The 234,977-nt window shown below is 35.3% G+C and overlaps 6 protein-coding genes and 2 long non-coding RNA genes across 13 annotated transcripts in view; 4 read left to right on the forward strand and 4 right to left on the reverse strand.

Annotated features, from left to right (window-relative positions):
• Positions 1–13,713, reverse strand: part of LOC111507800 (venom carboxylesterase-6) — a 54,224-nt gene extending 40,511 nt beyond the window's left edge. The window contains exons 1-3 of the mRNA XM_023163157.2: positions 13,437–13,713; positions 7,871–7,999; positions 7,120–7,459 (exon numbers count right to left, since the gene is read on the reverse strand). Of these exons, the coding sequence (XP_023018925.2) occupies positions 7,120–7,459; positions 7,871–7,999; positions 13,437–13,676 (709 nt within the window). The 5' untranslated portion in view covers positions 13,677–13,713. The remainder of the gene's footprint in view (positions 1–7,119; positions 7,460–7,870; positions 8,000–13,436) is intronic.
• A 40,061-nt stretch (positions 13,714–53,774) lies between these two features.
• On the forward strand, positions 53,775–55,654 carry LOC141486669 (uncharacterized). The gene is made up of 3 exons (XM_074185069.1): positions 53,775–53,989; positions 54,094–54,333; positions 55,122–55,654. The coding sequence occupies exons 1-3, from the start codon at positions 53,905–53,907 to the stop codon at positions 55,526–55,528; spliced, it is 732 nt and encodes a 243-aa protein (XP_074041170.1). The 5' UTR covers positions 53,775–53,904; the 3' UTR covers positions 55,529–55,654.
• A 2,399-nt stretch (positions 55,655–58,053) lies between these two features.
• On the reverse strand, positions 58,054–61,469 carry LOC141486671 (uncharacterized). Its single transcript, XR_012467977.1, has 3 exons — positions 60,969–61,469; positions 59,832–60,479; positions 58,054–59,772 (listed from the first exon to the last, which is right to left on the reverse strand). It is a non-coding gene; the product is annotated as an uncharacterized lncRNA (long non-coding RNA).
• A 455-nt stretch (positions 61,470–61,924) lies between these two features.
• Positions 61,925–65,086, forward strand: LOC141486678 (uncharacterized). The gene is made up of 2 exons (XM_074185116.1): positions 61,925–62,783; positions 64,227–65,086. Exons 1-2 carry the CDS (start codon positions 62,597–62,599, stop codon positions 64,331–64,333), a joined length of 294 nt encoding a protein of 97 aa, XP_074041217.1. The 5' UTR covers positions 61,925–62,596; the 3' UTR covers positions 64,334–65,086.
• A 15,708-nt stretch (positions 65,087–80,794) lies between these two features.
• Positions 80,795–206,873, forward strand: LOC111509614 (galactosylgalactosylxylosylprotein 3-beta-glucuronosyltransferase P). Of its 6 annotated transcripts, none has more exons than XM_074185081.1 (6): positions 80,795–80,929; positions 155,598–155,768; positions 163,615–163,837; positions 201,421–201,581; positions 201,644–201,934; positions 206,341–206,873. In XM_074185081.1, the coding sequence occupies exons 1-6, from the start codon at positions 80,879–80,881 to the stop codon at positions 206,446–206,448; spliced, it is 1,005 nt and encodes a 334-aa protein (XP_074041182.1). In that variant the 5' UTR covers positions 80,795–80,878; the 3' UTR covers positions 206,449–206,873. The 6 variants fall into 6 exon arrangements, with proteins under 6 accessions (XP_074041182.1, XP_074041188.1, XP_023021155.1 ...); XM_074185087.1 differs by lacking the exon at positions 80,795–80,929 and adding an exon at positions 91,372–91,413; XM_023165387.2 differs by lacking the exon at positions 80,795–80,929 and adding an exon at positions 101,204–101,351.
• On the reverse strand, positions 160,333–161,600 carry LOC141486679 (uncharacterized). The gene is made up of 2 exons (XR_012467980.1): positions 161,238–161,600; positions 160,333–161,121 (listed from the first exon to the last, which is right to left on the reverse strand). It is a non-coding gene; the product is annotated as an uncharacterized lncRNA (long non-coding RNA).
• On the forward strand, positions 175,032–176,220 carry LOC141486676 (uncharacterized). The gene is made up of 2 exons (XM_074185102.1): positions 175,032–175,284; positions 175,339–176,220. The coding sequence occupies exon 2, from the start codon at positions 175,340–175,342 to the stop codon at positions 176,144–176,146; it is 807 nt and encodes a 268-aa protein (XP_074041203.1). The 5' UTR covers positions 175,032–175,284; position 175,339; the 3' UTR covers positions 176,147–176,220.
• LOC141486677 (uncharacterized) lies at positions 186,044–194,909 on the reverse strand. Its single transcript, XM_074185106.1, has 2 exons — positions 194,712–194,909; positions 186,044–189,358 (listed from the first exon to the last, which is right to left on the reverse strand). Exons 1-2 carry the CDS (start codon positions 194,732–194,734, stop codon positions 188,965–188,967), a joined length of 417 nt encoding a protein of 138 aa, XP_074041207.1. The 5' UTR covers positions 194,735–194,909; the 3' UTR covers positions 186,044–188,964.
• Positions 206,874–234,977: the final 28,104 nt, after the last annotated feature.

The raw sequence follows: 234,977 nt of genomic DNA on the forward strand, positions 1-234,977 counted from the left end.
ACAATTGCCGTTATTGGTCGGATGAAAACCCAAGACAATACGCAGAAATACATACCCAACATCCCCAAAAGTTGAATATCTGGGCCGGAATATTAGGCAATCATATTATAGGTTCATTTTTCATTGATGGAAATTCAACCGGTGATTCTTATTAACAACTTCTTGAAGAGGCAATTCAACCTTCATAAGTAGGTGCCACTCAATTTACCTAAAATGTAATGGTGGTAACCAACCCCATCCCCCGGAGAAATCTCCTCGTAATAAACAAATAATTCGACATCAAATGGACACGTATTAGCAGGTTGTCATAAAAAGCAAAAATTTATTTTTTTTATGAGAGTTCTGAACGTAACTTGCACCTTAAAAACAATTCGATTTATTTTAAAAAGAGTTGAACTCAATGCAAATACCTTTAAAACTTCAAATTATCTCGAAAACTAATCGTCACAAAAATTTTCTGTTGACAGAGTAGTAAAGGTATTCGAAAGACCTCTAAAACAAGGTGCCACTCTCCTTCCCTATCTATCCCTATCTATTATCGAGACGAATAAAAAAAAATAGAAGAGGCGTAAAATATTCAAGTCTTAATATTAATGCTACGATGGTAAAAATCATGTTTTTGAAAATTTACTAAATTAATAATAGAAAATAAAATTTATTCTGAATGAATTCTTTTATTTGATGAACCAAAACTTACTGCATCGAATGTAGCTTTGAAGAGTACCATTGAAGAGCATATCTTAAGAGCTTTCAGATAATGTATCACAAGTAGGTGGTTGCCTTTCAAAAATATGAAGTTGTGGTGGCTGGGGGCAAGGGTGTGAGAGAAAAAACAAGTTAGTCATCACATCATTTGTTTCTCCCTTTGTATTATGAAAGTTGTTTTCAGCGATTTCTTATATTTTATTTGGTTGCTCAGAGATAGACCTTGTAAGTTTTCAAATTGTCACCCTGTGTATGAAACCGGCGCCGACCTACAAACATATCAAATCAACGATATTTCTAACAAATCATTGAGACTTCCCTCTCGCAAAAACTATTGCATTGTTGTCAGTTATATGGACGCCTCATAATCGCTCACATGTATGAAAAATATACGGCACAAGTATACGCGTACCTCCCGAGCGCCACCAAAATAAAAAAGACTCAACTAGAATATACGCCAATACATATAATTTTGACAATGAAATTGATAAATAGGCGCCCATCTGAAATTTTGTCAGATGGAAGATAGGGAACCTCTGAACTGCCTGGCATGGTGAAACAATTCGGCGTCCATATATGAAACCGGACGCCCGATTGATACCGGACGCCCGATTGATAGAAAATTGTAAATGTACGGAAGCTCTATTGATAGTTGGATATATATATATATATATATATATATATATATATATATATATATATATATATATATATATATATACATCCCGATATCAATATGGCATCCATACATTGAATGCGCTGATAGGGCGTCCATCATAATTTGAAGAATTTACCGAATATATTTCATGGTAAGTACTAGAAAACTGATTTCTGTAGGCTGGCATGACATTTTTACCACCATAAAAAAATTGAGTTCACTAGTGATTCGATAGTAGAGCGTCCGTCCGTCAAACATTCATAAGAACTCCTCAGTATACACCATCATCAGACATCTGATTGATAATAGGGAGTCCAATAAGTATATTTTCATACATGAAATAGATTATTGGGAATCCTTACAACGTTGCCAATATTTACCGCATTAAATGTAGGCAGCAAGTGGGTTTTAATTTCTTCACATCTGTTTTTCAACAAGCGCTGTGCCAACGACAAATTGCGTATGGATTTCAGGTAGCCGGTATGTATTTCATTTTTACATAGGTACCAAGTGATATTGACTGATCATGAAAAGTTTATTCCATAACGAAATTTTCAATATCATTCGATAATTTTTGTCTTGGTTGGCATATTTCCATTTTAACACTGTATGATATTTAAGCGAGCCGAATATAATGATAGGAGAAGTGAAACCGACACATGCATGGTGTGATTATTGAAAGTTCAACTTTAATTACAAAAAGTTCATTGTATATTTCCATTAGAAAACAGCAAGAATTCAAAGTATTCAAACTAGTTGAAGACGCCAAAATGACAGACGATAGGATAAATAATATGAATTACCAAAGAATGTAAATATTCACGGCCGTAGATGACAGTGTAAAATCTGTTTTCAGCGTTTGCGTGGTTTGCAGGTTTTTATGCCTGACGTTTCGTCTACTACTGCGGTATACATTATCAGAGGCGATGTGGTAACGGTTGCAAAGCCCGAGTTCGTGGTCGAGTTGTTGTTCCCGTTAACTGAGTTATTGAGCATTGAAAAATTTGGTTGTTGAAAATTGGACGTGCCTGAGTGTTTTGTTGAGCACAGTCATATTTACTCAGTGTCATATTTATTCCATTTGGCTGATACACACTACACAGGATAGCCATCTAGAAGGCATCAAGACCTGTCAAGATTCATTTCCGTGTATGGTATACGATTTTTCGAGTCATGCATTTTTCAATATTTCTTTAAGGACTGACCTAAATATTTTTTAATTTTTTCTAGAGTTTTTCGTTTTGAATACGCTTTTATTAGGTCGACCTGTATGTATGTATGTAACTATGTAGTCAAATCTAAGAAAACTAATTTAACCATATTTTAAAGATCGTAGCGTTATGAAAATTGGCAGTTTTATGTGATTTTGATGACAATATGGTAGGTACTCTGGAGCTGATCTGATGATGGAGCCGGAAGATAGGCACTAGGATTCCATGATGAAATATCGTATCATAGTCGTGTTTGGTCTTGTAATGAACGTGAATCTCTTTTTATCAATGTGCTCCACAAGATCACATTATAAAAGTTCAAAAACATTATATTTTGTTCATTATGATTTTTTTTAGTAACATAACATATTGTTTTAATTTTTCTATATATTTATCATTATATCCTGTTTCTGTATCAAATAAAGACATTCGGTAAGTTGAACAAACTGTTTTAGCGCAATTTGTTTATAAATTGTGTATGACCGTATGGGAATTCAAAAAATTTTTATCTTCATAATATGATATTCAGAAAAAAATACGATTTTTAATTGTTTATGAACGTTTTTTTATATATCTCGAATGTTCAAATGATTATTCGGAGAATGTTTTCTATTTTGAAAATCATAATTGACATTTCTCTACAAATTGACAGAAACATTTTTCATAATTAATTTTATCATTTATTACCAAAACAATTTATTATTAACGCATTCTTAACCGTCAGAGTTAGTATCTGAGTTTGATACGTAGAATGCCTGAATCATTTTTCGATATACTGGATGGTTAGTATTTTGTTGATCAACAATCATGCCGTACTCGAAGTTGAAATTGTCATCATCCCAACAACATCGGATGCACTCATCACTGTTTTTCTACTGCTTTAAGTTTTACTGCAGTTAGATACCTACTATGCAACTACAATGAACTAGTTTCAGTAATTCTAAACCTGCCAATGATTATGGTGTTTTCATGGGCAAAAACAGAGTCTCTGTTTTTTCTCATCCCCAATCTGTAGCTGTTGAAAGATTGTTAAGCTATGTTTGAACTTGACTAATCTGATCAAGAAGTGCTTTTTTCCGAACTTTCTTCAGCAGTCTCCGAAAATTATGGTTGAGGTGTCATTCGATTCGGAATAGCGTCTAGAAAGTTTTTGAAAACGGACGACTTCCGAAAATGAAAATAGCAAAAGTTATAAACAATTTAGTGAAAAATAAAAAACGGGTTTAGTTATTTCAAAACTAATTGAGATTTTCAAATTCGAAAAAGGGTTTCAGTTATTGCTTCATTTTTTGGCAACGACCAAAATGCTAATAAAACATCAATTTTATTTAACGAGCAAAAACCTGGTAAACACCTAAGCAGAAATCACGTTCTGGATTTGGTCACAAAATTCAGGGAGACAGGTTCGGTTTTAAATGAAAAAAGTGATGTTCAGAGAAGGGTAGTGAATGACGATAATGCGATTGTAGTGTTTGGTCAAGTCATCGCCAATCCCAGGTTAAGTACCAGAGGTTTATCCGCAATGGCAGGAATAAGCCATATGATCGCATGGAGAATCCTTAAAAACCACAAATACCATCCTTACAAAATTAAACTTGTTCGTGAACTCAATGAGGATGATTTTGACCGAAGACAGGAGTTTTGTGAGGGCATGAGTGAAATATTAATGCAAAATCCCGAACTGCTTTATAACATCTGTTATTCGGACGAAAGCTCATTTTATTCAAATGGTTGCGTGAACCGTTACAATTGCCGTTATTGGTCGGATGAAAACCCAAGACAATACGCAGAAATACATACCCAACATCCCCAAAAGTTGAATATCTGGGCCGGAATATTAGGCAATCATATTATAGGTTCATTTTTCATTGATGGAAATTCAACCGGTGATTCTTATTAACAACTTCTTGAAGAGGCAATTCAACCTTCATAAGTAGGTGCCACTCAATTTACCTAAAATGTAATGGTGGTAACCAACCCCATCCCCCGGAGAAATCTCCTCGTAATAAACAAATAATTCGACATCAAATGGACACGTATTAGCAGGTTGTCATAAAAAGCAAAAATTTATTTTTTTTATGAGAGTTCTGAACGTAACTTGCACCTTAAAAACAATTCGATTTATTTTAAAAAGAGTTGAACTCAATGCAAATACCTTTAAAACTTCAAATTATCTCGAAAACTAATCGTCACAAAAATTTTCTGTTGACAGAGTAGTAAAGGTATTCGAAAGACCTCTAAAACAAGGTGCCACTCTCCTTCCCTATCTATCCCTATCTATTATCGAGACGAATAAAAAAAAATAGAAGAGGCGTAAAATATTCAAGTCTTAATATTAATGCTACGATGGTAAAAATCATGTTTTTGAAAATTTACTAAATTAATAATAGAAAATAAAATTTATTCTGAATGAATTCTTTTATTTGATGAACCAAAACTTACTGCATCGAATGTAGCTTTGAAGAGTACCATTGAAGAGCATATCTTAAGAGCTTTCAGATAATGTATCACAAGTAGGTGGTTGCCTTTCAAAAATATGAAGTTGTGGTGGCTGGGGGCAAGGGTGTGAGAGAAAAAACAAGTTAGTCATCACATCATTTGTTTCTCCCTTTGTATTATGAAAGTTGTTTTCAGCGATTTCTTATATTTTATTTGGTTGCTCAGAGATAGACCTTGTAAGTTTTCAAATTGTCACCCTGTGTATGAAACCGGCGCCGACCTACAAACATATCAAATCAACGATATTTCTAACAAATCATTGAGACTTCCCTCTCGCAAAAACTATTGCATTGTTGTCAGTTATATGGACGCCTCATAATCGCTCACATGTATGAAAAATATACGGCACAAGTATACGCGTACCTCCCGAGCGCCACCAAAATAAAAAAGACTCAACTAGAATATACGCCAATACATATAATTTTGACAATGAAATTGATAAATAGGCGCCCATCTGAAATTTTGTCAGATGGAAGATAGGGAACCTCTGAACTGCCTGGCATGGTGAAACAATTCGGCGTCCATATATGGACGCCTCATTGAAACCGGACGCCCGATTGATAGAAAATTGTAAATGTACGGAAGCTCTATTGATAGTTGGATATATATATATATATATATATATATATATATATATATATATGTATATATATATATATATATATATATATATGTATATATATATATATATATATATATATATATATATATATATATATATATATATATATATATATATATGTATATATATATATATATGAACTGGCTAAATCATATAAATACTTTGAGAAAGTCATGGAAATTAATACCCAAAATCGCAATCCAAAGTATTATAAACTTTTTGAGGCCTTGCCAAGCTACGAAAACAAAACCTACGATCCAGATTTCGACGATATCCCCACGGATGAAGAAGGAATCCAAGAAGATAAGACCCCCCAATATATATATATATATATATATATATATATATATATATATATATATATATATATATATATATATATATATATATATATATATATATATATATATATACATATATATTATTTTTTGGGAAAGAAAGTTTTTGGCTTTCTACTACTCCATCTGATACAAAAAAATGTTCGATATACAAACTGAATAGAGAAAAGTATCTTCTGTATAATTCAGTGTTCATATAGAAGTATTTGTTTCGAAAAAATTTTTTCTTTCGTGTAATTCAATGTTTATATGGAAGTAGCTGTTTCAGGAGGACTTTCTTTCAGTTTGTGTCTGAAAGTTACTTCTTTGCATGATCTACACATCCATGTATAGAGTTACTTATTTTCAAATTGATTAATCCTTCCTTTCTTTGGAAGATTCTCTCATCCATTTTTTTGTATCAGATGAAGTAGTAGAAAGCTAAAAACTTTCTTTCCCAAAAAATTAATCACTCCTAAAAATATAACCCATATTCCCAAGGAATATTCTTAAAATAAATCAAAGGTTCGCCAGGAGCACTTCCAGGGAATATTCTCCAGAAGATATATATATATCCATGGCATATTCATAGCATAATACAATATCCTTAAATGTATATTCATGAAATATACCTGGAATATCTATTGCTATGTGGGTTGAATCATCATATGAAGAGGCTCTGACTGTTGAAAGACAGTGTGTGTTGCCTCTGTTTGGAGAATGATGAAACAGCAGAGCACATACTTTGTGCCTGCCCAGCTGGGGACTGAATCAGGTTTTTAGAGTCCGCCAGAGCCGTACTCTTACCATCTGACCTGAAAGACCACTCACCATACAAACTAATCGGCTTCGTTAAGAAGCCGCAATAAACCCTTGCAGGTTGCGATGGAGGGTCGAATAGACTCACCTACTAAAATAACCTAACCGTTTGTATTCGGTGATTTGTATTAAATAACCTACTTCGGTTATCGACTTGCTTCAATTATACTATTTTATATCAAATAGTCGAATCGATATTCTGATTTATATTGAGAAAATGGATTAGAGTTAAGCACCAAAACCAAACTTTCATACTCAATATATGCACAAATAACTGGGAAATTTTACCTTGAGTGATATTTGTTTGTAGCAAGTAAGCAATCGATGCCGCTCCTGCACTTTGTCCAAAAATAGTTATTTTGTTAGGATCGCCTCCAAATTCAGCTATATTTTTCTTGATCCACTTCAGTGCCAAAACTTGATCCTTCAGTCCAGCGTTTCCAGGAGAAACCAGGTCACCCGTAGACAAAAATCCAAATATTCCCAACCTATAATGAAATGAAACTAGAATAATACCTTCGTCTAATAAAAGATCAGGGCTGTGATCTCCAAAAACTGGAGATCCTTTCTGGTATGCACCTCCGTAAATCCAAACCATCACTGGTAAGTTCTTCTTTTCCTTTGGTAACTGAAAAATGGATATCATTAGTTTTTAAAGAGAATGAGCACTTCTAATATCAAAGACTGATACTGTCAATAACTTCTATTTGCATTTTTTCAAATACTACAAGGAAAGAGAGATACATTTGAAAGAAATGCATTTGATGAAACATTAAAATACTCTTTCCTTGATATGACATGACGTTTCATCACGACGTTTCGTGATAAAGCGTCAGTCGTTGAGTTCGGGTTGAACCGCTTCAGGAGTTTTGTGTTCAATGTTTGGAACCATAGGGGTTTCAAGGTAGTTGTTTGAAAAATACTAAGAAATAACCCTGCGGAATAAAATAAATACTGTTTTGTTCATTGAAAATGAAATCAAATAGTACTTTGAACAAATTTGAATTTTCATGTCTTCATTAGCCAGAAAAATACTCACGTTAGTTGTGTATATTTTCAGATATAAACAATCCTCACTTCCTATAACAGGATTACTTCCTTGGGTGCATACTGGTTTAGTGTATCTAACATCGAGAACTCCAGACCAGGCAGCTTTTGGTACAGGCGGCTACAATTGGAAGAGAAACATTTCATTGATTCACATTTGAGTAGAACCTAGTACTGTAGAAAATATTGGGTGAGTTACTATCGACATAAAACATGAGGAGTTTCGACCTATAGAAGTTGACTGAGATTTATTTTTTACTGTACTAGATTGGGAGAAGAGTTGGTGATTAGGCTCTGGAAATTATTTGTTTGGGCTTATTCAACACTTTTCAAAATGATGACGCTAGATAGGTTTTAAAAGTATCTCATCTTTACGGAAAAGTGTGGTTATGTTAGTAACGTTGTGGGAATAATATCTAGAACAAAGAATAAAAGCTGTGAATCCAAAAGAAAGTCTTTCAAAAAAGTGGTTTTTAGGATCCGAAAAAAATAATTTGCGCATTTGGTGGGAGAAGAGGAAGAGATCGAATCTGAAATTACTCAGTTATTAACTGTATATCCACTACGAGCATCAGCTTCGTCCATTAACCATTAATCAGAAGGATCGGATTACCAGGTCCAGCTAGTGCAGGTCCCAGGCAATAAATGACGACAAATTCCTTTTTATTATAGAGAACAGCATGATTCTATGAAATCTTAGTGAGAAAATATCCTGTTAGCATTACTGAAGGAAAAATAATTATTTCAGATGGATATATTGGAAAAAGCAATGTTCGTAAAACAGACTTATGCAAAAAATTTGTGTGCTTTCTTTGGAATTTCAATAATACTCAGAAAACAATATCTATATCAATGAACGAAAGTTTTCCATCTCTCCGGAAGAATCAAGAATACTTTTGGATCTTTCAATATTGAAAATATGAGCTGTATTATTACGAGATCCTTCAGGTAGAGATAAATCTTATTGCATACGCATCAAAAACACTAATCCTTTTAGAATAAAATAAATCCTATAGAAAAATAATTACTAAAAATTTTCAGTATCACGAAATATTCTATGCCTTATTTATCCGATAGAAATTTTACTATTGAAACTGACAATTGATCACTTCAATAGTTATTTAGCACCCAAAATTAGTTGGATGATGAATATTACTGAAGTTTTTTTCCCAAACCAAACCGTTATTTTAACACGTCAACATGTGTTTCGATCACCGATTGATAATCTTCAAGAGGAAGATTAAACAAAAAACACTCCAATAGTATTTATTACTACACCAAAGGTTCCAAACAGTGCATCACTAGTTGAATGATGGTTGAAATTAGAAAAACACGTATACAACATTGTAAATAGAAAAGATACTTTGTCACTACACCCAATAGATAATACATTGTTTTCAGAAAAGTTTGACTTAGAAAAAGACCGATTAGTAGATTTTTCAGAATTTTTCCTAGATCTCATAAATGAAAAAAAAAATTCAACAGAGACATTTCAAACTTTGACAGTTGATAACGGCCATTTTGTTGAAGCTACATTGTCATTCATTCAGTCTGTTTTGTCAAATCAACATAAAGGGATATAGCAACACCCGCAAATAATACATTTTTTTATCAACATGTATGTTCTGTTAGAGCAATGTTCTGCGCGCTTCGCACATTCTAAGGTTCCTTAATCGTCCTATCAAGAGGGCTATTCGCAATGTGGTAGATAAATTTATGCCCACTGGTTCAGTCAACACCTGTACGTCGATGAAACGCAAGATCTGCTGAAAACATCGGCGCTGTCTGTGAGAGTATGCAGGAGAATCCAGGTTATTCGATTTCGCGTCGCTCACAAGAACTGGGCCTTTCGCAGACCACAAATTGCGCCTACCGGCGGTGGCGCAAAAATCCCAATGCCGAAAACCAAGCTAGGTTTGTTAATGCTAGAAGCAAAGAAATTCACAATCAGAGAATTAAGGATGAACTGCTTGCGAAGCTCAACGGGTCTAGATCCTTCTGGTCGTTAGCTGAAGTTGTTAATCAGAACTTTACAAAATCCTCAATTCCACCACTAACACAAGCGGATGGTTCAATTGCAACAACATCCATAGAAAAAGTAAATCCACTAACTGAACAATTTGCGTCCCACTTCACAGTCGATATTCTTGGAAATGTACCACCCACTATTCCCACACTAGAATCCACAATGACGGAAATTAGTTTTCGACAGCGTCTAGTCAGGCGAATTTTGAAACAGCTCAATACTAACAAGGCATCTGGCCCAGATGAAGTGCCCGTCATCGTACGCAACTACGCAAATGAACTCGCACCAATATTTTGCAGACTTTTCAACCAGTCTTACAAGAAAGAAGTGTTTCCTTCTTGTTGGAAGATTGCTTGCGTTCAGCCTATTCCTTCTTTCGTATGTCACACATATTTGGAATAATGAAATCGAGAAACATGGAGAATCAAGAGCTGTTGCGCTCAATATTTCTAAGGCCTTTGACCGTGTGTGGCATGAGGGTTTGCTGGCCAAACTTCGATGCTATGGCTTGCCGGATAATTTCTGTATATGGCTCTTCAGCTTCCTGAAACAACGTTCCCTGCAAGTGGCCGTCAATGGATATCTCTGGAATAATTTCACTAATAACGCTGGTGTTTCCTAGGGATCCATATTGTCTCCAACCAATTTTTATTGTATATCAACTGTGCACATTTGTCCCGTCATTACATTTGGATTCCAGGACATCATCACTGGCAGCAGGAGGTTACATATCTTAATGAGGGTCTAGAAGAGATTTTCAATTGGGGTGAAAGTAACCAGGTTTCAATTCAATGCCATAAAAACCCAGGCATCGGTTTTCACTAAGAATAAAAATGTCTCCGAACCGGATTTAATAATGTCAGGTCAGACAATTCCGCTTTCTGCTTCGATACCAGAAAACTATACACACCTCAGCAACTTTAAATGCTTTATACGACTCAGATCAGACCTTTTTTGGAGTATTGTTCTCATGTATGGAGCTCTGCCCCCAAACATACCCTAAAGTTGCTGGATTTCATCCAGAAAAGAGCCATCCGCCTGATTGGAGACGTCAACATCACGTGCAACCTTAATAGCGTGGAACATCGAAGAAAGATACTTGCACGGAAGGTGTTCAAGTGACTTGGCACATTTCATTTCACCAAGAGCTGTACATATCAGAAATGCGCGACGGACTGTGACTGCTCTTCGTTTTGAGGTTCAACTCAGTACACCTCAAACTTCACTTTTTAAGAACTCTTCCATCTGGAGAACTGCGTTTATGTGAAATAAACTTCCTGAGAACGTTTTTCCAAATGGATTTGAATCAAATAAATCAAATCCCATGTGAATCGCTACTTTAGCACAGGCACCGCTCTAAGAGGCCTTCAGGGTTTTCCTGTAGTGCTTGTGTCTGTCCTTAAAAAATGCTACATTGGATATTCTGCACGAACGATCTGAGAGCATGTTCATCTCACATGGAGGTGATGTGAACTGGCCACAGAAATCGTGTGATTTGACCCCGTTAGACATTTTCTTGTAGGGTTTTCTTTAGTCATAGGTGTATACGAATAAGTCACAAACCACGGCGATCCTCAAAGCTAACATAAACTATGCCATCGGCCAGATTCGTGCGCCATAATGGCATCAATAGGTCTTTCATACGATTAAAACTTCTGATGATATTTCACACACTCTTTGTATTACCTAAATTCAAAGATAGGAAGCGCTCAATGAAAGATTCCTTGGATGAAATCGCTCAACAATTAAACGACCTCACGAATGGAGAGGTAAAAAAATATCAACCAAACAAAAATCTGAAAAATCTCTACCAGAAAAACATCAGCCGAAAAAAAAGAAACCATTCCGTGAAAACACATCTTAACAATTCATATGTCATAGTAAAATGTAACTGCCCATTGCTTCCAATTTTGTTTTAAAATACTTCAAACTACATTTTTCGAAAACGATATCATTTAGAAAACGATATCCTCTTTCTTTCCTTAGGGGATTTTTGACATAAATATGTTCTGCAATTAAAATCCAACTTGAATCGATACCTTCGCATAGGCACCGCTCTCATCAAGTTTTGGGGAGTTTTGTGGCGAATTCTAAGTTATTCTATACACCCCCAGAGAGAAGATTTGATGAACAAATACTGAAGATATGAAATTATTATTGAACATAAAAACTTTCTATTTAACTTTATATGAATTCTATATCAGTTTTTACCAGTTCATACTCGAGGGGTGTATTTTGAAAATATTAAGGCTAGAAGTTTCGCCTTCTTGAAACTTCTAGGAGGGCCCAGAATATTCAAGAATTCAAAAGCAGTCAACAACATTCCAGAACAACTTGGAACGTTCTGAAATGTTGTGAAATGTTCAAAAATGGTCTGAACCATTGAAAAAATTCATAACATTCCAGATCATAGTGAAATAATCACAGGATTGCATAATGTGGTAGCTCTCTATCACCCATCCGGGAAGAATGCTTCCGTTTTGATGTGAAGGGCTTGGTTTCGAAAATATAAACTTTAGAAAATTATAGATCAGTCGAGAACATTCGAAAGTGTTTTAGAAGAATTTAAAATATTCCAAAACATTTTAGAACATCTTAAAATATTTTGGAATGTGGTAAAATGCTTGGGAATAATCTGGAATCTTCAGAAACATCCGGAAACCTTCAGATTACTGTGTAACGATGAAGAAAGTCATATTATGTTGTGATAGCTGCCAAAAATTAAAAAAAAGTTTTCAAACGCCTGGGAGGTGTTCTTTTGAAGATATGAAGTCTAGAGGTTTCGCCTAGAAATTTCTAAAATAGTCTTAAATGTTCCATAGTATTTGAGAACATTCCACAAAATTCAGTTCATACCAAAACATTCTGAAACGCTGTGGAATGTTTGGAGATGGTCTTGAACACTGGGGAATATACGCAATATCTTGGGTCATTGTGAAACATTCCAGGACGGTCTCGAATGCTATGAAATGTTCTAGGACATTGATGTATGGGTGGGGCTACTCATTGTTTACCTGATTTAAAGTTGACTCTTTCTTTACAACTATCACACAATCTCATAAACTAATAATAATGATGTTTAGTAAAATTTATTCGAACGACAATATGTTCACAACAATGAATTTTTGTTTTGAAACAGTTAATAACCCATCAAACTGAAGACAAAACTAAACAAAAATGCTACCTCAACCTTCAAAATATTTCGCCATGTAAAGCAATTGCAACTTTTCTCCATCACGCTTGTCACATCAATTGGCTCGAAAGGATTAGGTAGCTCTGTATCCCCGACTTCTCATGGATAACATTATCATACAGTAACCAATTCTTACAAAATATTGATAAATTTCACACCTCCATATTGAATCATCTTGTCCATTGGTAAGAATCGTATGGAAATCTGTTTGGACATCACATTCAGAAAGGCGGTCAGGCAGACAAATAGATACGTTAATTCATAATATGTAGTTATGCATAATTAATTATACCAAAAATTTCGAATTTGATGTGAACGTAATGTTTAAAAATGTCTTACCTCGAATCTTAAATTTCCCAAAGGTGGTTCTGCATATGGAATACTCCTGAATCTAAAAATATTTCTCTTTTTCGGTGTCTGTCCTCCGTGGCCTCCTCTAACAATACCAGTTGATGTTGAGATGGTTAAATCATTTCGAAGACTCTCATCCAAAGATCCAGCAACAGGGCTGCAATTCACACTTGAAGTAGATAGGTAGACACTAACAAGAACAGAAAGAGCCCAGTAACTGATAGCCATCTTTTCGCTCTGAGGATAAAAGTATATAGTAGTATCGATTTTCTCTTATATACTCATAGATCTCGCAATGATTTATATACCGATTGATGATTAGTTGAAGGATGATTTATATACCATTTTCGATAACTCGTTTCATCTTATAGTTGCTTGCATATCAGGAGTTTGTTAATCTCGTTGAAATATTAATTTATTATTTTTAAAAAAATGATCCGGACATTAAGTAATGAAACCAGTGGTAACAGTTTTTCATTGACGAATAATTTGAAATAGAAATTGAAAATTCAAAGTGAATTTTGTCGTCCGAATTTCATATGAATGCCTCTTATAAGTTATACAGGCCATTTCTTTTATCATGTGGTTGAAGAAAATTTACGGGGACTCACGCCCTTCTCGAGTTATACTGGGAAAACCAAAAATGCTGTTATTCGTTTTTTCGAATGAAATTGTCATTTCGGAGAATATAAAAAAGTGGGAAAGGAAAATGTTATTGTATTCGAAGTGTACTATGATGATGTGATAATAAATATTCGATTAAACATTTCTTGTCAACATGGCCACCATCAACTTTTTTTTTAATACGGACCTGTCTTTTATATTACAGATATTTGATATTTTCACAGGGTTTCATTTGAAACAACCATCATCATCAGTGACAACAATCAAACAGAAAAACAATTTATTTTATCATGAACTTTTGGGAAAAATGAAACCAATACGGAAAATCAAAGCTACACGGCAATCTAAATTAAATGCTTGAATCGACGACCTCTTTGTTAAATGCACATAAATTGTCGGTCCAGACAATTTCTGTGGCAATTTTCTAGTATAATGGGTGCAATACTAATGCATGCATCTCTTATTTTTTGTTTGAAATGGTCGATATATGTACTTGGTGTTGAAAAAACTTTATCCTTTATGTATCCCAAGACAAAAAAAATCTAAAGGAGTAAGATTTTGGGATCGAGCTGGCCAGTTAATTGGTCCATTATTTCTAATCCATTTTCACGGGAATATTGCACTATTCAAATGATCATCGTAAAAGAAAGGGACAAGGATATTTGTTCCTACAATTCCCAATCAAACATTTATTTCGAACCTTCCTTGGAAATTAGTTTTCCTACAGAATGTTCATTTGTATTATTCTACCTATAATGGATATTTCTGTTGAACCAATCATTGTTGGTGAATTTTGATTCGTCCGCCCATATTTTTTTACAAATATTTCCAATTTCCCTATTTCTACGTCTCGTACTCTCCTTCCGTAACTCCTTTCATTAAGGTGATGAACTTTGCGTATCCTATAGCATTTATATTTGTTTTTTTTTAAAAATAGTTCTGATGGATTTTACAGAAATTCACATTTTTCTCGAAGGTTTTCACGGACAGGAATATGTTGAAATTATTCTTCGGGTTTATTCCGTGTGGAATGTGCATATTCCTATCCGTGAAAACCTTCGATTAACATTTCAAACCTTTACAAACATTTCAAACATTCAGGTACCAAATTTAGAATCAACGAACTTAGGCGTGCGCAGCGTTATAGTACAGTGCTTTCAAAAAAAATTGTTCTACAGCGCCATCTAGTGGCGAGTTACAACAAAATTTATAGCCTCAAAACCTTCTCTATGAAAAATTACCAGTACATGTCAAGTTTCATCACGATCGGTTGAGCGATGTAGAAGTTTATCACTTACCAACCAACCAACAAACATCCATTTTTATATAATAGATTAGTGATATGAAATGTACAAAAATTCTTACACGAGGGTTACTGCTTGAAAATCTTCATATCTTGTAATTTAGTCAAAAAAGATGTGTGTGTCTCGCGTCGCTCAACAAAACTGATAACTTCAACTAGTCTAAGTTGAACTATTCAATATTAACATTTTTTAACTTGAGATAAGCTTGGATTGTTATTTAAATTTCATGTAAATTAATATGATAATGTAATGAAAGATTATTTATTAATAAAATCTTCTAGTGATTATTTTGTGTATGTACATATAGCGTTTGTCATCCATCACCACATCTTCATATTAACGGCACTATCGACTATCTGTCGGAGTTAACAATGGCGATATCTCTCTCGTGGTCTCTAATTCCGCAGAATGGCTGTGCACCCTGTGTGCGTCGGATCTTGGGGTTACGACATAAGTGGGTAACACCTCCGTAGTGTGGCTCAATGGTTCGCATTCAGGCAGAATTCTTCATATCCGGAGGCAACCCTCCTTCCGGTTGCCACCGTCGGCAAAAATTCTCCATTTCTGCGTTTTGCTCCGCATAAGTTTCAAAACGCGATTTTCTCGGTTCTGGAGCAGATTTCGGCATAGGAGATCCTACTCGCATATTCAGTATTGCACGAAGCCCTAATTGTGGTTTGCTGTGTGTCCTGGCTGGAGTATCTCCTCGGAGATGATGTCCAGTTTCTCGGAGGGACGTCGCCTGACGTTCCACCTTTGCGTGTAGCAAATCAATTTTTCTCATCGCCGAGGTTTTATTTTTCCTAATGCGATTTAAATCAAGCATGCTATTTCGCGGTGTGTTACAGGAGGACAGCGTTGTTCTTTGGGATATGTCGAATTCTCCAATTATTTTACTTGCTGAAAAACCACCAATGTCCAGGGTTTGTCGCTCTGCGACCAAGAAAGAGGTACTGATGTCCTCGTACGAAAAATGACTGCGCTGATTAGAGCTTAGCCTCAGACTGGCTAATTCTATCGGAGTTCTCGGAATACTGTTTCTCGTGAACACAGATTCCTGGGGGATTCCGCGTCGGTTCTTCGCACTCAGGCGGCAAAAAATGTCTGACAAGAAATTCGTTTAACCGAAATTTGTGGTCTCGCGATTTGGCACTAGAGTATTTTGTGCAAGCTGCGCTCGCGCGTGTTTTGCCCTAGTCTGCATTTCGATTTCGAATTTTTCCCTAATATGGCTCCGACGAGGAAATAGTCAGAGGGAAAGATTCATGGAAATCTAATATTTTCAAGTTCACCCTTGGATCGCGAAACTACTTTCCTATCCAAGGCCTACAGGGTGAACTGAGTAAGTTGTTGGGGAACAAGGACCCTAACGGTTGAACGGCACCCTAGAATGAGGGCCGCTCGCAGGATAAGGTAGAAAGTTATCGATGGGTTAGATGGGTTCGTTTGCCCGAAGGACGTAACTAATGATGTCTTGACCCTCTCAAATTCAAGCTCTATATATCTCTACTTCGTTGGCACTGTTTGGTTTCCACAGGGTACCTGAACCTGAGCAACTTTAGTGGGGACCTGCTCTTCGTTTGCAGGATTTTCCAAACTGCTGTCCGGTGGCGGAGTGACAAATGGAACAGCCAAATGGACAGCCAAGTGTTCTGCAATAAAAATTTCAAACAGCAATCTGATCCTCGACAATCTCCAATTAGTTCTAACGAACTATTGACTAACAACTCTCTGTATATCACCAAATAACTGCAACCGCAACTCTCTTCAGTAAAAACTACAACGAAAATCTTTTGAGTCCAAAAAGATTTCAAAATTTTTCCAAGTTTTCAGGAGCAACTAGCACAAGTTCATGTTCAACAACCAACTAACTTACATTTCTTAGACGTTCGCATAGTCACAGTGTACTTATACACACTAGTCCCACTTAGCGTCGATCCCTTTGATGTTGGTGTTCAGGAGTTTCAGTTTTTACAATGCTGACGTATTTGACACTAATGACATTTTTCCCTACTACAATCTCAACCAAAGCGTCTAAACACTGCTCAACATACTTAACAACTGTTTAAAAAATCTGTTTTTCCGTTAATCAGCTGTCGCCCCCATACGAACGACAAATCTCAGAAGATGAGAAAGTTGTGCGAGCTAAGGACTAACGAGGTCTTACCTTTTAACGTGTGATTCCTAACACGGTTAGGTCACAAAAATACAGTCGAAGAAAACCATGTTGGGCACCTGAGAAAATTGTACAAATGATAATTTTGCATCTGTGTGATATTCAAGTAACCCAGATCATTTGGACAATGATGATGATGTTTCAAGTATATTTTAAAAATCCATGGGATCGGCAGATATGCATATTCGGATGTGACAAAATATATTTTCATTTCACAGTAGGTTGAGTGAAACCCATGAAATTCGACAACTATGGAAGGGTTGCGTGCCTGTCTTGAACTCATCGTTTGCGCAGACCGGAGACTGCAACTCCTGGGTCTGCGTATAGAAAATTCAAACCAAAAATCACCCGAAGTAGGATTACTGTATATAGTATACTGTGGCATAGTTATAGAAAAGGAACCAACTCTTCCCGTAACGTCATCCGATGCCTCTCAACCAATCACCGGTCACTAAAATCATACGATTCGTGTCCACCAATTTCCGATGTCTCCAAATCGAGAAAAACTCATTTCGTATGGATTTGCCAGCGTTTACGACCTGTTTTCATGCAGGCGCTGGTCTTTGAAATACACTCGCTGCTCTCAAACTTTTCTTTGATATCCTTTTACCGCTGCTTGCATCTCATTTGGTTCATGCGTCATCTCGATTCTTCAATGTGCGTCGTACAATGAACGGAATCAAACAGTCTTCGGCGTTACTCGGCTATCTTCGGAAAATCACGAAAATTCTGAATTTTCTTTTTCCTCGATTTCATATAAAACTCGACGTCCTGAGACGAAAAGTCTCATGCCGTGTCTCGATATTCTCAGTTGTTCTGGCTGAAAAATGCACGAGCACTGGAAACGTGATCGTGGTGTCAATCGAAAGCTGCTAAGAATCTTTATCGATGCGTCTTCTAAGAAATCTCGATTTCCCTATCTAAATGACTGAAAAAGCCATTTTCCATAAAATCTACCTTTTCCCTATTTGAAAAATTGGCGAAGGCTACTAGTCTTGCAAAGGATTTGTCTAACACTCAGGAGACGATATTTCACATCTAAATTTCCAAAAATAAGTTGAAATATCCCGGAAAACCAATATTTTTCCATATTTTCTTGATGTTTACTCGAAGTGGAGCTCGCGAAACTCAAAATTACTTTTGTTTCGTGACAATATGTCGATCGCACACTGAACACTCAGTCATGCGAAGAGAGGAAATAAAAGCGTCTGTCGTAAATACGGCTAGCGCTGTGGTCTAGAGTGAGGAGAAAGGGAAACCAGACAGACTGGCGTCATTATGCGTTACTGGCGTCATTATGCCTTTCGTGAAGAAGCGGTTTTTTCAAGGAAAAAACAGTAGCATTACCGGAAAATTATTAAGGTGCTCTCAGAGCGGTGCTGTTTGGAAAAACGTTCTCAGGAAGTTTATTTCACATAAACACAGTTCTCTAGATGGAAGAGATCTTTAACAGTGAAGTTCGAAGTGTACTGAGTTGAATCTCAAAACAATTGGCAGCCACAGTTTGTCGTGTATTTTTGATATGCACAGCTCTTGGTGGAATCAAATGTGCCAAGTCACTTGAACACCTTTTGTGAAAGTATTTATAGAAGAGAGATAATTTTCCAACCTTTCTTCGATGTTTCAGGCTATTAAGGTTGCACGTGATGTTCGCGTCTTCAATCAGGCGGATGGCTCTTTTCTGGATGGAATCCAGCAACTTCAGGGTATGTTTGGGGGCAGAAGGTTTGATCTGGGCTTCATAGAGCATCAAAAGTTGCTGAAATGTGTATAGTTTTCTGGTTCTGAACAGTGTTCAAAGCCTTTCGGAAGCAGCCTCTGCAATTCCAGCGACATGATTGTGCCAAGACATATTGGTGTCCATTTTGACCCCCAACAAACTTATCGAAGCAGAAAGTGGAATTGTTTGACCTGACATTATTATATCTGATTCGGAGACATTTATCTTCTTAGAGAAAATCAATGCCTGGGTTTTTCAAATCATCTAAAAGAACAATTCGTTCAGGCCAATCTCAACACCCTACACAGTAGGTTAATGGACTGACACCTATCAGAAAACAACTATTTCCCTGGCTAATACCACGAAGGGCGTTGGATTATATCCGACAGGTGTAGGAGAAGGATTCTTCACTGAAGTTATTCCTGCATATGCTGTTGGCGATACAACTGCCGCAATAGATTTTCAATTATTGGAACACACTTGTAGACCGGTTTCGAGCTGTTTGGCCATTCGTCAGTGCAAGGTAGTGTATATCATCAACATAAAGTCGATGATTTCCGATAATTGAAAATCGAATTCCGTCAGAGTATCATTCCTCGAACTAAGCTGAAGACTACAACAAACAACAGGTTTGTCGTCGAGCCCTCTGCCTGTGAACGAGGTAACCAACTGCATATCCGAAATTTGCCCAATTCCTCGTATAAGGAAAGAAATCTTTCACGTATAGTCAGTGGGTAAAAACCTGGGTTTTTGTTGCGTTGAAACGAACCAGGTTACTTTCACCCCAATTTGAAATCACTTCTAGATCCTCATTAAGGTATACAACCTCCTGCTGCCGATGAAGATGTGTCCTGGAATCCAAATGGAATGACAATATGGATCTCTGGGGAACACTAGTGTTGATAGTGAAAGTATTAGAGAGATATTCATTGACGGCTACTTGCAGGAAACGTTCTTTCAGGAAGCTGAAGAGCCATACGCAGAAATGATCCGATAAGCTATAGCTTCGAAGTTTGGCCAGCAAACCCTCATGCCACACACGGTCAAAGATCTTAGAAATGATAACTGCAACAGCTCTTGATTCTCCATGTTTCTCGATTGGTTTATTCCAAATATGGGTGACATATGATAGAAGAAATAGGGTGAACACGAGCAATCTTCCAACAAGAAGAAAACACTCCTTTGTTGTAAGACAGGTTGAAAAGTCTGTAAAATACTGGTGCGAGTTCATTTGTGCAGTTTCAAAGTACGATGACGGGCACTTCATCAGGGCCGGACGCCTTGTGCTGTTTCGAAATTCGCCTACCAGAAGCTGTGTCATTGTGGATTCTAGTGTGGAAATAGTGGGTGGTGCCCTTCTCAGAAAATCGACTGTGGAGTAGGGCTCAAATTGTTCAGCTAGTAGATTTGGTTTTTTCATAACTGTTTTTGCAATTGAACCATCCGCTTGTATTGGTGGTGGAATTGTGGATTTTGTAAAGTTCTCTGGTTAACAGCTTTAGCTACCGACGAGAAGGATCTAGATCCGTTGGAATTGACAAACAGTTTATTCCTAATTCTCTGATTGTGAAGTTCTTTCCTTTCTTCAATCCTAAGTTTGCCGCTGTTGCGAGCATTAACAAACCTAGTTCTGTTTTCGGCACTGGGATTTTTGCGCCACTGCCAGTAGGCGAGATTTTTGGAGGCAACAGTTTGCTCGCAATTTCTGTTAAACCAAGGTTTGCCCTTAGGAGGTCCTTTCATTGAAAACGGAATATATGCATCCATGGATGATAGAATAACTTCCGTAACTTTATAAGCACAAGTTGGTGGATCTTCAGATCTGAAACAAACATTCAGTAAGGGGAAATTTCGGAAATAGTCTTGAAGATCCTCCCATTCAGCTGATCTGTAACCGAACTTTGCGCGGCTTAGATTGTTCCCCGACATTGATCGGCAATTCACTCAACACTAAAATGAGTTTGCTGTCAGAAGATCCCAATGGAGACCTGTATAAATTTCTGGATTGGTTGTTAGGTATAGATTCAGGAGACTGGCATATTCTCCATCACGGTTAGGAATCCTGGTTGGCTCATTCATAATCTGAGTAGGTTCGCTGCTTATTGCATTATCCTCAGCTTCGCGTCCTTGTTTGCCGTTGATATTTGAAAATTTGAGCCATTCTTTATTGTGGACCTTGAAGTCACCAAATATAGAAATTTCATCACTGGGATGATTGATTTGCAGAAAGTAAATGTTGATTGCAGTTGGAGAGAATAGTGTCCTATTTTGTGTATCGCTAAGTAGTCGATAAACGCAGCATATGAATTTGGTGATCTTCTGTGATATTATTTTGAACATCATATCATCAAAGTTTCGGGGTTCCAGCATTTCCTCTCGTTGACAGGAGAGATCGCTTCTGATAAAAAAAGATATTCCAACGTTACGTCTCAATCGGGAGTGGAAATCATAGCCGGGATATAGAAAATTGACGGGGTTTTTGAAGCTATGGCTTTGGTTTCTATGAGTGCAAGAATATGAGGACTATTTGATTGCAGATGTTGGTGCACTGTGTTTATATTTGAGTTGAGTCCTCTGATGTTGCAGAAATTGATTTTAAAGGTGTTGGTGGGCCTCTTAGCAACTGCAGTTACCATGCTATTTTCTTGTGGACTGATGTTAGGAAGACCCTGATGACTGAGTCAAATAGTGTTTTTCGTATAATTTCTGCAGGATGATGCCCTTGAATCAGCTCCCACCCAAAGATCCAATTGGAGAGCTATTTTACCTCCGGAGTATTTTAAACCTAGTAGCGCCATCACGCATTTTTACTTATATTCCCACCCTTGAAACCGGAAACAGTGGCACAGCAACGAAACGTTACCCCGTAAGCAACTTCCACGCTGCCTAAGCCGTTGCGATAGTATCCCACCAGGCGATGCCGGGTGGGACATCATCTACCATCTAGAAGTTATCACTTGAAAAATTGGGTTAGATTACAAAAGTTGCTTGGAGGATTTTTTCCTATGAAATAACTTGGAGTAATGTGATGTTCGATAATGTAACATCTCATCATTTAGTTAACTTCATTTTCCAACTCTCCATAATGCGTTCACAAATGATGGTTATTCTGAGGACAGTAGTAGAATCTCGGCTTCAAGGGACAATATGATTCTCATCATTTGAAAGAGAAATTTAATTTGCGTATATAAATAATAATATCGTTGATGTGTACAAAGTGATCAAAATTACTTGAGAGCAGCTTTCTCATCCAGAAATTGATAAATTTAGCTCATTCCCAAATAACTTACGTCATTTCATAATATGATCGTTCTAGAAGTTCGTGTATTCAAAAGTTCTACGAGTACATTTCCTATCATTTGTAGCAAGTTATCTATGCGGGTAAAGAAATTATGAAGAATGTGAATGAATAATGTGAATCATGTGTATTCTCATTATTTTTGAATAAATGAATTTTTGAAAATAACTTTTGGTAATGTTGGAAGGAAATTTGAATTCACTGCTAGAGCTGTTGATCGACTTAATTAGGAATGTAATAAAAGAAGGAAGGTGTTACTGGGTAAGATTGTATTAAAGGCTTTCCATCCAATATTGAATCATTTGTTTTTTCCATATCATGTCGTGACCAATCTTGTATTGTATGATTTTCAATATAGAGCTGTCTCAAGCATGAACTTAGTTTATGTTTGAGAAAGCTATTGTATAGCGAAATACGTGTCGCGGTTTTTGTAAAATCCTTTATAGTGAAAATCATACAATAAACTGTATTGATTAGTTTCAACATGTACTTTCAAGTATAGGCCAGTTCTATCCAATTATTAATTTTTTCACTTCACTATCGATTCTTTTTCAATTGAATGACGCATTCTGAGTTTCAAGAATACCACTCCCAGTGGAAAAAATCTATTTTAATTTTCATCTATAGTTTTCATGAAATAACTGTTGAGCTTGTTATCAATAAATTCTATATTTTCAAGCTACCATATTTTCTTAGATGCTCGCAATAATTTACAAATTACACCTAACTAAGCCAAGTAAAAAAGTTGTCACTGAAAATAACCTTTTGATCAAGAAAACATACAACAAAGCAAAATACAGCTAGCGAAATCTACTTGAATGAATCCGATTGAATACAAAAAACCACTCAATAAACGAATGTTAGTCCAAAGAGAAAAACTCATGCAAACCAGGCCCGTCATTCGATTACTGTGATACAAATAGAGAGGAAATTTTATCTCGAAATGTAGGTACTCATACACCTGAACTGAGAGAGAGAGGGAGAGAAAAAGAGAAAGAAAGAGAGTTCGAAATTATGTGTACTATGTACCTAGTCGCAACGAATCATGATTATTACTATTATGGTTTTATTACTAATATCATACTTGTTTTTAAGTGTACATCTCTGATAACGTAAATCCCTGGAAGCCATGTAAATTTTATAGTATCACAAGCAGAATAATCAAATAATAAAATCATAAATCAAACTGGCCGGACTGTTATCTGAACTGTAAGTTTATTGACATTCGAGTGAACTCAGCAAAACTCGAGTTTACAATAATGATGGTAATGATAAAAATGATTGATTGATGATGCTGGCGCGACAACCCAAATGTGTCGGGACTTAAGGGACAGGGCTCGACCAGCTCAACCTTCGGAAAAAAATAATAATAATGTCAACGATAATAACACTAATAATCATCCTAATTGACCATAAGAGTGAGACGATAGTCGTCGCAGAGTTTTCAGCTCCTGGTGATGCGAATATTGTCCGTGAAGTGAAAGAAAAATGATGGAATATCTGGATGTTCTCTTCAATCTCTGCAGACTTCATCCAGACCACTTGGTAGCCGGTGGGTAGTCGGTCGGTTCGACGTGGGTGTTTTATTCACTCACTCGAATCGACCGTGTTGGTCGGTGGTTCAAGCCTCAGGCTGAACGATCGATTTTCACTTGCTATCGGCAAATACGTTTAAGGAATCACACGTTAAAAGGTTGTCCGCTCAGATCGACCCCCGGAGAAAAATTATAGCAATGTATTAATTTTTCATCAGAAAATTCTACAAAAGATTTTGTATTGCGCATATGTGTGATCGTTGCACACTTCATAACGAATTGTCGTCAAGTCAGTACTGAATGGTCTTTATTCCATTATGTATGTATCAATTGTTATGAAATCAACAAGTATTCAAACCTTCGAGTTTTTATTCAATCAAAGTGCGTGAGATTTTTGTTTGAATGCAGTAAACAGTAAAAGAAACGACGTTTAAGAAAACGTTAACTTCAGGAGTTGAAAACATTCGAATCTGCTTTGTTGTGATAGGCAAATAGTTTACATGGGATATAAGATGGCTCATATAAAGTCTGCAGAATAGCTGCAAAAGGAAATGAAATCAAGGTATCAGGTTGTTTCGAATGTTTTGTCTGTGTCGTGGTGTACACCGATCGATAGAGAATTTTGTACTCTATTCATTATTACTTGTAAGAAATGGGAAACTTTGGTTGTGATACGAATGCAAAATATACTTGACAATTCAAAAATTATTTACCACGAATCAATTTAATGCAGAGTGCAACAGACTCTTGGGTGACAATGGAAGTCGCAGCATTCTGGAAATGACCTCAGACTTTATGCCTCCAACTGTCAACTACGAACTGCCTTATAAAGTACTGTTCACAAGTATAGAGGACTGGATCCTCCAGGAGAAGGATATATTGAGAGCAGATGGGTCAAAAACACCTTCCGGTTCTGGAATAGGTGTTTTCAGTCGCAGACCCAGGACAGATATATCAACCTGCCTAGAAACCTATGCGACTGTATTTTGAACGGAAATTTATGCTATTGAATTGTGTGAGGAGAGAAAGGAAGAATCCAAGCTCATAAACAAGTCAACAAAAATATTCTCGGACAGTCAAGTGGCGTTGGAAGCTTTTGGCTCCTACCGAGTATCGTCTAAATTGGTAGGAAATTGCGAAAAATGACTCTCCTCGATAGAAAGACTTTGATTGATTGTCTCTGGTCAGGATTCGTGGCCATACTATTCTGAAAGGCAATGAGGCTGCTGACTCCTTTGCAAAGGAGGGCGCTGCAAGCAGCTTCATCGGACCAGAGCCTATTATTGGCATCGCCTTAGGCTTTGCCAAATAAATATTGAACACCTAGATGGCAAGAAGATTTATGGACTTCCAGGATTGGCTCACTCCAAAGCGTTTATTCACCCTTCGAAGCTTGATATCAAAAAGTTGTTGGACTACACTAGGGATGAACAACGATGTCTAACAGGCTATATATATATATATATATATATATATATATATATATATATATATATATATATATATATATATATATAAATGAAATAAAGAGATAAGTACTTCTTGATCATTCCCATATTGATTTCAATTTAAGAGCCACCGGTAAACAGCTGTTTCAGCCTATTGGGCATCGTCAGTACCGGGCAGGCGGTCCTCGATCGAAGAGAAAATGAGAAAAAACCAAGAAACTACTTGATAAAAATAGCTGCGTAAACGCAAGCGAAACATAAGTGGAACCACCTATTGGTGTGACACCCAAGTCAACTTGCCAAGTTTTTTATGTCAGTGTTGATAGCTTGACTAATTAACCGACAACTGCGGTAGCAGAAATTTGGAAAGCTAACCTGAAATGCCATCGGAAAACGAATCCACATGTTTCTAGACATGATATGAAATCTAGAGAGGTTAATGCAGTCAAGCTGCTGGTAAATACTTCCATGAAAATCAAAAAATAAATAGATAAGTACTTCTTGATCATTCCCATATTGATTTCAGTTTAAGAGCCACCGGTGTACAGCTGTTTCAGCCTATTGGGCATCGTCAGTACCGGGCAGTCGGTCCTCGATTGAAGTCAAAATGAAAAAAAACCAAGAAATTACTTGATAAAGATAGCTGCGTAAACGCAAGCGAAACAAAAGTGTAACCACCTATTGGTGTGACACCCAAGTCAACTTGCCAAGTTTCTAGATTTTATATATATATATATATATATATATATATATATATATATATATATATATATATATATATGTGTGTGTCCGCGGTTTGCCCCCCCTTTTTTTTTGAGTGTTGTGTCCACGAATTATTCCATTCTTGATTTGTATCATACACACTCGATAAAATCTCTCTCTCTATCAGTACCTAATGGAACGAATAAATCAAGACGAACAAAATAATTTTTAGCTTTAAATGTTGACAATAGATGGCGTTAGTAGTATTTTAAAACGCACTATCGTTGTGTTTTCACTGAGTTACATATACACGATGATGAGTGGCCGCCGTATCTAATAGTACATACTATACCTAAATATTTCTAGCGGATTATATTTGACGATTTTGGCTGTTCTCTTCTTGGCATATTTTGGATTGCATTTGCTTTGTTTCGGTTTAGTAGTTTTTGTTATAGACTCTGCTTTGTCTTCTTTGATTGACGACTTGTTTATTTTGTGGAAATTCATGTTCACTGAGGATACACTACAAAAACACACTTTCGTCTATTTTCCACGATATTTCTTTATTGTTGACTAGTTTCGGCTATTACACCATTTTCAAAATGGTTGAGGTTACACTACAAAAACACAATTTTGTCTATTTTCGGCTATTACACCATTTTGAAAATGGTGTTAGCCGAAACTAGTCAACAATAAAGAATTATCGTGGAAAATAGACAAAAGTGTGTTTTTGTAGTATATCCTCAGTGAATCTGCTTTGTATATGGCAATTGTTTCGTTTTCGTTTGGTTTAAGTATATATTTCGTCGGTTAGACTGTTTTAAAATGACTAGAGAAAATCTGAACGTTAATGGAGAAGTCGAAGAATGTACTGTCGTCCCTATTGTTGGTGACGGTGATGTTTGTTTCGTGCTCTCTCTTATTTAATGTACGGAACACAAGCTAGAGCGATGGAGGTGCGTTCAGAAATTGTCAGATATGTAGTTATGTAGATATGTAGTTAATGACTGAAGCAAGTTTTTAATTATGACCCACGACAGAAATGGTGATAACTACGTAACACCTGACGAATATTTTGCTGATATGATGAAAAATGCTACTTATGGCGGATTTTGTGAGTTAATAGCAGCGGGATTGATATTCCCATTTGAGTTTGAAGTTAATAGAAACGGTCTCATATAAATATACGGAATCTGGATCTAACGACTATTCGGTAAGGCGATTACGATTCAGCAAAGATTTGTTCAGTGGGCATTTTGATGCCTATCTTCCCATAACCGCACAGAAAATTACTCCGCGTCGTATGGAGGTAGCTGTAGAAGGACATGATTTTGGAATTGAAACACCTTCGCAACTTAAGTTGATAAGGGTTGTCAGGAGGTACCTGTTTTAGAGCGTGAACATTCACCTATTGTATCTTCAATAAATTATGATGAAACTTATGTGTGAGTCTGTGAGTCTGTGACATTAATAGAAAAAAATAAAAACAAACGTAGGGCAAGGTTTATTAATTACACAAAAAACCTGTGTCTGACAAAAAAACCCGATGTACAGAGGCAAGCTGTCGCCATCTACCAGGCTGCACACCCTAAAAAACAAAGGCAAGCTGTCGCCACCTACCAGGCTGCAAAACCTGAAAAACATAGGCAATCTGCTGCACCCTATCAGGCCAAGAATACCGATGTACATAGAGTAATTCAGTCACGGCATAGAGAAAATACAATTCAGCGTATATGGAGAAGCAAGTTGCTTTCGGGTTTGGCGTATGACCCAGATATTGCTTATGGAACTGACAGCAGTATAGTCTTAGGTTCTATGATGTACAAGTGTCAGTGGTGTAACACCTTGAAGTGGAAAGATGAGACACCTGGCATGTGTTGTAGCGCCGGTAAAGTACAACTTGAGCCGTTTAAACAACTGCCTGAACCACTTCACAGTCTGGTTAATGATTCACACCCAAATCATATACACATCATGGATAATATCCGAAAATATAATACCTGTTTTCAAATGACTTCCTTTGGTGGAAAACAAATAAAAGAAGGCGGTTTTTCACCAACTTTTAAAGTTCAAGGACAAGTCTATCATATAATTGAAAGTATATTACCGGAACCTGGGCAGGATGCAAAGTTTCTGTAAATTTATTTACAGAATGTTCTAAATTTCCTGATTTGACATGAAAGATCTAAAAACAGCCATTGATAAAATATCGCCTTCAGAGTCATTCAAGGTCGTAATACATGCAGATAAAAAACCACAATGAGAACATAGAGGCAGATTTAATGCACCAACGGCAAATAAAGTGTTTGCTGTATTGGTAGATCAGCATTTTGACCGAAGAGGCATCATCCTCGAAAGCCGAAGTAACTCCCTTCAGCGTATCAGTGAGATACATCGAGCTTATGATGCGCTGCAGTACCCGTTGATGTTTTGCTGGGGGGATGATGGCTATTCAATCAACATACCACAATGCGATCCCACAACTAAGTTGCCCTTGAAAAAAACAGTCTCTGCTGTAAGTTTTTATTCATACAGAATAATGATCAGAGAAGGAGAAGAAAACTTTTAGTCTTTTTAGTCAATATTTGGTAGATGAATACGGAAAAATAGAAACTGAAAGACTCAACTATATAAAAAATCATCAAGCCAAATTGCGCGCATTCAAAAGATGCAATTGGACGGCAAGATACTGAAGCAAATCAGCTGGGACAAATGGTAGTACTTTTATCATTTTTTACTGGTGGACCAAGATACATGCACGAAACAACGCAAGACGCCATGACCTATGTTAGACATTACGGTCGTCCCGACTTTTTCATTACTTTTACATGTAACTCACGCTGGAGTGACATAAATGAGCACTTACTTTCAGGACAAAAATCTCAAAATCGATACGATATAGGTCATGGATTTGTTAATAAAGGGGAAAATATTCGGTGAAGTGAGATGCTATATGTATTCGACGGAATGGCAAAAGCGAGGTCTTCCGCTTATTCATATACTTTTATGGCATCAACATCGCATCACTCCGGATCAAATTGACAATATTATTTGTGCTGAAATACCTAACCCCTATCGTGATCCTGAGCTTTACGAAAATGTTAAAAGTAATATGATACATGGCCCCTGTGAAGGTTTGAACCGAAATTCTCCATGCATGAAAGATACACAACACAACAAAAAATATTTTTTGAATGTTTCCTACACTAAATTAGTCAATTTCTACCAATTTTGGGGTGATAAAAACGAAAATAACAATGAAACATTTTTACTAGCTCTGGTTTTTGAGATACACAGTACTTAATCTTAAAGAGTAGTTATACTATACGTGAAAAGTGAAAGTACATAAAACAATATTGTTATGTTTCTTTTAGAATATTTTAAGTACAAAATTAATAAAAAAAACATTATTCTTAGTAATTTGACAAATAAAAGAAGTTTGTACCACCAAATTTCAATTAAGTCCATCCGATTCATTGTAAGATCGCTGTCGTTTAGCTTGTCTTTTATAAAACACTTCTGGAGCATCCCTACACACAGACCAGCAGTAGTCTGCAAGCATTGCTTCATTCCAACGGCCCTGATATCTCTGTTCCATTAAGGCAATGTCTTGATGGAATCTTTCTTTATGTTCGTCACTCACAGCTCCACAGTTTTGTGGGAAGAAATTAAGATGAGAGTGAAGAAAATGAATTTTTAAGGACATGTTGCATCCAAGTTGGTGGTAAGCTTGAAGAAGTTCTTTAACCAATGCTGTGAAGTTATCATCTCTTTTGTTACCTAAAAACCCATGTACAACCCCCTTGAAGGTTACCCAGGCTCTTAATTCATTTCCTGTTAAAATCATGTCAAAAGCAGGATCATTTACGATTTCACGGATTTGAAGCCCAATAAAGATGCCTTCCTTGACTTTAGCATCACTCAACCTGGGAAACTTTGCTCTCAAGTACTTAAAAGCTTGTCCTTCCTGGTCCATGGCCTTCACAAAGTTTTTCATTAGTCCCAACTTAATATGTAATGGGGGAAGGAGAACATCCTTAGGATCTACAAGAGGCTCGTAAACTACTTTTTTCTCATTAGGGTTTAGGTCTCGTGTAGGCCAGTTCATTTTTTTATAGTGAGATTTTCTATCCCAACTGTCCCACAGACACAAAAAACAACAGTACTTGGTGAACCCTAATTGCATTCCTAGGAGTATAGCAATGACTTTCAGATCACCACAGATGTGCCACTTGTGTTGTTCATATTTGATTGATTGGAGAAGTGTTTTCATATTTATATACGTTTCCTTCATGTGAACTGCATGACCTATAGGAATAGGGGGTAGCTGATTTCCATTATGCAGAAGTACAGCTTTTAAGCTTAGTTTTGAAGAGTCTATAAACAGTCTCCATTCAGATGGAGTGTGATCCAAATTCAAGCAGTCCATCAAACCATTAACATCAGAACAAACTACGAGGTTTTCTTTTTTTCTCAAAAAAAGGAAGCAAATCTTTTTGACGCTGTCTGTACTGAGATATTTTCACATCATGTTTTAGAAGATTCCACTGTTGTAGTCTTGACCCTAACAGCTCAGCCTTTTCCTTAGACAAGCGAAGATCTCTTATAAGGTCACTCAACTCTGCTTGACTAATTCTGTGCGGATCACTAGACCTATCGCTTACCTCAAAATCAGGGTCATAGGATGTAGAAGGATGGGTTGCTCCTTCTAAACAGTCTTCATCACCTTCCTCTAAAATTTCATAGTTTTGGGGTGGAGAAGGGACTGGCAAATTGTCTGAGTGTGGTACAGGCCGAAGAGCAGATGGGAAATTAGGGTATTTAACCGTTTCTCTTTTCTTTATAGATGAACCTTGCTTAATGGGAGGAGTTAAGCAGAAATAACAGTCGTCTGTATGATTGGTAGGCTCACGCCAAACCATAGGTACTGCAAAAGCCATTGCCCGGTTTTTATTTTTCAGCCACTCTCGCAATATGACGGAACAAGAATTACAACATATATGAGGAGCCCATGATTTATCTTGGTCCCCAACTTTCACACCAAAATAATGTTCATAGGCTGTCTTAACGATAGGTGTCATTTTACGTTTCTGAGCCTTAAATGTTATTTCACCACATATATAGCAAAAGCTATCGACAGAATTCACACACTTTCGAGGCATTTCCGATCAGCACTTAAATTAATTTAAAAATCAACTTCACACGATAATTTCAATAGCAACCACGTGCGTACAATTGACAAACTCACATAGGTTATGTTTACTACTTAAGAACAGCTGATGAGAGGGGTGTTATGTAAACAAACATGTGTACCAACTGTTGGTGATGAAATATTTCATTTGTTGAAAACTCAATATACATATATATAATATAATGATACTATATCTTGAAAACAAGAGCTAATATATAATTTTTATGGTCACTTTCGGTTTTAACACGTGGAAATACATTAAAATCATCTAATTTCAACCCCGAAACAAAAACTTTGTTGTGTTGTGAATTCGTGCAGCACATGTTATCCTAAGGCTCTTATTAAGGAAACTCAAACCGGTGATGATGGTTATCCGCAGTACAGGAGACGTTCTCTGGTTGACGGTGGATTCTCTGTCAATATCAAGGGTGTTACAATAGATAATCGTTGGGTGGTTCCTTATAATCCAGTGCTATTAAGAACATGTAACGCTCACGTGAACGTAGAGTATTGCCATTCAGTGAAGTCAATCAAATACGTTTGCAAATATGTTAATAAAGGATCAGATCAGGCTACGTTTGCTTTAGAGAACGGGAAGGATGGAAAGGATGAAGTTACAACCTACGCAAGTGGTCGATATATAAGTTCAGCTGAAGTGGCGAATCCTTGAATTCCCAATACATGAGCGTTTTCCTCCTGTAGTGCACCTTGCTGTCCATTTTGAAAATGGAGGGAATTTATTTTAATGAGCAGAACTTGTGCGACAAATTGAGTAGTCCTCCTACAAGTACACTCCTCTCCTTTTTCGATCTGTGTAACGTGGATGACTTTGCAAAAACATTGCTATACTCGGAAGTCCCTGCGTATTACATTTGGAACAAGCGATCGTTTACAGAGAAGGAAGAGAGGAGTGAATGTTGAAGAATGGTCAGGGGTCAAAAAAGAACACGTTCTAGGTAGGGTTTATACTGTTCATCCAAACAATACAGAATGCTACCACCTTCGAATGCTTCTACATGAGATCAGAGGCCCAATTTCATTTGAAGCGTTGAAAACTGTAGATGGCCACTCACATCCCACTTTCCAATCCGCGTGCAAGGCTCTAGATCTACTCGAAGATGATCGGCATTTAGATTCAGCTCTTGAAGAGGCAGCACTTTGATAAACACCGCATATGATTCGAGAGCTTTTTGTTATCATTTTATTGTTCTGCCAGGATTCCGACTCCCTATGTCTTTGGGAAAAATACAAAGAATACCTTTCTGAAGACTTTAAAAAACAACTGGAAAGGCAAGGTGACGTGGATGTAGAGCACTCATCGAACCTGATATTTAACAAATGCCTGTCGGCATTAGAGGATGCCGTATTATCATTAGGCGGCCGTCCTCTTAAAGATTATGGATTACCTCAGCCAATAACATCAATACATTTTGAAAATAGAGAGTACGTGAAGGAGACCAGTTACGATACAGTACCCTTAGAAGACGCAGTAAGAAAAAATGAAGCATCCTTGAATGACGAGCAACAGGAAGTTTACAATAAAATTATCACAAGTGTAGATGCAAATGACGGTCGAATATTCTTCTAAGACGCTCCAGGTGGAACTGGTAAAACCTTCCTCATTGATTTACTTTTGGCGAAAGAAAGAAGCACTCACGACATTGCCCTGGCTGTGGCGTCGTCCGGCATAGCTGCTACATTACTCGAAGTTGGTCGAACTGCTGATCCTACTTTTGAGTTACCACTCAATTCAATCACTGCCTAGACTCCCATTTGCAATATCTCCAAACAAAGTAATTTTGCTGAAGTTTTAAAGAGTACAAAAATAATCGTGTGCGACGAAATAACGAAGCCTCAAACAGATCACTAAGGGATATAAGGGGTAATACAAAATTAATGGGTGGCGTAACAGTTTTGCTGGCCGAAGACTTTCGGCAGACTCTACCAGTGATGCCAAAAGGAACCAGAGCTGACGAAGTAAACTCGTGCATTAAGAAATCTAATTTATGGCCCCAGGTTTATATTCTTAAGCTCTCTAAAAATATGAGAACACATTTGGGCGGGGATGAGTCTGCTGGTAGATTTTGAGATCTCCTTCTTAAAATCGGTAATGGTGATTTTCCATCGTTTGATGGAATGATAACCATCCCGGAAGAATTGTGCATAGTTTTTACTACTGTTCAAGAATTGCTGTCTAAAGTTTATTCAGACATTATTCATATACGTGACAAACCTATTGAATGGTTATGTGAGCGTGCCATACTTACTCCAAAGAACGATCAAGCAGCAGCTATCAACGATATCCTGCTCATGTCGTTTGAGGGCGAAGAAAAGGTCTATACTTCGATTGATACCGTGGTTAATACAGATGACGCTACTAATTACCCTGCAGAATTCTTAAATTCATTGAAACCGCCAGGTTTGCCTTGTCATAAGCTTATTCTCCGTGTGGGCACTCTAATTATGTTGTTGCGAAATTTAAAACCACCAAAACTTTGTAACGGTACGAGACTGCAAGTGGAAGGGTTACATCGCAATATAGTGGAAGCCACTGTATTAACTAGGTGTTCGAAAGGGGAAACTGTATTTATACCACGAATTCCATTAATACCTAATGATATCCCGTTCGAATTTGAACGATTACAGTTTCTCTAAAAGTCTGCTTTGCCATGACAATAAACAAGTCTCAGGGGCAAACTCTCAAATTTGCGGGTATTGACTTGAGAGAACATTGCTTCTCTGATGGACAGTTTCATGTTGCTTGCTCACGAGTTCCCCCAATAGCTGATAGTTTCAGCGCCTAATGACAGATTAGTTGAGAATATTGTTTACAAAGAAGTTTTGTGGGCCCTAATTTTTCACACACGCTAAACAAAAGTAAAGCCGCAAAACGATACCTAATTAACAATAATACTTCTAAACGCGAGCGAAACCGCAGGCAAAAGCTAGTCTGAATATAAGGAAATAAACATTTAGAAATGAAATCTCGAAACATTCATCTTTCCCAAAGCACCTACATTGTAGGTTCTGGTAAATGCCTACCGGAAAACAACTGCTTCCTCGACTAATACCATTCTGGTAATTGAGTTGTATCCGACAAACATTTATGCAAGAGAGAGAGAGAAAGCCTCTATTCGTCGCGCGTGGATTTTTTCATCGTGAAATCGTAATGGAAATCGTATACACATACAATGAAATGCCCAATGAAATTGATTTAGTTTTATACACTGACTGAGGTGTGTACAATTTTGTCATCGAGGTGGAAGCCGCTCAGCAAAATGACCACAAAAAAGTCTCAACTCACATGTGGCTTTCTTTTCTGATATAAACTGAAATATTAGCTGACGTACAGCTGTTGAAAAGTTTATTCTTTGGACAAGGTTGGTAGTGAATCAGTGAATCTTTTTGTCACATTCATTTTTGTTGACAGCCCTGAAAACTAACGAGTTGTTTTCCTCTGTTCCGTAGATCAGAGGAGACTGAATATGACATATTTTGTTGTTAGTTTGAAAGAGTCAGCTGTTTTTATGGGAATTTAATAAAGTTGTCAAAGCCATTGAGCTCCCAGAGTTTCATTATATTTTCACGAATATAAAAGTGGCGACAAGGATTTTTGATAAAAACCAATCAAAGTAAAAACCATCATGACTGATCAGTTCCAGAAAACCATTCTTGAATTCATAAAACTCAATAAACCCAGGCTCAACTTCAGCAGCAGCAGCTAATCAAGCAGCAAGAAGAATTCCTTTTACGAATGTCTCAGAACTTCTCATCAGCAAATGTTCCAGCCAGAGACGTTGGTGAAGAATTCCGCATGGAAACTTTAGGCAACAGTATAACTGAATTCCACTACGATCCAGACAGCAATTCCACATTTGAAGCATGGTACAAGCGATATGAAAGTTTATTTACTGAAGATGCTCAGAATTTCTCAGACTCAGCCAAAGTCAGATTACTTCTAAGTGAGTTAGACACAAATGTTCATCAGCAGTACGTCATCAATTTTCATCACTCGTTATCAGTGTATGAAACTCATCAAAAATACTGGAGAAGATTTTGTCGCATATGCATCCAAAGTCAATAAATTATGTGAAGATTTCGACATCAGAAACATCACAGTAGATCAATTCAAATGTTTGATATTCGTATGCGGTCTTCAATCTGGTAATGATTCAGATATCAGAACCAAACTTCTATCTGAAATTGATGGAAAATATTCAGAATCTTTATTACTTCAAGATCTTACTTCCGAATGTCAACGTATACTGAATCTTAAGAACGATACAGCGATAATAGAGCAATCTACAACACCAGTCGTTAATGCAGTTTCTCAGAAAAATAAGTATCCATCAACGAAGAGAAGTCAGAATTCTCAATCCAGTTCACACATGAATGGGAATTCACCAAAAACACCATGCTGGTACTGTGGTCCAATGCATGATTTAAAAAACTGCAATTTTCGCAATGACTGCAAAAAGACAGGGCACAAAGAAGGACACTGTAACGTCGAGAAACAAGTTTCAAACTAAAAATAATTCATTTTTTCAAGTGAATTTGTTAGCGGAACGTAAATACCTTGAAGTTGTCATTTACTGGTCATGTCATGTACTGTCATTTACTGGTATTCCAGTAAACCTTCAAATAGATACAGCAACAGATATCACCATCATATCGGAGGAAACATGGTCCAAATTAGGAAAACCACAATGTAGTTCAACTGAAAACATTGTCAAAAGTGCGAGTGGCCAACAACTTAATTTAATCTCCGAGTTCCAATGTGATATTGTGTTCAATAAAAAACCTCAATTCACTAGGGATTGGATGGATAACAAAGTTTGGTATCTGGGATATTCCACTCAATTCTATTTGTAATGTCATGTCACTGTCAAATAATGACATTTCTCAGGAAAATGTACAGGATGTCTAACAGCTTCAGCAGTTTCCTGACGTATTCAATGACACTCTCGGACCTTATACAAAAGGAAGGGTAGACCAGTAGCATATGCATCGTTACATTCAGTTGAAGAAGAGTTAAATAGACTCCAGAAGCTAAATATCATCACTCCAGTTAATTACTCTGAATGGGCAGCACACTTCTCTTCAATCTCATCAGTTTCCACTTCCAACTCCAAAAGACATTTTTTTGAGACTGGGGAACTGAAATATTCAGCGTAATAGACTTATCAGATGCATTTCTTCAAGTCGAGGTTCATGAAATTTCAAGAAAATTCCTGACAATCAATACTAATAAAGGTCTTTGCACGTACAATCGACTTCCGTTTGGAATCAAAGTTGCTCCCACAATATTTCAACAAATCATGTAAACTTCAATATCAGGATTAGAAAATACAGCAGCATACATTGATGACATCATCATTTCAGAAAAAAATGATGAACACACCAAAACCTGATACATGTTTTGCACAAAATTCAAGATTAGGGATTCCACCTTAAAATCCAGAAATGCAAGTTTTTTCTTCCTGAAATTAAATATTTAGGAAATATCATCAAAGAACATGGTATTAAACCTGATCCTGCGAGGATTGAAGCAGTAATTCATATGCCTCCACCACATGATATTCCTACACTACGTTCATATCTTGGAGCAGTAAATTATTATTTTGGTCAATTCGTATGAAATATGCATGAAATACGAAAACCAATGGATCAGCTACTCAAGAAAAACGCAAAATGGGAATGGAATCAAGAATGTCAGAAATCATTCAACAAATTCAAGGATATACTCCAATCAGACATTTTACTGATCCATTTCAACCCCAAGTTACCCATTGTGGTTGCCGCAGATGCTTGTCAAGGTGGCATTGGAGCCTGTATTTTCCATAAATTTGAAGATGGTTCAATGAAAGCAATTTATCATGTTTCTAGATCACTGACCGAAACTGAGCAGAAGTATAGTCAAATAGAGAAGGAAGCTCTAGCTCTTGTATTTGCAGCAAAGAAGTTCCATCGCATGATATATAGACGTCCTGTAACGTTTCAAAGCGATCGATCATAAACCATTACTTGCAATTTTTGGTTCAAAGAAAGGTATACATGTTTATACAGCCAATCGACTTCAGCGGTATGCCCTTATTTTAAAAACATACGATTTCAAAATTGAATACATAAGAACCGAAGATTTTGGACATGCTGATATTTTGTCAAGACTTATCAACTCCAACAGAGTTCCAGATGAAGAATATGTAATATTTTCTGTAAAAGTTGAAACTGAAGTCCTTCGCGTTCTCAATACAGCTATTGATCCACTTCCAGTTACCTACAAGATGATTTAAAGGGAAACCTCAAAATGCAAAATCCTCCAAAGTATCATCCTGTATATCGAAAATGATGAATGGCCAAGCAAGCTTGAGATGGATGACAGTGTAAACTTTTTTTGACAGAAGGGAAAATTTATCTGTTGTTGACAGATGTCTAATGTTTGCCGAACGTGTCGTTATTCCAGCAATTTTTCATAGACGTATTCTGCATCAGTTACACAAAGGTCATCCGGGAATAGAAAGAATGAAATATGTTGCCAGAAGTTACGTATACTGGAAAGATATTGATGCAGATATCCAAGATTTTGGTCATTAATGTGCAAATTGTGCTGAAGCATCAAAATCATCACCGAAAATTCCTTTATAATCCTGGTCTACTCCACAGGGACCATGGCAACGAATTCACATGGACTTTGCCGGACTGCTGAATGGGGAATTTTTCTTCATTGTTGTAAATGCCTACTCAAAGTGGCCTGAAGTAGTCAACACCAAATATATAACAAGTTCATTTACAGTCTGAACTCTGAAATAAATTTTTGCAGAGTTTGGAAACCTTCTTACACTTGTTTCTGATAATGGAACCCAATTCTGCAGTGAACAATTTAAAGAATTCTGTAGTGAAAATGGCATCGAACATATCAAAACAGCACCATATTTCCCATAATCGAACGGACAGGCTGAACGATTCGTTGACACATTCAAGAGAGCTCTGAAAAAAATCAAAAGGGAAGGACAACCTTTAGGTCAGTCAATTCAAACATTTTTATCAACATATCGAACAACTCCAAATCGTTACACACCAAGCAAAAAATCGCCAGCTGAAACACTTATGGGTAGAAAAGTTAGAACCGTCTCTGATCTTTCACTACCGTCACGGAATATAGATGGAGACCATTATCCCAAACTGAAAGTTGGAGACTCCATCTATTGTAAGATTTATCACAATAATGTGTTTGACTGGAAACCAATTTGTTCGACTGGAAACCTGAAAAAATTACAAGCAAGATTGGAAAAGTGATGTACGAAGTATTACTAGAGAACCCTCATGAACTAGTGAGAATGCACGTCAATCAGATTAAAAAAAAAAGATACAGCGAGAGTGCTGAAAACGAAGGTCATCATTTACTGCTTGACATTTTGATGGATTCTTTTGATATCAAAATGGAACCGAAAGTTAACTCAAATGAAGAAAATCAGAGACGCCATCAGGAGATTGACGAGACCAATCCTCAACAGGAAGCAGAGACGATTTCTTAACCTAGACCTAGGCGTGTCAGTGGACTTCCAAAATACCTAGAAGATTTCCAATTAAACAAGGGAGGTGTTGGCAGCTCTGAAAACTAACGAGTTGTTTTCCTTTGTTCCGTAGATCAGAGGAGACTGAATATGACATATTTCGTTGTTAGTTTAAAAGAGTCAGTTATTTTTATAGGAATTTAATGATGTTGTCAAAGTTATTGAGCTCCCAGAGTTTCACTATATTTTCAGGAATATAAAAATTTCGAAAATAGCAATTCTGAAAGTTCAATTTCAACTGTTTTACTGCAATTCGTTCAGAATAAATTGTTTTTTGTATTGGCAAGAACTCCTATCTCGTTGCACTTTTTAATCGTCAAAAAAAGTTTCAAGTATAAAAACAAACGACTCAGAAAACAATAGGCCAGGTGAAATAGTCAAAAGTTATACACTTTTAACACCCAGGAGCCATGTAATGCTTCAAGTGTGATACAAAGCGCAATGAAGATGATGCTTGTCTATGTGATGGATGTTACACAAGAATGCACTTCATATGTGTTGAGCTTACCTCTATCGAAATCAGATGTATGCAGCTGAAAACTAAAATAGTATTTTTGAAGCGATTGGCAACAAGGGCTTAGATTATTGTAATCTAATCTGATTTCGATTCAGTGGTCTGCGAACTGGAAGAACGCAAACAAAGATCCAGCTACATAATGATGTAATGATGTTTAACGCAGTTACAACTAAAGCCAAAATCGATAATGATAATCCTGAAGTCAAGGATATATTTCATGTTTTAGATCCACAGGTACATCTCAAAAAATATTTCGTGTTGGCAAGAACAATAACACCTCTTGCCCAATAAAAGTTGTTCTAGACAGTAGTGACGAAGTTTAATTGGTTCTAAGAAATGAAATAAAATTAACCTCTCCAGAATTTAAAGTCGGTTCAGATTTAATTCTTGATCAGAGAATCTACCTTAGGAATCTTCGACAACGATAGGAAGGAAAAAGGAGAAAACAATCTGACCATCCGATACCTACAGGGAATGAGGAAAGTTGTTCCTACCATCTTTCGAAGAAAAAACTGAATTATACGGGTAGCTTTCGCAATGAACAGAACATATTGAGCATACAGGTACTACCAAAATGTTGGAGGCATCAGAACTGAAATCACATTAGAACTTGTCGAGGAACTTGGTTTATCTAAATACGACTCATATATGAAGTGATCGGTCAACACTAACAAGTCCAAAATCTCGAAACGGGGGCGTTCTCGTAGCGGTGAAGAAGAATTTTCTAGTAACGTCATAGATATCAACGAAATTAACGTGAAATAAATTATTTGTCAACGTATCTGCTTACGACAATGAACTAGTTATTGGAGGAGTTTATGTTTCACCCAGCTCTCGTTAGGAATTATGTGAGGATCATTGTGCAACTGTAGATACTGTATTGAAGATATTTCCCGAAAAAAGCTACTTCTGTATGGCGACTATATAACTTACCAAATGTCGAGTGATCTGATGATGAATTAGGTGTAATTACAATACATAACAATAATAATTTCTCTCAAATTTTTGTTGAATATCTAGCATTCCATAATATATTTCAATCAAATTCCATTAGAAACTGCTTTGGTTTTATGCTAGACCTGATATTCATAAATGATAATGATATAAGCACAGTTGAACTCGCTGATGACTGTTTGCTGCCTTGTGATCCATATCACCCAGCCACAGTTGTATCAATTACCTCTAACAAAAATTTCAACAATCTGGAATATGACAAATTTTACTTCGACTTCAAGAGAGGAGATTATATTGGACTCAACCTGTCCACTGTAGACTGTTGGTGGGTTGGCTGTCCTTGTTCATCTTTCACTGCCTGAACCACTGGACATGCTGTTTTCGGTAAGTGCTTCGGCGTAGGATGTGGGGGTTGGGCAAACCGGCCATCGGATGCCTGCTTCCACGTAGCCTCGCTGGATACGGGAATGACAGGATCACGTGTGGTTCTGTTATTCCCTGACTGAATGGCATCCCAACGATGGCTCAATCCTAAGGTGTGTGTATCCGTGCCGAGAGGATGAATGACACTGAGCCTATCAGCTGTCTCTAACGGAACCTTCGAGATACCGGGCGTCCTCTCGTCGTAGCATCGCCTTGTCACGGTGATGCAGGGTTCTGCCGTGATTGACCTTCTTTCGCCAGCTACTCACGGAACTTTTATGGACAGAGTAAATTTGAATATTTTTTCTGACGCTGAGTCTACAGAGGAGATGGATGTCGAGCTTACGACTCCAGCTGATCCCCTATAAGTTTAGATCAGCTTCTCAGCTCTCCAAACCCTGATTCAAAAACCGAACCTGGGAAAAGGTTTGGTGGTGCAGCCAGGAAACGACTGAGTCGTCTCCTCAAGAGCGGAGTACCGCCTTGCATCAAATTCTTGAGCGGCGTACGCAGACTCTGTCTCAGGTGGGGGAACAAACCCCCCTTGAGCAGGTTAACAAACGTTTGCGCTCAAATGATGAGTCACCGAAGCCAGAGGCAAAAAAGCCCTGCACGGTTGAATCTAAGGCATCTTCAGGTGTACCTGATGTGCAAAATCCCTTTAATGGGAAAGTTGTCGCGGGCATCAAGGTGGGAATCTGGAACCTTGATTATTCGACTACCTCATTAACGGCAAACCAGCTGGAATCTCTTCATGGGGCTATTTTGTCGGCAGTGAAGGTTATTCCAGACGGCGGGCCGCAGGTACAATTCCAGAGCTGCGTCTTTCGGCCTGGATCGTTACAGGTCCTCTGTGAGGATCAGGTTAGCGCCGAATGGCTTGCGGGTGTAGTTAATACCCTGCAACCATGGGAGGGCGCTTCCCTGAAATGCGTCATAGGGGACTAATTTCCGAAGCCACACATCTGTGTTGCTTACCTACCTGACGGAGGCAGTCATACACTGACCTCTGAACAGGTCCTCACTAGATTGAGGAAAATGAACCATGGTCTGTCAACCTTGGAGTGGAAGATCCTCCACAAGGAAAAGTCAGGCCCTGGTCAAACATGGACCTTCGCTGTAGACGATGGATCCATGGCCGTGTTGGCGAGGACGGGTTTCAGACCACATTTTGGTTTTGGGCAGGTCTTATTCCGCCCTGAAAACCGGGCACCCTTCCAGTAGGAAACTACTCAAACGAGTCACACTAATGCACCCATTAGAGTAAATAAAGCGGGGCTGAGTGAAAATCCACCTATAGGGAGGAGTTCATAACCAAACCTCCACCTAAACATAGTGTCAAATATAGAAAATAATCATGAAATAATTCAGATTCATTTAAGTAAATACATGAATTGAAAGATATTCCAACCTCACTTCAATATTTTAACATAAGAACAGTCAGTATTCAGAATTCCATCTTTTAATATTTCAAGTTCATAGACATCGAAATTGATCCGATCACAGGATATAGAATACAAAACAATCTCCAAATACGCAAACTTTGCACAGATTGCATACTGAGCATTTTACCTTAGTACAGTGACCGGATCAAAGTCGCAATGTCAGCGTATAATTCTTTATAAATATTGAGGGAGGTCAAGATCAGAAAAAAATTCATTCCTGTAACTTCAGCTTGGAAACCATATTGAATAAATTATACCAATTATTCCCGAACAAATGTCCGCGCCCTGACGGAATAGCTCCTTTATTATTAAAGAAATGTAGAATCACCTTGATAAAATCTTTGTTTCTACTATTTACTATATCACTGAATTCAGGACAATTTCCACGTTCGTGAAAATCTAGTTTTATCACCCCAATATTCAAGTCAGGGGATGAAGAAAATATATAAAATTATAAACCGATCACAATTTTGAGTGCAATACCAAAATAATTAGAGAATTTGATCTGTGATCAAATAAAAATCCATTGAACCAAGTTATTATACAAGAGCAGCACGGTTTTTGCCTACAACTTTGTTAACGTTAATCATACAGTATTGTTCGGGAAACTTGAAGCGACAGGGTTTCACGGAGATTTATTGAACTGGTTTGCAATCTATCTTCGATATAGAAATCAATATGTAAAAGTCAAGACTTACTCGATTTGGTGTACCTCAGTCAATTATTCCGAATATAGGTTTCTGATATGAGTTGTACATTGCCTCCACGGGGTCTAATCGACTCGGTGGAGGGTCAAATGGACCCACTCACTTCTGACCTAGCCTAACCTGTACATCACCACTTTCTTCACTGAGTCGGTATTGAGAGACACCGGTGTTACCTTATGCTCCAGGGATATTATATTCGTTGTGTAGAATGGAAGGTGCCAAATTTGTTGAAACAACAAATTACCTTACTCTCAGACAGATACAAGCCTGATGCAGTCGTTTTCAACAATCAGTGAGAGATGGTATATATCTTGAAATTTTCTGCCCCGGGTGATGCAAATATCATCTGAAAGAGTGAGAAATAGCGAATGAAATATCACGACTTACTCTTCGAAGTAAAAGGCTCATTTTGTTGAAAAGGTTGTTCGATCTTTGATGTAATGAGACTATCTAACCTCGAACCTGAAGGTGATACCAATTTGCCTTCTAACATTTCATTTGTGTACTTTTCATACTAGATCCGAAATGTCTACTGCTGAAACTGCCGGAGTTCCGGATCTCAAGAATCGGAGAAGTCAAGTTGGAAGAGTGCAAAACAAAATCTTTGAGTTTCCTAAATGGTTTCGCTCAGGAATTGTAAGGTTTGGTACATCCAACCCTAGGGTGTTTTGTTACTTTTCCTAATGAAGCAACCATTGAAAAAAGTAGAACATTTCAAAAATTTGACTCTGTGATTTCTTTATAAAGCGACAGTTTAAATTCAATATTGAATATTAATTATTTTTTTATTATTTCATTCATTTCAACGTTAGGGATGCCAAACCCTGTTAAAACTAGCAAGTAAACTGTATTCCCAATTTTTTCGGTTTGCTGGAAATGTCTCCCATCCCAGTGTAACTGAATTAGTCTACATTAATCCTTTTGAGAGTTTGAAAAAAGAATTGACCTGCGCCTTGGCCTCCGCAAATCAAGAGCAAGTCATTCCAAGAGGACACAAATACCACTTTCTTGCTCCAAATTAAAAAAAGAGTAAGAATACGGTATGGCCTCAAAACGACAAAAATCGTATCTAGGCAAATGCAGAAGGCTGTCATTTTTAGTTCGCTACATCTTCTTGGAACATATGACTCTAGAACCTAATAATTTCTCATTCCATTCGTTTGGAAAATGCTCATTATTGGTTGATGATACTGGCACGTCCTCCAAATGGAGCTTCAGATATAGGATTTTACTTTTTCGCAGGGGTATAATGTTCTTTATGTACCTATGAGTTAATGGGATCGGATCGGTATCAATAAAATTGCTGATGCTTGATCAACTTGGTGCAGCTTGTTTTTCAAAAGTAAGTAGGCTGTTGTACGTGATGTTGCATACTGGAAATAGGTAGCTCATTTAAGTTTTGTGAAAAATGAAGAATAAAATAATATGCAGCTTCTCATTCGAAGAAATTATTGAGAAAATGTTCTCGATTATTTGCCAAATAATAACTAGCAACATCAATAATGAATTCTAGCCAATCCTGATTTGGTTCTACTGAGTTCAGCCGGATGGAGTTGATTCAATAGCAGCGAATTTCTTGTCATGAACATTGTATGGCCACAGTATTTTGTATACAGTAATTTCACTAAAGGCTGATTTGTGGTTTGAATTTTCCTACGCGCAGACCCACGCGTCGATGTCTTAGGTCTGCGCAAACGACGAGTTTAAGACAGGCATGCAAACCTTCCATAGTTGTCGAATTTCATGGGTTTCACCCAACCTACTGTGGTACATTATTTTACAACTCGTGAAAAAATGTTAAAGGTGGTCTCTTATTCCATAAAATTCTGATTGCTGGAATATTACTGGATGAGACGTTGGTTCTTAGAAATATTCCACGTATTTTATTCGAAAATGATCATTTTGGCAAATCTACAATATTATGTCGGATAACGATAATTGTCACATTGGCAACAGTGCAAAATGCAATCATAACCTATAAAATACTGTGATTTTTGTTTATTTCGTAGTTTTCACGTGTTCTAAGTTTTGTTGCATATACTTTTATTCGTTTGCTAGCATTGGGTGTTTTTTCTGCGAAATAGTGAATTGCAAGATGTTTACAGTTTTGGCTGAGTTTGTTTCCAAAAAACAATGCAAATATTGCGTAGTATGTTCAAGCAATTCGAGGGAAAATCCCCAATTGAGTTTTTTTAGGATTCCCAAAGATGATGCAAGGTAACATCAGTGTGAAAGCAGCCACAAGTTCTAGCCATGGATTTGTCGAAGCGTCGCGCGGGACCCCATAATCAGCGGCTCCCAAAATGGGTATCCATTTCGTGGCCAGCAATGACTTTACTCAATGATCGCAAAGAAAAATCCATAATTCCTTCACATCATACGTGAGTGGGGATTTTTTTCTTCGAAAATATTCATTGAAGCATACAAAACAAAACCCCTATGTTGAAATATAATATATATAATAATTTTTAAAGAAAAATCCATAATTTCTTCAAATATTTTATAGATGAGGATTCTTTTCTTGAAATGTATTTGATTTGGCATACAAAATGAGTCCCGTATGTTGAAATATTTTGTCGGGCAGAAACGCAACCCCCACACACACTTTAATTTTTTCAACGTTAAATTCAATAACTCCATGAAAATATTCGTGAATGAAGATTTTTTTTGCATAATTACATACTATGAGAGGTACTGAATGAGACCTATGTCTCAAAATATTTTGTCGGGCAGAAAAACTACCCCCACACACCCTTTTATGTTTTCAAAATTAAATTCAATAACTTCATCAAAATATTCGTGGATGGGGATTTTTTTGCATAATTACATACTAAGAGAGGTGCTGAATGAGACCTATGTCTCAAAATATTTTGCCGGGCAGAAAAACTACCCCCACAAACCCTTATATGTTTTCTATATTAAATTCAATAACTCCATTAAAATATTCGTGGATGGGGATTTTTTTGCATAATTACATACTATGAGAGGTACTGAATGAGACCTATATCTCAAAATATTTTGCCGGGCAGAAAAACTACCCCCACACACCCTTTTATGTTTTCTAAATTAAATTCAATAACTCCATTGAAATATTCGTGGATGGGGATTTTTTTGCATAATTACATACTATGAGAGGTGCTGAATGAGACCTATATCTCAAAATATTTTGCCGGGCAGAAAAACTACCCCCACACACCCTTTTATGTTTTCTAAATTAAATTCAATAACTCCATCAAAATTCGTGGATGGGGATTTTTTTTGCATAATTACATACTATGAGAGGTGCTGAATGAGACCTATATCTCAAAATATTTTGCCGGGCAGAAAAACTACCCCCACAAACCCTTATATGTTTTCTACATTAAATTCAATAACTCCATTAAAATATTCGTGGATGGGGATTTTTTTGCATAATTACATACTATGAGAGGTACTGAATGAGACCTATATCTCAAAATATTTTGCCGGGCAGAAAAACTACCCCCACACACCCTTTTATGTTTTCTAAATTAAATTCAATAACTCCATTGAAATATTCGTGGATGGGGATTTTTTTGCATAATTACATACTATGAGAGGTACTGAATGAGACCTATGTCTCAAAATATTTTGCCGGGCAGAAAAACTACCCCCACAAACCCTTATATGTTTTCTATATTAAATTCAATAACTCCATTGAAATATTCGTGGATGGGAATTTTTTTACATAATTACATACTATGAGAGGTACTGAATGAGACCTATGTCTCAAAATATTTTGTCGGGCAGAAAAACTACCCCCACACACCCTTTTATGTTTTCTAAATTAAATTCAATAACTCCATTGAAATATTCGTGGATGGGGATTTTTTTTCATAATTACATACTATGAGAGGTACTGAATGAGACCTATGTCTTAAAATATTTTGTCGGGCAGAAAAACTACCCTAACACACCCTTTTATGTTTTCAAAATTAAATTCAATAACTCCATCAAAATTCGTGGATGGGGATTTTTTTTGCATAATTACATACTATGAGAGGTGCTGAATGAGACCTATATCTCAAAATATTTTGCCGGGCAGAAAAACTACCCCCACAAACCCTTATATGTTTTCTACATTAAATTCAATAACTCCATTAAAATATTCGTGGATGGGGATTTTTTTGCATAATTACATACTATGAGAGGTACTGAATGAGACCTATATCTCAAAATATTTTGCCGGGCAGAAAAACTACCCCCACACACCCTTTTATGTTTTCAAAATTAAATTCAATAACTTCATCGAAATATTCGTGGATGGGGATTTTTTTTCATAATTACATACTATGAGAGGTACTGAATGAGACCTATATCTCAAAATATTTTGCCGGGCAGAAAAACTACCCCCACACACCCTTTTATGTTTTCTAAATTAAATTCAATAACTCCATTGAAATATTCGTGGATGGGGATTTTTTTGCATAATTACATACTATGAGAGGTACTGAATGAGACCTATGTCTCAAAATATTTTGTCGGGCAGAAAAACTACCCCCACACACCCTTTTATGTTTTCAAAATTAAATTCAATAACTCCATCAAAATTCGTGGATGGGGATTTTTTTTGCATAATTACATACTATGAGAGGTGCTGAATGAGACCTATGTCTCAAAATATTTTGCCGGGCAGAAAAACTACCCCCACACACCCTTTTATGTTGTCAAAATTAAATTCAATAACTCCATCAAAATATTCGTGGATGGGGATTATTTTGCATAATAACATACTATGAGAGGTACTGAATGAGACCTATATCTCAAAATATTTTGCCGGGCAGAAAGGCAACCCCCACGCACCCTTATTTGTTTTCAAAACTAAATTCAATAACTCCATCACAATATTCGTGGATGGGGATTTTTTTGCATAACTACATACTCTGAGAGGTGCTGAATGAGACCTATATCTCAAAATATTTTGCCGGGCAGAAAAACTACCCCCACACACCCTTTTATGTTTTCTATATGATATCAAAAATTTTCTTGTTAATATTGAAGCTATGGAACAACAAACTGACTCACCTTTGTTGAAATTACCTAATTACCCAGCCACATACCAAATGATCTAGAAAGGATAACAAATTAGTATGTCTTGAAAATGCAGCACTTTTAAACAACCTACACTTTCCTTGTGTAAATAATCTTCGCGTAAATTTATTGAATTTGTTTAAGAAAACTATATAGGTGCAACCAATTCATTCGTAAGATTAATGTGACATATGTAATGAAATCATATTTTATGACAGAAAAATATCCTGTTGATCCTTATTGATACTCATTTCATGTTATACAGTTTCTTATTTCTTTTTATATTTTCCGAATTTTCAAAAATTAAGAGGTTTGGAATCACAGAATCAACATTTTTTCCGAGTTTTTTCTATATGGTATTAAATTTGATTTTATTACTCTATATTCAATTTACAATGGTCCTAGTCATTATTTTGTAAAATTATGTATTCAAAAAATTGAATGTATATTAATTTATCTACTGATCAAGATCCCTAAAATATTTTTTGCAAATAACATATATTTGTCCTTAATTCATGACTGAACATAAATAATAATGCACGTTGATAGACAAGACCTCGATATTCATTGGCTCGCGCAAGTTTAGAATTCTGAGCATTATCGTTAGTAGCAGAGCCACGGCTACTTAGCGATAAAAAAGATTTCAACAAAATTTTTGACAGATAGTAGTGACTTTTATGACCACAAAATTATATTTGAAAAAGTACATGTGAAGTTAATTTTTTTAGTTCAATGTCATACATGTGAATCAATAATTTATTGTTTGAAGCATTTTGTTGCTCCTTTAGTCTGGTTCACATGTACTCCATTTAGCTCTTTTTGGTGACATTTTTCAGTCCTGTCCAAAAATTACGACCAAGGTGTCATTCGATTCGTATTTTTGTCTAGAAATTTCAAGGACAGGTCCGAAAACGTGCCAATAAAAATTACAAAAGTTATAAACAATTAAGTGAAAAAAAATGGTGTTTTAGTTTTTTCTTATGTCTCGGAAAATTTTCAAAATTTTGGAAATTTGAAAAGATCAATGAATTTGCGTAAAAAAAGTCCCGACTCTCGAAACTGTATCTCGATTATTTATAATTTTTACAGAGCCCTGAAAATAGAGCCAAAAGCGGGTAGTCTGGCTTCCGCGCGCCTTTCGTCACTCTGACATAAAAAGAAAATTATTTGAACATATTAAATGTAAATATTTCAGGAATGAAAATATTCATGTAATGTTGGGATACATCAATAAACAATAATCCGCAGTCAAAAAATTTTTATCCCAGTTTTAACGTTAATTATAAATTTGTTAATTAATAACTTTTTCTGAATTGAAAGTTAATATAAAAATCCCTATAATTATTAAACAAAAACCCTTGCATTTTTTTCCTTTGGTGAAGTTATCCTTAATAGGCAAAAAATAGATTACCGTTGCCAAAATGAAAAAATTGTTATTTTATAATTTTTATTAACAATTCAAAATTATAATTTTATAAAAAATACATTACAATTTATTTTTTATTTTTTATTGTTTCAATGTCCCATGGCTAAAAACTAATTAATTTTTTTTTAATTTTTTACAGCTATTGTTGATAAATTTATTATAAACAAATACATTGTTTATAAGCAATTTGAATTTTTTTTTTGCATTATGTTAATGGAAAAAATCATGAGTTTTAGAAGAAAAAAATGGTTTCTTAAAAAAATTTCTTTGTTGCTAAAAAATGCGTTTGTTAATTAACAATCGTTTTTTGCAACTAAATATTAAAATTAAGGAACCGTTTTTTTCAATTATAAATTCTATTGTTCTTTAAGGTTTTGAAAAAACATTTTTTCATTCTTTTTTTTTAATTGTTTATTTAAAAAAATTTGTTACCAACAATTTTTGTTTTTCAATACTTTGTTCTATAATAAAAGTAACTATGTATTTTTTTTAAATTTATTATATTTTTTATAAAACTTTCAATATTGTGATACCTTGATAATTGTCTTTTTCATTCGCTCCTTCGCTTTTATAATTATAATAACTTTCAAACTATTGCAGTTATGACAAATATGCTTCAAGTCTTTTTGTTCATTATGAATTTATTAACAATTTAAGCAATAGTTTGAAAGTATCAAGGTATCACAATATAAAAAGTTTTATAAAAAATAGAATAAATTTAAAAAAAACACATAGTTACTTTTATTACAGAACAAAGTATTGAAAAAAATTAAATAAAAAAAATAATTTGTCTATAACAATTTTTTTAAATAAACAATTGAAAAAAAAGTTTTTTTAGAACCTTAAAGAACAAGAGAATTTATGATTTAAAAAAAACGGTTCCTTAATTTTAATATTTAGTTGCAAAAAACTATTGTTAATTAACAAACGCATTTTTTAGCAACAAAGAAATTTTTTAAGAAACCATTTTTTTCTAAAAATCATGATTTTTTTCTATGAACATAATGCAAAAAAAAATCGAATTGCTTATAAACAATGTATTTGTTTATGATGAATTTATTAACAATAGCTGTAAAAAATTAGAAAAAAATATTATTAATTAGTTTTTAGCCATGATACATTGAAACTATGAAAAATTAGAAAAAAAAAAGATTTGTAATGTATTTTTTATAAAATTATAATTTTCAATTGTCAATAAAAAAATAGAAAATAACATATATAGAAACGGCGCGTTTTCGGACCTCTCGTCAAACTTTCTAGGCAAAAATACGAATCGAATGACACCTTGGTCGTAATTTTTGGACAGGGCTGAAAAATGTTACAAAAAAAGTACACGTGAACCAAACTACTTGGTCACTTCAACCTTTGTAAGCTATCAGTGGGGTTATTTTCTTAAAAACCTACAAAAGTGGCCGTACTTATAGTCGGTTAGAGCAATATTATAGCATAGAATTGAATCTTTTTTTTATTATATCTACATATCCCATGTAGTATGCAGAATAGCAAAATAACCCCGCAGAAATTAACAAATTGTTAGCGAATACAATTACTCAAGAAAATTGCAGGATTTATGTTTATGACCGTAATTTTTCATCTGTCACGTGTTTTGCTATACAATAGCATCTTCGGCGTCATAATACTGTAGAAAAAATTCGATTCACTCCTTCACACCCCCACCTCACTCTAACTTGCTTCACTGTCTACAGTGTCTACTGATGAGCTATACCATGATCCGAGACACACAGTGATAAACGTTTACCCTGTCCCTCAAGTCCCATTCCATTTTCCATTCGAGTTGACGTTGACAACAACAAAACCATGCAATGTGCCTGGATGCGAACTTCGATGAAACTTACGTCCAATGAGTGATTTGCGAACACACCGAGAAAATTGTAGGTGAAACAATAATCTGGGGCGCAGATTTTTCAAACTCGGCAAGAAGACAAATTTATCAAGCTCGTCATGACATAGAAGGCTACGGCCCTGATGAATCTGCATTGCAAAATTTGATTTTGAATGAATAATTCTGTGTCTTAAAATAATCAGCAATGACATGAGTGTAACCTGCTATGCGAATAAGGAAACACTGGCAAAGCCACGTATGATTAGGTTTTTTTTAATCGATCCACATATAGCAGTAAAGTAAAGAAGTTATATATTTGAAATTAATTATCCAAAATGCATGATACAAGATGGAGTAGTACAAAGCCAAAAACTTTCTTTCCCAAGAAAGATTTATATTCTGAGAGATTGAAAAAAGTGGCGAGACCGCCACCCAACTGCAGTGTATGTATTTTAATGAAGAGTTGACCGAATCAAAAAACCTAGTCGCGCGACCAATGGACAAAGCTCGACGATCTCGCAGCCCGGTCGCTTGGTAGTCAAGCGATTTAGACTGTGTTTACTTTCTCAAATAATCCCCATCCACGAATATTTTGATGGAGTTATTGAATTTAATTTAGAAAACATGAAGGGGTGTGTGGGGGTAGTTTTTCTGCCCGGCAAAATATTTTGAGATATAGGTCTCATTCAGCACCTCTCATAGTATGTAATTATGCAAAAAAAATCCCCATCCACGAATATTTCAATGGAGTTATTGAATTCAATTTAGAAAACACAAAAGGGTGTGTGGGGGTACTTTTTCTGCCCGGCAAAATATTCTGAGATACAGGTCTCATTCAGCACCTCTCATAGTATGTAATTACGGAAAAAAATCCCCATCCACGAATATTTCAATGGAGTTATTGAATTTAATTTAGAAAACATAAAAGGGTGTGTGGGGGTAGTTTTTCTGCCCGACAAAATATTTTGAGTCATAGGTCTCATTCAGCACCTCTCATAGTATGTAATTATGCGAAAAAATCCCCATCCACGAATATTTCAATGGAGTTATTGAATTTAATTTTGAAAACATAAAAGGGTGTGTAGGGGTAGTTTTTCTGCCCGGCAAAATATTCTGAGATATAGGTCTCATTCAGCACCTTTCATAGTATGTAATTATGCAAAAAAATCCCCATCCACGAATATTTTAATGGAGTTATTGAATTTAATATAGAAAACATATAAGGGTTTGTGGGGGTAGTTTTTCTGCCCGGCAAAATATTTTGAGATATAGGTCTCATTCAGTACCTCTCATAGTATGTAATTATGCAAAAAAATCCCCATCCACGAATATTTTAATGGAGTTATTGAATTTAATATAGAAAACATATAAGGGTTTGTGGGGGTAGTTTTTCTGCTCGGCAAAATATTTTGAGATATAGGTCTCATTCAGTACCTCTCATAGTATGTAATTATGCAAAAAAAACCCATCCACGAATATTTTGATGGAGTTATTGAATTTAATTTTGAAAACATAAAAGGGTGTGTGGGGGTAGTTTTTCTGCCCGACAAAATATTTTGAGACATAGGTCTCATTCAGCACCTCTCATAGTATGTAATTATGCGAAAAAATCCCCATCCACGAATATTTCAATGGAGTTATTGAATTTAATTTTGAAAACATAAAAGGGTGTGTAGGGGTAGTTTTTCTGCCCGGCAAAATATTCTGAGATACAGGTCTCATTCAGCACCTCTCATAGTATGTAATTACGGAAAAAAATCCCCATCCACGAATATTTCAATGGAGTTATTGAATTTAATTTAGAAAACATAAAAGGGTGTGTGGGGGTAGTTTTTCTGCCCGACAAAATATTTTGAGTCATAGGTCTCATTCAGCACCTCTCATAGTATGTAATTATGCGAAAAAATCCCCATCCACGAATATTTCAATGGAGTTATTGAATTTAATTTTGAAAACATAAAAGGGTGTGTAGGGGTAGTTTTTCTGCCCGGCAAAATATTCTGAGATATAGGTCTCATTCAGCACCTTTCATAGTATGTAATCACGCAAAAAAAAATCCCCATCCACGTATATTCTGATGGATTTATTGAAGTTTATTTTCAAAGCATGTACGGTTGTGTGAAGATAGGTTTTCTGCCTGGCAAAATATTATGAGATACAGGTTGAATCCTCTCATCAATATAATGAATCAATATTCATTTCTCGAAGAACATTCTGCAGTGAATTTTCATTAATTATTAGAAATAGTCGTAGCTGTTCTCCAATTTACAACACATTTTGGATGCCGCTGACGCCGTGTGCAGTAAGGCTCACGCTACAAACTCATGGCTAGAAATCCGTGGCTGCCTTCACACTCGTCAAGGTAACTATCTTCTGAAACTGAAAAAAACCCTTTACTGAGATTTTTTTCATAGGTGTGCTTCATGGAAGGCCATTTTGAAAGTGGATAAATTGAAGGAGTTCACGTCTGAAGAATGCTATTCCCGTTTTCGTGTCTGTTGTAAGCACTTTGGAAGTGATATGTTTGCCAATTTGCAGAAAAACAGATTGAAAAAAGAAGCAGTTCCCACCGGTTTTTCTGATGAAATAAACCCCTCAGAGCAAGGTAAAGTCAATCTAGAATAATGCAGTCCAGTAGTTAATAGTAGATAACTTTCTATTCTTGAAAGCAAAGCAATGAATTCCACCATACCTTTTTTTATTTTCAAGATAATCCCGTTGTTGATGATACTGGGATGTCGAACATTTCTGAGAGTGTAGCAGGCACCTCTCAAGGCAGGCAAACCTATGAAGATGTTACAGCTGATAATGTCAGTAGCAGAAAGGCAAGAACTGTTTCTCCTGCCAATACATCAACCGAAAAATGCAAAAGACTATTGAGTCCTGTTCCAGGCACCAGCTCGTCAATAGATTATGAAAATATTGAACTTCAATATTCCGATACCTCAGGTATGTATTATAAGTGTTTAATAAAGGCAACTCAGAAGTTTTTGTTATAAAATTCTATTTTTGTCTTAATGAAAAAATGTTTCAACCACATTTGCTACAAGAACCAGTCATGATAACTATTGATAAATGATGGTAGGTACATGCTTTTTTTTAAGACAAATTTATTCTGAACTATATAGGTACAAGAATATGAAAAACTTACAAATATTTCCAACCCAGTTTCTGAGACATATTGAGTATCCGAAATGTCAACTCGGAGAAGTATCATATATGTATTCAAATTCATTTCATTAATTTTTTCAATAAAATTAATATCACGGAATCAGCAATACACGAAAATATATTTTTGAGTGTGATGGAATCACAGGTAGCTAAGTAAAGACAAAAAAATCATTTTACAACTTATATTTTGGAAGATGGTAGTGAAGATTGAGTGAAGTTTTGTTTATTTTGGCACATTATTAATGGACAAAATTATGTGGCATAAATTTTTATTTATCTAATAGATTAATCAAATTATCAAGAAGAATGATTCAAGCAATTCTTGATAACTGATATTTCTATGTGAATGTAAATAAAATGTGGTATTCTGTGTGAGACGAGTTTAAGTGGCATGGTTGACAAAGTAATCTATCCACTTTCATGCTTGACACACAGAAGGCAACTTTCACTCCCAATAATACAGTATATGCATTTTATAAACATGATAAATTACACTATGTGCCATTTGCTCATTGAAGAATTCTGTTTTGCATTTTGGATTTTTATTGAGAATATTTTTGTTTCAGATGCTTACATTCAAACATCCACAAGTTTGTCTGCCTGCACACCAAGGAAACTGCACCTTCAAAATAAGATAAGAGACCTTCAAAGAAAACTCAATTCTAAGTCCACTCCACCAACCACATCAAATCAGCAAGATTCAAATGAAATGGAAGTGGCCTTAAATTTCATTAGGAAAAAGTGTTCACCAGTTTTAGCTACCTTTATGGAAACACAGTTGTCGCTTTCATCTGGCAAGACTGGAAAAGGGTGCCGATATAACAATGAAATCAAATTATTGGCACTCACTATATATTTCTTGGGCCCTAAAGTGTACAATTTTTTAAAACAAATATTTCGACTGCCATCTAAAAGTACCTTGTTTAGAATCACTATCGATAGAACTTGGTGTTGGAAGGAGCATAAAACATAAACTCCAGGAAGTGCCTTTTTCTCATCCATGTTTGCATTTTCCAGTTGATTATTTAATTTCATTATATGTGCGGGTGAGAATTTATTATATGATTAAGTTTATAAATCGTAGTTTCAAACCTACATCGAAAAAAATTAAAGAAAACCAAAAAATACAAAACCTTCGACATTTGTAAATTTTCTCCAATACTTAGTGTTTATATGTACCCACGACTTATTATACTTTAGCAATAGAAAAATTTGTTAGTTTTCTGAATAAAGTGTATTCAAAGCCTGAAGTGATATCTTATTTAAGGAAGGTAGAAATAAACTATCGAAAGCTTGACGAAAATAAGGAGTCTTCTTTGACCTAGTACCAAAAATTCTGACTGCAACCCCACTAAAGCTCTTCCAGATTTACTATGGGCTATATAGTTTTATTTTTTTCTACTGTACTTATCAGTCAGGTCAGGAGGAAAAACGTATTTCATATTATTTAGGGACTGCAGGACAGTTGCAAACATTCATTTTGGAAATGTCTATACCTTTGTATACATTGTATGGCATGTGTCTGACAAAACAACTACTTCTCTGGAATTATATCTCGGACATACGTGCAAAAATCCTTTCTTTGAAGGAACAACTCTGCAAGAGCTGTCTACGAGGAATACCGAGTCCACAGTATACTTATATAACTATACTGTGCCGAGTCCCTGTGTGTATACAACCGTGATAGCATGGTCTGCACTGACGAGGAACACTTCAAAACGGTTCGCAGTTGGTTCCTTGTTCGAATCAGGTGAAGTCCCACTATTTGTCCTAGAGAGCTCTTGCAAAGTTGTTTCTTCAAAGTGAGAATCTTTGCAATTATGTCTGAGGCGACTTGGATTCCGAAAGGTTAACACTCGTAAGGTATTTTTGATAGTCAAATTTACATTATATAAGAAGCTGCTGACTAATAGGACATGTTTCATTTAGAATAACTGTTTTTAATCTAAGCAGCAACTTTTCGGGGTTGATTAGACATCTAGACTTGTATAGATTCAAATATCAACATTTGTCAATATATGTCGAGTTATTAGCTAAAGAAGTAGTTGTTTTCTGTCGGAAAACATATATAATGGTATAGTCAAAATGCATTTGAACTTGTCAGTGATTTTATTATCAATTTTTACTTGGATAAAAGCTGGAAGCAGCAAAACAACCTATTATCTTACAGTGTAAATAATTCATAACTTCCGACTCCGAAAACTCTTACATACATTTATAGTTAGTACATACATACAAAAAAATTATTTTTGTATGATTGAACACTACATACTTAATTACTTTTTTACTTCTTCAAGTCCTGAATAGTACCTACATAATCCAGAAAGAATAGGCTCTACAGATTCCTTAATCTTGAGTGATGAATTCGATTAGGAATATTCTTAATAATTGGTCCTTAATATAATCGAATCGGCAAACTCGTCCGCCATCTTGAATTCTCCAATCAATAAATGAATATGCTATATTTGGCCCCAAAAATCACTACAAAGAAATTTCGCATGGATTCGTACCATGGTTCATGAATAACAAAACACGTTCTTTATCTTGTCTTTTTTCTTGTTGAAATGAAAATATATTTTGTCACATTCGAATATGAACATCTGCCAATTCCATGAATTTTTAAAATCTACTTGAAACTTAGTTCATCATTGCCCAAATGATCTGGGTTACTTCAATATTACACAAATGCAAAATTATCATTTGTACAATTTTCTCAGGTGCCCAACATGGTTTTCATAGACTGTTTTTTTTGAGCAGTTTATATGAATAGTTGTTATGTTGAGCAGTGTATACACGTTTTGGTTGAGATTGTAGTAGGGAGAAATGTCATTAGTGTCAAATACGTCATCATTATAAAAAATGAAACTCCTGGACACCGACATCAAAGAGACCGACGCTGAGTGAAACTACTGTATACAGAAATACTGTGGTATGGCATTAAGTGGAAATGTCACAATAATTAATTCTCAAATGTGCTTTTTAGCGCCATCTAGTAATGGATAGCTTGCTCAAAATGTGCACATGACTGTACAGGTGAATAGATTTTTCCTAGGTTAATGAATGAACGTTTGCCTGAATGAAGGCAACCACAAAAATTCTTGTCGTGAGAGGGCGCTAAGGAGTCAGCTCTCCGTGGTTCTTCCAATGTTTACACAATTTGGAAAACAAGAATGTATTTGAGTTATGCGACGAGAAATCAAAGACATTTTTTTGAAGAAGTGAGGTTTAAGATCAGCGGATCGTATAAGTGGTATCGCAGCATTGTCAGAGCTAATTTTTTGTATGGCTGAAAACATTCAAAATACCACTTATACTTGAATATTCCGTAAAAAGTGTTGAAAAGGTTAAATATAGACAGTGCTAGATGATACCATGACCGGAAAGAAAAATTAAATGAAAAAATTTCTTTGACTTCTTTGATTGATGACTTGCTCATTTTGTGGAAATTCATGTTGAAATGAATAAATATTATGTATAGATATTGACTGAAATCGTTGTTGTCACTGCAATATCTGCTATGTGAAAAAACTATTTTTTTCAGTAGAAAGAAAAAACTAGACCTTTGTGATAAATATAAGTTTAAAGTCTTTTTAAAACAATGAAATTTTGGCACAATAGTTTCGGAATGTATTTTGAAAGCAAAAATCATAAAATAAAGTGAGGTTTTTTCGTAATTTGTAATATTGCTCGTTACTTACACATAGCAGGGATTAATTGTCATTACTATGTACATAGCAGATGTTGCTAGTTGTCTTTTTGAAAATAATATTATCATGTTTTGCGTTAAAATTTAAATAAAGCAATAGAAGAGGATTAGAAACTAAATTTTTATTTCAAAATTACAAAATAATATTCAAAGATGCGGCAATGCATCATAAAAGGCATGATAGTCACTTTCCATTACCTTCTTTAACTCTTGTACGTGATCAAATTCTTGCTTTGTTATTTTTATTGGAGCTGAATATAGTTGCTGTGGTACAGATGGAATCCCTGCAGATTGTATTTTATTGCGACTTTGACGAGGTTTTTCGAATTCAATCCAATCATCGCTGTGATTTAATTTGTACTTCATGATGCCGGATGGCAGATATAATAATCCACGTATGTCCGTTACTTTTGCCTCTCTTCCAGGTCTTATTGAACCGAAATTGCCCTTAACATTATCGTAGTTTTTGAAAAAAGTAAAGTTCAAGTTATGTACCCTGTATGGATGATGATCCCTTGCCTGCCTCATTCTACTAATGTAGTCACATGGTGCGTAAATTGGTGGCTAAAAATATGCTTCAAGCGATGAATGAACGGAATCAGCCTTCATCATAGTATGTCCACGTTCCAAGATTAGCTGCTCTATGGTAATATTTAAATTTTTGGCTAAATTATTAAGTGCACTTGAAAGTATCTTATTGCGGTTCTGATACCCGCATCCATCGGATATTAAAACAACATGTTTGTAGATTTTCTCTTCAAAAGTTTGTTCTATATAATGAACTATGCAAGTTGTGAATTCGTTTGATGTTACACCTCCATTGCTTTCGTGCCAAACATAAAGATCCACAGTTTTGTCGTTAAGTGCGTAAACTGTGAAGTTATGGATTTGCAATTTCTGTTTGTAATAAACAGCAGAAGCTTCTAACTTAGGTGCCAAAAGGACACTTTGCAAGTCCATTGTTATAATTAGCTTTTCATCTGAGGCAGATTCTTTTGCGTCTTTTTTAGCTTGCTCGGCCTCGTTTTTTTTCCTCAAGTGGTCATTGTATACATTTTCTGGAATATTGCCTGTTTTCCACGAGCAACATAGATCACACTGATCCTTTCTAGGTTGGTGGATAGCAATTTTTTCAGACTTTAATATCGTTGTAAATAGTGTACGTGATACTGGTTTTGTGTTCCTTTCTGTGCAAAAATTAACGTATACTTTGTAAATATGGAGGGTTGATCTAAATACAGATTCAAGGTACATTTTCATTGAAGAGCTCCGACAATAATGGCTCGGGACCTTTGGCAGGTCTTTCAACCACTGACGAGCTTGCATTTTCATAGATTTTGTTACATTCAATTTAGCGTGGTTTGTAACATAATCTTCATCATTGTCTTTATTCTCTTGGTTGTTGCTTGAGACTTGGGTATGATGAAAATTGCTAGTCCATCGGTCAAACATATTTCGCCCCAAATCAAAAGTATGGAGTAGCATTGTTCTACATACTAACACTTTTTCACCTGTAACAACATAACAGATAAGAGATGAAGTCATTTTATTAATATAAACAAGATATTACCAGTTTCCAGTGGTAAATAACAGGAATGAGACTGCTTCTTACGATTGTCAGTTTTATTGCTATTTTCCTATCGTCTTCTTTTTATGTCTGTCATCGAAGCTAAGCCCCTAAGGTAAGATTTTCTTGAATCCCAGTTTTGCAAACTCCAAAAATAATCGAATGATTTCTTTCTTAGTCCTTCCGTTACTTGGTGACAAAGAAAACTTGATGCTTCATTATGACAGCATCTACCTTTCATACATCTCTTCTCCCTTTCTTTGTCGTGCCTTATAATTCCCTTTTTTGACCGGGTGTACCCTATGTAGCTCTCACCTCTTAGCCTTTTTGATTTAGTTACTTCTCGAGATCTACGCAGCCTGTTTACATTGCTGCTAGCTTCTGTAATGATTCCCCTTTCAGTATTTTGCAGATTATCTTGAATTTCTTCGTCTAATATTTCCATTTCGGCATTAAAGTCATGATTGGAAATATTTTCGTCATGTCCTGAGCTGTCCAATACTTTTTTGTCATTGATTGGGATTATTAGGTTCTGACTTTTAATTTCATGTAGTATAATATCAGGAGGCAGCGTAAAATTTTCATTAACTGGGACCTGAAATGATATAATCGACTGGGCATCTGCATTGGCTACCTCAGAAGTTGTTTCATCTATAATATAAAACACGTATTATTGTGAAGTTAATAGTTCTAATTAAAAGTCGAGTTGAAAGTAATGTAGGAAAGTATTACATCCTTGTACAGTATGTCCGGCGATGGGGCAGATAAAAGGGCAAACAGACCTAAATTTTCATTTTTCAAGGAAAAGCCATTTTTTATAAAAAGTTTTGCTTGCCGAGAGAATATGATTGTCAATGAAAAAATTGAAAATTGTATACAGGATGTCGCAAAAATGAAAAAATTAGGGTACTTTATTCTTGTAAAAAAATTGAATTTTCAACTTTTGGGACAACCTGTATAATTATAAATTTTAATTACTTTCATATCGACAATCGTATTTTCTCAACAACCAAAACTTTTTATAAAGAAGTACTTTTCCTCGAAAAATGAAATTTTTGGTCAGTTTGTCCTCTTGTCTACCCTAATGCCGGACATACTGTATACCCACAAAAGCACTAACAAAAAGTAGGTACTACTTACGACTAGTTACATTGCGAGGGTTAGTTTCATTAGAGCTCTTAAATAATAATTTGCTTAATAGTTCATTGTTCTCCTCTGAATCCGATAAATTGTCATGGGCAGCTTGAGACATGCAACTACTCCCGTTTTCAGGGGCCTTGATCCTCAATAATTTGCTTAGAGGTTCATTATCCTCATCCGATAAATCAGCTTCAAAAGCCTTGCTAGTTGGTGCTTAAAGAGAAAACCGAAACAGCACATTACTCAAAACCAACAAAAATGACAAAACGTGCAACTTACCAGATTGGCGGTCATTTGGAGCCTTATTACGTTTTAATGCCATTTGTACCATTAATATACCACGAGAACACATTTTTCATTCGTAATAAACAAGACCTTATTATTGAACTGAGAACAATGCCAATGACGCGGACTTTTTGAGGTTATGCAATCTCTGCTATGTGAAAAAATTCTGGCAGTCACGTGGTAAATTCTTGGTAAAAATTTATGCCATGTGTTAGTTTTAGCACGAAAACCGTGCCACCAAACACAGACTGCGATTCCAAGAATTGCATTTACCGGATACCCTGCGAGTGCGGAGAATCATACATCGATCGGTGAAACTAAGAGGTCATTGCAGGTTCGCATTGCCGAGCACAAGAAACACACACAGCGAGGAGAAACCAGCAAATCCGGAATAGCAGAGCATGTTTGGACTCATCATAACATCAAGTGAGCTCAAGCTAAAATCATCCACAAGAAGAAACACTGGTTTAGGAGAAAATTCATAGAAGCCAAGTCCAACAACAAATTTAGCCAAGCTAGCGTAGATATACGAAAACATATGGAAACCTCTAATCAAGCAGAACACGATCTGTTCCCGCTTAAACCGATGAAGCGGGGACAGGGAAGAGGGGATAGGTGAAGGTACTCGAATGACCTATAAATAGTCAGATCTCTGAGGTCCACATATTGCTTGTCCAGGTAGACCTGGACACGCAATATGTGGACGTATATATGAGAGAACATGCAGAAAGCGTGTTCGCTGGAATCAGATCGCACAACAACCCAGTGCTACGCGATCTACACGATGCGTTGAACATGGATGACTCCAGGTTCCGAGAAAGGGACCAACATCCAAGGCCGACGAAGCAGAATCAAAGAACGCCCCCTCGAGTCGCCGTCAGGCGACTCTGGTAAGCATACTAATCAGATTTTCTTTCAGCAAGTTCACCGCAGAACAACTCGACCGCGATCCAATATTATCCTTAGGCTCGATGCAGACGGCGAATTTCATCGGCAAGTTCGCAGCGATCTCGCCGCGATTTTTTCTCGCGCGCGGTAGCGGACCAAAGAAACAAATGGTGCGATTCACACGTAGACCAGTTCGCAGCGAGTTCGCTGCGTGCACGCTGACCAGCCGCCGACACTCGCCAGGGACTGCTACTCCGCGGCGATCTCGCGGCGTGGGTCGCTCGCCCAGCGAGCTAGCAGTACCTGTGAAGACATTGAATAGTTCACACGTGTCGCCAGTCGCTTGCGCTCCTGTCTGAAATCAGTGGTGTTAACAAATATTTATATTATAGTTGGTCGATAGTTGTTCATAAATACTTTATAGTCAATAGTGTAATAGTTCCTATAGTAGAAGTATGATGGATTCTAGCGATTTTGATGCAGATATTTTTATTGAGGCTATAAAGAGCCGGCCTATAATATGGAATACAACGCTGCCCGAGTACCACGACAAAATAAAAAAGAAAGATGCGTGGACAGAAGTATGTTCACTAATGTGCAATGGGTTTGAAGAGAAATCAGAGAAGGAACAAAATGATATAGGTAAGTTTGATAGTAAACTCATTATATTTAACAGATAAAAATATTTGGAAAATGCACTATTCTGTAATAGGAAAGTGCCAAACAAAGAGTGGGAACAAGAATATGAATTTACGAACAATTGTTAGTATCATGTGAATTGTCAGAGAAATGTAGGATACATTACAAATGAATAGAATTTTTAACATAACCTCAACATAACAGGGGAAAATAGAAAAAAAACACGGTTTTTTTCTCCCACAAAAATTATTAGTTTAATAAAATTCGGAGAAAATTTGCGTTTTTATGTATAATCTATAATTTTTTTGATTATTGATATATTCATGTGAATTTGAATTGAAAAACAGTCCTAATTTTCAATAAAAAATTTGGATTTTTCGAACTTTACCAATACGCATTCTTTTTGTTGAGTCCTCACGGTATAGGAAGAAACATTGTTCAAAAAGAGGAATACCAAATATCTGATTTTGTATTTTATAGTAAATAGGGCAATTGTCACTTTAAATGCAATTGTCTTTCCATGGAACAGCACCAGCGTTGCTTACGAAATATTCTGCCAATACGTTTCTTCTATGAGTAAGTGATCGTCCACCTTGTCTAATGGTGTTTCTGGTATTAAAGTCACACAAGCCGTTGATAACGAGCGTGTCCTCATAATTGTATCCATCTCTTGCACTCACATACTTGTGCAGAACGCAACAACATTTTATTATACTCATCACCAAGTCAAGTTTTACATCCATAGCTCTGTGAAATATCCTCCATTTATTTGTGAGTATGCCGAAAGAACATTCCACGTACCTACGAGCTCTACATAAGCGGTAGTTAAATATTCGTTTGTTGTAATGTAGGAATTTTCCCGTGTAAGGTCTCATTACAAAATCAGACAGGGAAAACGCCTCATCGCCAACAAATGTATAGGGCATCATAGTTGCAGTTGTTCCTGGAAGAAGTTGTGGCCTTGGTAGATTTGCTTGGCCCTTTTCTAACATCTTATACAACTTACAGTTTTCAAAAATTGTACTATCGGATTCTCTTCCACATGAGCCCACTTCAATATAGTTAAACATATAGTTGGCATTGGCAACTACGAAGAGAACAACAGAATGAAATTTTTTGTAGTTGAAGTACTGCGAGCCGCTGAAATCGGGTTGGATGATCCTTACATGCTTTCCGTCTAAGGCACCCAAACAATTGGGGAAGTTTGCACGTTCAAAAAACATTTCAGCCTTTTCCAGCAACCCTTCGGCAGTGAATTGTGGCATACATTCCTGACGGAGATTACTCCAAATAGCAGAGCAGACTCTTCTAATAACTTTCGCTACTGTTGAATGTCCGAGTCTGTACTGATAATGTAACTCACTCATACTGCAGCCACTTCCCAAGTACCTAAAAAAAGTTGTTCTAATTATAAAATATATTCTAACAAGAGTGTTTCTTTTACAGGTACTGAATATATGAAAAAATGGAAGGGGATGCGAGATACGTTTATGAAAAGCGTGAAAAAGAAAACCGTTTCTGGACAAGGGGCAAGCAACAGATTATACATCTAGTCAAGGCAGATGGAATTTTTGTTGCAATGCGGTACTCCATCTGCAACAACAACAAGTGTTGATGAAGATGGGACACAAATCAATGAAGATCCGGATACACCCGTGGAAGAAAATCTTGCAGCATTAGCACAGCCACTTGCAGGGCCATCGAGTCGTCAGAGTCCACCACCTTCAACTGACGTAACAGCTGCAAAAAACATTCCACCTAAACGAACGCACACCGCAAGTGAATTTTCCAGAATTCCGCCAGCAAAACGGCGTGCAATGGTAGAAGAAAATTTGCTAAAATTCATGAATTCTACCCCTTCAGAGGCACCAGTGCAACCGACAGATGACGATAGAAGTTTTTTCGAGTCGTTACTGCCCATCGTTGAATCTCTACCGGTTGACACAAAACTTGAGTTCAGGTGCAGTGTCATGAATAAATTGAGAGAGTTGCGAACATCTGTGTATGGTGGTCAAAATGTACCCATTTTGATGCCTATCCAGCAACAAAACACAAATCGGCAAAAGCAACAGCAATCTCCAGAGATGTCATCGCAATATTCCTACACTGACCTGTCCCCAGCAAATCAGGAAAGTAATATGGGGCAATCATACCATACGTGGATGTCGCCACCATCAAACTCGCAACATTTTTCATATTCCTCTCCCACCACAATATGAAGGAATAAAATATTAGAAATTGGCAATGTTTATGATTTATGATTTACTTTTTGAATGAAGCGATGAAATAAATTGTTGATAAATTAACGGATTACTCACCTTATTGTTACAGCCAACATCTCTACTGGGTGGATTGCAAGTCGCATAACTGTATTTTCACTTTTTATAGTATCTTCTAATTTATTACATAGTTCGTTGAACGACCGAATACTCATTCTGAAGTAATTGTAGAATTTTATCGGGTCTTCTTGTAAGTCACTAAACACTGTAACGAAAGCCCCTCTTAGAAGTCTAGCACTCACTAAAGGATGAACCCATAATTTTCTTTTCAAGTTCTTGTACAAGTTATGGTACGTTAAGTACGCCACTGCAACACGCCTTGATGCATCCATGCTTGAAGTAGACAACCCAGTGACGATTCGTAGTTGCGATCTCTTTCAAAAAAGCTCGCCCATGTGCATTGTGGGATGGCGATTTCGCGCCTAGAACGCCGCGTGATCGCAGCGAGAACGCCGCGAATCCACTCGCCCATGTGCATCGAGCCTTAGATTCACTGAGGAATGTCCGACGTTAATAGCAATAGCTGCCGGTTAGTTTTTGGGGGTCCCCATGCAAAAATTCAGTTAGGAATAGTCAGACAAAACACTTTTTACCGATCGCGAAAGAATAGCACCTAAAGGCCGACTTTCGACCAAGAGAGGTCAGATGTTAATCTTGCTAAAGTGACCATCAGTAAATTGAGGACCGCTCGGAGAGCGGGGGTGGATGGAGTGGGGTAGTAGGTTCTCCTCGCTAAATAGCTGGGGGGGGGGAAGCTTCTACTTCAGGGCACTCAACCCGGGAGGAGGCATGGGGGGAAATAAGTCCAGTTACCTCCCGAAGACGGTTGTGGATACTAACAATCGAAACGTCGTGAAGTAACTTTTCATTTCTTGTTAATATTTTTTTAATTTCCATCTCGTGTTAATAGTTCAACTTTTTTGATTTTTCGGTTTTTGCGCGTATTTTATTTCATTGTAATTTTTTTTGATATAATTGTTATTTTTCAGCTGATTTTTCACAGATTCTTTCAGGGATGTCAAATCAATTTATTTCATTTTAGACAATGGAAGTCCGATATAATGAAATATTCATTTCAAATAGGACAAAAAATATGAATGTGTGGAGTAAGCGCTAAATGAACGAAAGTCATAACAGAAACGAATAAGTGAAGAGTAAATGAATGTCATACAGTTGTGATTGATAAAGAAATTTAACCATTTTTATGTTAGTTTTATGTCAGCCATTGACCAAACGTCAATCGAGAACTCCTAATATGAAAGCGAAAATACACTGGTATTACGTGAAATTATGATATCTGCGGCCACGGGCTTCGATATATATCTTAAAGTATGAAATCTGAATAGATATACAGCCCAGAGGCATTATATTTGATGTACATTTTTAGGGTCGAAATGTGAACCGTTGTCCTTATGATATGTCACGGTATTCCGAGGCTGTTAACATTATTTTTTCAATTGTCATCTGAATACTGTTAAATCCAAAAAATATATAGAATTATAAAAAAATAATAACAGGGGCGCATAAGTGATGAGTAAATAAATATCATACAGGTGTATTTGGTGTGATTGATAGGGAAATATAACCATTTCCAAAATAGCTGTCAGTTTTATGTCAACCATTGACCAAACACAATCGAGAACGCCTAAATATGCAAGCAAAAATACACTGGTATGTCGTGAAATTATGTCATCTACGCGGTATTAGCCTCGTGCTTCGATAGAGATTCCAAATCATGTACTCTGAATAGATATAAGGTCCAGATGAATCATATCTAATGTACAATTAGGAAATGTTTACCGTTGCTCTTATGATCAAAGAATGTAAACTTTTGCTGCCGGAAATAACTGTGTGAAAGCTATTTTCCTGTTTGTTAGCCGTGATCAGCTGTTTTTTATGTCCGATGTTTCGTCTAATATTGCGGTATACATTATCAAAGGCGAATGTAAACTTTTGCTGCCGGAAATAACTGTGTGAAAGCTATTTTCCTGTTTGTTAGCCGTGATCAGCTGTTTTTTATGTCCGATGTTTCGTCTAATATTGCGGTATACATTATCAAAGGCGATGTGGTAACATCGTGGTGGCGATGTGGTAACATCGTGGTGACCGAGTTGGCGCTCGAGTTGTTGTTCCCGTCATTTCGACCGCCTTAATTACGATGCTGATGAATATTACTGGATTTTTTTTCAGTTTTTTCCCAACACTAAACCGTTCATTACTATGCCAAAGATTCCAAACAGTGCATTATAAGTACGATGCTTATATTTGACTCTGATTTTGAATTATTATTAGTGGACGTGAATTGGTTTCTTTCAATTGGATTACCTGTCCTTGGACAGGTAACCAGATTTCATCAATCTTCATTGCCCCTCCTTTCCTATTGGAATTATCCCTGTGTTTTCAATTTATATTGCCTCTGGATAGTAATTTTGAGTTTTATCGTGTATTACTGTATCTTAGAATGAGATAATAGCGCAGCATACCTATTAACAATCAGCACGGACACTCCACGATGTCGCCTATGATCTCAAAAAGTATGGAGACGCCATCTTGAAAAGCGGATTACTCAGGGCCAGACTTGCGACATGGTGTCTGTAACAGAGGCGTACTGGAAATGTTATTTTGTCATAATTCATGAAATTGAACGTTTGTTTGAAGGTGATTGACAATGTTTCATGATGAATTTCACTAGTTCGGACTTCCATCAGTCCAGTCATCACCCGAATACGATTGTAGATACTAACAATCGAAACGTCGTGAACTAACGTGACTTGGAATCTCTCCACTTTTTATTTTTATTTTCTTTTTTCATTTCTTTATTTTTATTCTTATTTATTCAATTGTTCTATTTTTACTTGTATTTTATTTCACTATTATTTCATTTGAGTCCAGTCATCACCCGAAGACGATTGTAGATACTAACAATCGAAACGTCGTGAACTAACCTGACTTGGAATCTCTCCACTTTTTATTTTTATTTTCTTTTTTCATTTCTTCATTTTTATTTTTATTTATTCAATTGTTCTATTTTTACTTGTATTTTATTTCATTATTATTTCATTTCAGGTTTATTTTGGTTAATATAATTGTTATTTTCAGCTATTCTTTATTCAATTCTTCTTTTTTAGTTGTTTCAGTGATTTCAAATCATTTTATATAGTAGACAATGGAAGTCCGAACTAGTGAAATTCATGAAATTGAACTTGTTTTCAAATGACTTCATCTAATAAAATAAGGTTCGTCATTTGATTGTTGCTATTTTATTCACCATGATGAAAAGTAGGTATATTGATACGATACTATATTTGTAATTCTTTCAAATAATATAAGAAGTGTTAGCTGAGGGTTTTCAGAATTAGATTTGACTGGTACAAAATGTGAGGGTCAGTTTACGGAAAACATTATCTCGTTTGGTTTGTTGCAACCCACGCAGAAATTTTCCTCTATTCATACATTAAGAGCCCTAGATGTGACTGAAACCTTTGGTGTTAAAGAAGAAACATTCGAATGGAGCCCAATTTCTTAAACTCCAAACATTTTTGTACTTGTTGCACGTTTTCACTATCCAAGTTAGCATCTTCAGAAGTGAAATTGATATTGAACATCAATTAATAAGATGTTAATTTGGTTACTGAAACGTGCATTCAGTACGAGTATGGTGCATGGGAAATTGAGCTCTAATTGAAAGGTTTCATTAAGAGGCGATTATAGTCTGGGATGATCCTCAACAGTAGATTATCTTATTTTTGTCAGCATACCTCCTTTGTTGAATATCACCATGCAATTGTTACAAAACTCTGCACCACTTCTATCAATAATAACAGCTTTGTTTCATGATACTTCACAGTGTGGAACAGGGTAGAAATTGAAAAAAAAGTCAATCATATAAATCAGAAACGCAAAAAAATATTTTCTCTATCAAATATTGTTTGAATTTGTTCTTGAACTTGTATTTGGAGTCGTCTGAATTCCAAATATGATCATATTCAGTTTGAAATTATGTATGAACTCGCTTGAATAGAAAAATTGATCAATCGGATTGAAAGAAACCATGCTAAACAAGCGACTTACAAACGTTAGTAACTGAAACTCTGAATAAAAATGCAGTTAATTGTAAAAAATTTATTAGTGGTACCTACACACAAACATACATACATACATACATACATACATGTATGTATGTGTATCAATAGTATCTTCCACAGATATATTCGATTACTAGCAGCAGATGAGATGAATGCGTATGTGTGATCCCAATGTGAGTTTGAGGAACTTTCCAATGTGGGAAATATCGATGGCACAGCATTGAGCTTCAGTCTGTTTGTCCTCAAAATGTCCTTCACAAATTCTGTAGTTATGCAGATTTCCAGCTTTTTCTCTCAAATCATCACGACCACATGCCACTGTCCAAAGAATAGCCCTAAAAATGTGTTGGCTGTTAGCAATATTGAAGAATACCCAATAACAAGTGAATGCTTGTCTTCTCAATTTTCGTTGAATGTATCCAACATGAAATGTTTCATAGTTAAGTGATCATAATATAGGGAAATGCTAAAATTCTACCTAACGATTATGAAAGATTTCAGGAATCCACAATTTAACCAAAATTAACCAAACTTAAATTTGACAGGTCCACTGCTTTTCAACATGGCCGACATAGCGACGCGAAGTATATGCGCGTACTTTTGCCGCCCAATGGAGAGTCCGTGCTGATTGTTAGGTATGCTGTGATAATAGTGCCTTCGAATGAGTGGAGTGCCTTCTTTGTTGAGAGCATGTTCAACTACAGCTGATTTGTATTCAGAGATGATACGGGTACCTACACTTCTTTTCGTGGTTCCAATTTAGACCGACCCACAGCTACAACAAATCCGGTATTCCTCGGGTGTTGCCAAATGCGGATAATGTCTACAGTAGTGGTAAACGAAACTTCAGGCATGAAACCTGCAGACGACGGCCAAAAAACCCGGAAAATAGCTTTCATGAAGTTACTCTCATGTCTAATTTTCACCCATGAAATGTCACAGTCCATTTATAATTTCATCAAACAGTTCGTATTATTTTATACATGTCTAAATTATAAATTTCCAATTTGAAATTACTGTTTCGAAATTCCTTTTACTGAAACCGCGTAGAAGAAATTCTTACTGATAATAGAATACGTTTGCGTATTTTTGTAACTGATTGTCTATTTTCTGCCTAGTTACCTTGAATTTGATTGTCTTAGTTGTCGACTGCAACATTGATCCTGCTCTTCAATTTCGAACTACTTTTTCCAAAGGTGTCCTTTAACTCTACACTACTTAGCCTTGAGCTCGCCGTTGGTTTATAACTCAAACCGAAATTGACCCAAGAGGCCTGCAGTGTAATGAATAGAATTTTGGTTGTTTCAGTCAGCACGAGTAGTATTGTTATATGCAGCTTTTTCCGAATCCATTTCAATACTTCCATGGAGTAGAGTAAGATCGAAACGGAGTTCCGGATTTAGGCTGATATTTGCCGCGGATACAGTTTTTTACTGTTGGCGTTGTTCCACTCCGAGGTAAGTAAACGCATCTAAGACATCCTGATGGTGTATGATGCTTTCATCTAAGAGTCGTACCTCCTCTCCGTAATACACGCATCGTCGTTTTCTGAGATGGACTTTTGCACATTTGTCTGTAACGAATCCCATACCAATACCATGCGTGTACTTTTTTATCACCCTCGACTGATGGAGATTCTTTTCACCAGAAGCATGAAGTTCAAGGTTATCTATGTGAAACGAATGCGATCTCATGCCTCCGGTTCCCGGGGGTGAAACAGTGGCATCATTATCAATTTTTCATTTTTTTTCTGTCAAGGTTGCGCTGGTTGAGCCCTATCCCCAAAACCCCGATACACTTCGCCAGCAATATCAACCAATGACCACACTCCACACAGTAGGCTAAGTAATTATTGCTTGCTTGGGGCACACATGTGCCCCACCGAATTCAGAAAAAATATTTATTAAAAGTATAATTTTTTCACCTTAGTTAAAAATCTTTCGCTTTCTATGTATGTCTGGAAGTTATTTTTTTCTTGAAACATTGAACAGATAATTTTTTCTGAAGATATCTGAAATATATTTAACATCAGTTGAGTCTAAATCGAATGCAAATCACTAAATTAAACGCAGCCTCTATAGATTTGAGGATTATACTTAAACTGACCATTTTTTTTAAGCTCAAAACGGGACGTCCATATATTATCTGTATGGATGGACCATAGGCACTATAATATATATGATATTATATATCTATTAGGTAATATGACCAAATGGGAAAATGAACAAAGGCGTCTAACCCATATAATATATATATAATAATATTAACAATGAAAATAAACACAACTTTTTTAATGTTCTTTATTTTGTGTGCACATTCATTAAAATTATTTTTATTGTAAGAAAAAGAAAGAAGTTATTACCAGCTTCAATAAAGCAACTTTTCTGTGGCAGTAATTACTAAATTATATGCAACATATTTTTTAGTTATATTTATATTTTTCGGAGGAATAAATTTGCTTCAATAAAGTAGGTATTGATTTTAAAAAAGCATAAAATTCTTGACACGTTTTGTTTATATTGACCTTAGTTATCAGCATCGCCTTCAAAACTGAAACCTGTGAGCTGTTTTTTTCAGACGTCCACAATTTATTCATTAAAGAAAAGATTCTTTCTACTGAAGCATTCGTACCGGGTGAACATAAAATGTATTCAATTAAAAGACTAAAATTTTCATGCTTAAGATTGTTGGCGCGAAAGTGTTGAAATACTTCAACCCAACGAGTTTCAGTGTGAACTTTTAAATGATTCCATTCGGAAATTTTCTGTGAAGTTACGTAGTTTAATATTAATGTAAATTCGTCAAATACTTCTGTATCTTTATTGCTGTCAATGTATTCCTTTTCAATTAATATATCCAATGCTTTTTGTACATCTACCCATGCAGGTACCCTCATGAACAAGGTCAGCATTTTGAGGATTTGCTGTGATTTACTTTCGTCTTTACATTTTAATTAATTATTATTATTTGTTCAAGGTTATATTTTCATTGAAAAGGTCACAATGACCTCAAACACACCTCATTTATCAAATTTTGATTGTTGATTCTGCCTGCGTCTTTTTTCTTTGGCTTTTCAAACGAACCAAACTCGGTGAGATTTTGATCCAATAACTGTGGTTGTGATGTGGTTGTCGTCTTTCGGGATACAAGTTTAAAAATTCATTTCCGATGTCCTAACACTGTTTCTATCGTATTTGTAATAAATTCGTATCATATATTTTTTTTCTTCATACCTGAAAGCAATTTTTCGCCAAAAATTCAATGATTTGTACAATAACAAAGTGTCATTGAGTGTAACAAATTGAAAGTCAAATTCAGAAACATCAAAGTCAAAGCCTATTATGATAAGAACCAATTTTTTTTAATATCCCCAATTTTTCGAAAAAGAATGAGAACTTATGATACATCATCGAAAAGGTAAAATCTGGTTCTAATCAAAACAGAAAAAATTCAATGTAGCGCCCACAAAAAAAAATAAAGTTGATGATCGTGGCCAGAAGACGAAACGTCGTATAGCAAATCTGAAAACACCATTATATAGCAGGGAAAAAGTGATGATGTGGAAGTGGTACTTTATTTTCGAATATACTCGAATATTCGGATATACTCGAAATTTCAGAACTTTCTCAACGAAATATTGTTAGTCAGGTGAATGCGCAACTTTGCTCCAATATAACCATCTTCGTTTCTCTCATAGTTTCCGAGATCCCAATGGTGAGGATTGAATTCGAAACACCCTGTATAGTCCCCCCAAGATTTTTTGCTCCCTTCAAAATTTCCAATCCATCATAGCCTATACTAATATTGAGTTCATTAACAACATATTTTCAGCAAGGGATGAGAATGTGTCGAGATCCACTTCCTAACGTCATCTACCATGTGTGGTTCAATAGAATAATGGATTTGGGTTTATACTGAAGGCATTTCACTAATTGATTGGTGTATATCGTAAATAAGAGGGGGCCAAGAATTGATCCCTGAGGAACGTCCATCTTTAAATTCAGATGTATGGAATGTACTACATCAAGAACGACTTCCTTTTCTTCGAAACTATATACACAATAGACGACAGAGTGTGGTGTAGATAGTTTTGAAAAAAAAGAATTGATTCATCTGACAAGCCAATGTAGTGAAAGATCGATAATGATCCTTCATGATTGATGGTGACAAATGCCCTGCTGAAATCTAGAGGATCCAGGATGGTTTTCGGTCACTCGCTTCGGAAATATAGTCGGTTACCTTCAGTAGAACTGTAGTACAGCTGTAACCACGCCTCAAACCCGACTGTAGTATTGGTAGTATTTTATTACTATCTAAGTGTGAGCGAAGCTGTTGTTCTATGATTTTTTCTGTTATTTTAGATTAAACAGGAATGATGCTGATGGCCCGCAGATCTTTCAGTTCTACTGGATTATTGTTTTTTGGAGTTACCAATACTGTTTTCCACATAGTCGGAAAAACGTTTTTTTCTATACAAAAGTAGATGATATGCCTTGAATAAGGAAGAATGAAAAGACAACAGAATGAGATCATTTTTTCACTGAGTCCATCGCAATCGATGGAATTATTTTAATCAAAGATATTATTCGTAATATGTGAATATCATCATCGTTCAAGTGAGTTGGCTGTTCATGTTTTTTAGAAGTGATTATATTATATCGAACTAAGTTACGGTTCTGTTAACTAAATTCACTTGTTAGCAAGTCAATATAGAACACTCTGTGGTGTAAGGTGGAAACGATAAAATTCCTACCCCTGAAACGACAAGTTGCCCTCTACGGTCTAGTAACCTTGGTATTTACCACCACCCTCTGAGCGATCGATAACTAAAACACGTAAGGAAACGCCACTCGCTAACACAGATTTGACGTTTGACGGTTTCAACATGGACAATAATATAGTGTTTAATTACTTTCATTAAAGTACAATGTTTGTATCCATGAAATTATTTCGTGAAACCGAAACTATGAAACATATCCTTCGAAATCTCGAGAAGGTTTATATCATCTCTACTGTGATTTGTACGAATGCTCAATATGAAGTGATCAAAATCATAACAGGATTTATGGATTTACCAGCTGATATGTGAGTTGATGAGTCGGGTTGAATATCATTTGTATAATATTTGTTTCCATGCATGAAGTAAAACCTATTCATTCATTTCTAATCAAACAAGTATCGTTTTATCAAATGTATTTGATATCATTGTATTTGAAGATCATTATCAAAATTAACATATTTGTTATTTGCTGAATTGTTGATAATTGTATTTATTATCATATAAATATACCTAAGAACCCCACATGCTACAATATAGGACGTATCCAACTTGTACAAGGGCGAGTGTACGGGGTTGAAAATATATAACGTTGCAAGAATTTGATTTTTGAAACTTTTATTGAATGATATCATTTGTTCTTGTGAAAACCGTTTAATAGTGTAATGGACAAAAGTAAGAATTTCAGGGAGTAGCTGTCATTGTTATTCTCAATGACAGCAATGTTATTCTCAATGAGGATTCATATCATTTAGCAGTGGTATAGAATTCTTTTTTATACAAGTAATACCGTTGTCCATTTTATAAATAAAGAAACATTCTTTTGACTTTTGCAATATTTGCAACTTTGCGACAATATAACATATGATCGAATATTTTTGGAATTCATTCATCACTAAGATCAGAAATGATATTTTTAGGGGCCCAACTCATGCGTCAAATTTGTGCAAAATAACCTTCATTGATCAAACAAATCCGTTGCTTGAATGTCAGGCTCAACTTCGGCAATTCCCCAGATCGAAAAAATGATAGGGATAAGAAAGTTTCCATTCTTGATAGTCAAAACAAACTTCGATGTCATCAACTACGTCCATGTTCAAAACTGCCGTATAGTGAAAGAATTGTGGGACGAACTATCGCCAGCTTTTGAAGATAGCAGACTGAAAAGACGTGTTTCTCTGTTGCGGATTTTAGCCACGACTCGCCAGGAATATCGTTCATTCGTCGAGGCGTACATAAACAAAATTTTCACACCCGTCTGTTGAAAAATCAGGTGAATTTTCATTTTTCTAAAAAACCGTTTTTTTATTCATCAATTTCTATTTTGTCCCCTTCGAAGTACTCTTTTTTAGATATAATACACTTGTGCCAGCGTTTTTTCAATCTTCGAAGCAGTTCTGATATTAACTTTTTGGTACCTATATATCCTTGAGCTCTCTCAGCGATTTAGTTTTTATCTTCTCAATCGTCACAAAACGCCATCCTTTCATAGGTCTCTTCAATCCTGGGAACAGCCTGGGAACATGGCTGAGGCATGATTACGGTGTTGTTTTAGGCCAAAAAGAGTACGAATAAGCAATGATCAGCGAGCAGGTGCATCATTGTGATGCAAACGCCATGACTTGTTTTTCCATAATATCGGATATTTTCTTCGTACTATTTCTCGCAAGCGGCGCATAACTTCAAGATAACACTCCATATTGACCGTACGACCCTGTGGAAGAACTTCTGATGCACTATACGCCACGGTAATCGAAGGAAACGGTGAGCAAAACCTTGATATCTGATTGAAATTGCCGTGCTTTTTTTGGACTTGGCTCTCCTTGGGCTCTTCCTTTGGAACTATTGGATTTTGTGTTTTGATGTCATAAACATATACCCATTATTCGTCACCAGTTATAGCAGATCTGGATTGCCGTTGACGTCATTCAACAATTTATGCGACGGTTTTTTTGGTCAAAATTCAGCAACGAACTTCGCTGCCACACGCTTCATGTCCAAAATTTTCGAAAACATTATATGGCATGAGCCAACCGATATGGCCACATTCTCTAATAGTTTGATAGTTCGTACTGGAACTTCTGACGTAAAATGAATGTATCAAAAAAGTTTACCAACACCATGGGTCTCTCGACCAGTGTTTCGCTAAACAAGTTAGCGTCCTCAGGAGATCATTATGACTAAATTTTACTATTATATTGATGTTTTTATATGCTAGTGGCCTACCTAATACCTGTTAGTTGTACCTAACTACTACCGGTTAGTACTACCTGTAACTGTTTCTAAGCTAAACTAACTGTTTTTTCAATAGCTCTAATTTGTTTTGTATTTCCTTTATGTTAGTGACTATCGCCTACATTTTTTTCAAATATTCATGTTTTTCATTTAGAATTACTATGTATTCGACCATACAAAGGTCTATTCGAAATAGAATCTTTGTCGTTATTCATGGAACTCATTCCACACTTGTCGATTCCCAAGTTTTCGAAGGCATCCAGAAATCTCATGTTCATCATGTTCATCATCATGTTGTCTTAACAATTTCAAACATTTTTCACTTATTCTGTGGTCGCTCTCTATGTTATGTTGAGCGAAACTAGATTTTTCCGGTATATGAAATCGAACATGCGAAATATGTTCCTTGTAGCGAGCTAATAATAGTCCGTTTGGTTTGACCAACATATTTCTTGTTATAATTCTCGCAGCTTATTTCGTAAATCCCAGACTTTTCTTTTTCCAATAACGTTTTGTCTTTCGGACTGCCCAGTGCAGTTTTGAAATCCATTCTTATATTGAATTTTTTTTATGTTCGGACCCACCCATTAATATATTTGGGTTCATATGGAAGCACTATTAATTTGAATTTTCCTCTTTTCGAAAAGTTGAGGCAATACGAAGATACATTTTTGTTTTCCGTTTTATTTATCCATTATGTTTGATGGATACCCGTTACTTTGTGAACAGTCCCACTATTTTTTGTTGTTGGCAATGATGGGATCTGTCAGGTATATACCTGAAAGTGTTCGTATTCTCTTTATATATTGACATTTTTAATAACTAGTACATCCAGGAATGGTAGTTCTTCGTTATTTTCAATTTCAATTCCAGGTTAGTGGAAAGTAATCCAAATCTTTCCTTACCTCCATTTCAAATCTGCTCATGAACAGATTCGTCATGAAAGGAGACAACGGGTTCCCATTGCCCATAATGATCTCCTGAGGACGCTAACTGGGTTAGCAAAACGTGAGTCGAGAGACCATAATTTTATTCTGCTGTTAGGAAAATGTTTTCAATAGATTCTCAAATGGTGATTCGATGATTCTCCATAACATTTTCTTTCACTTTCTCAACATTTTCATCGGTTGTTGATGTGCTGGGGCATTCGAGGCAAACGTCATCATTCGAATCTTTTCGATGTTCTGTGTACCACTTGTGAACATTTTGCTGACTCAGAGTAAAATCTCCGTATGCCATTTTTCACACAAAATTTGATGCAAATTCTTTGATGAATTTTTTTCGATAGCAGAAAATTGCCGAGCACGCAAAACACTTCAGTTGGTCGGTAGCCAGGCGGTTTGACGTGGATGATTTGTTCACTCACTCGAATTGACTGCCGTGTTGGTCGGTGGTTTAAGCCCCAGTCTGAACAATCGATTTTCACTTGCTATCGTCCAACCCGTGTTAGGAATCACACGTTGAAAAGCAAGATCTTATTAATCCTTAGCTCGCACAAGTTTCGACTTCTGAGGGTTGTCGTTCGTAGGGGTGCGACAGCTGGTTAACGGAAATACAGATTTTAAACAGATATTTTTATTCCTCTCATCAACAAACTGAACATGCTAAGCAGCTGAAACTGTGAAAATATGTTCGAAACGAGTGTACCAACATAAACAATAAAAAACAATCGCTAATCGAATGTACGTAGCCTGCGAAATTTGTACATTTACCTCATTTTTTAAACAGTCCACGTATATATGTTAACATTCCTGGTAATCGTTTTCTTCATATCCTGCAGACGACAACTTGGTTGGTGAAACGTGCGTCGAGAAGAGTATTGCATTTCTGGTTATTGTAAAAAGTGCCTGTTTTGGATTTATTCTACGCCAGACGTTCCAGTTTTACTTTTTAATAATGTTCATAATTCATAATTTTATGATCATCAACTTAATTATTATTACTTTTATTACGTTTCTGATAATTACTTTTTCATTTTCAACAACTCCAACAAGTACCTAAAGTGTAATGATATTACGAACTTTCAGTATTTCCATCAAGGTTTTTTCACGTCGAGAACAACTTCCAGAATTTTGAATTAAATATAAAATTTCATACCCAGCCCGCATTTCGCCTCTCGCAGTGTTTAGTCTGAAGTCAACCAGTAATAAAAAATTCACATTATTGTATGAGAAAAATGGACTGGTTAGCATCCTCAAACCATGAATGAATTTATCTGTCTTGGTCTCCAACCCTCTTTTTATTGTATATCAACGACTTATTGAAAAAAAAACCAAAATCCAATGTATTGCTTTGCCAAGAATATCAAACTTGTCTAGTCATTCCATTTGGATTCCAGGACATTTGCTGCGGATGACAGACAGCAGGAGTTTGTACTGGGATGGAAGTATTCAGGTTCAATTCAATGCCACAAAAACCCTGGCATTGGTTTTCTCCAAAAAGATTATTGTCTCCGAGCCGGATGTAATGATGTCAGAACAGACAATTCCGCTTTCTGCTTTGCTAAGTTTGTTGGGGTTTAAAATGGACACCAATATGTCTTGGCACGATCCTGTCGCAGGAATTGCAAAGGGTGCTTTTCAAAAGCTCAGAACACTGTTCCGAATCAGAAAACACATCTCATCAACTTTTGGTGCTTTATGAAGCTCAGATCAGACTTCCTTTGGAGTATTGTTCTCATGTATGGAGCTTTGCCCCTGAGCATACCCTTAAGCTGTTGAATTCCATCCCGAAAAGAGCCATCCGCCTGATTGGAGACGCGAACATCACTTGATAATCTGGAACATAGAATAAAAGTTGAAGATATGTCTCTCTTCTATAGATATTTTCACGGGAAGTGTTCAAGTGACTTGGCACATTTGATTCCACCAAGAGCAGAACATATGAGAAATACGCCACGGACTGTGGCTGCTCATCTTTTTTGGGGTTCAACTCAGTATACCTCGAACTCCACTGTTCGAGATCTCTTTCATCTGGAGAAATGTGTTCATGTGGAATGAACTTACTAAAAACGTTTTTCCAAATGGATTCAATCTTCAGCTATTCAAATCCTATGTGAATCGCTACTTTCGCACAGGCACCGCTCTTAGAACGCCTTAAGGAGTTTTATGTAGTGCTTGTGTTTCGTCTTTGAAAAAACGAAACATTTATAATCAACATCAACCTAAATGGGGGCTAGAGAAATTTTAGTTTTTTACTGAACTTCTGGAAGTTAAACAAAGTGGCAAAACCTTTCTGTGAAAATTAGAGGTCTGTGATATCAACAAATTTTACCTACTTGGAGTTTTTTGAGAACCAGCGATGATAGGTACATTTAGAGTTTTAGAATTGCTTCCATTCGAGTGATTATCAGGACTAGAAAGGACAATAAAATCATTAGATGATCATCAAAGTATCAAAACTCTTAGGTATTTCAGAAAATTTTCAATTTTACGATGATATATGAATATTATCGATCGAAAAATCATTTCTTCAAAAAATACTTATCCGTTTTCGAAATTTCAAAGTTGAGGGGATCTCAAGTTTGATAACAACCTATATAGAAATTCTATGATCATATTCTCATCGAGCAATGGAAGTTCTAAATGGCAAAAAAAACAAATTTTGAATTTCTTTGACTATTTTTTTTTTTGCTATTTTTTGGTAATATTCAATAGTAAGTAATCAAAAAAGGGCAACTTTGTTACAGCCCAATCTTTATCTTTCACCGTTCACGGATTTTTATGCGAATAAGATAACTAGATAACAGAAAAATACCGGGGACTGATCATATAACTATTTGGATGACAAAATGACAAAACTGTCATATGTTGAAATTTGAAAATATCTGGTTATACATCAATTTAGAAAAAATATGAAAAATTAAACAAAAATCGATTTTTTATTGACTCAATAAAAGAGGGAAGCAAGCTTCATATTATTTTATGGCAGTATGGTGATTTTCCAACATTGTAATATTACTGATATTCCAGTCTGAAAATTTGTGAAATTCCGAATGCATAAATTATCGTATTTTATCCAAGAGAACTGATCTGATAATAACTCGTAGATAGTTTTATTCAAAAGTGAAAAGAGTTCTTTCGCTTGGAAGCTGTGTTATTTTTTGTTTTGATAAAACTTGATAAAGTTCAAGGCAATCCATTTCCTGTATTCCTATTTCCGTATCTGGAGCAAATCTTCCATTACCAGATATTCATATGCTTTTACTACTTCACGAATTAAGGGACAAGTTATGATTCACATTCTAATATTATCATTAATATACAACAAACATTGTAAATGTCGAGTAATATAACCAAGTGAGTGTGTAAACTAATGAAATTTTCAAATTTTTGGAATATTTTATTATCCTTGAAGAGGAATTGAATAGGTTTCAATGAAAACTGATATATCTTCATAGCTTCATTAACTCAGAAATATCATTCCTCCAACATTCTCAACATTCGAAATGTTCTCTTCGATACATCATGACAACCAATGTTTTGGCAAGCTCATATATTCCGCATTGCGGCCCCATCGCAGTGCACGGTAATCAGAAAATACAAAGTAATTGTTACAGTTATGTCTTCATATCGCGTTTTCTTGCAATTTGATGACAATAAATTTATTATTGCACACAATGCATAGCCAATATACAGTTTGTTTACGATTTCCATAAAACGTTTATTATCATGTGCTTCAAACAAAGTTCATGTGGAAATTTTCAAAACAGTGATTGTTTTCATGTGGAGAACAGAGGTGCGAATATGGTGTTCGATTGATATGAAATATAAGGTGAGTTTCTTATCTCTACACGAATCTAGGTGTATAGAGACAGTTTTTAGAGAATGAAAGTGGACATTTTCCTAAATGATATAACGAACATGACCTACTTTTTCAATTCTTTCAAATTTTATTGTATAGAGATGAAAGTTTTCTGGAGGTCTGTGAAAGCAGTTCATTTAGTTTTATTGCTATATGTTTCTCCAATTGTGTCATTATGTACTTGTGATTCTAGTACACTTTCTGAATTCACTTTGTAATTATTTCAAGTTCAATTTTATCACTGACATTTACATACTGACCTACATTTTTTTCAAACTCCAAAAACATGGCATAGTAATGCTAAATTTTGCCTTCAATGATTTTTTCCTTTGTCTTATGTTTCTGAGACACTTCCTTCCCATTCGTCTTTTGAATTGTCATACGATTGAACACGTAATCAATGCCTTCGTCAAATACAAGGTTTTGAACATAAAACCCTGATATATTCCCTTTATATCAAAAATCATTGATGTTACCCCTCCAAAATAACTCAGATAGACATTTGATATGCATGTGTTGTACTGTTTCGGGAGCCTAACCGCAACAGTTTCTTGTAGGACGTCTTTGAAAAAGAATTGTCAAGTACCAAAATAACAAAATTTGTGTTATATCGTATGGATTCTTCACCGTATGATAAAAAGAAACTGAAGTAAAAATAAAAATCTCAACAAAAAATGTATCAAGACATAACGCATATAATATCACAGATCCTCTGACAAACTATACATTGATGTTCAAATTGCACACCCTTTAGATTGCATCTTAGGAGTATTCTTCGAAGTTTGTACTTAGGTTTCCGGCATGAGCACGATTTGGGCAGTCTGAAACGATATGGCGGATCGTTTGTCTGGGTGATCCACAATCGCATTGTGGACTGTGAGGCCCCATCGGTGTAGGGAGTGTCCTATCCGTATTCGATTCAGCTTCGACCAAGTGGAACGTGGAAGGACTAAGCCATTGAAGTACAGGGTTGGCTATTTGGATGTAGTCAAATTCTGTTGTAGGCAGCCATCTTATTGTCCATTGCTCTTTCATAATATGTTCATCAGTCATTACGGAGGCGGTTCTTATATCTAGATTTCAGCCGTTGGCGTCCTCGTTTGATGAATAGGGCTTCTTCGTGGATCGATGAGAGTTCGTTTGCCATGATTTTCCGATATTCCCTAGCCAGTGCTGTCGAGCGTCTTATATCTGGCGGGGCGATGTTACTCAGAGTAGATGGCCGTCTCACTGGAGTTGATTTTATGGTTCCAGTTATTACTCTCATCGTTTGGTTCAACTGAACGTCGACTTTATTGATGTGAGCGATATTTAGCTATACCGGTACAAATTATTCTGCTGTAGAATATACCAAAGCCAACGCGGAGGTACGCAGTGTGGTCGCGGCAACTCCCCATGCGTTCCGGCGAGTTTTGTTATTATATTTTTCGTGTTGTTATTTTGGCGGCTATATTCGCAGGATGGTCTCTGAACGTCAAGTGTTATACCTAGATACTTAGGGGTATTTTTATATTTGATGGTCCTGCCGTTAAAAGTGAAATAGGCAGGCTTCAGTCTTACTAGTGTTGGAACAAAGTCGCTATCATTTGAAGTAGTCGGCAAGTGCTATCAAATCTCCGTTTAAGGCCCTCTCTCCTACTGCAATAGCTAAGTCGTCGGCATAGGCAAACTTTTTTGATTTTGTTTCACGTAGGTCAGCTGTGTAGATGTTAAACAACAATAAAGCAAGTACTGAATTCTGAGGAAGGCTTTCAGCTTTCTGACGCCGCTCGTAGGGCGTAGATAATATATACCTGAAATAATCTGTTGGTCAGCAGGCTATTTATTAGCTGGCAAGTTTTTAGACAGGGCATGACCTTCATCAGTTTGTAGAGAGGGCTTTCTCTCCACACAGTGATGTATGCGGCCGTAAGGTCAATAAACGTGACAGCTGTTTTTTCACACTTTACGAAATCAGTTTCGATGGAAGTTGTTGAGGACAACACTCGGTCGCACTAGCTGCCACCACTACTAAAACCAACCTGTTCAACTGGAACAGCAGCGTCAATGGTGGCATATATTCTGTTATATAGAAGTCGTTCTAGGAGTTTGTGGCAGCAACTGAAAAAGACGATCGGTCGGTAGTTCTCAGGTGATTTGCTATCTTTTCCAGGTTTTATAATTGCAATTATCTTTGTCCTTTTAAATTCTGAGGGTAGCATAGAGGTCTCTATCACATCACTGAGGGTCCTTGAGCTACTGTCATGTTCTTGCGCCGCTTTGAATCAGAAATGTGGGGTACATTCCGTCAAAACCAGCTGCCTTCCCTGCTTTGGTCTGACTGAGTGCTTTGTTGATTTCATCTAATGTGAAGCCGCTTGAGTTCTCTGAAGTTGGTGGAGTATTTGCTTTGAGTCGTTTTAGGGCTTTTTTGTAGACACCGTGGGGGTCTCGTCAGATGAGGAGCGAGAGACCTCAACTCTTCTACTGGCTATCTTATTCGGGTCGATAGTTCAGTTGTTCGAGTACTTTCCTCTGCTGGTTTTACCCTGTCTGCGCAGTAGACCCCACGCCTTTCGGCTAGAGCGAGAGAAATCAAGGTGTTCTACAGTTGATTTCCATTTATTCAATCTTGTTTAGTCCAGGGACGACAGCAGGTTGTCAGCAATCTCTGAGTCTTCCGACTCTACAAATTCGTTATATAGTTGTTAGCTCTCTTTGGTCCAGCTTGAGATGTATTCCTTCCAGAAACTCCGTGGAATATGTTTTTTGACTATAGTAAGTAAAGTTACAGCGTAGCCTTGGTGTCGATTAAACGATGGGAATTTGTATGCCTATTTCAGTTACTACAGGTCGGTGTTGACTGCGGACAAAGTCTGAGATCACGGTTCAAAAACTAGGAAGTGACCGCATCTGTGAATTGCTCAAAATCCAACAGAGATCACAATCATATCCTTCACGCCATATTCCGAGGAAGAAGGTGTGTTTGTTTTTGGAGCTATAGACAAGGTGGAAGTTGTTACTTTCAGTGGATTACCATTATCGTTGTTGTTTTCATATCCTCACAGGTTATGATAGCTATTGAAATCTTCGGTGTATATTGTAGCTAGGTAGTCCGAAGTTTTAATTATATTTGGCGGCCAGGTGACCATATGGAATATGTGAATATTTGCAATGTTCAGACCATTTACTTCTGTGGTGATCACATAAACACCAGATATGTATGTGGTATGTGTATGTGTAAACACATATCCTCACAACTCCAGTCCTCCCCGCCTTGGCATCTTGGATCTCTTTGCGCACATACGTTGCGGTCTCATGAACATCGTTGTACGTAGGTCTAATTCTGTAACTACATTTGTTTCTCGAGTGACTATAACGTCTATCTCATTTTCGGTCATCAATTTTGAGAGGTTTCCTAATTTTAACCTGCTAATTCCCTCTATATTCAATTGGCATACGCCAAGGGTTGGTCGTTGCAATTCTCCATATTATGTGTATTTTCCGTATCCTAAAATCCTGTATCGTATTGCTATCCAAGAAAGCGTGATAGCTAGTTTGGCATCCAGTAGTGATAGATCTTTAGTAGATAGATCTATCGATTTATCGTTGCACCCCGTTACAGTGGATGGAGTTAGTATCTGAACTGTTGAAAAGTATAGGGTCTTTCAACAGGGACTTCTAAACTTTGACAAATAATAACGGTCGTCTTGTTGAAGCTGCATCTGTCGAATTATTTGTCATTGATTCAGTATGTTTTGCCAAATCACCATGGACGAATATAGCATCCAACAACACGTGCAAATAATAAAACTGTTTCATCAAAGTAGGTATTCTGTTCGAGCAACGTACCGCGCGCTTCGTCCATTTTACAGTTGCCATAATCGTCCTATTGAGAAGAGTATTCGCAATGTAGTGGAAGAATTTGAATCCACTGATTGAGTAAACGATCAACCAACACCCGAGATCCAAGATTGCCCAAGTCATCCCATAAAAGTCACTGTTTAGTATGGATTTTGGGCTGGCGGCGTTATCGGTCCATATTTTTTCGAGAACAACGTTGGTTAGGCCATCACTGTCAACGACGAACACTATAGGATGATGAATACCAATTTTTTTTTACCTGAATTGGATGATCTGGACACCAACAACATGTGGTTTCGATAAGCTGGCGCTACTTGCCACACAGCTCATGCCACATTGGATATTCTGCACGAGCGATTTGTGGGCACGGTCATCTCACGTGGAAGCGATGTGAACTGGCTACCAAGATCTCGTGCAATTTGACCCCGTTAGACTTTTTCTTGTGAGTTTTTTCAAAGTTGTAGGTGTATGCGAATGAGCCACAAACCACAGCGGTCCTCAAAGCCAACATAACCCATGCCATCGGTCAAATTCAGGCTGATTTATGCGCCAGAGTCCAGAGTTTTGGATACGCTCGACGCAGAGAAGCCATGGCGGACATCTGAACCATGTTATATTCTGCACATAATGGCATCTATACAATTTTCGAATACAAAAATTCGAGGTGTATGTGTGTGAGATACCACACACTTCATTTTATTTGAATTTGGAGATAGGAAGCGCTTGATTATATAAGATATAAAACAAGTATAAATCGACTGCAGTTCTTCCTTACAGCAGTTTATGAAATAGTGCTTCGCAAATTACAGACAGGTGCAGCTCCAGTAGAGGGGGTCACAGACCTCATGATTCCTTAAAATCTACCAAAATTTGATGAATAATTACAATAATCAGAAAATTTTTGCTCGAATTGTCTAAAGAGTGATATCACAAATTGGTATATTCAATATGCAGAAATACTGCAGTTCAACAACAAACATTTTTGGCAAAACCGAACAAAGTTTCTAAATATGGGAAGACATCATCGTTGGAAATTTCGATTGTAGAAAATGCAAAAATATAGGAACTTTTGATAGTCAATATTTTTTTCGAGTTCCCGTTTCCATTTTGAAATGTATAGATGAAACTCTGTAACCGCAATGAAATCAGGAACGCCCTAGGAATCACAATGAGTCTTTGATGCTTTATTTACCTTAAGGAATTTTTTTTCAGATTCTAGTATGAAAGTGTATATCTCGAAAATTTCATGGTAGTCGCAGAAAGACAATCTTTCAGGTGGGTCATTATGCTCTCTAGTTATAGCAGAAAAACAGTCTTTCGAATATATTACCAGATATTTCCTTAATAATTCCCTAGGGGAAATAAGTTGAGAAATTTTGTTTCTGCATTCTTCTGTTTACCAAATTTTTAATAAAAAAGTATATACTCGTTTGACATCGAATAATGAACGTCATGGAGATAATGATAACAAATTAATAATTTATGAATCATTTCTAGAATTATCTCATTGGAGACGTCATTGTTTTGAACTATTGTGATCTAACTATAGACGTCCAACCATAGGAAGATATTTTGCAAATACAATGTTCACCGGATATATGATAACAAAAAAATCTATGAGTGAAATCATAATACAAATTGATAGCATCTGATGTTATCTTCTTTAAGAGAGGATCTCATTCAGTACGTCAATCATTGCTGTTCAAGTCAATAATAACAACCAGTTGGATGGAAATCCTATACAGTCTGACAATATTACAATTGGGACTAATCCACCACCAGTTCCAATAATTTTTTCTCTTGTACCATACATCAATGATAACATCTAAGTAATGCAGAATTTTCAAAAATTCAATGTAAAAATAACTTCCAGAACCATATTAACCATTAATAAATCATTTTCAGAACTCAAGGATAAAACTCCTATAAATTTTCAATTTCAATTAATCTATTCCATATTATGTATAAACTGAATTATTATATTGGTCAAAAGTCAATAGTACTTAAAGATATAATCAGTTCACATGAAAGTGATAGTAGATTACAGTAATCTCAGTAATCATGTTTTTGAAGAAGGTCACAAAATGGACTATGATTCAATAAAAATTCTAGCGATTGAAAGAAATGCATCTGAATGATTGTTTTTGGAAATGTCATTTATATTACAATCAAATAATTGCCTTAATATAAAGTAAGACATTGATCACCCCAGTGAAATTCATACTTTTCTTTCATATATTGATAAAAAATTACATGACCCTCAAAACAGTAATCAGTACTTTGAAATGAATTTTCGACCTCTCTATGGCAGGGTTTTATATTCAGTAAATAGCACTACTTTATTTTAAGTTTTTCTCCACAAATCTGATAAGGGTGTTTTTCAATTGATTGAATTTAAAGTTGATGTATTTGACATTGGGTTTTCTCGTTGATGAGCTCATACAACACCAGATGGCTCTGATCACACAACTAGACTCCAGACTTCACCAGAAGATGGTGATGTTTGGAGTTAACACAAAAGACCCATATGATTTTTCATGAAATTTGTTTTACTGTCGAGCAGTTGATATCTATTATTCACTTGTTGAGCGGTGAGACTACTAGTTGAAGCCTTAATGTCTGTATGTTTTTTGTCCTATTTTTGGTAATCGGGTGTTTGTGATACATTGTTTGAAACCTTTGGTGAAGTAATGAATATCACTGAAGTTTTTCCAACACCAAACCGTTATTTCAACACATCGACACGTGTTTCGATCACCAAGTGATATTCAAGACGAAGATCAAACTAAGATCCCCTTGAAAATGATCACTTGGTGATCGAAACACGTGTCGAAGTGTTAAAATAACGGTTTGGTGTTGGTTAAAAAAACTTCAGTAATATTAATCAGGTGTTGCCCATCTCCGCACTTGGTTGCATCGCACTTGTGAGGCAAATTAACCAGAATAGCGTGTCTGTGGTTTGTCTATTTTTGAAGTGCTGTGTCGATTAAGGTCATTCACACTCGATAATAATAATGATACAATAATAATAATATGTATATTGTCGAACACACCAATATAAATTATATAGAGTGCTATCAAAAATACAAATCTGTAGCTTGTTCGTGATGAGAGTATATTGTTTATTAAATTAACAGAAACAGAAGTTACAGACAGAATACATAGTTTTTTTCGTCTACTCAACAATTGCTGAGATTATATTGTTGTTTGGAATATTTTGATTAATAAAATTAGAAAAAACCTCTTTTGGTATCCAGAATGAATTTCTTCACTTCTTTTTCAATTATGTAAGAACTGTTGATATTTTTCATTTTTCCTGGCAATAGTCTGTATAAGCGTGGTCCGAGATATGTTGCGTTTCTTTGTCCTATGGTTTTGCCACACAATGGTGGCATATATTCTGTTATATAGAAGTCGTTCTAGGAGTTTGTAGCAGCAACTAAGAAAGACGATCGGTCGGTAATTCTCAGGTGATTCGCTATCTTTTCCAGGTTTTATAATTGCAATTATCTTTGACCTTTTAAATTCTGTGGGTAGCATAGAGGTCTTTATTACATCACTGATAGTCCTTGAGCTACTGTCATGTTTTTGCGCCGCTTTGAATCAGAAATGTGGGGTACATTCCGTCAAAACCAGCTGCCTTCCCTGCTTTGGTCTGACTGAGTGCTTTATTGATTTCATCTAATGTGAAGCCGCTTGAGTACTCTGAAGTTGGTGGAGTATTTGCTTTGAGTCGTTTTAGGGCTTTTTTGTAGACACTGTGGGGGTCTTGTCAGATGGGGAGCGAGAGACCTCAACTATTCTACTGGCTATCTTATTCGGGTCGATAGTTCAGTTGTTCGAGTACTTTCCTCTGCTGGTTTTACCCCGTCTGCGCAGTAGACCCCACGCCTTTCGGCTAGAGCGAGAGAAATCAAGGTGTTCTACAGTTGATTTCCATTTATTCAATCTGTGTCTGTGGTTTGTCTATTTTTGAAGTGCTGTGTTTTGATTTCTGTTGTCGATTAAGGTCATTCACACTCGATAATAATAATGATACAATAATAATAATATGTATATTGTCGAACACACTAATATAAATTACATAGAGTGCTATCAAAAATAAAAATCTGTAGCTTGTTCGTGATGAGAGTATATTGTTTATTGAGTTAACACAAACAGAAGTTACAGACAGAATACATAGTTTTTTTCGTCTACTCAACAATTGCTCAGATTATATTGTTGTTTGGAATAAAACCTTTTTTGGTATCCAGAATGAATTTCTTCACTTCTTTCTCAATTATGTAAGAACTGTTGATAATTTTCATTTTTCCTAGAAATAGTCTGTATAAGAGTGGTTGCGTTTCTTTGTCCTATGGTTTTGCCACATCCTGATGCATTCAAAGTGAATGATCAGTTCTATATTTGTTTTTTTTTTTTAATTACTGAATAGTCGGCATACAAGACAGCCGTATGTGGATTGGTCCTAGAACCGTTCCTTGCGGAACAGATTTTATCGACATGGCGTCGACTGAGCAGGTTGTGTTATCAACGGAGCTAAATAAGCTGAAGAAAAGTGAGATAATTGATCTAATTGTGACTAAAATTCTTCCCGATACTTTCGGTGAAAATAAGATTTTACAAAGTTTTCTAAAATCCATTCAAAAGTTGTATCCAGAGAAAAACTCTGTAGTTAGTGGCGATCATGTCTCAAAAAATTGTTCATCCGAGTGCATGTTTATTTCGAAAAAATGCCAGAAACTTGAGTGAGTGTTTACTTCAAGATAAACTATCTTACCAGATGGCAAAAAGACTGCAAGATCAGGAAGAAATCATATTTCTCCTTAAAAATCAAATAGCTAGTTCTAATAACAAGCAACAAATTTCGTCAAATGTTCGGTTGAATACAGATAAAAAGGTGTCAAACCTGAACACCCATACCGAACAAAAAGTAAAAAAACCAAACGAAAGAAGTGAAACATCTGAGATAAAATCCAATAAAATAAACACCAATGTGAATGTGAATTACAGCAAACCTTTCGTGCGAAAGTCTCAAACTAATATTAGTCCAGTTGATAAATCCCAGATTCTGCTTATCGGATCCAACAAAAAGCTGAACATGAAGATCCAAGGCGTTGAAAAAGATGATGATTTAGCATGGCTGTATGTCGAAAAAATAAAGGGGCAGATAGATTATGAAGTTATGCGATCGTTTCTGGATGAAGCCTTCCCGAATGAAGTTATTAAGTGTTTTAAATTAAATACAAAGGGAAAAAATAGTTCTTTCAAACTGGGTGTATCGGAATCATGTAAGCAACTGTTGCTAAATAGTGATGCATGGCCTGAAAATATCATTATAAAAGAATTTCTGTTTTTTCCATAATTGCTCTAATTTATGTAATGTATCACATGGTTTTAACAAAAATAACGCAAATCTAAAAATTCTCAATTTAAATATCCGTAGTATCAGACACAAAATTGATAAATTTGAATTTGTCTTGCAAACTCTTGGTTATCCGGATATTGTATGTATCACTGAAACTTGGTGCAAAGATTATGAAATTATATCGGTCAATTTGAATTCGTACAACGTCTCAGACTACTTTTGTAGGAAAGACAAAGATGGTGGTGGAGTTGCCATATTTGTTAGAAATGATCATGATTTCATAATAAAAAGTACTAAAATTCGAAAATGTCAAAATGTTTTCGAATATGCAGCTATTGAGGTGATTGTCTCTGACCTTCGATTATTTATTCATAAGTTGCTTTTACAGGTCACCGGCTACTGATAGTAAAACGTTTCTCACTAAAATGGAATCATTTCTTGAAACACTCAGTTATAAAAATTCTAAGTCGATTAATATTATTTGTGGTGATTTAACTTCAATTTTCATGATGAAGTACATGACAGTGAGGCAAAAATACTTCGTAATCTACTTTCAGCATATGGTTTGAAACAATGTATCTTCGAATATACAAGGTTACAAGGAGACAGTAGATCTACAATTGATAATATATTCTCATCGGTTGAGTAAGAAATTGAAAACAAAGTTTTGCATGTTGACTTCTCTGACCATGCTCTCCAGTTTATTACATTACCTATAAATTTCGTCGCCGCTGATGCATAACATTATTTTTTGAAGAGAAATTTTAATGATCATAATATCCTCCATTTCATTAATTTATTATCGGGCGAAAATTGGAATTTTCTATACTTCACTGAATTTGACTTTGATACTAAATTTTCCCATGATGTTTTTCTTCAAGCTTTTGCTATATCCTTTCCTAAACAGTTTCAAAAATTTAAACAAAATCAAAATTCAAGTAGACACAAACCATGGATTACTAAGGATATCGTTGAAGAAGGTATATTACTCGGAGATATTTATAATTTGAACAAGAGCCAAACCAATGTATATTTGTTGGGTCAATATAAGCAACTCTTAAAAAATCATAGACAAAAAATTGTGCTCTCAAAAAGTCAATACTTCAATAATCAATTCCTTAAGGCTCAACATAAATCTAAAGCTGCCTGGTCTATCATCAGGAAAAATACTATTATCAACGATTCATCTAAATGTTTACCCAGCTATTTTGACTTGGCGATGGTGTACTTGTTGACGATGGTCCCGGTAAGCATTTAGTAGTTATTTTGTCGATTCAGTGGAGTCATTAGTAAAAAATACTGCACCTGGTGGCATTGAAAATCGTTGTGTAAAAACTGAGAGTCTTTTCCTCTATCCAATAGATGAAACTGAACTCTTGGAAATAATTAAATTCGCATGTTCGAAAAATTCCAGTGGGGTTGATCAATTGCCAGGCAATGTTTTATTAAAGGCTGCTTCGAAAATAATGGAACCTCTGATTTATCTAATCAATTTATCTTTCTCTGAAGGGATTTTTCCTTCTCGGCTTAAGCAAGCAATGGTCGTCCCAGTCCATAAAGAAGCGATAAGCATGTAATGTCAAACTATAGAGGTATTGCTTTACTATCTCCATTTTCGAAAATATTTGAAAAATCATATCAAAACAGACTTGTGTCCTTTTTAAATAAATACAATATCGTATCTGACAACCAATATGGGTTTCAAGTAGGCTTGTCAACCCAGGATGCCATCCTTTCTCTACATAATCATATATTATCAAACTTCGACAACGGTGAAAAATCACTTAGTGTTCTTTTCGACTTGACACGGGCGTTTGATACCATACATCATGGTCTTCTTCTTGATAAACTGTTTGACATGGGCGTCCGTGGTCCAAGTCTGAAATGGATTGAAACCTATTCAACTGGTCGTAAAGTTAGGCTTCAGACTGGGTCATTTGTCTCTGAATCTCGAAACGTTGTTACAGGTGTGCCCCAAGGTAGTGTTTTGGGGCCTACACTATTTATTTTATTTGTTAATGACCTTTCAAAAATTAATCATCCACAGTGCTCTATACAATTTGCTGATGACACATCTTTTACTGTCAGTGGTTCGGAATGTGAATTGTCAGTAATAGCAAATGATGCTGTATCCAACATGCAAAATTATTGTTCTAAAAATGGCTTGATTCCAAATAATCTTAAAACCAACACAATTCTCTTTACAATTCAGGAAACTGATTGTAGTGTATTGGTTAGGTCTGAGATTAAAAGTATTGAACAGGTAAACTATAAAAAATTTTTAGGAGTTTTTATTGATTCCCAACTCAATTGGAATCATCATGTTGATTTCATACTGAAGAAATTAGCGACACACTGTTTCGTTATATGGAATCTGCGTAATTTTTTGTCTATTGAAATTCTTGAAAGTTACTATTATGCATATGTTTACTCGGCCCTCAATTACTGTATTATTTGTTTTGGCAACTGCAATAGAATCAGTGACTTATTAATTTTCCAGAAAAAGATTATTAGAACAATTTGTTTTAAAAAACCACTCGATTCCTGTAAACCACTTTTTGCAAAGTTGAATATATTAACTGTTACTTGCAAGTATATTCTTAATTGCGTAATCAACGTTAAATCAAATTGCTCCAAGTTTCAGAACAGAGATGATACATGTCTTCTTTCGGGCTTCACCCTAGTCATAAGTTAGCCAAGGTCACTAATGGACCTCACATCATGTCAATAAAACTGTACAACAAGCTCCCAATATCCATTAAAAAAATAACTAGTGTAAAGCTCTTTAAACAAAAAGTTCGGAAACTATTATGTGAAAAGGTATTTTATTCGCTTGATGAATTTTTTCAGTCTGATTTGGAATTTTAAATTTTAATTTTTGTATCCCTTTTATGGTCTAAATGTTATATAGTATATCTTATAATTATGTTGTTTTATGATTGTGAACTCATTGTAATTGTACTGAGTAATGTGACTTTTTCCATGCCTTCCCTAGGTCTACGGAAATAAAGATTTTTTGATTTTGATTTTTGATTTTGAACACTATAAGTAACAGTTTTGGTATGACTCATAATTCCATCGGTACTGACTCTCTGTTCTCGGTCACATAAATAGCTTTCGGAAATGTAAGATTTCCCGCATATTCCACAGTTCTGTAATTTTGTATGACTGACGGTATCAAAAGCTTTGGAAAGATCAACAAAGATGCACATCGCTGGAAATTTTTTTCGAAAGCTTCATAAATGAAAGTTGTTAGATTTTGTATTGCATCTTCCGTTAATCTTCCCTCACTGAATTCGTATTGCTGATCTATTATACGTTTGATTTTCTCTATTGTGAATATAATATATAATGGAAATGATAACTTCATGCAACTCTGTGTTTTCGTCACCAACAACAAACATGACAGTTCCTAATCCTAATCCACTTGTCATCATATTTGTAATATATTAACATTATTATTATTTCCATTGTTTGTTGGTTTTCGGAGTAGATAAGAAGTGTAACTTTTTATGTTTAAGTTTTTATTTAAATAAAAAAACTCTATCGAATGGCGTTTTGTGCCGAGACAGTGGATTTTGGGATTTCAAGAAATAAAGATTTGAATATCAAGAATATCAAGATAAAACAATATTTAATTAGATACAAATGTAACTGAGGTTGTTCATGCTTGTAGAAAGGTACCATTCCCTTCAAGGTCCAAACTAAAAGAAGTATCAAATGAACTTGAAAATATAGGTGTTGTGTCGAAAGTTAATTATGCAACGGACTGGGTTAAAAGTTTGATAAGAGTAGAAAAAAGAATGGATCTCTTAAATTATGCCTTGATCCAAAAGATCTCACTGGAGCTGTAAAAGAGGAATATTATATAATACCTTCTCAGGAAAATATAATTGCAACTTCTGAAATTATGAAACAACAACAAAAATTAATTAGCGCTCTGGGGCGACTTGATTGATTCCAGTGGCGCATTTGATGTTTCAGCTGCCGGAAAACCCGGAAAAACCTGCAGCACCACACCATCTGAAGATCTTGATCTTCCAATATCGTCTCTTCCGTAGAATGAAATGTAGGGTGTCTCCAGAGGACTCCAATGAATTCAAGATATCGCCAGAATATTTAGTGACACGACTATTGTCAAACTTAAACCAGTCCGTTTCGTCTTCGACCATTGCGTAATAATGACCAGATTCAACGCCAGAACCACGGTGAATGGTGAAAAATATTTTTCTGTTATTGACATGCGTTCGGGATTTTGGCAAACATCATTCGATCAAAGTAGTTCTGATTTGTGTGTTCAATACTCCATTCGAGAGGTACAAATGTTTGAGAAGGCCTTTCGGTATCAAATCTGCTTCAGAGGTATTTAAAAAAAAATTAGGCAAATATTTGGGGGAATTCAGGGGTCAATTTTTGATGACTTGAGAATATCTGGGGAAACAAAAGATGAATATTATCGAATTCTTCATGAGGTTTTGAAACAGCAAGTCGTCACAATATTACTTCCAATATATTCAATATTGTCAGTGAAATTCATGGGAAATATTATCAGCGAAAACGGTTTCAAAGTAGATCCAGATAAAGTGAGAGCAATAACTGAAATAGACTTGCATGAAAATGAAGAAGATTTGAGAAGGTTTTCAGAAACTGTAAATTACCTATCAAAATTATTTCCATATCATTCCGAAATCAATGCACCCTTACCTATACACCCTTACCTATATATTTGAGAATCTTAAAAATATACTTTGTAATACCCCAATATTGAGATATTATGATATTCATTTGCCTGTTGTAATTCAATGTGATGCAAGTAAAAATAGGTTGGTAATTTGTTTACTATCCAACAGCTTTGTGCTCTAGGTCATTAACACCATCTGAATACAATTTTGCACAAATTGGAAAAGAGTTATTGAGTATTGTATTCGGAGTAACAAAATTTCATCAATATGTGTATGAAAAAGAAATAACAATTGAAACAGACAACAAACCTCTAAAAACTATTCTTAAAAAAGAAATTGGTTGTGTCATAAGTAGATTTCAAATTATTGAAATATAATCTGAATACAAAATACATTCCTTGGTAATGCATGTATAGTTAGTCAACATTAAAATGATAATTTCGAGAATTTCAACTTTTGGAAACAATATATAGGGTGCTCGATGAAACTGGTCAAGTTTCATTCATTTTCAAACAGATAAAATTCAAATTTTTCGACTAGAACACCCTGTATTTTTTCATTTGTATGAAATGTATCAACATTTCACTACATTTTTTATCAGAGCTATACTATACGAAAATAGGTATTTTACAAATCATACCCAGTTCAATTAATTGTTTTACTTAAAAAAATCACAAAATCCAAATATTTTCAATATGTACAATAACGCCAATATTCTTTATTGAAAAGAGAAGTCTAAAAGATATTCGAAATAGCGGCCATTTTCTGCAACACATAATGTCAGTCTTTTTTTAAACAAGTTATCTACACGTTCCAGCATATCCTCTGGAATTTCCTTGAAAGCTCTAGGGATTCTTCGTTTCATGTCTTCTATAGATTTTGGAGGAGTTCGGTAGACAATCCATTTGATATACCCCCATAAAAAAATCCATTTTGGTCAGGTCAGGTGATCTGAGTGGCCACGCCACAGGCTCATCCCTACAAATCCATTTTTTATTGAAATGATCGTTGAGGTATTCCCTTACCTCAGTTTCAAAATGTGGTGGTGCACTGTCTTGTTGTAGCCACATTCTAAGTCTTGTTCCAGAGGGAACCCCGTCCAATGAATTTGAAAACTCATGGCGAAGAAATCTTTCATATTTTCCTCCACTGAGATGCTCATCCAAAAAAGCACAGACTGATAATACCCCAAACATTCAGTGACCAACGCTGTTAATGGTTCGGGCAACGAACATCAGAAAATAACACGAAATCGAAAATTTATTTTCCTGATTGGTCTTTTACAAGCCCCATTGGCAAAATTGAACACGTTTTTCAGAATATCTTGCTTTTGACTCTTGCATCAATTGCAAGGGGATGAAATTAGCTTGCTCGTATCATTCGAGGCACGCTGGTTTGAGAAAATTTATTTCTCTGATCCGGTCTCGGGTACTCACATGGGGATTTTCAACAAGGTGAACAGCAATTTGAAATGTATTCTCTCCATTTGTTACAGGGCAGACACGTTCGAACTTCTTGTGATTGACAGTTCTTTCAAATCTTGTTTTTCGAGTCTTCCATCTGATGGTCTTTTTTTTGGAAACTTCTCTTCGTAAATCCTAGATGCAAGGAGGCAGTTTCCGTCACTTTCTCCCAAAGCATAGACCATTTGCACTATATCTTCCAATACGTAATTCATAATCTATACGCGAAAGTAACTTCAACACATGGCGTTATTGACAAATTCCGAAATTCATTTTTTGATGTCATTCATGGATAACTGGATTTTTAAAGAAAAAAGCAGTATTAAAATTCTTTGGGTTTTTTACGCATTTCTTGCCGTTGAAACTACTGATAACTATCACTAGATGGTATAGTCTATCCATTTACAATTGGAACGGCAATAAAAATAAGAGCACTACGAGGGGTGTTCATAATAACTGCCCGGCAAATGGGAAATGTATATACTACCAGTGCTTTTATGTTCAAAGCGTCCCTGGTACAGTCATAAACATTTCATGCATAGTTAGTAAACGTGCCATCAAATGTAGTTGAGGAATAAAGGCTCGGCTAGCTGGACTGGCTGAATACTAATTTTTTGTCCGTTTCACAATATTTCTTTATCAGTGCCGTGTGTTCGTGGGGTTAGGTGAGGTAGTGAGTGGTTTTGCAAATCGATTTCTGAAAACTTTTTCTAGAGATCAATTACCCTAACACCAAACTGATATTTTTGCACTCAACGCGCGTCAAGTACAGAAATATCAGTTTGGTGTTAGGGTAATTGATCTCTAGAAGAAGTTTTTAACTTTTACACCATCGTTTGAACCGATTTTTGTGAAAATCTTAGTGTTTTTGGGTACTTTCATCAATATGGCTTTCTGGAGACCTTCTGAAACAAATAATAACATAACGTGTGAGGAGTCTGTGTCAATCGACAGGGATCCGGAATTTTAATATTCGAATAAGGAATTACATGTTCAAGTTCAGCGAGTAATTTTAAATATTCATGAATGCTTGAAGAAGAAAAACTGTCACACTTCACAGAATGCTATTGTGAATAGAATATGCGAGTTAACGAAACTATCTCGTTCGACAGTTCTTCGAGTCATTGAAATAGGGGATGTCATTGACCATGCAATGAAACGAAAACAAAGGAATAAAAAATTCGCAAACGTTGATGGTGCTACAAAAGATGTGATTCGGCGAACAATTTATGGTATATACAAAAAAAATGAAGTACCAACCTTGGAAATGATTTGGTATAAATTACTCGACTATCCCGATTACAATTACAAATCTTCAGAAACTCTATGAGGTGTCTTATTGTCTTGTGGTTTCCAATATAAAAAATTGAACAATCGGATTGTCATAATGGAATCGACACGCATTGTTCAACTCCGACAAGAATATTTGAGGCGAATGAAAAGCTACCGAGAATCCAGCAGACATATGATCTACTTCGACCAAACTTGGTTTGACACCCATGATGTTGTCAAATATGGCTGGGTAGACGAAACCAAGTATTATGCTTTGAACACACCTTCTTCAAGGGGGAAATGTGTTATAATTTTGCATGCCGGGAATTTTCAATTTTTTTCAATTCAATTTTATTTTCAATTCGATATAACAAGATACTACATAAAAAACATTATTATAACAGTTATCCTTTATTATCCCAAGGGTTCTCCTAAGCACTCGAGGCGCTTGTTTTGTGCATCCCCTTGGAATAATTTAGGATTTTCATTAGATAAATAAAATGAATGGTAATTATATTAAACAAATACAGATATCAAAGAAACTATACATTCTATCTAGTTGAATTCTTGTAGGATATGATAAAATTAACTCAATGAATAATTCTCCTTCCTTTGGGATTATTTTTTTTAAATTTTACCTTATTTTCTCTTCTTTGTTTCGCCTTCTCTAATTTATGATTCAGGATCTGGTTCATTTTTTTTCTCTAATCTTACATTTCACTCTTCGGAGCGGTTGATGTGGCAAGGGTCCATGTCTTATTCATATTTATGTGGTTTGTTCATATGAAGTTATATACAAACACAAATTACACACGTATAGACATATAATATATCAATCTTCATCCATGTACACAACTGACTTTTAATCAACCATTTATATTTTTCATAGTAACTTCACTAGTGATAGATAGTTAAGGTTGATGAATTGTTTTATACCAGTTTTATATTTGTTAAATGAGTTTTCTTTCAAACTGCGATCTAGTAAATTGTAAAATTTAGGACCGAAATAGAAAATTGTTTGTTGTGTATTGAGTTTTTTCAAACATGGGAATTACTACATTTAAATTTTCGATAGATCCAGTATTTTTTATCTTATCGCTATAGTAAATATGTTTATTATTATACATTCATATAAGACACTGATAAATATATATATGTTATATAACTTGGTTTCTTTATAGAGCTGTTCTGTTGAGTAGAGTTTTTTTTCCTGAGAATTATTTTAATTATGGTATTTTGCATGGCTTGGAGGCTGTACAGGTTGCAGTCAAGTGTGCCACCCCACCCGGAGATACAATACCTAATAACCGATTCTGCTAAAGATCTATATACCGTCATTGAATTTTTAATGTTTAACATTTCTCTCAAATTATACATTTTGTGAGTGAGCTGGCGGAGTCGCTTTGTAACATATATGGTATGTTCGTCCCATCTCATATGCTGATCCAGAACTACACCAAGATATTTTAACTTTGACTCTTTTTTTATCGTAGGGCAATCACATTACTTTATTTGTGGACATTTGTGCAATGAAAGTGGTTTCGTACCTAACGCTTTGCTTCTGTCGGCCAAAAATATAAAAGATTCGTCTGCTGATTACCACGAAGATATGACTGCGGCTTTATTCGAAACCTGGTTCAGTGAGCAGCTTCTCCCAAATATTCCTCCAAACTCGGTTATTGTTATGGATAACGCTCCGTATCATTCTTGGTTATTGACTACAATACCAAACAATAACACAAAGAAAAGCAGATATTGTTGATTTCATGCGAAATCATGACATGGAAATACCCGAAAAGATTCCAATGAAAAAGATATTACTGGCGACCATAAAACAACGTAATTTCAAAAAAGAGTATATTATTGATTCGATGTGTGAAACACGTGGTCATATTCTCTTACGTTTGCCTCCATACTATTGTGTGTTCAATCCAATTGAAATGGTTTGGGCCACAATGAAAGAAAGCTTGCGGAAATGTAATCAGTCACCGACTTTGAATGCTGTGGTGCTTGACAATATAAGGCGAGTGGTGAATGAAGTAGGTAATAGTGATGTGTGGAAGAACTGTGTGGCCCACGTTATAAAAGAAGATAACAAATATTATGTGCAAAGTTCCATAAATCCGATCGTTATTAAACCAGATGATGATTCCACCTCATCCGAATATAGCGAAGAAGCATTTTGATTTTTCTAGCAATTTTGTTGGCTTCTATTATTTTGTAAATATATGTTTGAAGAGAATTCGGTATGATTATTTGTGTTTTCATTGTATTTTAGAGTTTTCGACTCGGAAATCAACTACCTTAAATTTCGAAGTTTTTCATAATTACTCATGGTGGAAAAATTCAGTTGAGTTAACTTTTTCATGGGGTGATCAATTGCTATGATTGTAATAATAAGTAACTGAAAAACTACCACTGAAAAATAATATGCAAACGCCTATGTCAAGGCGGGAATTCCTTCTCTGTGCTGTTCCAATTGGTATTGGTAATACTTTATGAAAAATGCTAATGTACTAGCGATTAGTTTGGATATTCGAAAAACAAATTTGAGTGAGTGAACGTAAGAAAATACATTATTTTTGTGGTTAAAGCAATTAATAAAACTGGGTATAATTGGTAAAATGTCAGTTTTTCGTATAGAATAACTCCGATAAAAAAATGTAGTGAAATGGTTAAGCATTTCATACATATGGAAAAACACAGGGTGTTGCATTTGAAAAAAATGAATTATATTTTTTGAAAATGAATGAAATTTGAGCGGTTTTACCGAGCACTCTATAAAATGTTTCTGAAAGTTGAGATTTGCAAAATCATAATAGTGTTCCTATTAACTGTTCCTATTCCATTTAATTTCTGTAGACATGTGGGTGGTGAATTAAAAAAAATATAGCCTGCAAAATAGGTTTCTCTGGAATAACTTGGCAATGACGCGATGGAAATTCGGAAACCAAAGTTTCTTAGGGAGTTGAAAAATATGGAATCAAAGGACGTATTCATATACTGGGTGTTTTAAAAAAAATGTATAACTTTGGTTGACCACGCTCGACCCAGTATGCGAGAAAATAATTTTGAAAGATAGTATTCATCGATATGACTGTAAAAAACTGAGCAGTTCAAAAAATTGTTTCCTCTGATAGCAATGGACGGAGATAATCTTGTTATTGCCGATACGTTGTCAAGGGCTTATTTGAAGGATCTTATCGCTGCCACCATGTTAAATATTTGATTTTTTATTGTAAATATAATATATAATGGAAACAATAACTTCTACAACTACAGCTAAATCATACAACTTGATGTTTTCGTCTCTAACAACAAACATGACAGTTCCTAACCCTAATACATGAATCTATTCATCATGAAAACTATAATTATTTAATATATCACATGATCAGATATTAATTTGAATTTCCTAATAAAATCTACTGATCTTATTTTCACATACTATATAAACATCCGATCTTCCCGGGAAAAGAACAACATTTATACTTCCTTTTTGTAATGTTCAATAGATATCTCGATAGGACACGCCATACACGAAAATAGTTTCAAGGTTATCTTCGTAGACGCTGTTCAAAAGAATTTTATTATTCATCTTAATCTAAATCCCTTCAAATTGTTCCTTATCATATCAAAAAATTATCATATTCGTTCAACAGTTGGGTGTGTGCCTAGTTTAACGTCGTTACCAAAAACCAAAGTTTGTTTCAAGCGAATAATGGAAATCAATTATTGGGATGAAACTGACATTTGTGTTTTTCTAGGTGAGAATACTTTGATATACGACAAGAAATGTTCGGGATGTGAATCAAATACCTGCATTGCAATTTTTTGATGCATTTACCACTATTCTCAACAGATCAGCCAAATTTTAATGTTAAGTTTTTAATAGTATTACTCTCAATATGAATAACTCCATATTCATTCAGGAAGGTTATATGAAGAAGTTTTTTTTCATTTTCATTCTGCTCTTGCTATTCCTAATGTGTATGTTGGATACATATTTAATGAAATTTCAACAAATTCAATCGTTACCGTGCTGATGCAAATATTCAACAAATCCTTTTTTGAACAAAAAAAAACAAATGGATTTTTCGAAAGACATGATGTTGTTTTTCAGTAAATCAACTGTATAGTCTGAAGATGGTAAAGATAGAATAAGTCGGGTTAAGATTTCTACAACTTTGGGGTGATTTTGAAGCTGAAGATGTTTATGAGTCTACTTTGAACTGTAAAACCTTGACATTTGATCGAACTTGGCATACTATTTTTCATCTTTGTTTGCTCATGCGACGTTTTTTCTGGTTAAACTTCAGCAATTTTGGAACGAACTTCGCTGCCACATGCTTCATGCTCAAAATTTCCGACATAATTGCATGGCATGAGCCAACCGATAGGACGATATTCTCAGCAACTTCTTTAATAGTGATTCAATGATTCTCAATAACAGTTTTGTTCACATTCTCAACATTTTCGTCGGTTGTTGGTGTTCTGACGCGATTAAGGCGATCGTCGTCATTCAAAACTTCTCGACTTTCTGTAAAAAGCTTGTACATTTTTCTGACTCAACGGTACAACCACCGTATGCCACTGTCAACGTTTCAAGTGTTTTGGAACACTCAATTCCATTCTTCACACAAAATCTGCGGCCAATTCTTTGATACATTTTTTTTGATAGCAGAAAATCGCCGGACACCCGAAACACTTGTAACTTTCATGCCTGTCACTAACAAACTTAACATGCTAAACTGTTGAAACTGTGAATATTCGATTCTCATCATTCGGATCTCGGAAACTATGAGAGATACGTAGAAGGTTAAATAAGGCAAAGTTGCGCATTTACCTGACTAACAATATGCCGTTGAGAAAGTTCTGAAATTACGAGTATATCTGGAAAATTTCGGAAAATGGTGTGATCGTTACGATAAATTGCTACAACTTAAAGTTGCGTGTAAAGCCCCCTTTGATCATGTAGTCGGATAGTCAAGGTACAAGATTCCCACCTTGATACCCGCGACTACCTTCCCATATGAGGGTTTCTGCATGTCAGTTACACCTGACGATGCCTTAGATTCAATCGTGCAGGACTTTTTCGCCTCTGGTTTTGGTGAATCATCACTTGAGCGCAAATGTTTGCTAACCTGCTCATGGGGAGTTAGTTCCTCCACGTGAGACAGATTCTGCGTACGCCGCTCAAGAATTTGGTGCAAGGCGGTTTCATAAGGTACCCCGCTCTTGAGGAGACGACACAATCATTTCTTGGCTGCACCACCAATCCTTTTTTTCAAGGTTCAGTTATTGGATCAGGAGTTGGAGAGTTGAGAAGCTCTCGCTACTGATCTAAATTTACAAGGAGTTCAGTTGGAGTCGTAAGCTCGACATCAATCTCCTCTGTAGACTCAGCGCCAAAAAGAATTTTCAAGTTTACTCTGTCCATAAAAGTCCCACGAGTAGCTAGGTAAAGAAGGTCAATCACGGCGGCAGAGACCGGCATTACCGTGACAAGGCGATGCTACGACGAGAGGACGCCCGGTATCTCGAAGGTTCCGTAGAGACCGCTGATAAGCTCAGAGTCATTCATCCTCTCAGCACGGATACATACATCTTAGGATTAAGCCAGGGTTGGGATGTCATTCAGTTAGAGAATAACAGAACCACAAGTGATTTTGCCATTCCCGTATCCAGCGAGGTTACGTGGAAGCAGGCATCCCAAGACAATGCACTAGCCAAAAAAAAAAAAGCACGCACAGTGGTTCAGGCAGTGAAAGATGAATAACGACAGCCAACCCGCCGTACCAACATGAACAAAATCGCTAATCGAATATACGTAGCCCGCGAAATTTGAACACTTTACGTCAATTTTTGAACAGTCTAAGTATACAGGGTATATCTTGACGAATTAACGCGATCTATATATATATAGAAAACTGAAAGTAGGACAATTCTGAAAATTGATAGGATGGATGAAAAACTAATGGAAAATTCAACTGAAATATTTTCGTTGAGGTGACGTTTCGGGTTTCACCGGAAGTGACGTCATCTTTGTTATTTTGAATTCGTCCCATGATTTAGATTCTAACTCATGTATCATACCCTATACCCAAAATGAACCGTTTTCCAGTTATTCGAGTTTTTTTAGAAAAAGTGACAGATGCAGCCTCTCGAACATACGTCATTTTTATGTTAATTAACATTTTTAAAAATATACAGCTAGTGAATCGGGATGAATGAAGGTTTGAACGGATCACGCATCATTTTCATGTCCACTGAATTATCCACAGGGTGCGCAAAAATTAGGGTCCAATGAGAAAAATTAAAAATCTCAACTTTCTCAAACGGGAACCCCCATTTTTTCCTCAAGTTTCAATTCTATCATGAAAATAAGCTCTAGTTATGATACACTTCCCTATACCCAAAACTTATAATTTTGGTGATATTCCGCAATAGAAGTTATTATCACGTGAGGATTTACGTTTTTACCCCTCAATTTTGTCCGATAAAATCTCTCTGTTGCCTAGTTTACATTGAATATCTCATGAAAAATAATCCCATATTCAAGACAAAAATCATGATTAGAATAAACAACAATTCCAAATTTTGCTTCAATGCTAAACAAGAACATGTGACACTTTTGTCAACCGCCTTTTTTTTGCAACAAATGTTCAAATACATTGCATCCAACTTCTAAGCATTTCACACTTCTCCGTATGACGTCTCCTATCATGTCCGGTGGAATAGAGTTGAAAGCAGTACGAACTCTCTGCTGAAAATCTTCTTTTGTTGTTGGCGTATTAGAATACACCTCGTTTTTTATATAACCCCAAATACAAAAATCCATTGAAGTTGAATCGGGCGATCGCGGTGGCCATAATTGAGGACCGTCGGTTCCAAACCACTGGTTTCTTCCAAATACATATGTTTACCTGAAAATAAAAATACCTGTTGATCTGTTATGTATTTTCTAGATGCTATGAATGTTTACTACATAGCTACCTTGATGCCATTTTCTTGAGTAATGTATTTTATTTTTTTTAAATCGATGAAACAATACGATTCCGATACTTTTCAACTAACCATTTGAATTTTCGTCATAGAAGTGAAGCCTATCTATTGCGTCGTCTTTAACAGCGCAGTAAACATTGAAATTCCAACGGTCTTGAAATTGACGTTCCCGAACTGAATGCGGGTTTGTATCGCTTCAGTAGTGATAATTCCGCTTGTTGAATATCACATTTTTGGTAAATTTCGTTTCATCGCTCCATATAATATTCCTTAAAAATTGGTCATTTTCTTGATTTTTCATAATGAAGAACTCCGCAAAGTTAATTCTTCTCTTATAATCGGATAGCTTCAGGCCATGTACTAAAGTATGAGAATATGGATGCCATTTATGTTTTGCTAATATTCTGTGCATGGACATTTTATTCAATCCCAAATCTCGTGCCGCATCTTTCAAAAATGCTTCTGGAAAAGCAGTGAAGTACCCAAGCACTGTAATCGCATTATCTTCATTGTCAACCACCATTTTAGTTTTGATAATTTTCCTTTCGAATGATCCAAAGTTCGTAAGATTGAAGATTAATCTTCTAATGGTATCTGGAAATGGTTTCGGTTTTTCGGGATACCTTGTAGCATAAGCATCACATGTTCTTGTTAACACCTCATTGCATTCGCCATAAATCACCAACAAGTTGAAGAAATCGTGATTATTATAACCAGCACGAGCCATATTGACAATAAACAACTTTATTTCATTTGTCACCGAACATTGTGTTGAAAGACGGAATGTATGTAAATATAATGTAATATCTCCAAAATTATAAGCCAAAATTATAAGTTTTGGGTATAGGGAAGTGTATCATAACTAGGGCTTATTTTCATGATGGAATTGAACCTTGAGGAAAAAAATGGAGATTACCATTTGAAAAAGTTGAGATTTTCAATTTTTCTCATTCACTTATTGGACCCTAGTTTTTGCGCACCATGTGCGTTATTCAGTGGACGCTGAAAATGATGCTTGATCCGTTCAACCTTCAGTTATCATGATTCACTAGCTGCATATTTTTAAAAATGTTGATTCACATAAAAATGACGTATGTTCAAGAGGCTGCATCTGTCACTTTTTCTAAAAAACTCGAATAACTGGAAAACGGCTCATTTTGGGTATAGGATATGATACATGAGTTAGAATCTGAATCATGGGAAGAATTCGAAAATGAGGTGAAATACAGGGCGTGCTATTAAAAATAACAAATATGACGTCACTTCCTGTGAAACCCGGAACGTCACCTCAACGATAATATTTCAGTTGAATTCTTCATTAGTTCTTCACCCATCCTATCGATTTTCAGAATCGCACTCCTCTCAGTTTTCTATATATAGATTGCGTTAACTCGTTAAGATATACCCTGTATATCTTAACATTCCTGTACGTTTTCAGCAAAATTTTAACATTCACCTTATTTTTTCATTAGACACGTATATGCAAGCATTTTCACGGGGCAAACATGAATGCATCGTTATTGAAATATTCGATATATAGTTTTGTGTGACCACTCCAACCACAATGTTCATTCATTCAGAAGTAACAAATAAGAATACACCTGATGTTACTTATATAATAACAACCATTATTGCAAAAAAATTGAGAAACTGTTTTAACGTTTAATATTATATTATCGATTATCTTCGCTCACCACAGCAACACTTCAAAAATTTGATTAAATAATAATAAGATATATATTTAACATTTTCAGGTACACATGGTATACATAAGACAGGTCAATATAAGAAACATAAGAGCTGAAAATCGAAGATAATTGTAGAAACATATAAAAATACAGCCACATTAATTTTTATAGTAATATAAAGAGAAAACTCACTTTTCTTTATGATTTAAAAATTAAATAAGTGAATAAAAATTTTTCCCAATAAAAAGGTCTTTGATTGTTCTTTAAAATTTTTGTGATCGGGAATATCTTTAATTTTTCCTGGAAGGTGGTTGAAAGCCATTGCTCCGGCATATCTTGGCGATTTTTTGTATTTCGTAAGATTAAAATCTCTATGCGTCTGCGTTCAATTATTTGCATGTGAATCTGAGGAATAGTTTTTTCATTTCAAAATCAGAGGAGTATTTTCACGAGAACATTATAATATCCCTAATTTTTCTACTCGATTGCAGGAAGCGATTCTTCTTTGATTGTCTATGGTGATGCCATTATAGTTATACCATTTTGAAAAAGAAATAATTCATCATACGATTTTTGATAAGCATTCGTTGAATAATATCACTCGAATGATAATTAAAACAGAGTAATGGAAATATCATGTACTTCACCTGCTAAACTGGTATTTTAAACTAAAAAATAGATAATAGTTAGTAATTTTCTCATAAGTGATAAGTCTAGTTGAAAAAATGTCAATTGAATTCTGTTATCAACTTTTTCATACATATGGATCAATCTTTAGGAAATAAATTACCCTAAACTGGAAACCAAACACCGAAAGTAGATACTTACTCTCCTCCACTATCAAAAGTAAACTCAACAATTGCGAATTGTGTTCTATTTTTTTCTGAGGAATATCAATTATTTCCGTCTTCATTAAAAGAAACAAATTATTTTTTCCAACATCGCTATCTGCTTTGAACAGATTTGCTACGGTCATTAAGTAAAAAGGTATAATTTTGCGATACTGAATTATATCGAATGTACAAAGTAGGTGAAATAAATATTTTTGTGAAGGTTTGTGGTATTGGCATATTCAATTTTCTTTTGTGAATTCATGGTTCGCATCCAGATATATCCGTATTGAGATTTAAAAAATTGGTAAGTTTTAAAAAATGATAACTCATAAGTGTATTGACAGTTTGAAATTCACTATACAGTGTGTAAAAGCCAAATGGAATAAATTCATTATTTCGGTTACTATACATATTTAAAAACAAAAATCTTGAAACACGTCAAATGTAAATTACAATTTGACATTCTTCAACGTAAAATTGCCACCCCTACCTTAACCCCCTTCGAATGACAGGTACAACCAATTTTTTAATGGGAAGTATAGGTTTGTGATATATCGTTTGAAAGGTCTCTTGATTCTTCATTTAAAAATGTTATCGCTTTCAAGTTTATTGTAACAAATAAGATAAAATAAATGAAAATCATGTGGTTACCGAAATTCGATAAAATACACTCAAAAACTAAAATGTAACGCAAAACGTAATGAAATGTAGAATACGAAAAAAAACTATAGATGTTAACGAAGTGGATGTTCAAAATGTTCACCGCGAACATTATTTATCATATCAGGCGTGACCGACCTAATCGCAAGCGTTATTCTTTCTTTAAAGTCATTCAAATCTGAAGGTTTAGTTTTGTACACATTGCTCTCAAAATATCCCCATAAAAAGAAATCTAATGATGAAAGATCAGGTGATCGCGCTGGCCATTCAATCAATCCTCGCCTCCCTATCCACCGATTGGGAAATGTTCTATCGAGGTATTGCCGGATATTAACTTGGGTAATGCGGTGGTGCTCCATCCTACTGAAACAATATCGTATTCACTGGAACTTAAGGGATTCCTGGATCAGGATATAAATTTGCTAAACTTGGCATGACATGATTTTAAAGTAGTTGCCCTCAATGAAAAAGGGAATAATGATATGGTTTTCTACAACCCTGCCCAAATATTAACCTTTTGAGGGTATTGCGCGTGTACACTCATCACCCTTCTGATTAATGAAGAAAAGAGAAATTAAATTTTCTATGTTTTATACCACTCTTATTTGTAACTAACGTTACTGCAGTTCCGTCCTATACGGATATTTTCAAACTGATACAATAAGTTTATTGTATAAGTTTGAAAATGTGGTATGATTTCGTGGTATGTTTTCCTACCACGTAGTAACGGCTACATCCATCAATTTATTGAAAGTCTTCTAATTAGATGATATTATCATCCAACATGTCCATTATTTGCTCACAAAAATGAGTTCTTTTTATCAAAATCGCTCTTGAGTAGGTATCATTTCATAGGGATGCAGTTTATTTTCTTTTAATATGTTTACTTCCGATGTATGGCTAACATTGAATGTAGTAGATGCCTGTCTTCTCGATGTATAGGGGTTTTTCTCAAACTCAAGCATCACATCTAATTTGAGTTCATCACTCATTGCATTGGCAGCTGCTTAATATATTTGCCCCTCATGACCAAGCTCGCGAAACTACTTCTCTATTTTGCTTATTGTTACATGAGATATGTGCAGTAAATTAATAAATTTCTCATGAAATAAGCGAGCTACTTCCTGTTGTGTTTGAGTTTTATCTCCGTAAGCAATCTTTTGTGAAACTGTTATTTTGCGCATTTTCTTCAATCTAACCATTTGTCAGACTTGAAGTTAACGAACCTCAAACTAAAATTGAAATACTGACAACTGATGTTGTAACATACAAAACAAGTTGACAAGGTGTTTTAAACTAACGTTGCCACGGATATTATTTACAGATTTTTAAAGGATACCATCTAAAATGAATATTGCTATGGTTTTTGATCACCTTCTTATTATCAATACCTCAACATGAAATAAGTTTTGAGTATATTGCAAAAAGTTTTGAGTGGATTTTATCGACTTTCAGTAACCACATTATTTTTATTCATTTTATCTTAATAGTTGCAAAACATTCGAAATCGATAACATTTTCGAATAAAGAATGAAGAGACCTTTCAAACAATATATCAGAAGCCTATACTTCCCATTTAAAAAAATTGGGGTTGTACCTGTCATTCGACGGGAGTTAAAGGTAGGGGTAGCATTTTTCCGTCGAAGTATGTCAAATTATGATTCAAATTCAACGTTTTTTGGGATTTTGTTAAAATATATACCGTAACCGAAATAATGAACTTATTTCATTTGGCTTTTACACACTGTATATTTACGTTAATATAAATAATCCTATCTGATCTATTTCATTTCAAGTATAAATACTTTTTCTGAGTTATCTAGATCGTAATATTCAGAGGGGGTCCTGGAAAAATCAAAATTATGTGTTATAATGACCCCTTCCTGATGCCTAATGCAAATACTCGGACAGAAAAATGACATTATATGATTACCGTTCAGCATATTCGCTGCGTAAAATAATTAAGGACTCCACTCCTGTGCGTGACATGTTTATTTTTTAAATAAGGTTTTTGGGGCTGCATGCATTTTCAATTTTTTTTTGTGAGAAAAGCTGTAATTATTCATTTATACAAAAATCCGGCTCGGGCGCCTATTGGCGTCCTACGCACATTACCAGAGTTTCAAGGATATATGCGGATGACGCCATATGGCGTTAGTGGGTGAAAATGGTCAAGTAGGAAAAAATACAACAACAAGTAAATGAAACATTTTTAAAAAAAATTGAATTGTATTACATTTGCCATTTTTGGTCAAAAACGTAATAAAATAACTTCGTTCAATTTTTTTGTGAAAAGGACTAAAACATGGCTCAACCGCTTCAATTTTACTAGGTACGTCTTTGGATACCATATATCCTATTCTATGTGGTATATCAGGCAAAATATTTTCAATCACAGCTAATTAAGTTCAATGTATAAGTTTTAAAATGTCCTTATAGGACGAAACTGCAGTAACGTTAGTTACAAATAAAAGTGGTAAAAAACATAGACAGTTTCAATCCTTTTCCTTCACTAATATTTTTATAATTTCAATTAAGTGGTAGAAATAATACCTAATAATCATTTTCATTTATTAACGTAATAAAAATTTTTAGAACGGGTAGAAACAGGTGATTTAGCTTGGGCACGTTTCGATTGATTTGAGCACTTCTTGAATATATTATTGAACGAGCAAGTAACGTCATTTCTCGCGAGTAGAATCCTATTTTTTCAATGACCCACTAGCTGACCCGGCGAACTTCGTATCGTTTCAGAATTGATAAATGTTGAGTTAAATTATTGACTGGAGTATATTACTCTATTTCAATTGTGTTTGTAGAGAACGAAGTCGGGGCATACTAACACGATCAGTGTTGTCAGGTTATTTCTATGCTTCGAAGTAGAGTTAGTGTCAGAAAACAATAAATTGATATAAAAACGTATATACTAGAGTTCAATACCTACTCCGGCCAGAAAAGTGAGGATCTCTGGATCTCTTCTAATAGACCAAAGGCTCACCTGGAACCCGCACATCACAACTGTGAAGACAAAGATCGAGGGTTGGATCAAAAGTCTGTACCCTCTGATCAATAGACAGAGAACAAAATTACGATCTATAGAACGATGTTCAAGCCTGTCATCATATATGCTTCAGGCGTCTGTTTACAAGCGGCTCCATCTAATGTCTCCATTCTGGAGAGATTGCAAAATAAGTAAATACGGATGATTGGTAATGCTCCGTGGTTCGTACGAAACGAAGCCATCCGCAGAGATTTGCAGCTGCCTTCTATTCAGCAGTCCATTCAATCGAAGAATCGGCAAGTCTTTGATTGCGCAGAAACCCACAATAATCCGTTAGTTAGGGAAGCTATAGATTATGCTGTAGACGACCCCTTCCGATATAGAAGGCCCCGACACTCTGTCGAATAGGGCCCTCATGTCCCCCGTTAAAAGATGAACAATATCTTCATTCAAACATCCCAGCCAGGCAGGGCCGTGAAGGGCGGTACTGATGTCTGAGGACATTCATGCCGCCATCCCTTGATCAGTTTTGACCCGTTTGTCCTTCTGACAAATACCAGTCGAAAGGGTAAGGGAGACAGGCTCCAACCTGATTAAACGAAGATGACTGTCGGAAAAGTGAACTTCGGACTCATCAGTAGATTTTATCTCTCAAATAGTGGAACTTTAGCTCGAAAGCCAAGGCAGGAGATCTGTTGCGAGATCAGTAGACATGGCAACACTGAAAAAGGTGCTCCTCTCATGTAATTTCATCTTCCTCTGTACGGAATAGATTCGTGATGTTCTGCATTCCAATTGGCTTACGGCTTCATTGTGGAAGATCTGATATTCTCGCTCACGGTATTGTAAAAAATACTGTAATGTGATTGGTGGCTTTGCTTCTATCATTACAACAACTATTCATACGCACACATTCACAAATGTCAACCCCTATTATTCCCGCACACACTAGTCATTAGTTATTCGGCTATTCCTGGAGAAGACAAATCCAAGAAATCAAATATTTTGAAAATCTTCAGTGTCTCTAGTTTTCGGGTTTGGAAGCCAGGAATTCCTTCCTGGAAGAAATTTCAAAAATCGGCGGCCTTCAAACACAAAAAACAGTTACAGTAAAAACCTCGGCCGCGAAAGCCTCAACCGTTTCAATAATGAAAATTTGTCCAGTTTTTCTTCAATTATAAATGATATAATAATACGGTTTTGCGATTTTGTTTAATGGATTTCATTTTTTTCTCAAATTTCCAAAAGCTTCAATAGTTGTTCTGCTATTATCCAGGCGAAAACAAATCCAACAAATCAAAAATCATGAAAGCGGTCCAGTCATTCTTGAGTTTTCAATTATGTGATCAATGGCGAGTTTATGGAACAGTACCTAAGAATTAAACCTGATAACTAGTAATTAAGAACTCATTATAACAGAGTAGGTGCTCGGTTTATGTATTAATTTTTTATCGAAAACAAATATTTCAGAGAGCGGGAAACGTAAATATATAACGCAATTATTCATCAATTATCATCTCACAATCGTACTTGAACTTTTTTCATATATAAAAAAAATGCTCGACACATTCATCTGATATTCCACTTTTGTTAAAAAAAACCAGTCTCTTGAAAGCTGCCTTTCAATACTCCTCTCAATAGGACACCAAGATATACCAGAATCTAGTAGATTTCATGAGGGAAAAAGATCATAATGACCCCATCCATTTAACAAACTGTTGAATACCTCAAAATACGGTTTGCTGAGTCATAATAGAAACACAATCACACTAGAAGAAGAACTTTTTATGACTCCAGCATCAAATCGATATTAATACCATTCATCGTGGAATTTTTCCTATCAATTATTATTTATCTGTAGGATGTTGTATGCAATAAATTGCATGGTTGGGATTTTCATGTAGTGAAGACGACTGTTCCTTTTACAACAACACTGCATTTATATTATAAATATAAAACTTTGAATTCTGTTCGATTATGTTAGCCACATGTGACGCATATCATAGATTTTTTATGATTAACATTAAAGCACCTTCTTCATTACATGATAGTTAAGTGTTACATTCGCGTTTGGTGGGATCATGTACAATAGACAGCTAGCAATTTCGTTGACAAGGTATCTACACTAGTATCATTTTGCCATATTTTCTGGTGGCAGACTTAGCCTTTCCATTATAGCCTACGTCTGTAGGCTCTACCCTAGTCCACAACTGAAAGATTGACATAAAAAATTCTATTATCGACTTTTACAAGCAAAGAGAATATTCGAAAATATATTTGAGATTCTGGTACAGAGATGGATAATTGATAGAAAACCTGAGAAAATAGGAGTAATTTTTTGATGTGAAGACCAATTTCACATTTGCAAACCATTTGATGATTCTGAAAATTTACTGAGTGACCAAATACCTCTTCTGAATCTGATTTCTAATTTTGAAATTGGTGATTAGTCCATCCACTGAATTTGTTAAAAAGTTTTTCGTGTTGTGATCATGTGGATCTGATGTTTAAAATTTTTTATCAGTGTTTATATGAATTTAGGTGCAATTATTAGTCATCAAATGGTTAGAAAGTCATATGATACAAATTGTTATTTTATAAAGCACAAATTGTAACTAGTTCATTACCAAGGTGGTCCCAGAAGTACCCGGACTGACCTAGAGTGGCGGTAGTTGTTTGAAAAATAACACTGCATAAAGATCCATGCCCACTATACCGTACCAATCATGGCCTTGCTAGGACCGTATCATACACGGCAAATTACACGACACGGTCTACCTTGCCACTGTAATAGATCAACCGTGTTCTAAGCCCGTAAGCAACACGTATATTGACCATATCATACGGGTATGATGACCATTAGATACCCCTCTGACAACTATAGGTAATGTGAAGTATTGTATGTTTTTCCGTCTTACTCAAAGTGTTGTGTGGACGCGTAGAAGAGTTTACCACGAAGAACGAATATGGCTATAAGATTATCTGCTCGACAATTGGCATTGCTATTATTTTGGACGATGAAGAAGCAGAAACTCACAAAAGACCCAACACTATTTGATTCATGACTTTTCAAGAGAACGAGAAAGTGAAGGAGAATATTGGTCATTATTTAGATATTTTGATAACGATGAGGAAAACTTTTTCCAGTATTTTCAAATGTCTTCATTTCAATGGAATGTGTTGCTGAATAAAATTGAAAATGGTTTACAACCCGTTTATACACCGTTTCGATGCCGGAGACCTACGATTTAGCAACGTCACGTGCCATGCACGTTGCGTATCAGCACCAGCAAAATATTCTTGACTCGAATACTGTCATGGCACGTGCATGCTACGCTACGTGTCGGACCGGTGACATCGTATGAAAGAATATGTTTTAGAATGTGCCGGTACGTTTACGGTCATCGTTTGGTACGTTATAGTGGAAATGGAGAAAACTGGTCATCATTATGTGGTAAAATACATTTATTTGAGAGCCTTAGCCCAACCAATATAAGAGCTGAACTGGATTCTACTCTGGGTGAGTCTGCTCCTTCGTTTATAAGAATGAAATAATGGGTGGTTTTAACGAGGTCGTACAAGCTGCCAAGAGAAGTATAGCATTGGCCGACCAAATGAGGTGACGACTCCAGAAACGGTGAAAAAAAATTTACGAAGCGGTACTGAATGATCGTCGACTGAAAGTCGCGAGCTAGCACACTTAGTAGATATTTCAAAAAGTGCGGTACATCGCATATTATAAGAAAATTTGCACATGACAAAGCTGTGTGGTGCTGCGTTTCTGTTTCTGTTCAAATCTGTTTGAAATCTGTTTCTCCGTTAATCAGCTGTCGCCCCTATACGAACGACAACTCTCAGAAGTTGAGAAACTTGTGTGAGCTAAGGACTAACGAGGTCTCACCTTCTAACGTGTGATTCCTAACACGGTTGCAGAATCTTCCCAGCTTCAACCAGATGAATTCTCTCGAGAAAAATATCTGGTCGAGGCAGGAATCGAACCCACGTGAGTCGCCCGATCGTGAGTCGGACGTACCACCACCGCGGCCAATTCCACACACTCACACTTTAGCAAAAACAGTGTCATGAAGATGTTTCAATTGAGTGTTCTGCGAAGTTTCACAGCAGCAATGCAGAATTCTTGTGTCGTTTCATACCCATGGAAGAAACATGGGTCCATCACTTCACACCTGAGACAAAAGAACAACAAGAACAGTGAACTCCAAAAGGAGAACCGGTTCCAAAGAAGACCGTTTCATCTGCAGCAAGGTCATGGCATCAATTGTCTGGGATGCGCGTGGTATAATTATCATTGGCTATCTTAAAAAAGGTAAAACTATCAAAGGCGAGTATCATGCGAACCTATTGCAACGTTTGAGTGAAGGAATCATGCAAAAACGGCAGCATCTGGCTAAGAAAAAAGTGTTGTTTCATCAACACAATGCACCAGCTCACAAACCCATCATCGCAATGACCAGCCTCAGTCGAGTTTCCATAAACGCTCTTGTTGATTTATCATCGTTGAACTCTCAGTTCTCATCTTTAGCCTCAGTAGGTATGGTTCATAACTACGCTATAACACGAATTTGTGCTTCATATATTAGATAACAGATATATTCCACAATAGGATTCATTCGTGGAGAGTAAGCCGAACAAGATTAATACTATTGAGTTTCATAACAAGAGACGACCTAATGCCGCATTTAGAAGTATATCTTGTTCTTCTTATTTCAGAAGGAGGTGTTGACAAAGGAAGTGAAAAAATTTCCAGGAATTCCTGAGAATATATGTGAGTCAATATAAGATTTTCTTTTCAGATTCAAATTCAAACTGATGTATTCATCTGAACAGTTTCTCCAATGAACATTAAAATCATTTGAAATAATAAGCAATCGCTCTTTCTCTTTTTGTAGCATTCATCTTGAAGGTGCCTTTATATTTCCATCCTTCTAAAGATCTCAGTTCGTCTCACGATACTTTTGGTCATTCGAATGCCCTTAACATTTTAGAATAGACCACTGATATTGATTTCACGAATATCATTACACAAATTGATATTTCGTAGTGATAAGACTTCCGTATTATTCGTTTCCACGAAAGGAAACGACTCTAACGGAAGCAGTTACATATTTGAATGAACATATAGGATGTGATTTTCAGTTATCAGTAGTGTTCTTGGACTTGATAATATTGCGGTCGATGTGGTAGCATTCAGGAATACTCATTGTGAATGTGTCAGTTGATTGACTTGAAAATCTGAATGTGTCAAATCAGTCTCGGTGTTGGATTAATAATTCAATTTTCTGAACGAAAATGTATTTTACTGTTGAAATATATAAATATTTCAATAGGTTGACGCGTTAATTTCTAAAAACGAATAAATAGGACTGCAGGCAGTATCTCTGAACAGAAGAATGTTTCGTGTTTCCATATCCTTGCAGAACATTGTCTGATGAAGATACAAGTAAGCAGAAAATGTTTTGAATTAATGGTTGTTCAAAAAGTGTGAAATTCCATTATTCTCTGGATCTCAGAAATGTTTAAAATGGTTGTGAATTTTCGGATGTTAACTTATACTTATACCTAACCTAACAAATGAAATATATTTTTTTATATTGCCACATATATAAATATATATATATATATATATATATATATATATATATATATATATATATATATATATATATATATGTATATATATATATATATATATATATATATATATATATATATATATATATATATATATATAGAACCTTTGGTGTGGTAATGAATATAAGGGGAGATCCGCCATGAAACGGAGGTTTAACTTTGCAGACATTATTACATACTCTAGTTACAAACTTATAGACTCGTTACCTGTCCTTAAGGAGTTCATAGGTTATGTACAATTAACAGTAGACCATATTTTAAGTAAAACATTTTCATTTTACGAAATATTACAATATTTTTTTAAATTAATGTTTGTTCTTGTCCGTTTCATGACTCAGGTAGCATTGAATAGGAGAGTGGGTGTGTCTTCAAATGGACTAGGAACCAATGTGATGCTTTCACCAATTTTCTGCTATTACATATTGAATCTTATTGAAACTAGTCACTTACTAGTTACTTAGATTCAAAACGAATGGAGATCTGAATATTATAAAATTATAAGGAAAAACAACAGTTGATAATCAGACACTTCTTATATAAACATGAGTTTGACAATAATTAAAAATATTTCTCAATATTTGTAACAAAAAATCAAAAACTATAATATTTGGAATAACAATAATAAACAATTTCCCAATATCATATAATTTATATCTACCTACACATTTAAGATAATCAGTCTTTCCGTTACATATTGGATTAGATATCAATTGGTACAAAAATAATAATTCATACCCTTCATGCCACAAGTTTCGTGTGCCCATTTGTTACAAATAGCACACATAAGCCAGTTAACACTGCTGTTCAAATAAGCCCTTTTACAAACAGTGCAATAGTCATCATCACCGTTTTTATTACCTTTTTTGCCGTAAGATTCGCCTTGCTTTTGTCCTTAGCCTTAGATGTAGAAGGTAAATTATACATAGAAGCATCTGATTCTCGAAGGGAAAAATCCGAATCCGACGACTCTGAAGATGACTGTATCAGCTTTTTTATGTTTTTAGATGATTTTGTCTCAATCTTTTGATTTGATCTCTTTTCAACTGATTTTTTTTAATTAATACATCCTTCTCAGGCGTATAAGTGATGACTGTGCTCTTCATATTTCTAGGTTGGTTTTTAGTTTTCTTTCTAGGCAATGCCTTTGGATATGGTCGGATACATTCAGGAGATATAGCTGTGGTTGATAGATTTTATTCTGAGCCTGTTATTTGTGGAGTAAAGCTGAAAAGATTTCAGCTGATATTTCAGCGCCATTGACAGTAGGTGGTATTTCAGCAGAAGTTCCAGGAGCCTTATCAGTTGATACTTCAGTATTATGGAGCTCAACCGCAGGTCTGTTGGTAAATGTTGATCTGTTGGTAAATGTATTTCGATTGAACGGATGAATGCCCGTTTTCTTGAATCCTGCGATCACATTTAGCAAATTGAGTCACTTTATAAATTGATACTGTTTCTCCGAGATTAGATAACATCCATGCATTCATGGCCTACTTATATCAAGCCTTAAAGGGCCCATACTGGAGCCATCGCCTCGAGCCACTGGACCTTTCGTCCAGTGGCTGGAGGCGATGGCTACAGTGAGGGGAAAACGTTAAAAATGGTTATATGAATATCTCTAGCCAACGTGACGACATCGATTGCTATGTGGCTAGCATGATTATCACATAGTATCACACAGGGTTTTCCCCCAGATGACTTTACATATTTGTAAAACAACATGGCTTTGTAAAAACCCTCTTCTGTTATCCAACCAGTTGGGTTGGCTAAGCCCAGTGACCCTTTTGGACCGCCTTGTAACATGAATTCCGTAAAATTGACTCTAGTAAACACAAATACAGGAGGTACGGTGCCACCCAAAGCATTAATGAATCCAAGCATTGTGACCAGCTGTCCTCTCTCTGCTGATGTCGCATGTCCAACTTGTTCACACTTTCGGTTCGCAATTACTTTTGATGGGTTGGTAACGGTTGTACATTCAGTTTCATCAAGGTTCCATATCATATGAGGTTCAATATTCTTTTCATGCAATATATTTGCAAGATTTTCGTGAAATGTACTAGCTTTTTCTGGGTTAAAAGATGTAACCCTGGACAGAAAAGTGTTTTCTGGTTTACGAACTGATAATGACAGATTCCTTTTCAATTCCTTGCAAATCCAAATTTCTGGCGTGATCTTATCTGCAGCTGCAAATTGGTAAGCGAGCTTCTTTACCTGGATTGTAATTAGTCCATAGTTCATCTTTGAAGATCTCTTTAAATAATCGGCTAGTTGTTCCTATTCTTCCCGGAAAAAATATTCTATTTCCAATATTCGGATCATGACTCTATGTAGTTGAAGACATTTTAGCTTTTTTCAACGATATCAGCCAAATACGATTTCGATATCTTATATGCTGATGCAATTGATCGAATTGACTGGCCCTTTTCTGATACTTCCTGGACGAACTCTCTTCTTTGGCGGCATCTGATTATTAAACAAAGATAAATTTCAGGAGTGATGAATCGAACAGGCCCTGACGTATCGAAACGGACGTCCATTTCAGTGCGTCAGTGCCTGTCCGATTCATTGCAAACCTAACTTCGAAAACGTTAACAACCAAATTATAAATAATAAGTATTGACAAGATTTTAATTCACCGTTCCGTGTGTATTTTATAATATTTCGTAATAAATGCGACCAACACAATGAAAGCACAAGTTATTATCAAATTTTAAATCACTTTGCAAATTTTCGGTATATTTCATAACTGTCGTTTGGATGTAATAATTATTAAGCACATCTTAGAGCAAAATTATTGAGTGTATTAATTAGGGCACACAATGTACAACATGAGCATTCAGAATAGGAAAAGGCAGTAACAACCAGCTTGAGGTTATTATTTACAAAAATATTACTAACCTAACAGTTACCTAACAACTGTCAATCATTTCACAACCATGCACAAAAGAAAATGTACGTAATACTGCGGAAGCTGTCATTATTGTGGGTTTGTCTATCATCAGCAGTGCTACCAACCATTAAATATATATATATATATATATATATATATATATATATATATATATATATATATATATATATATATATATATATATATTATTTTCGTTCAGGAATTGTAAAATAACAGTAGTGTCGTCCGTTTCAAAACGCGTTCGTTTCATTGCGTATCTCTCCTACTGGAGTTTTATCCCAACACCAAACGGTTTTTTTTAATACATCTACGAGTGTTTCAATCATCAAGTGATCATCTTTAAGAGGAAGATAAAATTGAGTTTAATCTTCTTCCTGAGTCGAGATGTTGAAAATAACAGTTTCATAATTTTACTGAAAATATTGTTTTTTTATTAATGACTCAAAAGCCTTCTCGCCGATATTATTGAACCTAGGTGTGTTTCTAAGCAGTAATAGGAACTTCTTTTCGTGTAATTAGATCGAAGATAACAATTCCAGGAGCTTTTTTTCGTGTAATAAGGTCATGATAATAATTCCAGTGGCGTCCTGATTGATATTTTTGGTCAAAATCATTGTACGCCACTGTTTTTATCCAAGTTTGATATTTTTCTAGCAACTGACAAATTTATAAATGGAGTTGAGTCTTCTGGTCGATTCAGCAACATAAGCATAAAATGGCGTCAGTGATGCTGGATAGGCTCTTCTCCCTTAAGGTGGTACGATGTAATTCATATTTTAAATCTTCCCGCGCAAGATTACCTATTTTCTATCCGGGGCAAGTCTCCATTGAAAAACATATATCAATCAAATCAGTTTTTCATTTTTACAGTATTTGTATAAAATCTTCTCTTGAAAAACGTTTGTTTTATAAGTTTTTTAAACATTTTTGAATGGCAGTGAAAATTGAATAGATATTTGATAAAATAAGAGATACAAATGATTCACTTTTGATTTAACTAGCTGTTAAACCCAGTAGCATTTGAAAATAATACCAAAGATGAAAGAATGCTAATTGTTAACCAATGTAGGTATAAGTCACTGATATCGTAAATTTTTTTGACAGTAGGTAACAAGTAGTATCATTAAATTGTTTGAGTGTGCAAACACCGTTATATTAGTACATACTATCGAGTATATATATGAAATACTCTTGATTAGCAGAAATGCTCTGCCGAACTCTGAAAACCTGATTCGATCCCCAGCGGGACAGGCACAAAGTATGTGCTCTGCTGTTTCATCATTTTCCAAACAGAGGCGACACACAATGTTTTTCGACAGCCGGAGTCTCTACATATGATGATTCGGATGGCAGTGACCCGTGAGAACGCCTGTTAAACATCATAGTTCATCCCTACTATAGTCCAACAACCTTCATAGTACAATGAAATAAGTCAGTGTGTATAATTGTGTGAAAGCTATTCTTCGGGTTTTTTGGCCGTGGTCTGCAGGTTTTTATGCCTGACGTTTCGTCTACTACTACGGTGGACATTATCGAAGGTGATGTGATAACGGTGTGTTTGAGTTGACACTGCGAAAATCAGCTGTAACCGAACATGCTCTCAACAAGCATGTTCGGCTACAGCACTCACAAGCACTCACATTATATTATTATTCGAAGATACATTAATACCCGATGAAACAGATCATTATCCAACAGTATATATGAATGCAATAGAAATTCGAAAACACAGGAATGATTTCAATAAGAAATGAACACCAATAAAATCTGGCTACCTGTCCTCACAATCCTCACAAGGTCAAATAGCCTAGTTAAGTGAAACCAAGCCGCGCCCACTAATAATAATATGAAACCTGGAACAAAAACTCGAGTACCAACTCGGCGACCGTGATCATTATCACAATCGCTTTTGATAATGTTTACCACAATATTACACGAAACAGGCATAAAAATCGGCAGATCACGGCTAAAATCAGAAAAATAACTTTCACATAGTTATTTCCGGCCGTGAAAGTTTACATTCTTTGATCCAGACTAATATCAAAAGGTTCGCAAAAAAACTTCTTAATATTTTTGGATTAGTGAAAAACCCCAATTTCTGATAATATATTGATCTATTATTTTTGGGACAGAAAGGTTTTGGCTTTCTAATTCCCCATCTTTATGGAAAAAAATGTGGGCTGACTGCCATTGAGGATGAGTACTGTTCAATGTAACTGAAATTTTACCTCTTTCATTAATTATGTTGAAACAACGATAAAAATGAAAACAACAATAAAAATTAATTGGCGCTCCGGGGCGACTTCATCGATTTCAGAAGCGCATTTGCTATTTAAGCTGCAGGAAAACCCGAAAAAACCTGCAGCACCACATCATCTGAAGATCTTGATCTGCCAATGTCCTCTCTTTCATGAAACAAAATGTAGGGTGTCTCCAGTGGCTCCAATAGATTCAATACATCGCCAGAACACTTCATGACACGACTACCGTCAACCTTAAACCAGTTCATTTCGTCTTTGACCAAGGTGTAAAAATGACCAAATTCAACGTCAGAACCACAGTGAACAATGACTGCGTGAATATTATAACAGTGGTCTGCTAGATTGAAATGTTCATCTATTTCGAACCTTCGAAAGAGAGGTTGAGTCTTGTTTGAAAATCATCAGTGTTATTATTAGATTGACTGGTGCCTCACCTATACTTGTTTTCTTTATAACAGTCAGTTAGTTTGACTGTTATAAGAAGTTTTCGCTACCTCTTGAACATTTACTACAAAGTAAACAAGTGAGGATTTTTTCAGCAAAAGATTTACAAACACATGACGAGATGGACCGTACTGAATCATTCAATCCAGAGCGGTCAGGAATATTGATTTTGCTATTGTTTTGCTCACGAAGATTATTCAACAAGAACCCCAAGAATTCGGAACAATCCTCTTGTTGTCCTAACGAGTATCTAGTGGACTTCAAAGACTCCAGGAAATCGGTTGGAGGGAAAGATGATACATTCTTACGAAACTGCAGCTTCATGAACAGGTGTTTGAGTTTGATGAATAAGTAGGAAACATCCCCGTTCTCGTTCATCATCCCATGGATGATATCTGATTCAATTTCATAACGAAAGTTTGGTGTATACACTGAATAGAAAAAATTGTTTTTGTACAATGCAATGTTTAAATGGAAGTAGTTGTTTTGAAATTATTTTTTTCTTTCATGTAATTCAATGTTCACGTGAAAGTAATTATTCGGAGAGGGGTTTTTCTTTCAGTTTGTATCTGAAAGTTACTTCTATCTACACATCTTTGGGAAGAGTTCATTTGGGAATTATTTGCTTTCTTCTTTTCATTTCCAGATTTTCACATTTATTTCTCAAGAGATGGAGAAGTAGAAAGACAAAACTTTACCATCCCAAAATTATTCTCTCCTAAAAATATCACCCATTCAATTTTAACAAGGTTGGTTTACTATGCTGATAAAGTCAATATTTGTACAAATATTTTATCAGCCCTATCCTTGCAATCTACAATGAATTGAACATTCATTTTGTGGTTGTATCATACAGAGCGAAAATGCATGATTCATAGTAATGAAAATCAGTGGTTCCTGATAAGTAACTCGTACAAATATTGAGGATTCAAAATGGTATGTTGAACACCTTACAAGTTTATGTCTGAAAGATCGTATACCAACATATTTTGTGAATATATTCATGAAAATTACTCATATTTCATTAGTTAAATGTTGAAGGTCGTTATTAAAAAAGCTATTGTGAATGAAATCTTCACCAATCAAAATTAATTGATAGTTCCTTTAAAGTGACATCAAGGAAAGGAAAAAACAACTCTGTTGTGAATATTCCGATATGAGTATTTGGGAGATGCTTTTCAAAAAACATTTTTATCATTTCTACTCATTCATTATCACAATACTTTCACAAAAAATTTACACTTCCAAGAAAATGATAAAATTATCTGCAGCTTCGTTACGATACAAAATGAAAACAACTACTTTTTCCCCGTTTGTTTGAAGGTGATTGACAATGTTTCGTGATGAATTTCACTAGTTCGGACTTCCATTGTCTATTATATAAAATGATTTGAAATCCCTGAAACAAGTAAAAAAGAATAGTTGAAAATAACAATTATATTAAGCAACAATAAACCTGAAATGAAATGATAGTAAAATAACCTACAAGTAAAAATATAATAATTGAATAAATAAAAATTAAAGGAATGCAAAAAGAAAATAATAAAAATAAAAAAGTGTAGAGATTCCAAGTCACGTTAGTTCACGATGTTTCGATTGTTGGTATCTACAATCGTCTTCGGGTGATGACTTGGAATCTCTACACTTTTTTATTTTTATTATTTTCTTTTTGCATTCCTTTAATTTTTATTTATTCAATTATTATATTTTTACTTGTAGGTTATTTTACTATCATTCCATTTCAGGTTTATTGTTGCTTAATATAATTGTTATTTTCAACTATTCTTTTTTACTTGTTTCAGGGATTTCAAATCATTTTATATAATAGACAATGGAAGTCCGAACTAGTGAAATTGAAATACTTTTTCCCCAATGACATAAATAATTCACACTCACGAGAAAAAACTGTCTGTTCAAAACACGTTTTTCTAAAGTTATTGAGTTCCAAAAAAAAATTATATGTATTTTGTTTCTACACTCATAGAACAAATTTATAAAAGAAACCAAAACATAAATTATTTCAGAAAATATTTTCTGATGAAATTTTGTATACAATATGAATCACCTATATTCTGTACGAAACAAATCGTTTATAGCAAACAGATATTGAGGTTTCTTAAGTAAAAAGTGTAATCGAAAACACGGTTTCCGACAAGAAACTATTTGCAGTAAGTAGACACAGTCCACTGAAAGATGAATTTCAATTATATAAACTCAGTTTTCTTCAATAATAGTCTGAATATTTGATTTCCAAGTACCAGCAAGATACTTATTTAGTAATACATTTCTGTATGGGACAAAATATTTTTTTCCTAATTTTTTCTGATCTTGCTATCTTGAAACTGCTTTTTCCTGCAATTAACGATGTTCTAACTTTGTTGCTCACCAAGAGTAAACTTGGATATACCTTGAGTATCAGCAACAAAATAGTTGGAACCGATCGGCCGATTTTCAATTTCTTTTTTCATTTTCCACGTTCTTGCTATCTTGAAATTGGTTTTCCTTAGAATAAAAAGTGTTTCAAATTTATTGCTTACCAGGAGTATACTCCTGATACCTTGAGTATCAGCTATCTTCTCAGGAAAACCAGTTTCAAGATAGCAAGAACGAGGAAAATTAAAAAAAAAAGAAATCGGCTGATCGGTTTCAACTATTCTGTTGCTGATACTCAAGGTGTGTTCGAGTAACCTCCTGGTGAGCAACAAATTTGAAACACTTAGAATTTTAAGGAAACCCAGTTTCAAGGTAGCAAGAACGAGGAAAATTTTGAAAAAAATTATAAAGGCCAACTATTTTGTTGCTGATTCTCGGAGTGTATTTGAGTACCCTCCTGATGAGCAACAAATTTGAAACACTTTTTATTCTCAGAAAAACCAGTTTCAAGTTAGCAAGAATTAGGAAAATGAAAAATAATAAAAATCGGCCGATCGGTTTCAACTATTTTGTTGCTGATACTCGAGGTCTATTTGAGTAACCTCCTGGTGAGCAACATTTTGAAACACTTTTAATTCTAAGGAAACCCAGTTTCAAGGTAGCACGAACGAAGAAAATGGAAACAAATTTGGAAAATCGGCTAATCAAGGCCAACTATTTTGTTGCTGATCCTCGGAGTGTATTTGAGTACACTAATTATTTCGAAAGATTTGCTTTGAGACTTTTTAAAAAACTTTATTTGTACATTTAAGGCAAATGACTACAATTGAATGACATGAATAAGAAAACAAGGTGTATAAATAAGTTCGCATATGACGCAATGCTGAGTAAGCAGGCTGGATCGGTTAATGACCTGGTCTGGGAACATGCATCTGTAATGTTATACCGGTGTACTATCAGTTCCTGATATAACTCCCTCCTGATGAGCAACAAATTTGAAACACTTTTTATTCTCAGAAAAACCAGTTTCGAGTTAGCAAGAATAAGGAAAATGAAAAATAATAAAAATCGGCCGATCGGTTTCAACTATTTTGTTGCTGATACTCGAGGTCTATTTGAGTAACCTCCTGGTGAGCAACATTTTGAAACACTTTTAATTCTAAGGAAACCCAGTTTCAAGGTAGCACGAACGAAGAAAATGGAAACAAATTTGGAAAATCGGCTAATCAAGGCCAACTATTTTGTTGCTGATCCTCGGAGTGTATTTGAGTACCCTAATTATTTCGAAAGATTTGCTTTGAGACTTTTTAAAAAACTTTATTTGTACATTTAAGGCAAATGACTACAATCGAATGACATGAATAAGAAAACAAGGTGTATAAATAAGTTCGCATATGACGCAATGCTGAGTAAGCAGGCTGGATCGGTTAATGACCTGGTCTGGGAACATGCATCTGTAATGTTATACCGGTGTACTATCAGTTCCTGATATAACTCCCTCCTGATGAGCAACAAATTTGAAACACTTTTTATTCTCAGAAAAACCAGTTTCGAGTTAGCAAGAATAAGGAAAATGAAAAATAATAAAAATCGGCCGATCGGTTTCAACTATTTTGTTGCTGATACTCGAGGTCTATTTGAGTAACCTCCTGGTGAGCAACATTTTGAAACACTTTTAATTCTAAGGAAACCCAGTTTCAAGGTAGCACGAACGAAGAAAATGGAAACAAATTTGGAAAATCGGCTAATCAAGGCCAACTATTTTGTTGCTGATCCTCGGAGTGTATTTGAGTACACTAATTATTTCGAAAGATTTGCTTTGAGACTTTTTAAAAAACTTTATTTGTACATTTAAGGCAAATGACTACAATTGAATGACATGAATAAGAAAACAAGGTGTATAAATAAGTTCGCATATGACGCAATGCTGAGTAAGCAGGCTGGATCGGTTAATGACCTGGTCTGGGAACATGCATCTGTAATGTTATACCGGTGTACTATCAGTTCCTGATATAACTCCCTCCTGATGAGCAACAAATTTGAAACACTTTTTATTCTCAGAAAAACCAGTTTCGAGTTAGCAAGAATAAGGAAAATGAAAAATAATAAAAATCGGCCGATCGGTTTCAACTATTTTGTTGCTGATACTCGAGGTCTATTTGAGTAACCTCCTGGTGAGCAACATTTTGAAACACTTTTAATTCTAAGGAAACCCAGTTTCAAGGTAGCACGAACGAAGAAAATGGAAACAAATTTGGAAAATCGGCTAATCAAGGCCAACTATTTTGTTGCTGATCCTCGGAGTGTATTTGAGTACCCTAATTATTTCGAAAGATTTGCTTTGAGACTTTTTAAAAAACTTTATTTGTACATTTAAGGCAAATGACTACAATCGAATGACATGAATAAGAAAACAAGGTGTATAAATAAGTTCGCATATGACGCAATGCTGAGTAAGCAGGCTGGATCGGTTAATGACCTGGTCTGGGAACATGCATCTGTAATGTTATACCGGTGTACTATCAGTTCCTGATATAACTCCCTCCTGATGAGCAACAAATTTGAAACACTTTTTATTCTCAGAAAAACCAGTTTCGAGTTAGCAAGAATAAGGAAAATGAAAAATAATAAAAATCGGCCGATCGGTTTCAACTATTTTGTTGCTGATACTCGAGGTCTATTTGAGTAACCTCCTGGTGAGCAACATTTTGAAACACTTTTAATTCTAAGGAAACCCAGTTTCAAGGTAGCACGAACGAAGAAAATGGAAACAAATTTGGAAAATCGGCTAATCAAGGCCAACTATTTTGTTGCTGATCCTCGGAGTGTATTTGAGTACACTAATTATTTCGAAAGATTTGCTTTGAGACTTTTTAAAAAACTTTATTTGTACATTTAAGGCAAATGACTACAATTGAATGACATGAATAAGAAAACAAGGTGTATAAATAAGTTCGCATATGACGCAATGCTGAGTAAGCAGGCTGGATCGGTTAATGACCTGGTCTGGGAACATGCATCTGTAATGTTATACCGGTGTACTATCAGTTCCTGATATAACTCCCTCCTGATGAGCAACAAATTTGAAACACTTTTTATTCTCAGAAAAACCAGTTTCGAGTTAGCAAGAATAAGGAAAATGAAAAATAATAAAAATCGGCCGATCGGTTTCAACTATTTTGTTGCTGATACTCGAGGTCTATTTGAGTAACCTCCTGGTGAGCAACATTTTGAAACACTTTTAATTCTAAGGAAACCCAGTTTCAAGGTAGCACGAACGAAGAAAATGGAAACAAATTTGGAAAATCGGCTAATCAAGGCCAACTATTTTGTTGCTGATCCTCGGAGTGTATTTGAGTACCCTAATTATTTCGAAAGATTTGCTTTGAGACTTTTTAAAAAACTTTATTTGTACATTTAAGGCAAATGACTACAATCGAATGACATGAATAAGAAAACAAGGTGTATAAATAAGTTCGCATATGACGCAATGCTGAGTAAGCAGGCTGGATCGGTTAATGACCTGGTCTGGGAACATGCATCTGTAATGTTATACCGGTGTACTATCAGTTCCTGATATAACTCCCTCCTGATGAGCAACAAATTTGAAACACTTTTTATTCTCAGAAAAACCAGTTTCGAGTTAGCAAGAATAAGGAAAATGAAAAATAATAAAAATCGGCCGATCGGTTTCAACTATTTTGTTGCTGATACTCGAGGTCTATTTGAGTAACCTCCTGGTGAGCAACATTTTGAAACACTTTTAATTCTAAGGAAACCCAGTTTCAAGGTAGCACGAACGAAGAAAATGGAAACAAATTTGGAAAATCGGCTAATCAAGGCCAACTATTTTGTTGCTGATCCTCGGAGTGTATTTGAGTACACTAATTATTTCGAAAGATTTGCTTTGAGACTTTTTAAAAAACTTTATTTGTACATTTAAGGCAAATGACTACAATTGAATGACATGAATAAGAAAACAAGGTGTATAAATAAGTTCGCATATGACGCAATGCTGAGTAAGCAGGCTGGATCGGTTAATGACCTGGTCTGGGAACATGCATCTGTAATGTTATACCGGTGTACTATCAGTTCCTGATATAACTCCCTCCTGATGAGCAACAAATTTGAAACACTTTTTATTCTCAGAAAAACCAGTTTCGAGTTAGCAAGAATAAGGAAAATGAAAAATAATAAAAATCGGCCGATCGGTTTCAACTATTTTGTTGCTGATACTCGAGGTCTATTTGAGTAACCTCCTGGTGAGCAACATTTTGAAACACTTTTAATTCTAAGGAAACCCAGTTTCAAGGTAGCACGAACGAAGAAAATGGAAACAAATTTGGAAAATCGGCTAATCAAGGCCAACTATTTTGTTGCTGATCCTCGGAGTGTATTTGAGTACCCTAATTATTTCGAAAGATTTGCTTTGAGACTTTTTAAAAAACTTTATTTGTACATTTAAGGCAAATGACTACAATTGAATGACATGAATAAGAAAACAAGGTGTATAAATAAGTTCGCATATGACGCAATGCTGAGTAGGCAGGCTGGATCGGCTAACGACCTGGTCGGGAAACATGCATCTGTAATTTTATACCGGTGTACTATCAGTTCCTGATATAACTCCTTCCTCCTCAAATTTCGACTTCGGGCTGGAACTAGACTGAAGGCGAATTTTCAAATTCTTTTCCTTCAAATTTCACTTTCAATTCGGAGTTTGGTTTCTTCCGTGCATTTTGAATTTTCCTGAAGGTGTAACAGGCCAAAATGAATAAAATAAAGCAGATAATTGTCCATAGAATCCAGTCGGTTGATTGGTAGTAATCGATGTCTTTTTTTTTTTTTTTTTTTTTTTTTTTTTTTTTTTTTTTTTGAAGGTGATTAACGATCAATTTATTGATATTGAATAAGAAATTACAAAAATGAGAAGTTGAAAAAATTTACAAAATTGAAGGAACTAAGAGTAAAACTTTCCCTCGGTTATCTTAAAGGCGCGATTTTGTTCCATCCTTTACATAAAAGAGGACGTATGCTTCTCCACTCACAAGCGACTTTGGTGAAATTGGTGACACGTGTGAATCGTTGTATTTGTGCCACGCGCTAGTATACGGGTGTCTGCAGTATGTTGTATAATGTCCTCTGTTAGTAGTCCCACTGTGATTTAAAAGTGCATATAGATTACAACAAGTAGCCACATTTTCTCCTGCAAAATTGTCCATATCCAATCCTTCTAGAGGAAATTCGATGACATCATTCAATTTGCCTCTACTTTCCGTTGGAGAGAATCTTTTTGAATGTATTACTGAAATATAGGGAAACTTGTGGATTGATAGGGACTTTATGCATTTTCTCCTTTCCTTGCATTTCGAACACGTCGGTTTTTCAATTCCATCCAAAGTTTCTTCTCTTTTAAAATAATCTAAGCATTGCCACAAACTCAATTGGTCGGTTCTTTGTGGTATGGAGAGAGACAAATCCCAGAAAGGATCAAATGTTACTGAAGAGTATCCACAGTGTGTGCATTTCATCGTGGATTTCAATTGGCCAACGAAATTATCTACAATCTTAGAGTTATGCATCCTCAAATATGTGAGCCATGACTCTTGTGCATTTCCGCTGTCGCTCAATTTTTCGTCAATCTCCGTTGAGATTGGTTTAGGTTTCTCATTAATTATATTAACCTCTTCATGTAATCCTTCTAAAAGATAACGGAGAAACTCCTGGGCGTCTCGATGTCTTCTATTGATAGTTGATTTGTCGCATCGATATGTCTCTGAAGTTGATGGATATCTTCCAGTGGTATATTTTCTATCCTTAATGGTTTTCTTTCGAGTGTCTCAATCCTTAACACTTCATTGTTGATTTTTGGCAAGACAAATGGTTTTCCAAAATACGAATTTTGGCAGTTTTCGAATTTACATCGTTTGAATTCGAAACTGCAATCGGTTGGAATTCGTAGAAGGGTGCTGCCTATGACTGTGAAGAATTGGTCCTCTGAGCATTTTGATTTTATTTTTATTTCTTCTGAGGTGATGACAATAATATATTCCTCGTTGATTTTATTGAATATTTGTGTGAGTGGTTCTATCGGCATCTGGGGGCACCTATCATCCTTGTCGTGAATAAGGGCGACAATGCATTCTTTTTCTGGGTGGAAACTCAGGTTTTCTTGATTGCAGAGATATATGTCCAAGATTTGTGTACAGAGTTGGTCCATACATTGGAATGTTTCTTCTCCGAGAGCCAAGTAAGGTTTTTTTGGGATGATTATGGTATTTGTTTCAGTTGGGATAGGAAACAAATGGAAGTATTGAAAGGTTTTGGGATGAACTATAGGAAATTCTATGGCAAAGATAATTTTATTTTTTGAAAAATAACAGTTTGTTTGAATGATTGAATACCATGAATGGATATCTAACTGAAGTATTTCGTCAGGACTATAGTGATTGTGAAGCTCACTAATGATTTCTTCCAAATTTTGACTTGTTAAAATATCAGGGTGAACTGTATGTAATTTTTCAAAAGTTATTGCATTTTTGACGTTATCAATAAAGGTGATAATTACATTTGCATTTAAAAATATTTGATCTAGCATACTTGAATACACAGTATATATTGATCAATTATAGATTTCAATGAATTTAGATATATCTTTCTGATTTTTGATAATAGATTCAATATGATTGGAAAATTCATCAATTATTTGTTTGGAAAGAGAAATTTGTGAATTAACTTCTTTTACAATTTTCTGTTGATTGCTTTTCAAAGTTTCGATTGCCTTATCATATCGCTCTCCATCGGATGCGTCTAAGTTACCAAAAAGCCATTTTTGGATTGTTCCTCCAACATTTATTAATCCTCGTTTTTGTCTGATCGTGGGTGTATTTCGAATATTTTTGAGTTTATAAGAAATTTCGAAAACCAGTGGTTTTAAATGTTCGTATTTATTTGCCAAACTCCTAATGTACATCTGTTTATTACTTGATATCTCATTTAATTTATTATAGTTCTTTATTATTTTTTATTTCAAGTTCAAGGATACTTAAATCAATATCGTTCAGAAAAATATGTTTTTTAGTTACAATTTTTGAAAAACCAAGTTCAAATGGGAGGATTTCGGGGGAAGGACTTATTGTTTTTATTGCAATTTCTGGATTGGCCCTGATCATTGCTATTAGCGTTAGGAGGTTCAGGATTCTCAGGTTCTTCATTTTGAGCCTGTAATAAAGGTAGTTTTCTTGATTCTTTTATGTGAATTATTTCAACCTTTCCCTGTTTATTTTTTATTTCTACTTTGTTATGTTCTAAGATTTTTGTAATGGTGAATGGTCCTAAAAATTTATTGTTCTTTTCATTTCTGTTTTTCGGATTTTTCTTGAAAACTTTTTGATTGATTTCAAATTCCTCGTTCGTGTTACCTTTAATGTTTGTTTTTTCTTGTATTTTTTCTTTGCGAAATTTCAATTTTTCCAAAACTTTTTCATTGACAGGGGTTAGTTTTTTATTGCGTTCTTGTACATATGTTGAAAACAATTCTTTGGAGCTGAAAATTTCTTCTGGACTTCTTGAATTTGTATGACCAAATATTAATTCAAGAGTTCTGACAGTTTCGTTATTGAATTCTCGGCCACTATCGATAGTTATATTTTGCGAGGTGCCACAAGAAGCAAAATACCTTACTAAAGCATTACAAATGTGAATGGCTGAGCGAATTTGGAAAAAGAGTCAATAATTGTCAAATATATTTGGGCGTTGAAAGAGAAAGCATGGATGTGAATTATTTGAAAAGGTTTTGAAGGAGTTTCTGTCAAAACTGAAGGTACATATGGATTTTGCCTAGAATACTTTGTTCTTCGACAAATATCACATGAATTAATGTAATTTGTAATAGTTTGTTTCATATTGATCCAATTATAATTTCTTTTTAGATATTGTAAAGTTTCTTCGATTCCACAATGATTTGTTTTTCCTTCGTGATGATTTGTTCGTCCTGACCTTTTATAGTGTTGTACACCTGATTAATATTAGAGTCTGTTTGCTAAAATTTTCAGAGTACACTTTTGTGAAATTTTTCATGAGTTGAGCGTTTTCAAAATATATGAAGTAATTAATATTTGGTTTCAAATAATCTTTCATGAAATTGAAAATCAATTGTTCATTTTCTTCTGAAGGTAGTTTTTTCTGTTGAAATTTCATGAATACCATATGTTTCTTGTTGAATAGATATTTTGTTTTGTTCATTTTTTTAAACGTGAATTTGATATATTTTATTATTGATTATATTATCATCTCGAATAGGAATTCCATCATTGGCTACTTCTTGTGATAAGGGAGTTTCGTCGGTTTGAGAGATAGGTAGTTTGTCGATTTGATTAGTGAGTTCATTTGGGGAATTGATTTGGATATCTGGAATAATATTTTATATATAGTTAGTGGGCATACTTGAAGACTGGCTATAAATCAAGTTATCTAAGAACAATTCGTTCAGGCCAGTATCAACTCCCTACACAGTAGGTTAATGGACTGACACTTCTCAGAAAACAACTACTCCCCTGGTTAATACCACGAAGGGTGTTGGATTATATCCGACAGGTATCAGTGCAGTATTCTTCACAGCAGTTATTTCTGCATATGCTGTTGGCGATACAACTGCCGCAATAGATTTTCAATTATTGGAACACACTTGCAGACCGGTTTCGTGCTGTTTGGCCACTCGTCAGTGCAAGGTAGTGTAATATCATGAACGTAAAGTCGATGATTTCCGATAATTGAAAATCGAATTCTGTCAGAGTATCATTCCTCGAACTGAGCTGAAGCATACAACAAACAACAGGTTTGTCGTCGCCCCATCTGCCTGTGAACGAGGTAACCAACTGCATATCCGAAATTTGCCCAATTCCTCATATAAGGAAAGAAAACTTTCACATATAGTCAGTGGGCATACTTGAAGACTGGCTATAAATCAAATTATCTAAGATCAATTCGTTCAGGCCAGTCTCAACTCCTTACACAGTAGGTTAATGGACTGACACCTCTGAGAAAACAACTACCCCCCTGGCTAATACCGAACATTATTTATTTTCCTCTGAAAAGTAGAGGGATCATTTTTTACCCCAAAAGGCATACGTCTGAATTCGTAGTGCCTATTGTGTGTAGAAAAAGCTGTTTTTGAAATGTCATTTTCATCCATTTCGATTTGGTGGTATCCTGATGCCAAATCGAGAGTTGTGAAATAATTTGCCCTACCAAGTTTGTCTAAGATGTCTGTAATGTTGGAGAGAGGGTATTTATCGTCTATTGTTCATTCATTCAATTTTCGATAGTCTATGACGACGCGCCACTTCTGTTTTCCACTTTGATCTAATTTTTTGGGAACTACCCAAATCGGGCTATTCCAGGGTGAGGTAGAAGGTTGAATTATACCCTGTTCTAACATTTTATTGATTTGGGAATTTACTTCATTTTTGTGAATTTCCGGAATTCGATAAGTCTTTGTAAAAATTTGGGTTTCATTTTTTAATTTTATTTTATGAGTAATTTCATTAGAGAAACTCAAAGGAATGTTTTCACAGTGAAATATATCTCTACAATCATAGCACAATTTTGTGATTGCTTCTTTTTTTCTTTATTGCAATGTTCCAACCTTAGATTTTTCAAGTTGTTTTTTAAAAGAAGGTCCTGTTGTTCGTTCACTTTACTATTTGTCTCGATACTTTCAACGAAATTGGTTTCATTTAAATCGAAAGGTTCAATCTCAAAAGGTTGTGTTATCGTGATTTTGAATGGCTTTGTGTTTGAGTTTGTTATTGTTGTATAAGCAAAATAATTTTCTATGTTAACGTTAACTTGTGGAGATTCTAAATTGTTTCCAAAATCTATATAATTTAAAATTCCTAAACCAGATTTTTGAAGGACAGGAAGTTTTATAACTTGCTGCATTCTGCCAGGGATTATCAAAGTATGAAAACATTTTTGTGGAGTTTTATTTGATGTGTTTAGTGACTCATAAAAAATAATTGGAATTTGGTTAATAAGAGTAATAGTAATTTTTTATGAATATCGACTATTGGTTGTAATTGTTTTAAAAGATCCATTCCTATAAGCCCGTCATATTTTTTATTAAAATCGAAAATATATAATTTGTGACATTTCTCAATATTGAAAATTTCAAAAATTGGAATAACACCCACTTCGTTGTGGAAAGAAATACTATGAGAGGTTTGAATATTGAAATTTTCATTAAAAATATAATTTTGGAAAAATTTATTTGCCAAATTTGGACTCATGAGGCTACGAGAGATACCTGAATCTATTAAAAATTTTGCTTCCAATTTGGGAACGAATATATATGGTAAATTGTTCTGTAAATGATTGAGGTCTATATTTTTTATGTTATGTTGTCCTGGGTCGAGGTATGGGTAAAATTTTCTTCAAAAGTAAAATTCTTGGTTTCGTTAACATTTCTGTATGGGCTCTGGTTAAATACAGTCCCCTGAAAGTTTTCAAAATTGTCGTTATAAGTATTTGGGTCATTTTGTTCATTTATAACACCTGCACATTCATATGGTTGGTTTTCGGAGGGATTATCAAATTCTAACTGATCATTTGGGTAGTATCTAGTCTCTAGGTATATTATGAAGTTCCTCTGACATGAAATTTTTCGGACTGGAATTTTGAAAATAATTTCTATTAGGATTACGATTTTGTTGTTTCGTGGGGTTACGAGATGATGTTGACATAGGTTCTGATTTATTTTGTATAACTTGTCCGGTAGGTTTGAAAACGTTACGGGGTGTTCCAAAGACTTGGTGGTTAGTAAAATATTTTGGAGGAGGCGTATTTTGTCTCGGTTATAACTGGATAGGTTGAGATGAAAATTGGTATCCCAAATTTTCAACCGGTGGTTGGTTTTTATTTTGGAAATTTTGGGTATTGAAATTTGGTCTTTGAAAATTTTGAACTGGCATTTGTTGTCGGAAATTCGAAATTGGTTGTTGCGGTTTGAATTGATTAGATGATTGTGGTCTTAGAGGCATCGTTTTATTATGTTGAAGAGAATTTTGAAAGTGATTATTTTGTTTTTGATTATAAATGAATTTTTTTTCTTCTAGAACACAAGAAATTGCTAGTTCTAAAGAGTTTGGATTTCGTAGTCTAACCATGTCTTGTATTCTCTCTGTTAAACCACGGATGAAGGTTTTTAAAGTAAGTTCATTGTAATTTCGCAATTTCAAAGTTCGTTCTTCGACACTCAGGTTCATTGAAACTAATTTTGAAGCAATTGCACTCCTACTTTTCTGAATTCTCTGACCGAAAGAGAAGAAAATTTCATTTCGAAAAGGTTTCATTATCATCATTTTTTGAACAGGGCAATCTAGATTTCTTTGTTCTCCGAAACTAAGCCTAAGCAGATTTTTTAAATTATCCCAATCTCTAATTTCTGGTCTACTTCCAACTAACATTAATGCATTTCCTGATAATTTCCCAATAATAGCTCTGATTAAAAATTTATTGATTGGATCATCAATATTTTGAATATTTTTGTAAGTAGGAATCAAATATTCACAATGTTCAATAAATACTTTTATGGTACTTTCATTATCACCATTAAAATTTGGAATAGTATCAATGTAAAGTCTCAATAATTGGTAATTGATACCCATTTCTTGAGGATTTACCATATTATTATCTCTATCTAATACTAAGTTATTCAATTGTCCAATTAATTCGTCAATTTTGATTGATTTTAAATAAAATTAACTTTATTACTATTCTTATTTTCGAAAATTGAAATTATCCTCTTTTTCTTCTTATGCTAAATTTATGTTTCAGTTTATTATTTTTGCTAATACCTAAAACGCGATTGATTTACACTCAATTCTGTATTTATTGCTGAACTTAAATTATATGCACTAATTGATTCAATCAATAGTCAACTTTGCCACAAAATTCAAATAAAAGGAGAAGAAAAATGGATGGCTCACCTATTCCTGGCTTTCGTCCACTTTTCTGGCTCATTGTGTTTTTCTGGGTTTCTGGCTCGTTCTCCAAAATTTGGTTTCTTGTCCGTTAAGAGTTGAAACTCACAAACGAATTCGCAATGAGTCGTTTTCGAACAATCCTACAATGACTGCGCCAATTATTTCGAAGGATTTGCTTAGAGACTTTTTAAACAACTTTATTTGTACATTTAAGGCAAATGACTACAATTAAATGATACGAATAAGAAAACAAGGTGTATAAATAAGTTCGCATATGACGCAATGCTGAGTAAGCAGGCTGGATTGGCTAACGACCTGGTCTGGGAACATGCATCTGTAATGTTATACCGGTGTACCATCAGTTCCTGATATAACTCCCTCCTGATGAGCAACAAATTTGAAACACTTTTCATTCTCAGAAAAACCAGTTTCAAGATAACAAGAACGAGGAAAAAGAAAAAAAAAACCTAAAAATCGGTCGATCGGTTTCAACTATTTTGTTGCTGATACTCAAGTTGTATTTGAGCATACTCCTGGTGAACAACTGATTTGAAACACTTTTAATTTTGAGGAAACCCAGTTTCAAGGTAGTAAGAATGAGGAAAAAAAATCGGCCTATCAAGGTCAACCATTTTGTTGCTGATTCTCGGAGTGTATTTGAGTACCCCCCTGATGAGCAACAAATTTGAAACACTCTTTATTCTCAGAAAAAACAGTTTCAAGATAGCAAGAACGAGGAAAATGAAAAAAATAATAAAAAATCGGCCGATCGGTTTCAACTATTTTGTTGCTGATACTCAAGGTGTATTTGAGTAATCTCCTGGTGAGCAACAAATTTGAAACACTTTTAATTCTAAGGAAATCCAGTTTCAAGGTAGCAAGAACGAGGAAAAAAAATCGGCCTATCAAGGCCAACTATTTTGTTGCTGATTCTTGAAGTATAATTGAGTACCCTCCTGATGACCAACAAATTTGTAACACTTTTCCTTCCCAGAAAAACCAGTTTCAAGGTAGCAAGAACGAGGAAAATGAAAAAAAATAAATAAAAATCGGCCGATTGTTCAACTGTTATGTTGCGTATACTCAAGGTATATTTGAGTATACTCCTGGTGAGCAACAAATCTGAAACACTTTTTATTCCAAGGAGAACCAGTTTCAAGATAGCAAGACCGTGGAAAATGAAAAAAAAATTAAAATCCTCCGATCGGTTTCAACTATTTTGTTGCTGATACTCAAGGTATTTTCAAGTTTACTCTTGGTGAGCCACAAATTCAGAACATCTTTAATTCCAGAAAAAACAAGTTTCAAGATAGCAAGATCAGAAAAATAAAAAAAAAAAAAAATTAAATTTTTTTCGCTATATCCAAGGTTTAGCAACTAAATAGTAACTGAATCTTCTGTAAAGATCATAGGAAAAGTATATGATTTATTGAGTTACCTTGCTACCTTTATATCACGATAGCATTATTTGCGATTTCTAGGGATCGGCACGAGCAACAAAATCGTTGTTTTGGCAACTAATTAACAACTATTCAGCTACAAATTCATGTATTTTTTTTGCAATTTTGCTGGATTCGCCATGCTAGCCTGATAGGGCTACATTTCAAGTGTTTTTGAGCACGGAATTCCATGTTTCACATGAAATTTGATGAAAGATCTTCGAATAATTTTTTCTCAGAAAATCTCCAAACACGCATAACACTTCCAACTTTTATGCTTCTCATCAAATCACCAACATGCTCATCATCTAAAACTGTGAAGATATGTTCGAGCCAGTAAACCAACATAACAAAATCGTTAATCGGATGTACATAGCCCGCGAAATTTGAATATTCACCTTATTTTTGAACAGCCCACGTAGAAAAAATGTTATCGGAAGTAAATAAACTCCCAAATAGCGGGAAAAAACAATCCAGCACTTTCACACAAGTATAATATCGGATCATCCAACTAGTAATTTGATAATAATAATGATAGTTATTCCATTTTACGAAATACCTGTCCAAGTGAAAATTCATAGGAATAACAAATTGTGAGGATTAAATTGCTGTTTCAGATTTTGGTCATCTACGAGAATTTGACTCTATAATTTGAGATTGGGTGATATTGACAAGATGTTTTGCACATTATATCAAAAATAATAGAATCACCGACTGTACGAAAGAGAATGAATGAGAAAGCCTATTGATCAATACATATTTTTTTCCGGGTGGAAACTGAAGCAGAAAATATGAAGGTATAATTGAATTTTGAATGAATGTATTGTTTTGATCAAACGAAATGAATGTGATCGTGACATAACCCATTATAACTAATTGTAATAGTATTACTGAAAATAACATGGAAAAAACTTTTTGGCTTCCACTACACCATCTTAATAAAAAATTGTGGACAACTTGCACAGAAAATAAAGAAGCAATTGAGTTCAAGATGAAAGTTTCACTACGATGTGAAGATTAGGCATATAACTTACTTTCAGATACAAACTCAAAGAAGAAACAGACCTCCCGAAGCAACTACTTTCACACTAATATATGAAAGATTCACGATATAAAGTTTCACTTACATGGGACATTATCATCCTCAATCATATACTTCTAAGAATACTTGTTTTATTTCCCTATCAGTACCTTTCTTGAGAGTGTTCACGTGGAAAGTATGTTTACTTTCATGTTATTCGAAATTCAGGTGTGTTACTGATGTGCAAACAATCCAGAAGAAAGTCAATGGTATTTTTCAATCTGTTTTTCGAAAAAAAAATTCAAATATATAACTGGAATCTGAGAAAACTTATGTATTGATAGGATTTTTGTGCTCTTCGTTCGTTTCTTGAACATGTTGTTTTTTCGATTAATATACAGAGTTTTTTTTCCGTGAAGAAATACAATCATTGTGATGATTTCAGTTGACCAGTTGACCTAGAAAGTAGTAAGTGCCCAGTATGTGCACTTCAAATATCTCAACTAGTACTAGTTGCTCATTCGAGGATAATTCAGGTTCCTAAGTGATTTCATTAACGTTATTCTGTAAACTCAATAAAATATTTCGAAGAAATTTCTGGGCGTCTGGCAGTGCATCACCCATGAATCGCGAAAAAAATCTTAGAAATTGGTTTTCATGAAAAACGTATCCACTACTGCATCCGAAGAATTTGCTGGACGAAATTCTCTGATCACATCATTTATGTAAGTACTCCACCAACCAGTTGTTGTTCAGAGAACACCAACTTTGAATTTTCATTAGGAGATGGAGAGAAATCTGTTATACTACATGAGTTGAAAAGTCTCGGGCCTTACACATAGATGGCGCTAGTCGTATGACAATTTTTCAGTTAGTACTGACTTTCAAAAGGAAGCTGGTGAAATATCATAATATTTTACTCATAAGTTTGGGAGTAATTGTGCTAAGAGTGATACTACTTTTGTTATTTTTTAAGCAGTGGATCAAACATAATTTTTTATACTGTTTCTTCATGGGGAAAAAGCAAAGCAATGGCTTCAAAAGTGTTAAAAGAACTCTGCTCCATCAGAAACAACAATTAAATAGTAGTTTGCTGACTTCAAATGTGATTGTAGAGACACCGATGATGCAGAACGCAGTGGACAACCGAATGAGGCAGTAAATACCAGAAAACATGAAAAAAATCCTGAGTTAGCTGACATTGTAAAGCTATCAAAAAACGTGTTGGCTTTATATCGCATGAGCATTTGAATATGGGAAAGCTCTGTATAAAGTGAGTGCCGCTTGAGCTCACTGTTGACCAAAAACAAGAACGTCTTGATGATTTTGAGCAGTATTTGGCCATGTGTGAACATAACAAACCGGAATTTTTGCATCGATATGTGAGGGTAGATGAAATATGGCTCCATCATTTATTCATTTATTCATTTACTTCCAGTGGAATACAAAATGGGACAAACCCAAAAAGAGTATTCACAAATGGTGAGGTGAAAATAACAGTAAATTTTATTCTTATGAATAATATGCAATATATTGTTATGAACAGTTCAGTGCAGTGCAAATTACAATAGTTAGATATAAAAATGGTGATTATATGAACGTTTGAGAGACGTGGTGAAGGTTGCGAGGGAATTAGAAATTTCTACTGATTTGGATATAGACTTGTAGGATTCATAACACCTATTTGAGGGAGAATTCAAATAATAATAATAATAATAATAATAGCTTTATTGTGCATAGATTACACACAAAAGGTAGGGGTTAGCCTATGGCTATCTTCCACCCCTCCTGCTAAGTAATACAAATAACATTTATGAGCAATAAGGCAATTACCTAATATAATTCAATTTTCTTCAGCGGCAAAATTGAAAGAAAGAATATGATAAATACATCTCAGTTTGCAGAAAAGTAAAGGAAAACATTACACTACAATACATTACTCCATGCTGGTCAACAAAGTTGATTTCAAATGATGTTTTACTTCATATAAAGATGAATTCAGGAGAGGAATTATCCTGTTCAAAAATAACGGTGCCAGAAATGCATCCTTCGTTTTTAGATGTGACATGGTTTGGATTGTTGAAATTATTGAACCTGGTATTGATGTTACGGATATTAGAACGACATACTATAAGCTCTAATAAATACAGGGGTATTTTGTTTTTGATGAGTTTAAAAAGAAATATTGTGATCAGATATTCCATTCTACACTTTATGTTCAATTCTCTCAATCCTATCAGAAAAGGAGTAATGTGCTCTCTATAAGGTACACAGCAAACAAAACGCATACGAGAATTTTGAATGCGTTGCAACTTTTGTCGATTATATTCCGGTAGAAAATTATGATAAACTGGAGCGCAGTATTCTATATGTGGATAGATGAGGGATTTGACTAGTTTAAGTTTCATTTCGGTTGATACTTAATATTTAAATTTTTGAAGTGATTTCAGTTTGAAGAACGCTATTTTAAATATATTTCGGATATGGTCATTGAAGTTCAAGTTTTGATCGATAATCAATCCGAGATTTTCGTTGAGTCAACTTATTCGATGTCCGTTTGATTCATTCTGAGACTATGTTGTTTGATCTGATAAGCCTGACTCTGAGGGCCTAAGCAGATTGCAACAGTTTTGTTTGGGTTGATACGCAAGCCATGTTTTTCAGAATAAACTTGAGTGTTTTGGAGATCTTCGTTAATAATGCTCACATGATTTTCTATATCAGTCAAATCGCAAGGTGAATATAATTGAAAATCGTCGGCATATAGGTGAACTTGACAAAAGTTTAAACATGATGGAAAATAAAAAATTAAAATTACAAATGATAGGGGCCCAAGAATACTACCTTGGGGTACTCCAGAAATAGTCTCTTTAAGGGTTGAGCAAAGCAGGTTATTATCAAGCGTTACTCTTTGTGATCGACCTCGGATATAGCTATTCATTAATTCCAAAGCTCTTTCTTGAAACCCTATGAATTTTAATTTCGCAAGAAGAAGCTGAAAATTGACAAGATCGAAGGCTTTGCTTTGATCCAGGAGAACTAGGATCGACGGTATCACCATGAGTACATATATCATTTATGACTTTCAATAGAGCCGTATGTGTACCATGTTTCGAACGAAAGACAGACTGTACTTCTGGTAAGATATTATTGAAATCCAGGTATTGTCTGATCTGTAGAGAAAGAATTTTTCCAAAAAGTTTGGAAAATGTAGGTAAGATGCATATGGGACGAATATCATTAAAACTTTTAGGTGTGGATATTTTAGGTATCGGAATGACATTGGCAATTTTCCACAATTCAGGAAATGTACCTGTTCTCAAGGATTCATTGAAAATATGTTTTACTTCCTCTATGCAGAAAGGCAACACAATTGTTATCATTTTCAGACTAATATTATCTAAACCCAATGCCTGCGATTTCAGAGATTTCAGAGCATCCCAGACATGATCACTAGTTATTTCAGTAGATGAGAATTTCAAGTTACTTTCCAGAATGTTATTATTATAGAATGATAGTAGTTCCGCATTTGCGGAGGTATTACCGGCAACGTTCAAAAAATAATTGTTAAGTGAATCAGGCTCACGGAGTTCTATAGGAATATTATTCGTTTTGAGAGTCGATTTTGTGCATGCACCCCAGTCGCTGAGATAGCGCCAAATCGACTTAACGTTATTTTTATTTTTGTCAAGCACAAATTGCATATAGGCAGATTTCTCACGTTTCACAGCTTCGTTGACATTATTTCGAAGCGTAATATAACATGCTCTATCTGTATCAGATCTAGTTTGCAAATACCTTCGATGAGCTTTGTTTTTCGTTTCAATCATGAGCTTGATATTATGAGTGATGTAAGGAACAAATCTTCGAATTTTTTCATTTTTGTTAATTAAACAAAGTGGAGCATGAATATCGAAAAGCGACAAGATGTGGTTATAGTGATTAGTTTTACTTTGATTTGTTTGGAATGAATATAATCCTCTGGATTATATTCACCAGGATCAAAACGATCATCATCTGATTAGAGAGCAACTGATGAACCTCGTCCCAAGCGCCCAAAAGCACAACAGTCGGCTGGAAAGTTTATCAATCAATAGCAAAACTACATGAATTGAACTTCAAATTGCTCCCATATCCACCGTATTCGCCAAATTTGGCTCCCAGCGACTACGGGCTGTTCGCAGACCTCAAAAATTGCTCACCACTAAGAAATTTCGCTCGAATACAGAGGTTATTGCTGAATTTGAGGCAAAAGATAAATCGTTTCACAAAAGTGGTATTGAAATGTTAAAGCAGCTCTTGATGGAGATAACGTTACTAAATAAAGCCAATTTTGAAAAAAAAGCGTTTTCTTTCTTAGACACGTGAATTTTCAGGCCATGGTATTGGTCCACAGTTTCATTTCAACAGAATACTCTACAGAGCCTTTAGCTATTTGTAGGTGGATCAAGATGAAATGAGCCAAAGTATTATCCAGGTGGAGCCCAATACCAAAAGTTTTTCTGATCTACAAGGAGTGAGATACATTCCACTAGGGCGATTTCCGTTATCCCGGCTGATTTCCTGAGTTTCAATTAGAGAAGAGATATTGGCTGTTGATAATGCACGTTCAATCAGATCTTTCACAGCATGATATCGTGAGAAGCGTCCTGCATTGAATTTGAAATTGAGGCCATGAGTAACTTCTTCATCAACAACAAAACTATAACGATATTTGTGATGAACAACGCAGACGAACAACAACTCAAACAGATTTCGATTCGAATTCTGACAATTTTTCCGTCAAATAATGTTCCCAAAGATGCAACGTGGATTGCATTGAGCCACGTGCCAGATTCCTTGGTTGTTGTAGCTATGAGGCGAGTCTTATCTATAAGAAGGTACTCATACAATAATGAAGTGTGTCGATAACATCTGTGTTATAGATCCCATGATTTTTAAGAGCCAATTTATTTTTTTTTATTTTCATGATGAAAGGAATAGTTTTCATCAGAGGAAACTTTTCATGAAATCAGATGCTCAATACTTTCGGAAGAGGATTGAAAAGCTGGTAAGGAAAGTAAAGATGCTGGTCAAATTTTACTCAGAATAACCGGAAGCGGAGCTTGGATTCATAAAACGTTTCTGAAATTATTATTGGTGATTTGTTTCAAGATTTCTGAAGATACTGAAACGAATTAGGCTAATTCAAGGGTATTTATCAATTCAGGGATTGCTAAAAAGTCTTCAGTGATGCTATCAAATTCAAGGAAGTGGTTTTTAATTTCAAACATTCAGTGGTGCATCAAGTAAAGTCCATTCGAGACTATGTATTTTGTGACTCCAAGAGCTGAACTATTGAACTGTTCTACTATTGATGCTTGTGAACTGAAATGAAATATTTCGCAGTTTTCGAAATTAGATTTCCGTCCGATTTCTTCCAAAGACGGTAATGTAGCAGAAATGTTTTATCGCTTGAAAGTTTACCAGAGAAAGGGGAGTTAAATGATATTTTCCCTCATATGAGTAACATCTTTGAATATTATACAATTTCACTTTAAATATATATATTTCACATAGTAATTTGGCAAATCGATATTCTTTAGGAGAATAAAGTACTTGAAGATGAAATACAACAATATTATACTCGAATAAAATTATAGAATGTGATTTTTCATGAACGTTGGCACTATTATTGACGTTAATACATTATTCAAACATGAAAAATATATTCACAATTGAGAAACTATTTTGTTCTGATAGATTGCTTTATTTTACTGGAGTTATATCCCAAAACCAAACCGTTAATTTCAATATTTGAAACGTGTTTCAATCACCAAGTGATCATCTTCAAGAGTATTTTTAGTTCAATCTTTCTCTTGAAATAGATCACTTGGTGATCGAACCACGTGACGAGGTGTTAAAATAACGGTTTGGTATTTGCGTTCGACCTACTTCGGGGCCTGATCCGGCGGATCGGGTCTTTCCTGAAAGACGGAACTTTTCAGGTCAGAGTAGAGGGCTCTCTGTCTGATAGCAGAGAGATCCTCGTAGGAGTGCCACAGGGAGCCGTGCTCTCTCCGACGCTGTATTCACTCTACAGCAGCGACCTACCTAGGTCCGAGCGAGTGAAGATATCCTTTTACGCCGATGACACGGCTCTTCTCTCATCTTCCATGGGTCGGAAGCTCGGCGTCGTATACATGCAACGTGCATTGGACGACCTCGAGCGCTGATACCTCGATTGGAAGATCCGAGTAAACCCGGAAAAGACTCAGGCGACAACCATGGGAAGATTACTATCTTCTCCGGTCAGAAAAGTGAGAATCTCTGGAAGGGAGATTGAATGGCAAGCGCGGGTAAAGTACTTTGGCCTTCTAATAAACCGTAGGCTCACTTGGAACCCGCACATCATGTGCGTTAAGTCTGAGATCGAAAGTCGGATAGCCAGTCTGTACCCTCTGATCAACAGAAAATCAAAAATGAGTACGAAGAACAAAATCATGATCTACAACACGATGTTCAAGCCTGTCATCATGTATGCTTCAGGCGTCTGGGGACAAGCGGCTCCGTCTAACATTTCCATTCTGGAAAGGTTGCAAAATAAGTTAATCAGGATGATTGTGAATGCTCCTTGGTTCATGCGGAATGAAACCATCCGCAGAGATTTGCAGCTGCCTTCCATTCGGCAGTCCATCCAGTCGAGGAATGAGAGAGTTTTTGAAAAAACGGAAACTCACGAAAACCCGTTAGTTAGGGAAGCCACAGATTATGCTATAGACGACCCCTCCCGATATAGAAGGCCCCGACACTCTGTCGAATGAGGCCCTCATGTCCCCCGTTAACGGATGAACAACTTTCTCATCCATCTCACCCCAGCCAGGTAGGGGTATCCCGTGAAGGGCGGCACTGATGTCTAAGGACTTCATGCCGTCATCAATCAGTCACGAACCCATTGGTCCTTCCCGAGACCAACAATCAGTCGAAAGGGTAGGGAAGCTGGACTCCAAACCTGAACGAATTGAAGATGACCTTCTGACGGTTTGGTGTTGGAACAGAACTCCAGTTATATTCATTATCACATCAAAGGTTCAAAACAGTGCATCACAAGGTTACTGTAAATCAAGTTTTACAGTTTTTTTCCGTCCGATGTGAATTCAGGCGCCAATTCAGAGAAAATGGACGCGAAGCCTTACTATTTGTTTAGTTCCATTCTATATTATATATATATATATATATATATATATATATATATATATATATATATATATATATATATATATATATGATGAGCTGTTTTCTCGGGTTTCGCTCCGTGTTCTGTGTATTTTCTCCCCATAAGGATTATTTTCACAACGTTTCGGCAAAGTCTCATTTGCCATCTTCTGGTGATGTCTGGTTTTTTCAACTAGACTGTATATATATATATATATATATATATATATATATATATATATATATATATATATATATTGTCGCAACTCAGTTCTCGCTTGGCTATTAACGAGAGGATTTTTATTTGCTGTTTCACCCATTCATTCATTCATCCAAAATAATGAAAGAACTCATTCGCAACTTAATTAAATATTTATTGTGAAGAAACAGAAAAAATAAAATCACACTCAAATGTAAAATAAAAATAATACATTAAAACAATCAAAAACTTACATTATACTGCCACCCAGCAGGATCGAAGAGAAGGAGATGAGCTGCATTGCTGATGATTAATCGATACTCAAATGAATACTGTCTGTTGTCTGTTGACTGTTACCTGTTGACTGTTGACTGTTAATGATCTTGACCTCCCTCAATATTCATGAAGAATTATACGCTGACATTGCGACTTTGATCCGGTCACTGTACTGAGGTAAAATGCACAGCATGCAATCTGTGCCAACTTTGCGTATTTGGAGATTGTTTTATATTCTATATCCTGTGATCGGATCAATTTCGATGTCTATGAACTTGAAATATTAAAAGATAGAATTCTGAATACTGAGTGTTCTTGTGTTAAAATATTGAAGTGAGGTTGGAATATCTTTCAATTCATGTATTTACTTAAATGAATCTGAATTATTTCATGATCATTTTCTATATTTGACAATATATATATATATATATATATATATATATATATATATATATATATATATATATATATATATATATATATATATATATATATATATATATTTCATCATATACATCACTTTACCTATATAGTAGGGAGAGGATCGAGCAAGGTATATCGACTTCCGAACAGGCAACTATTTGCTCTCCTAAATCTCCTAAAGTATTAACGGGAGTTTTAAGGTGAACCCATAAAAAAAATCTGAACTGTTGAGATCGGGGGATCTTGGTGGCCAATGTTGAGGTCCTCCGCGACCTATCCAACGATTAGGATAACCTAATTAGGATGACCTAATTATTTTATAGAAATTCATATTGAATATTGATAAACAAAATAGCTTTTGTTTGATTTCTACTTCAATTTTTCATTTGTCACGACCGGTTTCGGTTTGTTGAATAATTTTCAAGTAAACTAAAGTATTTTTCATAAACATATTCCCAAATATACAATGAAATGGTAAATGTGCTTCTAGTACCTGCATAAGGCACCAGAACTAACAAAATGTTACCTGAATTATCAATACAGATATCAAAATAATGATTATTTAGAAAATTGCCAACTATTTTTGATCACAAAATCAATTGTGGGTTGGTAGGTGTGTTGTCAAAATCCATTAATTCAAAAAGGGACAGCTACATAGTTTCAGTTGGTCATTGAGGGTTTTGAAATTGGAGTTTTTATACAATTTATATATAAATCGGGCTTATACAGAAAGAAATTTCAACATAACATACCGTGAGCATAAATTATCAGATGCAAAATTCAGCTATATATATATATAGATAGACAAATAGATTTTTATTCAGGTCGATATCAGTACTACAAAGTTAATATAAATACATATTAACGTATTCCAAAAACACTTTATTGTGAGATTTTCACTAAATTGTTTTACAAAAACGCAACACGTGTTTCGCCATACAATGGCTTCATCTGGCGTGTCTTTCAACACGCCAGATGAAAGACACGCCAGATGAAGCCATTGTATGGCGAAACACGTGTTGCGTTTTCATCAAGTATCGGCCGATTCCATCATATAATACATATTAAGTATACGATGTAGAATATTCTATTCCTGGTAGTCTGTGGTCATCTAAGCCAAGCTTGTATTGTGCTAAAAATTTAACTTAGTTTTAGAAAACAGATTGAATAGAGACATTTGTAGGTAGATATACACTGATGGAGGTTTCTGATTTGGTCGTTCTGAAAGACATTTTCCAGTTGATTATAATGGTTTTTAATGAATAGTTTCATTCCTTTTTTGAGTTTTTGTGGCTTTCGATATTTTTTGTATGTGTAGGTAGCTGATTGTATAGTTTAGGAGCAAAGTAAGTGACAAATTTTTGGTTGTGAGTCAATCTGCAAAGTGGTATATTTATAGCTTGGCTTGCCATCATTCTTGTATTCCTCGTGTGATGAATTATATTAATGGGTTTACTCATTGTCTATAGAAAGCATTCATAGGCATATATGTTTCTTATGTTAAATAGGCCAGTTTCTTCATATAAGGACTCGGTTAAATATCTTCGACTTTTTCGTCTTTTCAGCGTATGTTTCACATGATCGTTCCAAGTACTTAGTTAATTCTATTTTATTTATTTCTGGGCAGGAGCAATTGGAAGTGTTGTTTGTTTCGGTTGACCTTTTTTGTAGAGAAGAAAGTTATGAATTTTGTTTTGTCTAAATTGAGGCTCAGTAAGTTAGTACTCAGCCAAGAGTGCCAATTCCTGCTTTTCCATAAACTTCGTTCAATATTTCACCTACAAATGCTACAGCCGTATCATCAGCGTAAGACGTTGAATTTCTATCGAAATTTTTAATGTTAGAAATATTATTGAGTTACAGTAAAAATAGTGTGGGGCTCATGACAGTTTCCTGTGGTACGCCTCTGGTAACAGGCAGTGGATCGCTATAAGAATCATTTACTTTTACTCTCTGTATTCTGTTTGATAAACAATCTTCAGTTAGTTCAAAAACAGCTTGTTCTGTTGATAAGTTTTTCGTGAATCCATATTGGGAGTTGGAAATGATTTTGTTGTTGTCAAGAAAGTTTACCAATCTGTTTTTTAAACATTTTTCAAATAGTTTTGCGAAATTGTTTATAATTATAATGTGTCTATAGTTGTTTGTTTTTTGTTTGTCTCCAGATTTATGAATTTGTGATGGATTCTTTAAAGGTAGACAGAATTTTTCCAGACAGAAAAATTGAGTTCAAAATAAAACGTACTGGTTTTATGAGATAAATATGATATTTTTCAATGAAGGATACCGTAATTTTATCAGCACCAGGAGAAGTCTTATTTTTCAATCCAGATATTATGATCATGATTTCATTTTCAGTTATCGGGTGGAGGAATAGCGAATTTCTCATATTACTGTTGTTTTCTATAGGAGAAAATGCTGGTTTATTTATTTTGTTTCATATGATCTCACCTATATTTATGAAATAGTAATTGAACTCGTTCGCTACTTCTTCATCCGTTTGTTTTCTGCCTTGTTCGTTGATGAAGTGGAAATTTTGCGTACTATTGTGATGCGAGGTATCATTCGTTACTTCTTTTATTTCGTTCCAAATTTTTCTAAAGTTTTTACCTGATTCATTTATTTCAGTTTTATTATAGTCATTTTTGGCAGTTCTCATTAAATTACCTAAAACGTTTCTATAGTGTCTATATTCGTTTTTATGTTATTCGCTATGTGTCCTTACAGATTTTTGCTTCAAATAGTATCTATGATTAATTGAATTGATTAAATCAAGCGTTATCCAGGGTTTCAGTTTGGTCTGGTTTTTCAACATACTATTTGATTTTATTAGCGTGCTTTCATCAATATATAGGGACATTTTTGTTAATAAAGTTCGCGTAGAATATTTCCGGTTCTTCGGTTTTCATCTCTGTTTCCCAGTTTTCTATCTTCAGCATTTTTCTAATTTACTACGGTTGATATATGTTCTATTTATGTTTAAATTTGTTATTTATGATTTTCTTGTAATATTATCAGTTTTAATAGATAGGAGGAGCGTGTCATGATCAGTTATACCAGTTTTGAAAGTGTAAGTTCGACATCTACAAGAAACAATCCACAGAATGAATGAAAATTTCACAAATACGTGAATCAGGTATCTTATCACTTGAGCACAAGTAACGGAAAGCAAATGGTATACATTTTTGCACAAATTGAGAGGCTGTACTTGTAACCGCCGTGGTCATTCTGTGTCATGTACAAATTTTCTCTCTCCAGACAGGATACACCTGAAACCTAAATATTAGCTAGTGTGTGTTTTAATAGAGATGATAATCTTCTCCCACCATATAAATCAAAAGAAACTAATAATTAGGTTTCTCCGAGAGCGAATGGGAGTAAATAAAGAAACTATGAAAATTTTCCATACATGCAATAAAGGAAGGAAGATGAATTTGTTGGAAGCATTGAAAACAAATGAATTGTATAAAAACCCCAATTTCAAAACCTTCAATGACCAACTAGATCTGTGCACCTCTCCTTTTTTTGTGCAAAATGATATACTATTGATATTTCACTCTGTATGTATATCCATAATTACTATCAGTATGATTTGACGACAAGAAATAATTGACTGAAATAATTAATACTAAACACATAAGTAAGTAATACAAATCTGTAAGTAGTATCTACTAGCACTCTTTATGAAGTTAGAACCATAAAAAAGAATTTTTTTTGTTTTGTTACGTAGGTGGCTGTGGCAAATCTGAATATTTTTTCAAATTTAAACAACTTTTCCAAACAAACTTTTCAATAATGTCGAAAGTAAGGGTAGTTTACTTCTGATCAAAATTTCTATTTTTTATTTTCCTCTGTACACCGTTTAGAAATTTAGTATTTTGACAACTCAAATCCAAGTTTCCCGCAATGCACCAATTTTCATCAGCAATAAAATTTTCTGACAAATGGATAATGAAATAGTTTTCCATATGGTGAAATTCACTGAATAATGGTTAGTGAATAACTCACTGTTGGTTATTCAGAAGGGATTTTGAATATTTGCATTTATTCATTTCCAGAAATTCTAGCAGGTTCAATTTTCATCTTCAATTTTCTGTGTAGCGCAGTCCATGAATAGAAATCTAAAAGGTGGAGAGAATAGCTCAATTTGAAATTCCTTGAAGTCCTTACTGGTTGAACTGGTGGCATGATTAACGTGACCATTTATTTTTTTTTGCAAGAGCCGGACATCTACGAAATTATATGAGGAAAAAAGTTTTTATTGTTTTACAGGTTTTTCATCATGTAAGAAGAAATTACACAAAATAATGAGAGCACTAAACACAAAATATTTAAGTAGGCACGTCTTACTAAGCTCCAGTAGTGGCGTGACTTCTATGTTGTATTTTTTTATCGGCTGAACAAATCTTTTTCAAAATATCGGGTCTTGGATTTTGGATAAGTGTGAAACTACCTGCACGTCGTCTTGAGTTTATTTAGGTTGGAGTCCAGCTCCCTTACCCTTTTGGCTGATCTTTGTCCAAGAAGGACAAATGAGTTCATGACTGAGGGGATGTTGGCGGTATGAAGTCCTCAGACATCAGTACCGCCCTTCACAGGGTGCCCCTACCTTGCTGGGGTGGGCATGTGTGTGAAACTTTGTATTTAACTTCGTAGTCAAAATATCTTTCACTACTGCGTCACTTCACTGTGTTTCATAACTTGTCCATATTTTGTTCCCTTCGACAGGTGCATTACTTCCAGGCAGACACAACGTATTCCATAAATGTAGAAAAGTTTGTTGAATGAAGATTGTTGGTACCATAGTGCTGGAATAATTCAACTCAACGGTTTTCAGTAGAAACGTTCTAGATATTCCAGCCATAGACTTTTTTATCTGTCGCAAAGTTGGCAATGAGTGAAAACTCGTCAAAGACTTTCGTATCTTGGCTGCGTGATTAGTAAATCCAGCATTTTCTGTATCTCTTCCCACGTATGCACTTTTGTTAAATTTGCTCATTCAAACACTTCTAGTTATGTTTTGAATTGACAACACAGCTCCAAGTACTCTTCGCTTTTTTAATGAAACTCAGTCGCTGCAGTTTTTATATTCTGATGGTCAACAGCAGTTTCCCTTTTTCCTAATTCTACAAACAGGTTACAAACAATGTGAGGAAGGAGAATCGTATTCTCTTTTTGTGTCAGGTTATCTCGAAAACGATTAATTTCCTTGGCAAACTTTACGGTCGACACATTTTGCTCTTTGATATTCGACAGAGATATTCGAAAAACATCTTTTGAATCACTAAATCACTCCAGTTTGTATCCCAACAGTTTGTGACACTCTATATCTTGGTAAAATCACAAAACTCTTTCAAAGCTTCTACTCGAACGCTATAGATGTAAAAAATAAGTAACTTTTTACTTTGATGCATTGGAAATCAACAAGAAGACAATCAGCGGCAGTTTTGATTACGTTGTGGATTATGTGGGTTCCACATCCAATTCCAATAAGCTGTCTGCTGAGTGATTCGTTAAATTTTTAGTAAATATCATCACTTTCTTGCCTTATTTTTTCTCCACAAAAAGTCACAATTTTTTTATTGAAGTCGTTTAAAGACAATAAATACTTCCTTCAAATAATCAACAATAATTTGGGATGTTTCGCCTGGCTGCTCCCGAAACTCTAAAACCTTCACTTTCACGCCTTCTTATAGTAAAATATAGCGAATCAAAACTGGGAATAATTTAATTGAGCCACGGTTTGGAGCATCCGTTAATGAAGTTATGCAGTGAGCTTTACGTGAATACTTTTTTCCGTGACGGGGAAAAAGTTTGACATTTTATCTCTGATGACAGGTAACAAAATGTTACTTTTTATGAAATTACTTTTTTCCCCGGGAAAAAAGTGTGTTGTCTCCCTCCGCTTCGCGTCGGGAGACAATACAACCTCGAGCTCAAATCTAATACTTTTTCCCTTGTATAATAAATAACTATTTAAATCTTCGGTTGCCATAGTTGACACTACATTTACAACAATAGCTTGAGACTTTGTACTTGCATATCTGAATTTTTGCTTAAAGCATGCTTGAATTCAATGAGAAGAGACGTCATTTGAGCGAAAACTGTGATTATGTTGCACGGTGGAAACGCTCATCTAACCTCAGCTACAGCAATATCCAAAACCTTAGAAGTCGGAAAATCGGTTCTCTTAAAAAACTAGTTATTGACGAGTTGAAACAGGAGCTCAATCGGCAAATCTGTGTTTTCCTGATTTTAAATGTTTTTCTATATCACTTGCACCACCAAGTCCAACACTAAAATCAGTACGACAATTTTCACAAGTAACAGAATCTTAGTTTCGTCCGACTTAAACTAAAACAAAACATTGCGGGTGGGAGAGGTGTATCTTTTCTGATCACACGCGTTAGCTCAAATTAAACCAAAGAGAAACTGACAATAGATGTAAAAGAAAAATGATCTTTCAATATTGATGAAAGGGCGATATGTGTTTTCGAATCAAAATATAAAAACAGAAAGTACTTATGATTTTTCGAAATTCAAACGTAATTCCTGTCTCACTATCGGTCGATTGATATAGGCCAATCTATACGTGATGCCGATAGGTGCGTTTTGTTCTCACTATTGTTAGGTATTCCAAATTGAGGCATCCATGCCTGAAGTTATTCGCCATTTCTTCTTAACATATTTTGATTGTGCAGAGAAAGTGGATAACTTATGATAATAGGCGAATCGCGCCTAATATCATAAGAGAAGATTCGTAAAGGTAACATTACTGTGGAATATTTCGATCTCTAACTTATAGGCTAACAGTGTTCACTCTCCGTAATATAATTTCCGTTCCAATATTCACATAAAAATAAAATTCGTTTACAACGCACATGAACAGATCCGTTAATGATTCTAGATTCTTTATAATTCATAAAAGTAATCAAATTTGGTAACATTTCATAGTCTGAAATTATATTTTATGTTAAGTATGATTACAATTCACATCTACCTTGTGATTCACATCATCACTTCGTACAATAGGCAACACTGCACTGTCACGCGAAGAGCGATGTCAATGGTATTTTTCTACACCCGTACTCTAACAATACACTTATATGACCATAATCCGTTTCATAATGATATCCATTATGATACAGATTTTTCATAACGATACAGATTATCAACCAATAGAAACCCATAATTTTTCAATCAAGAATCTTGTTCCTTTGTTTGTCCTAGATTCTAACCTAAGTAACTAATTGCTTTATTTGTCAAAATCAGTTTTCACATTACCTACCTATATTATCAAAATGTCTGAAATCAGCGATATAGAAGGAATACCATCGACTCCTCCACACATATCGGAGAAAGCAGAAAATGCAACAAAAAATCTTTTACCCCAAAAATCTAAGAAAGTGTACGAAAAACTATATCAACGGTTCATGGACTGGAGAAATACAAATAATATTTCGACATTCTCGGAAAATGTTTTGATTGCCTATTTTCAAGAATTGATGGAAACTATGAAATCATCTGGTATATGGACACATTACTCAATAATAAAATCGTTGATAAACATCAACCATAATATAGACATTTCAAAATATAAGAAGCTACAAACTTTATTAAAGCGAAAGTCCGAAGGATATGTTGGAAAAAAATCAAAAATATTTTCACCTGAACAATTAAAAACGTTTATCGACGAAGTACCCGATGAAATATACTTATTTATAAAAGTAAGTACATATCTACCTAACATTATATTTTCAAATACTTATTTTGTCATAATTACTTTTTCTATTTGACATATGCATGATATATTTTATTAATTTCGCAAATTTCGCCATGAGGTACGTACCTCGTGGCGTAGCGAGCTAAGGAGTTGACTTCGATCTTGACGGCTTTGCAAGACGCCGGTTCGAATCTTTTTATTGTCATTTTTTTTTCATTTCTTTCTTTATTTTATAATTATTTTTATAGTTTTTCATTATTTATCGGGTAGCGTATGCAACTCTCATGTAATGGTTATTAATACACTCGCATATACCATACGAAACTCGCCTTCGGCTCGTTTCGTATCCCGGTTAATGCTCGTGTCTTAATAACCATCATTACATGATCGTTGCATAATATACTATTAGCGTTCTTTCAAAAAAGTGTCCCACGTTGATAAAATCAAGTGAGCCATATTTGTTGACAGATTTGTATGAAATGCAAATCTGCGAATCGGTTGCTACACCAGCGTATACATAGTGTACGGAGATATTGCTCAATCATACTCCTGTAGCTTTCGGTATCGAAGCTCTTTTGACCAAACTCAACTGGAATTAGTCAGAATCGGTTAACGACTTAGTGTAATGATTAGCGGATTGAATTTCACGAAAAAGCTGTTATATAATAGTCTTACCAGCCATGTTTATTTGAAAGTTTTTGAATTTCTGAATGTTTTTGACCAATGTGACTGTTGATCCATGTCAAGATCATATGTCAAGAAATAAATGACACAATTTATGAAATTTGGATATCAATTTGGTGTTTATTAGTGAAAATGTTTCGAATCGTTGAGATAAGAATGTACACCTTTTTGATATTTGGAAATGTATATTTTTATCAATTGATGTTCGACCTATAGTTAACACATTTTCTTTGTTTCAGCAAAAGATAGCTCATGACATTATGAGGATTCCTACAAAACTCTACCTTATAGTGATTGCTTGTGTATTCATAATACTAGTACAATACCATATATACAACCCATGGGTGATACCTCAACTGAACAATAATGTTATACGAGAACAAATCATCGATAGGAAGTTCCAATTGCCGGTAAGTTATTCATGTTGATTTCAAGCTTCATCAAAAGTTCAACTCTGATTACGATGTTGGGGAATAGTATTTACATAACTGAAATTGTAGCAAAAATTTATATCTATCGAATTTACATAAAATGATGCCATGTGAATATTAAATATATCATTTTGCAAACAACTACTGTTCAGATAGTCATCACTACATGTGAATTCATTAGTGAGATATTTTCTGGAGTTCTACCGACCTTCTCAGTAGAGTGACCGGAATAGTTAATTCCAAAGAAACACCATATATAATATCGACGAAAATGAAAATTTTTACAAGCTCTTTGACAAGTGACCTTTGATTAGAAATTCCCTCGCTACTATACTCCATTTGTTCGATTCGGATGAAATGAAAAACAGTAACCGAAAGGAAAATGATAATTTAGGTTTTGAAAGCAAAACATTCAGCTTTCCATTCTCAGTGAGATGAACTGTGTGAATGAGTGGCATGTTACTCAAGATAAGGGTACGATTTCATTCATTGATATTCATGAATCGAAAACATGTGGTATCAGAAAATTCAGTGTACTGGATGAACTTGTTGAACATTTTCAAAATTCAAAAGAGAATTTGTTTGTTGTCTGTTATACAAATAAAAAATATCTAAATTCTCAAGAAGTAGGATTACATTTCTGACAGAATCAATAGAACTTCATTCATCGAACCTCGGCCATGCTGCTTGAATATACAGCATACATTTCTTGATATTCTTTGCCTTTCCAACCTTTCACAATCTGTAAAATGAAATTAGGTTCTTAAGAAAAAGCTCTTTCAATGATTCTGTTAAGTAAAGAGAACAAACTTAGGTTGACAGGTCGTGATAAGTCAGTTGATGATATTCAGAAATATAGCCTCCGCTATCGCAGTGAACACATATACCACTGACGATGTCTGCTGCAGTAGCAGAAGAAACATTTATTACTACAGGTTCCATTCGACCACTACCTACTAGCCTGGATTTTGTTCTTTTTATCGTAACTTCGACCTATATTTTCGTTAAGTTCATTTATGAGCAGGATTTATAAATACGATATGATACTGACTAATTGGTTTATATTACGCAGTTATTTGGAGGTGAAATATTTGGTTTGTCCTTCATTAGTTATGCACAATTTCTTTGTTGATCTATAATAATTGGTCATTTGGATTGTGAAAGGTCAGAGATTCAAAAACCCCAACGGAAATTTGCTGAAACGGAACTTTTGAGTTTCAAATGTCAGTGTATCCTCTTTTGAGTTGAAGTAAAGACAAATGACAAGGTAGAATTTTAATGATTTCAAATTCATGAGCTAACTGAATTCAATACGCTGATGCGGATCTATTTCTCACTCAATTTGGTATCATCATACCAAAGGTATTCCAACAGGGATTTTCTGGGGAATGTTCCTCAATTTGGGTTATTACAGCAAATGCAAGTTTGAACAAAATAAAGTTGAGTTTAATTCATGAGTTTTTCAAATTCACTTCGAAAAGTATTCAAATTGATGTTTCAAATGTTGGGTTTCAATTTTTAAAGGGATTCGTTTCTGATTCACATATTGGCAACAGCGCCTATATCAAGTTGAAATAATTTATACCAACCTAAATATTCTACTTTAAAAAAGGAAAATTATGTTTATAAATTAACAATTAAGGCAAAATATAAATTATAGTTCAATACCACCTTTACAAGCCACATAAACAACAGTTGTTTTGTTATTTATTTATATATTGGAAGATATGTTAGGTGCACAAAATGTCATATGTCACAGAATGTCTCGGAACTCAGAACATAAGTAAACAGAACAGCACGCCTCTGAAATATGCCATCTTTGTTTGTCTCATACAGGTAACAGATTCATTGTCCTCTATTAGCTATAACCGATGTTGCCAAATGGTGAAATATAAACGAATCCCTTTAAATGTTGAATGCATTATTTCATTCCTCTATTTTAACTATTTGAATAATTTTTTAAAGGAAAAGGTTGAAATGATAAGTTTGAAATACGTTGTTTTAGAGCTATTCAATGAAAACTACTTGATATTCGTCAGGAGGAACATTCCCCATTGAGAACGGCTATTTTGTTGAAGCTACATCTGTTGTATTGGTTTTCATTTATTCAGTCTGTTTTGCCAAATCACCATGAACGAATATAGCATTCAACAACACGTGGAAATAATAAAATTCTTTTATCAAAATGGGTTTTCTTTTCGGGCAACGAATAGTCCTCTATTCGAAATGTTCTCTATATATTTGAGTTCACTGGTTCAGTAAACGATTGACCAACAGCTGTACGCAAGATCTGCTGAAAACATCGCCGCTGTCTGTGAGAGTGTGCAGGATAATCTGTTAAAAATAGTTCATTTTCAATAACACTGTTTTGAACTGTTCCATTTGATTTTTAGTTTGCCCTGTAGACGTGTCTAGATATTGATTTTTCTTTTACGAAGTAGTTGTTTATTATGACACATAAATAGTTATTACGCAACCCATTTTCCTCTTTCGATTATGAACGTATTCAACTATGTGAAAATAGTTGAACCGTTGCTGCAAAAAGTTCAACAGGTTATGGGCTCAGAACTGTAATCAAAATAGTATATCAAAGTCGAGAGAGGTGTGAATTTCGACAAGGCAATTTAGACGCAAAGGTGAATTGATATTTAGTTGAAAGTTGAAAATATGTGGCAAGCTGTTGATCCTGGTTCATCGACTGATATTACTGAAGGACTTGTCTGGTTCTGATCGTTTATTGTAAGATTTCAGAAGTACAGGATAATAGAGAAACAGCCTTATAGTCAGCAGTGACCAGAGCAAAGCCTGATTCTCTGTTTTTTAAACAGTCATGAAAAATGAACAGGTTATCGTAGAGCTGGAAAAACTTAATTGTACAGCAACAATGATGCCATGTTTACATTTTGAAATCATATATTCTGAAATTTAGCTGAATTAATGAAATTTTTATTTTAATCAGTGAGTAACGGTGAACCGTATAACTACTGCTTTTTTATGTCCTTTTGTAACTAGAATTAGAGACCGTGCAGTATCCCTTGGAAGTTATTACTGATCAACCTTCATAATAATCAAAAAAATATGAACAAGGTGAGGATTCAGATTGAGTGCCCAGATACTTGAGTGTCGAAATATACCTCGTCAATAATTTTTTTATATTCATTTTGATATTTGAAGATATTATCATTACGTCACTATATTTAATTGAAATTCTGTAAGTACATTATTTTATGAATCATCATACTGATTACTAAGATATATTTGATTCTGATGAATACTTATTTCAACGTTGGTAATTTCAATTCAAAAACCTCCGTCATACAACTGTTATAGCCTGTTGGGCTTCGTCAATGGCGGGCAGACGGTTTCCTACCAAATAATTCATTGATTGCACATATTACCAACCACTTCGTGAATTATTGAGTTTTGAAAATAGTTGATAATGAAGTGTTATGTTTGAAGGTGGTTTGACAATGTTTCATGGTGAATTTCATCACTTTGGACCATTGTCTGATATGATATAATATGATTTGAAATCCCTGAAAGAACAAATGAAATTGAAAATGGAAAGAATAGCTGAAAAAACAATAATATCAAACAAAGTATTCTGGAATGTCATAACAATATTCAATATTCAACCATTCCGTTGAATATCCTTTTTGATGATGCCTATTTTTTTCTCGAAACCTTCCTTCGTATTACAAAGTTCGAAAGCAAGATCTACTAGACTACAGGCCAATATATTTAATGTGTGTACCTTCCAAGATATTTGAACAAATTATTTTTGCTCATTTATATGAATATGTTGAAAAATATATTATACCCCAACAACATGGTTTTCTAGCAAATAAATCTATCAGTACAAATCTGTTCATTTTCACAAATTATGCATATGAAACTTTGGAAGCCAAATCGCAACTTGATGTAATATATATATATATATATATATATATATATATATATATATATATATATATATATATAGATTTTCGAAAGGCGTTTGACACAGTTGATCATGATGTACTCTTGTGTAAATTGAGTAACTTTGGGCTGTCATATAATCTTTCTAAACTGATAAGAAGTTATTTGCAACATAGATATCAAATGATAAAATATAATATCGGGTAGATTTGAGGCCAACTCCGGAGTTCCCCAGGGCTCTAATTTGGGGCCCCTTCTGTTCGTCTCTTCATTAATGACCTACCATCAGTATTAAATTATACTGAAGGTGCTTTGTTCGATGATGATTTTGAATTTTATAAGAGAATACAAACTGTTGTAACTAGTCTCAAGCCTCAGTTGAAAAGGGGAAGAAAAAAATGTTACAAGGTTTGTCTCGGGGACCGACGCTCAAAATCCCTGCATGCTCGCGGCTACGCTCGAAGTGGAGATGGTCGTGGGTATACTACAGGTGAGCGTTTAGGTGATTTAGAGAACAAGTTACTTTACCTGTACAAAAATGTGGGCGCCACCTAATTTCCTTCCACAGCAGGTTCTATCTTAGCTTATTTCTAAAGAACTAAGAAATCAGAAAAGGAAAAGCCAATTCCCAAAAATATAACCCTGTATATTTGAATAAAATTTTAAGGGACAACCAGTACAGTTAAGGACAAACAAATTTCGATTGTTCATGTTGTGCCACATCGCAACGTTTACAGAAATGAGTCACATTTATCTTCAGTTGAATTACAACGAATAAGATAGTCTATATAGGTATATAGGTAGGGCAACTAAAAATAAATTTGAAGATATATATATATGTATATATATATATATATATATATATATATATATATATATATATATATATATATATATATATATCTAATAAATAGACCAAAATAGGAATATCTCTTTCTTGTGTTCAAACACTTATCTGAATCCAGATGGACTGGTGGTCCTAACGGGGGGTCTGAAACAGGAATAGCTGGATCTTGAAACCTCCAACAAATCATCCAGGGGTAGGGTCTTGGATTGGCAGTCTCCCAAATGAAGCTTGGACCGAAAACAGCACGCACGACTTTCAGAAAAGTCTCCCTGCCCTCCAACTAGACCTCGGCACTTGGACTCAGTCTCTCAAAAAGGGATATGGTCCTTCAAAAGAGCTTCCGAAGCAAATCCGGCCTCCAAACGATGTATATCGGATCTGAACTTTTGCACAAAGGTTCCTCTCTAATAAACCAGGAGTGGTAGAACGATGAAGAAGGTATGTCAGAAGCTGTTCCCCTGATCGGGTGCTGAGTTAGCAATTTGCCCAAAATTTCAAAACAATCAAACGACGTCTTCACAATCCACAACGCCTCACTCAGACTATAACGCAGCAATAAATTCAGATCTGTTTAAAAAAAACTGTTTAAAATCTGTTTTTTCGTTAATCAGCTGTCGCATCCCTAAGAACGACAACCCTCAGAAGTCGAAACTTGTGTGAGCTAAGAATTAACGAGGTCTTACCTTTTAACGTGTGATTCCTAAGATAATCCTCAACATAGGATGGTTTTAGAAACTTGCAGATATCTTTGGGTATGAAATATTGCGTAACGACTTCAGTCGTTCACTCTGACGATACTTCTGCAACCTTCTCTCACCAACTCTCCCGAAAGACTGTCCTCGAACCGGAAACCTCCCACTTTCCAAGTCCATTTCGTGACATTTCAAGTAGTGTTACCAACGGAACTCTTTCGTACTACTCATAGAGGTGCGTTTTCTTTACGAATACCAAAATTCACTTGAACCCAAATAACAGAAATTTCGACAAACATCAGTTTGTATCGCTGTGGGCAAACCACCTTTGAACGGAACGCACTTCCCAATATCGTCTCGTCGTAGTTTGTCATCGTGATTTAAACACCAATCGCACTAAATGCTAATCAGGTGGATGGTGGGAAATGTATTGGGGCGAGCAGGACAGGACTTGACAGTAACCGCAATTTGTTTACGAACCTTTTTGACACGTCACACTGTTATAGACTGTGTATTATTTCAGAAAGATTTAAATAGCATTTTTGAATGGAGCATAAAAAATAAACTGTATTTTAATGTGAGAAAATGTAGTATTTTGTCTATTACGCGATTGAAAGAACCTGTTATGTTCGAGTACAGAATGAATGAAAAGGCCCTAAATCGGTGTTCTGAGGTAGAGGATTTGGGAATGACCTATGACCATCTACTGTCCTTTTCTACACATATTAAAAATATAGCTAAGTCTGCGAACCGATTGCCAGGTTATTTAATTGGACAGTCATTTAATTTTACCAATGTACATTCCCTTAAAATTCTGTATTATAGTTTATAGTAAGGCCCAAAATAGATTTTGGTGCAATAATTTGCCATGGAGAATACCAGATTACATTATTATTGCTAGAAAAAATTCGAAACCAAATTTTAAGATACCTATATTATAAAAAGCATCATGTATATCCCGATTATAATGTAGTTAGAATTATCCAACTTAGATATTAATTCAAAATTATATCTTTGGAAGATCGAAGGTTGCTTAACATTCTGATGTTTTTGTTTGAAACTATTAATAATAAAACTAATTCACCAACGTTACTTCCTTTACTGCGATTTAATGTGCCTCCAAGGAGAATGCACTCTTCTGTTACATTTAATATCACTGTTTTACATATAATTACTAGAACTCCTCTTGCAACCATGTGTCGACTAGCAAATTATTATACCACCTCATTGATCTGGATTGGTCAATAACTCAAAATATGTTTAGAACAATTATAATCAAACAAACTATTAATTTATCATCATAATGCTAACTGATTATAATACCTATTCAAATAAATTTTCTTATTTGTTAAATTGAAACTAATATTGTAAAAATCATAGTGTTAAGTTCACTTTTACTTTTATTTTCATTTTCATTTTCATTTTAACGTTATTTTTCATGTTTATGGCTTGTAAATTAATATAAATTCTTTGTAATATTATATATTTGTACATTTATCCATGTAATTAGACCAGTAGGTCTGTTTGGATGCAAATGAATAAATAAATAATAAAATTTCTTTTTCGGTAGATTGATGGCGGTTGAATTCGTGATTCAGATATTGTCTCGTGTGAGTGGGCTTTTGGTATACAGATGTTTCGGTGTATCAGTGTCGGTACTCTTCACTGATACATCTAAGAATGGTCATTCGTTGTGGACTTCCTTCTCCATTGTGAAGGTGATGGAAAGTCTTATGCTGTTGATGTGCTTCCATTGTGATGTGCTAGTTGTGTATGTCCGTGATGATACTATAGCATGAAGGTGTTATCAACGTTTCTCAACCAAACTCGGGGTTTGTGGACGTCTTCATTGACTAAGACTGAAGTTTTAAACCACTCCATATATATGTTGTATATAACTGGTGAAAGTGGCGATCCCATTAGCAGTACCTCATCTTGCGTGGGGAATTCGTGCTTTTGTTGGAAATAGTAGTTCCGTACACAGAATCATAGTAATTTCATGATTACTTCTATAGATAAGTTAGTTCTATCTTCCAGGTCCGAACTAATGAAATTCATGAAGTTTTATATAAATTGATGGATGTAGCCGTTACTGCGTGGTAGGAGATCATTATGAAAAATGCGGATTGAAACTACCTATATTTTTATACCACTTTCTATGAATATGTCCCTGTCGGACGATATTGCTGTAACGTTAGTTACAGCAATATACAACGTGGTATAAAAACTAAGGAAGTTTCATTGTTCATGAAGTGTTATACCTATTGCTCATTGTTTCAATTTAATTCATAACTATGATTCAAAAACACGAAGTCACGAATACTGATAAATAAGTGAATAAACATTTTTACACATTTTTTTATTTCAGTGCTGTTATCTAACTTTCGCTGATGGATCTGATTTACCACCTCTGTATATCATAACACCAACATATCGAAGACCGGAACAACTTCCGGAGTTGACTCGATTATCTCATACTCTAATGTTAGTGCCGAATTTAACCTGGTTAGTGATAGAAGATGCCTATGAAACCAACGAACTTATTGAAAATATATTGAAAAAATCTGGCCTGACGTATCATTATATGGTTGGTGAGTATGAACATATATAAAGGATCCAAATACCAGCGGGGAATAAAAGTTACTCCTGTTTAATCTAATCCCTGAATGAATTTCGTTTTTGCTTTCACCATGATTATGACCCTATAAAAAACTTCAATTATGCCTGTATCTAGTTTGCGTGGAGTCGAATTCAAAAAAATGTTTATTCCATCAAGTAGGGCGTCAAGAAATTTTTTTGTGGCAAACACAAATCTACGGAATCATACTCATACGTATCATCGCATCGGAGGGCGAATTTATGTTTAGTATCAGTATTGCATCCGTGCGGGCCGGGATGGGTCGCTAGTAAAAATATAAATAGTGAAGATCTCTAATGCGAGATATGATTCTGAGAGGAAATTTGATTTTCAACTTTCAACATATATATTCACATTTCATGCAAAAATAAACACGCACAGTTCAAAATAAGCCTCATGAAATTAAAACAATGACATATGCGGATTTCTTGTGCTGAGGTTCCTAATCAATTGGAATCAGATTATTTTCGATTTTACTTTCGGTGGTCCGATTCTGCTACAAGTAGTATCATGAAATCGCCTGAAGACTAACTAAATATTTGAATGTTCTCTGAGGCCCACATAGCTGAATCATAAGAATACCAGTGAGGATGACAGAATTCCATGTAAGTGCAATTTTTTACCATTCATTTAATGTAGAATTCCTATGAATGTTACCTGATTTTATTCCATAACGAACGTTTGGAATACAAACTGAGTAGTACAAACTGTATAATTCAGTGTTCATATAAAAGTATTTGTTTCGAAATCATTTTTCATATAGAGTTACTTATTTTAAAATTGATTACCTCCTTCCTTTCTTTGGAAGATTCCCACATGTTTTGTATCAAAATGGAGTAATAGAAAGCCAAAAACTTTCTTTCCAAAAAAAATACCAAAGAATTATAAGTTCAATATGGGGAAATAGACACAATAAACATATTCACAAACAGTAGATTTAAGATAAAAGTGATTGAAGCTGAAATATAGGAGAAAAAACTTTTAAATTACAATTATATAGGTTGAGATCAGATAAGGAACTTATAGAAAAAGTTATCGAACCATATACTCGTAGTCATATATAAAATCAAAAGATAAGTATTTTTTGATCATTCTCATATTGATTCCAATTTAAGAGCCACCGATCACCGATAGACAGCTGTTTCAGCCTATTGGGCATCGTCAGTACCGGACAGGCGGTCCTCGATTGAAGACAAAATGTGAAAAACCAAGAAAAGTACTTGATAAAAATAACCGCGTAAACGCAAGTGAAACATAAGTGGAACCATCTATTGGTGTGACACCCAAGTCAACTTGCCAAGTTTTTATGTCAGTGTTGGTGGTTTGACCAATCAACCGACAATTGCGGTAGCAGAAATTTGGAAAACTAACCTGAAATGCCATCGAAAAACGAATCCACATGTTTCTAGAAATGATATGAAATCGAGAAAGGTTAATGCAGTCAAGCTGCAGGAAAATGATTCCATGAAAATCAAAAGATAAGTACTTTTTTGATCATTCCCATATTGATTCCAATTTAAGAGCCACCGATAGAGAGCTGTTTCAGCCTATTGGGCTGTCATCAACTGTCATTATTTCATGTTTCTCTATCTGTTTTTGAACCTTTTTATATTTTATTCTCACATATAACAAAGAGTTTTCTTTATAACAGCCCAGCTATTGACTGCAACCTCACGAATTGAATATATATATATAAAGCGCTCGCATATAATTAAATAGGAGTTACGGAAAATGAAGGAAAATTAGTTGCATAATTCAATATATATATATATATATATATATATATATATATATATATATATATATATATATATATATATATATAGTGTGTCTCACTTCTCATGGAAACACCACCGTATCTTCCGTAATATTCGAGGTAGAACGATGTGGTGCTCAAAATGCACCTACCACCTGAATGGGATTGGCCAAAGTGATATACACTGTCCGCCACTCGCGATGAAACACCCTATTTTTAAGGTAAAACATATTAGGGGGCAAAATTAGCTCAAAATTCCTTCAGATTCGTGATCAGGACTACCAACTTACCAAGATTACACTTCTTATGGAAACACCCCCGTATCTTCCATAATATTCGAGGTGGCCTATCCTTATAAACTTTATTTTTCAAGTTTCCTCATAAATGAAAATCCAGTGGAGTTAAATATGGGGAACGTGGTGGCCATACTACGAGAGGGGTATTGGGTCCTAATTTCACTTCATTTTCCGTATTTTGATATCAATATAAGTCACAAAAAGGATTTGAAGCTTTATAACTCCTATTTAATTATATGCGAGCGCTTTCGAGAGATGGTTGTGCTGTCATCATCTAGGCTGTACTTAAACTGAACATGTCAACCTGTTGTTTATCCTTTTATGCGGTCTGAATGCCTCAGTGCAGGTACTCCAGGTACTTTAGGTAAATTTGCCTGTATTTGGGTTTGTATGGAAACACACGTCATACAAAACAAACATAATTTCCCCACACCAGCAGAGTTGGGGTCGGATACAGGAAAAAAGGATCCGGATACGGATACTTTCAATGTATCCGGATACTTTTTAAAATTTTACGGATACTTTCACCTAAAATGTACTCGGATACAAGTATTCGGATACTTTTTTCGGATACTTTTACGGATACTTTTAGATTTAGTTAAAATAGTGTTTTGATGTATACAAGTAAAAATACTAGGGATGAATATCAAAAACAAAAAGTGATAAAAAAGATAGGAAAAAATAACTCAAAAAACTTTATATTTATTTTGTAAACAAAGAACATGTAAATGACATTTATATCTATAATAGTACCTTTGAGTTTGAATTTGCCTTCGTCAGTACCAATACCTCAAAGTGTTCATCACTTAAATTTTTTCTCTTTGGCGTATCAATAATAGTTGCAAAGAGAAAAGTCTTTCTACTGGTGCTGACGAAGGTAAGCATGTATTATACTTGTGAATTCGTTCTTTTGTCTTCCAGATATCTTAATAATTTCAGCTGAATTTTTGTAGTTTTATTGTTACTTTCACTGGTACCCTCAGTACCCTGTTCGTTCATAGTACTACTACTGCCTACAGTGCCTACTGCTTGGTTATCTTGGGAATCCGTGAAATCGAAAAAGTCGTCCACATTTTGATTCCCGCTTTCATCTGATTCGTTGTAAGAATAATATTCCATCTGTTTTTTTGCAACATTTATTATATATTTTTCAATATCTTCCAAAGATTTTTTTGGATGTTTCACAATGTTATACCACTTTAGTTTAAATTTGGGAAGCAGAACTGCTGCTATAATTGGATCTTCCCATTCCAAATTTAAAATTTCATCAAAACGAGTATTTGAACTTTTTATGCACATTTTTGCTAAATGTTCTCCTCCATATTTCAATTTATTTTGGGTTTGGGCAATGAGTTTTTCATACGTTAATTGAAGAAATTAGACTGGGCAACAAGTATCCAAAAGATACATTGTCTTTACCTTGTAACAAATCTAACGTTAGTAGTTGTTTACAGCTGATTCTCGGCCTCCCCCCACCACTATGACGTATTAATTGCTTTTTTTTATTGGTTGTTGTTTGGTGAAGTTTTTTTGTTGTGCAGTGAAGTCAAGGCGTTGTGACCCCTTGAAGTGTCTGGTGCATGGATCGTTCAGATTTTTTTTTCATATGAGATTTTGTGTGTTTATGTGTGTGTGTAGGAGAATGCACGGTACAGGGTTTCATCATGTGCTTGTTTGTCTATGTACAAACATACGTCTGCATACTTCGAAGATCCTCCAAGTAATAAATGCTCCATCGGTGTTAGGGCACCAAGTTAGTAGTGGAGTGACGTCACAGCAATAACCGTTCAACGGCTAGAGAGCGACATGTTCACTCCACGACGTGTGGCAGAGTAATGCGTATTCATCGGTCTGCCCTCACCTCTCCCGAAGCGATGAAGGTTCGCTCTAGCCCCGCTATCGATGGTGACACAACGGCAGCCGAGGACCGTTTGCCTAGCGTCTACCCTCTCCGAGACCGCAACGACCACTGCTTGCTCGTATATCGACATCTGTTATCGCATTCAGTTGGGAGGTAATCTTGGCGCATGTAGTTGAGAAGTGGGGTTGGCTATGACGTCTTGACGGGTCCTATCAGAGTGTATTTAAGAAGCGTACGAGTGTTGGCTATGTCAGTTTACATCAAGTGAGTTAGTGAGAACTATTATATAAAATGTATTCCTGTGACTGTGGTAAATCTTTCACTCGTAGTGATAATCTTCGTCGGCATCAGCTCCAGAGTTGCCAAGGAGGGCCTGCAGTGAAACGGGTGAGAGTGGATAATGCAACACCTATGTATACGTGCAATTGTTGTAATGTGACAATTCCTATGACCCAAGTGAATTCTCACCGAAGAACCATGAGTCATAAAAATAATGCATGTGTTCAATTGTCTGACGGTGTTCAAATTATAACGAATGCATTCAATTGCCGCATTGCTACATACAGGGTGGAGAGTTCGATTGTAACCAGTGACTACATGTCATTTTTCAATGAGATTAGGCAGAAGGTCATTGAATTACTGGAATCAGCCATCAGGATCCATAAAAGCATCAAGGTGAATATGGAAGTTTTTGGGAATTATATTCTTCAGACTGATGATTCGAGGGACACGAAGTCATTTAATTCCCAAAATAAAATAGTGGACCAATCTTCAGATTTGAATGCTGTTTTTGATGGATTCCGTGATGTAATTGTGGCTCAAACGACTGAGTTCCAGGATCGTGACTCAGGTATTTATTTTTTAAAAATTTCAATAAGATTGAATAGTAATTTTTTTTTTAATAATTCAGGTTGGACTTGTGAAAAAATATTGTTTCTCGAGGTCAACATTAATAAATACAGTCCACTGGAAGGACGTTCATATGTGAAGCTGCCTCAATGTATTCAATGGAAGAAAGCTGTTGTGAATGTTCGTAATGAAGATCAATATTGTTTTGCTTGGGCTATAACATCAGCATTATATCCTGCAGATAGTCGAGTGTCCGAACTTACGTCATATCCACATTTTTCCACTGTTTTAGATGTCACAGGTATGGATTTTCCGGTTAAAGTTAATAATAAGAGTATCGAAATATTCGAAGATAGGAATGATATTTCAATTAATGTTTACGGTTTAGAGAGTACATTTGAGAAGGGTAAAATGAAGTATGAAGTGATTGGTCCATTGCGATACTCACAGAGAAGACTCCGGAGACATGTCAATTTGTTGTTTATAACTGATGACTCCGGTAATGGTCACTATTGTTGGATCAAAGATCTTTCAAGATTAGTTTCTAATCAACTATCAGCTCATAGACAGAAAAAATATTTTTGTGACGGATGTTTGATATATTTTTCTGATGAGAGATTGCTTTTACGTCATAATATGTATGATTGTAATCACATTAGTACCACAACACCAACTACTAATTTAAAGATCAATAAATATGGTAGAATGGTTGCGGAAAATAAACTAATGTTTGAAAACTTTGAGAGGCAAATGAGGGTGCCATTTGTAGTGTATGCTGATTTTGAATCAGTGCTTAAACCGATTCATGTGAATGAGCCAAATCCTGAAAGTTCATACACGATTAAAACATTCAAACATGCCCCATATTCATTTGCTTATTTGATAAAGTGTTCATATAATGATGATTTGTCAAAATTTGTTACATATAGGGGTGTAGATGCAGCTCAGAAATTTGTGAGTAGCATTGAAGATGATTTGAAAGAGATACATGAAAATCATCTCAGAAACCCTAAACCGATGGATACACAAACTGACGAAGAAGAAGAACAGTTTGCTGCAGCCAGAACTTGTGGTATATGTAATAAAGCATTTACTGATGGTGAAGTCAAAGTAAGAGATCATTGTCATGTCACAGGAAAGAAAAGATCACATGCCGCTCACTCGAAATGTAATTTAAATTTCAAAATACCAAACTTCATACCTATCATTTTTCATAATTTAAGTGGTTATGATTGTCATTTATTCATAAAAGAATTGTATAGGAATAAAGAGAAAGTTGATGTTATCCCGCAAACTAAAGAGAAATATATATCTTTCACGAAGCATCTCTTCACACACAGCTATACCGATAAAGATGGTGTGGTTAGGAAGAATTATCTCAAAATGAGATTTATCGATAGTTATAAATTTATGACTAATTCGTTGGAGAAGTTGGGTGCAAACTTGACCTCCGATCAATGTTTGGAGATGCACAAACATTTCCCACAAATTGAGAAATTCAATTTGATGAGACAGAAAGGTGTATTTCCATATAGTTTTGTTGATGACATTGACAAATTGAATTATCCATTACTTCCGACAAAAAATCAGTTTTATGACACACTCAATTGTGAACATATATCGGAAACTGATTATGATAGGGCTAGAAATGTTTGGAATTTATTCGAGTGTCAGAATTTGGGGGAATACTCTGATTTGTATTTGAAGTCGGATGTATTGCTACTATGTGATATTTTTGAAAACTTCCGCACCACAAGTTTAGAGATATATAACTTAGATCCGGCACAATATTATACTGCACCTGGATTATCATGGGATGCCATGTTGAAGTTCACTAATGTTGAATTGGAATTACTAACTGACATTGATATGATTCACTTTTTTCAAAAAGGTATACGAGGTGGAATTAGTCAATGTAGCGAGAGGAAACATATAGCAAATAATAGATTTTTACCCAATTATAATCCCAATGAACCTTCCACATTCATTACATATTTAGATGCAACAAATCTATACGGTCACAGTATGTCACAACCTCTACCAACAAGTGAATTTACATGGTTGACACCAAATGAAATTCTTAATCTTGATGTGATGGATGTGAGTACTGATAGTCCGTATGGGTATGTATTTGAAGTGGACATTCATTATCCACAAGAGTTGCATGATAAACATTCTGACCTTCCATTTTTAGTCGAAAAAATAATACCACCTCGTACACAATCGAAAATTCCCAAATTAATTCCAAATTTGAATGATAAAAGAAAATATATTGTTCATTATAGGAATCTACAGCAAGCTGTCAAAAATGGATTGATTGTAATGAATACACATAGAGTATTGAAATTCAAACAATCATGCTGGATGAAACCCTATATAGATCTTAATACTGAAATGCGTAATAGGTCTAACAACAAATCTGTTAAAGATTTCTATAAACTAATGAATAATGCGGTGTATGGAAAGACAATGGAGAATGTAGATAATCGAATTGATGTTAGACTCGTTACACATTGGGAAAATATAAAGAAAAATATAGGTGCCAGCACTCTCATAGCCAAACCAAATTTCAAAAATTGTTCAATTTTCACTGATAATTTCGTTGCCATTCAATTGGGTAGAGTGAAGGTTCATTACGATAAACCATTATATTTGGGATTTTCCATATTAGAATTATCTAAAACAGTCATGTATGACTTTTTCTATGGATGCATCAAACAACACTTTGATGAAAATGTCTCTTTACTTTACACAGATACCGACTCGCTCATTCTTAAAGTAAACACAGAAAATTTTTATGAATTCATAAAAACTAACATAAGTAGATTTGATACATCCAATTACAGTATAGTTAACCAATTCAATATTCCAGTAACAAGTTCAGTCTTGGGTAACTTCAAAGATGAATTTCCAAATGATCCAATCATGAGTTTTTATGGTACAGGTGCTAAAGCATATTATGTGAAATCTGTTGATGGTGAATTTAAGAAAGCCAAAGGGGTTAAACGATCGGTAATAAAGAATGAATTGACATGCGAAGATTATCAAAAAATCGTCGAACAAGGTGGTATGACATTCAGAAAGATGAATTCATTTAGAAGCGTGTTGCATGATATGTATACTGAATTGAAAAATAAAGTTGCATTATCATACCACGACGATAAACGATTTATCATTCCGAATACTACCCACACTCTTCCTTGGGGTCATAATGATATTGAATTTTATGAAAACGATCCAAATGAGAACATTCGTTGGATAAGTAATATTATTCAACAATCACAATCTCAGGAGACTCCATTGGATCAATTGATTAATTTATTATCTGCCGAGATCAATGATTGAAGTATCATTCAATATCTTCAAAACCGGAAAATTCAATATGACAGAAGTATTGTGATATTAATGTATTATGTATGTATGTATATGTATTACTGTAATGAATATAAAATGATTGAAATTTTATTTGTATTATTTCTATTTCCCTAATCGATTACTGCAATATATAGTATAATGTAAATGAAAGGAATATCAGTTTGAAAAGAATCATCGTGGGTGCACAATGTCTAAAACAATCGATAAATTTGGCAGAAAAAAAAAATGGGGTGGTAATGTCATCCGAGGTCCACCCGGCAATGGATTTAAATTAACAAAAGATGGTCATTATGACATGCAAAGAAAAATATTGAAAAATACAAGCGAACCAATTGACAAGAGTGATTGTGTAACTGTATCATACCTTGAGGGGGAAATTAACGGAACAAAGGAGGTTATACTTCTAGCCCTACAAGCTGCAATACAATCCACAATAGGCAATATTGCTCGCGATGCCCGTCAAGCATTTGACGATAAAATTGCAGAGGCTCGGATAACTTTCACTCGTAAATTTGACAAACTTACAAATGATGTAGACATAAAAATGTCTGACATAACAGCGTCTACAAATAAAAAATTTGATGCTATGTCAAACATAACAGCGACTACAATGAAAAAGTATGATGTACTGGAAGAGAGAGTTGAAGTTTTGGAGAAAAGCCATAAAGTCAGGCCATCAGGTGGAGTGGGATATCCAGGACTGAACATTGATCCAAATATTAGAATAATAGAACCAAAACCAAAAGCAACAGATGACGTATTAATTGAACCAACATGGTGAATAGTGAAGTGGAATAGCCTGCCTGGGCAGGGCCTGATTAAGTTAGGTTAGGAAAAAAAATGTGTATTTGAAAAATTAATAATGAAAGTTATCAACAAGTATTATTATATATATTTCAATGTCCCTGAAGTGGCATTAGTGATGTACTCGAATTCTGACTTGACATGTTCCCAACTGTTGAAATTTGAAAAAAAAAATTTAATTTGAAAAAAAAAAAGCAAATTTGAAAAAAAATTTTGAAATTTGAAAATAAATTTGAAAATTAAAAAATTATATTTTTTCACAAACCTATACCCTCGTGCCCCCCCCCCACCGCCTCCTTCTTATTATTTTTTCTAGTTTTTTTCTAGTTTTGTCATTGCCAAGTTTCGAACTTGGATAGTCTGTGCGGTAGGATGATACCTTAACATCTACGCTGCCACAGGCCCACTTATACTAACAGTTTCAATTCTATTTAAATCACAAGGAATAATGGTGAGAAATAAAGAAAAAAATTTTTGGTCACACGGGGATTTGAACTCATGTCATACGTCTGCATAGGCTAGGGTCTTAACCATTACGCCACAGGCTTACATATTGGTGTTAATAACATTTATTATTCTATATAAGATATGAAAGCTTCATTTATATAAAAATTATTGATTTTTTTTATGGGTAATCCGGGATTTGAACCACTAATATCAATATTTTACTTTTTTATGAATTAATAAAGGTTAAAAAAAAATAAAAAATTGATCGTCGAGATTCGGAATCTTTCTCAAGATTACAACCCGTTCTTTTCTCGAAAAATATCGATCCTGCGAAAAAACCGGGATTTGAACCACTAATATCAATATTTTACTTTTTTTTATGAATTATTAAAGGTTTATAATTAAAAAAAAAATTTTGATCGTCAAGATTCGGAATCTCTCAAGATTACAACCCGTTCTTTTCTCGAAAAATATCGATCCTGCGAAAAAACCGGGATTTGAACCACTAATATCAATATTTTACTTTTTTTTATGAATTATCAAAGGTTTATAATTAAAAAAAAATTTTGATCGTCAAGATTCGGAATTTTTCTCAAGATTACAACCCATTCTTTTCTCGAAAAATATCGATCCTGCGAAAAAATTAATGGAGACCAAGTTTGTTGCAAATTGAATTCTCTACAACTTTTGTCATTACTATTTTTCGTGTAAAATTGAAAATAAGTGTAATAAATTCAATATTACATAATGAGATTACAACCCGTTCTTTTCTTGAAAAATATCAATCCTGCGAAAAAATTAATAAAGACCAAATTTGTTGGAAATTGAATTCTCTACAACTTTTGTCATTACCATTTTTCGTGTAAAATTGAAAATAAGTGTAATAAATTTAATATTACATAATGAGAATACAACCCGTTCTTTTCTCGAAAAATATCAATCCTGCGAAAAAATTAATAGAGACCAAATTTGTTGGAAATTAAATTCTCTACAACTTTTGTCATTACTATTTTTCGTGTTAAATTGAAAATAAGTGTAATAAATTCAATATTACATAATGAGATTACAACCCGTTCTTTTCTTGAAAAATATCAATCCTGCGAAAAAAATAATAGAGACCAAATTTGTTGAAAATTGAATTCTCTACAACTTTTGTCATTACCATTTTTCGTGTAAAATTGAAAATAAGTGTAATAAATTTAATATTACATAATGAGATTACAACCCGTTCTTTTCTCGAAAAATATCAATCCTGCGAAAAAATTAATAGAGACCAAATTTGTTGGAAATTAAATTCTCTACAACTTTTGTCATTACTATTTTTCGTGTTAAATTGAAAATAAGTGTAATAAATTCAATATTACATAATGAGATTACAACCCGTTCTTTTCTCGAAAAATATCAATCCTGCGAAAAAAATAATAGAGACCAAATTTGTTGGAAATTAAATTCTCTACAACTTTTGTCATTACTATTTTTCGTGTAAAATTGAAAATAAGTGTAATAAATTCAATATTATAATAATGAGATTCCACCACTCATTTCTCAAAAAATATCGATTCTACATACACACTGAACATTAAATACCCCCATTATTGATTTTAATAATATAGATTTACAAAAAATAAAGATTTTTTTCTCCAGTCACAATTCAAGTAGATGATCAATGCCGGTTCTATGACTGAGGATGACCAATGCCGGTTCTATGACTAAAAATTTTTAATTTTATGTTTCATTAAAAAAAAAAATTAACAACACACTGTAGTCCCCGCCCACTCTCCTCCACTTTTAGCCCCGCCCCCTTCCCACCATTGCTCGCCTCACCCCACAATTGCGCATGCGCGCCCCCACCTCACTCCCACCACTCCCACTTCTGCCTACACCCTGAGGAGCACACTTCTCGGCATTCAGTACGACAAGTCTTCTCATCGAGTGCAGTCCAGCTACAGCAATCTACTACAACACCAGTCTAATACAGCAGTCTTCTACAGTCTACAACAAGCGAATTTTGAGTAAGTTATCAATGTTACTTTTTCATAACAACTAACTTTGTATTACATTTTCAGAATGGAAAACTACACGCAGGAAATCGACAACGCTGTGGCATCGATCATACCTGTGGATGTTGAGGTGGAGCGACCAGGCAGCCCTGATATGTTCGAGGGAGACGAGGTGGCGATGGTCCAAGAGGTGAAGGCTTCAACTTCGGGTGGTGTGCAGCGGCCACGCAGCCCTGTCTTATTCCAGGAAGACAGGGTTGTTAACAAAGCCAAGCGGCAATCTGCAGCTAAGGTTGGTCCTATTCAAAGGTATAGGAGTAAATGCAATAGGACTAACCCTTATGCAGGTAGTTGGTCGACCGCCAAAAGGAATCCTCCGAGACGTCCCACACCGCTCGCATTGACAGTGGAAAGACGGAGGGCATATAAGCCGGTGCCGAGGGTGCCATCTCCAGGTGAAATCCTCACCCAATTTGCATTATTAGCGATGTTGACACCCATGGAACTCACACCGGTGCCTGATCCTGCCATGGAGGTCGTGCCACCAGTGTCGAAGCCTGCCGGGGAGATCGCGCCACAAGTGCCACCAGTGCCGGAGCCTGTCGGAGAGGTTAACCCCCAGGAGATGGAAACTTTCCTACAGAGGTGTAGGGATGTTGCACTTGCTTCACGAAATAGTGAGGCCGCGTTGGCTAGCATTTCCCGGGAGGAGAATGAAATTGCTAGCCAACGGCGCGAGTTGTTAATGAGGATGGCCGAGCTAGATCGAAGGACTGCAGCTCTGAAGGAAAGGCGGAAGGCAGAGACCTCTTCGATAGAGCTCAATAATGAACTAAAAATATTTATAAAGAAATTTTTGAATAAAGGGAAATAGTTTTTAGGTCAACTAGGATAGTTTTAGGATAATTAGGTAGCATGGTAGTTTTAGGTTTGTAATTATAATTTTAGGAATAAAAAACAAAAAAAAACAAATGAAAAAAGAAGTGAAATAAAGGGTGTACATTATTTTGGTTTGGTACACATTGAACAATGCGATGGTTGGAGCATTTTTCTTCACTTCGTCTTTTCATTATTTTTCTTTTTTTCCATTTTCAATTCCAAGTTCTTTCATCCCCACTCCTCCCCACTCCCTTTCAAAAGTATAAAAGTAGGAATTATCTGTTGGAATATTCAGTTGATCAGCCACCTTCAACATGGAACCTGATTCAACTACTGAGCCGTACAGTGACCCAGCGCATCAACATCCTTACTGGGCTTCTATCCATGAAGGATTCGTGGACTCCACAACGGCACCTCATGACATTCCCTTCGAATTCATGAATAATGACTACAGGGTGCAGGTTCAGCATGTCACTGGGAGTGATGAAGCTGACTTATCGGACGGGGATTATCCGGATCCCTACCAATGGGATGACGAATGGGGTGACCCACCGCCTGTAGACATCACAGATGAGGATGACGACGACGACGACGATGACGCTGGCGACATCAGACTTCCACCATCCCCAATCCTTATCGAGGACAGTCCTCCGCCATCTCCTATCCTAATTGATGACGATGATGTCCTAAATTCCGACGACGATATGTAATCGTTTCCCTGTTTCTTCCACCCTTTCCTTTCCTTTCCTTTCCTTTCCTTCCACGGAGTACACACTTTTTTGGTTGGTGTACACGAGGCACTGCGAGGCTGGGGCAGTGTCTTCCTCCCTCTCTCTTATTAGTTTTTCATAATAATCACTTAGAATTTCTCATAATAATCGCTCAGAGTTTCATGAAGATCGTCATTTTTAATGTTTTCGAATCTCAAACACTGTTCTACATTTACACTTCACCCCCTCCGTTTTATTTCTTCCAATATAAATATAGTATCAATCCCAGTTCTACATCATTCTTCCACAATGTCGATTGCTGATTCCACCACCGAACCGATGAGTGTACCAGAGTCTTCTATGATGAGTACAGGACCCATCCAGGTACATGAAATAGATTCTACGTTTGATCATTTCAGTACAACCTTCGCAGAAATGCTGCAACGCATCTACGATCTTCCTGATGATTTCCCGGAACGTATGCAAGAGGAAGTAGATGAGTTAGACGATCTACAGGATAACGAGCTAGATGATCATGCGGACGACATAATTAGTATATCATCTGATTCAGATGAATCTGATGAATATGAGGACGACATCATCAGTATATCATCAGATACAGATGATTCAGATGATGACACCATCATGATTGTTTCTGATGATGAAGAGCGTTAGTCCATACCATTGTATGGATTAATAGGAAAAACAGCCCTTTTAAGGGCTACAATTAAAGACAATAAACAACTATTTTCAGAGCTATCATTATACTTTCAATCAGAAATAGGTTAACACTATAGTCAAAACTTATGTGAAAGTATCATCATCCAACTCTGTAGTACTCATCATTATATTCAATGATTGAGAAAATATCAACTTCGACTTTTCAGTCAAAGTAGTACTCATCATATACACAGATATTCGATGATAAACCAAATCCTAACTTCGACTTTTTAGTCAAAGTAGTCATTTATCACATAATCTGTGAATTCTACTACTACCGTTTGTGTGAATAATGTAGCCCTGAAAAGGGCTGTTGTTTTTTTTTTTTGACCAGTAGGTCCACGGTTATTGTGCCACAGGTTGGACATTATTACATATAATACATGTAGATACTCGGGTGAAGTTTGTTAGTGGCCTCTCGCAAGCTTCACACCAATTTTGTCCCATTTCCATAATTGAGACAGTGTTGTGGGTGTTGACATGGGCATACCACCCTCCATTATTGTTTCTATGCGAATAAAACCGAAAGCAGCACCAGCATAGTTTTTTGTTCTCTCCATCTATTGTGCTGATCAATACGTATGCATCCATTGCACAATACAAATCCAAGGGATCTTCCAATGTCTCACTGACATTGAGCGTTCGCATACCGATCCTCAAAGCACCATCGCCTTCAGTTGTGTCAGCTTCTATCCCTTCATCATCTCCTTCTTCATCCATGACCCTCTCAAACTCCATCACGTCATCATCTTCGTCGCTTTGGTTGGCCTCGTTTTCAACTTCGTCTATCTCATCTTCATCGACTCCAACATCTTCTGCTTCAACTATCACTTCCTCTAGCGGAACATTGACATCATCATCATCTGATTCGTCTATCCAATTGTTTTCATCAACAGCAGATATTCTATTTAATGCAGCATTTATTTTTGCAGAATTCATCTTGTTGTTGTTTGCTCACAGTTGTAGAGAGTGAATGAATGAACTTCAGGATCGCAAGTCGACTTATACGATTGAATAGGAAACGGAAGTGGTACGACTCCCACCTATCACTTGACTCGTTTTAAGTGGGAGAGAAGGATATGGCATCTCTAGTCGATGAAAGAGTGGGCTAGTTGACGAAAGAGCGCATGCGCTAGTTTATTTTCTTCTATAAAAGGTGAAGTATCAGTAACATCATCACCTTTCCTATCCACATTCTATTGCTATCACATATCATTCCTCCAAACCTAAATAATCATTATCATGAGCTCCATGCCACTATTGATTGCTGAAGATGGTTCACCACTTGTTGATATCGATCACACTAATTTTGAAAATATTCCAGTATTACATTTACAGTCTCAAGACTCGATAAGTGATTTTGATATTAGCGACTTCGTTAACTTCGCAGATGTGCCGGAACCAATTCAACAAATTATCGTTGAAACTCCAATCATTTCACAATCATCATCATCCAAACACCCTTCATCTACCCCCCCTCTTGGTGTTGATAAAAAATCCAGAACTATCAAAAGGAAGGTTAATAATGCATCTTCATCGATTGTCACTGAGTTGAAAGAAAAAAAACAATCGAAAAGTGGTTTGCAGGAGAAAAAGCCCACAACGAAAAGTGACAGATCGAAGAGGAAGACAAAATGTGAACCCAAAGAAATGAAGGGTGATTTGATGACTGAATCGCTATCTTCTTTCACTCCATTACTTCGGTTTGGAGATATGAAAAAGAAAGCGAAATGCCGTCTTGTAAAGGCGCAAAAGGCTATTGCTGAACATGAAAAGAGTGAGCAAGCTATTAGTGTCAATAAGGACACTCTTCAAGCATTAGATGCTAAGATTGCATTAGCGAAAATTGAATTGGCTAACATGAGCAAAGAAGCAGATGAACTACGTTCAAAAATCATGAAAGATGACAAATTCAATCAACGTTCGAGAATGCAAGCACAGGCAGAGCTTGAGGAGTCGACTCGACTTTATGAGACGGCATTATCAGTGAGAGATAATTGGCGAAAAGAGTTGGAGAAAGCATTTCAAAGTGACAGCGATTAGTTTTGGGAATGGTATTGTGTTCTCAATATTGTGAGTTGAAAAAATTTTTAAGCGGGAATGGAGTATACAATTAATTTGGTTTGGTATACACAGAACATTGCGAATGGTTGGGGCAATGTTTACCGCTGCAATATTTTTTCAATTCACTTACATATAATTGAAATGAAAACAATAATGAACTTTAACATTACTTTATTCATAAATACATTATTAGATACATTTAAAGCATATTTGATTCATCAATCCAAGAATTCTGTTCGCTAGGAAGTCCTAACCACTTTACATATACTTTATTTTTCCTTTTCTTCAGCACTTTCTCGATCAGATATACATCAGGATTTTCGGTTCGCAATAACTCTTCTTCGTAAAAACATCCTCTAATAGGTTGTTCATTCATATCTTCAAGATTATAGGTTGTGGGAAAAGTTTTATTGATTTTAACAATCTTGAAGAGTTCCGTGGTAAAGTTCGCAGTGTAAGACTTTTCAAAAATATTTTTGTATTTGCTTATTCGTACAATATCATTCAATCGGAATTTGGGTTTACTTTGTTTTTTTCCAACTCCATTGATACCTTTGAATATCAATCTTGTTGATGGATCAACATTAATGGGTGCCATACCTATTGTACGATGAACTTTATTGTTATATCTACTAGTTATAGTTGGAAGAATATCAAGCCATTTGTGGTGACCTCTCATCGAAAATTCCTTATAGAGCCACCCCTTTATTGTACGAATCACTCTTTCTGCTATAGCTGCCTTCTTTGTGCTAAATGTTGAATAATGATTGATATTATATTCTCGCATGAGAGATGAGAAGCTTTTATTGAAAAATTCTTTCCCTTGATCGCTTTGTATGTGTTTGGGGGAGTATTTGGCTTCTTTCAGTACATGTTTCATTGCATTAGTTACTGTACTACCTGTTTTATCTTTAACTGCTACAGTCCACAGATATTTGGAGTAACAATCTATCACTACAAGTATATATCGGTATCCTTCATTACTTTTTGCATAAGGTTGCAGTTCAGCTAAATCTATTTGCCATAGATCTGCAAAACCTTTGATGGTGGTTATTCTTCTACGAAAATTACGTCTTGCAGGTTTATGTAATTCATTAACAACTTGTCGTTTGACATCACTTATTTCATTAGTCATTCTATTTCAATATGATTAAAGAGAAAATGTGATAATGTTACTGCATTGAATGATGATGTGACAGTGATCATTACATGTGAATATGTTAATATATTATACCTTCTTCACGTAATTCTTCAATTATTGAAATTATTTCATTGTCATGTCCTGTATGACCAGCTGACTTTGAAGCTACCAATAATCGTAGGCGAGCAACTAACTCTTTCGGTGAATTCCAGTACACATAATTCACAGGTTTAGAATTATATATTTTCTCCATTTTCACTCGTTTGAGTGCTCCACCAATTTTACTTCTACTTCTTATTGGATATTGTCGTGAGTCTAATAGAGGTTTGATAACTTCACGAAATTTTTTAGAATTTGTATTTTTAAAACCATTCTTCTGATGATATTGTTTATATGGAGCATTCGTTATTTTCAATATTTTGGAATATACTTGACGAGTTTCTTTATTATCAACATCTCGTGGATTCTTCAAAAAGATCATATCATACAATTCTGGACTACCTGCGCATTCATATTTTTTCACTTTATTAGCATCCCAAAATGAAATGTTTCCATCTTTGAAATGCACCACTAGACTTCCCATTTTCAGCTTTTGTGTAATAGGATCCATACGTACACCAAATGTTCCATCATATGCTGGATTTCTAGATTTTACATTATTCAAATGTTTCATCAAAACATCTTCACCACTTTCATTCATAACAGGTGAGATGTCAGGATCCGAGGAATCGATGTGGGACGATGATGGTGTTTCGAATAGAGTTGTTCTCATATCGTCTTGAAGTGTGCTCGTGTCACTATTCACAGATGATACACTACCAAAAGATTGTTTTCTTCCTATTGGAGTACTCATGGGATAATTTGAAGTAGATTGAACAGTTCCATGATTTGGTGATAACACTGGTGATTTAGAAGTAGCGTTTGATGATAAAACATTCAATGGTTTCATTATGGGCTCATACAATCTTTCAAGTGTCGTACGATTTTCAATATTATCATTCTTGATAGAGTTGAATTTCTGCCTGACAGCTTCTGTTGTCTCTACTAGTTGACGTTTCAAATTCATTTCATTGTTTTTATTTTCAGAATCTTTTTTTGTATTCATAATGCCCTTTTTTAAATTATAGCCTAATTCGCTGATGAAGTGACCTCTACAATATTCAGTGATCGAATAAGTGTAAAAAACAAGATCATGGGTATATAAAACTATCGAATCCTTTGCGATATCTACCTTCATCTATTTTTCTATCCTTATCAATGACTAGAAATCCATATTGGTCCTCCCAGCATTTAACACACATCAATTGGAATTGTTTGAATGTTACATCGGGTGAAACATGATCTGAATAAATGTGATGTAAATTCGTCTCATCTTGTTTGAACATTAAAATGAAATTGGTATTGTCACGCACTAACTGTTTGGGTACCCGTGAATATGTCTGTGCTAGATAAAAACAATCAACATCCTTATGACGTCCCATACAGAAATATGATCTGATAATATCTTGCTTTTCACATATCACATCATCGAAAATGAAAACAGAATTAGGCTTAGCGTCGGAGGGTTCCACTATTTCTGCATTATTGCTGAATGTATAGAAACCTAATCCTTTTATAGGTTCCAAAACACTTCGCAAGTACTGATATTTAGGTTGATTGAGTGATTTCGAATAGAGATACACATTTCTAAATCTCAGTCCTTGTGGATGTGTTAATAGTGATATCATTGCATTCGTCTTTCCACAATTTGAAGGTCCTATAATGAGTCCTCGAACTGATGATGGAAGTAGTGGACCATGTCTGAATACCTTTTGTCCATTCAATCCACACCCAAATTTCTCATCTAGATTATCTACAGCAAACTTTTCTTTCTGTTTTACAATGCGCATCGTGCCGTGGTTGGAGACTATATAAATGTTATTAGCTTATTCATTTCAATGTGTACCATCAAACGATACGGACGTATTGAAAGTGATCGTAAAATTAAAAGAGGTTGTGGTTTTGTTAATGATTTAATAAACAAACTTCCTTTCGAATTACATCTACCCGGAGGTTATCAATACTGTGGACCGGGTACAAAATTGAAACAACGTTTAGCTCGTAACGACCCTGGAATCAATAAATTAGATATTGAATGCAAAAAACACGATATTCAATATTCTAAGCATCCATCCGATCTTGCAGCAAGACATTTAGCCGACAAAGAACTTGAATACAGCGCTTGGGATAGGGTTAAATCGAAGGACGCGAGTATTGGGGAAAGAGCAGCTGCATTACTTGTCACCAACATTATGAAAGCGAAAAGACATATGGGCATGGGTTGTAGTACCAATAAGAAAAAATGTAAGAGGAAACAAACGAAGAAAAATAAAATTAAAAAAGTTGCATTTGGTGCTGGGATAGTCCATAAAGTGCGAAATGTATTGAAGAAAGCTGGTGGGAATCAATTTGTGACGAATAATAGCAAAAAAGCTATCACTGTGGCATTGCAGGCGGCACGTAAATACCTTAAAGCTGCCGGTGGAAAGAAGAAAATCCGCACACCACGCATAATTCCTGTTCCCAAGATCGGTGGACTTTCACCATTGATACCAATTTTTGCTGGACTATCCGCACTAGGAAGTTTGGCGGGAGCCGCTGCTGGTATTACCAAGGCCGTGAATTCGGCAAAAGCCAGCAGAGCGGCTTTAATGGAAGCCAATCGTCACAATAAAACCATGGAGGCTGTAGCATTAGGCAAACGCGGAAGTGGAATATATCTCAAACCATACCGTAAAGGTTTAGGACTATATTTAAAACCATACAAAGCCACAAACAAAACAAAAAACTAATTGAACCCCTACCTCAGAGGCCTCTTACTGATCTCGATCTCAGTTATTATGCACAAAAAATGAAAATTCCACATTTTCGTGGTGTTTTTATGCGTGATAGATTACCATCTTCAGGTCCAAAACAAAACGAGACAGCTATTGTTAATTTAGATGGAATAAGTGGACCAGGAACACATTGGGTGGCATATAAAAAATGTGGGAAAGAAGTCACATATTTCGATAGTTTTGGAGATCTACCCCCACCATTGGAATTGACTCGATTCTTTCGAAAATGTTCGAATGTAAAAATCAAATATAACTATGATCGACAACAGAAATTTAATACAGTTCTCTGTGGTCACTTGTGCTTGCAGTTTCTCTCTAAATAATTTTCCAAATAAAAATGGATTCAACACCAAAACTGGATCGGGAGGCTATCAAGGGAATGGGGTTTTCACTTAGAATGTTTTCAAAATATGGTACCTTGAAAAAAATGGATAAAGTGATGCTTGCAAATATGCCTAAGGAAGTGATACTTGCATGTGTTGCACATGAGATTGCATATGTTTGGGAAAAGTTGCCTAAGCATCTGCAAGATGACATCGATATAATGAAACATAGATATTGTTATGAGCACCACCACCACGATCAAAATTCAGAATCGGATGTTAATGACGGTCCTATACCTCGGAAATCTATGTGTTGTATTTGTAATATAGAGGATGTGAATATTGGTATCAATAAAAATGATACTTATTACAATACAACACCTTCCAAAAAGTGTAAATTGTCTCAAATGTGCTGTTGCTGTGTACAATAATAAATTGAAATGTGTTTCAAAATATTCATCAGTCATGTCACGAAAGTTCGAGCTTCAAGCTGTCGGGACAAGTGTCTTGAGTGCGGATTTTTTTCCACCAATTGAATTGGATAGGAACAGTCGTTATGGATTAGGACTTTTGGGATTCTATGGGTGCAATACAATCAATAATATAACTGAAGCTAATAACTTAGTTAGTTTTAGAATCAGTAATGACAACTCATCGATACCCCAAAAGTTGACAATTGAAATTCCATGTGGTGCTTATGAAATAGAAGAGATCAATGCCGTCATACAGAAACATATCATGTTCAGATTGTTTCATGATAAAAAACCAAATGATGTCGTTGCAGATGATATTTTCTATCTACACGCCAATAATAATACATTCAAATGTGAAATGCGATCCAAATATGAAATTGATCTGACACATCCAAATTCAATAGCAGAAATGATGGGGTTCGCTCATGAAATATTTCCACCAAATCAGATACATGAATCATCATTACCAATAAACATTACAACTGTGAGACTTATCCGCTTAGATTGCAATATAATATCTGGTTCATATATAAATGGTGAAGAATCCCACATTCTTTTCTCATTCGATATTGATGTTGAACCTGGCTACAATCTCACTAAAGAACCACACAGTATTATATATATGCCTGTCAGTCCAGAAGGTCGTCAATTGATTCACAACATTACAGTGCGTATTTTGGATGAAAAAAATAACCTTATCGATTTTGGAAGTGAAGAAGAGATTTTCATTATTTTGGAATTGAAGAAAATCGAATAACTGTTGTTATGGGTTTCATTTATAATAGACAAAATCGCATTGAACAATCCCAAACGAGTTGCACTATCAAAAAGAAAGGTGTGCATAAAAAGAAGCTCATTCCACAAGTGTATGCTAAACAGTTAGCACATAACGCTCTGTCTGTGAGTGATCTTAAATTTTTGAAATCGATTGGATTGAAAGTGAGAAAATAACAATGGTGCTCGAAACAAACAATGAAAAGTTGAATATATTCAATGAACCAGTGCTCGATCATTCTCTCATAAGTTTACATGAGCACACATATAAGCCCTATGGATCACCGCTATTCAGGAATTCGGATGAAATCAGAATTGCAATCAATAATCAAGATGTTATACTAGATATTGCCGAGAGCTTCATTTACATAGAAGGTAAATTCACCCCCAAAGATGTAGCGAAAACATGCTATCTCTCGAATAATGCAATTGCATTTCTCTTTGACGAAATTCGTTATGAAATGGGTGGTGAACAAGTGGCTGTTGTTAGAAAACCTGGGATAACATCTACAATGAAAACCATGATATCATTTGGACAATCTCATGCTAACACATTATTGACATCTGGTTGGGGACTTTCACAATTGAAGCAAGATATCTTGGATACAAACAGTCATGTTTTTAGTGGAAAACTACCACTGAAATATTTGATGGGTTTTGCTGAAGATTACAACAAAAGTATCTTGAATGCCAAACAGGAATTGATTTTGATTATCGCTCGATCATTCAAAAACTCATATATAGGTGAGGTTGATGCTGATTTGGAAATAAATAAAATCGAATGGAAAATAAGGCATATTGTACCAGATGATAAACACAAGCTCAAACTTTTGAGTAGAATAAACAAAAGCGGTCTGAATGCCAAAATCAAGTTGGCGTATCGTATGTGGGACCTCTATGAACTACCATCATTACGTGGGACTTCTTCAGACATATGGGCCATCAAAACAACTAACGCATTGGAAACTCCTCGTTTTGTCATCATCGCATTCCAAAGTACTACCACATCTGAAGATAGAACACAAGATATTACAAAATTCACAACTGCTGATATCAATAGTATTCGAGTATACTTGAATTCTGAAGTTTATCCATATGAGCGTTGGAATTTGAATTTCGATAAAAAACTTGATGCTCCTGCTTATTATGCTTTTGAGAGTTTCCAGCGAAGTTATTATGATAAAGATATGAGTGAACCTCTGATGGACATTGGACAATTCAGAGAGAATCCACTATTCGTCATCGATTGTTCCCATCAACCGAATGCAACAAAATCATCAACTATTGATATAAAGATTGAGTTTGAGACGAGGAAGACCAAGTTTCCAGACAACACTAAAGTATATGCATTAATTTTGCATGATACAGTTTTAACATACAATGCATTGGATGGTTCAGTTCATAGCAGATATTGACACTTTTTTTTCACTCTATCATGTACTGTTTTATGATCTTTTTTTTTTTTTTATTTGTAACTGACTTATATCATGTATTGTATTTTATATCATATTTATTGTTTTGTAATCATTTTCTATTGTATTTCATCAGATTTAAATAAATAAAACATGAAAATAATACAAAGTTTTTTATTTGACATTATTTATGATTTACAGGAACATACAGACTATCTAAAATAACTTCTTCCTCATAATCATCATTTTCGCGACCATCTTCAATTTCCTCTCGATTTTCATCATTCAATTCAAAGTGATGAATAATCCATTCTGGCAAGTATGGTTGGAGGCTATACAGGAATCTTCTTAGGTTCAGTTCAATCATAACCTCACAAAGTTGCCACAATTCCAATTCATTATCCAAAAATTTGTTGCAAACTTCTGCACCACTCCAATAGTTCTCAGCATCACGAAGGCATAATTCGATTTGTTTTTCATCATAGCATACACTCATATCATAAACGCTTGCATGTTCGGCTCCATCACCCAACACCTTCAATTTAGACGACAAATGTTGAACCGATGATTTGAGATCTACAATATCGACCCAATCTTGACTTGCGTACTGCATCCACATCTTTAAATGGTGGAACTGAAATCGAATAAAAAAAACAATAAGCAACCTCCAATTTTTCAGTGATATAATACTCACATTCCCATTTTACTTGTAGTTACAAAGTGAGTGTATTCAACTAAGTTAGTAATGTTTATATTTCCATATAATTATCATCTAATATATGAATATTAATAAAACAATAAGAAATTCATTATAATTACTATTATTATTCAATCATATTGAATTTGACTAGAGTTATCGTTTTCACACCAAAAAAACTTTGTAAGCTATGACCTAAAGAAATTCACTATAAATTATTACTATTATTCAATCATATTGAATTTGACTAGAGATCGCGTTTTCATGCCAGCAAAACTTTGTTGGCTCTGTCCTAAATACATCATCGTATATTTACCACCTGATGAGTTGATACAAGATATATCGTCATCAATGAATTGCAACGAAATACGTTTTGGTAGCCATGTTTTAAATAATTTATCATTGCTCACATCTTGCAAAGTTAATAAAATTGATTTACCAAATCGTGTAGAATAAGTTGACATATTTTTAATTATGTACACTTCATCAATTGGCAATGATGATAAGGCCTTTTGCTCTAGTATTTCAACCTCCTGTACAATCAAATTATTGATTTTATTCAAGTCTACTTTTGAAACGGACATGATGAAAATATATATGAAAATATAAACAATTTCCAACAGACAAATACACTCACCGTCTTCCTTCTATTACGAACTGAATAACACTCTACCAATTGCTAACTGCTGCAGATATATTCGTCTACTGATTTCATAGTGTGCCAGGCATTTCTTTTATATTAAACAGTGTGAGTCACCCCCACCATGAAACCGTGAAAGATTCACATTGCTAGTTGCTATCCACTAGAGATGCCTGACGTCACAGCCAAGCCCATCTCCCAACTTGATGCGATAACAGTTGCCGGTACGAGCAAGCAGTGGTCGTTGCGGTCTCGGAGAGGGTAGACGCTAGGCAAACGGTCCTCGGCTGCCGTTGTGTCACCATCGATAGCGGGGCTAGAGCGAACCTTCATCGCTTCGGGAGAGGTGAGGGCAGACCGATGAATACGCATTACTCTGCCACACGTCGTGGAGTGAACATGTCGCTCTCTAGCCGTTGAACGGTTATTGCTGTGACGTCACTCCACTACTAACTTGGTGCCCTAACACCGATGGAGCATTTATTACTTGGAGGATCTTCGAAGTATGCAGACGTATGTTTGTACATAGACAAACAAGCACATGATGAAACCCTGTACCGTGCATTCTCCTACACACACACACACACACACATAAACACACAAAATCTCATATGAAAAAAAAATCTGAACGATCCATGCACCAGACACTTCAAGGGGTCACAACGCCTTGACTTCACTGCACAACAAAAAAACTTCACCAAACAACAACCAATAAAAAAAGCAATTAATACGTCATAGTGGTGGGGGGAGGCCGAGAATCAGCTGTAAACAACTACTAACGTTAAAGCCAAAGGTTTCATAACTAAGGAGTATTCTTTCAGACACAATAGTTCAGTTTCCTTAAAAGGTTCTAAAGATAAACTTTGCAGCAGAATTGGAAGTTTCTCTTTCAGTTGCAAAATCTGCGCAACTGCATCATAAACGAAGTTCCATCTGGTTGCCCCTGGAGAATTCAGTGTATTCCCTAAATTTTATATTAAAATTTAATTGCTTTTTGGTTTATTGAATTTTTTCCATAACTGAGCAGCTTTACTAGATGCATCCTTTTCTCTTGTACGTATGGCTGGAATTGATCTAACAGTATTTTTATAATCAGTGGTGGCTATTAAATTCAAAGTATGTGTGGCATATCGCAAGTGTTTCGGTAGTTCTATATCGTCTTCCGACTCTTCGTTGTTTTTTTCTTCATCACTATCTAAATGTAAAATTTGAAATTCATCTTCTTCGTCATCAATTTCTTCATCGTCTTCATCCTCATTTTTTTCGCCGAATACTTTGAAAGGTTTAACGAAGGTACAACCGCTGTCTGTTATTGTTCTCACCAGTTTATTTTCTGTTAAACCAGCTATGTTTCTGTACGAGTGAGTTCCTTTAAACCTAAAACAAAAATATTAGTTAAATTTGTATTAGTGTTTACACTGTTTACTCAATTGATTTTTTGTAGTAGTACCTATGCACGTTTTACTTGATTATAGGTACATTAATTCAATATTTGAAATTTTTTCCAACACAACCCAACACATTTTTTTTTTCAAAAATAAAATATTTATATGTCCGATATTAAAACGATGTAATGCTAAAATATGAAAAATTTGTGAAAAATGGCATCAAGGCAAGATTTGTATTGCCTGGGAAATATTCATCAACAATATTGAAAAATTTATAAATATTTTAAAATACCTAACATTTTTTGAGACATCCTATTTTTTATTTCTACACTTTATATCAAAATCTATTTGATTTAATAAAAACAATTAACAAAAAAGACAGAAAAATCAATTTACCGACGAATGCAGAAAATGTCATCAGAATAAAGTCATCATTTCATTATTTTTAGAGAAGCGCTCGTGGTAAAATAACTTTCAAATAAGTATTATCAATGAAAATAACGAATTTACGGTTTTTTGTGAACATCTTTTTGTATTTAATTTAATTCTCAAATATTGAAGAAAAACTGTCCAATAATGGGACTGAGAAATATAATAAGAAAATAAAAAACCACTCTAATAACTGAATTAACTACATCTAAAAAACTTATTGGGTGACTTATCTAAAAACATTTAAAGTTACTGCTTCTACAAGCAATTGCAGCTGATTCACGAACAAAGTTTTCATCCAAACAGTGAATAGTAACTCCTTGGAAGCTTCTTTTTTCATTCGACCAAATCTCTACTACGCTGCATGAGTAATTAATACTCTTGATTTCATTTTTGATTAATTGCAAATTTTCTTCATTTGACTCTAAGATTATTTTCATAATTGTGTTCCTTGTTGGTATTTTCAGGTTTAATCCTTGAAAGATATTCTTGAAACTTTGATGTTGTATTATAGATATTGCACTCATTGTGTTCACAACGAAATTTTTTATTCTGTTTTCGAATACAGATTAGCTTAGAATTGGTTTGCCACCCTCTTTGGTCATTCCCAAAATGGAAGGTCGAATCAACTCAACTTCTTTGGATTTATGACTTTCGGAATTCGGTCTCATTTGTAAGTCTCTTTCTCTTACAAGATTTCTTTGAACTTTTGTATTTATTATAGTCTTCAATTTTGTTAGGATGGATTCTTTTTGAGTGTAGTATATAAAAATTTGAAGAAGAATTTTTCATTCGTTTTATTGGTTTTTTCTGTGAAAGACACAGTTGACAATCAGCTGTAATGTTTTCACCATCATGTACTTCTTGTACTTTAAAATATTTTCCATCCAGTATGGAAATGCAGCCAAACTGTGGATCGTCAGGTTGTTCTTCTATTTGTTTAACGAATAGTGTGGGTGTTGAAGTTTCTGATAAACCACGAACACGGTTTTCATTTTTCTCTTTTTTTTTCAATTCATACGAGAATTAGCCTTAGATTTTGGAGGTATAATCCGGAATCTGAATCTGACAATTCTTCTAGGTGATAATCAGGATCATCTGAACTTGAAGCAAATGGATCTTCCTGAGTATGATCCATTTGTTCAATATGAGAACTGGTAGATGCAATTGCACGATCAGATGAATTCATATTGTTCAATCTGGAAGTGAAAAAAGTTAGACAGTGACGACAGTGTGTTCAAAAAAAAGGAAGTGACTCATTTCTTTATGGGGGATATACTACGTACTATATGTATAGAACAAAACAGATTCAGTATTTCTTTCATAATTTTTACATTGATCGTTGTAATGTTAAACCGAATTAAGTATGGAAGTTATCCTATATCTGTCAATATCAATTAAATTAAATTACTTTATTTTGTTTCCGATTTAACTAATAATGGCCATCATCTAAAATTTAGAAAATGTTTTAACAAATATATATTTAATAATTTGAGTTTCTTATTTTATTTCTTGACTACATTTTGATACCCAACGGAATATTTCACCTGCCTTAAAAAAATGTATATTCGAATGGAATGCACACTACTTAACACAGGTATCTGTTTATGAACAGATATATTGCACGATAGATGATAATAATTATAAAAATCACAGTAACAACCTAAACGACTTTCATCTATAACAACTCAATCATAACTGAGCTAAATGGAATTACCACAAGTTCGTGATCCTTGTAGCAGACAAGATTTTGCAGGATTTTTCCTGTAAAAAACGTGCCATTAGACGCTAGATTGTCCTCTCGAACGGTAGGTCGTTTGGTAGGAAGCGTGCATGCGCGCTCCGCTTCCCACTTCCGCATACCCCTCACGTCGCATCGGCCACCAAGCCTCTCGGACTTGAGCCCCAGGGATTTCGGGACCCAGCATCTTCCCAGGCGCGACGCGAGGCTTATCTTGTGCCTGGTCTAGCTCTCGTCTTCGCGGCACAGGAACATGGTCTACGTGGTGGTTCACATCTGTCCCGCCATGAGGGTCTCCCGAAGTTTCATTTTGCTTCAGGACACCTCCCTGGCTTCCACCACCCGGCAGCTGCACTGGGTCGTCAGACGTGCAACAATTCGGGAACCGTGACGCTCCTGCGCGTAACTCGTCCCAACTTCTTACAGGACCACTAAGGGTCTTCGCGGGTAGGTGCCGCAACGCCTGGCGTTGAACGACCTCTTCGTTTTCCTGACCATGTGTATCCTTCACGTTTAACGCCCGCCGGCGACCCAGATTTAAGTCTTCTAGACTAAATTCCCATTCCTCTTCTACGTTTACCGCCCGCCAGGGATCCAGACCTAAGTCCAATTCCCTTTCAGCGTTTACCGCCCGCCGGCGATCCAGACCTAAGTCTAATCGACCAAGTCTGCCTTCCACTTGTTCATTCTGGTTCTGGACTTCCTGTCCGCGTCTTCTCGAGCAACTGCTCTCGAAGTCGACAATGGTTTCGTAAATTCATACGGGTGAGTCACAGGATGACTGTGCACCCTGTGTACTTCCACGCGTTGCGTTTTCATATAAATAGGCAACGCCTCCTGACTTTGACATCTCGGCATCGGTACAGGCACAAATCTCATAGTTGGAGGTAACGTTGTGCCTCCCGACACTTTGTCGTTGCCAATCTTGGCGTATAGCATTCTGCATCTATTTGTCTCTCAGTGCCAAACTTCAACTGAGCCTCTTGTAGGTGGCGTCCAGTATTTAAAATGGGTATCACCTGTATGCCTTCCTCTTCGTTCTCTTCGAACAAGTTCCATTTTTGTGGCGTTTTCGGAGTTTTAGAATCCCTAATACGCGTCAAAATGACTAGGTATGCCGGAGTATTATCGCGATTTGGGGATTGTATCCCATGTGATGTTTCGCTTTCTCTAGCTCTAGCTAATCGTCTCACAGGTGTGGCGAAAGTGACAGGGTTTTATTGCATTGCAACCACGGTAGAGGGCCTGACGTCCTCTTGATTAAAACTGAGACGTTTTGCAGAAGACAGCCTCAGACTAGCCGTCTCTGCTGGGGTTCTTGGAATGCTGTGTCCTATGAACACAGATTCCTGTGGGTTTTGCTGCTGCTCTGTAATAATCGCACTCAGGCGATTGAGGGTGTCTGAATTCGTGATTGTTTGGTCGATTTGGTTTGGTCACGATTTTGCACCGTCGTAACACTTGTGAGTTGCGCTCGCGCTTGTTTTGCCCCAGTCTGTATTGCGTTTTTTTGAAAATTCCCTACTATGGCTCTGGCTTGGAAATAGACAGAGGGTGGAATTCACGGTAAGCTAAAACTTTAGGTTCACTCTTGGATCGCGAAATTAATTTCCTAACCAAGACCTACAGAGTGAACCCAGCTAACAGTTTAGGATCACGGAACCTAACTGATGAACCGCACCCTAGAATGAGGGCCGTCCGCAGGATGTGTGGATAAAAGGTATCGTAGTCCTGGAGGGTCCCAACGGTTACGTCGAGTCGATAGCCCAGAGGCTAATCTAATGATGGCTTGACTCCTCCGCTTCAATCTTGTTATACCAGGCCAGTTAACACCGCAAGGTTAGCCTTACTACCTGAGAGTGGGCAACTATAGTGGAGACCTACTTTTCCTTGGTAGGATTTGGACTGCTTCCCCTGGCGCGACACAAGGAACCGCAATGCTGAAAAAAATTTCCGGCCAGCAATCCGCCCTGATCTGAGCCCACTTGACCCAGGGGCACCGCTACTCCAAGTCTGCTTCCGTCAAGCCCAGCACTGTGACAGTACACAAAGGAAACCTCTGAAACGCCTTCTAAAAATCCTCCTGTAAATCCCTACGCGAAATTATCTCTATCAAGTCCTGAGAAGGACCAGAGATCGAATCCTTTTGAAAAATCTGACGAAATCTCAAAAAATCCGCAGCAAGTTGAAGTTTCCGAAAAATATCCTTTGAATGTCCTCGATGAAATATCTCTATGTGGTTCTGATAAGAGCCAGAGATTCGAATTCACTTTAAACGACGACGAATTCTTTCAAAGTCGAAGACCTGAAATAAAAATCCGGAAAAATCTCCTTGGAAAATATTTAATCTCTATTCAGTCCAAAAAAGAACCAGAGATACGAATTCAATTGTAAATCTTCAACTATCCCAGTTGAAGTTCAGTAGCAGCTTTCTCAAACCAATTCTCGTTCAAACTCAGCAAATCGCAATTTATCGCTTCTCTCTCTAACACATCAATTTCAGGCACAATATAAAACTCGTAGAACAACACGTCTGTACATGTCTATGGATTCTCGTCGACTGATACCGATGAAACAACCCTCGCATATGAATACTTTTATGGCTCAAATCTCGCTACCAATCAGAAACCACTTCTGATCGTATGATTCTCCTCTCTAAGCCAATCAGAAGCCTTAGAAATCGCGTGATTCGCGAAGAATTTGCCTTCCGGAAAAATTGGATTCTTCACAATTTTTTTCTGCTCCAGTATTATATTCAATGTGCTGAACATAAAAGTCTAATCGACTTCTCCCCTATTCTCAACCCTTCTGGTCAAAAAACACTTTTCAAATCAGAAAAGTTACATGCGTTTTTACGATTGGAAACTGTTGGATAAAATTCCTTTGAAGATTATAATTTCAAATCCGACTAAAATCTACATAAAATCTGAACCAGTCACACTGCAGAAATGATTCTGGTGTCAAACGAAAGCTAGTTGAAAGTTCTATCGATGTTTCTCTGAAGAAAACATGATTTCCCTATCTAACTGAATGAAAACGGCATTTCCCTGAAACTCGCCGGTTCCCCCTATATAGAAAATCTAAACAATTGCTAATAAATCTTGCAAGAGATTTTTCTAACACTTAGGAAATGACATTCCAATGCTTAGTTTTCGAAACCAAGTTGAAATACCTTGTAACAATAATGTTTTGCATGTTTTTCTAACTGTTACTTCCGAGGGGGCCTTTTGTGCACTGCAGCTCGCGAAATCGGAAAAATAGTTTTGTTTCGCGACAAGATGCTGAATCCCGACCGTAAACTGGGTTGGATGAATCATCACATTTATAGTTCGATATGTAGTTCAAGTTTACACATAGCAATTGTTACGTGCCAAAGTATTGCCACGTAACAAACATTTGAAGGAATAATTCATGGGTACTATTCACCTTTCAAATAGACAACCAGTTCATCGGGGAGATGTATAATGGGTTGCATATCAAACATAGCAGAAATAAATGAAAACTAAAATAGCATATTTATATAAAAAGAAGAGATTATCATTCAAAACACAAGAGAAAGAGTATATCTAGATGCACAAAGAACCGTAACAGAATGCACAGTATTTGAAACATCAAGTCGTCTCTTATTAAAAACAATTTTATTCAGTATTAGGAATTATCACTCGAACACTATCTGGCCACGTCTCGTCTGCCGATGGTACGATGCCTATATTATATCGGTAATTCCAGTAAATATGCATCCATTTGAATGCTCGTAGCAATAATTTTTGAAAATTGATCCGATTTCTGTAATTTGTTTACATTCTTTGTGGTCGATTAGTCACTGGTCCATCCCTATATTTTTCATCACACCGCCAGAGTGGAAAATTCAATGGAGATTCCATTATCTTCTTTCGCATATTTTGAAGCCAAGGATCTTCACTATTTAGAAATAAATCGTGCTCGGCATCTATACTGTCCACGATGGTAACAGCTCGCGACAGAGCATCTGGTACAATGTTATCTTTGCCACGACGATGTTCTATATCAAAACTATACTGTTGAAGTTTTACGCTCCATCTGGCCAGACGACCCGTAGGATCTTTCAAGTCATTGAGCCATTTCAATGCAAAATGATCGGTGATGACTTTAAAGTGTGTCGCTTCGATATACGGTCTGAATTTACCTATCGCCCAAAGTACACCAAGACATTCCTTTTCCGTCACACTATACTTTCGTTCATTTCGAGACAATGACCGACTGATATAGCTGATCACCTTTTCATTTCCTTCACTATCACTTTGAGTCAAGACCGCTCCCAATCCATAATCACTAGCGTCCGTTTGAATGCAAAAAGGGCGATCAAAATCTGGGCAGCTCATTACTGGTGCTGAGATCAGCAGTTCTTTGATTTTTATGAAAGCTTGTTCACATGACTCCTCCCAAGAAAATTTCACAGTCTTTCTCAACAAATTCGTTAAGGGCGCCACCACAGTCGCAAAGTTTGGTATGAATCGCCGGTACCAACTAGTCATACCCAGGATACGTCGTATCTCTTTTACGTTTTAAGGCCGAGGCACATTTAAGATCGCCGACACCTTTTCGGGATCGACATGAAGTCCATTCTTATTCACTATATACCCAAGGTATTTCAACTCTGACCTGCAAAACTGACATTTCTCTCTCCCAACTCTCAAACCAGCTTCCTTAAGTCTTCTGAAAATTTCTGACAAGATTTCCAAATGCTTTTTAAATGTTTGCGTTACAATCACTATGTCATCCAAGTAGACAAAACGAAAGGTTCCAGATCAGCACCTAATACGCCATCTACCAAACGCTGCCACGTTGCGCTTGAATTATGCAACCCGAATGGCATACGGGTAAATTGGAAAAGACCACGGCCAGGAACCGTGAAGGCTGTAATCGGTTTCGACTCCTCCGTCAACGGCACCTGCCAAAATGCACTCTTTATATCCAATGAGGTAAGAATGGCTGCATCTCTGAGTTTATTCAACGTAGTAGACACAAAAGGAAGTGGATAAGCGTCTCTATCCGTGACTTTATTGACTTTTCTGAAGTCTATACCGAATCGATAAGTGTCGTCTTTTTTTTGACCATGACAATGGGAGAAGACCATGGCGATGACGATGGTTCCACTACCCCTTGACGCAACATGTCATCTAGCTGCTCATACACATGCTTCAACAATGCCGGTGACATAGGATAAAATCTTTGTTTTATGGGCTCAGCTTTCGATTTGATGTGTTTTACTAATGAGTGCATCCTAATCCAGACGGCATATCTTCAAAAATTTTCTCCATTGTGACCTCCAACTGCTTTCTCTGAAGATCTGATAAAAGCATGTTGTCAGTAATGCTCGCTATTTCAAACGCCGCTGGTTCATTTGAGAAAGTCCAATGATTACTTCTAAGGTCTGGAACAATTCCAACTTGTCGCCAGAAATCGGAACCCAATATTAGTAGGTGCGGTAGGGACGGTACCACTAAAGTTTTCACAACAACTTTATCAGTCACTTGAAAAGGTAGGTCATAATAACCAATTACTTCACACTCGTTTCCATTCGCGACAGTACATGATTTTGTTACAGATCTATTTAATTTCAGACCCAAATTCTTAATCATCTTATAACCACCTTCCCTAATGATTGTCGCTGATGAGCCAGAGTCCAGCAAACCCGTTAAATTAATACCCAAGATATTTACTCTGAGATAAGGTCTCTCATCTCCTTGGACATTGGAAAGAACGTAATCCAACTCATATTGCACACGTACATAATTAGTGTAATTAGAAGTGGCCGCGTGGCTTGACCCTGAGTTTACGATGCGGCCTCCTCGCAACTCTCCTCTGCGTTTCCCGGATAATGGGAATATTTTTCGTCTACTGGTAAGTTCCTGCTGGGGTTGCCACATTGGTGACATCTTACAATCTTTGGCATTTGACAATTTCTTGAGATGTGACCTAGTTTTCCACAATTGAAACACTTAATATTTTGCACTGATCTGACTCCTTGTCGAAGAGCTGCCAGTTCGAATGTCGAGTCCAACTCCTCGCTACCATTATCTTCTGAGTTTGGTTTATGTTCAGTTCCGATTGTATCCGTGCGGTGCCTCCTGGAACTATACATAGCGCTTGTATCTTCTCCTGTGCTACCATTCCACCTTAGACCTTCTTGGCCTAGTCGCGATTGTAGCATATCACTTCCACTTCTGATATTATACCTTCCATCATGGAATATATCATCATTTCTCATTCTGTTAGGGTCCCATTTTGCTCGGTAATTATCTTGCATCCTTCTGTTATCTTCAAATCTGGGTCTGCCATCCTCGACTCTTCTTGTGTAGTCGCCGAATCTTGGATTTTTCAAATCCGAAACGTTTCCGTAGTAACCCCTTTCTTTGTCCATTTCTATTCTTCTGCGACTATCTTCATGAACTTCTGAATCCCAGTTCTGAAAAGATACTTGACGTTGCATAGGTGACTCCAGTAAATGTACATCGGTAATGCACCCCGTATTTGAAGTTCATATGCTAATTCATCGGCTCTAAGTCGATTGACTTCCATTTCAAATTGTGTAAGCAAATAATAAATTATTCGTTTTACATAAAACGACTCACCCCCTCCCTCAAAAAAAAAAACAGATACTGGAATGAAAACAACCTTGCTATCTGTGCGTACTATATAAGTTTTTGAAATAGCACAATAAATAGGTCTTCTCAAAGATAATGAAGCTTTTTATATAAACTATGCTATTTTAGTTTTCATTTATTTCTGCTATGTTTGATATGCAACCCATTATACATCTCCCCGATGAACTGGTTGTCTATTTGAAAGGTGAATAGTACCCATGAATTATTCCTTCAAATGTTTGTTACGTGGCAATACTTTGGCACGTAACATTACCCCCGCCCAACGTGGGGGTGGAATTTGTGGTTTTTACCAATTACGAAAAGCATTTCGAGTTTCAAACAGAGCAGACAATTCAAGGCGCAAGATTTAGTGTTTTCTTGCGACATCATCGACAGATTGTCGGATCCAAGGTTCCAGGCCAACTTCATTCCGAAGTCACCCCTGCTTTCTCCACTGCATGGTATAAAGCAGTTCAGCAGCCCTCCATATTGCAGGAATAAGTTATAACAAGATAAGTGCTAGGTAACGCCTGGGTTGAGTTATCATATTTTCCAATTCCTGCATGCTGCAACCTTCCTTGTTGCTTACGCGACAGACAACAGCTGAATAACAACCAGTAATAGTCATCATCGAAGAATTTCCAGTTAGCTTGATCACACCGCTTCATGCATGCTATGCATAGACTATAGTGCACATAATAGTGACATCCGCTTCGCAGATAGCCATCTCACCGAATTAGTAATTGTCGGTTTCATATTGTTCATATGTTTCATATTTATAACAATATTTCATATACAACTGGGGTAGCTGCCATTGTAGACGAGGTGTGATCACACAAGCTCTTATTTGTTTTTAATTAGATTCAGAAGGCCTTTCCATACTTATTGTTGTGTATTAATTTATAAATCAATAAATCAGGTTAATTTCAAAACATCACCCTAGTGGTGGATTCATTTACCTTACCCACCCCCTACAAAACCGCTAGGCTAGCCGAGTGGTCATTCTTAACCAATCACCACAGTAACATATATTTTTTTGTTAGAAGTGACTATATAAATAAATTTGTTACTCATCGAAGATAAAGGTGAAATATCATCGTTTAGACCAAGATTATGATTATAAGAATTTATAACGTAACACAATATTGAATTTCTTTGTTGAAAAAATGCAGAAAGATAGTAAGACTTTAAGGTAATTATTGAACAAATTACCTATTGCAATTGAGTCATTAATACAGTAATATTGGAAAACTGAAAAACAACTAAAATTTAAACGAATATTTTATTTTCAATTATACAGAGAAAGAAAAATGATTTCGAAACAAATACTTTTATATGAACACTGAATTATACAGAAGACACTATTCTCTACTCAGTATGTATTCCAAACATTCGTTATGGAATAAAATCAGGTAACATTCATAGGAATTCTACATTAAATGAATGGTAAAAAATTGCACTTACATGGAACTCTGTCATCCATAAATTCAACAGTCATAAATCACTTATCGAGGAACGAATACAAACCAAAACATAACAAGACCTAACATTCAATTTATTAAATAAAACAATACACATACCTAGAAATAGTAAATCTAGAGAAGATATATACATACATATATATATATATATATATATATATATATATATATATATATATAGATAGAGATTTTATCGAGTGTGTATGATACAAATCAAGTATGGAATAATTCGTGGACACAAAAAAAAGGGAAGCAAACCGCGGACACGTGTTTCTGGCTATTGGCCTCATCAGCGCGGTGCAGCCAAGTGTAAAGATGGGCAACACTTGTTTGCCGAAATCAGGAAACAACACAAACGCACGGAGTCAACAACAGGAGCCAACCGCACATTTGGCACTCCGCAAACTGCAGTTTGAGGAGTGCCAGAAGATGACAGTACTACCAACTGTCGAAAGCGCTCGCAGATAATTAATAGAAGATATAAAGCTTCACATCCTTTTTGTAGAATTTGATATTGAAATATTCAAAATGAAGGAAAATTAGTTGCATCAATCAATATATATATATATATATATATATATATATATATATATATATATATATATATATATATATATATATATATCTATTGTTTTCTCGGGCTTCGCTCCGTGTTCTGTGTATTTTATCCCCATAAGGATTATTTTCACAACGTTTCGGCAAAGTCTCATTTGCCATCTTCTGGTGATGTCTGGTGAAACACGTGTCGTGGTTTTTGTAAAACCCTTATAGTGAAAATCATACAATATTGATTAGTATTTATGATATGGATTTTCATCAAGTATCGACCAGTTCTATTCAAATAATAATAATGCAGTATTACTTCTAGGAAAACGGATAATTTATGGATGGGGTGATTATTGACATTTTACGGAAAAAAATTCAACATCGCTGAGTGATTTCCAAAGCTTCGAGCAAGTTTAATTTTTGTTCTTTATTTTCTATATGTAATATGTCGTTGTCCATGTTGAAATCGAAGTTATTTTCTTGAAGGTGACTACTATATGTGGAATTGGTTTTCTTCAGTACACATTTTTTTTTATTTTCTTCGAAAATTCTCTTTTTGAAATTCCTTTCTATATAAACTGTTGGCCAAGATCCACATGGTAATTTTTAGATACGTGATTTATTATGTTTACCCATAGTTGACTTGTTTTTCATATCGCTACCCAAGAAGATACCAGTCTCATATGCTATATACTGTGGGCTAGATACCGTGACGAGAGTTTAATGTCGATGTGGAACTTCATGCATTCAAGGTGAGATGACATGCACCTAGCTGAAGGCCATGTGATGTTGTTACTCATGATCAGAAATAGTAGGGGGAGATCCAGATCCGGAATCAGATCCAGATCCGCTTTTCAAATATTTTCTCAATTCAACCGGAATATTTTTCTCGCAATGCTCATCTATGTTATTTTGGCTCACTGGAATGAAGACCGTTGCTGAATTGTTTTCTAAAATTAAGTTGCACTGAGTTCTGCGACATTCGTTGCGTATGTTTCAAAAACAGTCACACATATTATCATACGATTTTATTGTGAGTTGTAATAGTACCAACATTCATCTTGACTAATCACGTGTATGTCTTGAAATTCAAAAAGGTGATTCATTAACGTCTGTTCAAAAGATTTATTGATGCATCAATTTGGTATGTGATGAGTGATTGTTGTGGTAATTCAACTTTCTGAATGTGGGGAAAATCTGAAACATGAAATTGTATTTTTGTTTTCAGCTCCAATGCCGGTCCAATATAAAAATAAAACGAAGGGTCCCAAACCCAGAGGAGTCTCGAACAGAAATAAAGGTTTGGAGTGGATTCGACAAAATGCTAAAACAGGAGTGTTTTATTTTGCTGATGATGATAACACTTATGACTTGGATTTATTTAATGAAGTGAGTACCTCATTCCAATTGATTTTAAAGTATTTGAAAGTATCAACATCATTTCATTTAAGATAAGGTATACGAAAAAAGTGTCCATGTTTCCTGTCGGATTAGTAACTAAGGCTGGTGTTAGTTCCCCAATTGTGAAAAATGGCGTTTTTGCTGGTTTTTATGATGGATGGATAGGAGGCAGAAAATTTGCTGTTGATATGGCAGGATTTGCGGTTTCTGTAGATTTCCTTATGAAGCGTCCTCATGCAAAGATGCCTTTCAAAGCTGGTTTTGAAGAAGATGGGTTTTTGAAAAGTCTAGCTCCTTTTGAACCTAAGGAAGCCGAGTTACTAGCGTCAAATTGTACTACAGTGAGTATTCTTTTGTCTACTTCAAGCCCAAAAAAATATTCGATTCACTCATTTATAATCACCACTTACAAAGGGAAAGTCTCTCGTAGACTCAGTTCCGTTTGTTCCTGCATATAAGTGTAGATTTATATATTTTCATATCTCCCCTGTGTCACTTGTGTGAGAATTTTCATTTCATTAGAATCAAAGAATTCTTGATGAATGTCATTTATATTTGATGATCAAGATATATTAAATCAATTTACTGGAGGTGCAACTTTTTTACTTAATTTGCGACTCACTTTATCCATGTTTCGACAGAATCCCAATTAATTATTTTTTTCCTCCATTCTTCGATTTGAAAATATTGAACTGCGAGAATATTATTTCCTTAGCAATATGAAGCTATCATTTTTTGGTTGATCGTAATCAGTTGATCACATCGTATTCCAAACATGAGAACATTTGATTGAAAACCGGGAAATGTCTGTTACAAAATAGATGTGATTTTGACAAGCATATAGAATATATGTTTTTTTTATTCATTTTGGTTGAAAGTTCACATTTTAAACAGTTTGTGAGATACTATTACTGAAAATATTGTAGTTCCTGACGCGATAAAAAGCCATTCAGGTGCATATGAATGGTCACGATAATATTTTTTATAACTTCATGTGAAAGCTGCTTGATTTATAATCTGGTGCATCCTGATCAAAAGATTGATTGTAGGTACATTACAAAGTAGTGACCGATAAAGAGAGTGTGGAATATCTGATAAGTGGGAGAATCTGAAACTTGAAACTGAACACGATTTAGAAATTATAAAAAAATGGTTTGAGCACAAACTACTTATAATCAACACAGACAAGACTTACTACTTACCGTTTAGCTGCAGCTCACCTGGACTTCCCGATTTCCAAGAATTGAAAATAGAAAGCGCCACTGAAAAATTTACCATAATACCTGTAAAAGAATTAAATACTTGGGAGTCATCATTGACTATCGCTTAAAATGGGATCTTCACATAACATACGTATCAAAGAAACTAAGAAAAATTCTATTCAAATTCAGAAAACTCAAAAAAATATACCTGTGTGCCTGATGAAAATGTTATACCATGCATTAGTAGAAAGCCATCTACGCTACGGGATTCTAGCATGGGGTGGAGCTCTAAGGACGCACATAGACCAATTAGACCTGACGCAGTTATACTTCTTCATCACAAGTGTTAAATATCATACTTCAAAACACTCCAACCAACTCCCTGCTCATAACTATAACACACGGAATGAAAACTATTACAAACTTCTTTTTATGACTAAAACACAACACAAAGATCGTTTTCTTACCTTACCAGGGGGTTTTAACCCCCTGTATATTACTCGATAAATTGAATGATGGTAAAGAATGCTTCAAGATGATAAACATGTCTCTATACCTAAATCATCAAGTTTTCTAAATAAAGCCGTTTTTGTGGAAAAATAGTTATTCACGTTTTACCTACAAGTGTTGAAAGTAGCATTTTATTTTGTGAGTGGGGATTATTGCAAAACGAGCATCAGCAAGTGGAGCAAACTCACGAGCAAAATAAAATCACTTTTAACAAATGTATCATAATTTTTTTGTATAACGTTACTTCTGATAATAAAAAAAATTATAGGGTCCATGGAATTTGAACACACGATCTTTGGATTTTTTGGTAGGTGTTCTGATTGGAGTGTTTCTATCAAAGAGATTTCCAATAACAGTTGTACAAAAAATAATTTTTAAAGAATTTGATTTCTAGGTAGTCGTGAAAATATCAAGTTTATGACAGTTTGGTGACTTTTATAAGTAATTGATAAATGGTTATTGACGGTATTTCAAAAAATCGCCAAAAATGAATGCAAATATTGATTATTCAAACGAAGTTCTTATGAAATTATTTATTATACACGGAAAATTCAACCAAATGTATCCTGAATTAACACCAATGAACGAGAGGAAGTTTGTAAGATTACAAAATAATTTCCTTAACTATGGCTCCATGTTAAAAGCGCCTTCAACATTACCAAAACTTGTTCTTTCAAATGAGGACAATACTATTAACGTTTTGGCATATTTTTATGCATATCCAGAAACTTCCATTCGCAGTGCAGAAAAAGATTTAGGTGTATCACTTGCCTCAGTACAACGAATTTTGAAAAATCACGGAATGCATCCATATAAATTTATCAAAGTTCAAGCTCTAAAAGCAGAAGACTTCGAACGTAGAATGAATTTTTGTGAATCTCTTTTGATTCATACACAGGAAGTTCGGGAATTTTTGTCAAAAATAATTTGGAGCGACGAATCAAAATTTACGAGGGATGGTATTTTCAATAGAAGGAATAAACATTTTTGGGCTGATCATAATTCTCATGTTACAAAAGAAATGGGTTTTCAAGAAAAATTTGACCTGAATGTTTTCTGTATTCTGAAGAACAATAAAATTAGTTTTTTTATTTATGAAGACACACTGAATGTAGAGAGATATCTCCAAATATTAAGGACGATTGTAACCGATTTTCTTGAAAATTTGCCTTTAGAGGAATATAGGAATTCGTGGTTTCAACTGACGGAGCGCCAGCTCATTTTACCCAGGAAGTTTCCAGGAAACTTGACGAACTCTTCGACGATCGTTGGTTTAGGCGTTCAGGGCCGTGAGATTGGCCACCGAGATCACCCGATCTCACGTCACCTGACTTTTTTTATGGAGTGTTTTAAAAGAAAGGGTATACAGTACTTCAGTGCCTACCAAAGAAGAATTGCGACGGCGAATAGTGCGAATTATTGAAGATCTGGATCCCCAGGAAATTGAAAAAGCAACCACAAGTCGCATACAAAAAAACATTTCAAAGTGCTTAGAATGTTTACAATTTTGTTATTTTGAATAATCCTATTCTGTTATTGTCTGTACTTTCACATGTTTTAGCCCACAAAATCTTACTTTTTACTTTAAAAAAATATTTTAAAGCGTTTTCTCGACCAGTTAACGCCGCAATAAAAGGAACGGCGCGCGTTCCATTTTTTTACGTCGCGTCGTTATGTTTCAAAAGTGTTGATTTTTTTGCTATCTCCATAATTTGTGTATGGAGTTATTGCCATGGAAAATGATAGTGATACCAGGAGTGATAATGAATCACTGAAATGACGTCGCCGTCTTCACGAATATCACAAAGATCATCATCGGAGGATGAACGGGTTGATCGGAGGAAAGCGGCTAAGAAACACACAATAGAGGAAATATTTGCCGCAAACGTGATTGAGATTTTGTATCAAATGCAGCCCACAATGAATAATTATTTTACGATTGATCCTGTAAAATGACTTGAATGAGGCAGTATTAGTACAGTGCGGTATTATGTGCTCACATTTGACTTTGAAGTCGATGGCCTAGATTCAAGGAATTGCCTGAACGAAATCGAACAACTCGCATTCATTCATCACCCGGACGATGCCAAAAAATCATATGCCATGCAATAAAAGCTTTTAGGAATTGCCAAACTCTGGTATAATGGTCTAAAAGACGACGATGAGTTGTGGGAAGAGTGAAAAACTGGAATGTTAAGTTCCTTTCCATCTCATGAGAACTTCATCGACGATTTGAAGTTGATGTTGGCCAGAAAAGAACAGAAAACCAAAACGATGTTACACTTCTATTCCTCCAAATGTGTTTCAATGAGAAAATGTGATATATGTTATCTGTGCAAACTGGACACTAGCCTATTCGAGCCACAAATACTTGAACAATCTACATGAAGTTCACTTATTTTATCTGGCGGGAAGTCACATCGCCAGAAACTGCTTCTTCCGGAATGCCAACGCCGTGTCATCTAGATTGTTGAGAAAAACTGAAGAACTGGACAATAGTTCTGGATGATGATTATATTGTGGATGTTAGCTTGAAATAATGTCAGTTGTGAAGGAAATTTGGACAAAGGAAACAAAAAAAAAAGTATCTTCCTAGAACCTATGAGCTCAAATAGAATCGAATGCTTGCTGATTCTTTCAAAAACATATGATGTTTTTGAGCATCATTCAATTCCATGTTGTTTTTTGTTCGAACCTAACAATTCACCTTGAGTTATTGATAAAGACATCAGAAAAACTTGTTTGGCATGGAGGCGATTTTTTTTAGAAACTAACAATTATTTCTCGTATGATATCAAACCAATAATTCGAGTCGGGTCAAAGTAAATATATGAGCTTAGGAAGAACTACATCCAAAAATTCGATGATATTTTGAGTACATTCGTGTACTTATACGTGTACGATATTTTCTTGAGAGCATTCCCTTATTAAATTTGTGATGATATTGCCTATCAGAATATGCTTTCATCGAAATGAAAATTATGAAGACGTATCATAATCATCATTATTATCATTATTTTATTTCTATGTTTCAGATATTAGTTTGGCACACACAAACAAAGAAAAATGAACCGTCATTGCCTCTGGATATGGCTAAACATAATGCTACTAATCTTGTTATGTTGAAAAAAATCTTGGTGTAGGTAGTTAGCAAATTGATTTTTGAAAATGTGCGAGAAGCATTGATTCCAAAAAGTATTTTGAAATTGTTTCAAAGAACAAGTGGATCCTTTTGAAGCAGAAATGTACATAATATTTTTTCTACAAAAATAAAGGTTTTTTTGTTAGGTGGATGTTGATGCAGTTCCATATTTAATTTCAGTAAGACATATTTCTCCAGTGAAAAATGATTATGTGTTGTTTTTGTTATGATTAGGATTAAGAAATTGAAAACATGAATGTGATACTCGTTATATCAATGCAATTTCATATTCACTGTAACCATATCCCATTTAATTTGTTTTTCGAAAAGAAAATGGCTGTGGACGATTTTTTACCGACACTAATATTAGGAATGCAATATACACAATCATGTAAATATATCTAGATTACACATCATTTTAACGACCGTTGTTCTTATTCCACCAAATGAATCTTGTGATATATATATATATATATATATATATATATATATATATATATATATATATAGACGTATTAACCCCCTGTGGCCCTGTGTAGCCCAAAACGCTACACAGGGCCACTGTACCAAGCCTTATACACTTTTGTGAAGCCCGGTCTCGGGCTTCGTAAAAATTCACGTGTATATCGTTTTTATCAGGTTAGAAATGAGTAGGGCACCTCATAAACGAAATATAGCCCGGGCTTTGTAAACGATGGAAAACGTCTCAAGATATACACCTTTAGTTCTCGCTATTTCAGGTAGGGGGCGCGCTAGCAGATATGTATAAAATTATATATATTGTGTGGATTTAATACGGTTCATACGAGTCCCATTAGATATCACGCATTATACAAAGCCCATACATTTGGCATCAATGGGTAATGATCGTTAGGTTTTGTATCACGATTCAAGCATTAGATAGACGAAACTCCGAATTCTCAGTCTCCACATTTCGTTTCGTTATATTTAGCTGGATAACTAAAAGAATACTACAATTTTTGAAAAAAACATGTTGGCCTAAATCACTCACTCATTCCCGGTATAACTATAGGGGGTGTTGTTTATTACAACTTAAATAATTGAAAAATGAGTCGATTTTTTCGATATTGGGATTGTTTTCAGATATTTTCAGGCCGATGTGCTTTCAGAAATGTATTCCCTTTTCAACTTTGAATAAGTTTTCTTTTGTTTTTGTTAAGAAAAATCCAATTTTTAATATATGAAAGATATTTCATTTTTCTTGAGTACATAATCATGGCATCATTTTTGGGATCGCTAAGAATCATGCGTTAAAAGGTAAGACCGTGTTTATCTTCAGATAGCACGAATTTCGAGGTTTGTTGTTCGTATGGAAACGACAGATGTTAACGGTGAAACTATAATTTTTTCCGTTAAAATGTTAACTATGGAAGTATAGATAAGAAAACGGTTTTCAAAAGTAAAAAATGACTCAAGTCAAAAAGTAGCTACTCACTCTCTCTCTTTCTCTCTCTCTTTCTCTCTCTCTCTCTCTCTTTGTTCATTGAGTGAGGTGGTGGAACTGAAATTGAGAGCGTTGTATGTGAGAGTGTATTTAATTTCCTGGATATTTTATTATGAAACTCGGAAGAATTATGTTAACTGAAATATACTACTCATATATTTTACCGATAGTGCCAATTTTAATTGCTCTATATATAGCTTCCAAATGGCTCCAGAGACCCTATTTCCATTCAAATGAACTTTTACATAGTGAATTGACTCACTCTATTTGAAATATAATAATAAATATAATTAAACATAATAAACATAGTAAAAAGCTGAGGACAGTGTCCTATGAAAGTCTAATAAATAAAATAAGATCAATATGGACGCTTATAAAAATATAAACATGATACCATAGCAGAGTACAAAATTATCATGAACATAAGGATCATATGGACGCTAATAAAAATATAAACATGATAGTATAGCAGAGTACAAAATTATTATGAACATAAGGATCAGAACAAGATATAATCGATTTCATTTTCAATAGCATTCACAGATGTAGCACTAACAACTTTTCATTATATTGAAAATTAGAATGCCTTGAAACTGCTTTCATTGTTTGGTCTCAAAGTTCATTTCTTCAGTTTGAATCAATAGTTTTATGATCTTTTATCAAAATTCTGAATGAAAATTTGGCCCAGACTAGTATAATTTTATATGAGAGTGCGGAAGGAGAAGATGAGATCTCCTCCGAGTGTAGCTTTCAGTATATGAGGGTTGGTTTTTCAACAGATTTGAATAACATAGGGTGAACGTAAGTATGGTAGTTTCATCGATGTCATGAAGGGTATTTGTAAAAATGTTTCGTGAAATCAATTCTGACACGTTCGCTTGTTGATAGAATATGATTGGAGCAGGTGAGGTCTGAAGTGATAAAACACACTGGTCTTAGATCAGGTAAATACCAGTTTCTAGTTTGTGATTGAGTATATCGTAATGTGTAAGGAAAAACAGTTGTTTTTTTATATGTAAGACGACACATTGAGCAATATTCAATGGAAGTAACCATTCATTGCATCATTTGGGAATTGAGGCCGAATTTTCCTGTAAAAGGTGATGGATTGGAGTAAAATTTGGTATCATTACCATGGAGTGATTCAGAACTATTCAAATAGTGTCTAATTTTGGTTACGTGAGTTATTAGAAAAATTGACCTAGGACAGGGTCTTGGGACACTTTCTCGTAAACAGCAGTGTCAGATGAAATCGATGTGTCCACGTCAAGTATAAAGCTTCTATTCATCAACAATTCTGCGATTCAAGAGTTGAACTAGAACCCTAGAATAAAAAATGTTTTCAAAATTGGGAAAATATATTCGAGATAGTGATGAAGTAATAATTTGTAAAGAAAACTTTTGGTGGAATTCTATTCGATATTTAGAAGCGTTTGGAACCACTATTACGGAAATTTTTATGATGGGACTACCTTGATTCACATTTCACTTGCTGAATGAGCATCTCTCTATTTCCTTTACAGGAACACCTTTTGTGGGAATGATGCTTTATACCAGGCGGTTTAGAGTACTCAAATTACATTTTCATGACTCAGTCAGGAAATATATCAATTTGTTTATATATAGCCCATATTTTGGAAAAATGAGTAAAAATATTTTTTATGTCAAACGGTTACAAAAAAGGGATAATGTACTAAAAATTGGAAAATAATTTGAAAAGTTCTAGGTAGCAGTCATCACACCACTCTCCTCAGCAATCTACGGAATTGATCAAATAGAAAATAATGGAATCGTTAGGCGAAGCGTAACCTGAGTAAATATGTAAATACCAAGCCCAACGATTTTATTATTTTGCTATCTCATCAATACCGTAGATTGCTGAGGAGAGTGGTGTGATGACTGCTACCTAGGACCTTCCAAATTATTTTCCAGTTTTTAGTAGATTACCTACATCATTATTATTATTATTTTTTTAATGAAATCTTTCGACGTAACATTTTCAAGTTTTCAGTTTCTAATTTTTATCCACTCCAATGCCACAGAGTTCTAGACACGTTATAACCTTTTACCTCAACTTGGGTGATGTATCGCTAACGACGTATCATTTGTAACGCCATACAGTCCTCAACACGATACAAAATTTTGACTTGGATGAAAGATCCATGCTTGTATTTCGATTAGTAGGTACCACTATAGTACCTTCTAGTCAAGCCGTCATTTGATACACATATTGAGGTTGTTGTGATATAATATGTATTTCACCATTTTATAGCTTGAATTTGCATCTTTTTCAGAGTGGACTACTATTCTACCAGTCAAGCCTTGTCATTTGATATCCATATTGAGGTAGTTGTGGGATAAAAATATATAATTTTGTAGCTGCGGCCATCTTGAATTTACAATGATACCGAATTCATTAAATTGTATTGTCATCAAAACTGAATATGTGTACCAAATATCAGATCAAATTATCAACAAGAAATGAGTCAAACTCCAATTACTAAATTTGTCCCAAATAAATGAATGTATAAATAAATAAACGAACAAACAAACAGGACAAGCTGAATGAAACCGTTTGATTGATGAATTGAAAAGTACCTTCTCCTTTCGACATTACAAAAAAACTGAAGGTGAAATACATATACTTGGAACTTCAATAATGTCTCGAACTGAAAACTGCATGTTCGGTTGCAAAACTCACAAAAGCGAATCCAAACGAAAAATACTTCAATTGAATGCAAAATTATAGATAAAACACATTTAATTTGCAGCCTGTTCTGGATTGCTCCACTCATTTTTGCTCTCGATGACGAAGACGAGATCAGAAAGCTTTGATCATCATTTGTGTCAAGATAAGTTTGAATACACATTTGACATAAAATGAGATTAACATTTAGGTTACTAATTATAAATACAATCACATTGTTTCGTTTTTTCTAGGTTGCAGAATATTAAGCGCGTGCAATTTCTCTACTTATCAAATCATGAAGTGTTTGCTTATTTCGAAAATCTTATTCAATTGAAGCATTCAACCTATATAATGCAATCTGTTTTCATTTTCACCATCACACTTAGGCATATAAGCCTGGTCAGTTGGGACTTTGCGAGTATATGTGCATAATTATATACAAAGTGCAGGGTGTACGCGGTTCATAGGAGTCCCACAATCTTTCGTGCATTATACAAAGGCAATACATTTGGTGGTAGGAAACGAGTTATTTTGATTTTTCATAAACTACACCTTACGATCTGATCTTCACAAACTTTATTTTCAAAAAATATATATTACTACTCAATTAACTACGAAAAAGCTACTGTGTTAGCGAAACATGTCGTGATATATTTTTTGAACATAAAGTTTGTGAAGATCAGATCGTAAAGTGTAGTTTATGAAATTACTATGGATCTTCATCAAGTAATGACAGAATCAATCAGAAAAAATTAATTTTGTGTTTGTCTACAATACAGCGCTAGCTACACGTGATGCGGGCTTCCTATCGTACTTCGTAACGTTAAGGGTATTGCATTAGGATTTCCCATTTAACTCTTATTTCACATAACACCTTGTAGAAGAGAGGTGAAAAATGTCATAAATGGATTTGAGATCAAACAGTTATCTTGCATAAATGTCTGTCGGATATAATTCAATATCCAACGTGGTATTCGCCGGGGAAGAAAGTAGTTGTTTTCCGGTAGGAATTTACCAGAACCCACTGTGTAGTTCTGTTGAGACAGATGAAATTTTCGTAATTTCATTTGGAAATATTTATTTCATTGTTGATTATCAGAATGTTTCAAACATTTTCACAGATTTGTTCCATTACCTACATTACATTACAGTGTCAAAGTAAAATTTCAAGGAAGGTTTGAGTAAACCATGGTTCAAATAAATCCAACGAAGGTTCTAATGGGAAATTCAAGACCAGTTATTGCTTGAAATGAATTTCATTTGTCAATAAACACACTGATTTAGAAATAGTAAATTACGTATAATTAAATAATATTTTTAAAGAAATTATTGCAAATGTATTTTTTCTTCTGTGTCTATGTCTTCTGTGTCCAATAGAAACTTAAACTGATAAGAAGGAGAGGTGATTTTCGTATAATTCAATTTCCAATTCAATCGTGAAAACTGTGTTACTATAAAAGTATCCATTTGAGTAATATCTTTATAGATTACTTGACATTCCAGAAAAAAGTTTCTAGTTGAATAAAATATTTGAACTTTTTCACCTTGCTTGCAAGATATCCTAGTGCAAGTCTTTCAAAAAATCATTTTTAACTGATGAATCAAAAAATAAAACAATAGAAGTCATCATAATCAATATCAACTGTAAGAAAAAAACTCTTTTGTATAATATGGTTATACCCTACCGACATATATTGACAAAAATGGTTTTGGAAACCATTAAAAAATATTTGTTCATTTTATTATTTTTCATCAAATGGTCTTCAAAAATAAAATATGTGAAATGATATATTCATCATTTTACTGAATATATTTTATGAACAAGAACAGCATTATATGTTTCCTCAACTGAGTACAAATGAATATCATTGAATTAATGTAAGTTTTGAATTATTATCAGAGGTACAAAAGCTCTCAACTTCCTATACTGTAAACAGGAAAAACATTTACTCAACTTGAATTTCAGCAACAAGAAAAACATACTTGATACTACGACCAAAGTATTAATTTGTTATCCTGAACATGCCAACCTTGTTGGCGAAACGCACGTCAAGTGCAAGTATTTTTAAATTGGTGAATGGATAACTGAATTCAAACAAAAAGTGTTTATTTTCATACGAATCTTTCCAATCATACCTATGAATCAAAGATATAATTTGATCTGAGATAATATGTACTTTACCTGAGGAGTACCGTCGAAACCCTTGACTAATTTGACAATTTACCTCTTCCCATCGACCGTCAACAATAAACTTTAAATCTCCTATTTCAAATATTATATCCACTTTTGTCATACCTACGACCAAATATCTTGGCAACACCGTAGGGGCTTGGTTATATCTTCAAAATATATACTTATATACAATGGGGCTTTGTATAAGCGAATGAATATCAATGGATTCGTAATATACGTAGAATATATTCAGCGAATATATTTCTTATATACACCCGCCAACCTTTCTCTCAACCCGGGCTTCGACTGACCCTCGGCATATAGCGGGCTTGGTATCATGCGTCAGATGCGTATAGTACTATTCGGATCATTCCCATACTGATTTCAAAGATAGTCAACACTTGTTTGCCGAAAATAGGAAACAACACATACCCTAGAATTCCTAGGCTACATATAATATGACCACGTAGGCAGCTATAATCGCGTGACATCCGGGTTTACGTAGCTTCCCAAATTTGATGTGACGTGACGCCGGGGCCTCAATCTGCCTTCTCCCCAGATCCGGTCATGAGTTCTCTCTTAGGTCCCAATCTGCCTACTCCTCAGATTCAACTGAGGTGATGGGTATTCATTGGCATTCATATCAGCGGAAGCTACTGGAGTGGAAATGTGGGGGCGGGGCTTCGGGTGAGTACCATCACCGGACGTCTTGGTGGGTGGTCAGCATCGGGAAATTCAAGGTTTCCAGGCAGTTGGAAGTCTCTGACTGTCATCACGTTTGTTCAGGTAAGAAGGTCGCTTATCGATTTCGATGGCTTCGCGAATTATCCAAGCTTGAAATGTTTTCGCTGTGGCGATGGTCTCAGTGTTCGTAAAGTCAACTCTACTTGTCATAAGTGGTTATAACGCCCTCTTATGGCCGCGTTCTATCGATGAGTATAGGCTGAGACCGCATATGCTGGCTTATCTTTGTGTTGCCGCAGGAGTGAAGTGATCTCTGCAGCTTTCATACGGGCCTTTTGCTGAACGGTTTGCAACTCGGTGAGAAAGTTGTGATCACCTCGTTCAGAAAATACTCATTATTATTATCACCTCCATGATATCAAAACCCAGAAATCCGTTTGTGACAGAAAATCTCAAGAAGATGATGCTTCTCAAAGAGAGAGCCTTGGCAAAATATGAATAAACAAAATCTGACAATTATTTTCAATACTATTGAACTATAGAGAACTGATAAATGTTGTCAATAAAAAAATAAAAATAAAAAATTAAATATTTATTAATCCTTTCAACTATTGTTAACAATAGATAGGATAAGTCAAAAACAGTGTCATTAAGTTTTAATTGACAAACAGGACGAAACAAGCACAATGATGACTAACATAGACTATGTAAAATACACTTCGATATCATCTCAAAATTGAAAAGTATAATTCAAATTCCTCAACAGTATAGAAACATTCTCTGATAAGGAGTTCCCTAAGTCTATACTTAAAAACCGCCGGGGATCCCGGGTATTTTATCTCTTTCAGAAGACAGTTAAAAAAACGGCAGCCTGCTTTGATGGGAGATTTTTTGTAATAGGAGTGTTTGGGCTTGTTCAATTTGATATCATTTTTATTTCTGATATTGTAAGAATGTGAATCACTATTATTGGGAAATGAATGTTTGTTATTGAAAATATATGATAATAGTTTCATTAAATAAATTGATGTAACCGTGAGGATCCGTTTAGTTTTGAAAACCTGTCTGCATGATTGGCGACTACTAATGTCAAAGATAAGCCTTATAATTTTTTTTTGAGCAACAAAAATTCTTGTTATGTCTGATGCCTGACCCCATACTATAATATTGTAGGAAATTGCGGAATACACAAATGCATAGTAAACCTGTAATAATGAATCTGTGTTCAAAATATTTCTTAGTGTTGCCAAAATATAAAAGCTTTTGTTGATTTTTTTACATACTATTTGTATTTGATCTTCCCATGTTAGGTTACAATCTATGAACGTTCCTAAGAATTTAGATGAAGTGGAGGCTTCAACAATATTATTATTGACTTCGAAGGTGAAATTAGAAGGTATTCCATGTTTTGTGTGAAACTCAATTATTTCTGTCTTACTTTGATTCATTATTAGTGTATTCTGCATACAGTAATCCGCAAAATCTTTCAAAACTGAGTCAGTTTTCTGCTGTAGTCTTTGGCGATCAGTGTCAGACACCACAATAGAGGTGTCATCAGCATACATGAAAACTCTACCGTCCTTTATGTTATGAGGCAAGTCATTGACATAGGTAAGGAAGATCAAGGGACCCATGACACTTCCCTGCGGTGTTCCAAGATCTAAATCGTATTCCTTCGATTTGGTTTCACCGATTCTCACGATGATCTTCCGATCTTCAAGAAAGGACGTTATCCAGTCGTTCACTGGGCCACGTAGACCTAGGTTGTTGATTTTTTCGGAGACGAAATTACGATTAACCGTGTCGAATGCCCGCGTTAGGTCAAACGATATGACAACTACATACTCATTTTTGTCCATCAGATCATTAATGTGTTGGACAAGTTCTGTTATGGCTGTTTCGGTAGATAGGCCAGGGCGGAAACCATGCTGGCAATCAGTAAGTATTTTATGCTTTGTGAAGAAATCTGTAATTCTTTTGCAAATGATTTTTTCAATGATTTTAGAAAATATGCTCAGGAGAGCAATTGGGCGGTAGTTCTCTATGTTGCTCGTATCACCTTTTTTGAATATGGGAATGATGGCAGCCGATTTCAGAACACTAGGAAAAGTGCCTGAATTCACTGATAGGTTTATAATGTCAGCAAGGTATTGTGATATAATACAAGCACACTTTTTTATTATATCTAACATCTAATCCAGTAGATTTTTTATTAGGTAAGTTAGCGATAACTTCTTCAACTTCCTCTTTAGTGGCCGATATGAATACAAGATAATTACTTATACTGTTGGAGGTTGTGCACGACTTCGATATATTATTTCCGAAATGTTCAGTCATTTTTTTTTCAATAACAGTGGATAGATATTTGCCAAATAGATCTGCGATAATCTTTGGATCCGTGGCTAAATGACCTTCATAAGAGATTTCTAATTGTTTCTGTTTTTTGGATTTCCCTGTAAAATTATTTGTGATAGTCCAGATTGCTTTGGATTTATTGCTGGATTTTTTTCTTTTGTTGTCGTAGAATTCGCGTTTTTCTTTTTTAATATTTTCATCCACTTCTTTTCTCATTTTTATATAGTGAGTTTTAATTTCAATATCATCAGTTCTTTTCCTTAACCAGTCTAAGTGTTTTGGATTTTCTAAGTCCTTTTTCAATTTGTCTGATAAGATTATTTTATCCGAAAAGTTTCGATTTTTAGCTACCTTCCTTTTTTTTGAGAAGGCTAAATCAAAGCACCATAAAAAATTTCCTAAGAAGAGTTCGTAGGTCTCATCTACATTGCTCATGTTAGTGGATGGCATATTGCGCATTGTCTTCTCAAGGTGAAAACAGAATTCATTTACAGAGGCATCATCGAAGCTACGGTAGGTATAGTACGGGTTTTCTATTTCAATTTTATTCTCAATATCAATATGAAGAGTAATATCAGTTATTTGAGCGTGATGGTCAGATAGACCTGGATCAAAGGTAATTACTTTGGTTAGTTCAGGGTGACTAGTAACAACAACATCAATACATGAAAAACTAGTTTTGTTATTGATAGTAAAAATTCTAGTGTAATTATTAATCATAGATGACATTCCGAAGGAGCTGAAGATATCAGTTAGGATTCTCGATTCAATTTTTCTTCCTTTCATATCGATGTTAAGATCTCCACAGAGCATCAAATAGGTGAAAGAGCTGAATGCCTTCGTTAGTAGCTGGGATAGCTGATCATAAAAAATTTGTAGATCACCGCCTGGTGGCCTATATATATTCACCACGCAACATTTTTTATTGATTGATATTGCAGAGCATTCGATTATATTTCAATGGAATAATTATTTAAAAATCCTACTGATTCAGAATACGAGACTAGATCATTTCTTACAAATATGATAGAGCCTCCATGTATGTGATGTCGCCTATGAAAGCTACTTACAACGGTATAATTGTTAATATGGATGTTTTCGATTTGTTCATTTTTTGTCAACCAGTGTTCACAAAAACATAAACATGTTGGGTCATACTGGTATAGTAGTGGTTCAATAAGGTTCAATTTATTCGATAAACACTGGATATTGAGGCTTAGGATACGTACGTTCCTCTTGTAGTTTGAGTTACTACAGTGAGTCATCGAGTCAGTCGGTGCGAGGTGTCGTGTCGGGAATTTGCATTTCGGAAGGTAAGCTACAGATGATGAATTTGGGATAATTTGGGATATAAAAAATTCTGAGAATCAGTTTCTTCCGAAAGAAAAGTGCATGGATCCCTCTCTAACTCAAGAGACTGCTCATCGATACAAGTGAGCTCGGAATTATCAGACTGTTTTACAAAAATTAGGTTCTTAGGTAAAAAATTAGATTTTAATGCAATTAAATCAATTAGATTATCAATTATCTCTCGTTTCCTTAAGCTATAACGACAATCGTTGGTGTTCAAGAATAAGACTTGACCTTCCATGTAGCAGTTCAATTTGACAGCGTAATTACTCAGTTTGTCATTGAATTTTTTAATCAAATTGTTGATCTTCCCAAGAGATTCGACATATGGACATATAACTATATTTGTATGGCCGCAACTTTTAATTTTCTCATTCAAATCTCGGAAGGAAGGGTGCTTTCTTGCTTTATAATCATTTGAACCGGCAATTATTATTATAAAATCATTTAGTGTAAAATCCCTAGCTAAGTTACTTATATCTATGATAACATTTTTGAGGAGAGCATTTGGCTTGACAATTGCTTGAATATTAATATTAATTTTTGTCGGAGGAGTTTGTAGTCTTGCCTGCAACATTGATGCCATCTTCAAACCGAATTGATCACACACTAGAAGACCTCGGTTACTTTGGCAATAAAGTTCAGCAATATTTCGTATTTTCTATTCTCTTTCCCGAAACAGTGAAAAATGTATTTTGAAGGCATCATGAATATTTGAAATGACGGAAACTATAGAAAATAGTGAAAACTAAACGAAAAATCCGAACAGGGGGCGGTATACTGTCTGTCTGTCTGTCTGTCTGATTTCAATCAGACAATCTGCCTCCTTCATATTTTGTTATAGTGGTGACAACTGGAAATAAAAAAATATGTCAGAAATGAAATAAAAAAACCGGCCGTCGGGGGCGGTACAGATCCAGCAATATTTTTATTAGAGACTCTGCCACCTTCATATTTTGGTATAGTGTTAAGAAATAGAAATAAAGATCTATGTTAGAGGTGAAATCAAAAAACCGGCCGTCGGGGGCGGTACAGATCCCGTAATATTTTTATTAGAGACTCTGCCACCTTCATGTTTTGGTATAGTGTTGAGAAATGGAAATAAAGATATATGGCCGAGGTGATATCAAAAAACCGGCCGTCGGGGGTGGTACAGGTCCAGCAATATTTTTATTAGAGACTCTGTCACCTTCATATTTTGGTATAGAGTTAAGAAATGGAAATGAAGAAATATCCCAGGTGTGAAATAAAAAAATCGGCCGTCGGGGGCGGTACAGATCCAGCAATATTTTTATTAGAGACTCTGCCACCTTCATATTCTGGTATAGTGTTAAGAAATGGAAATGAAGAAATATGTCAGGTGTGAAATCAAAAAACCGGCTGTCGGGGGCGGTACAGATCCAGCAATATTTTTATTAGAGACCCTGCCACCTTCATATTTTGGTATGGTGTTAAGAAATGGAAATAAAGATATATGGCCGAGGTGAAATAAAAAAAACCGGCCGTCGGGGGCGGTACAGACCCAGCAATATTTTTATTAGAGACTCTGCCACCTTCATATTTTGGTATAGAGTTAAGAAATGGAAATGAAGAATTATGTCAGGTGTGAAATCAAGAAACCGGCCGTCGGGGGCGGTACAGATCCAGCAATATTTTTATTAGAGAACCTGCCACCTTCATATTTTGGAATGATGTTGAGAAATGGAAATAAAGATATATGGCCGAGGTGAAATAAAAAAACCGGCCTTCGGGGGCGGTTCAGATCCAGCAATATTTTTATTAGAGACTCTGCCACCTTCATATTTTGGTATAGTGTTAAGAAATGGAAATGAAGAAATATGTCAGGTGTGAAATCAAAAAACCGGCCGTCGGGGGCGGTACAGATCCAGCAATATTTTTATTAGAGAACCTGCCACCTTCATATTTTGGTATGGTGTTAAGAAATGGAAATAAAGATATATGGCCGAGGTGAAATCAAAAAACCGGCCGTCGGGGGCGGTACAGGTCCAGCAATATTTTTATTAGAGAACCTGCCACCTTCATATTTTGGTATGGTGTTAAGAAATGGAAATAAAGATATATGGCCGAGGTGAAATCAAAAAAACGGCCGTTGTGAGCGGTACAGATCCAGCAATATTTTCATTAGAGACCCTGCCACCTCCATATTTTGGTATAGTAGTCACAGCTGGACATAAAGAAATATGGCCGAGGTGAAATAAAAAAACCGTTCGTCGGCGGTAGTACAGATCCAGCAATACTTTCGTTAGAGCCCCAATCACTTTCATATTTTGTTGTAGTTTATTGATTAAGTATAAAGAGAAATGGCAGATAGGAAATTAAAACCGGCACATGCAAAATAAATACAAAATTATAAACAATGAATGGCAATGCAAACTGAAATATATTACTTATTAAAATCTCAAAAAAAACAAAACGTAAATCATATCCTAAAAAATGCAATTATATCATAAATCAAAGTCAACGCAAACTAAATTTTACAACAAAACAATCTCAAAACACAAAATATCTTAAAAATCTATATCTAAAGCCATTTGACATACACATCAAAAAAAACATAATAAATCAATAACAATACAAACTGAACTCTATATCACAATATAATATCAAAAAATTAATATGAATAAAATTCAAATCGGGAGCCTATTGGTAAAATAATACAAATTTATAATAAATAGGAGACACTGCTTACTGAATTCTACAGTGCTTTTCCTTAAAGTTTTTCCCTTTTATTTTTTGAATGAATCATTTATCACTATTTTCACCTACTACAAAATGGCGGCACATTTAATAATTACTTGAATACATCCATGTTCAACTTCATAAATTGACGAAATAAGCTGACTTCACTTGAGAAAATGTTCGAAACGGTTGTCTTGAACTTTTTGACATAAGAACAGCCTAATCGATATTTCACGTCCAATTTTTTCTAAAACTGTAACATCGATATTTCTACAAATATTCATTATTCTCTGCCGTATATCTAATATCGAAGCAGATTTAGTTTCGTACAATTTTGCGCTTGAAACAGCCCCATAAAAAACTCCAAAGGTGTCAAATCTGGCGAGAGGGTCCTCCCGTTCCGTAGGACCTCGACTACCAACCCAACGACCGAGGAAATTGATATCTGAATGGTTTCTTGCTTGTCTGAAGTTGTGGTGCGCCATCTTGTTGGAATATAATATTCATATCGAATTCATTAGGATTCGCTTCGACAATTTTGGTGATTAGAGGGCTTGCTGACCAGATTTGAAACCTTTTGATTTTCTTATGGGGCTATTTGAAGCACAAAAGTTGTACGAAACTGAACTTGCTCCACTATTGGATATACGGCAGAGAATAATAAATATTTGAAGAAATATCGACGTTACAGTTTTCGAAAATATTAGACGTGAAATATTGCTTGGGTTTTTCATTTCCATTTCTTAACACTATACCAAAATATGAAGGTGGCAGAGTCTCTAATAAAAATATTGCTGGATCTGTACCGCCCCTGACGGCCGGTTTTTTGATTTCACACCTGACATATTTCTTCATTTCCATTTCTTAACACTATACCAAAATATGAAGGTGGCAGGGTTTCTAATAAAAATATTGCTGGATCTGTACCGCCCCTGACGGCCGGTTTTTTGATTTCACACCTGCCATATTTCTTCATTTCCATTTCTTAACACTATACCAAAATATGAAGGTGGCAGGGTCTCTAATAAAAATAATGCTGGATCTGTACCGCCCCTGACGGCCGGTTTTTTGATTTCACACCTGACATATTTCTTCATTTCCATTTCTTAGCACTATACCAAAATATGAAGGTGGCAGAGTCTCTAATAAAAATATTGCTGGATCTGTACCGCCCCCGACGGCCGGTTTTTTGATTTCAAACCTGACATATTCCTTTATTTCCATTTCTTAACACTATACCAAAATATGAAGGTGGCAGAGTCTCTAATAAAAATATTGCTGGACCTGTACCGCCCCCGACGGCCGGTTTTTTGATTTCACATCCGACATATTTCTTCATTTCCATTTCTTAGCACTATACCAAAATATGAAGGTGGCAGGTTCTCTAATAAAAATATTGCTGGAGCTGTACCGCCCCCGACGGCCGGTTTTTGATTTCACCCACCTCGGCCATATATCTTTATTTCCATTTCTTAACACCATACCAAAATATGAAGGTGGCAGGTTCTCTAATAAAAATATTGCTGGATCTGTACCGCCCCCGACGGCCGGTTTTTTGATTTCACACCTGACATATCCTTCATTTCCATGTCTCAACACTATACCAAAATATGAAGGTGGCAGAGTCTCTAATAAAAATATTGCTGGATCTGTACCGCCCCCGACGGCCGGTTTTTTCATTTCACCTCGGCCATATATCTTTATTTTCATTTCTTAACACCATTCCAAAATATGAAGGAGGCAGGTTCTCTAATAAAAATATTGCTGGATCTGTACCGCCCCCGACGGCCGGTTTTTTGATTTCACACCTGCCATATTTCTTCATTTCCATTTCTTAACTCTATACCAAAATATGAAGGTAGCAGAGTCTCTAATAAAAATATTGCTGGACCTGTACCGCCCCCGACGGCCGGTTTTTTGATTTCACATCTGACATATTTCTTCATTTCCATTTCTTAGCACTATACCAAAATATGAAGGTGGCAGAGTCTCTAATAAAAATATTGCTGGATCTGTACCGCCTCTGACGGCCGGTTTTTTGATTTCACACCTGACATATTTCATCATTTCCATTTCTTAGCACTATACCAAAATATGAAGAAGGCACAGTCTCTAATAAAAATATTGCTGGATCTGTACCGCCCCTGACGGCCGGTTTTTTGATTTCACACCTGACATATTTCTTCATTTCCATTTCTTAACACTATACCAAAATATGAAGGTGGCAGGGTCTCTAATAAAAATATTGCTGGATCTGTACCGCCCCTGACGGCCGGTTTTTTGATTTCACACCTGACATATTTCTTCATTTCCATTTCTTAGCACTATACCAAAATATGAAGGTGGCAGAGTCTCCAATAAAAATATTGCTGGATCTGTACCGCCCCCGACGGCCGGTTTTTTGATTTCAAACCAGACATATTTCTTCATTTCCATTTCTTAACACTATACCAAAATATGAAGGTGGCAGAGCCTCTAATAAAAATATTGCTGGATCTGTACCGCCCCCGACGGTCGGTTTTTTGATTTCACTGCTGACATATTTTTTTATTTCCAGTTGTCACCACTATAACGAAATATGAAAGTGGCAGAGACTCTATTAAAAATATTGGTAAATTTGTACCGCCTCCGACGGCCGGTTTTTTGATTTCGTCACTGCTATATTTCTTCGTTTCCTTTTGTTAACACTATAACAAAATATGAAGGTGGCAGGGTGTCTGATTAAAATGTTGACAGAAGTATACCGCCCCCTGCTCGGATTTTTCGTTCGGTTTTCACTATTTTCTATAGTTTCCGTCATTTCAAATATTCATGATGCCTTCAAAATACATTTTTCACTGTTTCGGGAAAGAGAATAGAAAATACGAAATATTGCTGAACTTTATTGCCAAAGTAACTGAGGTCACTAGAAGTACTTTTCTGGCGGTATATTTTTCTTGATCACACTTATTTTTGAGTTTCAACTTTTTTTGGATTTTATCCTCGTACTGGTTTTTCTTCATTTCTTCTTTTTTTTTCGTTGTTATCTTTCCATATCCTTCGTTTACTTTCTCGGGTTTCTGTTGTTCAAGTGATTCCAATGAAGCGGTAAAGTATGAATTGAAGATATATTCCACTCATCAATTCGGCACATAAAATAAACAGCAATTCTGAAAGTGATATTATTTCTCAAAAAAGTCATGAACTCTCTGAATGACAGAATCACTAAGAATGCCAATGGAATAGATGATTTCTCTATCAACTTCGTGTCCCACGAAAAAGTCCCCACGTGAACTGCTTTATGAATCGTTATGTAATATCAAAAATGCGAAAGGCTATGTCGAATTGAACCCAAGTCTAATTCAAATTTGTTGGCCTTATATTATTGAGTATTCAACACATATAATCACTTTCTGCTTGACAAATGGGATATTTTCTGATTGCTGGAAAATTGCATTGGTACGGTTATTACGTAAAAGATCTGAGCCAGTTGAATATAAAGATCTCCAAGCTATTATAATTATTCTCCCAGCCCTTTTAAAAATTTCAAAGAGAGCAATTGACATCCAACTTGAAGCTCATACTGATAATTGCTCGAAATACAATCAGGTTTCTGAAAAGAATGTAGTTGTACTACTGCCTTCTTCCATATTGACATAATCGGATCGAGAGATCCGGTCATGTGTACAGTTTTGGCTCTCTAAGAAGCAGTTAAGTAGTTGAGTTGTTTGAATCATATTCACAATGACGAAAACAAAAGGTCCCAATCAACAATCTCAGTTCAACAACTTTCAAATTTCAAATAAGGTGTTCCCGAAGGCTCAATATTGGAACCAATTTTTTTCTCAACAATTCTGAAATCTCTTGATCTGCTATTTGCTCTACCGATGATACCCACATTTATTTCAGTTTCGATCCAGCGAATGTGTAAACGGACTGTAATGTTAACAATGTAGATCCTGATAACTACTTACAAAAGGCCTCGGAGCACTATCTTCAAATAAATCTTTGTGAATCAAATGTCATGATATTTGGTCCAAAATCAAAATTATTGATTATGGTTACCAATTAGCTCTTGTAAGTGGTAACCATGGTATCATTCGACTCTGAAGACATTATATGGAGCTAGACACTTTTTAATGACAGATATAGGACTGCTTCTTTGTGATTCGTTATTATTGTCTTTTTTTTTTAAATTTTGCAGACTGCGTTCACGGTCCCAATATGCTTTGAAAGTCTTGTTCTAAAATACAAGAAGTTTGAAACTCTTGCTTGAGACTCGTATACAGTGTTCGTAAAAAACTAATTCCTGTCGTATGATTGTGTACAGAGAAGGGAAGAATATTTCATACTGCGTTTTATCCAATAAAGATCACTAAAAAACCTTGTACCTACACTGCTGAATCAAATTCTTTCAGATATTCATAATGTGAATATACGATTTAGGGGTTCATTAACCCCAACAGAATTCAAAACAGAATTTTGGAACGTTGTTTCTCTCACCAAATATGAATCACATACAACTCTTCAACTCCTGGATTGAAACATCTGTCATTAACCAGTTCCAAATCAAAATACACAAAATATCTCTTTGACCAATCGTAATCCTTCATCTTTTTCATGTGATGAATGGTGATGAAAATACCAAAATGCTGTTATCAGCAAATACTGTACATTCCATTCAAAACGAGCTACCCTGAATAACTTTCGGTACAATGATTTTCAGGAAAAATAAAAAAAAACACGTCAACAATAGTATACAGGGGGGCCCATTTTGACATATTCACATTTGATGTTACTTCCCCTATTGCACCCCCAGAGCATGTCACCATTTTTTTTATTGGATTTCCCTATATTGTTTTGCATTATCAGATGCTCCATAATGAACGAGCAGATTTCAACGAAGTATAAATCATATGGTCTGAAGCTTATGGTTCAGGAGCTACAAATTATTTGAGTTGAAAACTAGCCATCCTGACTAACTTTTGAAACAATGATTTGTAGAAAAAAAAAAAAACAGGTCAACAATTATACAGGAGGTTACATTTTGAAATATTCGTTGTAGAGACAAATATGAAAGCAATGAATTAGAAAAAGACATTTTTTATTAATTCTTCAATCAAGACCTGATGACCGGACAATGAGAAGAAAAAATGTTCTATAGTAAATGTTCAAAAACGTTTGTACAATGGTACAAACTAGCTTCTATTGCCGCCCTTACATGTTTGAGAATCACGGGAGTTATTTCTCTGCAATGCCTCATGATGTTCTTTCTCAAATCTTCTAATGTTGTTGATTCTATCTCATACACTTTAGACTTCAAATGTCCTCATAGAAAGAAATCTACAGAAGTGAGATCCGGAGACCATTCTGTAGGACCTCTTCTGCCAATCCAGCGACCAGGAAAATGATCATCCAAAAATTGTCGCACTGGAGTTGCATAATGAGGAGGTACACCATCCTGCTGAAAACTATTTCGTTTTCGAATAAATTCATGTCCCCCTCAATTGCCCTATTAATGCATGGTATTATCCGATTCTCCAACATATCCAAATATCAATCACTAGTTAAATTATCATCGATAAAAAAAGGTCCTATGATATGGTCACCCGAAATTCCTGTCCAAACATTCTGCTTCTTAGGTCGTTGGGTATAAACTTGACGGCATAATTGAGGATTCGTATCACTCCAATATTGACAATTTTGCCGATTCACCTCTCCATTCAAATTTAATACAAAAAATTTTGATATATATATATATATATATATATATATATATATATATATATATATATATTCTGAAGATTCTGAAGATCTAACTTCCTTTGGAAGCTTCGATTTTCATTATTGAGTCGTCTGTCAATCCTTATAGATGAAGTTTTCGTTAGAAGATATGTCGTCGTTTTCTTCTCTAGTGTTGAATAACGGATGCTTTGTATTTTGACTCTGATTTCGAAATAAAGTTGAATCATTGCCGGACCTATCTATCACACGGTGAAAGGTAAGACCTCGTTAATACTTAGCTTAGCTGGAGGCGATCATAAAATGATATCATTAGTTACTACATATGCCGGAATTGTTGAAAAAAATGTTTCTATAACTGGTAGATTCATTCAAATTTTCAAGTACGTTGAAGTAATTCTTATGCATGAAAGACATGATCGATGATTTTAGGCCAATCTCTATATCCTTTTATAAACTCTGGAAAAGTTGAGCAATTCATTCATGAACAATTGACTCGATTATGGTTGAACTTAATTTACTGACCACTGGTGTACCAGTGTAGTATTGACAAGAAAGATGGCAGTGCCTATAACTTACCTTTTTGGAACTTTATAAAAGTGCTAGAGGCAGTAGAAAGACATAAATATTCCCATCTGGAAATCATTCTCTCCTATTCTGGAAAGAAAATTCTATGAGCCTTTAACTTTATGAATGAATAAAACAATAGCGCTCAAGGAACAATGAAAAAATGAATCCCAGCCAAATGTAAATGACTATGGAGACTTGAGAATGCAAATGTAATACTACTGGAGATTAGAGGCATAAATCCTCCATTTGTTTCATATTCGAGTTTCATGTCTTTAGAGAAAAGGATATTCATGTGTGTGAAGAATTCAATTGTTGTTCCGCTATTGACAATTCACTTTCAAAGAATTAACAATATAAAAAAATCTTGTTTATATGGAAAGGATTATATTTAAGGAGTGATTGATTTTTGGGAAAGTTTTTGGCTTTCTACTATACATAGATGCATGATCGACATATCTATGTATGAAGTTATTACTTTCAAAATTGATTGCTTCCTTCCTTTCTTTGAAAGATTCCCACTTTTTCTTTTGTATCAAGATGGAGTAGTAGAAAACCAAAAACTTCCCTATGAAAAAAAATTATTTATCTAGTCTTCAATTGTTCACTCCCTAATGATGAATGCATTTCTGTTCATCTTCAACCAAGGGAACTGTGTCAGCTTTATCAACTACGTAACCCGTAGACGGGAATCTATATCAAATTTCGGTTACTGGTATCACATCACATTTCGATACATTATATATATTTTTTTCCAGTTACTTGCAATAACATAAATCACAACAGTGTTTACTCTATTCACCATGAAATTTGAACCGTGAATCAGCTGATTCACGGTTCTCCGCTTGTATGTAATTTTTTTTTCGAGTGCATTCAAATCAAGATATTGTCAACATTGAACTAATTAGATACTATTGTTCTATCTCTAATGCATTTCCTGTAATACATTATTAGTTATGTATTATTAGGTTATTATCTAGTAGGTCCTTGCCAGGGTAAAAGATTTTTTTTTTCGAGATATTCTGTTTTTTTTCTTGAATCACCAACTTGAGATCTTCCACTGTATAACTGCAAAAAAATGCGATATTTCATCTCCTAGGTCGGTTGAAGTTGAAGTAAGATGAAAAATAAATATTATCATTATCACTGATACCCTGAAAAAAATTCTAGAATTCAGGCGAAATAGCTTTTATTTCAGCTTATAAATTTTTTAACCAATTTTTATTGTTAAAAATGAGCATTTTTTGTCGGTCATGAGATTTGTATTAATACATCAATCTCTCTTGGGAAAGAAAGTTTTTGGCTTTCTACTACTCCATCTTGATACAAAAAAACAAGGATGAGGGAATCTTCCAAGGAAAGGAAGGAAGTAATCAATTCCAAAATAAGTTACTCTATACATGGATGTGTAGATCATGCAAAGAAGTAACTTTCAGACACAAACTGAAAGAAAGTCCTCCTGAAACAGCTACTTTCAAATAAACATTGAATTACACGAAAGAAAAAATTCTTTCGAAACAAATACTTCTATATGAACACTGAATTACACAGAAAATACTTTTCTCTACTCAGTTTGTATTTCAAACATTCGTTGTGGAATAAAAATCAGATATCATTCACATGAGTGCTACTTTAAATGAATGGTAATAAATTGCACTTACATAAATTACACTCTCCTTCTCTTGTCTCGAGAGCAGATTTCATTCGCTACTTCTCTCAAAGTTTCTGATTAAATGATGTGATATCTCGGTTTTTTTTGGATTCAATTTGTTCATTATTTTCATAATCCTGAATTCGTAAATTGTGCTTTTCTGTGCTTATATCTGTTTATACACAGTTTTCATGAGACTGAGAATGTTCGAAAGAAATATTTTTAAATCACCTGCGGCGATGAGTATTCTTGCATTTCTTAAAGAATCAATTATTTGAGCTGATATAGGTTCATTGATGTACTCTGTAATGAAAGGATCCATCCTGATATAACAAAAAAATATACATCCTCATAACATCATAAATCCTAACAGAGTTAGGTTATTTCAATCATTTCAAATATTCATGATTCATTCAAGATGCTTGAACAACTAACACGAATTGAAAAAAAATGTTCAGCATACAATATGGATTCATAAAATAAATATCACATCCCTGATTATTTTAACGATGTTTTTCTAACACTGTTCGTGCTGATTGCCCTATTTTATTGACTTTTTTTATTTTTTGGCTAAGTTCCGCTTTCCATGGGGCCAATGTTTTCTTCACTCCAATAATTTTTTTTTTGAATAGTGAAGAGATTAGCTTTCTATCACCCTCGAATATTCGATGTGTTGGCCCTTCTTCACTTAACTGTGTAGTTTCCTCTTCAGCTTCCAGTTAAGCCGAATACTCTGTGTCGTTTACTGATAATTGTCTGTTTTTAATGCAGGCGGTAGGTCCATTTTCTCTGGTTGATTTCAGATGTAAATGAAATATTTTGTTTTTCTATCGTTCTTCAGTTGTTTACGTTGCAGATATCTTGATATGAGTTACTCAAAGTTTATTGAAATTTCTCAGGACTCCTATTTCTTTTCAGGTACTAGAATAGTTTAACAATGATTGGTTTTTTGTCACAGCAAGTTTTTTTATTTCATAGATTACAATTAGAGCTACATTTTCTCATTTCTTTTCAATTTATCATATTTAGCATTGATACCATTTTTTAGTTTTTTTAGGAGATGTTGCAGAAGTTTTCTTTAGCAAGCTGTGATTATCGTTTGCTTTTTTCTTGTGGGACTTTTTTGATGCCAACTTTGAACGACTTCAATAATTTCAACATTTGATCTTCATTCATTTTCCAATTATCAATAGCTCTGGTATTGATATTCAATTGATATCTAATTACATTTGATGAAATATATAATACCGAGACTAAACTTGTATGTATGAAATTACCACCGCATTGTAACTGATATCTTCAAATGACCTAGATAATTTTAATCAAAGTAAGAAACTAATATGTCCCGTCGGTATGAATTTACAGTTTTCAACTTCATATAAGAAAGGAACTATCATGTAACTCATTGAATATCAAGTGTACCATGAAAAAGTTCGTATATAAGGTGTCGTGATATATGATTGTACATTCATTGTTTTACTTCAGTCCTAGAAACACGTCTGAAATGTACCAGTATTTTATCATTGGTTTATTCCTCACTACTGTCTATGCTAAGCCAGGAAATTTGGCGTTAGAGCTAACACCTGCAGGTTATGGCGTAGGCCAGAGTTCGGCTGGATACGGAGGTGCATATGGAACAGAAAATGGAGTGGGAACGGTTGGAACAATATCCAATGCAGATAATCCATCTCTCGCAGTATCTTCTTTAGTTTCAAGTTTGGCATCGCCTCATACAGCTTCTGCAGTACAAACGGTTCCAATAGCTACCAGTTCCCAATCAAGAGTGGACATAATCAGTTCTCAACCACTCGTACAACAAATAATTTCTTCGGTTCCTGTGAATGTCCCAGCAGGTTACCTGAGATATAGCGTAGCTGGATATGGAACAGGTTCAGAATACAATGGCAATATTGGAACAGGATTCGGTGTTCCTCATGGCAATCATGCAGCTGGAGGAGCAGGATATTGAAATTTTCAAAATGAATGTAATAGGTAACGGCAATGATTTCTCATTGAAATATACAATTTGATTATTGAATTTGATTATTTGGAAGTTATTCAGTTTCATATTCTATGTATCTTGTTGTTCAAGTGCAAATCTAGGTGAATAACAGCAGGCTTAGTTTCTAGTCTTCATTACGATCGAAATATTATTCATAAAGTTGTTTCGAAAACAGATAGCTGAATTATCATCATGTATTCTAGTTTTCATATCATAATACTAATACTCACGTGTATCAATTAGTCTGATATGAAAGACGTAGAGATAAAAGATTTGGAGTACCAAATCATTCAACATTTGTGAACTCACTTCATGACAATTTTACATTATGTCTTCAACTATTCTGAGAATTTTATGCCAGATCATATTTCAACTTCAATTTCTGGTACTCAAAACCGGTATCGTTCGTTGGTAGCATAGATGGCTAAATTTGTTGTCAATATGTTTTCGTATGGCCATATGGCTGTTTTTAAAAGTTGTGACCAACATCAAAGTTCCTGAACTTTTTCACTATAGTAGTGAAATAATACCAGAAAACAAATGATCTTCAGCAACTTGCATCCAATGAAACCGAAATTATTCACAACGAAAACCTGAAACTTTTTTTATCTATACATTGAAGACTTCAGACTCCTTTCCGATCCCTTCTTGTTGAATCATCCTTTTCATCTTCAATGACCACTCAAGTTACTATGGAGTCATTTTATTGAGTGCGGAATCATTTTCCGATCCAGAGAGATGGATTTTCGTACAATGAAAAATTTAAGCCAACTATAGCCTGTAAAAATATCATCTAGCAAATATGTATGAAAAATCTGAATTTCAAAAATCATGTCATATTAGTTAATGCTCTCAACAAACAACAAACAACAGCAGGAGGAAGGTTTTAATCAATCAATTCTCAAATTATTTCCTGGACATTTCATAGTCAGTCAGTTGTAGAGGTTCGCGAAGTATTATAAGCCAATAGCCTGTTTCAATTTCACCTATCTACTGAAGAATAAAGAGCTTGTTGATTGAATTTAGGTCAGTCGAGTACTAAACCAGTGCTAAAGCCTTTAAAACAGGTCAAAAGTGGAAAAAAGTAGAATGAAACCCATTGAAAAAGAAAGATAATTCAACAAAAATGAAAGGATGAATAAATTATTGTCAATTTGAGGTCAGGAAGTGGAAGGGGGGATTTTTTAAGGATAAAAATTGATTATTCTCGATTTCCGGCAAAACTGTAAGTCCTATTGAAAACAGTTAAAAGACAAAGGTAGGTAATGAAATAATCGAAAACTTTTGTATACACACTTTTTTCAAATAATCTCAAAATTTCTGTGGAAAATTCAATTAACCGAGTTTTTGTTTTTTTATTTTTATCTTTTACATTTTTTTTTACTAAATTTGTTGGAAACTTACCGTTTCATGTACCAAACATATTGTAATTATTCGATTCAAAATGATAATTTCTTTTACCTTATTTTTATTTAATATCGAAAAAACAGACTAATTTCCAATGGAAAATCCACCTGTCAAAATATCTGTTTTTTTTTAAAGTCAGTGGTCTTTTATTTCATTGAAATCTCTATATTCTGATAGTGTAAAAAATACGTTACTGTAGTAAATGTTCTCAGAAGATGCAAAAAACCAAAAAAACCAGGATCCAAATTTTTCTAAAATCATTATCAAAATTAACTTTGATTACTGGTATAACGTAAAACTCCATGTAACATTGATAAACTGTAAACAAGCAGAAGAAGATGCTGATGCGAATATAATTAAGACCTCGATAGAAATTGACAGATATATATATATAAAACTCTCATTGTTGTGGGTCAAGATATTGATCTGTTGGTTCTTTTGAATCAACTAAATTCAAATAATCCTGACATTTCTTTCCTTAAGCCAGGTTCTGAAGATGTGAAGAACAATTTTTTACGTCCAATAACTTTTTGAAGATGAATATTCTCACTTGAATAAATTCGTTGAAAAAATTACAAGAGAAAAAAAATTTAAGTATTATCAAGAACAATTCACAAATATTACTTCAAAAATAATGTAGAATGGTACAAAATCACCGTTACGCAACAGAAGTAATATCAATAATAATAAAAATTTGAAAAGAATAAGTTTGAATGATCATAGAACTGACGATTCATCTGGAATTTGCGAAATAATGAATGATCATTTTGTTGAAATTGGAAAAAAATATTTCGTGCCATTCCAAATATTTCAAGACGACCTAAGAAACATTCAAGTGTCTCATCTATGATTTTCAGGCCATTAAGTTTAATTGAAATTAAAGAAATAATAGAATATTTAAATCCAAGAAGAGCTTCTGGGTATGATGATATTAGTATAAATATTGTTGAAGCAGTCGAAACTGAAATTTCACCAATTCAATTTTTTTTAATTTTTCGAAATCGTTTGAAAATGGTATGATACCTAACAATATGAAAATTGTCAAAGTTACACAGCAATTCGAGATCCACAATGGACAACCCGTCTGGAAGAACTAAATACAGAAGACACATCTACATGAAGGATGCAGAAAACTCTTAGGAAGGGACTTCGAAAGCCATGCCCGCCAATACACGGCGAGCAATGAATCGTCTATACGGACCAAGAGAAAGCGGAAGCATTCGCGGACAATTTCGAAAGGCAGTGTAGAGAGAACGTTCACGAATGAAGTAGAAGAAATAGGGACACAGGTGGCACCAACATCTCCCGAGAATTGAGGATACAATACAAAAACACACTTTTGTCTATCTCCCGAGAAAATGAAAAACATCGTAAGACATCTAGCTACTCGGAAAGTCCCAGGCCCAGACCAAATAACAAACCGGGCTCTGAAAGTCCTACCAAGAAAGGGTATAGCAGCTATAACAAACATCATAAATGCTATACTCAAACTGCAACACTTCCCGTACCCGTTTAAGGAGGCAACGGTTATCCATATCCCGAAGCCACCTATTCCCAGGTAAACATAGGCCAATCAGCGCAACCCCTTCCTTAAGCAAAGTGGCAGAACGTGTCATCCTGAAGAGATTAGAGGACCAAACCAACGAACTCGGTATCCTACCACACGAACAGTTCGGTTTCAGATCAGAACACTCGTTAGATCCATTAAGGCCGTCATAAGACAGAACAGCATCGTGAAGGATGAGTGCATATTTCTTTGGAGTGTGCTGGACTTTCCGCATCTCAATCCATATTTTGATGTCGACAGTGGATGACTTTATAGTATCGGGTTCGTGTGTGCACTCGATAATAAACAGTGGATTACTGTGGAAGCTGCTAATATCTATCACTGGTTTACTCATAGCTTTATCATAGTAGCTACGTTGCAAGTTTTTTTATGCATAGTAGGCTGTCAAAATCCAGATCCCAATGCTCTTATGGGTATACTTCAGAGTTAAAATATAAACGAATATTAATGATACTCGCTTGTCTGAATTTTGTTACATCCTTCGGATGTAAGTCTCAGATATACTCTTGGATTGGTCGGTGTTTTGGAAGCCGATAATGATATATGAACTGATCGCCAGTATACAGCACCAAAATGTGGGAAAATCGGCAATCGAAACAAAGAGATGACGCAAACCATCTCTCCGCTGCAAATTATCATATCCGAAATCAACAGCAAATACACCACCTAGAAAAATAATCAATGTGCTTCAAGTCGAGCGCGACACATAACCCAATTACCCCACCAGATAACAAAAACGCTTCCCGTCGATCAATCAGGACTTTTCACGCCAGAACCACAGCCTATGACGACGTATGAATACACAAGCATCTACAAGAATGATTTCAGTTTCAAGTTCAGCTTCCAAGCAGAGAAACGTCGAGTGGATGTACATAACTTACTGTTGGTGAGGTTAGCCGTGTTAAAAATATCACATGTCAGAGAAGATGAAATTATTGAACAAAACAATGTTGAATTTTCAAAATTGCAAACCATGATATTCAAGATATTGTATTATATAGTGTGTAGAAGCCTAATGGAATGAATTCGTTATTTCGGTTACGGTTCAACAGAAGCTCGAAACATGTCAAATTTGAATCATAATTTGAAATACTTCAGCGCAAAAATGCTACCCCTATCTTCAACCCCCGTCGAATGACGGGGGAGGTAAAACCCCCCATTTTTCAAATGGGAAGTATAGGCTTGTGATATATCGTTCGAAAGGTCTCTTCATTCTCTATTCAAAAATGTTATTGCTTCCAAGTTAAGTTATTGCGTCCAGTTAAGATTAAATAAATTAAAATCATGTGGTTACTGAAATTCGATAAAATTCACTCAAAATTTATTGCAATATACTCAAAACTTATCTAATGTTGAGGTATTGATTATAAGGAAGTAAGCAAAAACTATAGCAATGTTTTTTTTTAGATGGTAACCTTTGAAAAAATATAAATAATTTCCGTTGCAACGTTAGTTCACAACGTCTTGTCAACTTGTTTTATATGTTATAACATTAGTTGTCAGTATTTTGATTTAAGTTTAGAGTTCGTTAACTTCAAGTCTGACAAATGGTTGGATTAACGGCAATGCATAAAATAACAGTTTTATTAACTATTGGTTACGGAGATATTTCATGAGATTTTTTTTAATTTACCGCCCATATCTCAAAAGGAACAATAAGCGAAATAGAGAAACAGTTTCGCGAACTTGGTCGTTTAGGGCAGATGAAAGAAGCAGCTGCCAATGCAATTAATGATGAACTCAAATTAGACGTGATGATTGAGTTTGAAGAAAACACACAAACATCGAGTAGACAGGCATCCACTACATTTAATGTTAGCCATACATCGATAGTAAACATATTGAAAGAAAATAAAATGCATCCCTATTAAATGATACCTACTCTGGAGCTCAGGAGGAGGAAGACGATTTTGATAGAATAACTTATTTTTGTGAGCAAATAATGGACATGTTGGATAACAATATCATCTAATTAGAAGACGTTATGTTTTCTGATGAGTGTACATTGTCTCTTAACGGACATGCTAATCGGCAAAATTGCCGTATATAGATGTTCTTTTATTATGTCATGTTGTGCAGCGTCCCTGCAGATGAAATCTGTTTTAATTCCATAACGAATGTCTAAAGTACAAACTGATTGATTGGAAAGAAGTGATTTTTGTGTAACTCAATGTTCATGAGGAAGTAATTGTTCCGAGA

The sequence above is a fragment of the Leptinotarsa decemlineata genome, unplaced genomic scaffold (genome assembly GCF_025532065.1).
Source record: "Leptinotarsa decemlineata unplaced genomic scaffold, Ldec_3_MD MMD2_P_RNA_scaffold_2, whole genome shotgun sequence".
Lineage (NCBI taxonomy): Eukaryota > Metazoa > Arthropoda > Insecta > Coleoptera > Chrysomelidae > Leptinotarsa > Leptinotarsa decemlineata.

What these genes read in the sequence shown, in the direction of transcription:
- LOC141486677 (XM_074185106.1), bottom strand. Translation starts at nt 194,734, where the DNA reads ATGCAAAACATTATTGTTACAAG. An exon ending in CAAAACATTATTGTTACAAG is followed by an intron (nt 189,359 to 194,711) that starts GTATTTCAACTT and finishes TTTTTGTTTTAG; the next exon opens with GTTTAAAGGAACTCACTCGT.
- LOC141486669 (XM_074185069.1), top strand. Translation starts at nt 53,905, where the DNA reads ATGTTTGCCAATTTGCAGAAAAACAGATTGAAAAAAGAAGCAGTTCCC. An exon ending in AATAAACCCCTCAGAGCAAG is followed by an intron (nt 53,990 to 54,093) that starts GTAAAGTCAATC and finishes TTTATTTTCAAG; the next exon opens with ATAATCCCGTTGTTGATGAT. An exon ending in TCAATATTCCGATACCTCAG is followed by an intron (nt 54,334 to 55,121) that starts GTATGTATTATA and finishes TTTTTGTTTCAG; the next exon opens with ATGCTTACATTCAAACATCC.
- LOC111509614 (XM_074185081.1), top strand. Translation starts at nt 80,879, where the DNA reads ATGTGGAGAACAGAGGTGCGAATATGGTGTTCGATTGATATGAAATAT. An exon ending in CGATTGATATGAAATATAAG is followed by an intron (nt 80,930 to 155,597) that starts GTGAGTTTCTTA and finishes TCTTTGTTTCAG; the next exon opens with CAAAAGATAGCTCATGACAT. An exon ending in TAGCGTCAAATTGTACTACA is followed by an intron (nt 201,935 to 206,340) that starts GTGAGTATTCTT and finishes TCTATGTTTCAG; the next exon opens with ATATTAGTTTGGCACACACA.
- LOC141486676 (XM_074185102.1), top strand. Translation starts at nt 175,340, where the DNA reads ATGGAAAACTACACGCAGGAAATCGACAACGCTGTGGCATCGATCATA.
- LOC141486678 (XM_074185116.1), top strand. Translation starts at nt 62,597, where the DNA reads ATGATGGATTCTAGCGATTTTGATGCAGATATTTTTATTGAGGCTATA. An exon ending in GAAGGAACAAAATGATATAG is followed by an intron (nt 62,784 to 64,226) that starts GTAAGTTTGATA and finishes TTTCTTTTACAG; the next exon opens with GTACTGAATATATGAAAAAA.